The sequence below is a fragment of the Cervus canadensis genome, chromosome 18 (genome assembly GCF_019320065.1).
Source record: "Cervus canadensis isolate Bull #8, Minnesota chromosome 18, ASM1932006v1, whole genome shotgun sequence".
Taxonomy (NCBI): Eukaryota; Metazoa; Chordata; class Mammalia; order Artiodactyla; family Cervidae; genus Cervus; species Cervus canadensis.
This window is the reverse complement of record NC_057403.1, coordinates 19,883,837-20,128,733: the sequence shown is the minus strand read 5'-3', so window position 1 is coordinate 20,128,733 and position 244,897 is coordinate 19,883,837. Positions and strand designations below refer to the sequence as shown.

At 51.0% G+C, this 244,897-nt stretch overlaps 11 protein-coding genes, 1 long non-coding RNA gene and 1 other non-coding gene across 35 annotated transcripts; 5 read left to right on the top strand and 8 right to left on the bottom strand.

Annotated features, from left to right (window-relative positions):
- The first annotated feature begins 10,872 nt into the window (after window positions 1–10,872).
- On the top strand, window positions 10,873–30,998 carry LMTK3 (lemur tyrosine kinase 3). The gene is made up of 15 exons (XM_043437594.1): window positions 10,873–11,207; window positions 12,110–12,243; window positions 12,508–12,658; window positions 13,150–13,226; window positions 13,701–13,819; window positions 16,956–17,043; window positions 17,623–17,771; window positions 18,116–18,200; window positions 18,300–18,421; window positions 18,560–18,709; window positions 19,401–21,901; window positions 24,881–25,290; window positions 26,770–26,905; window positions 27,069–27,206; window positions 30,485–30,998. Exons 1-15 carry the CDS (start codon window positions 11,132–11,134, stop codon window positions 30,499–30,501), a joined length of 4,353 nt encoding a protein of 1,450 aa, XP_043293529.1. The 5' UTR covers window positions 10,873–11,131; the 3' UTR covers window positions 30,502–30,998.
- A 4,327-nt stretch (window positions 30,999–35,325) lies between these two features.
- Window positions 35,326–44,385, bottom strand: CYTH2 (cytohesin 2). Its single transcript, XM_043436908.1, has 12 exons — window positions 44,175–44,385; window positions 43,184–43,331; window positions 43,019–43,085; window positions 41,868–41,986; window positions 40,577–40,657; window positions 39,986–40,098; window positions 39,719–39,867; window positions 39,034–39,145; window positions 36,130–36,206; window positions 35,938–36,009; window positions 35,687–35,841; window positions 35,326–35,593 (listed from the first exon to the last, which is right to left on the bottom strand). Exons 1-12 carry the CDS (start codon window positions 44,191–44,193, stop codon window positions 35,506–35,508), a joined length of 1,200 nt encoding a protein of 399 aa, XP_043292843.1. The 5' UTR covers window positions 44,194–44,385; the 3' UTR covers window positions 35,326–35,505.
- Window positions 44,386–46,834: 2,449 nt separating this feature from the next.
- On the bottom strand, window positions 46,835–56,567 carry KCNJ14 (potassium inwardly rectifying channel subfamily J member 14). The gene is made up of 3 exons (XM_043436817.1): window positions 56,183–56,567; window positions 50,738–51,497; window positions 46,835–48,780 (listed from the first exon to the last, which is right to left on the bottom strand). The coding sequence occupies exons 2-3, from the start codon at window positions 51,443–51,445 to the stop codon at window positions 48,184–48,186; spliced, it is 1,305 nt and encodes a 434-aa protein (XP_043292752.1). The 5' UTR covers window positions 51,446–51,497; window positions 56,183–56,567; the 3' UTR covers window positions 46,835–48,183.
- Window positions 56,568–56,843: 276 nt separating this feature from the next.
- On the bottom strand, window positions 56,844–63,040 carry GRWD1 (glutamate rich WD repeat containing 1). Its single transcript, XM_043436816.1, has 7 exons — window positions 62,642–63,040; window positions 62,322–62,439; window positions 62,006–62,171; window positions 59,720–59,933; window positions 59,488–59,630; window positions 59,132–59,329; window positions 56,844–57,851 (listed from the first exon to the last, which is right to left on the bottom strand). The coding sequence occupies exons 1-7, from the start codon at window positions 62,826–62,828 to the stop codon at window positions 57,534–57,536; spliced, it is 1,344 nt and encodes a 447-aa protein (XP_043292751.1). The 5' UTR covers window positions 62,829–63,040; the 3' UTR covers window positions 56,844–57,533.
- Window positions 63,041–64,226: 1,186 nt separating this feature from the next.
- Window positions 64,227–99,379, bottom strand: GRIN2D (glutamate ionotropic receptor NMDA type subunit 2D). Its single transcript, XM_043437750.1, has 14 exons — window positions 99,122–99,379; window positions 98,034–98,302; window positions 94,305–94,795; window positions 90,217–90,836; window positions 85,605–85,719; window positions 84,973–85,184; window positions 84,537–84,705; window positions 83,874–84,027; window positions 81,371–81,496; window positions 80,939–81,168; window positions 79,363–79,523; window positions 67,004–67,191; window positions 66,581–66,813; window positions 64,227–66,409 (listed from the first exon to the last, which is right to left on the bottom strand). Exons 3-14 carry the CDS (start codon window positions 94,767–94,769, stop codon window positions 65,078–65,080), a joined length of 4,005 nt encoding a protein of 1,334 aa, XP_043293685.1. The 5' UTR covers window positions 94,770–94,795; window positions 98,034–98,302; window positions 99,122–99,379; the 3' UTR covers window positions 64,227–65,077.
- A 1,646-nt stretch (window positions 99,380–101,025) lies between these two features.
- KDELR1 (KDEL endoplasmic reticulum protein retention receptor 1) lies at window positions 101,026–108,999 on the top strand. Its single transcript, XM_043436749.1, has 5 exons — window positions 101,026–101,322; window positions 101,998–102,098; window positions 102,623–102,781; window positions 106,965–107,217; window positions 108,238–108,999. The coding sequence occupies exons 1-5, from the start codon at window positions 101,232–101,234 to the stop codon at window positions 108,270–108,272; spliced, it is 639 nt and encodes a 212-aa protein (XP_043292684.1). The 5' UTR covers window positions 101,026–101,231; the 3' UTR covers window positions 108,273–108,999.
- A 3,211-nt stretch (window positions 109,000–112,210) lies between these two features.
- Window positions 112,211–122,480, bottom strand: SYNGR4 (synaptogyrin 4). 8 transcript variants are annotated; one of them, XM_043435769.1, is made up of 5 exons: window positions 122,275–122,480; window positions 121,019–121,219; window positions 114,519–114,708; window positions 112,769–112,908; window positions 112,211–112,503 (listed from the first exon to the last, which is right to left on the bottom strand). In XM_043435769.1, exons 2-5 carry the CDS (start codon window positions 121,109–121,111, stop codon window positions 112,270–112,272), a joined length of 657 nt encoding a protein of 218 aa, XP_043291704.1. In that variant the 5' UTR covers window positions 121,112–121,219; window positions 122,275–122,480; the 3' UTR covers window positions 112,211–112,269. The 8 variants fall into 8 exon arrangements, with proteins under 8 accessions (XP_043291704.1, XP_043291698.1, XP_043291696.1 ...); XM_043435763.1 differs by having other exon boundaries at window positions 114,519–114,756; window positions 122,275–122,354; XM_043435761.1 differs by having other exon boundaries at window positions 114,519–114,756; window positions 121,019–121,216; window positions 122,221–122,328.
- A 43-nt stretch (window positions 122,481–122,523) lies between these two features.
- Window positions 122,524–141,479, top strand: TMEM143 (transmembrane protein 143). Of its 3 annotated transcripts, none has more exons than XM_043435759.1 (8): window positions 122,524–122,745; window positions 123,095–123,335; window positions 124,828–124,932; window positions 131,392–131,586; window positions 133,098–133,225; window positions 134,165–134,444; window positions 139,530–139,719; window positions 140,357–141,479. In XM_043435759.1, the coding sequence occupies exons 2-8, from the start codon at window positions 123,117–123,119 to the stop codon at window positions 140,611–140,613; spliced, it is 1,374 nt and encodes a 457-aa protein (XP_043291694.1). In that variant the 5' UTR covers window positions 122,524–122,745; window positions 123,095–123,116; the 3' UTR covers window positions 140,614–141,479. The 3 variants fall into 3 exon arrangements, with proteins under 3 accessions (XP_043291694.1, XP_043291693.1, XP_043291695.1); XM_043435758.1 differs by having other exon boundaries at window positions 140,354–141,479; XM_043435760.1 differs by lacking the exon at window positions 124,828–124,932 and having other exon boundaries at window positions 140,354–141,479.
- On the bottom strand, window positions 129,812–129,884 carry TRNAG-CCC. The gene has a single exon. It is a non-coding gene; the product is annotated as a tRNA-Gly (tRNA).
- A 1,711-nt stretch (window positions 141,480–143,190) lies between the features above and the next one.
- On the bottom strand, window positions 143,191–147,564 carry EMP3 (epithelial membrane protein 3). 2 transcript variants are annotated; one of them, XM_043435756.1, is made up of 5 exons: window positions 147,291–147,564; window positions 146,157–146,322; window positions 145,826–145,928; window positions 144,614–144,754; window positions 143,191–143,474 (listed from the first exon to the last, which is right to left on the bottom strand). In XM_043435756.1, exons 2-5 carry the CDS (start codon window positions 146,232–146,234, stop codon window positions 143,305–143,307), a joined length of 492 nt encoding a protein of 163 aa, XP_043291691.1. In that variant the 5' UTR covers window positions 146,235–146,322; window positions 147,291–147,564; the 3' UTR covers window positions 143,191–143,304. The 2 variants fall into 2 exon arrangements, with proteins under 2 accessions (XP_043291691.1, XP_043291692.1); XM_043435757.1 differs by having other exon boundaries at window positions 146,157–146,288; window positions 147,291–147,462.
- A 342-nt stretch (window positions 147,565–147,906) lies between these two features.
- ODAD1 (outer dynein arm docking complex subunit 1) lies at window positions 147,907–175,228 on the top strand. 13 transcript variants are annotated; one of them, XM_043435743.1, is made up of 15 exons: window positions 147,907–148,125; window positions 151,694–151,784; window positions 153,023–153,122; window positions 153,281–153,470; window positions 159,953–160,075; window positions 160,367–160,480; window positions 163,765–163,832; window positions 169,261–169,448; window positions 169,640–169,774; window positions 170,093–170,175; window positions 170,271–170,439; window positions 172,963–173,126; window positions 173,223–173,326; window positions 173,886–173,964; window positions 174,182–175,228. In XM_043435743.1, the coding sequence occupies exons 2-15, from the start codon at window positions 151,715–151,717 to the stop codon at window positions 174,701–174,703; spliced, it is 2,109 nt and encodes a 702-aa protein (XP_043291678.1). In that variant the 5' UTR covers window positions 147,907–148,125; window positions 151,694–151,714; the 3' UTR covers window positions 174,704–175,228. The 13 variants fall into 13 exon arrangements, with proteins under 13 accessions (XP_043291678.1, XP_043291679.1, XP_043291680.1 ...); XM_043435744.1 differs by lacking the exon at window positions 147,907–148,125 and adding an exon at window positions 148,218–150,244; XM_043435745.1 differs by lacking the exon at window positions 147,907–148,125 and adding an exon at window positions 151,145–151,348 and having other exon boundaries at window positions 153,026–153,122.
- A 2,446-nt stretch (window positions 175,229–177,674) lies between these two features.
- On the bottom strand, window positions 177,675–191,953 carry ZNF114 (zinc finger protein 114). The gene is made up of 4 exons (XM_043437700.1): window positions 191,817–191,953; window positions 191,595–191,696; window positions 184,564–184,690; window positions 177,675–182,395 (listed from the first exon to the last, which is right to left on the bottom strand). Exons 2-4 carry the CDS (start codon window positions 191,595–191,597, stop codon window positions 181,209–181,211), a joined length of 1,317 nt encoding a protein of 438 aa, XP_043293635.1. The 5' UTR covers window positions 191,598–191,696; window positions 191,817–191,953; the 3' UTR covers window positions 177,675–181,208.
- LOC122421570 lies at window positions 190,202–190,776 on the top strand. Its single transcript, XR_006263517.1, has 2 exons — window positions 190,202–190,253; window positions 190,712–190,776. It is a non-coding gene; the product is annotated as an uncharacterized LOC122421570 (long non-coding RNA).
- Window positions 191,954–244,897: the final 52,944 nt, after the last annotated feature.

Here is a 244,897-nt window from a genome sequence, read left to right as displayed (position 1 = left end):
GAAAAGAATCTGAGAAAGAATACACATATATGTATGTGTATATGTTTACACAACATGGTAAATTAACTATACTTCAATTAAAAAAAGAAAAGAGCCATAGACAATACATAAAAGAATGTGTTCCAACAAAACTTTATTTATAAAAACAGATTCGTGGGCTGGTTATGGCCAGAAGCCTGCTATTTGTCAACCCCTATTCCACAAGAGGGTTTTCCAGGTGGTGCTAGTGGTAAACAATCTGCCTGCCAATGCAGATGTTAGGGACATGGGTTCAGTTCCCTGGGTTGGGAAGATCCCCTGCAGAGGGAAATGGCAACCCACTCCAGTCTTCTTGCCTAGAGAATCCCCAGGGACAGAGGAGCTTGGTGGGCTATGGTCCATAGGGTCACAAAGAGTCGGACTGAAGCAGCTAAGTACGCACGCACTCCAGGGGAATGTATCTTTGACCTACTTCTATTTTTGTGTGTATTACTGATGTATTTTGGCTTTGGTTTTTTAGCCACACTGTTTTAGCATGTGGGATCTTAGTTCTCCAACCAGGGATCAAACCTGTGCCCCCTACATTGGAAGTATGGACTCTTAACCACTGGACCACCAGGGAAGTCCCTTGATGGATTTTTTAATATAACTATTTCTGTAATTCTTAAGATTTAAAAAGCTTATAACTACATTCTGCTTATTTATATTATTTTTAGCCTTCTAATTTTATTTTTTAATTGAAGTATAGTTGACTTACAAAGTTGTGTTACAGGAAAGTTATTCAGCTATATATATATATATATATATATTCTTTTTCACATTCTTTTCCATTATATGTTATTAAAAAGTATTGAATATAGCTCCCTGTGCTATTCAGTAGGTCCTCATTGTTTATTTTCTATATGGTGATGTGTATCTGTTAATCCCTTGACTTACTGTTTATTACTGATTGAGTCTCTGTACCAGTTAAGTTAGATGTTAACTAGTCTGAAATCAATACGGTATGAAATGATGGTTTTTCAAGTAGAAAGACAATCCCCAAAGTTATTGTCCTTTAGGTCATTAACTATTTTTGGAGTTATGTCTCTAATTTCCCGTCACTTACATATTTAAATGTAATGTAGTTATGTGGGAACACCAAGGATGGGGATTTTTAGCAGCCATCTTGGGGGCTTCCTGCTGCAATCTGGGGCCAATACCAAGTCTCTAACGCCATTATCTCATTCTGGAATTCTCTCTTTTTTTAATTTTCCCCTCACCACTTGGCATGTGGGATCTTAGTTCCCTGCCCAGGGATCGAACCCACATCCCCTGAATTGGAAGCTCGGAGTCATAAACCACTGGAGACCTCCAGGGAAGTCCTATGCTTCTTTATTAATGTATTAAGTGACAAGAGCTAGTAGGTTCTATAATTCCAAAGTGGAATTGAAACAGTATTTCAAACATCTGCAACAGCTCTGGTGTGGTTTGGAAATAGCTGTGATTTCTATCAGTAGAATAAGAGATTCCAGAATAAACAAAGTCACAGGTATTGCCAATACTGCACAGATATTGCTAACGTGGGCTGTCACCTACATTCGTAGCTATAGGAGTTATCTGCTGATACAGAGTAAACCTCAGCAAAACTTAGTGGCTTAAAACAATAGCCATCATTTACTTTGCTCTTGAATCTGCATTTGGGGTGGGGCTCAGTGGAAACAGCTCATCTCGGATCCAGGAGGCAACAGTGAGACAGCTCCTCTGGGAGTCGGGGAACCCATTGTCAAAATGGCTCACTCACCTGGTTGGCAAGTTGGAACTGGCTGTTGGGCAGCAGCTCAGCTGCGATGGGGTGGGGGACCTCAAGTCCTCCCCATGCAGCCTTCTCCATGCACTCGTGGGCTTCCTCACAGCATGGAGGCTGAGTTCTAAGAGTTCGCCCAGAGAGAACAAGGCAGAAGCACATGGCATTTTTATAACCTAGCCCCAGAGCTCACATAGCATCACTTTCATTGAACCCTATTGGGCAAGGTAGTCAAACAGGCTCAAGGCGGAGAGGCACAGACTTCATCTTTTAACGGGGAGGTGGCAAGATCTTGAAGATCTTACTTTTTAAGTTAAACCCAGTCATGAAAGATATTGAACACTGGACTCAGTTCCTTGGCCTCTGTCCAATGACAGAGGCCTGCCTTTGTACAAAATTGGAAGGCCTGTCTCTGGAGGCCTGCCTCCGTATTTTCTGCAGAAAATACAACCTGCCACAAAAACAGAATGAAATGGATTTTAGTTGGAGGTTACTGAAAAGAAAGCTGTGGTTTCTTTTTCTTTTTTAAAATAATTTTTATTTTGATATTGATTTTTGGCTATGCTGGGTCTTCGATCCTGTAAGGGCTTTACTCTAGTTGCAGCGAGCGAGGCCTACTCTGTTGCGGCTTTCCTTGAGGCTCAGTCGGTAAAGAATCTGCCTGCAGTGCAGGAGACCTGAGTTCGATCCCTGGGTCGGGAAGATTCCCCTGGAGAAGGAAATGGCAACCTACTCCAGTATTCTTGCCTGGAAAACCTCATGGACAGAGGAGCCCAGTGGGCTGCAGTCCACGGGGTCACAAAGGGTCGGGCATGACTAAGCGACTAACACTTACTTACTTACTTACTTACCCTGTTTCTCATTTCAGTGGCTTCTCTTGTTGAGTAGCACAGGCTCTAGGGGCCCAGGCTTCAGTAGTTGGGGCTCCCAGGCTCTGAACCACAGTCTCAATAGTTGTGGCAGACAGGCTTAGTTGCTCCGAGGAAGGTGGGCTCTTCCCAGATAAGGGATCAAATCCGTGTCTCCTGCATTGGTAGGCAGATTCTTTACCACTGAGCCACCAGGGAAGCCCGCAATTTCTTTTTCTTATCCAAGTTCACGACTCCATTAATTGTATCTCGAAACCTTTTAACCTGGGCCCCAGGCAATTCTAAAGTGACTGCTGGGAGGCGTCCACATAGCCTGTGTGTGCATGCATGCTAAGTTGCTTTAGTCAAGTCCGACTCTGCGACCGCATGGACGGTAGCTCACCAAGGCTCCTCTGCTCATGAAATTCTCCAGGCAAGAATACTGGAGTGGGCTGCCGTGCCCTCCTCCAGGGAATCTTCCCAGCCCAGGGATCAAAACTGCATCTCTTGTGGCTCCTGCATTGCAGGCAGATTCTATACTGCTGAGCCATCAGGGAAGCCCCCTTACATAGCCTACCTTGCTTCAAACCCTCCCATGGCTCCCTTCCGCCCAGAGGACAGAGACCAAAGAACTGAGCCCAATGTTCAAGATCTTTCCTGACTGGGCTTAACTTAAAATGCAGAGACTTATTGCTCAACATCAATTCTCTCCTTCCTTAGTCGTAGAACTCCAGTTTTGTCTGAGACAGAAATGTGCTCACTTAAAATGCATCATTACCCAACCTCCCTTGCAACTGGTGGTCAATGAGATTGTTTATTATTATTATTATTGACAAGTGTGGATTTTAGTTCCCCAACTCAAGGGATCAACCCACGTCCCCTGCAGTGGAAGCATGGAGTCTTTATCACTGCACCACCAGGGAAGTCCCCTCTCACTGTACTTATTTGGCAACTTGCTTTCTTCAGTCAACAATACATCTTAGAGCTCTTCCTCTGACACTCCATGGCTCTTTCTCATTTTTTTAAACAGGTGTATAATATTTCATGGGATAGATGCACCCCTATTTATTAACCTACTGGTGAACATTAAGGTAGCTTCCAATTTTTGTGGCTTTTATATGAATGATGATCAAAGACAAACAAATGATAGGCAGACAGTATCTCCTTGGTGGAGCCGATGCTTCAGATTCTTAGGCAGACCTGACAAACCTCTCCCTCTTGCTAGATATGATCTCATGGACAGAGTTTCCCTGGTGGCTCAGAGGTATAAAGAATCTGCCTGCCAAAGCAGGAGACCCGGATTCGACCCCTAATCTGGAAAGATCCCACATGCTGCGGAACAACAAAACCCGTGGGTCACAACTGGTGAGCCTGTGCTCTAGGGCCCAGGAGCCAGAACTACTGAAGCCCGCCCGTCCTAAAGCCTACGCTCCGCAACAAGGGGAAGCCACCACGATGGGAAGCCTGCTCGCAGCAACTAGAATTTAGACCCTACTCCCCTGGAGAAAACTGAAAAGCCCACACAGCCATGAAGACCAGTGCAACCAAAAATGAAAATTAATAAATAAATATTTTTTTTAAAAAAGCAATGATTGGGACTTGCCTGGTAGTCCGATGGTTAAGACTCCGAACAGCCACTGCCGAGGGCCCGGGTTGGATCACTGGCCAGGGAACTAACATCCCACATCCTGCATGGTGCAGCCAAAAAAAAAAAAGAAATCAATAAACTATTGATACATTCAATAGGATGATTGCACCTCAAAATCATTGCTATGTGCAAATGAAAAACTCTATTAAGATACAAACTGTACGATTCCACTCAGTACTCTGGAACAGGCCAAATTAATAAAAGTGAAAGAAAACAGATTAATGGTTTCCTGGGGATGGCAGATTGACCGGGAAGGGGTGCAAGGGAATTTCCTGGGGTAAGCAAATAGTCGATATCTTAACTGGGATATTGAGCTTGCACAAGTGTATTCATTTGTCAAAGCCCATCAGATTGTACTCATAAGACCTATGTATGTGACTGTAGGTAAATTACAATATACATAAAGATGAAGTGCAGGTGGGAGGTGAGAGGAAAGTTCAAGAGGGAGGGGACATATGCCTACCTGTGGCTGATTCATGTTGATATATGGCAGAAACCAACACAATATTGTAAAGCAATTATCCTTCAATTAAAAATAAAATATATAAAAAGCAAAGTGCATGTCAAGTTGCTTCAAAGTCGGGTCCAATTTTCTGTGATCCTATTGACTGTAGCCCACCAGGCTCCTCTGTCCATGGGATTCTCCAAGGGAGAATACTGGAGTGGGCTGCTGTGACCTCCTCCAAGGGATCTTCCCAATCCAGGGATCAAATTCATATCTCTTATGTCTCCTGAATTGGCAGGTAGGTTCTTTACCACTAGCGCCATCTGGGAAGCCCAAAAGTAAAATAAAATGTTGTTATTAATGTTTCTATCCTTGGGGACTTTCCTGGCAGTCCAGTGGTTGGGACTCCATGCTTCCACTGCAGGGAGTGTGGGTTCGATCCCTGCTGGGGAACTGAGATCCCACACACCACATTGTACAGCCAAGAATAAGAAAAAAGAAAACGTTGCTATCCTTGCTGCCTCCCTCTTTATGCCCATGCCAACTTGTTGGCTGGAATGAAGACCTATTTGTTTGCCAGATGAATGAATGAGTGAGTGAGTGAGTGGATGAGGTCTGAGGCAGCACCCTGGGTGCATGGAATATTCCTCCTCAAGCCCTTCAGTTTTCTAGAGGAGGAGGCTGAGTGGCCCCCCCACCCTGATAACCCTATCCAAGGCCCCTCCCCTCCCCCAGTAGACCACTCAGCTCCTTGGCTCAACAGTCGGAGCCTTTGGACAGCCGCACCCCTGCACACTGCTCCCCTGCCTCTCCGGTCTCACTCCTTCGATCACTAGACACACAGTCCTCCAGCGCCTTCTGAGTGCAGGTACTGCAGAGAGAGCTGGCAACAGACAGGCAAAGATTCTGCCCTCGGGAGCTCCGTAAACAAACCTGTAGCCTGATGCCAGGCAGAGCTAACCCCACTGAAGAAAAACAAATTGGACTAAGGGCCTGGGGAAGGCAATAATGGGGGCTGCAGCTCTGGTGGCCAGAGAGGCTGCTCTGGGACATGCACACAGGGGCAGAGGCTGAACTGAAACAAGGGCATCAAGCAGGGCATTCCCTAGAGAAAACAGTAGCCAGTGCAAAGGCCCTGGGGCAGGTTCCTACTTGCATAGTGTGCTCAGGGAATAGGAATGAGGCCAGTGTGGCTGGAGGGTGAGGGAAAGAGGGTCAGAGGTGAGAACTGAGAAATATTGAGGGGCAGACCATTTAGGACCTTGTGGGCCAAGGAAAGGAATCCGGCTCTTACTCCAAGTGAGATGGAAGCCAAGGAGAAGGGATGTGAGCTGACTTAGGTGTTAACAGGCTTCCTGGGCAAGAAGAACCTGTAGAGGAGCGGGGGGGAGGGCCAAAGTAGAAAGCCTGTTGAGCTGGCTAGTGCAATAGTCCAAGCAAATCATGATGGTATTTGCAGAGGTGACAAGAGTTGATCAGGCTCTGGGAATATTTTGAAAGCAGAGCCAGCTGACGGATCAGATGTGGGGGTGTGAGAAAAAGACAGGAGTCCGTGATGACTGGGAGGTTTTTGGCCTGAGCCACTGATCTGGGGAGGCAGGTGGAAGCTTCCTGAATGTCCCAAGCTGTTTCACACCTCCAGGCTTTTGTGCATTCCATCCCCCTGAGCCTGGAATGCCCTCCTTTCTCCACTTCCCACCCCAGCCTCAGCCTCACCCCCGCTCTCATCACAGCTGAGCCCAAATGTCACCCTCTCTGGAAGCTTCTTTCGAAATGTTCTAGGCTTCACAAGGTGTGCCCTATTGCGTCCCCACAGCACCCTGAGCTTCTTTCCCCAAACGGATGATCAGAGTTTATTTGCCAGCATCTCTTGTGCCAAGTGGGCGACACAGGAGGGACTGAGGAGGGGCCGTGGCTTTAACGCTGCAGCGAGTGCACTGAAAGGAAATGAATTCTTTCCTTCGTTCAGTAAATACGTCACGTGCCAGGGACTCCAGTAGGCACTGAGAAGCGAGCAGGGAACAGGAGAGGCAGTTCTCTGCCCTCATGAGTCTCTAGGGAGAGGTGACAATAACCCAAGCAAAGAAGTGAAAGATTTAGGGACTTCACTGATGGTCCAGTGGTTGAGAATCCTCCCTGCAATGCAGGGAACGTGGGTTCAATCCCTGACCGGGGACTAAGATCCCACATGCCATGGAGCAATTACGTCTACATGCGACAACTCGAGAGTCTGTGCGCCACAACAAGAGATCCCATGTGACACAATGAAGATGCTATGTGCCATGATTAAGACCTGATGCAGCCAAATAAATAAATAATAACTTTTTTTTTTTAAAAAAAATGAAAGATCTAGTGTGCCATAATGGTGATGTGATGGAGAAAAAAAGCAGGATTCCATGTGTGAGATGGGAGAGGTGCAGTCATTCATAAGGTGATAGGGAGGCTTCACAGACTCACTGAGGAGGTGACATTTGAATATGTATCTAAAGGAGGTGAAGGAGGAGCCATGTGGCCACTGGAGAAGAGCAAACAGCAAGTGCAAAGGCCCTGGGGTAGGACTGTGCTCAGAATATGGGAGGAACTTGAAGGAGGCCAGCATGGCCAGAGCCGCTGAATAGGGGGTAGAGATCCAGAGAATCCAGGGTCAGAGCCTGTCCCTCCCCAGCTAAGAAGAGCTCTTGCACTGCTGTTTATTGACTGATAAATCCAAATTGCTCACCGGGCTTGGCCCCTGTAGCCAGCCCGTGCTCACCCGTCTCTCTCTCTCTCCAGTTTACTCATTACTCATGCCCCCATTTCCTGCTCATTCAGATCCAGCCACATCGGCCTCTCATTCACGTCTTGAGGCCCCAAGGGCTGCCCAGCCTCAGACCCACTCCCAGCGCTCTTCTCTCTGTCCAAGTACTCTTTGCACTGCTCTCCTCCAGCCTCTTTCCTTCCCCTCGCAGATCTGGGCTTTACTGTGACCTTTCCAAAAGAGCCTCCTTGGACTCCTCCGCCAACCTAACAACTCCTCTCTCCCAGGCTCTTCCTTATTGCATTTAGCACTGTTACAAGTTTCATGACTATTTGTAAGACAGTTTGCCCAGTGGCCGCCTCCACTTTAGGAAGGGTCCCATGAGGGTGATTGAGCACCAGTGCCTGGCCTGCTATGTTGTTGTTGTTAGTTGCTAAGTCATGTCCGACTCTTTGTGACCGCATGGACCGTAGCCCACCGGGTTCCTCTCTCCATGGGATTTTCCAGGCAAGAATACTGGAGTGGGTTGCCATTTTCTTCTCCAGTCCCTCCCTGACCCAGGGACTGAACTCACGTCTCCTGCATTGGCAGGCAGATTCTTCACCCAGGGCCCATCTGGGAATCTCCCTTGTTTCTTTTACTGTGGCCCATAATGGTGTGTGTGTGGGGGTGGGGGGAGTTTATTATCTATATCTATAGCTTCCTGTCAGAAAATAAAAGTTTCATACATGGGTATTTCCCCTGCAAGTTCTATGTTATTCTGTTTTATCTTTCAAAAACTGGCCTCAGCCAGAAAGCTTGATGTCAGCCCTTGGTAATGGCTCACTGTTCATAGTTTGAAAAACTCTAGCAGACCTTCTACAAGCCCCTCTGACACACATCCACCGCCCCCCACCCCGCCCCCATCAAAGGCAGGAAATGGGTTTGACTGGTTACATGCTGCACCCGCAAATTCTGGCATAGGTCCTGGCTGAGCACAGTGATGAACGTTGAGTGAATAAATAAGTTAAATGAGTGAATAACTAAGAGCAAGCCAGGGCCAGAGTTAGGACTGCAGTCCTGCCTGTACTCTCCCTAGGACTCAAGAATTCTGACCACCTCGTTTGCAAAGATCCAGGCAGCGGAGCCCCGGCTCCTACTACTTCACCCACCCTCTGCTTCTTCCGGGGTTGGGGGTTGCGAGGGGGGGAGAAAACATTAAGCTGAGCCTCCCTTCTGGAGAAACCAGAACTCCATTTCCCATAAGCCTCAGGGATGGGACTACATTTCCCATAAGCCTCTGCTCCCGCCAGAGTCTATGCCCTTCAGCCACAGGGGCAGATAATTGCATCTTTCCTCATCCCCCAACCCCCAATTCCGTACTCTCTACCTGCATATGGTCAGCCCACCCTGCAGCGCTGGTCCCGGCACCCCCTCCTTCCCACCCCTCCTGGTGTGATGAACCTGCCTCAGTTTCTCCAATGAGCGCCCCCTTTCAAGAAGGCTCAATGAACCCCTCTCCCTCCCCTTCCCCTGGGGTTGCCAGTCCCAATTGCGCTGGCTGCGTTTGGGACCCGCGGGTCCTGAACACCTGCTGGGGAACGGGGGCAGGGGCGGGCCGTGCTGGGGATGGGGTGTCTGGGCCGCCTCCGCGGTATGCAGTGAGGCTGCGCCTGCGATGCGCAGCTCCGGCCCAGCCTCAGCGGAGAGGGACGCAACGCAGGGGCCCAGGGACTACAGAGAAGTCCGGGCGCCCGTGCTTCCGGTGTGTCTGCAGCTCGGGGTGCTGTGCGGGGGCGGGGGCGGGGGAGTGTGACCCCGAGACGGCGGCGGCCTGGCACGTGATGTGTGCGTCCTTGTCTGTTTTGTCTGCGTCCCTAAGGGACCAAGTTCCAGTCCCCACTCAGCCACTTGCCAGCTGTGTGCCTTGGGGCAGATGTCTGCGCCTCGCTGTGCCTGGTTTCCTCATCTGAACGATGGGAATGGTAAAAGAATGTGTCTCGGAGGGCAGTTGTCAGGATTTAAAAGCAATATGTGTGAAGCGCTGAGAACAATGCCTGGCGCGCAGTTAATGCTCCTAAGAATAAATAAATTAAATAAACTATGATCATGTATCTTCTGTATGAGGCAAGCACCTCTGGTTGTGTAAAGGTTGCACAAACTTATAGAAATGTGGGTACCTGTGATGCGTGTGTCTTTGTATGTGTTCTGTTTGCGTGTATTTGTGTATGTAATGTGTGACTACACTGGGGTAATGTGTTTTTGTAACCTTGTGTGAAATTTGTATACATTTGTGATGTGTGTGTCCAGGTATGTTAAGGTATGTGATGTATCTTTGTGTATCTGTGTGTTCAGTGTGTATGCCTGTGTTGTCTATGCGTGTTTCTGTACGTATAATGTGCGTGGCTGTGTGTATGTGTATGTGATATCTATGTATCAGTGTAATGTATTTGTGTGTGTGTATTTTTGGACATGATTTGTGTAGCTTTGTATATTTTTTGTAGTGTACATCTATACCCATGGGTGAGTTGTGCTTGTATATGTGTAATCTGTATGTGTGACTTGTGTCTCTGTATTCATGTGAGTGAAATGTGCCTGTGTGAGAGATGTGTGTATCTTTGTGTGTTGTGTATTTGTGTGTATTCGCATATGTGATATGCATGTCTCTCCTTGTATCTGCTGTGTATCTGTGTACATTTGTGCACTGGGATACTTGTGTCTGTGCTAGTGTGTATCCTGTGTGTGGCTCCATGCATGTCTGTGTATTTGTGTGATGTGTGTGTCTGTGGGTCTCCTTTGTTGCCCGTTTGTTCGTGGAATGTCTGTGTTCGTGACTTTGTGCCTTGGTGTGTCACCATGGTGTCTGCGTGGATCTCTGTGGTGTGCGTGTCTGTGGAGTTGGGGCTTTACTTTGTCTGTGGCATGTGTGGGTCTTTGTGATGCGCTGACGCTCCTGCGTGGCCGGGTGCATCTGTGCCGGGGGCCGGCCTGCCTGTGCGTGCTTAATGCAGCCCATCATCCCTGCGTCTTTGTGTGTGACGTGTACGTGTCCCCGTCTGTCGAGCGCTGTCCACCTTTGTATGTGCTGTGCTTGTCTGTGAGGGTCTCTGCGACGTGGGTCAGCCATGTGTGGGCTGCGTGTGCCTGTCGGACATCTGCATCTTGGCGCGGAGCACGTGTCCGTGCCGGTGGCATGTCACAGCAGCGTCCGGGCCAGGCACGGTGGGCCCTGGGTCCCCCCACACGAGGGTCTGCTGGTCCCTGTCTGTCCCTCCCCCTCCCCTCCCTCCTGGCAGCCAATGCTACTGGGGAGCCAGTTGCTATGACGACGCTCCATCCTCCCTCCATCCTCCCTCCTCCCACCCTTCCTCTGACAGGCTCTCTGCTCCCCCAATCCTGGCTGCCCTCGGGGGCGGGGCCCTCATTCTCCCCCCCCTTCTACCCTCCCCCCCCACCCCAGCAACCCCGGCTCCCCGGCTCCTCTCCTCTGTCTGTCTCTTCATCCCTTCATCTGTCTGTCCCTTCAGAGAGGGGGAGGGGGGTCCCTGAGCCTGTAAGCAGCCCCTCCCTCCCCCTGTCCTGAGCCTCCTGCCCCTCTCCTGGGCCGGGGGGAGGCCAGGGTCGCGCGGGTCCCCATGGCTGGGGGCTGAGGGCCCGCCCCCCCCTCCTCCCCAGCCGCCACCACCTCCACCTCCCTGCCATCCTCGACAAGATGCCTGCCCCCGGCGCCCTCATCTTCCTCGCGGCCGTCTCCGCCTCCGGCTGCCTGGCGTCCCCGGCCCACCCCGGTGAGTCTGTCGGGCCATCCGGCTGTCCAGTGGCCCCTACCCCCACCCCGGCCTGCCCCGGGGTCTGTCTGCGGGGCTCCGGCTCCGTCACCTGTGTGGCGTCTTCCCGCAGCGAGCCAGGGCCTGGGGAGGCGCAGGAATGGTGCCTCTGTCAGCAGGGCCTGTGGGAGGAAGGCTGGGGGCTGGGTGGGGAGGGGGTCCGTTCGGGCAACATGTGTGTGTGCAGACGCGCGCGCGTGTGTGTGTGTGCAGGTGTATGCAGGAAGCTGGGGAAGGTCAGGGCCTCTGGGAGAATTGGGGACAGAGAGGAGGAATACTATTTCTAAAGGGGACACAGCCTTGGAGGCTGTCTCCGGCTTTGGGGGAGTCCCAAAGCTTGCGGAGCTCCCGACTCTGGACCTGGGGCTCTGGACAGAGGACATGTGTGTGCTCCAAGCGTCCCTAAAAGTGACAGGCCTCAACCCCCGTAACTAGGATCCAGCATGGGGCGAGCACCTTCTCCCAGCTTGCAGCTGGGGGCTCATCCTCTTCTTCAAATAGGGGGTAAGAAGGCTGTCGTGGGAGCGTATTTTAAATTCTGAGTGCTCCAGGCTCCACTGTTACTCCTCCTTCCCTCAGTCCTCACTGAAATTCATCCAAGCCTGAGGGTGAGGTGATGGGGTGGGGGTGGGGGGTCCCAGCTTGGGGCGAGAGGAGGGACCCCACCCCCAACTCACCACTTGAGAAGGCCCCCAAACTACAACTCCCACAATGCCCCGAGCCACCCGGCTCCTCTGCCAAGGGGGCCCCTGGGTTCAGAGCATCATGGGAGCTGTAGTCAAGACTAACTGGACGGGGAGGGGCAAGGAATCCGGGAACCAGGGGCGTGAAGACGCGAGCCCAGCCCAGCCATGTCCCCACAGACGGATTCGCCCTGGGCCGGGCGCCTCTGGCTCCTCCCTATGCCGTGGTCCTCATCTCCTGCTCTGGCCTCCTGGCCTTCATCTTCCTCCTCCTCACCTGTCTGTGCTGCAAACGGGGCGATGTCGGCTTCAAGGTGAGGTGCAGGAGGGAATTTAAGGTGGGGAGGAACACTCCAGCAAGGCCTTTCCTCCGCTACACCCCACCCCCACAACCGGGGGAGCCGGGCAGTGAGTCTGAGAGCCCTTCAGGCCTGAAGTGACAGCAAGATCCAACTCTGGATGGGAATTGGACTGAGATTGGAGGACAGTTGGGAGAAAGGTGGGGATAATATTGATGAGAAGGACCATGGCGGGTCTCAGCCCTGTGTTCTCCCACCCCTCACCCCTCCTGGCCCCAGGAGTTTGAGAACCCAGAAGGGGAGGATTGCTCCGGGGAGTACACGCCCCCCGCCGAGGAGACTTCCTCCTCGCAGTCACTGCCTGATGTCTACATTCTCCCCCTGGCTGAGGTCTCGCTGCCAATGCCTGCCCCGCAGCCATCACACTCAGGTATGGCCCTGCACCTTGACTGGGATCCCGTGGCGCCACAATTCAGGGTGGGAGAAGCTGACAGCCCTCCCTCAGGGAATCAAAGGGAAAGGCAGAAGTGGGAGCCTTGAAATCTTGGAAGCAGCCTGAAGCAACTCCAAGATCATTTTGGTAGAAGCTGTTGCTTAACCCCAAACCAGATTTGGGGATTCTTGTGGAGCAATCCATGGTGAGGTCAGCCTAGATCTTAATGTCAGAGGCAGAGCCAATGGCCGGCTGAAGTCAAGTCATAGGATCTTGGGACACCAAAGGGAAGAACGGATTGGATACTAGAAACTTGTGGGCAGCCAATGAGGAGACTGAGATCTCTTCATGGAATGTTGGGGCAGCCAATGAAAAGAGATTTGTTCTGTCTGCTTTGACCCCGGTCCCCTCTGAGTTAGGGGATGCTGGTGGCACTTGGGAGGGGAGAGAGGCTCAGGTGCCTCCCCTTTTACTGCTCCCCACGCCAGACATGACCACCCCCCTGGGCCTTAGCCGCCAGCACCTCAGCTACCTACAGGAGATTGGGAGTGGCTGGTTTGGGAAGGTAAGTAAGGGGCTGGGGGTGGGAGGTCAGGGCTCTACACAATCCAGGGCGACTCTCCTGTTCTGTGTCCATCGCCCCTGCTCCCACCACTTCTCATCTGCCCCCTGCCTCCTCCCCCTGCCCCCTCGGCCCACCCATTGCCCTCCCCTCTGTTCACCTCTCACCAGCTCCCACCCACCCCATCCCCCCCATCTGTCGGTCAGCGCCTCCCTCCTCACTTCATTGACCACTCCGCCTCGCCATCCGGCTCTCCACGCGTCCGTCTGTCCATCCTTCCACCCGTCCCTGCGTCCATCGGACTCTGGGCCTGTGAGTCTCTACCCTGTGTCTGGTGGGGATAGAAGGGTGGTGGGAGTTGAAAGAAGAGGCTGGAAAGGAGAGGGAAGTTGGGAGCCATACGATGGGGTGGAGGGCACTCCCTGGGATGGGGCTGGGGAATCTGCAGGCACTGATTCCTGGGTCCTCCTTGAGCAGGTGATCCTGGGAGAGATTTTCTCCGACTACACCCCAGCCCAGGTGGTGGTGAAGGAACTCCGAGCCAGTGCAGGGCCCCTGGAGCAGCGCAAGTTCATCTCGGAAGCACAGCCCTACAGGTATGGGGACCTCTGGGTAGACATGGAGCCCTGAAGGCCCGAATATCTGAGTCTGTGCCTCATGGCGGTAATGTTTGGGAGCAGGAGGAGTACAGTGTGGGGTCAACTCTGGATTCAAATCCTAGATGTACCTTTTCCTGGCTGTGCCAATCAATCTAGATCATTTCCCTCCCTGAGCCTCGGGGTCTTCCTCGGGCCAGAGACAGGGACATGAAGGCAGTGTGATGCAGGCGAGGGAAAAGCTCAGCACAAAAGCTGAGCTGGAAATCTGTTTTTCTCCACTCTGAGCCTCAGTATCTTCATCTACAAAGTGAGTCCAGGAAGTCTGAGCAGCCTCATGTAGAGGGCAGCTGAGAGGATGCAAAATGGGCCTTTGCCTGGCACAGGGTCCATGATGGTGGTTCCTTCTTTGGGCCTCTGCCTGTGGGTTAAGAAGGGCAGAATCAGAATCACAGACCAGGGTTCTGAGTGCACTAAATGGCCACTGTCCCCCCACGCCTGTCCCCACTGAACTGGGAGGTCTGGGAAGACAGGACACTGTCCCTCTCCTGTCTGGTCTTCACTCTAAGAGCTTCTAGATCAGGGTTAATTAAACCTCTGCTCATATATGCCCTGTGGGGTACTGAGTGCCCAGGCATGGAGAAGGTGTGTATATGGGCACCTCTTAACAGAGGGCTGTAAAAGTGAGCTTTGCCCTGAGACTTTATGAACCTTTTCCTCTGAAAACTCCCGTGGTTTCCTGTGACTCACAGGACAAAATCCTAACAGTCCCTACAGCCCACAAGCCCTGTTCACTGACCCTCCCACAGACCAGCCTCAGCGCTACTGTCCTTGCTGTTCCCTCTGTCTGGAATATTGCTCCTGGCTTACCCACCCCCAGTTTCTGATGGTGGGATCCCTTTTCCTCCCTGGGTCTCAGATCAGAAAGGCCTTCCTTTATACACACACACTGCCACCTAAGAAGGGCCCTGGGATGCTCCATCATATCAACTTGTGTATTTTCTTCATCACATATATCTTACTGTGTCATTATTTCATCCATGTACCCATTGACTTGCCCGCCTCTCTCTCTCTCAACCCATGCTGGCAAGCACCAGCCACATATGGCTATTTAAATTCATCTTAAATAAAATGCAGTCAAATTCAAGATGTCTTTCTCAGCTACCCTTGCCACATTTCAAGAGCTCAGGAGCCACATATGGCCAGTGGTTCCCACGTTAGACATCTCAGATGGAGAACATTCCCACCTTCTCAGAAAGTTCAGGTGGAGGATGCAGGACTATACTGGCAGCTCAGGGTACGTCTTGTCACCCAGCTACAAGCTGGCCCTCAGTAGACGTTTGCTGGATGAGCCATAGACCTGAGAGCAAATCCCAGCTCTGGCACCGTTACCAGCTGTGTGACCCTTGGGCAAGTTACTTTACTTCTCTGAGCCTCCCTTTTCCCCTGAATCCAATGGGAAACATCATCCTGCTTAGCAAGGTTGTTAGGAGGATTTGATAACAGAAGGGGCCAGCCTTGGCTCAGATTAGTAGGTGTGCAATGGATCCAAGCTTCCTTCTACATCTGCCATCCTAAGTCTCCCCATGATGGGAGCTCCAATCATTTTTTTTCAAGCCCCAGCACATGCCGGTGCTTTAGGAAAGCTTTATCTCATTAGTTGTCTCCCAAGCAGGAGCAGAAGCCACTATCCACAACCCCACCCCCCCAACCTCTCTCCTCCCAGGCCCCAGTGTTCTACCCTCCTCGAGCCAGGTTCTGGGCTGCAAGCCCTGGATGTGTTAATCTTTCCATAGACCCTCGGGTTATGTATCAGGGTAAAATCCTTCATTCCACACGATTTTATTGAGCACCTACTAGTCTAAGGCACAGGGGACCTGGCCACATACACAAAAAGCCCCAAATCCTTGTCCTGTAAAGTTCGCCACCTAGTGGAGGGGACACACAATAAATGAGCCAGTGAAGAAAATAAATTTTATCAGGAAAATATCACAGACTGACAAGTGCCTTGAGGCAATAAGGCAGGATGTGATGGAGATGGAGGAGCTCTGGGATGGGAACTGTAGGAAAGGCAGGCTTGACTAGGATGAATCAGTTTCACAAAGCACTGTGGGAAGCGTGTTCCAGGCAGAGGGAACAGCAGGAACAAAGGCAGTGAGGCAGGAGAACGCAGTCGAAATGCAGGACAAGATGAGAATCAATACTGATGTATTTTACCATACTGTCTAATAGTGAGGATCTTTCACTCTGTGCCAGCTCCTCTCTCATCCTATTAAATTTCTTGCCACAACTTTATGAGGGGATTACTATGAATATCCCCATTTTACATTTGAGGGAGAGGCCAAGTGACTTCTGTGAGGTTACACGCCTAGGAAAGGTGGAGATAGCATTCAGAAACCTGCTCCCCCAACCTGACTCTTAGCTACAGTGAGAGGATAAAGGAGGGGCATCCCCCAGTGTTGGGGGAAGGGCAGTGATCTCTCTTGAGGAAAGGATGTTGACACTAGGGGACGAGAAGGACTTTGATGAGAGTGGAGTGTTCTCCACAGAGAGAGGTATACAAGGCTTGAAGCCTAAGCAGGCACCTGTGAGTCTAGGGAGAAGTACACAGGGGTGATGCTGGGAAAGGCAGAGGGGCAGGAAAGACTGAGGAGTGAGCCAGCCTCTGTCCCGGGGCAACTGGGGAGCCATGGAGGGTCATGAACAGGTGGACATCAGGGACAGGCTGAAAGGGAGAGACTGGAGGCAGGGAGGCTGGGAGGAGGCTGGGAAGAGTGTCCAGGAGGTGAGGAGGAGGCTTGAGCTGGGGCTGTGGGAGGGGAGGGGAAAGAATCAGGGGGCAGGAAGAAAGGTTGAGGGGGTGGTGAGCCAGAAGAAGGGGCAAGGAGGTGCCTGAGGGTCTGGCTTGGAGACTGGGAGACAGTGGGATGGACCTGAGATAGGGATATGGGGAAGGAGTGTGTGTGTGTGTGTGTGTGTTGGGGCGGGGGGGATGTTAACTCTGAAGTAAGGAAAATGAGACCCAAGAAGCTGAAGCAACAGTTTGGTTTTGCCAGGAGGATGGGGTGGGACACAAGGCTGGGGTGGGATTGGAAGGGGTTGTTTCCTGACCCAGGCAACCCCCATCCCCACGCAGGAGCCTGCAACACCCCAATGTCCTCCAGTGCCTGGGCGTCTGCGTGGAGACATTGCCCTTTCTGCTGATTATGGAGTTTTGTCAACTGGTGAGGGTCTGGGGGATCGTGGGGCAGAGGGAGGGGGTGGGGCAGAGGGAGGAGCTGGACCCGGTGGGGGCTCAGGGCCATTCGCAATGACATCATCATAGCGACACCTGTGACAAGATAGCATCTCTTAGATGAGCCCTCAGCGTCCAGGCTTTCTTTGTAGCTCCGTTGGTAAAGAATCTGCCTGCAATGCAGGAGACCAGGATTCCTTTCCTGGGTTGGGAAGATCCCCTTGAGAAGGAAATGGCAACCCACTCCAGTATTCTTGCCTGGAGAATCCCATGGTCAGAAGAGCCTGGCAGGACAAAGGAGCTTGGCAGGCTACAGTCCATGGGATCGCGAGAGTCAACACGACTTAGCGACTAAACAGGAAAACAAGGACCCCAGGTGGCACGCCCTGACTAGCACGTGAGGAGGGTGGGTTCTGTTACTATGTGTTTCTCAGCAGCAGAGGAAACTTAAGCCCAGAGGGGTGGCCAATGAGTGCAGCGGCCGCCCCATCCTTGCCTCAGGTTGGCTGGATATGTCGATGCTTGGGAAGGGGCGGTGGGACTGACCCCTCCCTGCCCTCTCTCCCAGGGGGACCTGAAGCGTTACCTTCGGGCCCAGCGGCCCCCCGAGGGCCTGTCCCCTGAGCTGCCCCCTCGAGATCTGCGGACACTGCAGAGGATGGGCCTGGAGATCGCCCGCGGGCTTGCACATCTCCACTCTCACAACTACGTGCACAGGTGGCAGCCCGGAAGCCACCAGGCAGAATTGGGCCGAGGGGGCAGGGCGAAGGGCTTAAGGAGGGAAGGAGGCTTGAAGGGGGTGGGGTGGACACAAAACGGGGGAAGACCCAGGTTGGGGGGCGAAGAGGCGGGGTCAGGAGCGGTGGGGGCGGGGTTAGTGAGGGAGGCGGGGTCACAGAAGGGAGGGCGGTGTCGGGGAGGGGGAGGAGTCAAGGAGGAGAGGAGGAGTGAGAAAATGAAGACCCACTAGTGCGGGGAAACTGGGCGCACTCTTTTAAAGTAGCGGGTCGGGCTTCCCCAAAGCTGCCCGCTTCTTACCTGGCCCCCTCGCCCGCCCCCAGCGACCTGGCCCTGCGCAATTGCCTGCTGACCTCCGACCTCACCGTGCGCATCGGAGACTACGGGCTGGCCCACAGCAACTACAAGGTGGGGGCTGCCCTCCATCACGACGCGGAAGGGGACAAGTTGGGGTGGGGGGGGTGCCCCGACCCGCCTGACCGCGCCCCGACCTGCCCCCCGCCCCAGGAGGACTACTACCTGACGCCCGAGCGCCTGTGGATCCCGTTGCGCTGGGCAGCGCCCGAGCTCCTTGGTGAGCTGCACGGGACCTTCATGGTGGTGGACCAGAGCCGCGAGAGCAACATCTGGTGAGGGGTTGGGGGGCACAGAGGGCAAGGAAGGCGGAAGTGTCACAGGTTCTACAGATGGGGAAACTGAGGCCCGGGGAGGGGGGCGGCTCCCTGGAGGGTCAGGGCGGGGCTCTGACCTCTCTCTTCTCCCTGCAGGTCCCTAGGGGTGACTCTATGGGAGCTGTTTGAATTTGGGGCTCAGCCTTACCGCCACCTGTCAGACGAGGAAGTCCTGGCCTTCGTCGTCCGGCAGCAGCACGTCAAGCTGGCCCGGCCGAGGCTCAAGCTGCCCTATGCGGACTACTGGTGAGGGCTGGGCCTGACCCCTGACCCCTGACCTTCCACCTCCTAGCCCGGGATGATCCCAGAATCCTCCACTTCATTTCACACTCTCCCCTGCACACTTGCACCATGTGCTGCCAGCCCTAAACTGGAGTGGGGACGTCCCAACCCCTTCTGCCAACATCTGCTTGCTACTTGGAGGAAGGGAAACTGAAGCATGGAGTGACACAGCTGGTCTCCAAATGTAGTTTCTCTGACCCTAGAAGACCTCTGCTGCTTGCCTGTCTCTGATTCCAAAACTTGTAACTCAACCAGAAGGCCGCCTTAACTGTCACTTAACTATCATTTCCCTACTGTGCCTTGCTGTCCTCTCTTCTTCTAGGTCTCTGTTCCCCCTCTCTCTGAGTCTCTGTCCCTCTCTCTCTGGTTTCTGTCTCCCACCTTGGTCTTTTTTTTTTTTTTTTTCTCTCTCTCTCTTTTGGCTGCAGGGCAGGGCATGTGGGATCTTGGTTCTCTGACCAGGGATCGAACCTGTGCTCTCTGTAGTAGAAGCACAGAATCTTTAACCATTGTACCACCAGGGAATTCCCCTCCCTTGGTCTTGACTCTCGTCTCCCTGGGTGTCTACCCACCTGGTCTCTGCCTCCCCTGGGGACCGCCCCCAACCCCAGCTGGGACTCTGCCTGCTCACTCTTGCCTCCACCCTCTCCCCCAGGTACGACATCCTGCAGTCATGCTGGCGGCCCCCTGCCCAACGCCCCTCAGCCTCTGATCTCCAGCTGCAGCTCACCTACCTGCTCTCTGAGCGGCCCCCGAGGCCCCCACCGCCACCACCCCCACCCCGAGATGGTCCCTTCCCCTGGCCCTGGCCCCCTCAGCACAGCGCCCCCCGCCCGGGGACCCTCTCCTCTCCGTTCCCCCTTTTAGATGGCTTCCCTGGGGCTGACCCTGACGATGTGCTCACGGTCACCGAGAGTAGCGGTGGCCTCAACCTTGAGTGCCTGTGGGAGAAGGCACGGCGGGGGGCCGGTCGGGGCGGGGGGGCACCCACCTGGCAGCCGGCATCCGCGCCCCCGGCCCCCCATGCCAACCCCTCCAACCCTTTCTATGAGGCGCTGTCCACGCCCAGCGTGCTGCCGGTCATCAGTGCCCGCAGCCCCTCCGTGAGCAGCGAATACTACATCCGTCTCGAGGAGCATGGCTCCCCACCGGAGCCCCTCTTCCCCAATGACTGGGACCCCCTAGACCCAGGAGTGCCTGCCCCCCAGGCCCCCCAGGCTCCCTCCGAGGTCCCTCAGCTGGTGTCCGAGACCTGGGCCTCCCCACTCTTCCCGGCGGCCCGGCCCTTCCCGGCCCAGTCCTCCGCATCCGGCGGTTTCCTCTTGAGTGGCTGGGACCCCGAGGGCCGGGGCGCCGGGGAGACCCTGGCAGGAGACCCTGCCGAGGTGCTGGGGGAGCGGGGGGCCGCCCCGTGGGCCGAAGAGGAAGAGGAGGAGGAGGAGGGCAGCTCCCCGGGGGAAGACAGCAGCAGCCTTGGTGGGGGCCCCAGTCGCCGGGGTCCCCTACCTTGCCCCCTGTGCAGCCGCGAGGGGGCCTGCTCCTGCCTGCCCCTGGAGCGGGGGGACGCCGTTGCAGGCTGGGGGGGCCACCCTGCTCTTGGCTGCCCCCATCCCCCAGAGGACGACTCATCCTTGCGGGCCGAGCGGGGCTCCCTGGCCGACTTGCCCCTGAACCCCCCCGCCTCGGCCCCCCCCGAGTTTCTGGACCCCCTCATGGGGGCGGCGGCGCCCCAGTACCCCGGGCGGGGGCCACCTCCCGCTCCCCCCCCCCCGCCGCCACCTCCCCGGGCCCCCGCGGACCCAGCCGTGTCCCCCGACCCCTCCTCGGCCGTGGCCAGTCCCGGCTCAGGCCTGTCGTCTCCGGGCCCCAAGCCGGGGGACAGCGGCTACGAGACCGAGACCCCTTTTTCCCCCGAGGGAGCCTTCCCCGGCGGGGGGGCAGCAGAGGAGGAAGGGGTCCCTCGACCACGGGCTCCCCCCGAGCCTCCCGACCCGGGAGCGCCCCGGCCGCCCCCAGACCCGGGTCCCCTCCTGCTCCCGGGGGCCCGGGAGAAGCCGACCTTCGTAGTTCAAGTGAGCACCGAGCAGCTGCTGATGTCCCTGAGGGAGGACGTGACAAGGAACCTCCTAGGAGAGAAGGGGCCCCGGAAGACGGGGAGAGGTCCCGGGAATCGAGAGAAAGCCCCGGGCCCGAGCCGGGACCCCCCAGTCCCGGAAAGCGGGAAGCAAGCCCCAAGCCTGAACGAGGGCCTGAGCCTCCCGGTAAACGGGGTGACAGTGCTGGAGAACGGGGGACCGAGAGCCCTGGGCGCCGACGAGAAGGTGGCAGAGAATGGGGACCCCGGGTCCCCAGAGAGAGAAGAGCAAGTGCTGGCGAATGGGGAGCTGCCACCCCCAAGGAGAGAGGAGACAGTGCTGGAGAATGGGGTCCCAGGGCCCCCAGAGAGAGAAGAGCGAGTGCTGGCGAATGGAGGACTGACACCCCCAAAGATCGAGGCGGGGTCAGAGAATGGGGGCCTGAGACTCCCCAGGAACCCGGAGAGGCTGCCAGAGACTGGGCCTTGGAGAGCCCCAGGGCCCTGGGAGAAGATGCCCGAGAGTGGGGCTCCAGCCCCCACGAACGGGGAGCCAGCCCCAGAGACCTCACTGGAGAGAGCCCCGGCGCCCGGCGCAGTGGTCTTGGCCCTGAACGGCGGGGAGACAGCCCCTGGCCCCGCTGGCCCAGCCCCCAGGAGCGGGGCGCCGGAACCCGGGACCGAGAGGAGAGTCCCCGAGACTGGGGGGGCACCGAGAGCCCCCGGGGCTGGGAGGCTGGACCTCGGGAGTGGGGGCCAAGCCCCAGTGGGCACGGGGATGGCCCCCGGCGGCGGCCCCGGAAGCGGCGCGGACGCAGAGGCCGGATGGGCCGACAACACGAGGCCACAGCCGCCCCTGCCGCCGCTGGAAGTGCAGCCGAGGAGACTGGAGCCAGCGCCCCTGAGAGTCAGGCCGGAGGCGGCCTCCGAGGGAGAGCCCGGGGCCCCAGACAGCAGGGCCGGCGGAGACACGGCACCCAGCGGAGACGGGGACCCCCCCAAGCCCGAGAGGAAGGGCCCCGAGATGCCACGACTGTTCTTGGACTTGGGACCCCCTCAGGGGAACAGCGAGCAGATCAAAGGTGAGCAGGCTGCCGGGAGCATGGAAGCGCGGTTGGGGGCCGAGGCCCAGCTCTTTCCAAGAGGTAGGGTGAGGTTGAGAAGCTCAGCCTCCCGGGTACCAGGCAGGTCAGACCGCTAAGGAGGGCAGACCCTGGAGTCATACTAGGACTTCCCTGGTGGCTCAGACGGTAAAGCATCTGTCTACAATGCGGGAGACCCAGGTTCGATCCCTGGGTCGGGAAGATCCCCTGGAGAAGGAAATGGCAACCCACTCCAGTATTCTTACCTGGAAAATCCCATGGACAGAGGAGCCTTGTAGGCTGCAGTCCATGGGGAGTCACACTACCTGGTCTCAAACCCTGGCTCCGCCCCTCTCTAGCTCTGTGACCTTGGACAAACTTCATGCCTCAGCTTCCTCATCTGCCAAAAGCAGAAGACAAGGATAGCACCCATCCAAGAGGATGGCGAGAGTTACATGAGTTAGGACTTCCAAAGCCTTTGACCCAGTGCCTGGCACTTCTAAGCACCAGCCGTTATATCACAATTCATGTCAGTCAGGGATCGAGAACTCAGATGCTGAGGGAGGAAGGGTGACAGATAATATAAGGGAATGAATGAATGAATGAACAAGAGCTGGGAGATGTGGGGTGGGAACTGGGAAAGAAATGCAGCCATTTATAAGCTTCATTCGGGAATGCCCACCCAGTATTGCCAAATCTGCTGCTTTCCCCCTTTAAGCCAAAGTTCTGGGTGTTTTAATGGTGGAAACAAATTCAAACGAAGCCTCTCTGTGGGCTGGGCTGCTAGTGCATGTTCTCTTAAACTTTCCACCAAGCTGAAGTACCTCATCAGTGTGCCAGGCCTCTCAGGTGCCGGGCTCTGAGCTGCCCAGGGCTGGGACCCAGGGAGCCTCAGACCCTGCCCTGCCCACCGTGGTACTGGTGGCCTGAGAGCCTAGGAGAAATGCCTTTTCTTGAAACTTGAGTTTTGACAGGAACACAGTGGCTGTTTTGTCACAGAGAAGGGACAGTGTAAGAGAAGATAAATGGAGAGTAAAGATAAATGGCCCCTGTTTAGATGTGGACATAGGAATAGTTAGGACTCCAAGCTTCCACTGCTGGGGGCATAGGTTCGATCCCTGGTCAGGGAACTAAGATTCCTGCATGCCATGTGGCGCAGCCAAAAAAAAAAAGAGAGAGATTAGGGACTGTGGTTCCACTCGAATCACCTGGAGGCCTGATTTCCTGGTATGAAAGTTATACTGGTATGACCCGGCCAGTTTCATATTGGCAACCTCACAGCCACACTTGAGGGAAGGGTTATCATCTCTGTTTGCCAGAAGAGCCTGAGATTCAAGAGGGAAAGGTCACGAAGGGGACTGGGCCCAGAACCTTCCTTCCTCAAACCCATGGTATTAGAATACTACCCTTTCCTCAAGGTTGTTGTGGAGAGTTTGCAACCAACTGTGTCAGAAGAGACCCTGGGCCACATGAAAATGACAGAGGATGAGCAACTCAGATGCCTCAGAGGATCTGGGGTGGGGGCGGGGAATTGGTGTTTGGTGAGAAGAGACTGGGAATAGCCTTAAAAAAAACAGCAACAGTGAACTTCTACTCATCCTTCATGAGCCCACTCAAATTTCCCCTTCCCAGGGAAGCCTTCCTGATTTCTAAAGACTGTTACCCTGTACTTCCTCTGGGTATTCAAGCCCCTGATAGCTCCCTCTATAAAGCTCCACCCCACCCCATCACCTTGAGATGAGTGGTCAGGGAAGGCTTCAATGAAGAGGCAACTTATGAGCAGACATGAAGGAAGTGAACCGGGTGGACATCTGGGAGAAGGATGTTTCAGGCAGAGGACACTGAGATGGGTACTAAGTTGGCATGTTCAGAGAATAACAAAAGGCTGGTGAAGCTGGAGCAGAGTGAATGAGGGGTGCAGAGTGACTCAGTCCACATCCACCTTTCTCCTTGTTCTGCCCTGATCCTCTTCTCATTCCCACCATCACCCTGCACAGGGCCTGCAGAGTTCACTTATGCAGTAATGGAGGGATGGGTGGTCCCTGTCCATTTACCAGTGAGGAAACGGAGGCTCAGAGAGGGGGACCTGCTTGCCTGGGGACACATAGCAAGAGAGCAGGGTAGGCTTGGGATTTAAAGTGAGGTTTCCTCCTCCAGGGACCTAAAGTCCTTTCTCTTAGCAGACTAAGATTAAGGAGTCGTAGGGCAGAGAAAGGACCTGGAGATGGTTAGACACCCCAATTTTCTGGCCATGCAGGGCCAAAAAGGGAAAGAAAGTACCTTGGTCAACATTGTATAGCAGGGAACATTCATTCATTAATCCCACAAATATTGACTGAGTACTTCTGTATACTTGGGGCTTGGGAATGCAGCCAGAGCGAGCACGACTCAGTCTCTGTTCTGTAGCAAGGCAAACATTAATCACAGTGCCGCAGAATTAGAGTTCGGTACTGAGATCAACTGCTCGGAAGGAGAGGTGTTTGGTACTATGCAGTGCAGAGCGGGTAGCCTGGCCTGACCTCCTGGGAGATCCCCGAAGGCTTTAAAAGTCCAGACAAGAGCTGGATGATGCACAGGACTTGAGTTCTGTAAGGAATTTCCAGGCAGAGGGAACAGCCTATGCAAAGGCTCAGAGGTGGGAGGAATGGGGGGTGGCCCATGTGGCTGGATGGAGGTCAAGCCAGAAGGAGGGGGCAACAGAGCCAGGAGAGGTCAGCAGAGCCTGGGCACTGGGGTCTGATGGTCCTGGGGAGAAGCTGAGGCTTTGTGCTGTGGGCACTGGGGAGACAAGGGGAGGGTTAAGCACTGGATTAGGGGGAAGATCGCTCCCCTTCTGCTGGGAGAACCCCAGTGCAACCTTTTGGTTCACAAGGGTGGAAACAGACTGTGCCTCAGATTACCTGAGGACACACAGCTAGGTGGGAGGGCACGCCTCAGTTTCCCCGAGAACTGGAGCTCACCGAGTCTCTCCCCTCGCAGCCAAGCTCTCGCGACTCTCGCTGGCGCTGCCGCCGCTCACGCTCACGCCATTCCCGGGGCCGGGCCCGCGGCGGCCCCCGTGGGAGGGCGCGGACGCCGGGGCGGCTGGCGGGGAGGCCGGCGGGGCGGGGGCGCCGGGGCCGTCGGAGGAGGACGGGGAGGACGAGGACGAGGAGGAGGACGAGGAGGCGGCGGCAGCGGGCGCGGCGGCGGGGCCGCGGGGCCCCGGGAGAGCACGGGCAGCCCCGGTGCCCGTCGTGGTGAGCAGCGCCGACGCGGACGCGGCCCGTCCGTTGCGGGGACTGCTCAAGTCTCCACGCGGGGCCGACGAACCCGAGGACAGCGAGCTGGAGAGGAAACGCAAGATGGTCTCCTTCCACGGGGACGTGACCGTCTACCTCTTCGACCAGGTGCGCTGCGGCTGCGGGCCCCCCGGGGTGGCTTCTGCGAAGGGGCGGGGCCTGGATGAAGACTGCGTCTAGGTTGGGGCGGGGCCTGCAGGGTGAGGGCGGGGCGCGGAAGAAACTGGCTAGGGAATGGGCCGAGACTTGGAGGACCGGATGAGGCCTTGAGTGTGGGGGCGGGACCTGGAGGAAGGCCACGCCTCGTGCTGGGCGGGGCTTTCGGGCTGAGGGTGGAGGCTGGCTAGGGAGATAGGGCGGGATAGGGCGGGGTCGGGGGGTAGGGCCCAGTCCAGAGCAGAGGCGGGGCCTGGGGTAGGTGTGGGTGCTGGAGGGCTAGGGAGAGGCCTGGAGAGGAGAAGGGACCCTGAAGAAAAGCGTGGTACCTGCTAGTCAGAGGCTAAGGAGAAAGTGGACGACTTCCCTGGTGGCTCAGTGGTAAAGAATCCGCCTGCCAATGCAGGAGATTCGGATTCAATCCCTAGGCTGGGAAGATCCCTTGGAGAAGGAAATGGCAATCCACTCCAATATTCTTGCCTGAGAAATCCCATGGACAGAGGAACCGGGTGGCCTTCGGTCCTTGGGGTCGCAAAAGCGTCGGACCTGACTTAGCGACTAAACAACAACAAAGGAGAAAGTGAGGATTAAGGCGTGGTCTGCAAGTGGAGGTGGAACCTAGTGAAGCTCGGGGCGGGGTTTGTTCACCAGCGCTCTAAGGATGTGGAGCCTGAAGGGCGGGCTCAGAATGGAAGGGATCTTATCCCCTAGGTGCGGGCCATGGAGAAGCTGCAGGTAGGGCTTAGAGATGCTGCTTGTAGTGTTAAGATGCTAAGTGCAGTAAGTGGGTTCAGGGATGGGACAGAACTAATGAAATGGAGATTGAGGATTGTGTTAAAAGTAACTAGCCTGAGAGTTTACTGTTGAAGAGAAAATGGTGCTTGTGGCCTAGGGTGGGGCATACTAAGGTCCTGAGATGAGTGAGAACAGGGTCAAGAGCTGAGGCCTAAGGCACTGAAACCAAGGGACGAGGCTTGGAGGGCTGGAGCGGGGCCACTTCAGAGGGTCGCTTAGGGGCCCACAGGAGCGTCCGGAGGTGCTCACAATGGGTTAGGGGTTTGGAAGACCATAGGGCCAGGTAGTTCTGCGGCCAGCACTTGGACGCCTGCAGCAGAGATCTAGGACATGGGTAAGGTCTTGGATCGCGGCGGGACTTACAGAGATAGTCTTGGCTTAGGGGCTTCCGTGGAGGCAGCGCGTTAAGGAGCTCAGAGGCAGTTCCTGCGGTGGACTGTGTAGCTGTGGTCTAGGGAAGAGCCTCAGGCTGGGGTGAGGTTAAAGCTAGCCTGCGGCTTCGAGTAGGGGATCTTCAGAGAGAGAGAATGTGAATTGAGATGCCTGAAGCCCCAGAAATGTCAGCGGGGTTTGTTGCTTGTTGGGATGCAGTGAGTGACAAATTCGTCCCCCTCCTTTCCTCTCCTGCCCTCACAGGAGACGCCAACCAACGAGCTGAGTGTCCAGGGCCCCCCCGAGGGGGACACGGACCCGTCCACGCCCCCAGCGCCCCCGACGCCTCCCCACCCCGCCACCCCCGGAGATGGGTTTCCCAGCAACGACAGCGGCTTTGGTGAGGGGCGGGGCGGGGCAGGGTTGGGGGCGGGGCCTGTGGCACCAGCAGTGGTGGGCGGGGCCTGCCGAGGGGCGGGGTCGGAGGGCAGAAGCTGATATTGCAGGGCTGAAGGAGTGACTGAGGGGCTGACTGCCTTCTCGCCTCATCTCACCCACGCTAGGAGGCAGTTTCGAGTGGGCGGAGGATTTCCCCCTCCTCCCCCCGCCAGGCCCCCCCCTGTGCTTCTCCCGCTTCTCCGTCTCGCCTGCGCTGGAGACCCCGGGGCCCCCCGCCCGGGCCCCCGACGCCCGGCCCGCAGGTACGGTGCTTCAGATCCTCGGCCCTGCCTCACCTCTGCCAATCTCCCTCTGTCCCCATCTCTCTGCATTTGCCTGCCTCTCTCCCAGTCTCTTTCTTCCCTCTCTCTGACTGTTCACCAGTGAAACCCCGCCCACCCAACTCTGGAATCAGCTCAGACCAAGAGATGTCTATCAGATGGGTTTAGGGAGTCACGCCCTTGTCTGAACCTCAGTTTCCCTTCTGTAAGGATCCCCTCTTAGTCTTGTCCATGGTTTTGTTTTTTTTTCCCACTGCGCTGCAAGTGGAATCTTAACTCCCCGACCAGGGATGGAACCTGCGCCTCCTGCAGTGGAAGTGCAGAGCCTTAATCCCTGGATCACCGAGAAAGTCCCAGATTATTTCTTTCTTGTTCTTTTTTCTTTTTTTCTTACCCATCTTTGGGCTCAGATTCCTGTCTGGTACTTGCGTGATTCTGTTCCCCTCTCCGTTTGAGGGGTACAGGTTGTCAGAGGCAGACAAGGAGACAGAGCAAGTCAGGAGGCTCAAAGCTAGTTGGTAGGAACAAGAGCAGAGAGGCCAGGGCTGGGGATTCCCATAGCGATAACAGCAAGCACTCACATAGACCCTAGAGTTTGCTTGCAACATCTTAACCCATTTAATCCTGCCTATGATCCCATAGGTTGGATTCTAGTCTCATCCCCATTTTGCAGAAGAGACAACTGAGGCTTAAGTATGGAGGCATGAGGAGCCAGGGTACAAACCTAGCTGAGTCCATGCCTTCTCCAACAGTCAGCGTTTGTCCGGTTCCTTTCTTGAGTTTTACTTATGTCATATTGCTAATCCTCACCCACCTTGGGGGAACGTCCTGGGCCAGGCAGGTGGAGGTGTTCCCAGAGGACAAAGCTAAATAGGTGGAAGGGGCAACTGGCTCTTTTCAAGGAGCGTTCCATGCCTGGCTCCGCTACACTGGGCCTGAGTTCAAGTATTGGCCCTGCCACTTCTTGGCTGGGCCACTTAGGGTGAGTCGCTTTCTCTCTCTGTCCCTCAGTTTCTGTAGAATGAGGAGGATAACAGGATCTAACTCATAAGATTGTTAAAGGGATTAAATGGCTTAATCCTCCCTTTGCATGCAGCAGTGGTCTTTAACTGGTAGCTGTTACTGCGTTTAATTAAGTAGATGCTTACTGAGCATCAGCTATGCAGGCGCTGGGTAAGGGGGATGTTCCATGCTGGGCAAGATCAGTGAGCCCCCCCCCTCCATCCCACCCACAGCACTGACCCCACAGTCCCATGGTGAATGAATAAGTGCAAAACTCAGGGTCGCTGAGAAAGGAGATGCCAAGAGGAAAGGATTTTGTGTCCTTGGTGATGGAAGGGCCCTTTAACCAGGGACTTGAGGGGTTGGTTGTTGTTAACTAGGTGAAGGGGAAGGGGACAGTGTTCTGGCCGATGGAACAGCTTGCCGAGGGCCTGAGGCAGGAGGGAGCTTGGCTGGTTCATGGAACAGAAGGGAAGTGGTGTGTCTGGGGGTTACTTGTAGAGTGGGGCAGATGGAAGTGGGTGGGGGGAGGTGAGAGAGAGCAAGACGGATCTTGTGGGCTTGAAGGTGGGCTGAGGGGAGGGGGCTTTGTCCTGGGGGCCCTAGGAAGCCATGGGAGGACTGTGAGCATGGGAGGAGCAGCTTCAGTCCCAGAGGTAGGAAGACTTCTCCCGGGCCTTGTGGAGGCGAAGGGAGGCAGGGAGGCTGGGGAGGAGGCCAGGGTGAGTGTCCAGGAGGGAGAGAAGACATGCAGAGTCAAAGGCAGGAGGAACCAGCTTCAGGCTGATTCCTCACTTGGCAGCATCCTAAGATTTCACCCCCGAATGTCACTTCCTCCCAGAGGTCCTCTCGGAGGCCCCCACAAGGACAGGGTAAGATGGGTTCCAGGGCATGGGGACACCGGCCAAGTGGTGAGTCAGGGCTGAGGCTGGCAGGGCCGGCAGTCCGGGATGACTTCACCTTTATTCACCGGGAGACAAGAGGGAGGGCCGGCCAGGTCATGCAAAACCCCAAATCCGTTTACTCAGTCCTTAGACATTCCCACTGCAGCTGGGCTGCTGAGCTGGTTTTTAGAGACTATGGCTGGGATGGGGGGCTAGGCAAAGCCCCCTTCTGCCTCAGACCCCTGTGCTCGACCTGGCTCTGTCAACATCACACATATTCCCTGGGTGCCAAGTGATGCTATGAATCCCAGAGCTTTCCTACTCCTTGAAAAAAAAACACAAGGGTCATGATCCTCATTTAAAGAGAGGGAAACCACAATTTCTCTGGCAGTCCAGTGGTTAGGACTCCATGCTTCCACTGCAGGGGGACCTGGGTTCAATCCCTGGTCAGGGAACTAAGCTCCCATGAACTAGGCAGTGCGGCCTAAAAATAAGTAAAATAAAACAAAGAGGAGGGAAACTGAGGCTCAGGGACTGGGAGTGAGGGTGATGACTCAGATGAGAAGTATGAGGTGTAGTGGGAGGATGTCTGGCATGTAGCCCTCGTCAACAGTCTTCACCCCATGGGCCTCGGTTTTCCGGATCTGTTGAATGGGTGAGGGACTCTCCTTTCATGAGAGGGGTCGTGGTGGGAAACTTTGGCAGAAGCCTTTATGCAGGGCCTCTACTGGACGCTGGGAATGCAGCAGTGACCAAATGCAGTCCCATCCTCTCAGGTCTTCCATTCTACAGGGGCAAGCAGACCAGAAGCTAGCTCTTTGACAATGACTGAGATTATTCCAGAGGAGAGACATGAAGGAACATAACTATAGTTCAGAGACTTCCCTGCTGATTAGGACTCAGCGCTTTTTCTGCTGAGGGTCTGGGTTTCATCGTTGGTCAGGGAACTAAGATCCCGGAAGTCATGCCGCATGACAGAAAAAAACAAAAACAGAACAAAACAATCAGGGGTGAGGAACGACTGCTTGACTGAGAACAGCCGGAGAAGGCCCCTGAAGAGGGCGCACATGGGTGGAGGCCTGAGTTCTATGGGAAGGGCTTAAGGGTGTGCCAGGTGGTGGGAACAGCCAGTGCAAAGGCCCTGGGGTAGGACTGTGCTTGGAGGAACAGCAAGGAAGGAGACCAGTGTGGCTGGAGCAGATTGAGTTGGGTGGGGGTGGGGGGAGTAAATGAAGACAGAAAAGAGACAGAGCAGACAGACCATGGGGGTTTGTGGGCCACAATGAAAACTTGGCTTTTTACTCTGATGAGCCAGAAGCCATGAGCCTTTGTGCCTAGTAATCCCATTTCTTCCTCTTCTTCCTCCATCCTCAGGCCCCGTGGAGAACTGACTCCCCAAAGACCTGACCCCCCGGCACCCCCAGAAGAGGGGCTGAGAGTAGAATCCTCTGTGGACGACGGAGCCACTGCCACCACCACAGACACCGCCTCCGGGGAGGCCCCCGAGACTGGGCCCTCCCCCTCCCCCACCATGTGCCAAACGGGAGGCCCTGGCCCCCCACCCCCTAGCCCCCTGGACGGCTCCCCTGAGCCCCCTGACCCCCTTGGTGCCAAATGAGGCAGGAAACCCCTTGCCCCTCCCTGGAGAGCCGCCTTTCTTGGAACTGAACTGAACTCTTTCGGGCCTGGAGCCCCTCTGCACAGCGGAGGCCCCTCCTTACCCCCTCCCAGCCCCAGACAGGGGCCGCAGGCTTCGGGGACCTGGACCCCCCCATCTCGCGTCTCCCCTTCTCCACTCCGGCCTGGCCCCTGGAGGGGCCTCTGGTTCAAACCTTCGCGTGGCATTTTCACATTATTTAAAAAAGACAAAAACAACTTTTTGGAGGAACGTGGGGCATGTGTGTGTTTCAGGAGGCAGAGGGGAGGCTGTCCAGGAGATGTGTCCATTCTCACAGCTCCATTTGACAGATGGGGACACCGAGGCTCAGGAAGGCAGAAATGCCTGTGGGGCAGAGACCCTGGGCTTCCAACTTCTTTGGATCTCAGCTCTGTGTCTGGTGTGGGCATCACTGACTTCTACCACAGTCTCAACTTAGAATTCAAGAGGGGATGAGGAGTGAGTGAGGGTTCAGGAGTGGAGCAGAGCCAGGTTTCTGCAGGGTGGCCTGTGATGGTGGCCAGATATCCCGGGGCCACTGCTGCTGACGAAGGTGCTCAGAAACAACCTGCCAGCACCCACACTGGATCGTGGCCACGTCCCACACACCTCAGAACGCACTGCCTGTCCCATCTAGCTCCCTGCCCACAGTGACTGTGCCTCAGTTTACCCCTTTCTCCATGTGACCACCTACCTCCCTGACATTCTCTTGCCTTCACCTTAATCAAAATTCTTCACTGAAATTTTGTTTTGTTCCTTTCCCTTCAGCTCCCCATTCCACCCGGCCCCAGTTTGGTCTTTATTTTCCCATCTCTCCATCTGTGTCTTTTTCTCAGCCTTTCTTCCCATCTGATTCTATTTTTGTCTGAGCTTCTCCCCATCTCCACCTTTTTTTCTCCTTGTCACCTTCCTGCCTCAGTGATGTCTTTCTCCCATGGCTTTTTGTCTTGATTTCTTTTTCTCAACTTGTCCTTGACTGATCCCATCTCCATCTTTCTCTTTTTTTCCCTCTGACTGGGTTTGTCTTCTGTCTTTGCATCTAGGATTTCCTGGCTTCCACTTATCTGTGCCCCCGCCCCCCTGCCCTATACCTTGGTACCCAATTCATTTGTATCTTTGAGGGATGTAGTTTGGAGAAGGGAGGAGGTGGCAGGGTCAGGAGACTCAGCTGAGATGCTGTGTGGACTCCTGGCTTAAGAATTAAGGTGATGAGAGCATTAGGGTCACATGTACATTGTGGAGGATGGAGAAAAGGTGAGAGGGTTAGGTTTTGCCATGAGAGGGTTAGGTTTTGCCTCTTTCCCCTGCTGCCACTGCTGCCACATTTGGTGTTTCTTGAACTGATATGCAGCGCATCTGCCCAGGGTGGGTGCTGCGTGGAGCCCAGCCAGGTTAGGTGCAGTGAAAGCCCAGGCTCCTGGGTCTCAGGGAGGAGGCGGCTGGGGTCCTGGACTCATAGATCTGAGGGTGAAGGGGTAGTAGTAGTTCACTAGGGGTGCTGTAAATAAGTCCCACTAATTGGGCGGCTTCAACCACAGACATTATCTCACAGTTCTGGAGACTAGATGTCCAAGATCAAGGTGTCGGCAGGGTTGGTTCCTTCCGAGGATGGTGAGGGAAAATCTATTCCAGACCCGTTTCTTACCTTCTGGTGGTGGTCTGGCAATCTTTGGTGTTCCTTGACCTGCAGAAGCATCACCCCTATCTCTGCCTTCATCATCACATGGCGTTCCCTCCCTCTGTGGGTCCAAAATGTCCCTTTGTGTAAGGACACCAGTCAAATTGGATTAGGGCCCACATGAATGACCTCATCTTAACCAATTGTATCTGCAATGATCTATTTTGAAGTAAGATCACATTCTGAGGTACTGGGTGTTGGGATTTCAGTATCTGGATCTGTGGGGGACATGGTTCAACTTGTAATGAGGGGTTTGGGAGTATGGGGTCCTGGGAGAAGAAGCCGGAAGCCAGAATTTCTCAGCGCTTGGGGAAAAGACTGATTAGCGGGACAACTGAAGGACAACTTGGAGGTGATCTGAATGTTCTACGGGCATCTCCAGCTTAATTTGGCCAAACAGAACCATTGATTTCTCCCCAGTAAAGCCCCTCTTTGGCCATCTCAGTAAATGACTTGGTTGCTCACCGGTTGCTCAAGAGAGAATCCCAGAGTTGACCCAGCCCTCTCCAAGTCCTGCTGGCTCCTCTTCAAAATGACTCTCATGGGTCCAGGTCTCTCCACCTCTACAGTCACACCCTTTTATACCACACAGCCTCCTAACTTACCCTCCTGCTACCGCCCCTGTTCACCTCCAAATTATTCTCCTGCAGCAGCCAGAGGCTCCTCCTGCAACGTCAATCCAAATACATCATTCTCCTGCGTCATACCCTTGGAGGGCTTCCCATTCTAGCTAAAGATACATTCAAAGCCCTAACACGGCTGTCCAGGCCCCAAATGATTGGGCCCAAGCATCCCCTTCACTTCCCATCACCCCGTCCCCACTGCATCACTACTGTACACGCACAATGAGCTGCTGTCACTTACTCCAACATAATATACTTTTCCCTGCCTCAGCACAAGCTACTCGCTAAGCCTGGAAAGCTCTTCCGGGGCATCTCCACTGAGCCAGGCACTTCTGTACAATAGGCACTCAGTACCTATGGGTTCATCCCATGTATTCTGTGCGGAGTCCTGTCTGACTCTTTGTGACCCAATGGACTAGAGCCTGCCAGGCTGCTCTGTTCCATGAAATTTTCCAGGGAAGGATATTGGAAAGAGTTAAGTCACTCAGCTGTGTCTGACTCTTTATACCCCTCTGGAGTGTAGCCCACCAGGCTCCTCTCTTCATGGAGTTTTGCAGGAAAAAATGCTGGAGTGGGCTGCTATTTCCTTCTCCAGGGGCTCTTCCAGACTCAGGGATAGAACCTGCATCTCCTGCACTGCAGGCGGATTCTTTACCCACTGAGCCATCAGGGAAGTCCGTGGAGTAGAACAGAATAGGGGGAAGATTGTGGTGGGACTCTATTGATCCAGGGACCTCATTTCCCATGACTTTCTTGGGTCAACGGCTCCATTTCCATGGAACCTTCCAGGAGTTGGGAATTCTATTTCCTCATTTGGGAACTCCATTTCCCATCAGCCCCTGGGTTTGAAATGATCAGGCTGGGTTTCCTTTCTCAGCATGTCGAAGCACCTATGAGATGGAGGAGGGGATGGGGGATCAGCCTAAGGGCAACCAAGTCTCCAAGTCTTAAGGAACTGCATTTCCCAGACCTCTGGAATGGTTCTCCCAACAGTGGGGTGGCCAGCACTGCACAGCTTGCTGGGAAGTGTAGTCCAGCAGTCTCACCTCAGAGCTGTTAACAGCGTTTAGGAACTTTCTTGCCTGTGGAAGCCTTTGGCTAAGGGAAGGGCCAGACCTTCCTCACCTCACTGGCAGCACTTGACAATTAGGTATTCGGTCCCTCGGGGACACAAAGGACACAACAGTTGGAAATAACTGCAGTAAGTCTGGCACATCCAGGGACAACAGGCTTCCCTTCCAGCCTGGGCTGGGTCCTGGGCCTGTCTGGCGTTGTGGTTTTTTGTACTAAATCCCCCTCAGCTGCAAGTCTGGACACAAGAGAGAGACACGGGCCTGTAGACACCCATCTTGGGGTCCATGCGCTTTTGTTCTCTGGGGACACCCCAAGCTGGAAGGCACACTCCAAGCAGGAAGGCAGCAGGGGACAGACCTGGACCTGGCTCAGGGGTACCCCACTCTCCAAGGGTTCACCCTCAGAGAAAGTGGTCCTTACACTTCAGGAAGTTGTCAGATTCCTGGGAAAGATGTTATAAAACTGCAGGTTCTCAGCGCTATCCCTGCCTGGTGTTAAAATGACCTCCAAAGGATGATCCTTGGGTGGCTGAGAAACCTGGTTCAAATTGCCCAGAATCCCACCCCCAGCCCCGCAGCCCCACTCCATCTACACCGGGCAGACACAGTCCATTTCCGACAGCACTGACTTCTGGCCCATCACCCTGAGCAGGGCCTTCCCACTCGCTGTACCCAACACTCCAACCTTCATCCTTCCTTTTTCCACACTCATCCTTCCACACCCTCCCAGAGCCGTCCCCCTTCAAAGCTCTTCTGGCTCCTAGCTTTGGCCTCAAAGCGTTAGCCCCGCCCATATGTGTTGCTCCTCAAAGACGACAAGCCTGTGGGAGCAAAGGTGGAACAAGTGTGTGTCTGGACGTCAAGTAACGTCTAGAATGAACGGAGCACCTTGTCCCAGAAGCTCCGCATACCTGTAGTCAGTGCCCTGCAGCTCTAACTGAAAGCTAATTCCAGCCACATAAACTTCTCCCTTTACTCCACCCTCACAGGCTACAGGTGAGACCAGAATGAGCCATCGTGGAGACGCACCCATGGGGCTACACGGTCAGCACCGTTTTCACACACGTCATGAGAGCTACCAACAGATCAGCACTCCGGGCCCTGGGCATGGATGGGGGTGCTGGGCCAGCTCCGTCGAGCACCTTAGCTCCGTGAACCCCAAGAAATGAGGTGGGTCTGCAGGCTGCAAGTGGTTAAATAATTAATAAGATTACCAACAGGGTGCTAATTACAAATAACGAGAGAGGAGCTAGAGGCGATGAGTCTTCCAAACAAGGAACCAGGATCCGAAGCCCCGAGGCCCAGGGGTCCGGCCACCCGGGCAGGGCAGCTCCGAAATAAATAATGGAGTGGGGGGCAAGGGGTCAGGGCTGCTCCTGCTTCTTCTTGACTGAAATCCGCTTCTTCCTTGCTGCCAGCATCTCATAGAACGGGTCCACGCTCACAGCTGCCCTGCGGAAGGGGCGGGATCCCAGGGTGAGGGCTGAAGAGCCTGGGCCCTCGGCCACCCTCCCCTCCCCCAGGACTCCGGGAGCCCCTGCTCACTGGATGGACTTGATCCACTCATCCTTCTCCTCCTGTGTGGGGGCCGAGATCCGGTACACCATGTGGTTCCCTTCAACCACCCGGCCGTCGGCCTCTGTTTTGCAGGCTTTGATGAGCTGCCCCTTGTTATTGGGGATGTACAGCTCGAAGCAGTTCTGGGGAGACAAGGGACAGGAAGGACCGCTGGGAAGAGCCAGCCCTGGGGCCTGAAGAGCCCTCCGCCGCCAGCAGGACAGGGTACAGGGTCTTACTGGTTTCCGGGGGTCGTCCACCTCGCGGATGCTCAGATTCTCCAGCGGGATGATTCCTCGGGGCTCCTTGTCCTGAGAACGAGTTTGACAGGATTCAGATTCCGCAGTCTCCCGGAGCCCCACGGTCTCCGGACTCCGCCCCCGCCCCGCCCTTCTCCCCGGCCCCGCCCCTTCTCCCGGCCCCGCCCTCACCGTAGTGTACTCAAAATAGTAGAGGCAGTTGTCTGTGAGGATGAACCAGCGCCGCTTCCACGTCTTCACCCGGCCCCCTGGAAGGGAAGGGGGGGAGGGGGCCTGGGCTCAACAGGGGGCGGGGGGGCCTCTGAGAGGGCGGGGAAGGGGGCGAGAGACAGAGCGAGCGCAGGGAAGGTGGGGCTGTCAGGGCCTAGGACAAAGCGATGCGTGGGAAGACAGACAAGCAGGGACAGGCCAGGAGTCTGGGCCCGGCGAATCGGTCCACCCACCAGCGTGGGGCTCTACGCTCTCTAAGCCTGTCTGTGGACCCGGGTCCGTGCCCCCAGTCCCTCTCCAGTGGGCCCAGAGGCCAGGGCAGTCCCCTCCCTTTGTGTTGTGTTGGGCAGCAAGGATGGGGCCGGCCGTGTACCTACCTCCTGGGGCAGACAGCGAGAAAGCAGGCAGGACCAGGCGAGGAGGAGGGAGGGCGGAAGAGTGGAGTGCCCCCAAGAGCCGTGGGTGGGGGCGGGGAGGGATGCGCAGCGGGTGGGACAGAGAGAGCCGGAAACAGCAGAGAGAAACACGCAGAGAGGGAGGGAGGGAGAGAGAGGGAAGAAAACCAGTTACATCCACACGAGGGGGTAATGGCCAGACCCTGTCCCTCCGGGCAGGCCCAGGATGCTGAGCTGGCCACGAGCACCTCCCAGCATCAGTGCCTGACTCCAGCCCCACTCCCAGGATGTATCCCAGCCAGGAAGGCCCTCTGTTGCCACGGTGACGATGGGGAAGTCATCCCCTAGAAGCAGAAAAGGAAACCCCCAGTCCTTGGGCCAAGGTGAGCATTGAGGACTCCTGTTAGCACCAGTAGGACCTGTCTGTGTGACCTTAGGACAACCACTTGCCCTCTCTGGACCCCCGTCTGGAGATCCACTCAGACCCACACCTTCCTGCTGCAAAGTGACCTGCTTCTGGGCTCCTTGTGGTCCCAGAAGTAAACAGCAGCAATAAAGACTTTTATTAACCATCTTTTTCACTATAACTGCTACCACTACCACTGATCCCCTTTCCTGTATTTCACTGTTTAAGAGGTGCCTTTTACTAGTAACCTTGTGCTGTGCTCTGGTCAGAAATCTGGGTCCAACACCACCTCTGCCCTGTGGCTGCTGGATAGTGACCGAGCCTCAGTTTCCTCATCCAAGAAATGGGAGGGAGTCCTGTGGCTGGTGGGGGGGGGGGGTAGTTCAGAAGGTAACCAGTCTCTCAGGAAGTTGCCCTTCCGGTTTTTCTTTCCCCGCCCACTCACTGCAAGGGGCATCATCTGACCTTCCATGAAGAATCTAAATTTCTCTGGGATCCCCCAGGCCTGTCTGCCTCCCTTGGAGCTGATGCAGGAATCCATCTGCCCCAACAAGTTGGCTGAAAGGAGTGATCTGCATTTCGTGTGCACCAGGGACCTGCCTCCATGGCCTGAGAAGAGATTCCCCCTTCTAAGAGCACAATTCCATGTGCACCCCCCAGCCACCCCACCAGAGGGTAGATGCTAAGATCTGAAGGGAGGAAAGGCCTGCCTTGAGCCTGCAACCGGGCTGGAAGCTTCCTCTGAACCCTTCCCCTGTCTGGGCTGCTTCCACTGTAATTCCTCGCCAGATTCTCTGTCTCCCTGGGGCAGCCACTCACCACTTTTCCATTAAAAAGCCACTGCCAACCCTCCCTCAGCACCTACTATTTACCAGGCCCAGCTCCAAGCCAGCAGTTCTCAACGTGGGCCACGCACTGGGAACCGCCTGGAGAGCTTTCAAGATGACCAATGGCCTATCCTACCCAGAGACCCTGCTTTCACGAGCCTGTGGCCTGGCCCCTGTGGTTTCCAAGTGAATCTCCCAGGCAGCCGGGGTGGAGAACCACTCCAACCCTCAGCCAGCTGCCCTTGCCGGACCTCTGCTAACTGAACTGGAGTCCGCTGGTGCTACGTGTTCCAAGGGGGACTGGCCCCCGCCCCACCCATCCCACCGTGGCCACAGGCTCCCGATTCCCCTAAGCCGGCCAGGGTGCTTCCCCTCCCCATGTGCGTGCTAAGTCACTTCAGTCGTGTCTGACTCTTTGGACCCCATGGATTGTAGCCTGTCAGGTTCTTCTGTCTATGGGATTTCCCAGGCAAGAATACTGGAGTGGGTTGCCATGCCCTCCTCCAGGGGATCTTCCTGACCCAGGGATCATACTCCCCATGTCTTATGTCTCCTGTGTTGGCAGGAGGGTTCTTTACCACTAGTGCCACCTGGGAAGCTCTTCCCCTCCCCACCAGGAACCAATCCGGCCAGCTGAGAAGTGCATCAGGGCACTCCAGAACCTGTTTCTGCAGGCTCTTTACTGCCTACAGGTGACATTCTGGGGAGAGAGGACACTTCTAGAACAGCCACCATGCTACAGGGCTGAGGAGGAGGCCATAGGAGGTGGGGATAAAAATACAGGAGTCTCAGAGTGGGTCTGCCCCGGACTCCCCGAGAGTCCCTGCCAAGCACGGTAAAAGGCCCAATTCCTTGGGTTGCTTTCTGTTTGCTACAGCGGAGAGCAGCCTGCGTCATGAACACTCTCCCCACAGACGGGGCCTGTGCTCTTCAGTTCTTGGCTGTGTCCTCAGTCCCTACACCAGGCCTGGACGGAGGAGGGGTTTCATAAACCTGTGTGGGTGAGCAGACGGGGTGAGGCAGCACCGATTCCAAGGCCAGCCCTGGGCTTGGGCCCAGCACAAGAGACCTGATCTCGTTCTCAACCCCACTTTTCAGATGTGGCTACTGAGGTTCAGAGAGGTCGAATCATTGTCCTAAGGTCATACAGTGGCTACGTGCAAAAACTGAGTCTAGAACCTGGGCCTGGTAACGTCCCCCACTTGCAGAGGCAGCCAGCAGTCAGGAAGGGACGTACCCAGCTTAAGGAGCCAGCCCTCCCGGTCCGGGTTGAAAAAGGTGTGGGTCAGATCATTTCCGTCATCCTCGGGGATCTTGAAGGGCTCATTTCGGATGCTGTCGTACAGATTCTGAGGGGTGAAGGCAGAGTCAGCACCTCGGGGCTCCTGGGATCCTCCCAGGGCTACTGCAGTGGGGAGGGGGCTCACTGTAAGCCAATGAGACCACGGGTGGGATGGCCAAGGGAGGGAGGAGCCTGGGGAGGAAAGGGAAGTTGAAGGGGGAAAGAGTGGAGGGAGCTCCGGCGAGGAGAGAGGGAGAAACAAAAAAGATGCAGAGATGGAGACAGTGGAACAGCTGCTAGGTTCTGAGACAGACAGACAGACAGATGGGGGAAAATGGGACAGACCAAGACCCTCAAAGAGTCAGAGGGCCGGGAACCTGAGTTCAATCCTTGGTTGGGAACTAAGATCCCACATACTGCCTGGTGCAACAGAAGAAAAAATAAAATGAAAAACAGAGAGACAAAGACAGGCAGCCAGAGAGAGAGAGAGAGAGAGAGAGAGGGAAGACTTGGGCAGGCTGGTGTGACCATGCAGTCCATGGGTGGGCGAGGCAGTGACCCTGGGGGACGGGGGGTCTCAGGCACTGAGAGGAGAAAGGGGGATGGAGCTGAGGGGCCTGGCGGGGGGGGGGGGCCTGACCCTGAGCAGCTCCTCAGGCAAGTCCCCGCCCTCGTTGATGCCCCGGTTCATGGCCACGAAGCGCTCGAGTCCCGGCTTGTCCCGGACGTTGGGGTTGTGGAGGCTGGTGTTCAGCATGATCACGGCGAAGGACAGTACGTAGCACGTGTCTGCACCAGACAGTCGTGGGGTGACGACTGGGCACATGGGCCCCTGGGACCCAGGAGCTCAAGTCACCCCCACCCCCAGCTCCCTCCTCCCCTAGGACCCTGGGGTCTGGGCCCCTACCTGTGGACTGGAAAACCCCAGGGTTGCACAAGCAGTAGCGCTGGGCAAAGGCCTCCATCATGCGGTCGATCTTCTGGGCTTCTCCAGGGAGGCGGAAGCTCCAGAGGAACTGCCTGTGGCAGAGACGAGCCGAGGGTAGATGCCAGGACTGGCGGAGCCAAACCCCTATCTGCTCTCAGTGCCCATGGGAAGAACTGGCCAATGAAGGCACCACACCTGTGGCCAGCCTGACCACTGAGCGTCAGCCAGGAGGCTCTAGATGATGTATATGGAAACGCCCTTTCTTTCTACCAACGTTGCTGCATGGAACAGATGGTTGCTTGGGGCCTCTGCTGTCATGTGGGAGGAGGGTCTGCCGTGAGCAGCACCCACCCCATGGCGAGCACAATCAAAAGCTGTCCTTCCCATTCCACTGGAGTGCCTGGATACGGCTATGCCTGAAGGAGGCTCTACTGTGGACTTTGGCAACACTCACGTGCAATCCATCCCCTAAGTTTTGGTTCTGTTTTTGCCTTCAGGAGGGGGTGATCATCACTGGTAAAGAAAGCCCTGACAGGTCCCTTCCTGCCCTTTCAATCCCATCCTTCTCACCTGAGGGCCTGCACCAGGTTGAGGTCAGTGAACTCGTGCAGATCCACGAAGGCATGAAGCACTGCCAGATTCAGCTCTTCCCTGCGAGGATAGGGACAAGGTCACGGGCAGGAAGAGGCTTGGGCAGGTGGGGGTGGAGAGGAGGCGAAGTACTGGGGAGGCTGTGACCCCTCTTCTGCACAGCGGCTACCTCTGTAGCCAGTGAAAGTTTTGGCCAAGCCCCCATCACAGGCCTGGCACGGGGGTAGGGACACTTAGAACGCTCCTGGGAAGACCATCTGCCTTAAGAACTCTGGTGTGGCTGGAACTCTGTGCAGGTGGGAGGAACACAGCAAATGTGCTCTGCTGGTCATCTCTGAGGAACCCCAGATTTCATAGATGCCCAGAGATGGTCTCCTATCCCCCAGAGACCCACGGAGAGTCCCAGGGCAACCCAGATGCCCACAAAACCAGCCCCACAGTGTCAGACAACTGGACTGTCCCTATGCATTCCAGATGTCCACAGGTGATCCCCAGATAGCTACGGATGACCCCCATGCTCCCAGACTCTCCAGTCCCCATGCCCCCCAGCGGCCCACAGACGGTCTCTGCACCAGATATCCAGCAAGTTTCACACACCCCAGATGTCTACACAAACCCTAAGCATCTCACCCAGTCCTGTGCACCTCAGATATTTCAGACGGTCTCCACAAACCCCGGATGTGCACCGATAGTCCCCAAGTTTCCCAGACTTCACAGAAGGTCCCCATGCACCGTGGGAGTCCAGCTGGTCCCCACACACACCCGACAGCCACAGATTGTCTGCATGTGTCCCAGAAGTCCATAAACTCCCAAGTACCCTAGACATCCACCGCTGGTCCTCATACACTCCTGATGTCTCATGCACTCTACACTTGTAGGTGGTCCACAGACCCCAGACATCCACAAATGACCCCCATGTTTCCAGATGTCCATGGGCCCCCCATGCTCCCCAGATATCCCGATGATGACCCCCCCCCACTTCCTGCGTCATTGTCCATGTTGCTCCCATGCACACCAGCTGTCTCCAATGGTTCACACGCTCCCACACCACCCACAAATGTTCTCCACCGTCCCGACATAAATGGGTGGTGGTCACCGTATTGCCCAGATATCCCATACCCTCCACATGCTCACAGATGATCCCCGGGTTCCTCAGAAGGTCCCCCACCCCAATCTCTGTGTCAGTCCATTTTGTCACAGTCCAGTTGCAAGGCTGATCTATCAGGGCCTCTCCGTGGCAAAAGCTGGGTGCAGGGGGCGCAGTTCTCACCTCTCCCCCAGGTAGTCCCCAATGGCCGTCTTGTTCAGGCCCTCGCCCTTGTACAGGAAGCGGGCGATCTCCTCGGGTGTGTTCTGCAAAAGTTCATTCTCCACCAGGAACTGGATCCCCTAGTGGGAAGGGCTGGGTCTCAGTGCTGGCATGCTCAGAAAGACACCCCCAGAAACCTTAGCCTCTAAACCCACCCCCATCCTCAACAGAGCAGGGCCTGAGTTTCATTTTCAGGCTCTTCTCAGGTCCTTAAATACCACCTCTCCCACGGCCTAGATGTTGCATCTACTGCTCACTCTGCCTTTGCCAGGTTAATTCCAGTCCCCCCCGGAGCAGGACCTGGCAAAGAACAGGAGCTTCATGAATGTTTGCTGAATGACTTTACAAACTACCATTGCTTCGGGCAAGAAGAATAAAGTGGGAAGCTGTTAGGAGACATCAGTTCACGAGCAGCTGTGAGGGTCAAGACTCCGGCTGGACAAGGGCTTTCTCAGGCTCTCCTGATGTCTTGAGGACCATGAACTGAGGACCCCTCACTCTAGATTGTGGTATCTGAGTCTAGGGGCTCCCTGAGGGCAAGGCAGCATCAAACTCTACACTGGGCCTTCTGCATTGCCTAGCAGAGTGGCAGGCCAGAGGAAATGGTGTAAAATGAATGAATGAACAAACATCTTTTCTCCACCTGGTGAACACTAAGTCATCCTTCAAACCTGACCCTGACCCTCCTGAGGGAAGCCCTCCTTGATGCCACCAGGCTCACTCCTCTCAGTGTCCACAGTCCAGTACCTTTCTCTCTGTCATGGCACTTCTCAACCCTCATTTGAATACATCACTGTCCATATTCCCTATCAGACTCAATCAAGCTCCTCCTGGGGAATGCAAGAGTGACAAGAGAAATGACTCCTAAAATATGAGCAAAAAGGGGAGGAGGACCACTCAGGAAGAAGTTCCAGCACATGCAAAGCATTAGGAAGCCAAAGCACTTGGTTAGTTCTCAGGGAACAAATATTGCCAACATCTGGATCCAGGGATCAGGACCAACTCTGTCCACCTAAGGCAGACCTTTAACCACCACACTTCTGGAACCCCAAGATGCTAGAATCCTGTCTAGATGCCAGCTTGGCCAATTCCAGCCCTGTGGCCCCAAGCACCTTTTTGGGATCCATATTGAACTTCTTCCTCCCCATTGCCATCTTCCGGTTCCGCTGCAAGGTTTTGCTGCAGGGGCAGAAAGCAGAGGGTGGAAGGTCAATGCCTGGACATCCCTGGCCCCCGCCTGGCCCCATAACCCCCAGGCTCCCTACCCCAGCCCTCACCTGCCCTCATTGGCCTCCAGACCCTCCACCTCGCTCATGGCTTCGCTGAGCTCCTCCCGCAGGCGCTGGATCTCCACCAGCAGCTCCTGCTTCCGCCGTCGAATGTTCTCCAGCTCCATCCGCTCCTCCGGAGTCAGGTCCGGGGGTTCTGGGGGAGGGGATCAGGGACGGGAGGTCAGTTCTGGGGACTGGGAGCCTGGACTTCTGAAATCTGGCGAAGGACAGGGCTCCTAGGTTCATGGGGAGGATGAGAATAAGAGTCCCGCCTCCAGTCAGTGGAAGAAGGGGCTGGGAGGCCTAGATTCCTCAGTCCAGGGGAGGAAGGGCTGGGAATCCAGACTCTTAGTCCTTGGGAGAGAAAAGGGCTGGGAGCCTCTACTCTTAGGTTTACAGGGGAAAGGGGGCTGGAAGCTTGACATTGCGGTTCATTACTTGCAAGGGGCCTGAGGCCTTGGTTTTCTGCCTCCATTCTTGGCGAGGTAGCTGGGGACCTGGTTGCCCGGACTCCTGGGTCCATGGAAAGTAACCATGGCAGGGGAAGCTAATGACAGCTTGCGAGAGTGAAGGAAGGGGCGGGGCATCGAAGCCCCCCGCCCCCGCCCTAGCGGAATCTCTGTGACCCCCACGATTTCTCCCCACCGCACCGCCCCCAGAAGCCCCCCTCCCCTCTCCCGGCAGGCACTGGGCTCGCCCGGCCCCTCCAGAGGGAATGGTTCCGCCCCAGCCTCGCCTCCGCCGCTCCATCCCACCCCCTCCCGCTGCCACCGGAAACAGGCTCGGCCCAAACAATGGCCTGGAACGCCCCGCTCTCCGGCCCTGCCGGAAGCCCGTCCCGCGCCCCACAAAAGCTAGGCGACAACGGGGCCGAACAAGCTTCGCAAGGCGCGCGTCGTGGGGGGGTGGGGGGGTGGGGGGGAGGTCGTTCGCTGCGGAACATTCGGACCGAAACCCTCCATCTGCTCCCAGCCGGCCCCGCCCCTCACCGACTTACCATAGACACCGTCCTCCATGGCGGCTAGGAAGGCCCGCGGGGAGTCCGGGGCGGTCCCGCCGGTCGGGCCCGGATCCGCGTTGGCCCGCGGGCTCGGATGAGCCCGCTCAAACGCCCCGGGAGCCACCGCCGCCTCCTCAGCGCCAGTCCTCAGCGCTGAAAAGACTCTCCCTTCGTCTCCCAACCGCCCCGCCAGTAGGGACCGCCCCTCGTTTTGACATCGTCCAATCCACGGCGTGCCCTCTCGTCTGCTCCGCCTCCGAAACCGAAGGATCGCCCTCCAGGGCCAATAGGCGCGCTAGGAGCAGACGTAGCACTGTCCAGCCCAAAGTAGACGGTCTGTGGGGCCAATTGGAGTGAGAGCAGGGGCCGGACCCCGCCTCCGAAACCAAAGGGTTCTTGGCAGGCTTGCCCTCCAATGAGAAGCCTCGAAAAGGAGTTGCATGGAGGCGGGACTAAGTAGACGCAGAAGGAGGACTACGCCTGCGCAAGGGCTCTGCGCACCAGGTCAACCGAGCCCGGCCTCTATCAATGCGTTGCCAGGGGGCGGTACTTTGTTAGGTTTGTTGCTAGGGGGCGTGGCCACAGCTCGCGGATGTTTCCGTGAGCCACACCTCTTAGCTGGCCCGCCTGTCTTTTGACTGCAGTGGTTGCCAAGCAACCGGGAGCCGCTTTGGCTCACTTTCCTTTTGGCCCCCTTTCTCAAGTGTACTGGCCTCTCCGATCTGCAGACCCTTTCCTTACCCTCCTCCTTTGACCTCCCCCATCCACCTCAGCCTCTTCAGAGTCAAGCAGTGGTGAAACAAAAGACTTTCTCTTTCTTCCAAATGCTGCGCTTTTTGGTCTCTGTCGTGGAGAATGGGACTATAGAGGAAGGCCAAATCCAGTGATAGGACAGGCTCTGCCTTCCTGCCTCTCGCAGCCTCTCAGTTTCCTCCCTCTATCCCCGAAACTCCTCCCTTTATGTTAGCATCCTTTCCCCGCTCAGGACAATTCCCCTTTCCTCAGCATCCTTCCACCTCTGGTCCCTTCCCCCTTCTCCGAGTCCTTTCCCTCCTCTCTGGCCCGTGTCATTTCGCGTCCCCCTCCTGTCACACTCATGCTCTTCTTAAACTCTCCCCTCCTCTCCGAGTCCTCTGGCATCTGAGACCATTTCCCCTCCCCCACCTCTCCATTCCTTGAAGGCAAAACAGGTGCAGGGGACTGGCTCGGAGGGAGAAACTGGGTAGCCCCATCACGGGCAGGTCCCAAATTGGGTCTGAGGGTCATGTCTGGGCCTGGGCCTCACTCGCCATCCCAGAGTTCGGCAGGCAGGGACAGATTCCAGGCCAGGACCTGGTTAAGCTGACAGATTAGACACGGAGCCTCCTAATCCCCTCAATGACCTTTATGAGTGGCTCAGGCTCTGCCCTCCCTACCAGAAACCCAGGTTGTGCCAGCCCTGACCCTACTTGCTACCCTTCCAAACAGAATCCTTTTCCTGTCCCTTCCTTCACCCCCAGTTTAACACCCTTCATGCTTGGGTTTCCATTGCCCCACTGCCTACTCCAACCACCCAGAGGTGGGGGAACAGCCAGCTAATTAATCCCATCCGGTTATTAGCTGGAGATTCTGCAGGATAAAGGGAGGTGGGGAAACAGGAAGGGGGGGAAGTGGGTTGACGCAGCACTGAGGCGGGTTGATGGGCAATGACAGTGCCTGCCCTCAATCCTGGCACACAGAGGTGGGAACATGTCCTCCTTGGCACTGGCTCCTTCTGCGACTGGCTTGCCTGCTGGGCACTTAGGTAGATAGCAGCAAGGGCAGAGGCCAGATTCAGGGACCCACATGTACCCCAGAAGCACACTCCCAGACACACCACTGGGGTTCCCAATAATTTCACCTGGGGGACAAGCCTCCCTAAACACATACATTCCCCTGACATTCAGAGATAACTCCTCCTTCCCCTGCCCCTCCAAGCTGGGCCAGAAAGGAGGTGATTCTGGCCCTTAGCCACAACCCATATTCTCCCTTGCCTGCCCTGTCATGCAGGCATCCAAGTTCAGACCTGGCCTCTGAGAGCATCTCCCATCCCTGTTGCCCCCAGAAGGCCAGGCATTCCAGCACCTGGTGGGGGGAGCTGGCATATCTCCAAGACCCCCATTCTACCCTCAGTGAACTGAAGAATAATCCTAGTGGAAAGGCCCTTGGACAACTTCAACTTCCAGTGCCTTGTTTTTTACCGATGAGGAAACTGAGGTGAGGGCTTCTCTGTGGTGCTAGTGGTAATGAATCCACCTGCCAGTGCAGGAGATGTGAGAGATGGGGGTTCAGTCCCTGGGTAGGGAAGATCCCCTGGAGGAGCGCACGGCAACCCACTCCAGTATTCTTGCCTTGAGAATCCCATGGACAGAGGAGCCTGGAGGGCTACAGTCTATAGGGTTGCAAAGAGTTAGACACGACTGAAGCAATTTTCACAGCACCGCACAAACTGAGGTGAGGAGAGAGGGGGTGATTTGCTCAAAGCCACACACTCAGTTGAGGCAGAGTTGGGATTCAGAGCAGAACTTCCTGGATCCTTGTGAAGGACTCTATTCCACTTCCTCAAGCTCAGTTTCTAACCCTACTGTAGGAACCACAGGAAAAAAAATAGATAGATATCTTTATTCATATTATATATATATATATATTTATAATACATATATGTATAACATCTTTAAGAAATAGACACGCATCACTAGATGGAAGATTCCAGAGCACTGTAGACTCACCAGCCTTGGGCCTCTCCCTTCCCTTGCCTAATAACCAGCCCTGTTACCCACAGGGTCTCACCCAGGCCCTCACCTTCTAGGTCAGCCCAGCAATGCTGCCGGTCAAGTCCCAAGTCCACCTCCTCGAACGGCCACATTCCAGGAGCTGATTAGAACTTCCAGATTGACAACAGACAATTCTGGGTCCCTGGAGCCTGGACTCCTTTTGGCATCACAGAACCACAAAGAAGTCATCTATCCTCATCAATACTCTCCACTCCATTGGGCAAGCTGGAACCAGCAAATCTCAGACGTCATCACTGCCAATCCTTCCCTGACTGTGATCAGTCTAGAGTCACAGCATCTTGATTCCTTTGGATATTCTAGAATGGCACTTAAAAAAAGACACAAAGCCTGTGGATCATGGAGAAGCCTTGCATCTCTCTCTGGTTCGATGTTCTAACACCAGTGGGTCTGGAGTTGTTGCCTATCAAGAACTCCCAGTCTGTCACTTTAGTCCTTGTAGACCCACAGACTCTCCACTGTTTTGTGCATTCTAGAGACATAACTCATTAGTTTCTGGAATAGTCCAACTCTCAGGTCAAAGCTGCTCTAGAACCCCCAGTGCTGGCCTCTGTGGCCAATCTGGATTCACAGAATCTCAACTCTGGGGTTTTCTGGAGCCACAAAGTCTTTCCTTGACTTACAATCAACAGTCTTTGTCATTGGTCAGTCAGGATAGTCTTAAACTCTTGGGGGCATCCCATAACTTCCCCTCCTTAGGTCATCTAGAGAAAGTGATTTGCTATGGAGTCGACTGAGTCGAGAAGCAACCGTCCCTTGAATCTAAGGTCAGTTCAGGCCAATGAATTCTGGTTCTCTGTTGCTTCTTGAGAACAGCTGACTTCTTCCCCTGGAGGCAGTCTATACTTCATTTCATGATCCTGCTTAACAAACAAAACCAGCCACCTAGAGGAATCTAGAATTACCAGTCCTCACCTCTTGAGGGGTCCAGAATTCTGGGTCCCTTATCTCTAGCGAGACTCAGGAATTGGAATGACAAGTGGGTCTCAAGAGGGAGCACAGAATTCAGAGGAATTAAGGTCCCTCCAGTATGTTCATGGTGGGTCCACTAGGCATGGCGGAACATCACCAGCTAATAATTTACTGAGCAGACCTGTTGGTCTTAGGAAACACCTGCCTCCATCCCAGGAGAGGGCCCAATCTCTCCATCTTGCTACCTCTGGGAAAGGGGTGCAAATAAGGGATGCCAGCTTGAGTCATGGGGGCAAGGTCAGGGCCAGGGTTGGTGTGAGAACTCGGGGGCTGGCAGCCATGTCCTCTGCCTCTGCCGCATCCCCCTCCATGGCCTCCTCTTCCTCATCTTCTTCCTGGCAGCAGCTCAGAGCAAGTTCATTCTCATAGCAGAATGCTGCCAGAGAGCTGGGGAAGCCAGACTTGGGGCTCTGGGAGGCGCGCTCTGCCCGTTCGTCCAGCTCCTTGGCGCTACAGACAGGTGTCCCTGGAACCTCGTAAGTGCGATGGAAGTGGCGATAGTCGACCTCGTACTGGGAGCCACGCTGGAAGAGGACCGGCTCGAAACGATGGCCCCAGAGCAGCTCACCAGGGAGGTAGGAAGAGCGACACTGTGTGGTCATAGCTGTGGCCTCAACCATGCCCTCGAGAATGACCACCAGCTCAAAGTCAGCCCGGGCCAGCTCAGCCCGTCCTAGTTCATACAGAGGACTGGCGGAGTCGATCTCATGCACGATGGTGATGGGAGACACAAGGAAGATGCGATCAGTGCCACCATCAAAGCCCACATCCACATCCTGGTGGTCCAGAGGTATGTACTCACCCTCCGGGGTCACTCGAGGCTGCAGCAAAAGACAGGCGGCCAAAGAGAACAGGGAGCACAGAGATGAATGGAAGATAGAGATAGCGAGAGGAGGGGATAGAGGTGCAGAAGAAGAGGAGGGCAGAGACCAGGAGGGGTGGGGGTGCAGAGAGAACATGGACCCAGAGAGAGAGGGATGGTCAGGCAGAAAAAGAGGAGGACACAGACCCCGAGAGAGGGAGATGGTGGTCCAGGAAGGTGAGGACGGAAGCCCAGAGGAGGGCGGTGGAGTAGACAGAGACTCAGAGAGGGTTTGGGGAAGGAAATCCGAGAAAGACAGGGGAGAGAAAAAGATAGTGACAGAGTGACATTGGCACAGAGCCACAGAAATCAGCAAGACAGAAACAGAGTTAAAGAGACAACAGATGATAAGAATCACATCCAAAAGCAATTGGAGAAGGAGAGGGATAGAAAAATGGCTTTCAGTATATGGCCAGAGAAAGATTAACCAGGATGACAATCTAAGTCCAACAGAAGCTATGCTTATGTTCTGCCTATGTTTCACCATTGCCTCAGTGTAGTCCCTGGGATATTCACTTGCCCACCCCTCCAACAGAGGATGAGATGGTTGGATGGCATCACTGACTCAATGGACATGAGTTTGGGTAAACTCCGGGAGTTGGTGATGGACAGGGAGGCCTGGTGTGCTGTGGTTCATGGGGTCGCAAAGAGTTGGATACGACTGAGCGACTGAACTGGACTGAACCTCCCCAACCCAACTACTTCCATCCTCTTGTGTGTCTGTGTATTTCTGTGGGGTGGAGGCCTAACCCCAGGCCAGGTATCAGCAGTTTCACCCCACCTACCCATTGGTTCCATACCCACTTACCAAGTTCTGTCAGTGCCCCACAGACTTCTGGGAGAGATAGTGTCCCTCCTGGTCATGAATCTCTGAATTTCAGTCAAGCAGGAGACAGAAGTGGAGAGTGGGGCTCCATTCTCTTGCCATTGTCTATGTGAATCCCTAGAGGTTGCTGGGAGTTGTAGCTCCCACCACAACCCTGTCCTCATCCAAGTCCAGCCCTAACCCTGTGTTCTTAAGCGTCTTTGCCCCAGAATTTGTTTGGGCAGTTTGACCACAATTCTAGAAACACTAAGGCTCTTTTATCAGGGTGCCAGAGGGAGCCGTTGCCCCAGGGGCCAATGGGAATTGTAGTTTTGTTTTTTGCTGAGACGCTAAAATTCAAGAGTTTCCCAACCCTCTGCCCTGTACTTCTCTGAGCAGGAGGCTGGTGGGAAAAGTCTGGGCCCCTGAGGTGGAAAATGAAGGCCCCCACAAATGCTGCAGGACCACACACCCAGTGGCCTCGGAGAATTGTCTTCCCTGGCTCTGCAGGTGTGAGCAGCACCCCATCCTCAGACCTGCATCTCCCACAAGCCCATAGGAGCCTGACCTCCGTCCCCGGCCTCTCTCTGTACCACAACACTGGCTGGGGATAGTAAACCTGAGCCGTGGTTTATACCACCAGCAAAACTACAAAGCCTCTTCAGACCACCCTGAGTGGGCGCTTTCCTTGACCCCAGAGGCTTCTGGGAATTGTCCTCCAGAGTCTTTACTGATCAGACGTGGACCTCGCAGGCCTGCATTTCCCACAGTTCCACGGGGGGCAAGTCTCAGGGGACTCTTTAAATCTCAAAATCTGTCTCAACTCTAGGCTTGCAGGAAGAAATGATCAGAGACCTTTCTCTTGGGTTTACATTTCCCACAAGGGCTTTGGGAACCATCCTCAGCCCTCAAGGTGAGGCAGAACGTGTCCTGCCCGAGAGACTGCTGGGAATTGTAGTCCAGGTCCCTTCCAGGCTTCCGGCATACTTGCTCCTTAGACCTACAACTCCCACTCCCCGCCCCGCGCCTCCCACTCCCAGACCTCGCGGGGCGGGGGGGGGGGGGGGGCCGCCCACCAGGGGGCGTGGCCTGCCACGGGGCCGACTCGCACCTGCAGCAGCTGAGCCCGCACGTGGGCTTCGACGAGATGGCTGCGGCGCAGGTTGCCGACGCGCCACATGAGGCAGAGGCGGCGGTCGCGCAGCGCCACGACGGCGTTCTCGCTGAAGACTAGCGTCTCGTTGCGCTTCTTGGGCTTGGCCATCTTGGCCATGACGGCGCCCACGACGAAGGCGTCCAGCACGCAGCCGGCGATACACTGGAGCACCACGGCGGCCACGGCGGCCGGGCACTCCTCGGTGACGCTGCGCACTCCGTAGCCGATGGACGTCTGCGTCTCCAGCGCGAAGAGGAAGGCGGCCAGGAAGCTGGCCACCTGCGAGAAGCAGGGTGCGGGCGGCGGTGGGGCAGTCAGGTCGCCGTGCAGGGAGGCGATGAGCCAGAAGGCCAGGCCGAAGAGCAGCCAGGAGGCAAGGAAGGAGCAGGAGAAGAGCAGGCACATCCAGCGCCAGCGCACGTCCACGCACGTGGTGAACAAGTCGCTCAGGTAGCGCGCGCCCTGGCCGCCCAGGTTCACGAAGCGCACGTTGCAGTGCCCGTCCTTCTTGACGAAGCGCCCGCGGCGCCGCCCCACCGGCGACTGCGCTGGTGCCCACCCGTTGTGGCACAGCCCCGGCCCGGCTTCCTCCTCATCACCTGCCCTGTCGTCTCCAGACTCCAGGGCGCCGCTGAGGCGGCGCAGGGCCCTGGCCAGGCCCATTGGGCGGGGACACCCCCTCCACTTGGCCTAGCAGGGGGCGGGCGCCCCGAACCTGCAGGGACAAGAAACAGGCAGCCATGTCAAGAGTGCCAGGAATGGGGGCCGGGTGGGGCTCACTGGCTAGGCATCCTTACTGGGCCTTAGTGACCTCATCTGGCAAATGGGTGGAAAATCAGAACAGAATCGACAACACTGATGGTAATACTATAGGAGATATTTGTGTAGCAACAACAACACAACTATAGTCGTAGCAGCAGTACTGGGTTACAACGAGCACTACAGTTATTAGAGCCAGACAGTGTTGTGAACACTTTACATGAATTTATTTATTTCAGCCTCAGCAGTGTAAACATCATCGCCATTTTACAGATGAGGAAATAGGTACAGAACGTTTAACTTGTCCGAGGTCATGGCTGAATAAGCTGGGATTTGAGTGCTAGCAGTCCAGATCCAGAGTCCAGACTCATAAAGACAACACTAAACAGTCACAAAGAAAACAAACTTATGGTTACCAAAAGGGAAAGGGGTGGAGATGGGGTGAGGGTTGGGGAGTGGATAAAATTGGAGTTTGGGATTAACAGATACATACTACTGTATATAAAAGAGACAACAAGGACCTACTGTATAGCACAGGGAACTATATTCAATATCTTGTAATAACCTATAATGGAAAAGAATCAGAAAAAGTACAGATATATAACCGAATCACTTTGCTGTATACCTGAAGCTAACACAATATTGTAAGTCAATTATAATGCAATAAAAATTTAAATTAAAAAAAATTTAAATTAAAAAAGACTGAATGGTAACTGCTGATCTGTATGGAGTCAGCTTGGAGAGATGAGCCAGGGCTCTAAGGTCAACTATGACTCAGAAGGTCAGAAGGCACAAACGACAAAAGGAAAAAAAGACAATAGATAGCTTGAGCTTCATCAAAATTAAAAATTCTTGTGCTTCCAAGGACCCTAAAAAATGAAAGTGAAAAGACCATCTGCTAATGGGGAAAAAAATATTTGCAAATCATATCTAAAAAATTTGTATCTAAAACATATAAAGAGGTCTTATAACTCAACAAGAAAAAGAACCCAATTTTAAAATGGGCAAAGGATCTGAATAGACATTTCTCCAAAAAGATATAGTTGACCCTTGAACAATATGGGTTTGAACTGCATGGTTCCACTTATATGCAAATTTTTAAAAATAAATCCTAGAGTAGTACTACATGTTCCGTGGTAGGTTGAATCCTTGGATTCAGAACCATGGATACAGAGGATCAACTCTAAAGTTTATACTCAGGGATTTTCCTGGTGGTCCAGTGGTTGAAAATCTGCATTGCAATGCAGGTGACCTGGTTCCATCCCTGGTCAGGGAACTAAGATCGCCCATGATGCAGAGCAACTAAGCTCAAGAACCAGAACTACAGAGTCTTTGCACCACGAGGAAAGATCTTGGATGACACAACTGGGACCCGATGCAGCAAATGAAATAAAAAAGTTATACTCAGAATTTTGACTGTGGAGAGAGTTGGTACCCCCAGCCCCCATATTGTTCAAGGGTCAACTGTACAAATAGTCAATAAACATTGGAAAAGATAACTGACATCATTATACCATCAGGGAAATGCAAATCAAAGCCAAAATGAGTTACCACTTCATACCCATTTAGGATGGCTATAAAAACAAGAAAAAACAAAAGTGTTAACAAGGATGTGGAGAAACTGGCACCTTCCTATTGCTACTGGTGGAATGTAAAATTGCACAGCTGGTGTGGAAAATGGTCTGGCAGTTCCTTAAATGGTGAAACGTAGAGTTACCAATTCCACACCCAAGTATCTACCCAAGAGCATTAAAGACAAGTGTCAACACACTGTACACAGATATTCACAGCCGCATTATTCACAATAGTCAAAAGATGGAAACAGCCCAAATATCCATCAACTGATGAATGAATAAATAAAATGTGGTCTGTCCACACAATAGAATACTACCCAGCAACTAGAAGAAAAAAAGTGATAGATACTACAATGTGGATGAACCTTGAAAACACCATGTGAAGTGAAAGAAGCCAATCACTAAAGACCATATATTGTATACTTCCATTTAAATGAAATAGCCAGAGGAATGGGATTTCTTATTGGGGTGATGAAAATGTTCTAAAATGGATATCGGTGATGGGTACACACCACGTGGCACGCTGCATTTCACGGGGTTGCAAAGAGTCGGACACAACTTGGCGACTGAACAACATGGTTGCACAACTCTGAATATACTGAAAACCACTGACTCTTACACTTTAATGTGTGAATTGTATGGTATGTGGATTATATTTCAATGAAGCTGTTAAGAAAAACAAACACACAAAAACCCAGGCTCAGCTCTGACTCTCAGATCATGGGGGAAACCTTTCTAAACCTGTTTCCTCAGCTGTAAAATGGGGATGTTGGATTTCATCAAGGTCAGGATCAAGTCGTATAGACCCAGGGTCCCATCTTGGCTCAGTTGCTGACCCACTATATGTCCTGGGGCCACCTGCTTCAATTTTTGGAGGCTGAGGTTGCTCATCTGTGGAATGGGGATTAAAAAAAAAAAAAAAAAATCCTTGAAGAGGAATCCAGAAGAAAGAACTTGGGCTTTTGAATCAGGCATTTCTAGGCTGAATCCCACCTCAGGCACTTACAAGCGATATGAATGGTGGCAAGTCACATTTCTTTCTGAGCTTCAGTTCCCTTATCTGAGAAATGGAGGGAATCTTAGCTGAACCAGGGGGATGCAGAGGAAGGAAGGGGCCCACCTGGACTTGTAGACCACATCGTCCTCCAAGAGCTGCACAGTTAACATTTGGCCCTGTGGGGTTGCAACTTCAGGGACCTGTCTGGGCTAGGGGTTAAACGTTTTGCATCTGTTCCATCAATGCCTACCAAGCACCTAGGTACAATGAACTCCCTGTGCCAGGCTCTAGGGATGCTTATGGGCCTCTCGGCAGGGCTGGGGGCACTTACTCCTGATGAATGAGTTGTTAGTTGCTGTCAAGTTCAACACTGACATGTACCCACTCCCCTGCCCCACTGCTCTGCACCTGCTGTCCGTGACCACCCAGACAGTCTCCACCTGCAGCATGGGCATTTCTTAGGCCCATTCTACACAGGCAAAGCCAAGGCTCCAGTCAGTGGACCTGGTTGTGTGCACTGCCCACGATGTGCCCCAACTCTTTTTACACCCTCAACTTTCTGGGCATTAGAGGCTGGTTCTTCCAAGCAGCGGCAAATGAGGCTGTTGAAGGGGGCAGGTCTGAGGTTACAATACAGGCAAATGTTACCATTTGCAGCCCTCTCTTGCTCAGAGTCCCCTTTCAGGGACCACCTGATGACAAGATGCTGGAGGGAGGTGATGGATGGGGGCCTCCTCACACCCACACTGATGGGTGTGGGGACCCTGCTTCTGACGGGAAAGCAAACAGAGGCACTGAGGTTCGTCCCTTGTCCCAGGTCTCTCAGTCAAGAAACGGCAGACCCTGGACTCCCATCCAGCCTTCCTGGTGCCCAAGCCTGAGCACCAGACTGGACCACAGACCACCTTATCACTCGCCCTCGTTTCCTGAGCACCTCGGTCCCCGGCCTTGCCAAGATCCCGGAAGTCTGCAGCCCACCCACTGGGCTCACCTTGGCTGGGAGGTCAAGATCATCGCCCCGCTTCACAGGTTGGGGAGCGGACTCAGAGATCTGGCCAGAGCCATGAAGTGCCGGGGGTGGGCTGCCGGTGTGAGTCCTGAGCCTTTCCAACCCAGGAACTCGTTTCCCTAAATCCTCCTGTTGTCACCCTCAGCCCAGCGAGGCAGACGTGATCTTGTCCATTTCACCAGTCAGGCTGGGGGTGGGGGGTGGGGGGACTCCTTTCACCCCTGGGGGGTCCCGTCAGCGTCCAGCATGGCCCTGTGAGCTGGGATGGGGCTCTACCTCGCCCACACACCGACAGCAGGATCCGAGGGAAGCGGATCCAGAGCCTCAAGCCCTCCCCCCGCCTCCCCCTGACCTGGGAGAGCAGCTTAATGTTTCCATATAAAGGCGACAAGGGGCTTAAGGTGCGTCAACTTCGTTTCAAAGTCACTGTCTAATCTGGGGCCGAGAAGCCCTGCCCAGGTGCTGCCCCCCTGCCCCCCACCATAGAAACACTTTCACACGCTCCCTGAGACCCTGGCTGTCCCCGCCACGACCCTCCCCCACTCCCCAGTGGGGCCTGAGCAATAGCAGGTTGGAGGGCAGAAACTGACAGGCACGGGTGTAGGGTAGAGACTGCAGACAGACCAGGGTACAGAGCATAAGAGATGGGCAGGGAGAGGCTGCCCTGAGGAGGGAAGGACAGAGGACCTCCCCACCGCCACAGGCACCCAGAGAGGAGACAGTGGGAGAGAGAAGAGGCAGGCGCAACTAGGAGCACCTGGGCAAAGACAAGTAGAGATCCTATCTTAAGAAATGGAGAGACAGACCAGATCGGACATGAAGATGGGACAAGAGATACAGGATTGGCGGTGGGGGGTGGGGGGTGGGACGGAAGACAGTGAAAATAAGGCTGAAAATGGAGATGGGCTGAGTTGGGCGCCCCAGATCTGGGGGATGAGGAACCGGGAGGATAGGGTAGGGGCACTGGGGCAGACGCCTGAGCGAGGAAGATGGTGGGGGGAGGCGGGGGGACAGCTCAAAGCCAGGACCCCTGCTCGGGGTCTCTGCATGGAGGCACTTACCTGGTGGGGCAGCCCACCCCCATGCCCTCTGCCGGGGGCTCTTCTGCTCGGGCCAAGGAAAGGTCTCTGTGGATGCTGCGGTGCGTCCTGGGCCCCCGAGGCCTTGTGCTGGGCACCCGACCTCTGAGCTCACAGGCGGATCAGAGGAGTCCTAGCCCGAGGCGGGGGCGGGGGGGCAGGGGGTGGGGCCAGCTCAGAGCCGCAGAGGGGGAGCCAGGGAGGATGGCCAGGCAGGACGGCTGGGCTGCGGCCCAAGCAGGCTGGAGAGGAGACAGCGATGGCGGAGGAGAGACACAGGGGGAGGGGGTGCGGAGACAGAGCCTGGGGGCCAGGAGATGCAGAAAGGTGGGAACACAGTTGAGGGAACAAAGAAATGGTGAGAAAGTGATGATGAGGGCAGGAGCAGAAGGATGAGAGACGGGGGCTCCCTGGTTCCCCTGAGATGAAGCCTTAAGAGGGAGGGCCACACATGAGATAACTCTTCCCCAATGAGAGACCAAGAGTGAGTTCCAGATAGAATAAAGTTTAGGAGAGGCAGAACCAGAGAGCGCCAATGGGCTATGGGCTGGACCCAGCGGTCCAGCGACAGCCAGGTGCCAAATCCTTCCTCCTCCTCCTTGTTTTCTCATGAGATGGTGGTCAGAAGGACAAGCCCCCACAATTCAGGTTCCATTCTGGTCCTTTATTGCCTCTCAAGAGCCCCTAACTTCCCCCCCCTGCACAGTGCCTCTCTGGGAAGAGGGGAGAAGGCTCCACCCAGTCAAACCCAGCTGGCAGGAAGACAAGGGCCACACCAAATTCTGCTGGAGGAACCCACACCTCAAATTTGGTCCAGCCACTCTAAGGCACTTGAGTTCCCTGAGGGAGACCAGTGGCAGGGAGATCAGAGTCAAGCCCAGGGCCTGCAGCTGACAAAATACCCACAGCAACACAGGACACACCAGGCCTATCTGGGAAATGGGCTAGTGGCCTCTTCTGACAGGTGGCGCTCACTGGGTTGACCCAAGTCTCTGGGTCGGAGGGTTCACTGGAGACAACTGCAGTGGTTTTACAGGGCCATGGGTCAAACCAAGTGCTTCAGTTGGAGGAATCAAGGGAAGCAAACCAAATCTTAGTTTTAGAGCCACGAGTCAAACCATCTCTCCTAGCAAGAGGGGCATTGGACCAAACCAAGTCCTTTCAAAGAACAGTAAGTCAAACAGAATCCATCATGGCAGACAACGGGCCAAACCAAGTCCTTTTGGAGAGGCGCTGTCCAGCAGATCTGAATGAGTCCCTTCCAAGGAAATGATGAACTTTCAACTTCAGTTCCAAGTAAGTGGAGGACCAGACAGACTCGGCCAGGCCAAGCTCAGACGCTGATGGTGCGGAAGACGGTGAAGCCCGACAGGGCGGTGCTGACCAGCACCCCGGGGCACTGCGGGTGCCAGTGCAGCTCCTTCAGGTCCGTCTCGCCCTGGTGCACGAACAGCAGCTGCTGGGGGAGGTCGGCCAGCCCCGGGTCTGTCTCTGCGTCACCGGCCTCGGGGTCCCGCTCCACGGCCAGGTCCCACTGTGTAATCTGGTTGTCCGCACCCGAGGCCGCAAAGACCCCACTGTCCTGGGGGTGCCACTCGACGGAGGTCACGGGGGCCACGTGCTGCTTGAAGGTGGCCACTGGGGAGCCAGACTACGGGAAGGTGGGAGTCAGGGCATCTGAGTGCCTCAGCCTGACTCCAGGGGTGACCCAGGCAGAGCCCCCCACCCCTCTCCAGCCTTAGGGTTCAGCCAGACCTTCACCCTCCAGCCCCCAAAGACTGAGGGTCTCTTAAAGGGATGGAGGGCAGAGTACAGCTGGTAATAAAGGGGCCTGCTGGCAGCTGTGGCTTCACCTGCAAAGAAGCCCCTCCCAGCCCCAGTCACAACCCCTCAATCCCTGCTCCTTTCTGGGTCTGCCTCCACCTCCTTCCCTGTAAAAGGAAGGTGTGGGGGACTTCGCTTGTGGTTAAGACTCTGCACTTCCAACACAGGGGGTGCCAGTTCAAACCCTGGCTGGCTGGGGAACTAAGATCCCACGTGACCCCATGCAGCCAAAAGAAATAAATAAAACTGGGTCTTCAAAACAAATTTTTAAAAATAAATTAAAAAAATTAAAATGTCCCACCACCTCCCCCGCCCAGAAGGCCAGGTTTTCTAACTGCTCTCCGGGTGATTCTAGCCTTAAAGGGGGCACAGGCATGACTCCCAGGCTCGAGAGAGAGCAGATGCAAAGAAAAGCATTTTTACTAAAAGCACGGCTGCTGGGGGGATCAGCATGTCTCTAACTTGGAGGGGTGGTTCCAATGTTTCAACCTGGCCCTGTGATCTACAAGGCCATGCACCTGCCTGGGAGGGGGAAGGGGGCTGGAATCCACATCAAAAAGCTTCCCCAGGGCTGATTCTGTAGAACTCATTACACTGAAGGAGGAGTAAAAAGACGATCCTGGGAAGGCCCAGAGGTGTATGGAGTCATGGCTTTGTCCAGGGCGAGGCCTGGAGCTCCTTCTCAGCTACACAGAGTCACCACAAAGCTGGGCGATCATATCCTATCTCCTCCCATCCCTTCTGGGCTTCCGTGCCTACTCCCAGCATGACTAAGCTGAGGTCTGTTCTCAGCTGACCCTATGAAATCCACCTACAATCCCTGAGCCCTTGAGCCCCTGGGTAACATGGCCAGTGTACGGCTCCCCTCGGGCAGATGGGAATTGTAGTCTCTGCTCGGCCCAGCCTCGTTCCTCCCGTCAACTCTCCAGATGGTAGAGGGAGCGACCCCACAACAGCCCCAAGCCTTCCTCTTGCTGACCCTGTTTCCTCATCAGTACCCCAGTTCTGATGGGACCCCAGTTCTGATGGCAGGGCCCCGCCAGCTCTGGCGTATAAGCCATCTCAGAAGGGAAAACCCACAAATCCTAGTGGCTGCTGGGATGGTACCTTGAACTGCCGCAGGTCCCAGACCTTGAGGGCTCCGTCGTCCCCACCGCTGAGCAGGAAGGGCTCCCGGCGGCTCCAGTTGATGACGTTGACGTCCCCGTCGTGGGCGGTGGCGGTGGTGAGCATGCAGGCCTTGCTGGGGGCTGCCCGGATGTCCCAGATGCGGATGGAGGTGTCAGCTGAGCAGGAGGCAAACACCTGGACAGGGCAGAGTCGGAGAGACCCTGGTGGACCCCCGCTCCACCATGGAGACCGGGGACCAGTGGTGGGCCTCCCTTTCTTTTAGTGACGCCCCCCTCCCGGCCCCCTCCTTCCTCCCAAGACCCTGGAGTCCAGACCCCCCAGCCCTTCCTTACCGTGTCCTCGGTTGGGGACCACTGCAGGTCCTCCACGGAGCGTGTGTGGCCCACGAATGGCCGCTGGTCCACGTGCCAGGAACCCCCATCTGTTGGCGTCCAGAGGTGGATGTTCTTCTGACAGTCACCGGTCAGCAGGCGCCCTGGGCAAGGCAGTTGGGACTCTTGACCTCATCACACTCAGCTGGCTGTGGCTCACCAGACCCTGTTCCCACTCACCCCCACGACTCACCGGGCACACGAGGGGACCAGTCAAGGGCAAAGCCCTCGCCCATGTGGCCAGAGAAGGTGAAGATGGGCTTCACACGGGTCTGCTCATCCCGGAGGAAGGTGGCCAGGGCCTGGGGGTCATCCACCACTTGCAGGAGTCGCCGCAGCGCAAACACTTCCACCTGGCCCTTCTCTGACCACACCCCAGCCACCGGCTCCTCCCCCAGCCACGACACCTGCAGGGTAGGGAGGAGGGGAGGGGAGGTGAGCAGGACAGGAGGCGCAGTGTGACAACAGCCCTTTCATCCCTGAGAATCAGAGCTGCCTCCCACCCAGGCCTGGGACTACAACTCCCAGAAACCTTTGCGAGAATAGGCTCACAACTTGAAGACCAGCTTGGTCTCCAGGACAACTCCCTCCACTGTGGTACAGATGATGGCGGAGGGAGGACAGAACTCCCGGACTCCCAAGAATTGAGCCCCTGGAAATCTGTTCAGACTTCTGGTCTCTGGAACTAAGTCTAGGCAGGTCCCAGGCCCCAGTCTCCAGATCGCTCTGTCTGTGTACCTTTGCTCACTAGGAGATCCTGTTCAGCCTCAAGGTTTCCAGGAGCCCCTAATCCTGACCTCTCAACTCCAAGCTCACATCAAACTGTTTATAGATGCCCCAGGGCCAAAGCCAAGTTCCTAATGGCCCACTGCCACCTACTCCTCCCTGGAGGTCCCCACCTTGGGCTCACTGCCCACTCGTCTCTCCCTCCTCACACTATGCTGGCTCCACCCAAAACGCCACCACTTCCAACCCTTTCTCAGCAGCTCTGCTGTCATCAGTCAGGCCACTACTGAAGTCACCCTTCTTGCATTCCTGTCCCGGCCCCCTCACAGGACCCCGTCCTCCTGCCCTGGCCTCCATACAGCACACAGAGGGATCCCTTTAAAACACAAGTCAGGTCCCATCCGCCCTTTGCTCTAAACCTTCCAGTGACTCCCAGTTTCTCCCCACATAAAAGCCAAGTCCTTACGATGGCCCACAAGGCCCTAAACAATCTGTCTCCTCCGTGCCCACCTGCCAAACCCTGTCACTCTCCCCCTCATCCATTCAGCACCGTTCTTCCCAACTTCCCTCAAAACTCCTCAATCAGTTTGCCCCAGGGCCTTTGCACTTGTTAGTCCCTTGCCGGGGAAACCTCTTCTCACAGATATCCTTGCTTCACTCCCTCACTTCCTGTGGCTTTCGGTTCAAAGGGCACCTTATCAGTGAATGCTTCCTTGACCACACTGTTTAACCTAGCAACCCAGGGGCTTCCCTGGTGGTCTGGAATCTGCCTTTGCAGTGCAAGGGACACTGTTCTGATCCCTGGTCCGGGAAGATCCCACATGCTTCAGCAACTAAGCCCATGCTTCACAGCTACTGAGCCAGTGCTGTAGAGCCTGACAGCGTCAACTACTGAGCCCACACGACGTAACTACTGAAGCCCTTGCACCATAGAGCCTGTGCTCTGCACCAGGAGACGCCACTGCCAAAGAGAAGCCTGAGGATCGAAATGAAGAGTAGTCTCTGCTTGCTGCAACTAGGGAAAGCCAGAGTGCAGCAACAAAGACCCATTACAGCTAAAAAACTAACTAAATAAATAAAATAGCAAGCCCATTCCAGAAGACCCTAACTCCCTTACCTTTTTCTTTACAATACTTGGAACCTTTGGACATTACACATATGCTTAGTTTCTTATACTCTAGCCCACTGGCATGTTAAGTTTCATGGAGCCAGAGACCTTTTGTTCCCTGTTAACTCCCCAGGTCTAAAACAGTATCTGCAACATAGTAATACCTCAATGGAAACACTTCTCAAAAACTATGGGCTAAGCACTATTGCACAGGGCATCTTGATCAATTCTCACATCGACCTGATTAGAAAGAGCTATAATTCTGAATCACAAAAGTGATCCTACAGCCCAGGACACTTCCTGAGAAATAACAGAAAACACACAGATCTCATGTTACCGCCAAGTGCTGTTTCTAGACCCCTGAAATCATCATATTTCAGTTATTGAAATAGGGATACTGGCTATTCCATTTTCACGTCAGCACCACCAAGTAAGTTTGGTAACTCTCACCACACTATAGAAGAGGAAAGAACATTTTTAAAAAACATCCCCATGGCATCTAGCACATAGTGACAACGATCACAATTAACACATAACTAATTAAAAAAACTATGTGCCAAGTGCTCTTCTTAAAGCTGAAGGGCATGGACGTGGGGGGTGGTGTGCTCCAGAGTACACAGGGCAGGCTCCTGGGGCTGCATTTACCCGAACTCTGTTGATGCCTCCATAGTGGGGCACCATAGCCAGCTCCAGCTGAGGCTTCCGCTCTTCTTCATCCTCTTCGTCATCCTCCTCCTCCTCGTCGTCGTCGCTGCCCTCCGACGGTGGGGGCTTTGTCCCATGAAGATTGTGCATCCGAAGCATCATCAATCTAGGGAAGGTGTGGGAGGAATGAGGCACCGGATGGCGGGATCCTTAGGAAGGAGGGAGGGAGGAGGCTGGAAACCCCGACTTCTAGGTCCTGAGGAAGAGAAAGCTGAGGGCTCAGACGCCCCTAGCCCTGTAAAGCCTCAGTTCTTACCTGTTGCTTTGGGCGCTTTCGGCCTGGGTCCCAGCACACAGGTAAAGTGTAAGAGGAAGCTCAGTCCGGTTGTCTCCCAGGTGATCCCGGACTATGTCGAAGCTGAGACAGGGGGCGCCTGGGAATGGAAGGAGGGATAGGAAAATTAGGATTGGATAGAGAGGTCTCAGCCCTCTTGAGTGTAATGTCAATTCTCTTAGATCCTAATTTCTCTTTCAAAGAGCCTCTTATGTTACGGGTTCAGAACCAGCTCCCCTCAGGACCCAAGATTCCAGTCTCCTCCTTCGTGAGGACCCAGGATGCCGGGTGCCCAGGCCTACCCGTCTGTGCTCGGTGGTACAGCACGTAGGCCTCCTCGTCCATGACCAGCTCCTCTCCTTCGCGCAGCGGCGGTCCCCGACCAGGTAGATAGACCTGACCCTGGCCCTTGGACCCTGTTTCTTGGGGTTCGGTCTCCATAGACTCCCCAGGTTCACACGTGCGCCGCCGACCCTTGCGCGCCGCCATCTTCGAAGCCTCTCGCCGCTGGCGCGAGGTAATAGCGTCACTTCCAGGTTGCGTTTTCCCTTCTTAGGAGGATCCGCCCTACTGCGCGGTTACCTTGGAAACCTCCTGGTTCACCAATTAGACAGGGCGATGGGGAGAGGGCGAAGAACTAAGAAAACAGCATCCCGGCTTGGCTACCGAGGCCTGCAGATCCGAGGCAACTATACTCTCCCCGTGATTTTGGGGCGCTCTTCCGCAGAGCGGCGGCAAGGCCTCCTGGGAGTTGTAGTTCTGCAGGAGCCCTGTTTTCCCCATCAACTATACAGGCACTCCAGACCCGGATTCCATCTTCCACCTTTGATTCCCAATGCTTTCTTACTTAATTAATTATTCGTGTATGCAAATAAGAGCTTTTACTGGCAAGGAGACTAGGTTTCTGCTCCCTGAGGATCCATAAAGCCTATTTCTTTTCCCCTCCTTGTTATGAAGGTTTTAATTTACTTCAAAATGCTTAAGTGTAGGCAGGATGATATGTATAAATTAGTTCGTTGGATGTACCCTCTAGGGGTAGTCAGTTGCCTAACCAGGCGTTCACGGTTGCAGCCCTGGTCAGCAAGCACTTAATCAGAAAGTCCACCCTCTAGAGGCAGCTACTACAAGTGCTTCCGCTCTTTTTATTGCCCATCAACACCAGAGATTTGGCTAATTGGCATAATGAAATGTTAGAAATAGATTTTCACTGGTGAGATTAACAGAATTCAAGATATGTGAATTGGCTAGGATATAATAGACACTCACCTCCCTTGCATGAACAGGATATTAAGAACCTAGCAAGCCTCATTGCTTGCTGCCATAGGAATGGTACCCTAGACTGATCCTAAAATGTTATGACCTCAGATCTTTCTTGAATTCTCTGACCCCTCTTCTCCTTCTGCCCCCACCCCTTCTCAGCCCACCCCAGCTTTTTTGGCCTAGCTGAGTAGTTTGGGGGATCTTAGTTCCCCAACCAGGGTTCAAACCCTTGCAGTGGAAAGGCAAAGTCCTAATCCCTGACCGTCAGGGAATTCTCTCAAGCCCTTCTCTTCTTAGGGTCTTTTCTCACCACTTCTTTCTGGGTCTTTATTTGCCACCTCCCTCCAGGATCTCTCTCTTCTTGCTGAAATTTTCTTTCTGCCCCCTCTTCCTCTGTAGGACTTTTCTCGGTTTCTGTTTCCTCCAGAGAAGTTTGAAGGGGACTAAGAGAAAGACACGGTGCTCACACTGGGCTTGAGGAGGCATAAAAACATGGGTTTATTCCAAACACTGCAATGTGGTACAGGAGAGAAGGAAAAGAGGTTGGTAGTGAGTGTGGACTCCCAGACTCCTCCCTTCCACAACCCAGCTCCAGACCCGGCTGGAGATCTGGGAGGTGGAGGTTTTGGGGCGGGGTGGGGTGGGGTGGGGTCTGCTGCGTCTTTACTGAAAGGGTTGGATTTGGAGAGGATATGGCCGGTGGCACCTGGGGTAGTCGTGAGTTGCGACAGGGTGGGAAGTTTTGGCTTGATGGAGTTTGGGATCAACGCTGGGGCAGTGGAGGCGGGGCTTCGTTGGGGGGCGTGTCCTAGGACAAAAGAGGGGAAAGCTACTGAGGGTGAAAAAGGAGAAGGGGGTGTCACGGTTTGACGTCGAGGGTCACAGTCTGGTCGGGGCACAGTCTGGGGGTAGGGTCACAGTTTGGGGTCAGGGGTCACAGTCTGGGGTCGGATGACCATTTTCAGGGGTCGGAAGTCACAGTCTGGGGTCAGGGGTTTCTGTGTGGCGGGGCCAAGGTCTGGGGTCACAGTTTGGCGAACGCGTCTCACAGTTTCGAGTCCCGATGGATGAAAGGTTAAAAACGGGCTTCCCCGGAGGCGTGCCTGGGGGGCCGGGGAGCTGCACAGTGATGTGGGGGCCACGGCCCCGGGCGTGGGGGTGGGACGCGGGCGTGGCGTGACCCCGCCACCTCCCGCCCCGTCTGGTGACGTTAAAAAGCCCTTGTCGGGTTTAAAAAAAAGTCCAGTGGGCTCTGAGACCCCCGCCCCCTTGCTCCCAGGCTAGGTGAGATTTGAGGGACCAAATCCCCTCCGGTTTGAAGTGCCCCCCATAGCGAGGGGCGCAGGACGCTGCTCCAGGCGGGGTCCGGCCAGTTCTATTTTCTTCATTTCCAGCCCTCACGGGTCCTGTCCACCCCGCGTGCCCCTCGGGCTGTGGCCTGCGCTGACCGAGGGGGCGGCGGGGCCTCCCAGGCCGCGTCATACCTCGGACTCGAGGCTGGAGAAGTGCGCCGAGCCCCGGCGGGTACCCAGGTCCCCGCCCCGGTGTCTCCGGTGGGGCGCGGCAGGCAGCGGCGGCCCCCAGTGAGCGGCGTGCGGGCACCGGCGCGCGTGGCGGGAGGGCCCGGTGAGCCTGCGCGCGGGGGCAGCGCGGGGACACGAGCTGAGGTCCTCGAGCGATCGCGAGGTGGGCGCGGGCGGCGGGAGGTCCCAGCCCCCGGCGGCGCGCCGGTGCCGGTGGTGGTGCGGCGCGGCGGCGGCCGGCGCGCGGTGTGAGGCCCGCGGGCGGTGAGGGTGCGGCCGCGGGCACCCGCAGCGGGCCCGGCGACGGTGCGGGGGCCCCGCGGCCCAGGGCGGAGGCGGCGGCGCCCACCAGCCGCCGTCCAGGCCGTCGTGCGAGCAGCTGAGATGGCGCGGCGGCGGCAACAGCTCCAGGCTGGCGCAATGGCGACAGTGCCAGGCGGCGGGGCCGCTGCGCGGGGGCAGATAGTCCCAGCTGCCGGCGCGCCAGCCCCCGAGCTTGTCTACCGACCAGTAGCGACCCGGCGGCGGCCCGAGGCGCTCGGCATACGGGTAGGGGAAGTCGGCGAACCACCAGGGCTCTAGGCCGCCCAGCGACGCGCCGCCCAGGCTCTCCGAGTCCTCCGAGTCCGACGGCGACGGCTCGAGGTCAAGGTAAGGGCAGGGGGGCGGCGCGGCGCGGCACGGGGGCGGCGCGGCCTGGGCTCCAGCTCCCGCGGCCCCCGCGCCGCCCGCGCCCCCCGCGCCGGGACCCAGCAGCGGCTGGCTCTCGGGGTCCGAGCGCGGCCAGCGCGTGGGCGCCGGCGGGCTCTCGTCCTCGAAGGCCAGGCGGCAGAGCGGCGGCCCGACGGCGGTGGCCGCGGCGGCAGGGGGCGCGGGCGGCGACGGGAAGCCTGGGAAGGCGCCCGCGGGCGGCTCGGCCGGCTCCTTGTCACGCACGATGGCGAAGTAGGAGGGCGGCGGCTTCTGTGGCGGCTGCGTGGCCGGCGGAGACAGCGGGCGCCCAGTCGCGCCCCGGGGCGCTGCGCGTGCCTCTCCCACGCCCAGGCCCTGCGGCTCGATGGGGCCGTAGTAGCGGTGGAAGCCGTCGGCCAAGCCCGCGCCGCCCGGCGGCCCCGCACCTTTGGCGCGGCGCCAGCGGTCCACGGCTGCGCGCTCGCGCGGCACGAAGGGCGCGGGGCCCGGCGGGGGCCTTGCCGCCGGGTATGCAGGGCTGGGCAGCGGCTGCGGCGGCGGCGGGGGTTTGGCGGGCGGCGGCGCAGCCTCTGCGCTGCAGCAGCTGTACATGCCCTGTAGGGGCCGCGGGAGGAGCCGGGTCAGCGCGGGATGCTGGGGACCACCTGCCTTCCCTCCATCCCTCCCTCCTCTCCCGCACCGACCCCTCCAGCTGCCTTCCACTTCTCGCCACCCCTGCCAGTTTCTTCCCTTCTCTCCCCCTCCACCCCCTTCTCTCCCCCGTACCCTGGAAAAGGCCAGCAGGAAATCCATGCGGTGGGTGGGCCCCAGGCAATGCCGCAGACGCCAGTACACCAGGTGCTCCCAGGCGAAGACCAGCAGAGAGAGGCCCATGGCCACCAGGAGCATGTAGAAGACGCCTGCCATGTTGTCGATGTCCAGCTTGCTGCTCATCACCTCGATCTTGTCATTGTGGCAGATTCCGGAGAGCCACAGCCGTTCCAGCATCTCGATCTCATCTGCGGACAGGTGGGTGGGCGGTCACTTCCCGTGGGCACTCTCTGAGGATCCTCTTCTATGATATGAAAGTCTAGGTCCTCAGACCACCCCCCCCCACCTTTCCCCAGGACCCAGGGGTCTTTGCCTCCCCTCCCCCACTTTCCCTACCCACCCCCCACCCCCGCCAGGCATCTCTGCGTGCAGCCGCACCATCCCCCAGGAACTGCAGCAGTGCCAGATCAATGGGCCGCTTCCAGCGGGAACCCTTGTGCAAGGCGATGCCATAGCCCGTGGTGGCAAAGACCTTGCCGGAGCCAATGGTGACGAGCTTGCAGCCCTCATCTTTGCGGGCCATGTAGTTGAGCACAGCCGCGTCGTAGATGAAGGCGTCCAGCTTCCTGCAGGCAGGGGCATGAAAGGCAGAGTCAGTTCCACCCAGATGCCCAGATGGCCAACCCAGAGCCCCGCTAACTCCTAACCTCCAACTGCTCCAGACTGGTGCAGACTCCTAACTGGTGGTGAACTCCTCAGCAAGCCACTGCACCTTTTCGTGCCTCAGTTTAAACATCTGTCCAATGGGGACAGCGGCAACACTCTCCCTTCCAAGGTTGTCCCACAGATAGCCATGGGAACAAAGCAAGTGCTGGAAAAACGTTAGCTGTGAGTGTCAATGAAATAACTACTTGTTCAGTCCCTACTGGAACCTTCCAAAGAAGGTCCTGCGTATGCCTCTATTTATTTATTTTAAAATTGTATTTATTTAAATATTTATTTATTTGACTGCGCTGGGTCTTTGTTGTTGTCACTCAGTCGTGTCTGACCCTTTGTGACCCCATGGACTGCATCACGCCAGGCTTCCCTGTCCTTCACCATCTCCCAGAGTTTGCTCAAACTCATGTCCATTGAGTCGATGATGCCATCCAACCATCTCATCCTCTGTCACCTTCTTCTCCTCCTGCCCTCAATCCTCATCCTGTGCTGGGTCTTAGTTGGATCTAGTTCCCTGACCTGGGCCCTCTGCACTGGGAGCCTGGAGTCCTTGTCACTGGACCAGCAGGTAAGTTCCCTACTCCTCCATTTTAAAGAGGAGGGCTGAAGCTCAGACAGGAGAATCACACAAATAATAATAATGTTAATGATGACTTCTGTTGTGCCACGCATTCTTCTAGCTACTATAATAACTTGGTTCTGTCAACATTCCTGTGCGGTAGAAACCATCATCTCCGTTATTCAGACCAGGAAACGCAGGCCCAGATATGCATCTTAATTTGCTTGGGTTCTCCCTCTAGGCCCTGATTTCTACAATGTGGTGGGAAGACAAGCACAGATTCTGAGTTAGTGGTTCTTAGAGATGAACACGTTGTGGCAGTTGCCGCACGTCACTTCCTTCCCACCTGCTGCCATTTCACGTTTACTTCTGTGATGATCTGATTAATGTCAGCCTCACCCACCAGACCGCAAGACCCTCTAGGACAGGGTCCAAGACCCATCACATTCCAGGCTGTGACCCAGCAGTTCCTGACACAAACAAGATGGCGGTTATATTTCTGGGATAAATGAAGGAATGATAAAGGAATCCACACTTCTGTGGGTTACACACTGTGTAACTATCCTGTGACCTAAGATAACTGCTCTCAATCTGACCTATGAAGATGTCCAGGGTGTCTTAAAGAGAAAAAAAAAATCTAGTCCTGGTATCCTAGATTGAATAGAGTTCCATACTTATTTCCTGGGGTGAAATTTTGGTCATCTTAACTGTAGACAGCAGACTAGTTCTCAGAAAGAGGAATCTGTCTTGTCTAGTCCAACACTGTCCAAAAGAACATTCTGGGATGCTGGAAATGTCCCATCTGCACTGTCCAACATGGCATCCACCAGCCCCCTGTGGCTCCGGAGCACTTGAAATGTGACCAGCACAACAGAGGAATGGAACTTTAAGTTGTATGTATTTATTCATTTTTGGTCGCTGCAGCGCGTGGGATCTTAGTTCCCCAACCCGGGATCAAACCCTCACCCCCTGCAGCAGAAGCACGGAGTCTTAACCACTGGACCACCAGGGAAGTCCCAAATTGTATTTAATGTTAGTTAGTTCAAATTTCCCCTTCATGGATCACAGCCTTGTTGTGGTGCAGGAGCTTGAAAGGTCCGTATAGTCAAAGCTATGGTTTTTCCAGTAGTCATGTACAGGTGTGAGAGTTGGACCATAAGGAAGGCTGAACGCCGAAAAACTGGTACTTTCAAATTTTGGTGCTGGAGAAGACTCTTGAGAGTCCCTCGGACTGCAAAGAGATCAAACCAGTCAATTTTAAAGGAAATCAACCCTGAATATTCATTGGAAGGACTGATGCTGAAGTTGAAGCTCCAATACTTTGGCCACCTAATGCAAAGAGCCAACTCATTGCAAAAGACACGGATGCTGGGAAAGATTGAAGGCAAAAGGAGAAGAGGGTGGCAGAGGATGAAATGGCTGGATGGCATCACCGACTTAACTGACATGAGTTTGAGTAAACTCCAGGAGATGGTGAAGGACAGGGAAATCTGGTGTGTTGTAGTTCATGAAGTCGCAAAGAGTGGGACACAACTGAGCGACTGAACAACAACTGGTGGTGTAGTGGTTAAGACTCCTCCTTCCAATGCAGGGGATATGGGTTCGATCCCTGGGTGGGGAACTAAGATCCCATATGCCTTGAAGACAAAAGTAAATAATAAACAAATATTTTTTAAAATTTGAAAAAAAAAAAGAGGAGCGACATGAATGAATTCAGACTGGTTCAAGACCAGCATTCTGGGCGCCGGTCCCTGGAGCTAAGAGGTGAGATTTCGTTAATAGGGAAAAAATGCAAAGAGGCTTTCCTCCACGGCCAAAGCAAGAGAACAGTGTGTACTTTTAGTGAGAAATGTATAAAGAGGTGTGTGCATACATGGTTTAATTGATCTGGAAAAAAAGATGAAAAATAACGCCTCCTTTAGGGAACTTAAACGGGGACTTGATGTTTCGTTTTTGGCCCTTCTAATGTGAGTGAGAACTTGAACCTCTCTCATGGGCGAGGCTTCCAGAACTGACTGGGAGGAGAAGCTGTGTTTCTTTATTCCTTTTTAAGAAATGCAGTTCCTTTCTCTCCTCGTGAGGTTGCTTGCCCTTAGCAGTAGGGTAAGCACACATCTGGTATGTGAGCCAGGCAAAGTCTCGCGAGGCTGCCAATGCCCTTGTACCTCTCGGTAAGGATGGAATTTTCTAGTGTTGTCCACAGCGGTGGCTATTTGAACTCCAATTTTAATTAAACTTTAAATTCTAGAGTCACACCAACCACACCTCTAGTGATCAAAAGCTGTTGGCTACCATATCAGACTGCCCAGGTTTAGCATGTTTCCATCATCACAGAAAGGGCTCTAGGAAAGCGCTGCTCTACACACGTGTCCGTCTGGTATCCAGACTAGAATGGAAGCTCCAGGAGAGCAGAGCCTTCGATTTGCTCACTGCTAGACCCTGAGTGCCTAGCCCAGTGCCTGGTGCAAAAAGACCGTTCTGTTTTATATCTTTATGTGTGCTCACCCCACAGACTATAGCCCGACAGGCTCCTCTGTCCAGGGGATTTTCCCGGCAAGAATACTGAAGTGGGTTGCCATTTCCTCCTCCAGGGGATTTTTCCCAACCCAGGGATAGAATCTGCATCTTTTGCAATGCATGCGGATTCTTTAACACTGAGCCACTGGTTTCCCAAAAGAAGACTTTAATAAATATTGACTGGATGAATGGACGAGTGCCTTTTAACTTTTATATCATTAGGGGTATCTTGCAGCAGCATCGTGACCCATTATTTGGTTTCTTTCTTGGTCCTCTCTATATTAAAAGCACACACACATATATAGTATGTACACAGATACATATACATATTCATATATATATAGGGGTTTCCCAGGTGGCACCAGTAGTAAGGAACCCAGATGCCAATGCAGGAGACATAAAAGACACGGGTTTGATCCCTGGGTCAGGAAGATTCCCTGGAGAGGGAAATGGCAATCCACTCCAGTATTCTTGCCTGGAGAATGCTATGGACAGAACAGCCTAGTGGGCTACAGTCCATGGGGTCGCAAAGAGTTGGACAGGAGTGAAGCAACTTAGCACCACACATGCATTCATATAGATATACAGAGAGACAGGAAAAGAGACCGAAAAATACTGACATTGGGGAATCCCCCAATACAAATGGTCCAGACAGCCCACCCCACAGTGAAGTCTATAGTTAAAACCCTGCTTATGTACTCACAGGTGCACCACTTCCAGAGTTTTGGACACCTACTCCCAAATATGAACTGACTACCAGAGGTTACTAGACACCAGATAAAGCCTCTAACAAAATTAAAGATAGAAATAGGGACTTCCTTGGCAGTTCGATGGTTAGGACTCCACACGTCCACTGCAGAGGGCACAGGTTCAGTCCCGAGTCAGGGAACTAAGATCTCATAAGCCACACCACGTGGCCAAATAAACAAACAAATAGGAGGGAGAGGGAACTTGGAGGAAAACATTATATAAAGAGAAAATGTTAAAAAACCAAAACTCAGCAACTATCATTAATGTCATCAGAAAAAGAAGACAAGATACTACAACTCTGAACCACTAACAGGGCTTTATGAAGTAGGATACTATAGGGACTTCCCTGGTGGTGCAATGCATAAGGACCGGCTGCCCATGCAGGAGACACAGACGCGATCCCTGATCTGGGAAGACCCCACATGCCGCCTGGCAACTAATAAGCCTGGGAGCCACAACTACTGAGCCCACATGCCGCAACTAAGCGTTTGCATGCCACAACAAAGATCGAAGATCCCACGTTATGAAGAACTAAGACCCGGTGCAGCCAAATAAATAAATAGTTTTAAAAGTCTGTATTTGACTCTCCAAACTATATGGATGTATAACGCTGACCAAAAAATTGAATGAAAAATTAGAAAAAAAATGTTAAAAGGAAAATGGAGGAGAAAAAGAATTCAGCAGAAGCAGGAAATCCGAGCAAGAGGTAACAGTGAGAAACACAGGGGGATCCTTTGTGGATCCACCAAGCTTCTGGGTAAGGGGCAGAGGAGGAAGAGTCTGGGTTTCTCACTGGATGAGTCAGGTTATAGAGTGCAGTGGTTGAGAAGTTGGGCTGAGAATCAGACTGCCAGGGTTCAAATCCCAACTCGTCCCCTCAGCAGAATTGTAGGATCTTACCATATATTCTCATCTACAGAATGAGAACAATAATATTCACCAATAAAGAGTTATAGCTGAGCGCTGAAGAACTGATGCTTTTGAACTGTGGTGTTGGAGAAGACTCTTGAGAGTCCCTTGGACTGCAAGGAGGTCAAACCAGACCATCCTAAAGGAGATCAGTCCTGAAGATTCATTGGAAGGACTGATGTTGAAACTGAAGCTCTAATGCTTTGGCCACCTGATGTGAAGATCCGACTCATTGGAAAAGACCTTCATGCTGGGAAGGTTGAGAGCAAGAGGAGAAGTAGGTGGCAGAGGATGAGATGGTTGGCTGGCATCATCAACTAGGTGGACATGAGTTTAAACAAACTCTGAGAGATAGTGAAAGACAGGGAAGCCTGGTGGATGCAGTCCATGGGGTCGCAAAGAGTCAGACCCAACTGAGCAACTGAACAACAAATGAAAAGTCATGGGTTGAACTGTCTTCCCCCAAAATTCATAACACTGAAGTTCTATCCCAGTGCCTCTGAATGTGATCTTAGTTGGAGAAAGGGTCTCTACAGTGGTGATTAAGTTAAAATGAGGTCACTAAAGTGGGCCCTGATGGTGTTCTTATATGAAGGAGGAATTTGGATACAGGGATATGCACAAAGGGAAGATGACATGAAAAGACACAGGAAGGGACTTTCCTGGTGGTCCAGTGGTGAAGAATCTGCCTTGCAATGCATGGGACAAGGGTTCGATCCCTGGTCAGAGAACTAACATCCCACATGCCTTGGAGCAGCTAAGCCCACGTGCTGAAACTACTGAGTCCTTGAGCTACAACTAGAGGCCCCATGAGCCACAATGAAAGATCTCACATGACACAACTAAGACCCAACACAGCGCCCCCCCACCCCCCAAAAACAGAAAATGAATAAAAGACACAGGAAGAAGAGGGCCATCTATGAGGCCAAGGAGAGGGGCCTGGGATGGATCCTTCCTTTACAGCCAAGCAGGATTTCTAGCCTCCAGCACCGTGAGATGATAAATTTTTGTTATGGTAGTCCTAGCAAACCAATAACGGACTTAAATGAGTTAGAACTTGATATAGAATAAACACTATAGTACATTAAAAAGATACAGGAATGATGCCAAGCCTTGACAGGATGTGGAAGAAATGGAACTTTCCTACACTGCCGATGAGAGTGTAAATTGGTACAACCACTTTTGGAAAATGTCTGGCAATATCTTTTAAAGCTAAGCAGACACCACTATATAATCCAGCGGGTCCACTCGTGAGAATTTTCTGAAAGACAATGAATGTGTATGTCCTCCAAACACCTGTTCAGGAATGTTCATAGTAGGACAGTCACAGTGGCCAACGCTGGAAACAACACAAATGTTCACCAATCAGAATGGAAGGATTCTGATATATCCCTGTGTTAGTATACTCAACAGAATGGAATGCATTGAGCAAACTTGGTAGTAGCATTGGACAAAGCAAGCTAGACACAAAAACTACTATACACAGTGATTCTATATATGTGATATTCAGAATGAAGCAAAACTAATTTATACTGATAATCTAGGATGACTAGAAGGTCAGAGGGGGACTAGAAATGTTCCATACCTTAACCTGAGTGTGGAAACATGAATGTATAGATGATCAATGAGCTTCACACTTAAGATTTGTGTATGGCAGGATGTAAATTGGTTCAGTCATTAGGCAGAAAAGTATACAGCTCAGCTGCTAAAGAATCTGCCTGCAATGCGGGAGGATCTGGGTTTGATCCCTGGGTTGGGAAGATCCCTGAAGAAGGGGAAGGCTACCCACTCCAGTATTGTGGCCTGGAGAATTCCATGAACTGTATAGTCCATGGGGTCGCAAAGAGTAGGACACGGCTGAGCGACTTTCACTTTCACTTTTCCTTAAAAATCTAAAAATAGAGTAACTATATGATCCAGCAATCCCACTCTTGAGCATATATCTGGGAAAGACAAAAATTCTAATTCGAAAAGACACATACATCCCAGTGTTCACAGCAGCACCATTCACAAGAGCCAAGACACGGGAACAACCTAAATGCCTGTTGACAGATGAGACAGATGAATGGAGAAGGAAAACATGGTGTGTGTGTGTGTGTGTACACATATATGTAAATACAATGGGGTCTTGTTATTTGTTCGCTAAGTCGTGTCTGACTCTTTGCCATGGACTGCAGCCCACCAGACTCCTCTGTCCATGGGATTTCCCAGGCAGGAATGCTGGAGTAGGTTGCTGTTTCCTTCTCCAGGGGATCGTCCCAAGCCAGACATCGAACCTATGCCTCCTACATTGGCAGGCAGATTCTTTACCACTGAGCCATCAGGCAAGCCTACAATGGAATACTACCTGGCCATAAAAGAGAATGAAATAATGCCATTTGCAGCAATATGGATGGAACCTAGAGATTATCATACTAAATGAAGTAAGTCAGAGAGAGGCAAATATTATGTGATATCACTTATATGTAGAATCTAAAAAATATTACCCATGAACTTTTTAAAACAGAAACAGACTCACAGACATAGAAAACAAACTTATGATTATGAAAGGGGAAAAGAGGGAGGGAGAAATTAGGAGTTTGGCATTAGCAGATATACTATATGAAATAGATCAACAACAATGGTCTAATGTATAGCACAGGGAACTGTAGTCAGTATTTGGTAATAAACCATAGAAAAGAATCTGGAATATATATATATATGTATATACACACATACAAATGTATTATATTCTTTTGCTGTACTCCTGAAACTAACATAACATTGGAAATCAATTATACTCCAGTAATAATAATAATAAAAGATCTGTGCACGTTACATCTCAATTTTTAAAAAGATGCAATATAAAAAGATCCAGGATGAAAAAAAAATAAAAAAATAAAAAGACCCAGGATGAAGCCTCAAGCTATTCTTACTTATTAAGGGCTGAGACTGTGGCTGACATTTAGATGAAAAGAAAAATACAGGTATCCCTCGTCCTCTGAACTCAGGGGTGGGATAGATTTGGATTCCTTTTCTTGAGAGGGGCTGTTCTCCCTTGCTGGTCACACTTTCGCTGCTCTCCAAAACTCCGAAACCAAGAAGATTGAGGACGCAGGGCTTCCCTCTACCCAGTTCTTGCTCTCCAAATGTAAGGATGAAATTGACTGGAAATGTGAGGGATCCCTGCAGAAGTACAAGAGCAGAGGAAGGCAATTCTGCCTCCCGCGGAAGGGCACCTTGTGCTGGGGAAGTGGGGTTCGGTGAGCAGAGCCTGGGAAAGCCGCCCTACTTTGCAGAAGCGAGGTAGAGGATCTGGAATTCCCAGGGGCCTTCCTGGAGGGAGGAGCCGAGGAGGAAGAAGGGAAGAGGGAAGGGGGGAGAAATGAGTCAGCTGGCTGGCTGGGGAGGATACTGGCGCGGGGGGGCCGGGGGGTGAGTAAGGCAGTGGAGAGGTCCCAGGGGGTGGGGAGGTGGCCAGAGACCTTGTATGTGTCATGTTCAAAACCTTCACTAAGAAACCTTCTGCATTTAGATGATGTACACTCAGGCCGCCCAATTCAGCAGCTACAAGCCCCTGTGGTGGTTTTGAGTACTTGAATTGAGATGTGTGGAGTGTAAAATGCACATGCATGCATGCTAAGTCGCTTCAGTCGTGTCCTACTCTTTGCCACCCCATGGACTGTAGCCCGCCAGGCTCCTCTGTCCAGGGGATTCTCCAGGCAAGAATACTGGAGTGGGTTGCCTTGCCCTCCTCCAGGGGAATCTTCCCCACCCAGGGATCGCACCCACGTCTCTTGTGTCTTCTGCCTTGGCAGGCAGTTCTTTACCACTGGCGCCACCTGGGAAGCCCTGGGGCTAGAAGTACCTACACTAAGGGACAGGAAACTGGATGACATCTGGGGATCGTGGCAGGTAAAGGAAGGAACTAAGAAGTGGAAGGAGCACCGGGAAGGGGACTTCCCTGCTGGTCCAGGGTATGACTCTGTGATTCCAATGCAGGCGGCCCAGGGGTTTGACCCCTGGTCAGGGAACTAAGATCCCACATACCCTGTGGCACAGCCAAAAAAAAACAAAATTAAGGGAAATACCAGGAAAGATGAGGAAGAGAAGAAAAAAGAAAACAGAGAGGAAACAACAGGAGAAGAAAGACAGCTCTAGAACTCCACTGTGACTGCCACCAGCCAGATGTGATTGACTCTGAATTGAGATAAGAGATGGGCTGTGACTATAAAATCTGAAGCACCACCCTGCCCCCTGCCAAAAAAGTAAAACATCTCAAGGTTTTTTTTGGCGTGCCTTGCAGCTTGTGAGATTTTTAGTTCCCTAACCAGGGATCGAACCTGGGACTTTGACAGTGAAAGCACAAAGGCTTAACCACTGGACCGCCAGGGAATTTCTCATCATTAAGTTCGATATTACATACTGAAATGATAATCTATTGGAGCTATTGGGTTAAATACAATGTACCGTTTGAATTAATATCACCTGTTTGTTTTAGTGTGACTCCTGGAGACAATTACATTACATATGTGGATCTACTGTACAGCACAGGGAACTATATTCAGTATCTTGTAATCACCTATAATGGAAAAGAATCTGAAAAGAATATATATTTAGTTTATATGTAACTGAATCACTTTGCTATACATCTGAAACACTGTAAATTTAAAAATGTTTACTTCAATTAAAATTTAAAATGTTTCATTAATGAAAAAAATCATTCATCCACAACTGAAAAAAAGAAAAGAAAATTAGGGACTTCCCTGGCAGTCCAGTGGTTAAGACTTCGCCCTCCTGCACGGGGTGCTGGTTCGTTCCCTGGTCCAGGAGCTATGGTCCCACATGCCTCGTGGCCAAAAAACAAAACTTAAAACAGAAGTGATATTGCAATAAATTCAATAAAGACTATAAAAACAGTCCACATCAAAAAAAAAAATCTTAAAATATATTTAAGTGTGTGTGCGTGTGTGTCCCCAGCTCTGCTCTAGAAAAAAAAGGCTCGAGGAAATGCCTTGAAATATGAATAAGGAGGAGGAAAGGAGAGAGCTTCACTTCTCTTTACTTTTGACTGTGAGCCTTGTGGGATTTTAGTTCCTTCGCAGGGATCGAACCCCGTTTCTGGGTAGTAAGAACACTGAGTCCTAACCACTGGACTGCCACGGAATTCCCAAGATCTTCACCTTTTACATTATTATTTTTAACAATGTGCAAGTGTTAAGCAAATAAAACCTTTAAACAGAAGCAGGAAAGAGATATGGGAAGGGGAATGTTCATGAAACTTGGGAATGTGAAGGCAAAAGGTGCCACATACAGAGAAAGGGGGTGTCCTCCAGGCAGGGAGCCCTGGGGAAGGGATTGAGGGGGTCCATCAGGCATCACAGCTAAAGGAAAGGCAGGAGGAAGTGTGTTCTGGAAAGGAATGTGAGGCTTTGTAGCCCACAGGTTCCTGGGTGTCTTTGAGAACCTTTGTGAAATAGGGAAGTGGCAGCTTGGGGAATCATGTGACAATTAGACTCCAGACAGAGAGGTAAGGACTTCTTAAGTCGTCCAGTGGCTAAGACTCTGAGTTCCCAAAACTGGGGGCCTGGGTTCAATCCCTGGTAGGAAACAAGATCCCATATGCTGCGTCTAAGACCCAGTGAAGCCAAATAAATAAATAAATATTTTTTAAAAATGACAGAGGGGTATAAAAGATCCAGTTACTATAAGTGGCCCTTTTAGGGTCAGCAGTGTGGGCCTGAGGGAAGGTGTCTGGAGGGCAGTATGGTGTGTGTGCGTTAGTTGCTCAGTCGTGTCCAACTCTTTGCAGCCCCATGGACTCTATCCTGCCAGGCTTCTCTGTCCGTGGAATTCTCTAGGCAAGAATACTGGAGTTGGTAGCCATTCCCTTCTCCAAGGGATCTTCCCCCGTGGAATTGAACCCAAGTCTCCCGCATTGCAGGCAAACTCTTTACTGTCTGAGCCACGAGGGAAGCCTGGGGGGCAGTTTAGCTTCTGCCTAACTGGTCCCTCTAATACCCAACCCCCTTCATTCTCCACTTGGCAGCCAAGGGGGATATTTACAAACAGAAATCTAATTACATGTCTCCCCTACTTAAAGTCCCCCTTTCCCATGGCTTCTCACTGCCCTTCAAATAAAACCCAACCCTAAACTTGGCCTCAGGGGTCACACCCTGTGTCCTACTCTCATCTACCCTTTAAACTGAGCGGTCCACCCTTCAGCCATGCTCGCCTTCTTGCTGTTCCTTTTTCTTTTTAAAATTCCTTTGCCTTGCTGCCCAGCATGCCAGATCTTAGTTCCCCCAACAGGGATCGAACCCATGCCCCTTGTAGTGGAAGCATGGGGTCTTAACCACTGGACCACCAGGGAAGTCCCCCTGCTGGTCCTCCAATAAGCCAAGACCACTCCCAGCTCAGACCTTCTGCACACCCTGTTCCCTTTGCCTGCCAGGTTCTGCCTTCATGAATCCACCTGGCTAAGAAGGGGTCCCTCACCTCCTTCTCGGCTCTCCAGAGCCCAGTCACCTCCCCCGAGAGGCCTACCCTTGATACCCTGGTGAATACACCCCAGGCCAGTCACATTCTAGCTCACTGTCACATTCTGAAATGATCACGCTGATTTTTCTGCTTGCATGTTTCTTGTTCATTTCTTGCCTCTAGACTGTAAGCTCCCCGGGGGCAGGAACTGTGATCAAAATGTTTGTTCACTGCCTGGGATGGAGTTGGGACTAAGAAAATAAATGCATGCTGAATGACTAAATCAATGAGAAATAGGGAGAGACAGCCATTGTGTTCAGCTTTGTTGTAAACTTGGACCATGCTTTGGAGCCATAACTTAACTTTTCCTTATGATTTGGGAAACTTGTATTAAAAAGAAAAATCCAAGTATTGATTCCAGTGAGTGCAGATCTAATGATGATGATCATAGTAATAATAATAATAACAGCAGACACCTACAATGTGTCCCGCACTGTTCTAAGTGTTTTGCACAGATTAATAATAACTACTATAACAATTCTTATTAAAAAAACCTTATGAGATGGGTTATCCGCATTTTACAAAGGAGGAAACTGAGGCTCAGAGAGGTTGAGGAACTTGCCCAAGGTCACACAGCCAAGAAGAGACAAAGCCAGGATCTCAACTCTGGCAGCCTGGCCCCCAAATCCGTAACCACTGGATCCTTGAAAATATCCTAAGGGGTTCATTCCTACCCTCAGTGACCTCTGACCTCCAAGCTGACCCACCCTGGGCTGACCGCTGCGGCTGACACATGACCCTAACCCCTGGCCAGCTCCGAGCCTCCTCAGGACCCCCAGCAGCCCCACCCCCGCCCCGCACCTCCCGGCCCCCAGTCTGCGCTGACCCTGCCTTGAGCTGAGTGAGCGCTTCCTCTACGCGGGGCTGGTTGTAGCGCACCATGTAACTGTGCATGTCGGGGTAGTTGCTGCGGATGTTCTTCTCCGTGGACCCGTTGGGCACCGTCCCAAACTTCAGGGGCGGGTACTGCTCCTGGGGCCGCTGGAACTGGGGCAGAATGGGGCGATATTAGAGTGCCCCCCCTGGGGGCATCTGGGTCAAGGATGTCCTTAACCAGCCTCTCCATTCTGGGGGCCACCGGCAGACGCCTCAGTCCAGAAGTGGTTCTCATACTGGCTTGCTGTGACCCCCAGCAGGAAGCACTACTCTTCACCCATCACATAGCTTCACAGTTATCGGTACATGTGCCCATAAGTAGGTATACATACACGTACGCATACACAATCAGGAGTAATGTTGAAATATTTAGTCCCCAGTATGGCCCAATCACGGTCCAATTAGAAAAGACATGGGCAACAAAGGGGCCCCTGATGGGTCAGGCATTAACCCTTAACTTGCTGGATCATGGGAGGGCCCAGGGTAGGGGTTGGCATGGCGCAGGCTAGGGGCAGTTGCTGAGTTACCAATCTGTTCAGAAACAGTTCACTATTTTTTTTTTTTTTTTTTGGCCTCGCCATATGGTACAAGGGATCTTAGTTCCCTGACCGGGGATCAAACCCACATGCCTGGAAGTGGAAGTGCGGACTCTAGTCCCAATAGTGCACTATTTTAACAACACATTAGTGTGCTGGCTCGATGTCGGGTGTATATATATGACTAAAACAAATGCTCCCTACAACCATACTCACCCTGATTACAGAAAATACAGTCAAACATATTTTCTAGTCTATTCCATTCCGTTAAAAAAAAAGTTCGTCATAATTCATGGAGTGGGTCATGACGCCCAGTTAACCATGTTAGTCTCAAAGTGCACTGTGCAGACCACCTGTCCCCTGAACAAACTGTGACCCGTGGTGAGGTAAGTACAGAAACTGAGAGAGTGAGCAATTCAAGTTATCTCAGAGAATAACTTTGTGCCTAAGAAATAAAAATGTGGGGACGGGGGTTCAGGATGGGGAACACATGTACACCTATGGCTGATTCATGTCAATGTATGGCAAAAACCACTACAATATTGTTAAGGAATTAGCCTCCAATTAAAAAAATATATATGGAACACTTTAAAAAAAAGAAAAGAAATAAAAATTTGGATTGGAATTTTGCACATATTGGTTTTAAATTTTATTTTACTTTTCCAGTCATTCCTTTCTATTTTATTTTATACTAGAGTCAGTCTCTACTGGATTACAGATGTCAAAAATTAGCCCTTCATCACAGTTTGAGAGAAGCACTGATCTAGAATATTCATCGTGGCACTATGGCCCCTAGAATATTTGGGGACACTCTTTTCTCCTTAGAATATTTAAACAGTTCATTGTGAAACATAACTTTTTCCCTCCAGAATATTCCATTCTAGTACTCTGGAACTCTTTGTGGGGAAAAAAACCCTAGGAATACCCACTGCACCCCTCATCCACCACCTCCAACCCCAGCCCATTCCCTCCCTCCCCAAACACACACACCTTTCGGTCACTGAGCCCAGACACGGTGTCCACGTACTCCTCCTGGATCATGAAGGCGGCCAGGTTGGCTGTGTAGCTGGCGAGGAAGATGACGGCGAAGAAGGCCCACACCAACACCATGATTTTGCTGGTGGTCCCCCGGGGGTTCTCCACAGGCACCGAGTTATTGAACACCAGGGCCCAGAGCAGCCAGATGGATTTCCCAATGGTGAAGGTTGAGCCACCAGGGCCTGCAGGGGGCCAGGGGGGGGGCATGGACCCCATATCCCTTCTGCTCAATGAGGGAGAGCAGAGAGGACTACAATTCCCAGTGGCCCCTGAGGCCCCTGCTGCCTCAGGAGACCACAGCTCTTTCCCAGGGGCTGTTGGGAAATGTAGTTCTATGTGTGGCCCAGGCACACTGAAGTAGGGTGATGGAAGAAGGGGACTCACGTTTGCCCGTGGCCAGGCTGCGGTTATAGCCGACGGGACTGAGGTACTCGAAGATGAAAACAGTGACCGCGACCACAGTGAGGCACATGACGAACATCATCACCCACACGGCAGGGCTGTATGGCTCTGAGGGCAAGCGGGTGTGTGGTCATGATTCATCCAAGCCAAGGCTTGGGTGCCCACGGACATGTGACCCCATCCTACTCTGCCCCCTTCTCAGGGACAGACTCATTGCCCACCAGACCCCTGGGGAGAGTGGGGGTGGGGGGGTCGGGGGGAGGACAGTCTCTTCCAAAGACAGTCATCTCAACCATTTCTGTGATTTCAATCGCCAAATACAAACTGTCTCCTAAATACGTTTCCTGAACCCCAGACCTGATTCTCCACCCACCCCCCGGCAATCGCCCCAGGCCATTCATGTCCCACGCTGAGCCCAGCACCAACTCCCACTACCTATTCTGGGAGTTTCACCATTCATCCAGACCCTCCTCCCCTATTTGCCATCCTCTCTCCCTCCTTGCTCCTCCTCCCCAGCATCCCATCAGTCCCCAGCTCCCTTCTCCTGTCCTCCCTCTATCCCTACTCCCCACCTGGACCTTTCTTCTCCATTCTCTCTGTCCACAAGGCTCAGGCACACCCTGTCCCCTGGACCATCTCCCCATTCTCTCCCCTCCAGCCCTTCCTTCCACTATGGCCCTAAGAGGCTCTCTCTACACCCAGAGATGAGCTCTCCTCAACTCACAGTCCTCTGCAGCTCCCCTGCGCCCCCAGAATAAAGCCCCTGCCCCTCAGCCTTGCTTCCACTCTCCTCTCTGGACTGATCATTGTCTCAAGAACCCATTTCTTTAACCACCCAGAACCCACAGTTCCCCAAATGAGCCACATCTTCTCTGCCTCTTTCTCAATAGCTCCCCTGCCAGAGGCCCCACCCTGACCTGTCCATCAGCCAAACTCCTCACACTGCCTTCAGGAGCTCACTGACAACAAACCCAAATCACCGTTTCCTTGAGATCAGTCCCAGGGATTTGACCTCACCGGGCCAAGTGCCAGCAGCCAGGACTGCCCCCATCACAGCAGGGTCACCAGCCTGGACTGCCACCGCAGTATCTGGGGATCTGCCTGTCACCTCCACCAGGCCACGTGGTGGGGCATGAACATGACCTTGTCACTCCCTTGCTGAAGGCAGGGGCCCCACGTGGTGCCTCTCAGGGTGCCCTGCCGAGACCTCGGTGCAAAGAGGAGACCACAAGAGACACCACTGGGAAAATAGACGGAAAACAAAACACCAGGGAAGGGCTGTCCCTTCTCCTCCCAGCCCTTCCCCCTCCCAGGAGCTTTGCTCAGATTTCAGAGAGCAAGAGGGAACGAATGGATGTGAACCACTGCCCTTGGCCTCTCTTTTGTCCAAGCTCAGTAAATGAGCTCGCTCCTCAGTCTACCTCAAAGCCGCCAGCCCATCGCATCCTAAGCCTGTTTACTTGTCTCACTCTCTCGGTCACCTTCCTGTCCCACACCCCAGCCTCTCTCCGCACTGACCTCTGCAGTAGCCTCCTCACGGGCCTCCTGCCTCCGCAGAGCCGCCAGTGGGATATTTTAAAAGCCTAAATCTGATCGTATATCCCCACACCACCGCCTGCAGTTAAAAACCCTGCCATTGCAAACAAAACAAAACAAAAACAGCCTTCCTACTGTAGGGACCATCTGCACAATCCACCATCCAATTCCATCTCAGTCCTCACCTCCCACTCCTCCCATGATCACTCACTGCCCCCTCCCCAATTCACACAGGCTTTTCCTGATAGTTCACAAATAACCCCATTAACATTCCCACCTTGGGGCCTTTGCCCTTACTGTTCCCTCTGCCTGTGACACTTTTCCAGCCAGATCTATGCAGGACCAGATCACCTGCTCAGACGGGCCTGCCTCTCCACCCAGGGCATCATCAACCCTATTTCTCTCCATCTCTTCCCCTGGCTTAATTTCTTGTAGTATTTACCACCATCTGAAATGATCTAGTCTATGTTTCCCTTTAAGAGATTGCTTTTGGTCTTCCCTGTGAGACTGGTGCATAGCTCTTAGAGGGCAGACTTCTGTGTGCAGCCCAAAGTCTGGCACATAGTAGCTGCTCAGTAACCACTGTTTGACAAGGCCCGTGCTCATCTCTTTTTCTCATCTTCTACTTATATACAGGGGAAGATGGGTTTTGTGGGGCCTGCTGCTTACACAATTTGGAGGGTTCTCTTTAAGAAAAAAGTACACACGATTATGAGGACAGGGCTTTGAAGGGGTTGTGTAGGAGAAGACTCCTGAAGCTCAGACTTTCTTAGATGTATGGGAAAATTGCTTCTGGTTGGGGAGACTCTCCTATTTTACAGATCAGGGAACTGAGGCCCTCGGTTCACCTGAGTCACCCTGTTGGTACAAGCAATAGCAAGATGGGAATTAGACACACAGCGGCTCTGCCCCACTCCTGACTCCTCGTCGTTCCAGAGCCCCTGCTCACCGAGGAAGGCCGAGGGGGATACGGTGCCATTGCTCCGCGCCACCATGACGCTGATGCCGGTCTCTACGAAGGGCACAGAGAAATCCACGATTTCGGACCTCTCCTCGTTGATGGTGAGGGAGCCAATGGCCATGTCTGCGCGTTGGTAGAACACCTGAGGGTGAGGACGGGGAAGGAGTGAGGGAAGCCGGGTGGCTCTGGACAAAGACAGGTCCCAGGAGGAGACTAGGGTGAGAGAGAGGGCTAGGAGTGGGGTGGGGTGGATGAGGGGGACGCAGGCAGAGTCAGGCAGGGAAGGCGGAGGTGAGAGAACAAGAGTGGGAAGAAGTGGCCTCCGTCTTCATCCTCCTGCCCCGCCAAGCCCCAGGAGGTTTGGGGGCTCCATCCTCCGAGCCCCGCCTCCTCCGCCCCGAAGGTCCCTCCTCCTGGCCCCGCCCCTCCACCGAGGTGGGCCTTTCTCGTGGCCCCGCCTCTTCAAATCCAGGCGTGGCCACTTTGGCCACGCCCCCAGACCGCAGCATGCCCTCGTAGTCCCGCCCCTCTCTCGGAGACACTGCTCCCGGCTCCGACCCCGGACCCAGCAGCTCCTCGGTCGGGACCTGGTCCTGACTCCGCTCCCCACCTGCCCCTTCTCGGTCCCCGCCCTGTCCCCGCCCACCTCACCTCCCCGATCATGCCGTTCCAGACGCCGTCTATCTTTTTGCCGTGCTTGCCGTTGGTGACCAGGTAGAGGTCGTAGCTGAAGCCGATGGTCTGCGCCAGCCGCTTCAGAATGTCGATGCAGAAACCCTTGCAGCAGCGCTTTTCCGGGCGGGGGGCGTCGGGCGGAGGGCTGCGGGGGGCGATCAGGCTCGGGAACGTTGGGGACACCCCCACCCCCACCCCACGCCTTAAGGAGAGAGGGACGAGCAGCAGCTAAAACGATGGTGGGCGTCGCTTTCTGGGAAAACTGAGACTCCAAGGAATTACGTGACTTGTCCAAGGTCACCCAGCTGGAGGGCTTTCCGGGTCCCAAGGGAGGTGGGGTGGGGGGGGCAGGACTATAGGAGACTGCAGGGGAGGGTTTTCAAACGGGAACTCCTGGATCCCAGGCTGTCACCTGTGGGTGCGGTTGAGCTGGCTCCGGCAGGGCACAGAGTCTCGGATGCAAGTGCCACTGATGGGGTCGGCGGGCTCCACGATGACGAAGGGCCGCTCTTCCAGCGTGGCCACCGTGAGGTGCTGCGTGTCATCCACTGGCTGCAGGAAGCGGCCGTAGCGCGACCACAGAGGGTACTTGAGGCGGAGAGTCTGCTGCTCCCAGCTGCCCACCTTGGCCAAGAGCAGGGGATTCAGGCTTCCTGAGGGGGGACTTTCCAGAATGTTCTGGCCTTCCTGGCCCTCTTTCCTCAGAGCTCCGGGCTCCCAGCTCCTTCTCCCTCAGATCCAGGAGTCTGGAACACCCCCTATCCCACCCCCACCCCCCGCCCCGCCCACCATCTCTCCCCAGGACCTGGAAACCCTTCAGGCCCAGGATGCTGGGCTTTCTTCTACCAGGACCCAGGGGTCTGGGTTCCCAGTTCTTTCCTTGGCCACCTGGAATCTCAGGCCCTCAGCCCTTTCCTCCCTCAGAGGCCAGAGCTCAGGGCCTCAGCCACCACCTCTGCCAGAAGTCTGGGTCCTCATTGCTTCTTCCCCAGGACCCAGGAGTCCCGCTCCTCGCCTGTGCCTGAGGTCAGTGCTGGGACTCACCACCTCCCACGTCCTGTCTCGGGTGAGGGAGATGACCACCAGGGAGGGGTTCACAAGGAAGCCGTCCTCATTGAAGGAGTAGTCCCGGTTGTCCCAGGTGATATTCATGAAGTACCTGCCCAGGAGGAAGGGAGGGGACATTTGGGGCCCTGGACTGGACCTTGGCACCTGAAGGCAGAGAAAGTCCCCTTGCTACTGACCAATCCCCCAGTTCGAATCTCTCTTCCGAGTTCTTGAAGACCCAAATATGCCCCTTCTTCACTAGGCACTCTCCTTCGGCAGCCTGGTCCCAGACCCTTAGCCTGGGTTTGGTGATCTCAGGGCTCCACCTGCCTCTGCAGCCCCATCTCTGATCACTTCCCACGGTCACTCTTTCCACCCAAACCCTTTCCCTGCCCCACCACACCGTATGTGGGGTGTCCTCCAAACACATCAAGTGGTTTCCTAGGTCTAGGTCTTTGTAGGTGCTTTTCTTTCTGCCTTCCCTAGCTCAGTTGGTAAACAATCTGCCTGCAGTGCAGAAGACCAGGGTTCGATCCCTGGGTTGGGAAGATCTCCTGGAGAAGGAAATGGCAAACCTCTACAGTATCCTTGCCTGGAAAATCCCATGGACAGAGGAGCCTGGTGGGCTACAGTCTATGGGGTCCAAAGAGTTGGACACAACTGACACGTTCACTTTTTCTGTCTAGGAAAAAACCCTTGGAAAAAGGAAAAAGACTCCAAGCTTCCACTGCAGGGGGCACGGGTTCAATCCCTGGTTAGGGAAGTTCCAAATGCCGGGCAGTGCAGCCAAAAGGAAAAAAAAACAAAAACCAAAAAACCCTTATTCTCTCCTCATCCTGACTAGTTCTTTGGTGTTCAAGACTCAGCTCACGTGTACCTTCTGGACAGAAGCCCTGGGAGGGGCTCTGGACTCCCAAGTATCTTTACAATACAGCGGCAGTCTGTACTCTGAATGCTTGTCACATCACCCTGGTCACTGGACCAGACCCTCAGCTGCCATCCTCACCCCCCCCCAACTCTCCCTCCCTCACCCCCCATGCAGGGCATCAGTCCTCAAACCCCATCCTTCCTGCCCCGGGGATATCTCTGCCCCAGCCCTCCTCTGTGCCTACAACCCTCCAGGACCCCACCCCAGCCTGCTGCTTTGCCTCTAGCCTCCAATCTTTCTCCTCCAATCTAAACCCATCCCACCCCAGAGGGGTCTGTCTACACCCCAAACTGACTCCACTCTCTCCTGCTCAGAGCCCACTCATAGCTCCTGAGTGCCCTAGAACAAAGTTTGAACCTCTCAACCTGGCATTCAAGACCCTTGTAGGGATTTCCCTGATGGACCAGTGGCTAAGACTCTGCTCTCCCAATGCAGGGGGCCGAGGTTCGATCACTGGTCAGAGAACTAAGATCCCACATGCTGCAACGAAGACCTGGCACAGCCAAATAAATTTTCTTTTTTTAAAAAAAGGGCCCTTGTGGCCTGTCCCCGCTTCACCTAACCAGCCTCATCACTCCCAACATCTACATTCGCCTGCCTTTATCCACCCTGAGCTATTATGGTCCCACCAAACTGCCCCAAGTTTTTCTCCCCTCTGGTCCTGTGCACAATGCTCTTTCCCCTCCCTGAATTATCTATTTCGGGTGGACTCCCGGTTGCCTTTGAAGTCAAATCTAAATCCCTAGTCTGGCCTAAATGCCCTACCTACTCTGGGCCGCGTGTCACTCCATCATATTCTGCCCGCTTGCCCACTGTGCTCCAGACACATTGGCTTTATTTCAGGCATTTCCAGCCCCAGGGCCCTTAAACCTTCTGTTCCCTCTCCCTTCTCTTCACACAGATCTTCCAATAGTTGGCTGTCTCTCTCTGTCTTCCTTTTTGTCTCTGGCCGTGCTGCTCAGCTTGTAGGATTTTAGTTCCTCAAGCAGGGACTGAACCTGGGTCCTTTGCAGTGAGATCATGGAGTCCTAACCACTGGACCACCAGGGAATTCCCCTGGCTCTTTCTCTTTATCCATTTTTTTTTTAACCTCCAAATTTCCCCGACTCAGAATGGCCTTTCCTGACGACCTCGTCTAACCTAGCACCATAGGCATTTCTCATTACATTCTGCCTGCTTTATTTTCATCTCAGAAGTTATTACCCATTGATGTTTTTTTCCTTTCTTTTCTGTCCACTGATTGTCTCGCCTATGAGACTGTGAGCTCTGTGAGAGCAGAGGCCTTGTTCAACATTATACTCGGTGCATAAAGCAGGGCTTGGCACATCGCAGACTCTCGATAAAGGGCTCTTCAGCGAATGAATGAATGAGCAATTTATTCTTCGGGTCTCAACTTAGATACCACCTCCTCCTGGAAACTTCCCTGAACCCACAGGCTGACCCATAACTTGTGTAGCCTAGTCTGGAATGTTGACTGGAGCCAACCCAATTCCTCTCCTGGGAGAAAGTTAGCTGTGAGATTTGGAGGGATGGGTGGTAGACAGGGCTTCCCAGGTGGTGCTAGTGGTAAGAATCAGCCTGTCAATGCAGGAGACGTAAGAGACACAGGTTCAATCCCTGGGTCAGGAAGATCTGGAGGAAGGCATGGAAACCCACTCCAGTATCCTTGCCTGTTTATGGGATCGCAAAGAGTCGGACATGCCTGAAGGGACTTAGCACGCTCACACATGGCAGACACAATGGGCTGAAATGATGAGTATCATGAGGGAACAGAAATTCTGGGTCATCAGAAGAACTGGACAGGGAGAACTGCCCTCTGGGAGGACAAGGTAGAGAAAGAGATGGAGATGTTGATGAAGATGGAGACAGTGATAGACAGGGGGAGGGAAAAGAGAGAGAGAGAGAAAGAATCAGAAATAATTGAAAGAGTAGCTAGAATTGAGGAATTGGCCTCAATTCCTGATGTCTGAGTTTCTGTGTGTGTTTATCTTTTCCAATAAACCCCATTTTCCCCGAGGAAACTTGAATGAAACTCTGCTTCCTGCGACCCAAAATGTTCTGGCTTAGCAGTTCCTCCATGGTGCTCCCACAAAGCCCATGCAACCTCCATTATTGCAAGTATCACGCTGTGTTGTCATTATGCCGTCCCTGTCTGCTACCCCTACAGGACCCTGTGTTCTTTGAAGAGAAGTCCACGGTCTTATTCATCTCTGCATTCCCAGGTCCCAGCAGGAGCCCTAGTTCTTAGCGGGCGCTCAGTAAGTATTTATGAACGAGGGAGGCTTCTCTCATCATCTGGTCCCTGGATCCTGATTCCCAAATCACCACTTCTCAATTCTCCTCCCTTAGGCTTTCTTCCCCACCCGTCACCTCTTCCCAAATTCAGCTCATCCTCATTTCAGTATCCAAGGCCTCTCTTTCCATTGCTCTGTCACCAAACTCCCAAAGCTTCCTAGGGTCGAGATGCTGTTTCTCACCAAACCCTGGTCCCCTCATCTAAAAGAGTAGTGTGAACAAATAAAATAATTTAAAACAGTAGTGTGTCAGTTGGGTACACCCCTGTCCAGCTAGAATCAACATTCCCCATATTCCCTGATATTCCTTGCAGCTAACCCAGGCCATGGGCAGGTGATATTCAAACTCTAACAATCAGTGTGGCACAGACATTAGCCAATCAGAATCAGTGTCTAGCCAATCTGCATGGATGTGGCTACAAACAACCAGTAATTCAAGCCCCTGCCAAGTGACTACGTTCTCATGAATGGGATGTAAGACTCATCCCACCTGCCTCACTGGCCTAAAGGAAATGGCTTGTTCTCCACCTCCTCTCTTTCCCCCTTTTCATGAGCTAGAACTCAGACATGCCCTTTGACCCAGCTTCCACCATATGGGAAGATGGCAGAGCAACAAGGTGGGAGGGTCCTGGGCCCTTGAATGACCACGTGGAATGATGGAGTCTCCTGATAACCTGGACCATGGATCTCTGGGTTGTTAAGCGAGAGACCTCTCTACCTTGTTGGAGACATTGCATTGTTGGGTCTTTTGGTTACTGAAGTTCAGCTCCTACGCTAAATAGGGTGGTGGTGGTGGTTTAGTCACTAAGTCACGTCTGACTTTTTGGAACCCCTTTATGACTCTTGCCAGGCTCTTCTGTCCATGGGATTTCCCAGGCAAGAATATTGGAGTGGTTGCCATCTCCTACTCCAGGGAACCTTCCCGACCCAGGGATCGAACCTGCCTCTCCTGCATTGCAGGTGGATTCTTTACCGACCGAGCCACCAGGGAAGCTCCCCAACTAGGTATTTCACCGAATCTAAGATGCTATCAACTAGATGTATCACTATTTTTACAACCATGAAGGGGAAAAAAAAAAAGCACTGCCCATGAAATCATGATAAGCAATGACTGTTAAGACATGTCTTGATTTCAAAGACATTAAAACTGTGCAAAAATGCACATGCTAAAATCATGAAATACAGTAATCCTCTCCCGGTATCTCAGGTGTTTTTTTTCCAAATCACTTGATTTAATCCCAGAAAGGAGAGCCAATAATTTCACTTATTTTACAGAAAAGGAGACTGAAGTTCTGAGAGGCAAGGTGACCCATTTGAGGTCATCAAGTGCCCCAGGTGATCTGGCTCAGGAATTCTCCCACAGCCCTCCCAGTCTAGCCCCACTCACCTGTGTAGACTCTCCCCTCGATGGGTGCGGTTCTGGGCGCGACAGTCATGGCCAAGTTCAGGCAGGAAGCCATAGTCACGCAGCAGGGCCTGGGCACCTCTGGCCACGACGGCCACACCAGCTGCCACACGCCGGGCCAGGTCATCCCGCCAGCCTGCTGAGCGCACTGCAAACAGCCCAGCAGGCAGTGGGGCGCCTCCTGGCAGAAGAGGTGGCTCCCCGGGGGCGCCTGAGCCCCCGCCTCCAGCCAGCTGGGGCCCCACCATAAACCAGACATAGCCAGGCCCAGTGAGGCCAGCCTCCTCGGCTGCCCGGAACACGGGCTCGGCCTCCTCACGGGCACAGAAGAGCAGGCGGATCTGGGCACTGACACTGCGGAGCTGGGCGCCCAGCACGGCCTCGCCAGCCCCAGGGTCCAGCGTCAACGCCCCACGGTGCTCCCAGCCCACCAGGCTGCCATCAGTGAGCACCTCGATGTAGGACAGGAAGGCCCGGTGGCCAGGGGCACGCGTGGTGACGGCTACAAAGGACGTCCAGTCGTATTCCTCCAGCACCTCAAAGATGACCTGAAGCTGCTGCTCGGTGGACGAGCCCAGCTGCAGGAAGGTGGAACCTTTCTCCTGCAGGGGAGGAGGAGGATGTCAGGCCTCCCCCATGTGGAGATCTCAGCTCCCAGCTGCTGATCTTCAGAAGCCAGTGAGGGGCTCACAGCTCCCAGGGATCCAGAGGGGACCTCGTCTCCCAACAGTGGATAAGGGCATCACAGCTCTCAACATCTAGCTGTTTGCCAAACCCATCTTCTTTCCTTGCTTGGGGCAAAAACCTAGACCTGGCTTAGGTTTAGCCTCAGGGCTGAGTTCTAGGCTCATCCATAAAAATTTCTCTGCCCATGCACCTTACTCCTCCCTGTCCGAGGGCAGATGCAGAGGCCCCCGAGGAGGAATCTAGGGGATTACAATGCCACAGCATGGAGGAAACTGAGTCCCTGAGCCAGAGCTTGGAGGAGAGCCAACTCCAATCAGGAACACCCGTTTGGATTTTATATGAGTGAGGAACAACCTTCTATTGAGTTAAGCCACTGAGAAGTCGGGATTTATCTGTTACAGCAGCTAACATAATCCTAGTGAACACAGGCAGCAACCCGGGAGAGAACTACAGTTCTCAGCATCCACTGAGAGGGACTGCATCTCCCAACAGGCCATGAGGGTGCTGAAGGTAGTCTCTCCCAACTGGAAGAAGCTTTGCTCAGTAGGCTTGCCCTTCTCTGCTTTTTTCCCCATCTTCCTATCCCCTCCTTCCCCTGTTTCCTTTGCTAGACTCTCTTCCTCCGTCAGAATTCTAAACATAGGAGTACCCTCATCTACTCTTTCCTTCTCTGTCCTCTCTTCCTGGTGATCTCATCCAAACTCATGGGTTTAAATATTGTCTCCTGTGGTCTCTAGTATGGTAGCTACTAGCCACCCATGACTATTCAAATGAAATCAAAGTTAAATAAAATTTAGTTCCTTGGTAATACTAACCACACGTCAAGTGCACAACAGCTCACATGGCTAGTGGCTATCATATTTGACAGAGTAGATGAAGACTACTTTCATCATTTCAGCAGAAAATCCTGTTGGACAGCCCTTGGGCCCACATTCAGGCCATCTCCAAGTCTTCTCATTTCTCTGTTCAAAACATGACCCCAGCTGTTCATTCTTCACTATGGCCCCTGTCATGACCCTCACCGCTTCCACTCTCTTGCTTAGATGACAACAGCTTCCTAACCCATCTCTACTTCCTTTCTCGAAACTTTCATTCTCCAGACAGCAGCCAGAGTGATCTTTTCAAAATATTAATTGGATCGCCTCCCTTCTTGGTTGAAAACCTTCCAAAAATTCTATGTCAGAGTCAAAGCCAAAGTCCTCGCTGTGGCCCATAAAGCCCCACATGACCTGGTCCCTGTGGCCTCTTTGACCTCATGTCCCGCCAGCCCCACCTCTTTGCTCTTCCTCAAACACCTCAGGTTCCTTCTAGACTCAAGGGCTTTGCCCTTCACTGTCACCTTTCTCAGGGACACTTTTCCCCCCAGCTCCTTCCCCTCCTCCGTCCTCAGGTCCAGCTCAGTTTTATCTTTTCAGGAAGCCTCCCCTGACCACCATCTACTGAAGCCACAGCCTTGGTCGTTACCTCTCCTCCAGGACAGATTTCACAATCTGTTATTTGTTTTGTCTGTCTCCTCATTAGAAATGCAAGCTTCGTAAGAGCAGAGACCATGTCTTTTTTTTTTTAACCTTCCCTAACTGTATTCCCCGGAACCTGAAACAGCCCTGGCACAGAATCAGTCCTCAATAAATCTTCCAGTAATGCAATGAGACGAGCAGGTGGACTTTCTCCCTAGGCCTGTGGTTAAATGTGCGCGGGTTAGGGCACTTGTCCTGAGGGTATGAGGTTTCCCAGAATGCTATGAGACCCTGTGAGGCCCTCATCCTTGGCAGCATGAATGTGTACTCAGGGGACCACGTTCCCAGCATTCACTGGGGGCACAGATAGAGCTGTGAGGACCACTCTAAGACACTAAAAGGACTACATTTCCCAGAAGGCAACGGGTGTGCACTCAATGGGCTACAGTGCCCAGCAGACAATGAAATGGAGGGGCACACACTTCTCAGCCGCCATTGAGGCAGGAGGGACCACATCTCTCCGTATGCCAAGAAGGCGGCAGCCAGGAAGTAGTAAGTTCACCTCGCAGGTGATCTGCCTACAGTTCTCTGGACAACTCCATGCCAAAGAGAAGAAAGTTGGACAGAGGTCTTTCCCAGAGTGCTCGGGACAGAAAAGAACTACGAGTCCCGGCATGCAATAGAGATCTAGTCACAAAGCCGCCGGCCCTCACAGCAGGGAATTGGTGGAGACTTAGGCTCCACCCACTCAGGTGGCCCCATCCTCAGGCGATACCCACTTCTCTGTTACACTGGCTCCACCCCTGAATAGGCCCCGCCTCTTCTCAGACGCCTCCTCTAAACTGACCCGGTTCTTCTCAGTCCGCACACCAGGCCTGTTCAAATCATGCCTTCCCTACCAGAAGTCCACTCCAGCTGACCCCTCCTGTGCCCTCGGAAGGCAGGCCTCTCTCCACGCCACAGCCAGCTCCAGCCTTTGCCCCTGCCTTCCCTGCAGGCTCCTGGCTTTGACCTCTCAATGGCTGAGCCTGCCTCTAAGGGGGAGGCCTTCATCTTTCCAGGCCCACTCTCTGGATTCTCGCTTTCCACGCCTTCCAGTTGGGTACCTCCCCTGCCCAAATCCCACCCCCAGACCGTCTTCCTCTCTAGACTCTGCCCCTTTAGTACCGAGCAGAGGGCCTGTCCTCCCCCATCACCAGCTAGCCCCGCCCCTTCCTTGACTCACTTCTTCCTTGACTGGCCTTCCCCCACTTCCTAGCTGCAAGGCTACCCCTCTCTCGCTCACTCACTAAGGACGCCTCCCTTTCTCATACTCATCCTTCCACCAGATGATTCCGTCCTTCTACGTTGACCTCTAGACCTCGTGCTCAGCTGGCTGGGCCCCTCCCTGTCCCTCGGTACTTAATACTCCTTTTTCCTGGTCACCGTCTGTGACTTTCTGGCTCCTGCTTACTCTCTAGCTTTCACCCCTTTTTGAGCCCACTTTCTTTTCAGTTGACACCCCCTCGCTGATCCTAGAGCCCACCCCTCACTCAGATCTTGCCATCTCAGGCAGGACCCCACCCGGTCCTCGCCCCTCGCTGGCCGGCCTCCGCCTCTTCCTCGGATCCCACCCCCTCCCGATTCACCGCTTCCTCAACCTCTCAACTCTTCCCATAGCCTGGTCACCTCAGACCCTGCTTCTAGATGATTCCCCGGCACACTCTGTTCCTCCTATAGATCACGTCCCTCTAAGTCAGCCCCACCCGTTACCTAGACCTGACCTCTACATCTGTCCTCACCGCATCCCCGAGGCTGACCCTCAGGACTGGCCACGCCCCTTACCACCCCGCCCACCCACGGCCGGCTCAGGCCACGCCCCCTAGACCAGGCCCCGCCCCCGCATCGCCCCCAGTCCCCCGAGCCCCGCCCACGGGTCGCGCGCACCTTGGGCGTGAGCACGAGCGCGGCGCCGCCGTGCACGGCCACGATGGGCAGCGAGGTCTGCGCCGACAGGAAGTCAAGGATGGGCGCGACGGCGGGCGCGCGCGAGTCGTCCTCGAAGACGACGCCGTGCACGCGCAGCCCCGACAGCAGGTCGCAGAGTTGCAGCACGAGGCTGCGTGGGTCCGAGCCGTTGAGCACCAGCGCCACCGGCCGCACGTCCAGGCCCGGGCTGCGCACGGCCGCCGCTACGGCCGGGCCCAAGCGCGCCGCCTCGGTCGCGTATGCGGGCCCCGAGAACACGAGCGCCACGTTGAGCGGTCGCGCCCCGCCGGGGCCCCCGCCAGGCCCGCCGGCCCCGCCCGGCCCCGGCACCTCCTCCGGGAACGGGCTGGCACAGGCCAGCGCCAGCAGCAGCAACATCTTAGCGGGGCCCCGAGGGCCGCGGGGGCCACCGGCGCCGCGCATCGCCTGCGGGCCCTGCCGGGCGGCCTCTGAGCACGAGGGCGCCCGGGGAGGGACACGGAGGCGGACGGGGCGCAGAGACGGGGCGGCGGACACGCGGAGCAGAGAGAGGGACAGGAATGAGAGACAAGAGATAGAACGACAGAGACAAGGAGAGATACACGGTGAAGGGGAGATACGAGGAAGGAGAGATGCGGAGATAGGAGAAAGGTTGGAGTAATAGAGGGAGAGACACAGGGAAATACGGAGGCAATGGGAGAGATACAGAAGCGAAGGGAGAAACACAGGGAGAATGGGTAATGGGGTCACAAAAGATAGGGAGGTGAGGAGAAGAGACAGACAAGGGAGGACAATGAGACAGGCCAGATGGGAAAGAGACCCGCAGAGACGGGATCAGAACAGGAGCAGAGAGAGAGAGAGAGACCCAGGAAGATAGGAAGAGATGAAAACACCCACAGAGAGATTGTCAGGGAGAGTTGATGGGGTGGTGGAAAGAGGTGGAAGGAGAAACAGACAGGGACAGATAGGCTCAGAGTAACAGAGCGAGAGATAAGACGGAGTGACAGAAATAGGGAGGGAATGAGAGAGGCGGGAGAGATGCAGAGATAGAGGAAGGAAGGTGGGAGAGAGGAGAGAAACCCGAAAGTTGGACCGAGAGAGGAAGGTGGAAAGAAACCCCAGGAAGATGGAGACAGAGACCCCACAGCCACCACAAGACACGCACCCACAAGAGATGGAGAAACAGGCAGAATTAGAGATTGAAGAGGCAGGCAGAGCAGACAGAAAACACAGGAAGACAGAAATAGCGAGGCAAGGCAGAGATCAAGACCCCCACCAGGGAGGTGCCCAGCACAGACATGAAAGGAAGGCCGGGAAGGCGAGTGGCAGGAGGGATCAAAAATAAAAGGAAGGAAAAGTGAAGGGAACAAAAAAAAAAAAAAAAAGAGGGAAAAGGGGTCAGGTGTGTGGGGGGAGAGAGAGAGAGAGAGAAAGAAATTAGTGGGCCATCCTGCAGGGAGCAAATGCCTCCATGACCATACCTCTCCCCTGGAATACAGACCCCCCAACCCGTCTTCATCCCCTTACTCCTGCCCCCGTCCCTCCACTCAATAAGAGCTGGAAAGAGTCATAGTCCAGACTGGCTCTGGGGTTGAGGGGAGCACAGCTGTGGCGAGCTGAGAGGGGTGGGGGTCCCTGGCTCCCAGCCCAGAGCAATTTGGTAAATGAGAAGCAATACAGCATCTCTTTCTATGTCCCATGTTGAATACTAGCTGCCTGGGGTGGTCGGGCTGGGAGCCCAGACTCCTGGCTCCTGGGTCTTGAGGAAGGAGGGCCCTGGGGGCCTGGCCCCTGGTTCCCAGAGAGGGATTGGAGCCTGCAGAAGGGGCTTCTGGAAGGGGTGAGGGTCCAGACAAGGAAGGGCTCGCTCTTAACTGTCAATCAGCCTCCTGTCCGGTTGCCATGGTAGCACAGAGCCTCCATCCACCCCACAGACAGCCAGGGGTAGGGGAAAGGCCCACACCCCTTTGCCTGCCTAGAGGCCTCACTCCCACCCCCCCACCCCCAGGCCTTCCCAGGGACCCTGGGGCACTGTCTCCCAAGGGGTGGGGGTGGGGGCTCCTAGCATGCTTCAATCCTGGCTCCCCCTCGCCCCTCCTCTCCTCTGCCCTTCCCCAAGCAGCTGGTTCAATCAGTGCTCAGAATAGCCCCCCTCTGCCCCAAAATAACCCACAGCTGTGGCCTGGCGCTCCCCCCTCCCCAGGATAACACTCTCTCTCCCCTCCCTTCCTGGTGGCCGCTCACCCCTCAGCCTCTTCTCTGCCTCTCTGAGACTCACCCCTACCCAGCCTCTGGCCTTGGGGACCCTGGGGTCCCGCTCCTTGACTGAAGCCCAAGAGGGCAGCTCCTGCCCCACCCTTCTCAAGAGGCTGGATGCCTAGTTCTCTCCGGTGAGGGATTCAGGAGGACAGTCTCCCACCCCTCCGGGGATGGATAGAGAGGTGGTAGCCCCAGCCGCTGGGGGACTCTGGCGTTCCAAACCCCAAACCTGCACCCTTGGGGATCACAATATTCAGGCCTCCAATCACCACCTCCTCGTGAGTCTCAGTCCCCATTTCCATCCGCACGGGGCCAAAGAGTCCAGACCCTCGTCCTCTGCCCCATCAAGGGGCTCAGGACACTGCACCTCCAGCCCCCTCTTCCCTCAGACACAGAAGCCCCGTCCTCCCAACTTCTCCCATCGACTCGGGAGTCCTGGCTGTCAGGCCTCTTCTTTCCCCTAGACCCACCCGGGACTGTGGATGCTCAGCCCCGTCCTTTCCCAGGACCCAGGAGTGCCGGCTCTCTCCTGCCCCCAGACTCAGGAATCCAGGGACCCAGCCTCCTTTACGCCCAGGACCCAGGAATCCAGGCCCATAGCCCTCTCCTCCCTTAAGGACCCCTTGTGGTCTCAAACCCCATTCATCCAGTATCCTGGGCAACCCCCGCCCCAACCCCAGCCTCTCCAAGTCGCCCTACTCAGGTCCTGTGCACAGTACAGTCTGTCCCCCAGCTGAGGAGGAGGAGGGTGCTAGAGATTCCTGGGGTGTCCCTGTCTCCATCACTTCCCCCAGATCCATCACAGAAGAGAGGAGAGGCCACTTCGATCCACAGCCCGCGTTTCCCACCCCCCCTCCCAGTTCGCATCGTGCTGCGGACGGCTCCCGCCCCCCCCAACCCCATTCTCTCCCCACCCTAATCCTGGTGCTTGGAAGAGGCTAGAAGGGTATTCCAGAACCTTGAGGAAGGGATGGGAGCTTGGGGCGAGGGGTGCCAAGGCCTGGATACTCTCAAGGTCTTTGGCAGGGGTATTAATAGCCGACTCGCAGCGGAGGAGGGAGGGGAGATGGAGCTGGAGAGAGGGAGGAGGACGGGCTGAGGGGGGAGGCTGATGCGGGCAGTGGGGTGGGGGACGGCTCAGAGAGGGAAGGTGAGAGGGAGAGATGGGGGATAGAGAGACGGGGTGTCAGGTGTATGGAGCTGGGGAGAAGGATCAAAGTGTCAGCAATGGGGGGTTAGGAGATCTGGGGTGCAGAGATCTGGGAAAAGGGCTCAGCGAGGGAGAAGCAGATAGGGGGCAGAGATTTCCCCCAGAGACCCCTGTCCACCATTCCAACCCTCTCCCTCCAACTGAGGCCCCTTGCCAACTTTCCCTGTCCTAAATCTGGGGCGGGGTGGGGGACGGCCCACGTTCCCACCCCCTCCCCTGCAGCCCTACCCCAGCCTTACCTTTTCATGACCCTGTTCTGGGGGGGTGTTGCGGGGGTGCCAGGAACGGAACCGGAGTCCAGCGACCCGAAGATTCGGCGAGGGGCTCAGGGAGCCGCGGGGTGTGTGTGTTGGGGGCCAGGCCCTGGGGCGGCGGCGGTGGCGGCCGGGACCTCCTGCCCGTCCCTGGCTCCCTGGCTCCGGCTCTCTTCCTCGGTCCGTCCTGCCCTGCCTGTCCCCCAAGGTTGAGGCCACCCCGGCTAGGCGAGGACGCAGCTACACATGTTGCGCTGGAAGTTGGGCCCCGGACATTGCGGAGGCTGTCGGGGTGTCCTCTCGCCGCCCCGACCCCGTGGGGATCCCCCCTCCGCCCACCCGGGGTGCCCCCCTCTGCCGCTTCAGCCCCGGCTCCTCCCCCCCGTCCATGTGTCCGGTCCCGCCTCTCCCTGGCTCATTCGCAACCCCCCACTCTGTGCCCTCCGTGGCACCCCCCCAAGTCTGTGTCTGTCTGTCTGTCTGGGTCACCTCTGAAGCCGGTGGCCGGTGTGTGTGTTTGCGTAAGGGGCAGGCGGGAGACAGCCTGTCTGGGCGACTGCTTGCCCCTTCCTGCTTGGCCACCTCCCACCTCCAGACACCCCCCCCCACGCCCCCACTCTCAAATACAGGCAGACACACACATATACACACACGCATACACGCACCACCTCACTTCCCTGGGATTCCCCTAAACACCCCCGGAGCTTGAGGAGGGAGACACATACACACACACACACACACACATACACACACACACACACTGGAGGGTCTGATGGGGCCAGGCTGCCACTGCCGTCAGGGGCTGTTCGGACAGACAGGAGGACACAGGCGGCCAGACGCCCGGCCAGACGCAGGCAGGAGGCACAGAGCCCAGGTACACACCATCCATCCGGGTTTGGGGGGGGCTCGGAGGGAGGAACCTGGGGGGCCCGCGACACCCAGGCAGGTGGCTCGGGGTCGAGACAGACAGACAGACCCCTCCCTCCCTCCCGCCCTCCCTCAGCCGCCGCAGCCCTTACAGACACACCCCCCCCGCAGCCCAGCCCCAGACACCCGCACACACAGATCCTCACCGGGCAGATGGCGGACGCACGAGAGACCCCTGGGGGCCAGGCGGACCCACCCGGGCCGACACCCGCGAGCCGGGCACCGGTGGCCAGGAAGGCTGCAGGCGGGCGGAGGGCGGTGGCGGCGGCCAGGGCTTGGAGGAGCCGGAGCGGGAGGGACTCGCACACTCGCTGTGTTCTCACACACACAGACACACACACACACACTCACTCGGGATGCGATTAACATTCAGTCCCCGTCCGCCCCTGCCGGGAGACCCACAGCCCCCCGTCTTGGGCTCCCTGGGGACCCCTCCTCCTGTCATGGCTGGCGGAGGGGGCTGGCCCCCTCCCCAGCTCCCAGCCTCTGCCTTCCCTCTGGGACCAGAGAGTGAGGGGCTGCGAATAAATCCGGGGAGGGGGGAAGGGGCGGGGGGGGGCAGTCGGGGACTCACGACTGGGACCTGCGCCCCAGGGCCCAGGGGGGCTGCCCGCCCTCTGCCCCCTCCCCACGCTGAGGTTTGTGAAGCAGGAGGCCATCCCCAGACTTGAGTCTCTGTCACGCTAGGACCCATCTTTTGGCTTCGATTGCCCCGGGAGGCCAGGCCTGCAAGCAGGTCTCCCTCATGAAGCCAGGAATCCAGGCTCCCAGCCCCCTCCTCTCTCAGACCCAGAAATTCAAGTCCCCTTCCCGTCCAGGACCCAGGAATCCAAGCCCCCGGTCCCCTCCTCGCTCAGACCTAGGACACCAGGTATCCAGCCCCCCTCCTTCCTCAGTCCCAGGAGTCCAAGGCCCTGTCTCCCTTCTCCACCTGGGACCCAGTAATCAGAGCCCCCCTTCTCCAGGCCTGAGTCCCTTTTAGACCCTCAAACAAACTGACTCCTTAGCACAAACCACCCTCAGGTGCCCACGCGTCCAAGACTCGTGGACGTCACCCTCTAGTACCCTATCCATCCTGCGATCTGAGGAAACTGATGCCGCTGTACCCCTTCTGTTATTGATGGACCCTGACATCCATCACCCATGGTTATTCAGACATCCAGGAAGAAAGCACCATGTCCCCCCTCGTAGACGCAGCCTGTTCCCCCTTGCCCAGTGTCCCTCAAGACCAGTTGCCCAGTTCCTGCCCTTCCTGATAGAGAGGGAGGCTAGGCCCAGTGCGTCTGTAAAGGGCTGGGGTGGGGTGTGGCGCAGGACACCTGGGCTGCCGAGAGTGTGTGCGCCTCTGAGGGGGCAGTTCCGGGGTGGGTGGGTGGGGTGACCAGAGCCAGGGCTTCTGGCTACCAACTCCAGGGTCTCGGAGAGCAGGAGTGAAAGCTCATATTTCTGAAAAAGAAACGACTGGGCGCCTGAATTTGTGGGTCCCAGAGGGAAGAAGGGATTGTGTGTCTCGATTCCTGGGTCTAGGATACTTGGGACACAAAATCCTCGGGTGGGAGCCTAAGTCCCAAAGAAGCGGGGATTGAACTCTTCTTGGGTCAGAGGGAGGAGGGGCTGACGGCTGGACTCCTGAGCCCAAGGGAGGATGGTATTGAGGTCCTGGACTGCTGAATCTGATGGAGGAGGGTCCGGAGGCTGCCTTCTCTTCTCTCGGATGGATTGGAGCTGGAGGTCCCTGAAAAGCCAGCCTCTGGGTCTTTGTGTAGGATCTTGAAAGCTCAGAGACCTGCCTCCCGAATCGCTGTCAAGGGCAGAATCTATGCGGTTGGGCTGCGACCTTTACAGAGGCGCAGACTGCCTGGGGGAACAGGCGCCCGGATTTGGGAGTTTCGGGTCTCAGCGACCCCGCAAGTTCCTAGGGGGCGGCCTCGGTGGGGAACATTCTGCGCCCAACTCAGCAAGCGCGGAGAAGCGGGGGTAGGGGGCGCCAGAGAGCCGAGACTCCTGCCTCGGGGGCGGAGCCTCCCGCTCGGACTCCTCCCCCTCCCGCCCTCCTCGCTCTTCCTAGCTCCGGCTCGGCCACCAGCTCCGGCCTCGGCGCCCCCTTCCCAGAGCCCCCTCCCCGGAGCGGAGCCCACCCGAGGGCACCTCTCCCGCCCCCACCTGATAGCCCAGCCGCCCGGCCAGAACAGCAGCCCCGGGGGGCAGCCCCCCTCCAGCCTCCCTGCAGCCCAGCCCTGCCAGATCCCCCCAACCATGAATCTCTTCCGATTCTTGGGAGACCTCTCCCACCTCCTAGCCATCATCTTGCTACTGCTCAAAATCTGGAAGTCCCGCTCGTGTGCCGGTGAGACACCCACGGGGGCCGGAGGAAGGGGGAGAGTGCGGGGGACACCCCAAGACTCGGGGAAAGGGTTTGGGGCATAGGGGGACGGGTCCCCTTTCCCGTCCCTGCTTGCTGGGGGTCCCCCTTCCAGGCCTGGGGTCACCAGGGGGTCAGCTCCTTTCCGCAAACTGGCGTTGCATCCAGTTTGGTGGGGGTGGCTCCGGGCACCGAGTTCAGCCTCCCCCGGTCCCCATTAGGGTGGCCTCAGAGTTGCCGGGGCTGGGAACAGGGAGCTGTGGCAAGCAGGGAGGTGGCTGGAAGTTGGTGACGTGGACTGTGGCGGCCAGGAAGGGAGTGGGAGGCAGGCGACCTGTTCCGGAGGCCAGAGGTCAAGGGGGGGGGGGTCCTCCCGTGGCCCCAGCTTGGATCCGGACTGCAGGAGGACCTTGAGGGTGTTGGGGGTGGCCGCGAGGCCTAGCCCGGGACACAGCCTCGGGCTGGAGTAGCTTTGGGGCCGGGCTGCCCCCTGGCTGTGGGCCGTGGGAAAGAGCCCTGTTCCAGCCGGCGGCTGGGGAGGCCTCCAGGGACAGCTGCCCTCCAGAGCTGCCTCCAGGCTTGTCCCAGGCCTTGGCCCCTGGTGTATTGACCCTGCGGCCCACCTCCAGCTTTCCCCCACTCCGCCTCTCTGCACCACAGGGATTTCAGGCAAGAGCCAGGTCCTGTTTGCTGTGGTGTTCACTGCCCGCTACCTGGATCTCTTCACCAACTACATCTCACTCTACAACACGTGCATGAAGGTAAAGGCCTTCTGAGGGGGAGCCACCGGGAGGGTCAGGGAGGAGGGAACATGGGTCCCAGGCTTTAGGGAGGAGGGGGCTGGGGGTCCAGATTGCTGAATCTGAGGGGAGCAGTGACAGTGGCTGGGACTCCTGGGTCTGAGGGGCTGGGGGCCAGGACTCCTAGTCTAAAGGAGGAGGGGCTGGGGGTCTGGACCCCTGGGTCTGAGGGAGGAGGGGCTGGGGGGCTGGACCCCTGGGTCTGAGGGAGGAGGGGCTGGGGGTCTGGACCCCTGGGTCTGAGGGAGGAGGGGCTGGGGGCTGGACCCCAGGATCTGAGGGAGGAGGGGCTGGGGGCTGGACCCCAGGGTCTGAGGGAGGAGGGGCTGGGGGCTGGACCCCAGGGTCTGAGGGAGGAGGGGCTGGGGGCTGGACCCCAGGGTCTGAGGGAGGAGGGGCTGGGGTCCGGACTCCTCAGTCTAAGCTCTTGGGGGCTGGGGCCCTGTGCCTGGAGCTGAAGCTTCCTCCTCATCCTCCCCCGACAGGTGGTCTACATCGCCTGCTCTTTCACCACAGTCTGGATGATTTACAGCAAGTTCAAAGCCACTTATGATGGGAACCACGACACGTTCCGAGTCGAGTTCCTCGTCATTCCCACAGCCATCCTGGCGTTCTTGGTTAACCATGACTTTACCCCTCTGGAGGTAGGCCACCTGCAGGGTCCCGGCAGTGGTGTAGTGGGGTGGGCTGCGGGAGAACGGCTGTGGACGGTGGGCCCAGTCAGAGGCTTCCTTCTGCAGGGTTGCTCAGACTTCCTCCTTTTAGGAAATAACGTTCAAAACAGGGGCCCTGGAGTCGGATGACAGCAATGTCATGGCAGCAGCACTCATCAAGTATCAGACGCTGCTCTGAGCATGTCACACATGCCATGGCATTACTTTTCACAGCAGCCCCATTTTATAGATAGGAAACTGAGGCTTGGGGCGTCAAAATGACTTCCAAAATCATCGGCCTAGTGAATAGTTCAGGAGTTGGGAACAGGGGCTCTAGGGGGCCAGGCTACTTGGATTTGGATCTGTTACTTTCTATTAGCAGGACCTTGGGCATGGAACTTGACTTTTCTGTGCCTCAGTTTCCTTATCTGTAAAGTCAAGATCAGGTCACTGTGAGGATTTCCTGAGATAAGACAGCATCGCTTACACAGGGACTTTAGAACCAGAGAGCTGGGCTTTGAAGCCCAGGGCTTCCGTGGTGGCTCAGATGGTAAAGAAGCTGCCTGCATTGCGGGATATCAGGGTTTGATCCCTGGGTGACCAGGGTTTGATTCCCTGGGTAGGGAAGATCCTCTGGAAGAGGAAATGGCAACCCACTCCAGTATTCTTGCCTGGGAAATCCCATGGACAGAGGAGCTTGGCAGGCTACAGTCCATGGGGTCGCAAACGCTTGCATATCTCTGAGTGACTAACACTTTAGAAGCTGGGGGACTTTGGGCAAGTCATGTAATTTCTCTGTTTCAGTTTTCTCATCTGTAAAACGGGGATAGTTCCTACTTCATAGGTTCTAACTCGGGATTAAAATTAAAAAGCACAGTGTCTGGCAGTAGGTAGGAAGTGCTGGCCATGATTGTTACAGTGTTTCAGACTCCTAAAGGCTGGCTGTTGTGATTTTTATTGCCTGGTGTTTTGGTAGGAGCTGTACAATTTCTTGGGAGTAATTTTGAGAGGGACTGTGCTCAATCTGCCATCTCCCGCCTCCAGGGGCCTGGCAGGAATCAAATTCAGAGCAGTCTTTCCTCCCCTAGTACCACTCACTCCTGCTTGTAAAAAGCTGGTCTTGGAACTTCCCTGGTGGTCCAGTGGTTAAGACGCTGCACTTCCAAGGCAGGGGGTGCAGGTTTGATCCCTGGTTGGAAAACTAAGATTCCCACAAGCCGCCCCTGCTGTGCTGATGTTTTCAACAGAAACCATAATTGAGGAGTTTTCCTGAGATGTCTCACTTGACAATTTTGGCTACAGATTACAAATCTATTTCTAAAAGCATCCTGCAGTCTTGACAAATCTGATTGAGGGGTAACTTTGGCCCAAGTGCCCCAGAAATGTCAGAAGGAGGAAACTCAAAGCTTAGTTTTAGGGTCTGGACTTGGCAAACTTCTGATCACCATCATCTTGCATGGAGCACTCACTGGGCTGGACCCATTTTACAGGTAGGGAGATTGAGGCTGGAAGAAGGCAGTGGGGCTTGCTCTAGGCAGAAGAGGCTGGACCAGGATCTAGGCTTCTTGACTCCAGGTTGGGTGGTTTGATTGGGTGGTTCCCTCATTCAGAAGGAGTTCACTTGTGCAAAGTATTGGCACTGAATCTATATTGGGCTCCATGCAAATCCGTCATCATCCCATCTGATCCCTTAGCCACCTGAGGAAGCAGACTTCTTCATCCCTCTTTCTTTTAGGACTAAGGTGAGGCTCCCAGCTGGCACTAGTGGTAAATAACCCTTTTGCCAATGCAGGAGACGCAGGTTCAATCCCTGGGCCAGGAAGATACCCTGGAGGAGGGTATGGCAACCCATTCCAGTATTCTTGCCTGGAGAATCCCATGGACAGAGGAACCTGGCCAGCTACAGTTCATAGGGTCGCACAAAGTCGGACATGATTGAAGCAACTTAGCGTGCAAGGTGAGGCTCAGAGGTGAGACCTCACAGAATTTGAACCCAGGTTCACCTGCTTTCAAAACCCACGCGTTGTTAGTGGTGTACAACTCTTTGCAATCCCACAGACTATACCTACCAGGCTCCTCTGTCCATGGGATTCTCCAGGCAAGAATACTGGAGTGGGTTGCCATTCCCTTCTCCAGGGGATCTTCCTGACCCAGGGATCAAACCCTAATCTCCTGCATTATAGGCAGGTTGTCATCTGAGCCACCAGGGAAGCCCTAAAATCCATGCTACCTCCAATTAAAAATAAATTTTAAAAAAATGCCCTTGTTATCATTGGGTGCATGCTGAAAAACTTTTTTAATCATAGAAGGAAAGGATTCCTTAAAAATTCAGATGTCACGAATAGATCAAGTTAAAATACAACAGACCTTTTCTCTCCTTTTTTGTCATGATTCTATTTCACAAGGCTAGGAATTGGGTATGTATCCATTTAATGGGTATGTTTCATGAGAGCCTCAAGTAACCTGATTTACTGAGAACCTTGCTGGTAGATTTGGAGTGATTATGGGAACAAGCCCTGAAGTCTAGCTGCCTGCATAGGGATCTGTTTCTACCCGCATCTCAGTTGTGTGGCCTTGGACAAGTTACTGATCCCATGGGCCTCAGTCTTCTCATCTGTATAAGGGGGATAACAATAGGTCTTACCTCATAGGGTTAAGGCATAAGCCAGTTAGTAGCTGTAAGGTGTGCAGGTGCCTTGAATGTAGTAAATGCTATATAAATGTCAGTTCTTAGAAATACATCCTGATGGTCGCCACTTCACTCCCACAAACCAAAACCGCCCAGGAGGAATCACACCTGCCAGCTGGTGGTGGTGTCTGAGTGGAGGTTTCAGTGAATTGACACCTCACAACTCACCCCAGGTGGGGCTTTCAGGAAACTGGGGACTGAAAAGGGGCCAGCAGCTGTCTGTCCTCTCGGTCTCCCTCTTGCGATGCCCTCTCCTGCTTGCAAATGATGGTCGTCAGTGCTGCCTGAATGGTGGGCCATGACAAGCACTTGGGGACCTCGCCCCCATTCTCTCATGCATTCATCCAGGCATGGAGTAGGTTCCAGGCACTATGCCAGGGGCTGTGCCCATAGCGTGCCCAAGGTGTAGGCTCCTGGACCTCACAGAGCTCACAGTCTGGTCAGAGCTGCCGAGAGGAAGACAGGACAGGGGATGTGACAGTCCTGGAGGGAGGATGGTCAGGGAGAACCTCGCTGATGAGCTGAGGTTGGAAAGAGGTGGAAGAGGCAGGATGTGACTGTCTGGGGGGAGAGCTGCAGGAACAGCAAGTGCAAAGGTCCTGGGGCAGCAAGGAGGCTGGTGTGTTCGAGAACCAGACAGAAGGCCTGGGTAGTCTGTCGTAGCCTGGAGGGACTAGGAGATGAAGCTGGATCAAGGAGAGCCTTGAAGGTTAGGAACTTAGAGCCAAGGTTAGGATCTTGGGTTTAATTATGGATGTGATAAAAAGTAGCTACTGGAGGGTTTTGAGCCAGAGAGTGATACAGTCTGATTTATGTCTCTCAAGCTTCCACATTGAACGTTGCCCCTACCAGGGCAGGAAAATCACCCCCACTTTAGAGAGAAGGAGGTGGAGGCTTTAAGAATCTGGGTCTCTTGCCCAAGGTCTCGTAGAAGGGAAGTCTCAGAGCCAGGAGCCCAACCTGGTCCTCCCTTGGGAGAGGCATAATTGCTAAGTGCTCCGAATACTGACTCTGAACTCTTTGTTCGAATCCCAGCTCTGCCGCTTACTAGCAGTGTGATCCTGGGCATGTCTCTGACCCTCCCTGAGCCTCAGTTGCCTCATCTGTAGAAGGGAATGCTGGGGATTGCCTGGCGGTCCAGTGGTGAGGACTCAGCATTTTTACTCTCAAGGCCCAGGTTCAGTCTCCGGTAGGGGGAACTAAGGTCCTGCAAGCCACGTGACTCGGCCAAAAAATAAAGGAGGGGGGATGCTAATAATAGTACCTCTATCATGGGTTATTGTGGGGATCGACAGAATGTGTGTGGGGTGGGCACAGCGGTCGCTGGCACACGGTGAGGGCCCGGCAGGCATCATGGTGCCCCATTACCTGCTCTCCCGTCACTGCGCCTGTAACCAACACATCCGCGTCCTCCCCCTTCTCTCGCCCTGTCCCCTCCCGCCCCGTCCCGCCCTGTGCCGCCAACTCCCCGGCACCCCCTGGTAGATCCTCTGGACCTTCTCCATCTACCTGGAGTCGGTGGCCATCCTGCCGCAGCTGTTCATGGTGAGCAAGACGGGCGAGGCGGAGACCATCACGAGCCACTACCTGTTTGCGCTGGGCGTCTACCGCACGCTCTATCTCTTCAACTGGATCTGGCGCTACCACTTCGAGGGCTTCTTTGACCTCATCGCCATCGTGGCAGGCCTGGTCCAGACGGTCCTCTACTGTGACTTCTTCTACCTCTACATCACCAAAGGTAGCCGGCAGGGACGCGGTGGGGAAGGGAGCCGACACCTTCTCCAGCTCCCGCCCTCCCTCCCGGGGGCCCTGGCTGCATCTCCTCTGCCCCGTGTCCCTCGAGGGAAGGCAGGACAAAGAGAGGGTCAGGGGTGGCCTCTGATTTTTCCTCTCTTGGCATTTCTCCTAAGCCCTTTCTCCTGCCCTGAGGTCCCGGACCCACAGTTTATCAGCCTCACACCTGTTAACAGATCCGAAGTCACCAGCCACAGGAGCGCTCAGGGAAGGGCGGGCCTCTTCTCTGCGGATTGATCTCTGTCCTCCCCCTCAGGGACTCAGGCCCACCAAGATTCATTCATTCAGTCAGTCAGTCAGTCAACCAACAAATTTCAGGAACACTTTATATGTCCGTGGCCAGGGCTAGGCTCTGAGATACTACCATGGGGGAAAAGATGGACGAAGCCCTCCTCTCCTTTTTTGTATTGTGTGTGTGGGAGGTGGGGGGGTGGGATAATGAATGAACAAGAGAAATGACTGCAAACAGTGAGAAGGGCAGAGATGGAAAGGAACCAGGGAGGTGTTGGTGGAGAGTGATGGGGTTACCGTACCTGAGGGTGGATGGTTGGGGGAGGCCTCTTAGAGATGATAATTAAAAGCTACGACCTTCAAGGTCCCAAGTCAGTTAGCAGGAAGGGAAGAGGAGCCGAGGGCAGAGGCCTGGAGGCAGCCCAGGATTCCCAGCAGTGAGGGCAGATGGCGGGGTGGTGGTTTTGCCCACTGCCCGTCAGAGATCCAAGGCCTCTAGGCCCAGGAATCCTTGCAGGATGGAAGAGGAGTATCAGTGTTAGGAGAAATGGGTCCATGGCTCAGTCCCTCAGCCTCAACCCTCAGTAATTCGGGTTGATCCCCCGCCATGGCTAATCCGGACTCCGGAGGCTGCCCGTGCCAGCCCAGTGTCCAGCCCCTGGTGTGGGCGTGGGAGGCTCTCCTGTCTTTGGGGGCCCCGTGGTCACGCCCTGCCCTGCCCCTCTCTTCACAGTCCTAAAGGGGAAGAAGCTGAGTTTGCCGGCGTAGCCCCAGTCCATCTCCGTCTCCGGGACAGCGGCGGCGAGAGGCAGCGGAAGGCGACGCGAGATGAAGAGCCTTCCGGTCCAGGGGTGACTTTTTTAAGAACCCACTTCTCCTGGCTCCCCAGCTCCACACCTGCCGGGTTTCAGGGGGGCGGTGGAGGACCCAGGTGTTGGGGGAGCTCAGGACCTGGGCTGTTTGTAGTTTTTTGCCTTTTAGAGAAGAAGAAAAAAAAAATCTTTCCACTATTTAGTTTTTGATTCTGATGACTCCTTTCTCTTCTTACTCTCCGGCTCCGATTTTTATAAACTGTTTTAAAGTGTCCTGTGGGGCGAGGCAGGGTTGGAGATCTTTCCCCTCCCCTGAGCCCCTTGGCTTCCTTCTGGATCCCCACCACTCCACCTTCCACCCCACCTTCAGCCCCACTGGTCGCCAAACACTAACTCTGCCGACACCCGCCTGACACCTGCCTGCCTGCCGGGCCTCTGACCGTGGCCATGAAAACACACCCCCATCCACCCCCCGCCCCCCAAACTTTTGCACTGGGGAGAGGGAGGAGGGGAGGAAGGTCTCCCCTGATTTTTCATAGTAATTTTTTCCAGAATTTGGATTTTTTGGTCTTTTTTTTGGCAATTTAGGGGGGCGTGGGAAAGGGGTTGGCCCGAGGGGTCATGTTTTTGTACAGAACTGAAGGTTGATTCTTTGTTCTCTTGAAATAAACTGAGGAAAATGATGCCTCTCTTTTGCTACTCCTTGCCCTTTCTCTGGTGTTTGTGGGGGTACCCCTGATCCCAGCCCCTTTCTCTCTGCTTCCACTTTATCCTGACCACTGGTGGCAGGAGACCCAGGCCTGGGAGGAGCAGGAAAATAAGAAACTGGGCTTCCTGAGACTAGCTGCACCCTGACCACCAGGGAAGAGGTTTTGGAGGAAGAAAAGATCTCGAAGATTCTTCTTGTCTTGGCACACCACTTCCCTGACAGTTAGTTCTCCCTAATCTCAGGGTGGCAGAGGACAGCTTTCCAGAGTCTGTGATTTGAAAGTCACCAAGGGACAGCCCCCCACCCCCGTCCCTCCGTCATTTTACATTGTGTGGAACCGCTTTATGTTTTCTTAAAAAAAAAAGAACGGAATTGGTTGCCAGTCTTTAAAAACCAGATTTTCACATTAAAATCGAGATTTCTGGCTCCTCTTGAAAAAATATCCGTCAATCTGACAATGCGGGGTCCTCATTTCTGGGTGGCAGCAGATGGCTGGAATGAATGGCTGGGATGTGAATTCTGCCCCGCCCTGCCCCCCCCCCCCGACTCCCACTGCCTGCCCCCCTAGTCCCCAGGACTTGGCTGAGGGGTTGAGACCATCTATTATTGGGCTGATGCTGTTTTGTGGTTTTGTTCTGTGAAGGTCAAAGGAAAGTGAATATTTTCTGTGTTTCCCTCCAGACTGGCTTCACATCTGGTCTGTTTCCTTCACTCATGTTACCTGCCTGGCCCTTGTCAGCCTTCGGAGTTTTGCCCTGGATTCTGCCAGATCCCCTACATGTCCCCTAAGACCTTCCTTAACCGGCCCCGGTTCTCTCCTAGGCTGGTGGAAGCTTCAGGAGGCAAGGAGCTGGCGTTTCTGAGCATTTCATGAGCACCAGGCAGTGTGTGTCACACGGGTGAGACCGCAGATCCCTCAGAGCACCCTCCCTTCGCTGGGGAGGAAACCGAGGCTCAGAGGGGGTGCAAGTGGCCGAGGCGGTGTAGGCACCCCAGTTTCCTGCTGCTGGATCCCAGGTGCTTAGCCGCTGCTGTGGAGTTTTGCAGATGTTTTTCCTTCCTTTCTTGTAAGCCCAGAAGCCTCACATGGAAGATGCAGGAGCAGGCCTGCTTGGATTGACTCAGGGTCGGGAGCAGGCGTGTTTTTGAACACAGTCTGCAAACCATCGATCTAAATCCCATCCAAGGCTCTGGTTTGACAGCCAGCTCAGCTCGGGCCCAAAGACATTAAGTGACACGTCCCAGGTGATTCAGCCAGTGACAGGGTGAGGACCAGAGCTTGGGGGTCCTTCTGTTTCCCACACTGGAAGCCTGCCCTCTGCAGGGCTGCCTCTTCCTCCAGGTGCCCATAGGGACCACAGCCTGTTTATTTCTGCACCCCTAGCACTGAGCCCTGCCATGCGTGAAACAAAAAAACGGGGACCACGGAGCCCATGGTGGACTCCCCACAACCCACATCCCTTTGCCCAGTCTGTAAATGGGCCTTCTGCAGCCACCATGGCCCTTGTGTGGGTGTGTTTGGTTTAGCTGGCATAACATTAAACTTCCTTTCTTTTGTTATTCCTTGCCAACCTATCCCACATAAAAATAAATGGATGTCCAGCTGTTCTAGAAATACTAGAAGGTTCTAGAGCTGCACCGTTCAATACGGTGACCATTAGTGCTTGAAATGTGGCGGCCCCAAGTCAGGGTGTGCTGTCTGTGTAAAATACATGAAGGATTTAAAGAACTCAACGCCCGAGAATGTAAGCTATCTGGCTAGTGACTTTTTATACTGATGATATGTTGAAATAATATTTTGGATGTGCGTGTTCGTTGCTCAGTTGTGTCCAGCTCTTTGCAACCCCATGGACTGTAGCCTGCTAGGCTCCTCTGTTTACAGAATTCTCCAGGAAAGAATACTGGAGTGGGTTGCCATTTCCTCCTCCAGGGGGGTCTTCCCAACCCAGGGATCGAACCTGAGTCTCCTGCATTGTAGGCAGATTCTTTACCATCTGAGCCACCAGGTAAGCCCCCAATATTTTAGATACATGGGGTTAAATAAAATGTATATTTATTTCACTTGTCTCATTCAACTTTTCATCCTGTGGCCAGGGGACAAATTTAAATGCCCCCCTCCCCCCGACACCAAGGCTCAAATTTTACTTCTGTTGGACAGCACTGGTTTTTTTTTTTGGCTGCCCTGCTGCTTGTGGGATCTTAGTTCCCTGACCAGGGACCGAACCCGTGCCCCCTGCAGTGGAAACACAGAGTCCTAACAGCTGGACAGCCTGGGACGTCCTGGACAGCACTGCCCTAGACACCCTGGGCCACCGTGCTGAACGCCGGGTGCTGAGTGAAGGCCGCCCCTTCCTGGCCCCCACCACTCCCTTCATGGGTGCTTCACTCAGTGGAGTCACCTGCTCAGAGTCTTGTGACCTGAGCACAAGACCCTGATCAGCTTCGGCGTTCCGGGAGATGATTCCTTCCTTTCTCCCCAAACAAGCTTTCAAATATTTGAAGACAAGTATCTTCCCTGAGGTCGGTCAGGGACTTGCCATCCTCTAGTCCTCAAACGACTCCTCACACAGCATGGTTTTGAGCTGAGGAGCTGGGTCCCTTGTCACTTGGGGTGAGTTACAGAGTGTGGGCCCTCACTGGGCAGCCAGGCGGGCCTGAGTGTTGGCCTTGGTTCCCCTCGGCGCCCTCTCTACCGGTGGAAGCATCTTGTCTGTGAACTTGAGCTTCCTCGGCTGGACAGTGGGGCACCTCCTGCCTCCCTCCCGTGGCTAGTGTGAGCCATAAAGGGCTCACTGTGCACAGGCCCGAAAGAAGGGTTTCCTTTCCCTCCCATCACCGTCCGTAGCTGTCAAGATGACACTCAAGGGACTTCCCTGGGGGGCCAGTGGCTGAGAATCCATGCTCCCGGCACCGGGAGCCTGGGTTCGATCCCACATCAGGGAACTAGATCTCACACACCAAAACTCAGAGCTCCCACGCCACAACTAAAGATCCCACGTGTCACAACTAAGACCTGGCACAGACAAATAAATAAAAATAAATATTTTAAAAAAAAGTGACACTCAGATGGAGAGTCCGGGAGGTGGAATGGAAATGGGACCTGCCGCAGAGACACCCCCTCCCCTCAAGGAGACCCCTGGCCGCTCGAGGGACTGCAGAGGAACAGACATGACAGGACAGAGGGCTGTTTTCCGAAACCCTTCTGGAGGGAGGATTCTGTCTTTATTGGTGTAAATGAGGCTCTCTAGTTGTCGGGCATCATGGCAAGGCGGGGGGCCTTCGGGGTGCTCAGATAGGGGGACAGGGAGGAGCAGGCGTAGCTCGGGCCGTGTGGGCCGGTGGTGGGCGTGTTGACCGGGCTGGTGGCGGACGGCGGGGAGAGGGAGGTCAGGACCACGCCACCCTCATCCAGGGAGCGCTTGTAGGGGACTGGGGCATCGTTTCGTAGCTCCTGGAAGGCCAGGTAGGCCTGGAATATCTGTGGGCAGAGGAGGGTGAGCTGGAGGCTGGCTGGGGCAGGCTGGGGAGAGGGCCGCGGGGCCCAGCACTCCCTGAAGCTGGGCTTTGTCTGCCAGGAAGAAGGTGGGGGGGGGGTTTCTTTCCCAGTTGCCCAAGACACAGAAGGGGCTTGTGGAGGCCCGGGTAAGCTTTGAGAGCGGGAAGGTTTTTGCCCTGTTAACCCACACCGTCCCGCCCTGCCCTGCTGGGGTGGGGGTAGGGGTGGGACAGGGGGCCTTCCTCACCCAGACGAGGATGGAGAAGAAAGAGAAGGTGATGGCGGCCTTGGCGCTGTTGCTCCCCAGGAGGAAGTATCTGGGCGGCGAACGGTGCCACTGGTTGGCCAGGAAGCAGAATCCCACAGCCCAGGTGCCTGCCCAGATGACTGGGGGGTCGAGGGAGAGAAGAGGGTGGGGTGGGGGGGACAGTGGGCTCAGGAAGGGCAGGGGCTGAGGTCTCCATTGTGGCTTCTCCCTCCCAGCCTTCTTTAAAGAACCGCCTGGAGTGGGCTGCTCTATCTGCTGTGGGGGTCCACAGCCACCTGTGACTTTTTCCATTTCAATCAATTAAAAATTTCAGTCCATTAAAACTGACTTTTTAAAAAAAATTTCGGGACTTCCCTAGTGGTCCAGTGGTTAAGACTTCGCCTGCCAATGCCAGGAACACAAGTTCAATCTTCGGTCCAGGAGGAACCCACATGCCTTGGAGCAACTAAGGCTGTGGACCACAACTTCTGAAGCCCACACGCCCTAGAGCCCGTGCTCCGCAACAAGAGAAGCCACTGCAATGAGAAGCCTGCGCACTGCGACTGGAGAGCAGCCCTGCTCGCCACAACTAGAGAAAGCCTGTGTGCAGCAATGAAGACCCAGAGCAGCCAAAAATAAATAGATAAAGAAAACATTAAAAAAAATTCCATGCCTTGATGGCACTGGTCAAACTTCGAGTGCTCAGCGGCCACGCAAGGCCCGTGGCTCCCGCACTGGGAAGCCCAGGCACAGAACAGTTCTGCCCTCACAGAACTTTCTTTTGGATGTTGCTGGACTCAGTGATCTTTAGGGGCCCACCTAGCCCTGAGTCTCTGGAACTGGGCAGGTGTGGAGGAGGAGAGGAAGGAGCCTGGAGCCTGAGAAAAAGGCACAAGCAAGGGTCAGGCGCTGTGTGCCAGGCTCTGCCTAAGGTGCTCGGGGTTGGATAGGAGGCTTGGCTTGGAAGACTGGATCTGCCGCTCAGGGTCCAATTACACAACTTCCTTAAGCCTCAGTTTCCTCCTCTGTGAAAAGGGAATCTGAACAGGCCTTCCCTCCTCAGGTGGTCCTGAGGAAGAAAGGAGACGGGGCATGGGGCGCCCTTGACGCGGTGCCATGACACATGGGATGTGCCCGGGAAGTGTCAGCATTACTACAGGTGTCCTTTCTTGCCTTTCATCCTCAGAAAAACCCTGGAGGTGTTTTTTTGTTTTGGTTTGGGTTTTTGGCCATAACCACACAGCACGTGGAACCTCCCTGACCAGGGACTGAGCCAGTACCTTCTGCAGTGGAACAACAGGGTCTTAAACACTGGACCCCCAGGCAGTGGGGGCTCTCATCCCAGCTTCCATGGAAGCTCAGAGAGGGGAGGAGACCTGCACACCGAGGCTGCACCAGAGGTGAGATTTCAAACCCCGCTCTGCCTGGTGCTGCGCTCTGCACCCTGCCTCCCGCCACTGGTGGCTTTTCAAGAAAGGCTGTGAAGAAGGGAGGTGAATGCCAGGAGAAAGCTGGGCAGAAGAGAGGCTTCTAGAATTAGCCAGAGGGTCAGAAGAGGCGACCCTCGCACTAAGTCTGAGGGATGGGCAGCGATTCCTTGAAACGGCGCGTGCAGAAGAGCTCCGATATGCGAGGGACGAAGCTTTGGGTCACAGGTGGAGGGCGCTAAGAGGTGGCGTCCTGGGGGCCCAGGGGCGCCTGGGGGTGGGGGCTGGGAGCTTGGGGTGGGCAGTGCCGGGGGCTCACCCACCGGCCAGGATGAGGTCCAGGAGCTGGAAGGCCGTCTTGAAGCGGGTGCTGGCGAGGCGGACCTCGTGGGCATCCAGGGCCAGGAAGGCCAGGGAGCTGAGGAAGGACAGGAGGCCGGCTCCCACGGCGAAGCTGCAGGCCGCGTTGTTGCTGTTGAGGACACAGTGCAGCTGCGAGTTGTCGGTCTTGTTCTGGTAGCCATCGGTCAGCAGGGAGGAGAACACGATCAGGGAGAAGACCTGTGGGTGCGGGAGCGGGGTTCCCAGAGCCGGAGTGGGGCTCCGTGTCTTCCCAAACCCGCTCCTCAGCCCTCATCCCCATCACTGAGTTGGGGGGTCTGCTTTCCACTCTCCTGGGGGTTCCAAGCCCTCCCTCCCGGTCACGTCCTCCGAGCCTTCATCCTGGCTTGGGCCTCGTCCTGCCTGCTGGGGCCTTGCACCAGCCTCGTGCCGGCCTCCCTGACTCCAAGTCTCCCCACTCGGCTCCCCAGGGAACCTTCCACACTCTGCCCGTCCTGGCTCCCAGCGCTGCCTGAACACCTTCCCCCCCACAGCCTTTCATCTGTCCTCACTCACTCTTGCCTTCCACCCCCCAAACAGGTACCTGCCGCCAAACCCAACAGGAAATGCTTATTAGCACACTGCCTGGGACACAGGAAGAGTGAGCAATGTGTCTCTGCCATCCTCTTGATCCCTTCTGCCTCCCAGCCCTTCCCTCTGCCCGCCACTTCTTCCTCCTCCCTCCCCGCTCAGCTAATTCCTCTCCATTTTCAAAAAGGAACTTGTGAAATATTCCAAAGACACAGAAGAGACCAGAGGAAATGTAACCAACAGTGAGAATCTGACAAACGTATGCCTTTTGCTCCAATACTCTTTTTAAAAATAAAAAAACAAAAACTATTTTGGCGATGCCACACAGCTTACAGGATCTCAGGTCTCTGACCAGGGCTGTGGCCGTGACAGCACCAAATTCTAACGACTAGGTCACTAAGGAAATCTCAAGGCTTTTTTTTTTAAGCAAATACAGGGATTTCCCTGGTGGCCCAGTGATTAAGAATCTGCCTGCCAACGTGGGGGACACGGGTTCAGTCCCACATGCCACAGAGCAACTAAGCCCATGCACCACAACCGCTGAAGCCGGGTGCTGTAGAGCCCGTGCTCTGCAACAAAAAAACCCACTGCAATGAGAAGCCCACACGCCACAACTAGAGAGGAGCCCCTCGCTCGTCGCAACTAGAGAAAGCCTGCATGCAGCAACGAAGACCCAGTGCAGCCGAAAACAAATATATAAGTAAATCAAATCAAATTAAAAAAACTAAAAAAAAAAAAAAGCAAATACAGCCTTGGAACTTCCCTGATCAGGGAACTAGTACCACCTGGAGTGGCCAAGAAAACAAGCAAACGCGGTCTCACCGATATGCTGGCCCTGTCGCCTTTGTGGGCACTGCGGGGTACCACTGTCTGCCTCTGCTGCTGGCTTCTACCGTGCTCATCGATGGAACCACCAGTGTACTTCACCATCCTTACACCCACCCTAGGATGTGGGCACTGCCAACAGTCTCTCTCTTTTTTTTAAGATAGTGGAGCTGAGGCACAAAGAAGGTGACGAATGGCACAGAGTCCATCAGCTATGAGGGGGCAGTGCCTGGATCTGAACCCAAGCTGTCTGGCTCTTGAATCTGCTTTGGTGAGTGCTGCGCATAGTCAATCAGTTGTGTCTGACTCTTTGCAAACTCATGGACTGTAGCCTGCCAGGCTCCTCTGTTAGTGGGATTCTCCAGGCAAGAATACTGGAGTGGGCTGTCATTTCCTTCTCCTGGGGATCTTCCTGACCCAGAGATCGAACCCAGGTCTTCTGCATTGCAGGAAGATTATTTACCATCTGAGCCACTAGGGAAACCCTAAATCTGCTTTAACTCCTGATATTAATATATCTTCCTGGACCAGATGCCTGGAGGGTGACGGTTCCTATCACCGTGATTCAGGGACAATTTGAAGCCCCGGTGGCTTGTCCCTGATGGTCACAATACATCAGCAGGGCTGACACCAGGTATGGAAGGAACCAGTGTGTACGTGTTGGGCGGTGGGAGCTGGTCCAGGGGGTGCTTTCTGGATGGGGTGAGGCCTATGAGAACATGCAGGGAGAAGAAGACTACGGAGTGGGATGATCTCTGGGGGTCGGGAGGGAGCCAGAGAGGGGGCTGAGAGCAGGGGCGAGACGGGGTCGGCTCAGGTGTGTGAAGGCCCTTCTGGGGCCATGCAGAGATGGACTTGAGCCGCTGAGACTGGAGGCCAGGAGGCCAGGAGGCTGGGGAGAAAGCTGGGGCCTGCAGTTGTGGAGACTCGAGTCAAGGTTTGAGCAGAAACTGAACCCAGGGGGCTGGATTTAGGAGGAAGTAAGGCTTGATCTGAACTGTACCTTAACTAATGAGTTGTGGGGGAGGGATAAATTGGGAGACTGGGATTGACATGTACACACTACTATGTATAAAAAATAGATCACAAGTAAGGTGGCTCACAAGTAAGAGAGATGGTGAAGGACAGGGAAGCCTGGCGTGCTGCAGTCCATGGGTTCACAGAGTCCAACACTATGTAGGGACTGAACAACAACAGGGTGGCTCAGTGGTAAAGAATCTGCCGGCCAAAGCAGGAAACCTGGGTTCTATTCCTGCGTCGGGAGGATCCCCTGGAAGAGGAAATGGCAACCCACTCTGGTATTCTTGCCTGGGAAATCCCATGGACAGAGGAGCCTGGCAGGCTACAGTCCATGGGTCTCAAAGAATCGGACAGGACTTAGTAACCAAACAACAAAACAAAGGACATACTGTATAGTATGGGAAACGCTACTCAATACTCTGCAATGGCCTATATGGGAAAAGAATCTAAAAAAAGGGTGGATATACATGTATGTATAACTGAATCGCATTATACTGATTCAGTATACTGATTCCTGAAACTAACACAATATCAACTGTAATCAACCACACTCCAGTAAGAATTGAAAAGAAAAAACTGAGGAGTTTTGCAGGCAGACAGGAGGAAGGGCATTCCAGGCAGGCCGAGCCATGTGTGCAAAAGCCAGCTGCTTCCGAGTGAAGCTCCTGCAGGGGTTGGAGAGAAATCTTAGCTGAGGGATCTGGTATGAACTGAGGCTGGAAATGCACACGGGGAGGCCAGACTCTCAGAGGCCTTGAACACCAGACTGAGGGGACTGGACTTGGGAGCCATGGAAAAAATAAAATTTCTCACTTAGGCTTAATTTTATGCATGGCAGGGCTCTGAGCCGAGAATGGACAGGGTTAGATCTGGGGGTTTGAGGCAAACTCCAGGATCATGATGGATGGGAAGGGGCTCCTGGGAATCCCGTGAGATTTAGGACGTGACATTAGACTTGGTGATTGATTAGATGTGGTAGTGTCTGGGGATGGGAGGGAGGGAGGAGACAAGGGGAAAGTTCATTAGAATTTGAACTCCTGGACAGGGTGCACGTGGGACCCTTCTGTCTGCATCCAGGACCCAGTGCCAGGCTGGACCTCCGCACACGTGTTGGAAGAGTGAATGACCGGCCCTTCTTTTTGGCTCTTGCCCTGCCCTTTAGAGTAGGGGAGGGGAGGCAAGGATTGACCCTAAACTCCTCAGCCTCTGTCCATCTGCCTCTCTCCTTTGTCTTACTTGCCTTCTCTGAATAAGAACAAACAAAATAATAATAATGTCTTTGTTGTTGTTCTTCAGTTGCTGTGTCATGTCCGACTCTTTGGCCCGCCAGGCTCCTCTGTCCATGGGATTCCCCTGGTGAGAATATTGGAGTGGGCTGCCACTTCCTTCTCCAGAGAATCTTTCCGACCCAGGGACTGAACCTGAGTCTCCTGCATTGGCAGGCAGGTTCTTTACCGCTGAGCCACCAGGGAAGCCCAATAATAATGACTAGTCCCTCCTTTTGTCCAGCACTTTAGCTCTAAGGGAGGGTATTCACATCCATTCTGTTTCGGGGTTGCAGCACTGAGTCTGCAGGAGGGGGGCATCTTGCTCTGCTGGTCTGAGACAGAGCCAGGTCAAGGACAGGAAGGCTCATTGATCATTTTTCAGCCCAGATACATTTTACCTGCGCCACCTTCCTGCAGCCTCGCTCCAGTCCCGCACACTTGAGGTTACAATAATAATTCATTGCTGTTTCACAGGTGATAAACAGAAGCCTTGATGGCGCAGTGGAAAGAGCCAGACGTGTCTGACCCCACCTGCTGGGTGGCCTTGGGCCAATTGCTCACCACTTGGCACCTCAGTTTCCCTGTCTGTCCTGTGCCCCAAAGAGGTGGGGACCTGGCCCTGCAGGTAATTCTCATGACTGGCCAGAGAGGAGACGTGTCCTCTCAAGGTTAGTCATGGAGAGATGGGATTGGAATCCAGCCCCCCTGACTTCCAGGTCTGTGGGCTGTCTGTCCGCTGACACCCCCAAATCCTTGGGCTGCTGTTGGACACCCAAGAAGGGGGCTTGGCTGGGCTGGAGGGACTTCAACCCTCTAAAGCCCGAGTCCGACCTCCTTCCACACCCTTCCTGGCCTGTCCCCAGGGAGGGAGCAAAGATTCATCAGTTAAGGCACCAGCTGGCGGGCGGCCGTGAGAAGGACGGGAGCACCAGCTGCCCAGAGACTCCCTACTGAGGAGCCGGGCCAGGGGGGGAAGGAGGAGAGGGCGACGAGCGGGAGGAGGGAGGCGGCAAGCAAAGTCCGTGACTGAAGCGTCTGGCACGGTTGGCGGCCCTTCCCCCCAGCCCTTCCCCACACCAGTCCACACCAGCTGGGCCTCCTTCTCCCTCACCTCCTGCCCTTCCTTCTGAAGCACTGGAAATCTGCGCATCCTTGGTACTCGCCCGCCAGCTGGGTGACGTCCTTGGGCAAGTCACTCAACCTCTGTGAGCCTTGGTTTCCCCTTGGGTCCAGCAGGCATCACAATATACACGTCATAGGGTCATGGTGAGGAGTGGAAATGCTGACACCACCAAGGGACTGGGAACTGGGGTGTGGAAAGCATTTTCCCTGCTTCCCTGGGGCGATGACGATGGAGATGAGCCCCCACCACCCTATGCCTCCCCCAACCCATCTCTCTGCTTGATCACAAATTGGTCCCAGTAATCATCGTTATTGAAGGAATGATGACTACTTGCCAGGCCCATGCTGATCAGTTGAGAGGCATTAATTTCCTTCCTGATGAGCAGGAAGGACTAGACACAGGAGGGTGTGGAGGTTCAGAGAAATCAAGTTTCTTGTTCAAGGTCACACAGCCCTAGGGTGACTGGGCAAGTTATTAAATAAAACGGGGCACTTCTGAGACTCAAAGGAGGTGCTGCTGATAATCACGCCAGGACTGAGCCAGGCAAGCAGGGGAGGATGTTGCTCTATGTGGACATCATGTGGCCAAACTAGGATTCTCAGCCAGGCCTGATCGATCCTTCTGGAATAGGACCCTGGGTTCAATTCTGGATATTCCCCCTACTCCCCTGACCCAGATCAAGTTTCATCATCTCCCTGGGCCTCAGTTCCCAACTCTGCCAAAGGAGCACTGTGGAGGCTACACAGTGTAAAGCCCAGAGTTACAGCTCTAACTCCTCAAGCATTGAGGTCCAGAGAGGGGCAGTGATCAGGTCAAGGTCACACAGCAAAGTCAGGGGCTCAATGAGGATTTGCCCCCAGTGTGTTGGCTCTTTGGGAATGAGGTAATGATGAAACAAATGCAGGTAAAGTCCTTGCTTGGCACCGTGCCTAGCACAGAGTGACCACCCACCCCCCTGGCATCCTAGGTCTGAGAGGTAGAAAATGAATGGGCTCTGTTCTCACAGAACCCAGTTTGAGTCCCTGCCTCTTACTGTGTGATCTTAGCCAACACTGTCCATTGGAACTTTCTGCCATGATGGAAATGTTCTAGATCCTCACTGTCCAATATGAGAGCTGCCAGTCACATGTGGCTATTGGGCACCTGAAATGTGGCCCCTGTGACTGGGGAATTAATTTTTTTTTTTTTTCCTGGCTGCACCATGCAGACTGTGGGATGTTAGTTCCCAGACCAGGGAACGAACTCTGGCCTCCTGCACTGGAAGCACGGAGTCTTAACCACTGGACCATCAGGGAAGTCCCTGAATATTTTATTTTCATTAGTTTAGATTAGAATAGTCACATGTGGCTTATGGTTACCCCCTTGGACAGCACAGCCTTAAAAAATTATTTAACTTTCTCTGATCCTCAGTTTTCTTCTCTCAAAAGTGGGGCTCCTGAGCACCCACTTTGCAGGGTTCTTTCTTCCCAGGAGAGTTGATAAGTGCTCAAAATAGTGCAGGGCCTATAGTAAAGATGCTCAGTAAAGGGTGACTTCATTTACAAGTTCCTTTTGGCTTTGTTCCCCCCAGCTGGCCCTTCCTTTCCTCCCACCACTCTCTGTACACTGGGTCTGAGAGGTGAGAACCCCTGTTTCATGTCACCCACAGGGCAGCCGGCCCACAGGAGGGCCTCACCCCTGCAAAGATCCGTGTGATTGCCTTTGGCCTCTTGAGAAACTGCACCGCTTCACTGTCGGCCAGGTCCTGGAGGCTTTCCGGGATATGCATGGCGGCTGTTCTGCTGCCTGGGCCCTGGGAGGCCAGAGCAGGGATGTTGGGTTCTGCCGGCTTGGCGCCGCTGTCTGGAGGTTCCAGGCCCACCCTGGGACTCGGCTGCTGCAAGACAACAGGGATGGTGGGGGTTGGTTAGAGTCCAAGGTGTAGGGTAAAGGGGTTGCCAGGGGTCCCAGGAGGAGGGGGTATGGAATGGAGGAGTTCTGGGGAGGGTACCAGGATGGGGTTCGGTGGGGTGAGGGGTCTGCCAAGGGTCCCGGAGAAGGGGCTAGGGGAATGAGAGAGGGTTCTTGGGGTCCCAGGAAAGGGTTATGTGGGGTGAGGGGTCTGCAGGGTTCTTAGAAATTGGTGCATGGCGTGAAAGAGCTGTTAGGAAGCCCCACCTCCAGGTGGGGGCGCAGGGTGAAAGGGTGGCTCAATGGTCCTATGAGTTGGGGTGCAGGCTGAGGGGGCTTCAGAGAATTCCAAAGTGGGGTAAGGGGTGAGGGGGCTGCTGAGGATCTTAGGAACTAGGAATGTAGGCTGAGGAGGATGTGGGGTGAGGGGGCTTCCAGAGTCCCAGAAGTGGAGGGGCAGGGTGGGGAGATCTTGGGCCAGGGAGGAGAGGTGAGAGGGTAGGATATTGGGGTGATGTCTCTGACACAGGAGCCAGAGTGCCCATTTTAAGGACTGTGTTAATGGGATTTTTGAGGGATAAGGGGTGCTAGAATGGCAGTCAGAACAACTGGAAGGTCTGAAAACAGGAGGATCCCTTTCAGATTTGGGGGCAACAGCATGCATAGTGGAGACCCCAGGCACCTCAGGGTAGATTTTAGGCTGTCCTGATGATTTGGGGTGATTGCCTTAGAATCAGGGCCTCCCCTTAGAATTCAGCTCCATCTTCATAAAAGTGCATTTCCTCAAGTTTGGACCTCAGATGTGTGGGGAACATGGTCTCTGAACTCAGCTGTCCCCTCATAATAAGGAGGCCGAGCCCCTGGCGCTAAGCTACCTTCAGAGAATCGGGGTTCTCCCTTTAAGGCGTGGAATGGGGGTGGTGAGGGTTCAGGGTGATGCTGCCTGATAAAGGGTCAGCCTTACTCTGGAGGCCCGGTTTACGTCACCTGCAGGCCGGATCTTCCTTCCGCCCACCCTCCCCTCCTTGTCCCCGGCACCACCTCAGCCTTCTTTTCCTTCCTCTTTTTCCCGCCTTTTAGTTCCTCCACAGCTGATTGGCTGCGCTGAAGCCCCGCCCCAGTTCCCCCGCCTATTCTAGAGTTGACACGAGCAGGGGCGTGGCTTCAGCGGACGTTGGGCGGCCCGCCGTTGGCGGGCTGTGCACGGGAATCCCTGCCCCCGTCCCAGTAGTCCCCGGAGTCTCGCGCCCGCCCCGCCTCTTCCCCTTTGAAGCTTGTGGACAAGGAGATACTTCTGTAACGCATGCGCCGAGTCCAAGCAAAGCGCGTGAAGCAAGCCAGGCAGACTGCGCATGCGTAGTCGCGACTGGGCGTTAGAAGAAAATGGACTCCGTCCGATGACCCAGGCATTGCGCATGCGTCGTACGGCGGCTTGAAGCCGAACCTCGGAGGCCCAGGGCGCCTTTTTGCACATGCGTAGGAGGCTCAATGACAGTCGGGCGTTGCCTAAAGGTGAGGGAAAGGGTGAAAGATTGCATGGCCGGGGGTGGGCGGCCCTGCAGACTCTATGTAGCTTTCCGAGCATATCCTATACTCTTAAGATTCACCTGATGCCTAGACCCCGCAGAGGTTGTGTCACCATAGGGCTTCTGGGCCCGCAAAACACTCCCCCAAACTCCTGCCTGGGACTCAGGTCAACTGAATAGTGTGGGAGGGGATGGACAGGAGGGCCTATGAGGCGGGCGGATGGGCTCTACCCCCTGCCTGGGGTAGAAACGGCCCCTGGAAGTTGGGACGCGGAGGTGGAGGGGGCACATTTCCTCCAGATGACTTTTGACCTCTCCTCATTTCCCTCGTTTAGGCTGCGGGGAAAGGGTCTAGCCATGCTGCATGTGACCCGAGGGGTCTGGGGATCCAGTGTCCGAGTATGGCCTCTGTTGCCCTCGTTCCTCGGTCACCCCCGGGCCTTGTCATCGCTGGCGGCCAAGATGGGGGAGTACCGCAGGATGTGGAACCCCACGGAGCCCCGCGACTGGGCCCAGCAGTACCGCGAACGGTACATCCCGTTCTCGAAAGAGCAGCTGCTCCGCCTCCTGATACAGGTACCGCCCGTCCCGGGTCCAAGAGCCTGGGGACTACGAATCCCGGCAGGCCTCGCGGCGGTACAGCCCTTCAAGCTATAGACGGATGCCCTGGCGCCCCCTGGGAATTGTAGTTCCTTTACCCTTTATAGGCCCAGGTGGGCGAGGAGTGAATGGGAATGCTGGGGACTGACCACCGAGATGCAGATGAAGCAGCGATTCCAGACTCTAGCTCGTTTTGGGGGCTTGAACAAGCATTCATATGGGGGGGGGGTGGTTTTACCCTCTACAAAACCGGTATGATTTTCATCCTCATCATTACAATGACTACTACCTAATAATAATTATTGTACCAACGAAGCTATATTACACTGAGCTCTTATTATATGGCACCGTGCTAAGCATTTTCCATGTATTATTGAATAGTGAACAACCCAGTAAGAGGTACCACCATCATTCCCACTTTACAAAGGCGATAACTAAAGCAGGAGAAGGGCAGTGACTCACCCAAGGTCATGACTAGTGAGTCAGATTTGAACCAAAGTGTACTGACTGTACTGCAGGGTGGGGATCAGGGTGAGGCAAGTAGATACTTGCTCCATCCTAAGAGCTTAAGTTCTTACCCCACTGTCACCATCATACTTGTGATTATTCTTTATCATCATTCCTTCATTTAATAATTATTACTTGATGGCATCACCAACTCAATGGACATGAGTTTGGGTAAACTCCAGGAGTTGGTGGTGGACGGGGAGGCCTGGCGTACTTTGGTTCATAGGGTCGCAGAGTTGGACACAACTGAGTGACTGAACTGAGCTGAAATGCCTCTGTATGGCCTAAGTTCTGTGCTGGGCTTTATCCATTTACAGAAGTATGATATACACCCACATAAACACACATGTAGGTATATGGACACATGTAATCACATCGAATTGTCACTATCAGTTTTTTCAGAAAGAGGGTGTGATCCTCTGTTGCCAATAAGGAAACAGACTCAGAGAGGGGATGGCATTCACCCAGGGCACTGAGGTAGGAAGGCTAAAATAGTGGCCAAATATGTGTGCTCTGGACCAGGCCTGGTCTAGAGTCTCAGCTTCTCTTTTATGGACAGTGTGGCCCTCAGCAAGTGACTGTCCTAAACTTAGGTGTCCCCTCTGAACAATGAGGATTATAATTCCATCAGCCTCCTTGCGTCCTCTGGAGGATGAGATCATGCCAGCAAACTGCCTGGCACACAAATAAGCATTGTGTGACTGCTGGCCAGTAAGTATCAGAGTGGTAACTTGAAACCCTAGCTCTTTAAGCCATCTGGTTTTCACTCTTCAGGGCTGCCTCAGTTTCTTTCAGTGAAATTGATCAGTCCTCTCCCCCTCCCCACCCCCTCCAAAAAAACCCACAAAATTTTATAGAGCCCAGAGCTCTGATTGTCTGTCTGGGCTACTCAGGAAAGAATTCTCCACCAAGAGGAAGGAGAGAGAGGCCTAAAGAGATGTTTTGCTTCCCGAGGTAACAGGAGTTCCATTCCACTCCTGCGGAGAAGGCGGCCTTGGAGGAGTTCACAGCCCACGTGGACTTTTGTACCTTGTTCCACTACCATCATGTCCTGACCCAGCTGCAGGTGAGAACGGGGACCCTGTGGCCCTGTTGTCCTTGTTTGCTTATCCGTTCATTCAGCAAAAATTCTCTGAGTGCTTACTTGGAGTCCAGCCCTCTTCTAAGCATCAGGGATGCAGTAGTGAATAGAACAGATGAGGCCACGCCCTTCTGGAGCTGATATTCCAGGTGGGAAGATGATAAATGAATAAATGTAAGGGACTTGCGTGGTTCTCCAGTGGTTAATACTCTGAGCTTCCAGTGCAGGGGCTGCGGGTTCAATTTCTGGTCAAGGAACTAAGATCCCACATGCCATGTTGTTGTTCAGTCACTTGGTTGTGTCTGACTCTTTGTGGCCCCATGGACTGCAGCACGCCAGGCTTCCCTGTCCATCACTGTTCCCTCGGAGTTTGCTCAGACTCACGTCCATTGAGTTGGTGATGCCATCCAACCTTCTCATCCTCTGTCACCCCCTTCTCCTCCTGCCCTCAATCTTTACCAGCATCAGGATCTTTTCCAATGAGTCGGCTCTTCACCATGTAGTGTGGCCAAATTGAAAACAAAAAATGTAAAATATGACACCCAGGAGTGGTAAGTGCCATTGAAGCTGGGATAGAAAGCGACGAGAAAAGGGCCTGATTTAGACAGGGTGGTCAAGGAAGGCTTCTCTGAGGAGGTGACAAATAAGCTAATACCTGAGTGAACTGAGGCAGTGAGCTCAACAGGTGTCTGGGGATGGACATTTCAGGTAGAAACGTCCTCTTTTTCAAGAAAAAACGTTGAGAAAATGTTCTCTTTTTCAAGAGAAAAGCAATTGCAAAGGCCCTGAGGTGTGAGGGTCTGGAGTGTTAGGGGAAGGACAGTGGAACTACTGGCTGGAGGTGAAGAGGGCAGGAGGTGACAACAGAGGGGGAGTGAGGGGAAATTGTGCCTGGCCTCGTGGGGTGTGCTGAAGACGTGGCTTTTATGTAAGCGAGCTGGGAGCTGCCGCAGGAGGGTTCAGCGCAGAGGCGGGTCATGAACTGATTCGGGTGTGAATAGGATTCTTCTGGCCCCTCAGCAGGGAACAGACCATCAGAGGCAGGGAGATATATTAAAGAATCTATTATGTTTGTCCAGGTAAGAGATAATGGCAGCTCAGACAAGAGTAATAGCAGTGGAAGTGGTGAAAAGTGGTCAGGCGCCTGTAATGGTTGGAAGGCATCAGCATTTGTCTGAGTGGGCGGGGCCTTGAGGGAGAGAGAGAAGTCAGGGGGGCCTCCAGCAGTTCATGCCCGCACCTCCTGAAGGATACGGCTGCCACTTTCTGAGAATAAGAGATGTGGAAAGCAGAGCAGAGACAGGTCTGCAGGGAAGACTGAGAGCTCAGTTTAGACTTAGAAATTTGAGTTGCCTCTTAGACAGCTGGGTAGAGAGATGGACTCAATGCCCATAGGCTGGAAGTCAAGGAAGGAGGCTGGGCTAAGAAACAGTCCTGGGAGGGTCTAGACAGTACAACCTGCATGACCACCAGGGGCATTAACTGAGCCCTGGGGAGTGAGTGCTTAGAGATTCTCTCCCTGGAGCCCTTCAAGGCCCAGGTCTTTGGAATGTGCAAGGTTTGGACAACTCAGGCCTGCTGAATTAACCCTTTACTGCCCATGCCCCCCATAGCTCCCCTCCTTGCTTTGATGAGTAGCAGCTATGGCCCCTCTGCATCAGGCTCATCAACTTCCTGCAGCACTAAGTAGCTGCCAGCAGCCCCACTGGCAGAAGAAGAAACCAAAGCTCCAAGATGGCCCCATTGAGCCCAAGATGAGGCAGGTCCCAAGTGGCAGAGCCAAGATTTGTGCTCCTGTCTGCTGGCTTCCTAGCTCTTTTCTGGAGCATCTGTGGCCTCTGGAGACAGGGTTCTTTTTCATTAGAAAGTTATTTTAAAATGTTATTATACACACGTTTAACTATATTGAAACATAGAAAGAATATGCAGCAAAGACACATTCTCACCGAGGCAGCATATTTTATTTTATTATTATTTATTTGTTTGTTTGGTTGCATTGGGTCTTAACTGGCATGTGAGATCTTTTGTTGAGGCACCCTAGTTTTGTCTCATGGGCTTAGTTGCTCTGTGGCATATAGGTTAGTTTCTGGACCAGGGATCAAACCCACATCTGCATTGCAAGGCAGATTCTTAACCACTGGACCACCAGGGAAGTCCCGAGGCAGCAGATTTTAAATGGAGACCCTGAGAAGGTGGGTAGAAGCATTAGAGGTGAGTGAGACACACTACTGGGTTACCATTTGCTGATGACCTAAGACCCTTGAGGAAGCAGTTTGGAGCAGGCAGAGAACAAGAAGAGCCCCAGTTCAGACGCCAGCTTTGTCATTCACTAGGAGTGAGGGCGACCTTGGCAGGTGACCTCTCTCGGCCTCCTTTCCCTTATGCATTCATTCATTGGATTCACTCAGTGCATGTTTACTGAGCACCTACCGTGTCCTGGAATGGTTCCAGGCCCCAGGACTCAGTGGTGAGCCTGTGTATCTGCCTCATGGCGTCATGTGCTAGTGAGACAGACTCATCCTCCTCAAGGTAAAGAAGTAAAATATGTTAAGAAGTGCTAAGTACCACAGATAGGGTGCCAGATAAACTACAGGACACCCAGCTTATTCATTTCCTAATGCTGCCATAGCAAATGAGCATCCACTGGATCGCTTAAAACAGGAGATTTCTTCTTTGAGAGTTCAGGAGGCTGGAAGTCCAAAATCACAGTGCTGGCAGGTTAGTTTCTTCTGGAGCCTTGGAGGAAGGGACCCATCCTATGCTCTTTTCCAGGTTTCCGATAGTCTGTGGCGTGTGGACACATCACTTTAATCTCTGTCTTCATCTTCACGTCACTTTCTTCTCTGTGTGTCCTTTTCTGTCTCTTATAAGGTCACTCTCATTGGATTTAGGGCCCACCCTAATCCAGTATGGTCTCACTTTGATACCTTAATTATACCTGCAAAGACCCTTTTTCCAAATGAGGTCATATTCTGAGGTTCCCAGGGGACAGGAATTTTTAGGGGACACTCTTTGACCCTCTAAACCCAGTGAAATTTGAATTTCAGATAAGCTATGAAAATGTTTTCTTTTTTAAGTAGAATTATATCCATGTAAATACAATCCTCAAATATTGCACAGGACATACTTAAACTGAAAAATTATTTATTGTTGATCTGGAAATGCAACTTAACTTGGTGTCCTGTATTTTATTTTATTTTTGGCTAAATCTGGTAACCCTAATTAAGGAGAAAAAGAAAGGAGAGGTGTTCTTTGCAGTTTTAGGTGGGGTAGTCAGGGACGGCCTCACTGAGCGGGTGACATTTGAGCCTGCAAGGGGCCAGAGTGAGGCATGTGGAGATCTGTGGAAAAGGTAAGTGCAAAGGCCCGGTAGCTGGAGTGTGCGTGGTGTATAGGAGGGGCTAGAGGTGAGTGAGTGAAGAGGCAAAGCTGGAGATAAGCCAGAGAGGGGCCCGTGGCCAGATCCTTCCAGGCCCATGGGACACAGTGAGGACTTGGCTTTGACTCTTAGTGAGGTGAGAGCCAGGGAACGGCTCTGAGCGAACAGACGTGAGCTGACTTTTGTTACAAAAGGCGCCCTCTGGTGGCTTTGCCGGGAACAGACTGGGGGTGAGGATGGGAGCCAGGAGACTAACGCGGAAGCCACCATGACTGCCCAGGAGATGAGAAGTGGTCGGATCCTGGATCTGTTTTGAATGGGTGCCATCAGGATTTGTTGATGGGTTGAAGAAAGAGAGGAGTCCAGGATAACCAGAGGCTTTGGGCCTAAGCACCTGGAAGAATGCATTTCTCTGACATGGAGAAGATGGGGACGACGGGGAGCAGGTTTGGGGAGGAGTTTCAGGACCTCCTTTGGGACACAGCGGGCTTGAGAGTGGTCTTGAGAGGAGGGAGGCAAGGGGGTTTGGAGGGGCCCTTGAGAAGGCTGTCAGACTCATCCAGGAGAAGGCGATGGTGGTGTGGACTGGGCAGGGCTGGTGGGGAGGAGAGAGCCCAGGAGAGTGGCTCTCTGTTTTGGAGGTGGAATCATCGTGATTAATAAATCATGCGAGGAAAGGGAGCATCAGGGGTCACCCACCATATCCAGGTTTCTGGCTGGAAGCCCTGGGAGGATGTGAAGTTCCCAGAAGAGAGTCTGGTTCTCAGTGACGTTAGATGAATGCACTTCTTTCTCCTCCAGCTCTGAGATTCCCTCACTCTCAAAGTGCAGCTCAGCCCCGGGAAAGGCATTTCTCAAGGTCATTCCGTGAATTTGAGAACATGGCCCATGGGACCTGCTCTGTCAGCCTGGCTGGAAGGACTTGGACACAGGCCTTAGCTTTGGGCCCCAGTCCTATTCTGGGCCAGCACGAGCCGGCCCTTGGAGTTAGTTCACATGAAGATTTGCTGGGCTCGATTCTGTACTACATCATCAGACACTTGGCTCCATTGTCTCGGAGACCCTAGACTTTCCATCTCCAAACCTTTGCAGGCCATTCCTCCCACTTGGAATACTCCCTCCCTGGTTTCCTTCCACTAACAAAAGGTTCCCCTGACCTTGATGTGTTGTTCCTTAAGGCTGCCTCTCCTGAGAGACACACAGAGGGTGGGGTTTAGGGACTGGTTTTATGGAGGGGTGCTTCCCTCTGTGACTTGTTGGATAGTCTGGGACACATTATATGCCACCCTGAAACTTCATCTCTCTGTGAACAAATAGGCAAGCCACCTGGAAGCTCACTCTTTAAAAAAAAATTTTTTTTACATATTTATTTATTTGGCTGTGCTGGGTCTTAGTTGCGTCATGCAGGATCTTCCATCTTTGTTGTAACACTCAGGGTCTTTAGTCATGACATGTGAACTCTTAGTTGTGGCATGTGGGATCTAGTTCCCCAACCAGGGATCAAACCTGGGCCCCCTGCATTGGGAGCACAGAGTCCTAACCACTGGACCACCGGGGAAGTCTCTAGCTCTTTTTTTTCATTCACTCATTCATTCAGTCAACAATTTTGGACGGCATTGATGGGTGCATAAGATGAGATGGACAGGGCATTACCCAGTTCTATGGGGACACTGAAGGTCATAGAAAGAGTCTGGATTTTATTCCAAATGCTGTGAGACGCCGCTGGAGGGATAGGGTCTGTTTATAATCTCAATAAGCTCCTCGTGACAGCCACATGGGGACTGGTTTGGACATGGTGGGAGAGCGGAAACCCGATGCACCTGTTTAGGTGTGAGGCGATGGTGGCTGGGATGAGAAGGCAGCAGTGGGGATGGAAAGGAAGGTAGAGTCCAAAACAATTCGGAGAGTCTGTTGAATTTGCTAAAGGATCAGTTGTGGGGGTGATGATAAGAAAGGAATCAAAGATGCCTCCAGGGTTCCTGATCAGAGCATCTGAATGGATTGCAGTGCCATTTCCTGAAAAGAAAAGACTGAGGAGGGGAGGAGGAAGAAATGGCGCATTTTCCTTAGGTCATGTTAGATCTGAGACGCCATTAGACATCCAACTGGAGATGTCAAAGACATAACTGACTATGAGAATCTGATGCTCAGGGGAGAGGCCAGGGATGGTTGGGGGCAATAGCTTTGGGAGGGGGCATCCAGGATGGTTATTTTGTTGGAAGATGAGGATGGGAGGATGTGATCTTGTGGGCTTGACATGTTGGATTTGAGGCAACCGTGACATCCCAAAGAAATATCAGGTAAAGAGTTTATATTAGTTCCTATAAAGGCTTAGCTGTTGTAACAAGCAGACCCCACAAGGCAATGGCTTAAAGAAGGTGGAGGATTCTTCCTCTCCCATTTAACAGCCTTGTGGTAAGTGGGCCACGGTAGCTGAGCAGCTCTGTTCCTCATGAGATGATGCCAGGACCCAGGTTCCTTCCATGTTGTTGCTCTGCAATCCCCTGAGGGCCCCGTCTTCATCTCTGTGGGCTCAGAACTCAGTTGTAGGCAGGAGAGCGTTCTAAGCTGTTAAGAACAAGGAAAGAGTGGAAGCTGCAGGAGGGGCAAGAAGTGAGGGAGAAGGTGTATCTGTTACTTCTGCTCACGTTCTGCGGGTGAATTCTCCTGGCCACACCCAGCCTCAAAGGAGGCTGGAAATGTAGTCTACCTGGGCAGCCCTACAACCGCCTTCTTCTCTGTACTGTGGGGGAAGGGGAAGTGCTACTCTACTACTACTAAGCATCCCCACAAACCGAAAATGGATATTAGGTCTAGAACTTAGAGGAGAGGTCTGAGCTGGAGATGTGAGTTGGGGAGTTATCTGCATGGAGGTGGTGTTTAAGGCTATGGGGATGGTGAGGCAACTTGTTGTGAGCTTGAGGAGAGAGACGGGAAGAGGTCCCAAATCCAGCCTTGGGGTAACCCATTATTTAAAATATGGGGCCAGGAACATCCTTATGTGTACCCAAAATCCCTCACGCTCTGACCTAGTCCCTTTTTCTTCTCTCTGACTCTCTCCTCAGGCCTTGTATGACCCCATCAACCCCGACAGGGAGACTCTTGACCAGCCTTCACTTACAGACCCTCAGCGTCTGTCCAACGAGAAGGAAGTGCTTCAGGCCCTGGAGCCCCTGTTGGCCCAGGCCAACTTCTCCCCACTCACGGAGGACACCCTGGCCTACGCTCTGGTGGTCCATCACCCTCAGGATGAGGTCCAGGTGCTTGTCTTCCAGAAAACAACCCAAACTCCCAGGAGACCTTGGGCAGGGGTGGAGCCTTTGGGAAGCAGAGGCTGCTGGGAACTGTAGTCCTGAACACTAGCCCATGTGGCACCTTTGGTGAAATAGAAAAAGATGCCTCTTCTCAGGTAACTTCACTGCCACCTGTTGGAAAAGCATCATAAGATACAGGTCTTCTTGGGACTAGAGACTATCACCATCTGCTTGAAAACTATTAAGAGAGCTATCCTTTGGTATTGTCCAGTGCCTTTGAGGATATGGAAATCCTTGGATGCTGAAGTCTCTTCTATGGAATGGCATAGTATTTGCATATAACCTATGCATATCCTCCTGCATACTTTAAGTCATCTCTGATTATTTGTAATACCTAATATAATGTAAATGCTGTGTAAAAGAGTTGGTGATACACAGCAGATTCCAGTTTTGCTTTCTGGAATTAATTTTTTTTTCACTCCTATAGTTGGTTGACTCAACAAATGTGAAACCTGCAGTTATGGAGGACTGACTATAATAAATAATACAAAATACTCACCATTAAAGCCAAAAAAATATGGGAATCCCTTGGCAGTTCAGTGGTGAGGGCCTCAGCGCTTTCACTGCTGGGGCCTGGGTTCAATCCCTGGTCAGGAAACTAAGATCCTATAAGCTGCATGGCACAGCCAAAAGAAAAAGTCAACAAAATACTAATAATCAAAATACTAAATACTGTAGTATTATAACCAAAATACTAAAATCACCACATTTTGGTGATTTTAAGATGTGCTTTTTTCTAAAGTCAGACTTTACCGTCTCTGAAATTGGATTGTGACTTACAAGCAGTAGTGTGGCATAGTTTGAAAAATGAAGGTGAAAGTCACTCAGTTGTGTCTGACTCTTTGCGACCCCATGGACTTATACAGTCCATGGAATTCTCCAGGCCACAATACTGGAGTGGGTAGCCTTTCCCTTCTCCAGGGGATCTTCCCAACCCAGGGATCGAACCCAGGTCTCCTGCATTTAGGCGGATTCTTTACCAGCTGAACCACCAGGAAAGCCCGAGAATGCTGGAGTGGGTAGCCTATCCCTTCTCTAGCAGATCTTCCCAACCAGGAATCGAACTGGGGTCTCCTGCATCGCAGGTGGATTCTTTACCAACTGAACTATCAGGGAAGCCCCTGTTGCGTAGTTTAATCGACAATATATTTTCCCTTTTAGTTGCTTCATAAAGTGATAGAGTACCTTAAAATCAGTGGCATTATAGATGCTAGGAAATATGGTCATAAAGATGACTATGATGTGGATGGTGACTTCTTGGATGGTGTGTCCTTGTGCAGTGTACAACATGAACAACCATACATGGCTGTCTGCCTACATACTGGATGATGATGAGTCTGGGAAGTGGGTAGGGAGGCAGAGGATCACTGGGGGTGAGGCTTGTAATTCTAGTATCCTGCATTCACACCGTGGCTTACGCTCAGCTGCTTTTGCTTCCTTCTCCCTCCCTTTGGCAGGTGACAGTAAATTTGGACCAGTATATCTACATGCATTTCTGGGCCTTGGGCCAGAGAGTTGGGAAGATGCCCCGTAAGTCCAGCGTGGGCTCCAAGCGTGTCTTCTTCAAATCGCCCCCTGCAGAGAGGTGAGGCGGCCCCTGTTCCCCAGCTGCAACAAGAGGGAGCAAGGTTAGAGTCGAGAGGGGACCGACAGGTCAGTGTCTGGATTTGGGTGTCTGGGACCTGGGTGGGAAGTCAAGAGAGGAGAAAGGGTCAATGAAATACTGCCTCTTCTTCCCAAGGAGAAATAAGAGCTGCAATTCTTAAGGGAAGAGAAGGGGTAGGGACATTTATCTCCATTTTCCAAATGAGGAAAACTGAGACTCAGAGAGGGAAGGCCACATTCTGAAAAAGTGGTACCACAGGTTTCTGAAGAACATTATGTTTTTAGCACATAGTTAAATACAGATATTGTTGGGAGAGCCATATTGTCTCACAGTTGGCCAGGGGGCCTGTCAGTCACCCAATCCGTCTGGAAATCAGACTATCAAACATGGTTATGAATTCAAAGACAAAAACCAAAGACAAAAAGCCTCTCATATCCCTTAAACCAGTAATTCCACTTCCAGGAATCTATTCCAAGGAGATATTTATACTTGGAGACTGTCTGTTTAATTATCTTAATTATCTGTCTCTCATGCTGGACTATAAGCTCCACAAAGGCAGTGACTGACTCATTTTGTTGTCTCTCCAGAGCTAAATAGCACTCCTTGGCACCTAGCAGATACCCTGAAATATATATAGAATTTGGGTTTGAACATTAACTAAAGAATTTTTATTCAGCTCTCATTTATCAAGTCCATAAAATCAGAAGCAACCTATGTGTCCAATAATAGGGGATTGCATCATGTTACTGATCCCCTCTTGTTGGCCACTTAGCTTACGTCTGACTTTCCTCCCACCATTTTTAAGTAGCTTTTAAAATGATGGTGTGACTTCAGAGCCAGAGAGAATGTCCTAGGGTTAGAGGGGGACTCCCTGGGGGCTGTTCTGACTGTCCTCGCCCCTCCATCTCTGGCCATCAGGAGATACTTTAAGCGGGTGATACTCGCAGCCCGAACAAAGAATGGGCACTTAGTGCTGAAGAGCTTCAAGGATACGCCATTGGAGGGCCTGGAGCAGCTGCTGCCCGAGCTGAAGGTGCGCACGTCCACCCTGCAGCGTGCCATCCTCAACGTCACACTGATTGTCTCGGGTGTAGCGTTCTTTGTCAACGTGGGCATGGTGGTGCTCTCTGACCTCAAGGTGGCCACCTCCCTGTTGCTGCTGCTCTTTGCTGCTTTCATGGGCCTGCGGGCCGCCAAGGTAAGTGACACCACCCCCCCCCCCCCAACAATCCCTTTAATGGTCAGCTAGAAGGTCGGGCCACCCTATCAGTTTGTTTCTCTTTTTTTGTGGATTATTCCTGCTTCGGGTTGGGCTTTCTTTCCCTTCCTTATTCACTCAACACAACCTTGGGAGGGTTTCTCGATCTCCCTGAGCCTCGGTTTTCTCATCTGGAAAATGGGCTTAATAAATAGCGAGACCCTCCTAGGAGGGCTGTTGTGAGGAAGAGATGAGTGAATCTGTAGTGAGCACTGGGTGTAGGGCTGGCACGTGGGCAGTGTGACACAAGTGTTCACAGCCACTCACTGGGCACTTGGTGTTATGGTGAAGGGTGTGTTTTAGAAGACTGCCTGGGTTTGAATCTAGTTCTACCATCTTCTAGCTGTGTGACCTACTCTTTTCGCTTTTGTGTGTGTGTGTGTGTGTGTGTGTGTGTGTGAGAGAGAGAGAGAGAGAACCATGTCATGTGGCATGTGGGGTCTTTGTTCTCCAAGCAGGGATCGAACCCATGCCCCCTGCAGTGGAAGTGTGGAGTATTAACCACTGGAGTGCCAGGGAAGTCCTAAGCTATGTAACCTTGAACAAGCTGCTTAAACCTCTCTGTGCATCTCAAAAGCAGAGATGACAGTGGGTTGTTGTGGTGATTAAATGCATTAATACGATGAACATGGAAAACAGAGCCTGGCCCATAGTACAGAAGGTGTTATATGAGAGTTCACCATTACCTTTATTATTATTATTACTGATTGGGCTCTTGTCCCCTGAGTCTGGGCTTCCCCACCCCCAAACTCTGGGACCAGGGCCTGTGTTTTGAACAAGCTCCCTTCCTGATTCTGCTACATGTGAGTGCAGGGCTGCCTCATCCAGTTGTGTAGGTTGTTCATCATCCAAGGATTCATGGGTGAAGGGACAGATGGGGGCTGGAATCCAACTTGTGCTTTGCTTGCTGAACCTCGAGCTCTGCCTTGAGGCGGCTGCCTTTTACTAATTCTCCCTGGGGTTGGCACTGGCCCCAAGAGTGCGCACTGGAGCGAGTTGTCCATTGTACCTGATCATTCACTTGCTGGTTCATTGATTTGCAAGCTGTTTTCAGCCATCCCAACGGGCTCTTAGGAAGCCTGGTAATAAATCCCACAGATAATAACCAGGCTGCGCTAGCTGAGCAGGGAGCACTTCCTGCCGAGGACCAGGGGTCGGGTGTCATTTGAGGGAAGCTCTGAGAGGCGGGGATTGAGCCTGGTAGAGAAGGGGCCATGTGAGCACAGCCTGGGGAATTCCACAGAGATGGCGTCTGGCATGCAGGATGGAGAAGCAAGGCCCCAAAGGGGTGGCGAGGGCCTTGAATGCCAAGGCAGGGGCTCTGAGCTTCGTCCTCAGGGCAGAGGGGAGCCACGGAAGGGCTGTAAGCAGAGAGGGAATGTGGCAACCACAGATGAGGGCGGAGAGGCAGGGGGGAGAGGGTGTTGAGCTGGTCTGGGGAGGACATGCGCATTTGCAGCCCAGGGAGGACCATCGTCCCACCTCTCAGTGGCCCTTGGGGGTGGAGGACTCTTGAGTCTCTTGGGCTCTTACACCCAGCTTAAAGCCCAGTTCAACCTGTTCATTTACTGATCCCTTTTAGACATTTTTCCATGCCCCAGGCTGAGCCTCCTTAGGTTCATTCTTTCTTTATTTGGCTTGTCGGATCTCTGTTCTCCAACCACAGACTGAACCTGGGCCGTGGCACCAAAGGTGTCAAATCCTAATCTCTAGACTACCAGGGACTCCCTCCGTGCCTTAAATGCAGGCCTCCCTGGCCTCCATCCAGCTGCCCACAGGGCATCCATCTTCCCCTGAAACCCCCTTCTCCTCCCCAGCTCCGCATCTCGGGACAGCTGCTCTGATCAAACACCTGGGAGGCTGATTTTGCAGCAGGATACATGGCCCTCTTCCTCCCCCTCCCCCAGAGAGCTCATCCACTTCCACGGTTTCCACAAGCTGCTCCCCTCTACCTCCTAGATGCATGAGCGCCGCACTCGAGTCTGGAGCAGCCAGGTGGAGGACAGCGTCTCTCCCACCTGTTCCTCCTCCTGGCTCTCCATCTGTGGATGGCCCCGTTGTCCCCAAGTCACTGGCTAGACCCCTGGAAGTTACCCTGCCCCTGCCCCCCAACCTGTCAGTCCTCAGCCCGCCCTTCCTGCCCGCTGGTGCTCTGCTCCCCAGGCTCTCTGTGCCCATCTCCTCTCTGTCTCGGCTCCAGCTCAGACCCTCTTCCTAGCCTTCCCCCACCCAGTGATCCCCTCCAGCCCATCCCTGATGGCCCCTGGGCTGGCCCTGCTCCTCCCTTGCTCACAGCCTGGCATCAGAGACGCTGCTTCCTCGGCCTCATCTGACACAATTCTCAGCTTCAGCTCCACCAAAACATACTTGTAGCTCCTCCCACCCCTACTTCTCTCCCCTTCTCTCCCTCTGCATATGCTGTTCCTCCTTCTCAAACATACTCTCCCCTGGAGGAGGGCACAGCGGCCTACTACAGTATTCTTGCCTGGAGAATCCCCACGGACAAAGCAGCCTGGCGGGTACAGTCCATGGGGTCACAAAGAGTCGGACATGACTGAAGCGACAGCATGCACATATGCATCCTTTTGCTAGGCTGACCAACCGCTCGTCACCCTCATCTCAGAGGCTCCAGAAAACCCTCCCAGACTTCCTGGGCTGAGGGGGCTCCTAACATGTCCTGATTCCCCAGGGAGGCCTGCAGGGCAACCTGAGAAGGGTTGTTGAGCTGGCATCCCAGAGATGCCTCAGGGCTGGTCCTGCCCTGGGGGGAGAGGTGCGGGGCCCATGGACAGACAGCCATGTGCCTGACCGAGGTGGCAGTGGGCCCTGTAGGATCCCAGGGATGCAGCTGCTTGTCTGTGGAAAGCGATGTCTATCCTGAACCTTGATGATAAGACAGTGAGTGTTTTTCAAGAAAAGACTGGAGACCACTTGGCCTGTCCCAAGGCCCAGAAGCCCAAGAGAGCAGGGTGCTCTCAGGGCAACCATCAGGGTAGACTGGGCTCATTCAACACGGGCTGCATTCACGGGAGGGGAGCAGGATATTGAGTGGGAGAAATCCCTGGGGCCAGGCCACAGAATTTGGAGTCTCTGAGGACACTAGGGAGCCATGTGAGGGTGTGAGCAGGGGAGGGGCAGGGTCTGTTCTGGGGCTGTGCAGAGAGATGGGAGTAGGGGAGACTGAGGCCTGGGAGGAGGTTGGGTGATGCATTAGGTGGGTTGGAGGGGAGGGGACAGGGCAGAGAGAGTCAAGGCAGGAGGATGGGACCAGAGAGTGACAGGCTGGCGAGAAGTGGGCAGGATGGTGCCAGGGGTCTGATCTGTGATGGGGTAGATAGTGGGGCCACCCCACATACGGACCCCAGGGAAGGAAGAAGGAGGGACTGAGGACTTGGGTAAGGAGAGACAACTGCGCTTGGCATGGGCCTTGGCGAGTGTTGGAGGGACATTCAGTTGGCCAGTGGTGAGCTCTCTCCAGGGAGAGGTCTGGCCTCACATGTCTGCCTCGGAATGGCATGACCTGCTCACTTAACCTGCGAGAATTCCACTCCATAAGCCTGGCAGAAACAGGCACACAACCCAATGTATTTTTCCTAACAGTTGCAAACGTACCCAATTCCTTCATCTTGCCTCCAACCAAAGAAATTGGCAATTCGTTCCAATGCAGGGACATAAACTGACTGTGCTGGCCTTGTAAGAAGAGAGTGCAGTTCACACAGAGCGTGTCATTGGGACCATGCAGGCCATTTCAGCAATTTTCCAGGGCTGTGTTCATTTCAGAGGCATTTCACCATAGGTCTCCATGTAGGGTGGGCAACACTCTTTGGGCAGAAGATACTTCAGTAACTAATCTTTAAGTACTTGTGACTGGCCAGCTTCTGTGCCATGTTTTATTAACTTCTGGTGCACCTTCTGTCATTTGCCTTGGCTCACAGACAGGGCTACCCGAAGACTTAGGTCTTGGCCACAGCCTCACAGCTGGAGGGGCAGAGATAGGACTGGCATCCAGGCCTGCAGGCTGCAGGACCCAGCAGCCTTGAACTCAGTTGGTGGAGGAAAGGACAAATCTGGGTGGACGAATCTGAGTGCAAGTCCCAGAGGGCACTGGTGGGCTCTCGTCTCCCTCCTTGGGGACAAGAGGAATGAGGAAAGGGGTCCAGGCAGGAGGGATGCAGGGTAGGGAAGGGGGCTGCCAGTAGACAGCTGCCTCAGACCTGCCTCTCCCACCCTTCTTTCCGGAAAGCGGCTCATCAAGTATTTGTTGTCCATTAACACTTCTCTTTGGGCTTCCCTGGTGGCTCAGCAGTAAAGAATCCATCTGCCAATGCAGGGGACTTGGATTCAATCCCTGGGTTGGGAAAATCCCCTGGAGAAGGAAATGACAACCCACTCTAGTATTCTTACCTGGGAAATCCCACGGACAGAGAGGAACCTGGGAGGCTACAGTCCATGGGGTCAAAGAGTCCGACAGGACTTAGCGACTAAACAACAACACTTCTCTTTACAATATTTAAGACCTTTAAAAAAAAATTATTTCAAACAAATGCAGAGATGGAATAGTATGAGAAGCTCCTCTGTTGTCAGCACCCAGCGTCAACAATTAACAATCAGGTGTCACCTAAAGACACCCCCCGCCCACCACCATTGGATTATTTTGAAGCAAATTCTACACACATCATCTGGAAATACTTCAGTATGTGTCTAGATGATAAGGACTTTAAAAAAACTCTCGTCTGTGAATTCTCCGACACATCCATTGTTACGTGGCTCAGATAAGCAAACCCGGGTAGCGGCCTCCGAGGCACTGGGGAGAGAGAGTGTGGGTTAAGCGTAAAAATACCTGAGCCAGAGAGTGCCGCGGAGGTCCCGGAAACCCTTGGGAAGGGTCCTACCTGCCTGAGTGACCTAGGGGTGTGCGTGTGGGTGGGGTTGTATATGGTGCCTGTGATTGGGTGGGATGTATGTATGGGCGGGGCGTGGAGTCCCAGCAGGCCCCGCCCCTCCCGGGTTTTGTCCTGCATGCAGATGTTCGGACATCGGCGCAGCGCGCAGGCGCTGGAGCTGGCGCACATGCTTTACTACCGCAGCACGTCCAACAACGCAGAGCTGCTCAGCGCCCTGGTCCTGCGCGCACAGGATGAGCACACCAAAGAGGCCCTGCTCGCGCACAGCTTCCTGGCCCGGCGGCCCGGGGGGACAAAGGGCCCGCCGGAAGGTAGGCCCGCAGGGGCCAAGAGCCCCCACCCCTTTGCAGCCCCTCACTTGCTAGGTCCCGCCCCGTCTCTTGCGGGCCCTTTTACCCATAGGCCCGCCCCTTCCTCACTGCTGGGCGCAGACGTGGCCCCACCTGGAACAAACCACCCCGCCACTACGGAGTCGAGAGTCCCCTTAGTCCCAGATGGCCTTGCCCCAGTGAGACTCCATCCCCACGATGCCCGCCTCCCAAACCCGGCTCGCGCTGGTGAACCGGATTCAACAGTCGGGACCCCTGACCCTGTTCCCATCTCGATGGGCCTGCCCCTTCGCTGGGATGACCTCTCAACCTCAACCGCGATAGGAGTCTTGGATCAGACTCCTGTTGTGGTATGCTCCCCACTCCCCGTCCACTGCTTCCTATATGCCAACCCAAATACTCCCTTACTAGAGAGCCCAGATAGCTTCTCCGTGAACAAGAGTCTCTGGCTGGTCCCCAGATGAGAGCTCCAACGTTGAGCCTCCGAGGTTCTGTCCCACTTTGGCAGGCTTCTTCCAAACCCAGACCCCTCTTACTCCTTGTCCTATACCCTCCCCGCTGCCTACTCTTAGTCCTTCGGGTCTGTCTGACCTCACAACACCTGCCTCTCCCCCAGCAGAGACCTCCCAGTGGCTCCAGTCGGAGGTGGAGAACTGGCTTCTAGCCCAGTCAGGCTGTGACGTGGCCTTCAACGGAAAGAGGGCCCTGGCCCACCTGCAAGCCCTGCCCCCCACCGTCGGGATGTACCCGCCCCCGGGCCTCCCTAAACTAGACCTGTTGGCTACTATCTCTACCCCCAAGTCCTCACCGAGCGATGACAACTCCTTAGAGAAACCTCTCGGCCCGGCCCAACCCAGCCACCTGGTTGGGAACTAAGCGCCGCCTCTTTGACAAGCTGTCAATCATGGCTAAGATGCTTCTCCACTCCCCAGCTTCCAATTACTGGTTACCACTTCCGTTATGCTGTTTTCGTAAACAAAGCCGCCCACTGAGGCAGCCCGCCCGTTGCCAGGCGCCCCTCTTCCGATGAACAGCCAATCAAAGCTTTTTGGCTTTGCTTCTGGTCCATCTCTTACTCCCTCCTTCAACATAAACTTCTTCTTTTTTTTTTTTTCCACATAAACTTCTAAACGCAGTTTGGCTGAGGAGGGAGGGCCAGCCAATCACAGCCGTGCAACACTACACACCACCAGGCCCAGTTGTTAAACTGTGCCCTCCGGAGGCCATATATCACTGTCTGTTTAGCCGTACCGGGCAAAATGCCCATCATGTTCACTGAGGCGGAGCTCCAGCCTGCAGCCAATGAGAGCCTTTTAGTCCGGTCCTCTGGCAAACTGCCAGTGAGACAGCTGCCGGGCAGTATCAACCTTGGGCAGCCAGTTGTCCCTGCAGAGAAGCAACCAATCAGAATTTCTGAAGGAGACCTGCTCTTTCTATCAATTGCCGCTACTTATAAGGCAGGCCATTTGGTCAGCTGCCGATCAGCTTGTCCAGGCTGAAGGGGTCGGGAGCTTTGTGCCCAGCAGAAAGCTGTGGGCCAGGAGGAACCAGAAACCAAGGCTCACATCCACTCAGGCCCCAACAGCAAAACTCAGGTGCCTTCGCTGCCCAGGCCCCTCACCCTTTCTACAGAAACTACCTCTGCCTGGATCTTGCCTCCACCAGTGCCCTGTGCAATACTTATTGGTCTATCAATTTCTCCCCTATCCCTTCTCCCAAAGGAATAAATCATGTTTCATAAATCTGGATGAGTCGGGGAGCTGCAGGGGTTGGAAAGAAGGAAGGTTTTGGAATCCTGGAAAGAAGAGACTCTGGGTCTTGGGGGAATGCATTTGGGTGGGTCCCCAGCTTCCCTAGGGCTTCCTTTGTGACTCAGTTGGTAAAGAATCCTCCTGCAGTGAGGAAGACCTGGGTTCGATCCCTGGGTTGGAAAGATCCCCTGGAGAAGGGAAAGGCTACCCACTCCAGTGTTCTGGCCTGGAGAATTTCATGGACTGTACAATCCATGGGGTCGCAAAGAGTCAGACATGCCTGAGAGACTTTCACTTTTCCAGCTTCCCTGGTGACTCAGACCATAAAGAATCTGCCTGCAATGCAGGAGGCCTGGGTTTGATCCCTGGGTCGGGAAGATCTCCTGGAGAAGGGAATGGCTACCCACTCCAGTGTTCTTGCCTGGAGAATTCCATGGACAAAGGAGCCTGGCGGGTTACTGTCCATGGGGTCACAAAGAATCCTAACATATACAACTGAGCTACTAACACGCACACACTTGCAAAGAAAGCTGTAGTTCTGGAGAGAGACTGGGCTTGTAATTGCTGAAATAGGCTGCGTCACAGAAGAGGATCTTAGGGAGGACCTGACTCCCCAAAACACTGGGTCTTCTGAACACCTGAGACACAGCAGATTGTTCACTGCATAAAGACACACGGCCTGGGGATGGGTCGGTCTAAAACCCAGCCTCCCCTTCTTACAAGTGTCCCGATGTGAGGCTGAGCCTGGAGAAGGGGAGGGGGAGGCATCTCATCTTGTTTTTACTAAGGTGTCATGTGGACTAGAGGCAACATTTGCAGAGGATGGGGGAAGAAGAGGGGCTGGGTTTCAAGAGGGAAATGGAAAAGTATCTTCCCAGAGGAAGTGTCAGAGGGAGGAAAAAAAAGACCACTGTTAACAATGAGGGTTCTTGGCCTTCTTAATCAATTGAAATTGATAAGAGGCCAGACAAGGAGTTCGGGCAAGGCTTTATTGGGGCTCCTGCTATAGAGAGGAAAAACAGGGAGAGAAAACAACTTCCCTTAAGGAGGCGCGAGCTGGTCCCTTCTATGGGCTGAGGGTAAGGGTGTGTCCAGGGGTGGGGTGGAGGGGCGGCTTAGGTGGTTTGCCCACTCCCTTGGTGGTGTATGTGTGTAGTGCCTTGCTTTTGCTCCTGGCTCTTCGGAAGTGGCAGTTGGGCTTTTTGGTCTGTTTGTATCTTATTGTCCAGAATTTGCCCCAGATGTGTATGCACACAGTTATTTTTAGTCCCTCATAGTTTCTTTACATTTTGTAACTGGAGGAGACCAATTGGCCAGGTGCAGGCATTTACTGCACTGCAGCAAAGGGTCTCAGGTCTCAGTAACCTAGAACAAGACACACATCATGCTTGGTTGAGAGAGAGAGACCCTTGGCCAAGGAGGGACTGCTGGAAACCCAGATGCCTGGTTCTTACCTAGAAGCACCTGAATATCTAGGCTGGGAGGAATCCTGAGTCTTGCACCAGGAGGACTGGGGTCCTGAGGTCTGTGGAAGGGGAAGGGCCGCCAGGACCGCGGGCTCCTGTGTCCCAGATTAGAAAGGGATGAGTTCGACGTTCTGAAGGCTGAACTGGTGATGGGGGCTGTCCCAATTCAGGAACGATCAGGCGTGAGCAGCCAGGGTCCCAGGAGGAGGAAGGAAGGAAGGAGCCAAAGGCAGACCCGGAGGTTAAACAGTTTTATTTTCTGTTTAAAATAGAAAAGGAGGCGGAGTGAGAGCTTGGGGGTAAGATGCAGGGCCGGGAGTCGGCTGGGGAGCCAAGGGGAGGCGCAGCCCTCACTCCCTCTTCCGCAAGTGGATGTAGATGATGCCGCTGGCCAGCGCGAGGGGGAAGGCCACCCAGGCCAGGGCGAAGCAGTAACCAAAGCTGCCCCCTGACGGGCGCTCTGCCAGGATCTCTTCGGCGTGAATGGCGTAGATCAGCGCCCCGGTAAACACCGCCACGCCTACGGGGAGACGGGAACCACATGGCACGCTGGACCCACATAACGGGACTGCATTTCCCAACCATCCACGGTGCAAAGAAACCGCCTGAGGGCGAGTGCGCAGCACCACTGCCTACTGGGAGTTGTAGTTCACTCCTCTAGCGCCGCGCCTTGGGGGCTGCTGCAAACTGGACATGGGCAATTTAGTTAAGTTTAACTAAATTGGGTCTCCGTTACTCATCCATTACATGGGACGATAATACCTACTCATCCATTCAAGGAATATGTCTGAGTGACTTTACACAAGCCAAGCACACAGGTAGTAAATTAATAGAACAAGAGGTAACCTAGAAACGTAATGCTCGCCCAAAACTGATAACTATGGTTAACTTTGCTCTTTGCACCTGAAGTAAAAAAAGATAAAAATGAAAAGTACATAGAAATCCCTGAAGTGTCTGATACAAGGTCGGTCCACAAAAATAGCAACTGGTTGACATTATAAGACCACTACTATTATGATTTAGAGTTCTCTCCTGGTGTTATTCGGAGAAGGCAATGGCACCCCACTCCAGTACTCTTGCCTGGAAAATCCCATGGATGGAGGAGCCTGGTAGGCTGCAGTCCATGGGGTCGCTAAGAGTCAGACATGACTGAGCGACTTCACTTTCACCTTTCACTTTCATGCATTGGAGAAGGAAATGGCAACCCACTCCAGTGGTCTTGCCTGGAGAATCCCAGGGACGGGGGAGCCTGGTGGGCTGCTGTCAGTGGGGTCGCGCAGGGTTGGACACGACTGGAGCGACTTAGCAGCAGCAGCAGCCTGGTGTTATTAATTAGCTACCTATCCCTGCTAGCCCCACTCCGTCCCTGGGATCTAGATTATTCGTCCACAACTCCTTCCCCAGCCCTGGCTCCTCGAAGCTCTAAGTGCCAGTTGCCCCATGACTCAGAGACCCACACCACAAACCACCACTGAGACACTGAAAACTACAAGTTCCTTAAGTCCCTGGGGCAGAGAGGTAGCCAAAGGCAGAACCTCAGATGGTCTTTGTGTTGTTGAGAATTGTTTTCTTTCATTAGGTATCCATTCTTCCCCCGCCCTCCCCTCATCCTCACAGGCCTCCTCCCTTCCTTTCAGTTCCCTGGGGAACCGTGCTCACTGGTGCAAAGCTGGCAGAGGCCGGTGGCATAGAATAGCCCTCCTCGCCGCATGGTGTAGAGCTGGAACATGAACAGGATGAAGGACAGACAGCAGAGGATGAGGGAAAGCACCATGAGGACTTGTACTGCCTTCAGCCAGCCTGCAATAAGGAGATAGAGGTGGAAGTTAGAGCAGGTCCAGAGTTCCAGCTCCACCGGCTTGCTCATCATTGCTCCCACCAACCGTTCTTCCATTTAGAGTCATTCAACCTCAGGTACTCAGTAGTTATCACTTATATCAAATTTGATCCCTGTAACTTTCCTAAATTCCCTTAGGAATTCTAGAAGCCGTTTGCAGATTCTTTAGGTTTTTCTATATAAACATGCTCACTAGGAATCGAGACAGTTTTACTTCTTCGAAGTTTTCCCATCTTTATGCCTTTTATTTCTTTTTCTTGTCTTGTTGCGTTGGCTACCTCCAGTATGATGTTGTATAGAATTGTGAGAGCAGAAATTCTTCCTTTGCTCTTAGGGGAAAAGCATTTAATCTTTCACCTTCTTTGACTTAGAAATTTCAGCGGATGCCGCTCTGCCCCTTTAGAACTCAGCTGCATCTGGCCCTGCTTCTTTTGAACCTTATAAGGATTCAGTCTCACCTCTTCAGAATCTCAATGTGGTCCACCCCATTGGAACTTGGACAGAGTGGTCCCAGCCATCCATTCAGAACACCTGTCCTGCCTCTTTAGGACTTACATAATCCTGTCTTCTCAGAATCTTGGGAGCTTTTCCCCCATTCCATAAACCTATAGCATGTGGCCTCCACTCCTAAATCATAGGGAGCAGGGTTATTAACCTCAGCAGGTAAATAATCTGCCTGCAGTGCAGGAGACCTGGGTTCAATCCCTGGGTTGGGAAGATCCCCTGGAGAAGGGAAAGGCTACCCACTCCAGTATAATGGCCTGGAGAATTCCACGGACTATATAGTCCATGGGGTCACAAAGAGTCTGACACGACTGAGCGACTTTCACTTCACTTCACTCTAGAACACGAGCATACTTCCCCCTACCATCCAGACAGGTGAGTCATCATACGTCAGCCTCAGTCACTCAGCATGGGGACCCGTAACCCACCCACTCAAACCTTGGGGGGGCTCCCAATCCTCGGTCCCGGGAGGAGACTTGGGGTTACCCCTCCCTTCTGCAGACCCATCTCCAGTGCCCCTCACACCTCACCATTCTCGCTGACGTTACTGCAGGCCCACGTTTTGTTGTCACTGTTCCACGTGCAGTCATACCAGAGATTCAGGGACTCCTTGCCGGGGAGGGTCCACCAGGACTGAGATGGGCAGAGGAACAAGGGCAAAGTCAGGGAGACTAGGCAGGGTTGGGAAAAGGGCAAGGTGCCATGGCAAAGCACGGATTTAACAGGAACGTGTGGGGCAGGGCGGGGGGGCGGTGCTCATCAGGGGAAAGGGTAGGGTGAAGGCAGAGTTCACAGGGGAGTGCTTGGGCGAGGGGGCGGGGCCAGAGCGACAGGAGGCCCCCGTCCTCCAAATTGGCTTACCTTGTCCAAAGTGGCCACAAAAAGCAGGATGAGAATGAGGATGTGAAGGGCAGAGACCACCAGCAGGAGGAGTGACATGGCTGTGTTGGAGCCTGGGGTGGGACCTCAGGAGACGACAGCCACTTCAAGAGGCTGTTGGCACAGGGGCAGGGGAGATGCCTGAATTCTGGTAGGGAAAGGGCCTATGTCCAGACTCCCAGGTCTAATGGAAAAGGGGGCTAGGAGCCCCAAACTTCTGGTCTGAGGGAGGAGGAGGCTGGGGGCTAGATGCCTGGTTGTGAAGGAGGAGGGAGCTGGGGGCCCGGACTCGTGAATTTCCCAGGGCCTGGAGGGGGCCAGTGATAGACTTGAGTCCAGGAATGAGTAGGACTAGCAATCTGGCTCCCATCTCCGCAGAGCCCTGTCCCTGGGGACATATGGGCAAGGATGTGAAAAATTCCTATCCCTGCCTGTTCAGATAGATCAGAAGCTGGGGGCTGCCCCCAGAGATGGACAATCTTGACTCACCCCACTCCTCTCTTGGGGTGGAGGGAGGAAGGGGGACCCAGTGAGTCATCCGGTCGGTGACTCATTTCACCTACCCCCCCCCGCCGCCGCATGCCTCCAAGCACCAGGGAAACCCCAGCCCCTGTCTATGCCCATGAGGTCCCCACCCCACCCTGCCCTGCTGCCAGACTAGTGTCTACTGGACACCTTGTAGGGAAAATGGACAAGATCCATGTTGGGGGTGGGAGAGGGCCAGAGAAGGAGCCAGCCCTCATGACCCTGCAGTGTCCAGAAAGGGCGGCGGGGGCTGGTGGTGGCGGGCTGTGGCTGGAGTGTCTCCAGATTTCGGTTGTTCTCACCAGAGGCCCTGACCTCAGGGTCTTCCTGGGGGAGTGGACAGCCATAGAGTAAAACTGCAGAAAGTTTTTGGGTGGGGGGGGCGCTCTGCTGGGAACCCTAAAATCCCTCGGGCCCCACCCCTTTCCAAGTCTCCACCCCAAGTGCCAAGATTTCACTTCTTAAACTACAAGGATTTCCAAGCTTCTCCCAAGCTGGCGGGGGTGGGTGGCGTGGGGGTCTCCTTTCCAAACTGCTGCACACCCAAGTAAAGAAAGAAATCGCAGGCTGAATAACGGATGGAAAACTTACCGAGAGCGGCAGAAGTCAGAGTTGAGTCCTGAGTCCGGTCCCTCGATCGGGCCTCTGTGCCCCGCCCTTTTCTTCCCTCCTTCCACCCTCTTGAGGCCCCCGCCTCTCACCGCCTTTTTCCCTCCCTCCCTCTCTCTGGCTCTGTCTCTTTCTCCCCTCCAATTCCGGAACCCTCTCTCTCCCTCTCTCTCTTTTTCTCGCCTTCTGCCTCTTGTCTCTCTCTCCTGTCCTCACCGTCTGTACCTTGATCCTCCTCCCTCTCTCCTCACTCTCCTGGTTTCTCTTTCTCTGGTCCTCTCAATATATACTGACCCTTTTATACCCACCCTCACCGCGCCCAGCTGAGGTCGGCAGCCAGAGGGAGGGACCAGGCACTCGCGTTCCTCTGTTCCTCCTTTTCTGGGCCCCCACCCACTGCCCCGACAGGCTTCTTCTGGGGCTCCCCCTCCTGCGGTGGAGATGACACGTCCTTGGAGGGAAGGAAACAGCTGGGGCCCTCAGGTGGGGCAAGCATCACGGGTGGGAGGATCTGATTCTCAGGCCTCTGCTCCGGGACTTGTCCCAGGAACCGACATCTGCTTTCCCTGATGGGGCTTAGGACTGGATCCTTAGAGGGATGGGTGTCTGGGTGGGAAAACCAGATTCCTGCAGCGGGGAGTGGGCTGAGGACTTGTGGGGTTGGCACCCTGATGAGAATCCGGATGGGAAATGGGGAAGTGTGGAACTCCGGAAGGGGGCAGGACGTGGAAGTTAAGAACCCAGGGCTACTGTTTCCTGCCTGGGGGACCTTGACCAATTATTTCAACTCTCTGAACCTCAGTTTCCTAATCGAGAGGTGGGTACAATACTACTTATACTACTGACAATATACTAATAGCAATAACAATTCTGATACTTATTCTAGACAAGGTAATACCAGTACACTAACACACCAAACACATTTTTTCTTTTCCTCATCAAACATTTATTGAACATCTATTATGAACCAGGAGTTAATAATGAAGAAAACAGATGTGAGCCCTGCTGTTCTTACGGAGCTTACCTTCTAGTTGAGCGAGAGAGAGAGAGAGAGAGAATAACCCATCAGCACAGAAGTAGTAGTGGTAGGGCTTTGAAGGAAATGAAATACAGTAACACTGCTAATGATGGGAGGCAGCTTTAAAAGGGTGATCCGGCAAGGTTTCTCTGAGGAGAAACCTCATTCTGAGATGAGACTTGAAGACAGGAGTCATTTGAATGCTGGAGGGAGAGGAAGTACACAGCATTTGAGAACAAGCTCAAGTTGTTTGGGGAGCAGACAGAAGGACCAGTGTGGCCAGAATATAGGGAACTAGAGGGAGTGGTAGGAAGGGAATTCAAAGAGAGCCCTTGAAGCCTAGAGGAGGAGTTTGGATTTTATTCTAAGGGTAGTGGGGAACCACTGGAGGGTTTTAAACAGAAGTGCAGTACCAGGGACTTAATGTTATTAATAACTATTACTGTTATCATTATTATTTACTCTTAGATACAATAAGTGTGGGGAGTGATCACCACTATGTACCTGGGTCTCTATGGCGGGTTGGGTGCTTGGTGAAAAGCAAGGGACAGCGAGCCAGGTGTCTGGGGTCCTGATGTGGAATTAAGAGCTGGAGGACTGAAATCCTGGTCCCCACAAGGGAAAGGAACTGGATGATGGGATGTCTGGGTATCTGAGGGAGCCACAGCGAGAGGGAGGGAGAGTGGTTGGTTATCTGGGCTCCCTGAGGGGGTGAGGGAGGGGCAGTTCAGTGACTGGGTGGGTACTCCTAACCCTAACCCGAAAGCTGTTATCACTGACACAGGCTTTATTCATTATCTGTGATTTAGGGCAGGTTATTAATCTCCCTATGCCTCAGTTTCTTCATCGGTAAAATAGGAATAATAATAGTAAATACCTCAAGGAGCAGTGCTTAGAGGACTGCCTGGCATAGAGAAAGCACTGTTGTACGTGCATGTTATACCAGACACTGGGACACGGGAGATGAGGTGTCTGGGATTTGGAGAAGGGACAAATGCTTGGGTCCATTGGATCCCAAGGCTAAAAAGTTGGGAGTACAAAATGAAGGTCACTGGGGGTGGGTAAAATAGTTACATCTTTGAGAAGGACAGAGACTGGAGGTCTGAACTCAGTTCTCCAAGTTAGAAAGCCTGGGTCACTGGGGGGAAAATGAGGTACTGGAGATCGTTAAGTTCTTCAAGGAGGCAAAGGGGCTGGACCTGAGTCCTGGGAGGAGTCTGGGAACCAGGGGCTATAGAGATGGAATTTGAGCGGGGGAGGTGGAGAACAGGAAGCTAGGACTCTGAATCAAACTCCCAGAGTGGAATTAGCGCCAGGTTGGAGTACCCTGGAGATGTTCCGGGCAGGGGGTCCCCCATGCTAAGGCCCTACAGAAGGGGGAGAATTAGGGTACCCGAGGGCGGTGGTGGAATCTTCTCCTGGGCCTCCAAAGCCACGAGCTGAGCGCCCGCGGGCCGCTTCCTCCCACAGGAAACCGCAGGCGTTGGGCACACCCAGCCTGCAAGGAGCGGCGCCCACAGACAGCAGGCTCTGTGAAAGCCCACGTGGGCAGCAGGCGGCAGTCAAAAAGGGGGGGCGTGCCCTGCGGGGCTCGGGGGCGTGCCCGGAAAGCAGGGGCGGCACGGAGCGCCCTAGGCCCCGCCCACTTCCGCCTCTCAGAGCGCCGACAGCTCTGGCAGCTGAGGGTTTTGGCAGTCTCTCCCGAGGCCGTTGGTCGCGCATGCGTAGTGAGCGGCTTCGCGGCCCTGAGGCGGTGGTAAGCGCTCCTCTCCCTCACAACCCCCGGCATCGGCACCGCCTGCCTGCTAATGAAGCCTCAAAATAACGTGGTCTTAATCAGCTTCATCTTAATCGGAGAAGGCAATGGCACCCCACTCCAGTACTCCTGCCTGGAAAATCCCATGGATGGAGGAGTCTGGTAGGCTGCAGTCCACGGGGTCGCTAAGAGTCATACACGACTGGGCGACCTCACTTTCACCTTTCACTTTAAAGCATTAAAGAAGGAAATGGCAACCCACTCCAGTGTTCTTGCCTGGAGAATCCCAGGGACGGGGGAGCCTGGTGGGCTGCCGGCTCTGCGGTCGCACAGAGTCGGACACGACTGAAGCGACTTAGCAGTAGCAGCAATCAGCTTAAGACACGCGTCTCTCGCGCTCCATCCCAAAGGACTTCGGCCCAGTTCCAGTCTTCCAGACGTTCCCCTCCCAGCCCTGCCTCCACAGGCTCTTTCAGCTACTGCCTCTCCCTCCTGGAAACACACAGCCTACCCCTCACAAGCCCGTGCTCCCCACACAGATCATCTCGACGGTTAGCCTCAGCACCCCCTACAAGTCTTGGGAAGCCTGCGTCCTTCCAGCGCCCTCCCGCCAGGTCTCTCACGTGTTCTTCCAGCCACGCCCCTCGCCACCCCCCCGAAGCCCTACCCCTCACAGGGCCCGCAGCCCCGCCCTTTACAGGTATTCTTGTCCCTCTCCTCTCAAAGCTCCGAAGTCCTGCTCTGGACGGTTATCTGTGTCCCTGCCTTCGTAAGGTCCCGCAGCCCCAGCCCTCTCCAGTCCTTCCAGCTCTACCCTTCCCTCGCTAGCCCCGAAGCGCCGCGCCTCAGGCTCACGCAGTCCCCTCTCCTCACAGGCCCTTTCAGCCCCGCCCATCCTAGTCCTCCACAGCCCCGCCCCTCGCCCGGTCTACAGTCCCGCCCTTCACAAGGCTTAAGGGTCAGCCTGCACATGCCCTCCCAGCCCCGCCCCTCGCAGGACTCCCGAAGCCCCGCCCCTCCCAGCCCCCAGCCCCGCCCCTCGTAGTGCTCCCCTAACTCATCTGTTCTTAGCACCTGATCTCCCTGAAGGCCTCGTCGTTGCTTTCTCGGCCCCTCCTCCCCAGCCTCCCCTCCCACGGCTTTCTTCGGTGGCCTTGGTCCCTCCCCGGCTGCTGTCCTCAGACCTTCATTGGCCCCTTATCTCCCCAGTAACCAGACCACAACAGTGAGCTTGGAGTACCCAGGACAGGTCAGGCACTCCAGCAGGTAGGGACAGGGCCTCGCTCTCCTCAGCCGATCGGGATGGGGGTTTCCCCTGCCTCTGTGATGCCTCCTCCCCAAACAGCGCCACCTCGGAGATACCGAGGGTCTAGAGGACCCCGTGCCAGAGTCAGAACCGCGACGCAAGACAGAATGTGAGAGGTGGGAGGTTGGGAGGGGTGTGGGAAGAGATCTGACAGGCGTCCCGCTCTGACTCACTGGAGGAATTGAGACTCAAAGAGAGGCCAGTTCAGGGGTCACCCTCTTCCAGTACCTAATCCCTCGCTGTTCATCGCCCACCCTCCTAGCCCTCTCCTCACCGTCTGAAGGGGTCCTGTGTCGCCCCTACAGGAGCCTCACCCTCTGGCCAAGATGCCTTTTGGACTCTCGGCTGGGAGCACTCGTTCCGAGGATGGAAGTGAGGCCTTCTTGGAGGGAATGGGTAATTCCTGCATTCTTTATTTCATCCATTCTTTTCCTCGGTTTTCCCATGTTTCAGATCCTGTGCAGCGGGGCCCCGGGGACCGGGAAGGTTTTCAGGAGCGCTCTCTAGTGGCTAAATACACTTCCTCCAGAATGGAGGTGGAGCCGGGTGGGGGAGTGGGATGGCCAGGAAGACTTCTGCAGGAGAAGTTTGAGTGAGGCCCAGAACTTCTCCCAGGAATTACCAACAGGAGACGGAAAGGAAGAGTGTTTCCGCAGAGAGAACAGGATGTGACCAGAGCAAGGTTTCTTTACCTCCGCATCGTTGACCCTTGGGGTCAGATGTCAGATCATTCTTGGATATTAGGGGGAGGGTTCTGTGCGCTGGAGGATGCCCAGTGCTCCCCTAGCTTCTACCCACTGCATGCCAGTAGTACCCTCCCGACCCTCCCCTACCCTGTAGCAATCAGAGGTGTCTCCAGACACGGCCAAATGTCCTTAAGGGGGCAGAATCGATCCTGGTTGAGAACCAGTGGGCCGTGGGGGATGGGGAGCTAGTGGATGGGACCAGAGAGGTGGGTAGGGTCGGGTTTGTGGGGCCTGGAACCCCAGGCTGTGGAGCTGCAGCTTTGGAGGTGCTGGGGCACAGGGAGGTCTGTGACCGCTCTAGGCATGGAAAGACAGTCTGGAGCTGTGAAGGGAGGCCAGGAGGTTGGGGAGGAGGCTGGGGTGATGGGGTGATGGTCCAGGCAGGGGGGGATGAGGCCTGAGCCAAGGGGATAGGCTGAGAGTGAGGAGGCGGGAGGGTGGGGCTGAGGAAGGCTGGTGGTGGGGTTGAACAGGAGGGATGTAACAAGAAAAGTGTCCGTTCCCCCACCCGCCCTGCCCCGGGGAGGGGGCTTGGCACATGTCCTCAGCTTTCCCAAGTTCGAGGTCGTGTGCTTCTGGTCCCTGAGGACTGTGAGGCTTCCCTGGAGTGCCCTCTAGTGGGGAAACAGAGGCGTGCCCAAAACCCTGGATAGAAGTGGGTTTAGGGGGAAAATGGGAGATCAGCTTAGGGTACAGGCAGTATGCAGGGATGAGGAAGCTTGAGAGATACAGGAACTGAGACGCAGCCCTAGAGTGGTGCGGAGGACTGGGTCTGCAGTTCAGCTGCAGTTGGTGAGCCCCTGAGGGAACCAGAATACCTAGGGTTTGGAGAGGGAGGGGCTGGGACCTGGATTCCTACTGAGTCCCTTGCCTGGTCCCACGCTTCAGTAGACTGGGAGCTGAGCCGACTGCAGCGACAATGCAAAGTGATGGAAGATGAAAGGCGAGCCTACAGCAAAGAAGTCCATCAGCGCATCAACAAGCAGCTGTGAGCCTGGGTCCCTGGAGCCGCGGAGGGGGCTGTGAAGGAGGTGGGGGGTTGCATTCCTGGGTCTGAGAGGGGAGGGCAGGCTCAGCGTGTCTGGACTTCAGGGATGCTGAGCTCTGCCCCTTTCTGGCTTCCCCTCCCCCTCCCTGCCTGGGCAGTGAGGAGATCCAGCGCCTGGAGGGCGTGCGACACAAACTGCGGGTGCAGATCAGCATTGCCCAGAGCCAGGTCAGGCGGCTGCGGGACAGCGAGAGGCTGGAGAACATGGGTCACCTGCTCAAGTGCCAGGTCCGGGTGCAGGCCGAGGTCAAGGAGCTGCAGGCACAGAACCAAGCCCTGGACAGGCAGGTGGGTCCTGGGACCAGACTCGGTGGATCCTACTCAGGGGCAAGTGTCATAACCTCTTTGAGCCTCGCCTTCCTCATCTGAAAAATGGGGTTATTGAAAGCATCCTCTCAAGGGAGTTTGTGTTCAGGCTCCCATAGGAATTATGAGTCTTTACTGCTTAGCACAGCCTCATGCCTTCAAAAAGGCAGTTAAGAGGGAAAGAGTCACCTTCTGGAGTCAGTGTACCCTGCATTATAATAGAATTCTGGTCCAGGCGCATCAGAGCTGTGTGACCGTGGGCGAGTCTACTTCTCTCCGGGCCCTAGTTTCTTCATCTGCAAAAAGAGAATGTAGGTAAAGCAGCAGAGTCTAGACCAATTTTTCATCCTGTTGGCTTCAAGATCCTGCTATTTGACCCTGGAAACAATGTGACTTTTTTAGGCTAGTGTTCTTTTCAGTTTTTAGGACCAGGACTCACTGTGACACAGTTCATATACAAAGAGATGCATATGGATGTAAACACACACACATACAAATCCATCAGAAACAAAAGTTTCCCCAAATAATTCTTCTCCACATGGGATCCATTCTATTTTCTTTCTTTTTTTTCCATTCTATTTTCAATTTTACTCTTCATTTTCAAAAGTTGCTTGCAAAAAGAAAAAGTTGCTTGCCAAAGGACTTCCCTAGAGGTCCAGTGGTTAAGACTTTGCCTTCCAAAAAAAATTAAATAAATAAGACTTTGCCTTCCAATGCTGGGGAGTCCTGGTTCAATCCCTGGTGGGGGAGTTGAGATCCCTCATGCCTTGGGCCCAAAAAACAAAACATAAAACAGAAACAATATTATAACAAATTCAATAAAGATTTTAAAAATGGTCCACATCAAAAAATCTTAAAAAGTTGCTTGCTGAGACCAAAAGATTTCTTGCACACTACTGGATCACAAATAGGAGACTGAAAGTTAGATATCTTGGTGGGCTGTATTAGTTTGCTATTGCTGCTGTAACAAATTACCACTCACTTGACTTAAAGTAATACCAATGAATTATCCTGCAGTGCTGGAGGACAGAAATCCAAAATGAGTTTCACTGGGCTAAAATCAAGGTGTTAGCAGGCTGTGTTCCTTTAAGAGCCTTCAGGGGAGACTCCATTTCCTGCTTTTTTCCTGCTCCTAGAAGCTGCCTGCATTCCTTGGTTTATGGCTCCTTTCCTTTAAAACATTTTTATTCTTAAAATTATTTATTTTTATAGTGCCGGGTCTTCATTGCTGCTCTCGGGCCTTCTCTGGTTGCAGCAATCAGGGGCTACTCTCTAGTTACAGTGTATGGGCTTTCCCTTGTCATGGCTTCTCTTGCTGTGGAGCATGTCTAGGGTGTGTGGGCTTCAGTAGTTGTGGGCACAGGATTAGCTGCCCAGAGGCATGTGGGATCTTAGTTCTCCAACAAGAGGTCTAACCTGTGTTCCCCTGCATTGGCAGGCAGATTCCTAAACCCTGGACCGCCAGGGACGTCCCTATGACTCCTTTCTTTATCTTCTTAGCCAGCAATGACCGGTTGATCTTTCTCAAGCTGCATCACTCTGATGCCTTTGTCATCTCTTCTTCTCTGATTCTGACTCTCCTGCTTCCCTCTTTCACTTGTAAGGACCTTTGTTATGATATTGAGCTCATCCAGACAATTCAGGAGATTATCCTCGAGTCATCTCAATATCCTTGGCTTTACACATCTGTAAAGTCCTTTTTGCTTCTTCAAGTGACATAGTCACAAGTTCTAGGAATTTGGATGTGGACATCTGGGCAGGAGACTGGGGACCTTTGTGTGACTTGTCACATGAATTCAGCAGCACCCAAGAACAGCTTCTAAATGCTTACTGCCATTTTCTGAACCTATTACATCAGAAACTGATGACAGACAATCCTTGGATTGTACCAGTTCATAGCAACAATCTATGTGTGTATATATATATATATATGATAAAATTCAGCATCCATTCATGTTAAACTATTAGCAATCCAGGAATAAAAGGGAATTCCCCAAATTTGATGAAGGGCAACTATAAAACATCTACAGCAAACATTATATTTGATAGAAAAACATGTAAAAGAATTCTCCTTGGGATCAGTAACAATATAAGAGTGTTAGCTAGCACCACTTCTGTTTGACATTGTACTGGAATTCCTATCCAGCCCAGTATGGGAAGGAAAAGAAATTTAAAACAATTTAAAAATTGGAAGAAATGAAATTGTCAGTATTTGTTGGTGATCTATTTGTGTACATTGAAGGTCCAAAAGAATCTAAAACTAGCTTATATTTAACAAGGTATTTTAACACTGTGGCTGGAAACAAAGGTTAATGATATTTCCCTGTATTAGCAGTAACTATTAGAAAATTAAACAAAAAAACGACACATTTATAATAGCCAAAAGAAGTACCTGGGAAGAAATCTAACAAAAGTATGCAAGACCCCTATAGAATAAATTGTAGAAGGGTATTGAGGAATATTAAAGAATGCTGGGGAAGATTTCCCTGATGCTGGGAAAGATTGAAGGCAAAAGGAGAAGGGGGCAGCAGAGGATGAGATGGGTAGATGGCATCACCAACTCAATGGACATGAATTTGAGCAAATTCCGGGAGGTGGTGAAGGAGAGGGGAGCCTGGTGCAGTCTATGGGGTCACAATGAGTTGGACACAACTTAGTGACTGAAGAACAACAAAAGAAGAATTTAATATTTGAATCATTTTTTTTTTTTTTTGGCCGCTCTGCACGGCATGCAGGATCCCCAACCAGGGAGTGAACCTATACCCCCTGCAGTGGGAGAGCAGAGTCTTAACCACTGGATCACCAGGAAAGTCCCAAAGAAGAATTTAATAAATGTAGCAGTATACCATGTTCATGGATTGGAAGAGTTAGTGTTGTAAAATGTCAGATCTCCAAACTGATTTATAAAATCAATGTAATTCCAATCAAAACACTAAAAGTTTTTATTTTTAATGGATGAAATGGACAGATTCTAAGATTTATAGAGAAGTGAAGTGAACAAGATGACTAAGATTTACTTAAAAGAATAGTTTGGGAATTCCCTGGCAATCCAGTGGCTAGGACTCCATGCTTCCACTGCAGGGGACACAGGTTCAATGCCTGGTCAGGGAACTAAGATCCTGCATGTCATGCAGAGAAGCCAAAAAGGAAAAAATTTAAAAATAAAAAGAGAAAGCCATAGGGCTTTCCTGGTGGCTCAGTGGTAAAGAATCCAATTGCCAATGCAGGAGACATGGGTTCGATTCATGGTCCGGGAAGATCCCACATGCCTTGGGGCAACTAAGTCTTTGTGACACAGCAACTGAAGCCCACTGCCCTAAAGCCTGTGCTCTGCAACAAGTGAAGCCACTTAATGAGAAGTCCTCACACCACAAGCAGAGAGTAGCCCCAATTCTCTGCAACTTGAGAAAGCCTGCAGGCAGGAACAAAGACCCAGCACAGCCCCCCAAAAGAGAAAAGTCATAAGGAGATATCATTACACACTCACCAGATTTACACCAAGTGCAGAGGAGAGGAGGAACAGTGGGAACTCTTAAAGAACTGCTGGTTCATAAGACCCCACCAGCTGGAGGGAGTCTAAATTGTCATGTGTATTCTGAAAAGTTTTTTCCCTCATTATCTATTAAATTTGAAGAGAGACATACCCTGTGGTCTGGGGATGCATCCACTCCACACAGATGGTCACCAGAAGCAGTCTTGGGCTCCACCTGACCATGACACTCATAGGATCCAATAGGCTGTCACTTGGCACCAGGTTCACTTAACTCTGCAGAAGGACAGAGGGCAGGAAACAGCGGCATCTTTGCACAACAGCATCCAATGCATCTTCCTTGAGTATTCAGGGGATACGTCTCAGCATCTTCAGTTGGACGACACCATATGGGTGGGTGTTGCCCACCCTGCCATGGGGATTTTTTTAATATTCAACACGAGCCACCACTTGTAACCAATTATCAGAGCAGCTTGTAAGACCCCACCAGGAATATATTATGTTATAAGAAACACCCCACAAGGAAACCAGTTTTCTATTCGTTCATGATCACATAAGCCTCCAGGGTCTACAAGTCCACTCACAGTCCTTCCAGTCCAATATAGTTCACAACCAGGGGCCACCTTTATAATAAACATTGTTGCCTGGGAACCACAGCTGGCATTCTGTATTTACCTTAAACCCAGTATGTTTCCATGGAAATGGTGTTAGAAGGAAGTAAACAAAAGTCATCCCCCAGTAGAAATTGGATTGGATTTGTCAGTAACCCATCCTCCCACCCAACAATGCCACTTCTGAGTATATACCCTGGAACCAGGATTCATGAAAAAGTGTTGATAGATGCATTATTCATATCATCTAGCTCCAGATTATCCCAAAATGTCCATTAATATTTGAATGAATAAATTGTGGTATATTTTTATAATGACATAATATCTGTGTGTGTGCTCAGTCACTCAGTTGTTTCTGACTCTTTGCGACCCTGTGGACTGTAACTCACCTGCCTCCTCTGTCCGTGGGATTTCCCAGGCAAGAATACTGGAGTGAGTTGCCATTTTCTTCTCCAGGGGATCTTCCCCACCCAGGGAGCAAACTCTGGTCCTCTGCATTGGAAGTGCAGAGTTGTAACCACTGGACCACCAGGAAGGTCCCTACTACATCATTTCATATAAGAGACTTGAGCATCCTTGGATTTTGGTATCTGAGGGGAGTCCTGGAACTAATCTGTGAATACTGAAGAAGACCGTAATTTTTCTGCAGAACTGGGAAACTAGTATAATAGTCAATTTTAAGCTACCAGCGATTGAACTCATGTACTTCCTGAAAATGTAACTTGAGCTCTCAAGCACTGTCTGAGGAGCCCCAGTATTGCACTGCTAGCAGCTTGGCTGAACAACCCAGTAAGGGTTTGCATCCTAACAACCTAGAAACCACTTAAAAAAAAAATATATATATATATATATATATACACACACACACACACACACAAGTTGAAGAAAATCGTGTTTAGTTCTTAAAAACCACAATTACCTGTGGGATGTTTGTGCCTTTGGGGCGCTGTGCAACTTTTCAGATCTTGGTTACATTGGACTCACCACTCATTCCATACTGACTTCTGTGTAGCACTTGCTTTCTTTTTTTAAACTGAAATTTTACTGAGATAATGATAGATTCACAAGCAGAGAAAAGTCCTTGTATGGTTTGCCCAATTTCTCTCAATGGCACCATTTTGGAGTTTTGATTTTTTTTTTTTTTTAATCGCAGCAACTGCTAAAAACTGTTTCAGAAAGATGTATCATCCAAAGGAATGTATTGCCACATCCTGTTGAACCTGGGAATGACCTTGAGCTCCAAGTTCATGTGGTGTCTGACCAATGTCCATGTGTCTCCCTCAAATTTTAAAATATCCCTATGGTTGTCCCTTTGAGTTTGCTGCAACGCTCTGGGGTGCCTTGGTGCATGTATTCGTTTCCTAGGGTGGCTTACGTGACAGAAATTCATTGCCACACAGTTCTGGAGGCCAGGAGTCCATAATCAGGATGTGGGCAGGACTGATTCCTTTGGAAGTCTTGAGAATCTGTTCTGTGTCTCTTGCCTACGTTCTGCTGGTCTAATGGAGATCTTTGGCGTTCTTTGTGTGTAGAAGCATCACTCTGATCTTTGCCTTCATCTATTTTTTTCTTCTCTTTAAAAAAAAGATTTTATACAATTTTAAAGGTTATACTCGAGGAGATGTTTGTCCAGGGGCAAGCATTTGCAGCAAGGGGTCCCAGGTCCCAGTCTATCTCACTCTCAGACTCTTGTCTCCACTTTGTCCACTGAGAGTGGTGACTCATCCACCCAGATCACACGTTTCTCCCAAAATACCAGGAAGGATTCAGGCTGGCTCAGCTTGGGGCACACATCCATCTCTAAATGGATTATCTTGGGGCTTCCCTGGTGGCTCAGTGGTAAAGAATCTGCCAGCCAATGCAGGAGACACGGGTTTGATCCCTGATTTGGGAAGATCCCACGTGCTGCAGAGCAACTAAACCTGTGTGCCACAACTACCAAGCCTGCGCTCTAGAGCCCGGGAGCTGCAACTAGTGAAGTCTGCGAACCCTAGAGCCTGTGCTCTGCAACCAGAGAGGCCACCGCAAGGAGAAGCCTGCTCCCCAAAACTAGACAAAAGCCTGTGCAGCAGTGAAGACCCAGCCCAGCCAAAAATGAATAAAATTTTAAAAAATTAAAAAAAAAAAAAGGATTATCTAGACTTGGGTCATGTGGCCAGCAGGGCGGCTTCTTATGGTTGGAAGCCAGACCCACGTGGAAGGCTGGGTACTGATCTCAGAAGGGGGTCCAGCTGATGGCCAGGCACACAAGGACTGCTCCTATCAACCGCCCTCAGTCACTCACCCTCCCATTCACCTCCTCCCTCCCTCCCTCAATCTCTCCCACATTTTGTCAACCAACAGGTACCACCCTCTTTCCCCAGATCCAGGAATGGGAGAGCCGGAACTCTGCCCACAGCAAGAATGCCAGGTCTCCAGGATGCGTCCAGGATCACAAGGTCAAGAGCCAGCGAAGGATCAAGAGTCTCGAAAACCAGCTAGACAAGGTGAGGGTCCGCCTCTGGGCTGTCCCCAGGTCCGAGCTCTGGGGTTTAGGGGAAGACCTGAGCATAGGAGTCAAGTTTTGGAAATGGTGGACCAGGCCAGGAGACATGATCCCGGAGGGATGGAGGGTCCCCTTGGGAAGGAGGCTGATGCTTGGGTCCTTGGCGACGCTCTCGGGGTCCCCAAATTGAGAACGAGCCCCCAGTCTGGCAAGTGCCCTCTCCTCTGCTGAAAGTGGAGAATGGAGGCAGGCTGGGTGTCAGACAGGCTCTCAGCACCCTCTCCCACCCCAGGTCATCTGTCGCTTTGACATCCAGCTGGCTCAGAACGCGACCTTGAGGGAGGAGCTAGATCTCCTGCGGATCGAGAGGAACCGCTATCTGAACGTGGACCGAAAGCTCCAGAAGGTCAGTGGCCCTGAAGCCCAGGAGCCCTTGGCCCAGCCCTCGAGGAGGGGAGGATGCAAGAGTCACCCTGCCTTCTCCAACCCTCCCGCCTCAAGTGCAGAACCACCCAGAACCACGGATTTACTTGAGTTTGGAGGGAATGGAGACCTGAAAATGTTCCAACAAAGACAACTGCCTCAGATGGAAGCAGAGATGTCACTTTGAGTGTCATCAACGGGGCAACAAAGGCTCCGGCCAGACCATGTACATTCCACGCGTTTCTCAATAAGCCTTGAAATTCTTTGAAGAACCCTCCCTTCCTCCCTCCGCCTCCCTCCCTTCATTTTTTTCTCTTCCCCCTCTCTAAATTTTACTTTGAAATAATTGCAAATCTGCAGAAAAGGTGCAGAAATAGTACAAAGAACTATCAATCCTTCACCAAGACTGGTAATTTGCCATTTTACCCTCTCTCTGTCTGTCTTTCTCTCTCTGGGTAATTGTTTTTTACTGAAAATAACATTGTCAGAATTTGAGAGCTTGATGTAGACATTATAGAACGTCATTAAGAACGTCAGTGCTTATTTCCTAAGCACAAGACCATTTTCTTACATAAACAAAGTGCCCTTGCCCAAATCAGGAGCTTGAACATTGTTACAGTTCTAAATAGTCCATATTTAAAGTTCATGATTATTCCAACAGCATCTCGTGATAGTTAATTTAATTATTCTGCTGCAGGCTCTTGGCCAAGATCCCACACTGCGTTTGGTTGTCCTGGCTCCCTTTATCTACAACAGACACTTCTTTGTCTCCATGACTTTGACATTTTGGGAGTACCCAGCCCAGCTGTGCTGTGGGATATCCCTCAAATGTAGGCTTATCTGATCTTTCTCCATGATTAGATTCAAGTTGTGCATTTTAGGTGAAATACCACTGAGGTGGTATTGTGTCATTTGTGGGCATTACACCAGGAGCATGTAACATCAGTTTGTCCTGTAATTAGTGATGTTGACCTTGATCGCTTTGTCAGCCAGGTTTCTCCAATGGAGAGTTTCCCTCTTTGTAATGAATGGTTCCAAGGAGATTCTTTGAAACCGTGTAAATATCCTATTTCCCAACACATTTCCACTCTAGCCTCCCATAATGATGATTTTTGTCTGAATAATTATTACTGTGCATGCGTGCATTGTGTCCAACTCTTTGCAATCCTGTGGACTGTAGCCCACCAGGCTCGTCTCTCCGTGAGATTTCCCAGGCAAGAATGTTGGAGTGGGTTGCCATTTCCTTCTCCCCGGGAATCTTCCTGAGCCAGGGATCGAACCAGAGTCTCCTGCATTGGCAGGTGAAATCTTTACCACTGAGACACCTGAGAAGTCCAATTATTACTGTAATGGCTGCCAAAGAGTGATTTTTCTAACTCTCTGTCATTTCTTCTTCATTTAGAAAATGGCATTTTACTGAAGGAAGAACTTCTTAAGTATATTTGTGGGTTGTCAGTAAGCATTCATATATTCTTACTTTATGAGTTCTAATCCATAGTGCTCATTACTTATTATGATGCTCAAATTGTCCCAGACTTCTCTGGTGGGAGTGCCCTCAAGCTGGCTTTTTTTACAAGCCCATTGTTTCCGCCCCCGCCCCCCTCAACCCCGTGGACTTCCTTGTTTTCTGACACAAGAAGATAGTCCAGACTTTCTTGTACTTGTTCTGCCTTAACTCTTGAGTTAGTGTTTCTCCAAAGAGTCCTGGTTCTTCCCACTGGGAAGTAGGTGCTGAGAAACCAAAATACAGGCTCTAGGAGTCCTCACTGCTACTGGGGTGTCCCTGACTTGAGGCCCTTTCTCTGGGGAGGGCTAGGAAGCACACACACGTTTTAAAATCATGAGTTTGCATCAGTGTCTCTCATTCTGACCCCAGCACCACTGCCTTATTCCTGAACACTCCCCATTTTATCTTTGTTTTCCCCCACAGTGGGAACTCTAGCTGCCAATAGCATTGATATACGTACTTATGTTCTACCCTACAAAATACCCAAGAGAGGTTCAGAATTGTTACAACTGTACTAACAACCCTTGAACACAAGTTCACAGTTCATTTGCTGATTGTTTTATCCTCTGAGGGCGTGGGTATCTACCTATCTACCCATCCATCCATCTACACCTTATTCATAAGTTACTAGGATTAGTTCCTATTTTTTCTTGGTCTTCTTTGTGGTTCTGTTCTTTGAAATATGGTTAGGTTCATTTGCTTCTCTTTGTATTTGGTTTTAGTTCTGTTCCCTATTCTTGTTGATAGAATTTTCTTTGTGAACACGTAAACCATTGACTGGTTCCCAAATCAAAACTATTCCCTGACCCAGTGGCTAAGACTCCGCATTCCCAATGCGGGTGCTGGTGTTCCATCCCTGGTCAGGGAACTAGATCCCACATGCCGCAACAAAGATCGAAGATCCCAAGTTCTGCAACTAAGACCTGGCATAGCCAAATGAATAAATAAATTAAAAAAACTATTCCAAAGGTTTCCAACAGAAACATCATTTCTTCTATCCATTCCCATTCAGCCCCCATAGTTTCTGGTTCTCTAGCCTAGGTTTCTTGTTGCAAAAGGGTGTGTGTGTGTGTGTGTGTGTGTGCATATACATATATAGGGGCTTCCCAGGTGGCGCTAGTGGTAAAGAATCTGCCCGCCAATGCAGGAGGTGCAAGAGACATGGGTTCAATCCCTGCTTCAGGAAGATCCCCTGGAATAGGAAATGGCAACCCACTCCAGTATTTTTGCCTGGGAAATCCCATGGACAGAGGAACCTGGTGGGCTACAGTCCCTGGGGTTGCAAAGAGTTGGACACGACTGAGGATGCATGCAACATATATGTATATGTGTTTATATACATTAGTACATACATATACACTATATGTGTAAAAATATATACATGTAATTTCCTCCCTTCTCTCTCCTGAAAGAACCCTTTTTACCCATAACTCTGCACAGACACTTCCACAGAACTAGGAAACAGATTAGTGTGGTCACAGTTTTGAAATTCACACAAATTTTTGACCCTACCAGAAAGTTAGGTCAGCACTCTTAGGAATATCCTGAGTTGGGTGTTTCCCTGCATTCCTGGTCATCAGTTTGGCTTTCCTCTCGCTTGGTACCTCCTTGAAAACCCTTTCATGTGTTGCCACTAACTAGAAAGGACCACATTTCTAAGGCACAGGAAACCCACTTCTTATTGGGGAGATACAGGCTCAAAGGAAAGCCTTCCAGTGGCGAGGGTGTCAGAAGTTGCCTCAGTCTTGTTCTCTTGGCAGGAGATCCAGCTCCTGAAGGACTCGGTCAGGAACCTCATGGTCTCCTCCACCTCCGCCTACACTGTCAGGTAGGGCCCCAGGAGGCGTCCTAGACCAGTCCACGCATTTTCTTAAGAAAGTGGTGGGAAGATCCCCACCTCATGAAATGGATTGTCAGAATCCACCTCCCCCCCTTTTCATAAGATGCCCCTTCCTCGCCCCTCCTCCACCAATTTTCCAGCTCCTTGGTCAAGGTCCTTCTTCTTGGGTATATGAATTAACCTTTTGGCCCCTGTCTTTCATGGCACATAGCACATAGGGATGTAGAGAAACTTAAGGGGAGTTCCCCAGTGGTCGAGTGGTTAGGATTCCAGGCTTTCATTGCCAAGGCCCTGGTTCAATTCCTGGTTGGGGAAACTGAGCTCCCACAAGCCCTGTGGTGCTACCAATAAACAAACAAACAAATAAATAATAAATAAACAGATTTAAGTAAGCTCAGGTCGCAGCGGGCCAGGAATGTAGGAAGCATTGATTCAGTTCAGTTCAGTAGCTCAGTCATGTCTGACTCTCTGCAACCCCATGAACTGCAGCACACCAGGCCTCCCTGTCCATCACCAACTCCAGAAGTTTACCCAAACTCATGTCCATTGAGTCAGTGATGCCATTCAACCATCTCATCCTCTGTTGTCCCCTTCTTCTCCTGCCCTCAATCTTTCCCAGCATTAGGGTCTTTTCAAATGAGTCAACTCTCCACATCAGGTGGCCAAAGGATTGGAGTTTCAGCTTCAACATCAGTCCTTCCAATGAACACCCAGGACTGATCTCCTTTAGGATGGACTAGTTGGATCTCCTTGCAGTCCAAGGGACTCTCAAGAGTCTTCGTCAGCACCACAATTCAAAAGCATCAATTCTTCGGCGCTCAGCTTTCTTTATAGTCCAACTCTCACATCCATACATGACCACTGGAAAAACCAGAGCCTTGACCAGATGGACCTTTGTTGACAAAGTAATGTCTCTGCTTTTTAATATGCTGTCTAGGTTGGTCATAACTTTCCTGCCAAGGGGTAAGCGTCTTTTAATTTTATGGCTGCAATCACCATCTGCAGTGATTTTGGAGCCCCCCAAAATAAAGTCAGCCACTGTTTCCACTGTTTCCCCAACTATTTGCCATGAAGTGATGGAACTGGATGCCATGATCTTAGTTTTCTGAATGTTGAGCTTTAAGCCAACTTTTTCACTCTCCTCTTTCATTTTCTTTTCTTTTTTTTTTCCTCTTTCATTTTCATCAAGAGGCTCTTCATTTTCTGCCATAAGGGTGGTGTCATCTGCATATCTGAGGTTATTGATCTTTCTCCCGGCAATCTTGATTCCAGCTTGTGCTTCTTCCAGCCCAGCATTTCTCATGATGTACTCTGCATATAAGTTAAATAAGCAGGATGACAATATATAGCCTTGACTTAGTCCTTCTCCTATTTGGAACCAGTCTGTTGCTCCATGTCCAGTTCTAACTGTTGCTTCCTGACCTGCATACAGGTTTCTCAAGAGGGAGGTCAGGTGGTCTCCCATCTCTTTCAGAATTTGCCACAGTTTGTTGTGATCCACACAGTCAAAGGCTTTGGCATAGTCAATAAAGCAGAAATAGATGTTTTTCTGGAACTCTCTTGCTTTTTCAATGGTCCAGCAGATGTTGGCAATTTGATCTCTGGTTCCTCTGCTTTTTCTAAAACCAGCTTGAACATCTGGAAGTTTACGGTTCATGTATTGCTGAGGCCTAGCTTGGAGAATTTTGAGCATTACTTTACTAGCGTGTGAGATGAGTGCAATTATGCAGTAGTTTGAGCATTCTTTAGCATCGCCTTTCTTTGGGATTGGAATGAAAACTGACCTTTTCCAGTCCTGTGCCCACTGCTGAGTTTCCAAATTTGCTGACATATTGAGTGCAGCACTTTCACTGCATCATCTTTTAGGATTTGAAATAGCTCAACTGGAATTCCATCACCTCCACTAGCTTTGTTCATAGTGATGCTTCCTAAGGCCCACTTGACTTCACATTCCAGGATGTCTGGCTCTAGGTGAGTGATCACACCATCATGATTATCTGGGTCATGAAGATCTTTTTTGTACAGTTCTTCTGTGTATTCTTACCACCTCTTCTTAATATCTTCTGCTTCTGTTAGGTCCATACCATTTCTGTCCTTTATTGAGCCCATCTTTGCAAGAAGTGTTCCCTTGGTATCTCTAATTTTCTTGAAGCGATCTCTAGTCTTTCCCATTCTGTTGTTTTCCTCTATTTCTTTGCACTGATCACTGAGAAAGGCTTTCTTATCTCTCCTGGCTATTCTTTGGAACTTTGCATTCAGATGGGTACATCTTTCCTTTTCTCCTTTGATTTTTGCTTCTCTTCTTTGCACAGCTATTTATAAGGCCTCCTCAGATAGCCATTTTGCTTTTTTGCATTTCTTTTTCTTGGGGATGGTCTTGATCCCTGTCTCCTGTACAATGTCACAAACCTCCGTCCATAGTTCATCAGGCACTCTGTCTATTAGATCTAGTCCCTTAAATCTATTTCTCACTTCCACTGTATAATCATAAGGGATTTGATTTAGGTGATACTTGAGTGGTCTAGTGGTTTTCCCCACTTTCTTCAAGTATTAATTTAGCAATAAGGAGTTCATGATCAGAGCCACAGTCAGCTCCCAGTCTTGTTTTTGCTGACTGTATAGAGCTTCTCCATCTTTGGCTGCAAAGAATATAATCAGTCCAATTTCGGTGTTGATGTCCATGTGTAAAGCCTGTGTTGCTGGAAGAGGGTGTTTGCTTTGACATTTATCAATATTGGTTGAAAGAGACAGAGATTCTCTCAAGACACCTCAGGTAAAGGGTCATGTTGTATGGAACCTAGAAGCCCCAGCTGCTAAGCTGATGGGCATCTCTCTCTGCCTCTGGGCTCTTGTGGGCTCTCCACTCTCTCTCTCCTATCCCATCTCTACTCCTTTCTAAGCTTCAGCGCTGTTCTCTTGCTCCAAGGGTTTCTTAGCTTCTATTCAGTATCTTGTTTTTACCCCACGACTTCTGCTTATCATGGTTTGTGATTCCATGAGACATTGGCTCTAGCCCAAATCTACCTTAAGGTTTCTATAATTTTTCTTTCTTTGTTCTTTCTCTCTCTTTTTGCTTTCTTTCCTTCTTCCTTCCTTGCTTTGAGTTAAGATGCACATAAAATTCACCGTTACAAAGTGCACCATTCAGAGGCATTTAGTACATTCATAATGCTGTGCACCATCACTTCTGTTCCCATCACCCCAAAAGGAGACCTGTACCCAGTAGGCAGTCATTCTCTAGTCCCCTCTTCTCCAGCCCCCTTGGCAACCTGTCTCCTTGTCATCTGGACGATTCACCTGTACATCTACCTTTCCCTAAATGTATCTTTATGTTTCATGGAAATGGAATGATATGACATGTGATACGACATGTCCTTCTGTGTCTAGCTCCTTTCACTCAGTGTAACACTTTCAAAGGTTCACCCACGTTGTAGCATCTCTCAGAACTTCCTGTATTTTTATGGCTGATTCTTTTTGTTTGTTGTTTAAATTTTACTTCTTTAAAAAACTCATTTATGGGACGTCCCTGGCAGTCCAGTGGTTAAGACTCTGTGTTTCCAATGCAGAGGGCGTGAGTTTGATCCCTGGCCAGGGAATGAAGATCCCACATGCCATGGAGCATGGCCAAAAGAGGAAAAATAAATAAATGAAATATTTATAAAAAAGAAAAAAAAAAAAGAAAAAAAAAAAAACTCATTTATTTTTACTTTTTGGTCACATTGCATGGTATGTGGGATCTCAATTCACTGATCGTGGATCAAACCTGCGCCCCCTGCAGTGGACACGTGGAATCTTGACCACTGAACCGCCAGGGAAGTCCTTTTGTGGCTGATTCTGTCATTTGTTACCTGTGGTCTGCCACGACTTCTTCAGAGCCTCAACTCATGGCTTCTGTTCACGCATAGCTCTGGCTTCTTCCTAACTTGGCCTTCGTAACATGATTTCTTGTGGCTTCTCTCTATACATCCTTTCAGCTTTGGCTTCCTGCTGTCCCCTTCTTAGCATCTCCCAGTGTAAATTCTGAGGAGAGAATCTGACTGGCCCACCTCATCTTTTCTGCCAAGCCCCACTGGTGATGGCCTGCTGGCCTGTCTTTGCATCAGAAGCATCTGGCCCCTGCCAACACTTGTCCAGTTGACTGCAGTGGGCAGCCCAGCTGGGTGCAAGGACAGGGTGGTTTCAGCTAGAAGGCAAGGGACAGGTGTCAGGACCAACACTTCTTGTCGGACCAGTGCTTCCTGGCTGGATGACCTGGGCAGGCCGCTTCCCCTCTCTGAACCTCCGTTTCCTCTATTGTGACATGGCAATAATAATGGTATCTACCTCATGGACCCCTGTGGGCTGCTTTAGAACATCTCCTGCAGGGCCTGGCTCTTGGGAAGTTGGATTACCTCTTCCCGGCCCTTCAGTGGGCCTGGGCCCAAGACACAGAAAGAACTATGAGTCCTGATCCCTGAGGGGCTCCTAGAGGGGTCTCTGTGGGCTGGGCCTGGTGGGTGCCAGGAGAAGGCTCCCACCAAGGAGGACTCAGCAGAATTTGAGTAGAGCCAGAAGCTTGTGCCCTGAGTCGAGGCAACCGAGGTTGGCAAAGGCGTGGAAAGGGGAACTAGACTGGTCCATTGGACCTGAGAAGACTGACCTGCTGGTCTCCCCACCTAATGACCCTTTGACCTTTGATCCTGTGACCTGTGACGTAGGCTTGGGGCACTCTGATTTCACAGTTGGCTGCACTACTGTTAAAAGCGTCACCTTCAGCCGGGCAGGCAGGCCAGGGGAGTTTCAGTCAGCAGGTGTCCCCAGCATCTTAACAGGGTGAGCACTCAAGTGCTGGTGATGGCACCTGCCTGTCCCACGTGAGGCCCTGCAGGCTCCAAGCTTCTTATATTTCCAACCACACTACCCACCCCCACCCCAAACTCCAGCACAGTTACCTTATCACCTGGGTCCACCTTTTGGAGTCTGATATCATCTCCAACTGTGCCATCATCGCCTCTTGCCTCCTGCTCCACAGTCACATAATAACGGCCAGGCTTCCCCGATGCCCTGGGCAGACACTGCAGCAGTGCCCCCCAGTGGGCAAGACCATCAGTCACTTACACGGCCCACCCACCAACCCCTCCTCCACCCCCTACTGCCCGGTAACCCCATCCTGTCCCACCACTAGGAACCTAGACAGTTCTCTGCCTTTTGTGACAACCTGATTCTGCCCCATCCCTGGGACCCCAAGCTGGCTCTATCCATCTCTGTGACTCCAGGCTGACCTCCCCCATCCCTGAGACCCCAGGCTGATAGCTAACCCTGTCCCATTCACCCTCCATCCCCAGGCTAACCCCGCCCCTCCCTGGGCCCCAGGCTGACCCCAAATCCAACCTCCTGTCTCCCTGACCCCGGTCTAACCAACCCCCATCCCTCCCAGGGAAGAGGCGAAGACCAAGTTAGGCATGCTTCGGGAGAGAGCTGAGAAGGAGGTGGCCCAGAACGAGACGGAGGTGCAGATCTTGCAGCGGCAGATCGCGCACTTGGAGCAGCTGCACCGCTTTCTCAATCTCAAGAACGGCGACCGGCAGCCGGATTCCGCCATCGTAGAGAAGCGCGAGCAGCGGGGTGAGGCCGGGGATCTCCATCTCGGCCGCCTGCGGGCGGGGCAGCGGAAGGGGCGGGGCCCCCGGCCCCAGGTCTCAGCGTGGGGCGGGGCCTCCATGGAGGGGCGTGACCTCCAGGGGCAGGGCGGGGCGGGGTCTGCGCGACTGTGGTGGCCGCCCCGACGGCGACTTCACTGTCCCCTCGACCCCCAGCCCAGGAGGTGGCCGAAGGCCTCCGGAAGACCTCCCAGGAGAAGTTGGTGCTGCGCTACGAGGACGCCCTGAATAAACTGTCCCAGCTGACCGGGGAGACCGACCCGGACTTGCTGGTGGAAAAGTATCTGGAGTGTGAGTACCTGGGGGTGGAGAGGGGCAGGCTCGCGGCCCAGGCCCCCGGAATCCAGTGCAGACTGTGCTCTGTCTTGGTGACCGAGGGCCACAGCTTCGGGCCTGGGGGGTCTTCCACCCGCGCTAGAGGGCCCAGCGATCAGGCTCGGCTCAATTGGACTCTTACCGTCTGCCCTGCCTCCACCACGCTCCTCCTCCCCGTCTTCCCCAATTTCCCTCCTTCCTCATCTCGGGCCTTCTGACCCCTTCCTCCTGTGTGTGTCTCTGCCTGCGCGTCTCTTGTTTCTCCGGACCCTGCCTTTCCCCACTGGCCCCCAGTGGAGGAGCGGAACTTTGCGGAATTCAACTTCATCAATGAACAGAACTCGGAGCTGGAGCACTTGCAGGAGGAGATCAAGGAGGTGGGCGAGACCCGCCCCCTCCCCATCCCCGACTCCTCTGACCTCATTGTGTCCCCTCTGGAGCTGGGCCCAGCGTCGCGCCCCTGCCCCCGCAGATGCAGGAGGCCTTGGTGAGCGGGCGCCGCAGCGAGGAGGACCGGCGAGCGCAGCAGGAGCAGCAGCGGGCCGAGTTGCAGCAGCGCGTGGACGATGTGCACTCGGAGGCCGACGACCTGGAGGCCCGCTACCACAATTTTCGCGGGCAGCTGGAGAAGCTCAAGACCAGTGAGCCCCGGCCCTGGCTTCTTCTGGGAGGCTGTGATGAGCAGGCGGGGAGCCCTGCCGGGGTTGGCCACGGACAGACATTCCGAGGATCACTTTGTGCATTCCCTTGTCCGTCTGTCCCACGTCCATCCATCCATTCTGCATCCATCCATCCATCCATCCTGCAGCAGCATCCATTCCTCCTTCCAGTGCAGAGGGACAAGAGTCAGGCTGCCCTGGGTCTGAATCCCAGCTCCCCCATCTGTGAACTTTGGTTTGTGGTATCCTCTGTCGGAGCCCCCCTGTTAGTGCCTACTTCGTGGGGTTGGCATGAGATCGGTGGGATGACAGATGGAGAGAGAGAGGCAGAGGTGGCAGTGGTGATGGGGAGCAAACGGGATGTCCGCCTCGTGCTGCACAGTAGGAGCTCAAGTCTTGGTAGACCCCATTTGCCACAGCACCAAGCCCTGTGCTAGGTGATGAGGACTGGGCGGGTTGGGGGGCGGGATAAGAGACTGGCTTCCGATAGGATACTCAATATCCCAGGGGCTGGGATAGAGGATACCCTGGGGACTGCAGGAATGAGAGGATGCCTTTAAGTCAGCATGGAGTGCAGAATTGGGGGGGGGGGCAGTGCTCAGTGAAAAAGTGGGGCCCCTTGTTGAAAAACCAGCAAGAATTTCAAGTGCCAGCAGCAGAGCCCATGACACTGGCTCCGTGGGCTCACAGGGGAGGTCTCCTGGGAGCAATGATGCTTGAGGCTGATTTCAAAGGATGAGTAAGCAAAAACATGGAGAGGGGAGGAACGCTCCCAGCAGGTGGGGTCCAGGCTTGGAGATGTGTTCAAGGAAGGTATGTTCTTTGCGCAGAGAGGGGAATGGAAGGGGGCGTGGGTGGGAGCTCAGTTCAGTTCAGTTCAGTCGCTCAGTCGTGTCCGACTCTTTGCGACCCCATGAATCGCAGCACGCCAGGCCCCCCTGTCCATCACCAACTCCCAGAGTTCACTCAAACTCATGCCCATTGAGTTGGCGATGCCATCCAGCCATCTCATCCTCTGTGGTCCCCTTCTCCTCCTGCCCCCAATCCCTCCCAGCATCAGGGTCTTTTCCAATGAGTCAACTCTTCGCATGAGGTGGCCAAAGTACTAGAGTTTCAGCTTCAGCATCAGTCCTTCCAATGAATACCCAGGACTGATCTCCTTTAGGATGGACTGGTTGGATCTCCTTGTAGTCCAAGGGACTCTCAAGAGTCTTCTTCAGCACCACAGTTCAAAAGCATCAATTTTTCGGCACTCAGCTTTCTTCACAGTCCAACTCTCACATCCATACGTGACCACTGGAAAAACCATAGCCTTGACCAGACGGACCTTTAAGAGCCTCAAATCCTAAATGGATGTCAGGCTGAGGTTTTTCTCCTGGGAGACTGAGGGGCCTGGGCGGGTTGTGAGCAGGAGAAGGGGGTGGGTAGGAGGGGAGGGGATGAGGATGGAGAGGAGAGGACGGAGCACAGGGGTGTCAGGCTGATAAGGGTGAGGCGCACAGAGGTCCAGCTTGGTGAGGATGAAATGGGAACGTGGGAGAAGGAGCTGCTTTGCAGGGGTGGGGGGTGGATGGTGAGCCTGATCTCAGTGTGAGTGGTATTGCCATTTGTTCAGGATGGACCCCACGAGGAAACCGTGTTTGTCAGCCTGGAGCCCAGGTGGTGGAGGCAGGGCGGGCAGTGGGGCTGTCCTGTGGTTGGGTGCAGATTTCTGTCAAGGTCTTGAGTGCCTTTCACTTCATTCGTGAAACTAGTTAACTAAATACAATAGGGGGCAACTGTGAGAGCGGGTCACGCCCACAGCCTCGAGGCTACAATGAGTTTCCTCTGAATTCTGTGGAGCACAGGTCTGAGTTTCTGCGGGAGAAACACAGCCTGAGCCCTGGACTCGCTGGGTTCACTGGAAGCTGGGTGACTCGAAGTGGTGTGAAGCAGGTTGGCAATGTGGAGCTGTCCTGGTCACGTTTCCCTTTGAGCTCGCTAGCTTTAAAAAAAAATTTCTTTCTTTATGGCTGTTCTGGGTCTTCGTTGCTGTATGGGCTTTTTCGCGAGCTGTGGTGCTCAGGCGTCTCCTTGCGGCGGCTTCTCTTGTTGCAGAGCTCAAGCTTAGGGCACGTGGTCTCAGTAGTTGCAGCTCCCTGATTCTAGAGCACAGGCTCAATAGTTGTGGCCCTGGGTCTGTGTTGTTCCATGGCATGTGGGATCTTGCTGGAACATGGATTGAACCCCTGTCCCCTGCATTGGCAGGTGGATTCTTTACCACCGTGCCACTAGGGAAGGCCCTCCCTCACTTTTTGTCCTCTGTCATCTGGAGCCTGGGGGCCAAGCACCCCGAGATGCCCACCCACCCTCCTCCCCTGGCAGTCTGAACTTGGACAAGTGCCTTTCCATCTTTAAGCCTTGTTTGGTGTCTCCCCAGCCAGGGCAGCAGGGCCTTGAGGAGGAGGAGAGGGCTGGCACCCCCTGGGCACTGGGTCCATGACCACCTGTCCCCTCTGACCCCAGACATCCAGCACCTCTTCACCAGGGTCCAGTGTGATAGCACCATCATCAATGATCTCCTCGGGGTCAAGACCCACATGAGAGACCGGGACATCAGCCTTTTCCTGAGCCTCATCGAGAAGCGACTGGTGCAGCTCCTGACGGTGCAGGCCTTCCTGGAAACGCAGGTCTTGTGCAGAGGGCATGGGGGGTGGGGAGGGGAGGGAAGGTGCCGGGGCCTTGAAGACGGACCTGAACAGACAGTCGGCTTCTCCACCCTCCAGAACAACACCTCCACCAGCATGCTCAACGCTTCCCTCATGGTGCTGGGCCAGAGCTCTGAGGATTTTCCTAAGAAGGTGGCCCCGCCTCAGCCCCCAGACAACCTGTGAGCCAGAGGGCCAGAGGGAGCAGCTGGGGAGGACGTGCCCTGGGGATGGAGGCGAGATGTGGGGAGGGACAGCTTTTTGGGGGGATCCCCTGGACTAGGGGGGCTTCCCTGGTGGCTCAGATAGTAAAGAATCTGCCTGCAATGCAGGAGACTCAGGTTCGATCCTTGGGTTGGGAAGATCCGCTGGAGAAGGAAATGGCAACCCACTCCAGTATTCTTGCCTGGAAAATCCCATGGACAGAGGAGCCTGGCAGGCTACAGCCCAGGGGGTCGCAAAGAGTCCCTGGCGACTGAGCGACTGACATGATCACTTCCTTGGACTAAAGGGTGGGTGTGGCTCTTGGGGGGTGGGTAGAAGATGAAGCGGGTGCTTTGGGGGAACCAGGAGTAGGGTCTCCGGGGACAATATGGGCGATGGGACCCTGGGTGAACCCGACGGGGAAAAGACGCTCTGACCCCTGCGTGTGGCCGAGGGTCTCGGGACCTTGCAATGAGGAGCCATCGAACTTTCGAGGGTAGGGACTAGAGTCCCTTCCTGTCTTTTCCCCCACTTCAGGGAGGACCCCCCAGGTTTTGAGGCCAAAGACGACTATCCTTTGAGCAAGGAGGAGCTGCTGAGCTCTGTGGTGAAGGCGGTGAGGATGGGCAGGGGGCGGGGCGCCGGCGGGGCCGGGGGCGGGGCCGGGACGCTGGCCAGGGCGTGGGCGGGGCGGGACGTGGTGGGGCGGGGCCGGGACGCCGGTCGGGGCGTGGCGTGGGCATGGCGTGGCGGGAAGGGTCGTGCCGGGGGCGGGGGCGGGGGCGGGGGCGAGCGCGGCCCTTTCCGCGGGCCCTAACTCACTTCCCCGGCAGCTGGAGGCCCGGGAGCAGTCGAAGGAGCAGCACCTGAAGGAGCTGGTCGAGGGCATCAAGGTGGAGAGCACCCCGAGCATGACCTCCAGCACCCCGAAGGTCAGCTCCAGCTCGTGCCTGGTGACCCAGCGGCCCACTCAAGCCCCCGGGTCCATCATGAGCCACAAGACCAGCGGCATCCTGGTGTCCAGCGGAGGCCGCGCCACCAGCTCCAACGTGGGCCACGTGACCTTCGGGGAGTCCAGCGCAGGCCACGTGACCTTCGGCTCCACCAGCGCCACCACGGGGGGACTGATGTCCAGTCGAGGCTCCACCCCGGGCCGCGTGACCTTCCAATCCCCCAACTCTAGCAGCTACCTGGGGTCCACTGGATATGTGGGGTCCAGCAGAGACCACGAGAGCTTTGAGGCGAGCAAAGGCCCTGGGTCAGAATCGAGCGGAGGCCTCGGGTCCAGCCCCGGCCCTGCCTCCAGCACTGGCCAGGCCTCCACAACCAGCAAGGACTCCCGGAACAACTACTAGGGCACCCCGCCCCTGGCTCCTCGCAGGGCCTTCTCTGGGTCTCTGCCTCTTAGGACTCTCCATCTTTCTCACCGAGCTCCGAGCTCCGGGAGAGCTGCTTGCACACCTGTCTCCATCAACCCTTCCCTGTGTTTCTGTGTCTCTTCCTATCGGCCCCTCCCTCATCAGCCTCCTGGTCTCCCTCTCTGTTTCTGACCCGACCTTCCCTTTCGGTTGCCAGATTTCCTGTTCTCTGGGTTTCCCATTCCCTGTGTCCCAGTCTTGTCCCCATGTCTGTCTTTTCACCTCTGCTCTGACCTCTCTGATCCCTTCCCCTCCTGTTTCAGCTTCCCCATTTCTAACTCCCTCTCCTCACCTCCCTCTCCAGGCCCTCCTTGCATCTCATGTCCCTGCTTCTGTAGGTCCTTGTTCCTTGTTCCCCTCAAGAGTCCTAAGTACTGACTCGTGGGGGAAGAATGGGGGCAAAGATGTCAGGGCTGGCGTGAGCTGTGACCATAGGAAATAAAGGCCAGAGTTTGACTTTTACCCCAGCCTGGTTATGAGTGTATTTGTGTGTGTGAGAGAAAGCTTGAGACATGGCTGTTTCCTCTACCTCTGGCCCAGGGGGAAATGTTTGAGCCTGTTCCTATTCCCTGCCATTCATTCGTTCACTTTTTTTTTTCTGAGACTTCCACATTTCAGACTCTACTGAGAACTGGGAATTGTATCAGTCAGTCAGGATAGGCTGGGTTATGTTGCAGTAACAAGCAACCTCAGAATCTCTGTGGGGTACGTTTAAAAATTTCAAGGTTCTATTTTGGAATTCTCTATGTCTCAAGAGAGAGGGCTGAAAGCAGCACTGTCAATCTTGCTTCCTCAAAATTGAACAAGGAAGAAAAAAAAATCCAAATTGCCCCTCAGGTCTTTGATTAATTAGTGCTAATCAAAACACAATCAAGAATATAATCAGTGACAACAGGAAGAAAGTCTGAAAGAAAAATAAGGGACCCAGCACACATTTGTTCTCATGAATCCAGTTCAACACACAGCCTTTATAACAATGCTCTAAGAACAAAGGACTTCCCTGGTGGTGTAGTGGATAAGAATCCGCCTGCCAATGTAGGGGACATGGGTTCCATCCCTGACCTGAGACGATTCCACATGCTTGCCAGGGAATTAAGCTCGTTCGCCACAGCTACTGAAGCCTGAGCACCCTAGAGCCTACGATCGGAAACAAGGGAAGCAACCGTAATGAGAAGCTGTGCACCACGTTGAAGAGCAGACCCCGCTCGTGGCAACTAGAGAAAGTCTGTGCAAAGCAACGAAGACTCCAGCGCAGCAAATAAATAAATAAGTAAAATTAAATAAAAAAATTGAACAAATATCATTAAAAAAAAAGAATACAGAACAATCTGAAATCACTTCCTGTGGAGGCCACTCACGCTTGCGTGAGTCGGGGCTGCCGGCAGGGGTCGCCACCTTCCACTCTCAGCCATTCTGGAAGTTCAGTCCTAGGACCTTTTGTTATTTTAGCTCAAACGTGGGGCTCACTGGTTTTGTTTGTAAAATAATCAACCCATTGGAGAGTTGGAATTTAATCTCCCATCACGCATATGAGAAGAGAGAAAAGGTCTATCTGTGATCTGATGAGAAAGCTTACCCGTGTTTATGCAGTTTACAGCAGGACGTTAATAGCAGGGCAGCACATGTTCAAGACAACCCATCAGGGCGAAAGCCTTCTAGTCACTGAAACTGACCACAATTGCTAATTTAGGGCATCCTAGAAAACACTTCTGTTGAAGTCACTTCTGGGTGATATTCATAAGAAACAGGAGATGTTGAATTATTAATTTTTACAGTCTACTGCATAGGACAGAGTTAATGTTTTTGGTAAAAAAATTCCTTCACACCTTATCAAATCAGATCCTTTGAATTAATGTTACAATGGGGAATCCCATCTCTTCCATCTCTTTTTCCCATTGATTTGACAAATATGTTCTCAGTATTAACTATGTGCCAGGGGTTTCCCAGGTGGCTTAGTGGTAAAGAATCTGCTTGCAAGGCAGAAGACACGCATTTGATCCCTGGGTGGGGAAGATCGCCTGGAGGAGGAAATGGCAACTCACTCCAGTATTCTTACCTGGAAAATTCCATGGACAGAGGAGCCTGGTGGGCTACCTGAGTCCATGGGGTCAGTCAGAGTCAGACACAGCAACTGAGCACGCATGCACGACTCCGTGCCACACATGGTGCTAGGCTCTGGGGATATAACAGTGAGTCAGAAATGTAAAAAGTGGCATTTCAGGGTCGTCCCTGGTGGTCTAGTGGCTAGGACTCTGTACTCCCAATGTAGGGGGCCCAGGGTTCAGGGGGGCCTGGTTACCAACCAGCACTCTTGCCTCCTCTTGCTGGGGCATGGGGGCCGCTGGGGGTAGACCCCACACTCTGAAACTAAGTTCGCATGCCGCAACTAAAGATCCCGTGTGTCATAGGTAAGACCCGGCTGTAGCCAAATAAATTTCTAAAAAAATTAAAAAAAAAAAACAACCCACAAAAACTTGCAATCAACTTCCTTTCAGCTAATTTCACTTCTTCGGCCAAAGCAAACGTTTCGTCTCCTGGCTTTCGTCTTAGTAGGACTCCGCCGCCAGGTGGCGCCCGTGCCCCGCCGTGAGTGGGTTCTGCTCTGTCTGACTCAGCCCAAGCCACTAGGATTTCTTTGAAGTCCCGCTGGCCCCAGGGATACGGTTTTTACCTATGAATAGGATTTCGCGAGCTGAGAACGGCAGGAGGGCGCAGGCGGTCACTAAGGGATGAGTGGCCATCCTGAGATAGCCACTCATCCCTTCTTTATTCCACTAAACGCCTCTGTGAGCCAGATGCCCCTCCCAGAGCTCATACTCGGATGGGGGAGGACAGACAACAGTGAGGCCTCCCCGTCTAATCTAGCGCAGGAACCAGAGTTTGAATTTCGCCCGCTCCCAGCGGGGCTGTGTGACCTTGGGCAGCTTGCCTGGCCTCTTTGTGTGTTTCCTCTGCTCTAAAAATGGGACTAACAGCACCCACTTCATAGGGTTGTCGGTGAGCATTAAACGAGTTAATGTTTGTAAAGTACATAGAAGGGCCATGATGTGTTCCTTAAACTCAGTGTTAAGAATTCTAATTTGGGGACTTCCCTGGTGGTCCATTGGTTAAGAATCTGTGCTTCTATTGGAGGGGGCACAGGTTTGATACCCAATCAGGGAACTAAGATCCCCAATGCTGCACAGTGCAGTCAAAAAATAAAGTTACATAAATGCATAGCAATAGGAGTAACAGAAAACTAACACGTCCTGAATCCTGAACTTGACGATGAAAACATTGGTAGCTTTGAAACTCAAAAGACATCGCTTAACATTAACCATTTTAACTTCAGTGCTTTAGTTTTCTCATTCATAAAAAAAGTTACAGCGTTTATGAGAGGCGTGGTGGTACGTAATAAATAGGATGAGACCCTGATGTTGGGAAAGATTGAAGGCAGGAGAAGAACAGGATGACACAGGATGAGATGGTTAGATGGCATCACCGACTCTATGGACAGGAGTTTGAGTAAACTCTGGGAGTTGGTGATGGACAGGGAGGCCTGGCATGCTGCAGTTCATGGGGTCACAAAGAGTCGGACACGACTGAGCAACTGAACTGAACCTAACTATATGCAAGTACTAGTTCATGGTAAGAAGCACATAAACTTTCACCCTTACTGTATGAAGAAACAACAAAATCACTGTTGCAGAAGATGGTTAAACATAGACTAGAAAGAAAACTCACCTTTAATAAAGAAAATGCCCAATTTCTTATGCATCTAATAACACGTTTCCAAATACATTAAAACAAGAATGGACAAAACTGCAAGACTTTGAGAATCTATGTTTAGAGTAGCATTATTTTAATTTTTGAAAATAATTTTTAAAATTTTTGGCTGTGCTGGGTCTTTGTTGCTGTGAGGGCTTTTCCCTACTTGCGGACACGGGCTTCTCACTGAAGTGGCTTCTCCTGTTGTGCAGCGTGGGCCCCAGGGCGCTGGGGCTTCCGGAGTTGCAGCTCCTGGGCTCTAGAGCACAGGCTCAGTAGTTGGGGTGCACGGGCTCAGTCGTTCCATGGCATGTGGGATCCTCCAGGATCAGGGATCGAACCTACATCTCCTGCATTTGCAGGCCAAATCTTAACCACCGATCCACCAGGGAAGCCCCAGATATTTTATTATGAACTTGCTCAGTGAGTAAAAATGTCATTAGTAAGACAGTCTAAAACACTCTTAAAAAGCTTGACCATTCAAATACTGACGAGCCCACTCAATACCGAAGAAATGTACAGCATCTTGAATCACATGAGGAATTACAAAAAATTGGCCACATACTAACTTTATCATTCTAACTCTTGAGTTATAAAACCTCCCCCAGAATTGCCCAGCAGTCCAGTGGTTAAGATTCTGTGCTTCCACTGCAGGGGGCCTGGAGGGTTTTTTGGCTACAGCATGTGGGATCTGAGCTCTCCAGCCAGGCCAGGATGGAACCCATGCCCCCTGAATTGGAAGTGCAGAGTCTTCCAGCTAAATCGCCGGGGATGTTCCGGGCCAGGAGTTCAATCCCTGATTGGGGAACTAAGATCCTGCAACAGGTGTGGCAAGGCCAAAAACAAAATAAAAATAAATAATAGCTTCTACTTAAAAAAAACAAACAAACAACGAAACTCCCCTGAAATGCTTCTTAACCAAATTAAGGCTTTGCTGTATGGAATAAATTTAGACATGCAATCTACTGCAGCCATGAAAATCCCCAAATATGCCATTCAAATACAAGAGTGAGAAATTGTGTATTTATATTTGAGGGTCGTGTTACTGGGACCATGACCTTCATTTCAATGATCCTCAAGTTGCATGAGCTAACTCAGGGAATATCATCCCATTTCCAGAGCGAAACAAAGGAAAGAATAGGGGACTTGGTTAAGAGAGAGTAAAGAACATTCTCTCCTTTCCAACAGCCCTCCAGGAATCCAAACCACCTCCCTCCTTACTGGCAATAAGCTCCATTCACCATCAGATATGAGAAAATCTGAGAAAGGCATTTCTTTTTTTTTTTTGCTGCATGGCATGTGCAATCTTAGTTCCCTGACTAGGAGCCTTGCAGCGGAAGCGTGGTCTTAACCACGGGACCACCAGGAAAGTCCTGAGAAATGCATTTAAAAACATTCCACAGGGACTTCCCTGGTGGTCCCACGGTTAAGACTCATGCTTCCACTGAAGGGGGCGTGGGTTCGACTCCTGGTCAGGGAACTAAAACCTAACATGCTATGTGGCGCTCCCCTGCTCCCCTCACCAAAAAAAATCCAACTGTGCTAACTCTGGAAAAACAAATCTATGTCCCTTCAGTAAAGAAGACGAGAAGAATGTGGTCAGGCAATGACAGAACTGGTCCCATCACGAGACCAAAATGCAAGTCAAGACAAGTATCTCCTATCAGTACCACAAAGATCACATACTCTGACCATAATGCAGTCAAATCAATGGACAGAAATGGCATCACGGAGCACAGCAAACCTGAGTCTAAATTAAACGTAGCTCAAACCGTGATTCACACGGGTGCAGTGACGCATCAGTGAAATGTTATGAAGCTCCTACAGCTCAAAACTCACGTGGCAGAGCTGAAAGGATCCGCAGTGGGGTAATCAGCATTCTTGTGGGGTTTTATCAGAAACGGTGGCAAATACAGAATTTTGGTTCCAATGGAAGGAAGAGACATGGATAATGCTAGTGATCAGAACATCTACCCTGTTTCTCTCCTACTATTAGGGGCTTCCCCGGTGGCTCACTGGTAAAGAATCTGCCTGCAACGCAGGAGACGCAGGTTTGATCCCTGGGTTGGGAAGATCCCCTTGAGAAGGAAATGACAACCTATTCCAGTACTCTTGCCTGGATGATTCCATGGACAGAGGAGCCTGGAGGGCTACAGTCCATGGGGGTCGCAGAGTCAGACACGACTGAGCTTAAGACTCATTTGTGCCCTGCATGTGAAGAGAGGGAAATAAAGGCTTTCTCAAATCTATTACTGATAAGAGGTCTCTCTCCAGGGTTTGGTCTCATGTGTAAAGTGAGGGATGAATATGTAAGGTGTGCCCACATTCCTTAATCCCATATGATGCCTCGGCAGTGTGAGTTTTTTTACTTTTTTGGCCCTGCTACATGGCATGTGGGATCTTAGTTGCCCCACCAGGGATCAAACCTCGGCAGTGGGAGGGTGGTGTCTTACCCACTGGACTGCCAGGGAAGTCCTGCAGTGTGTCTTTACAGGAACTGTACATTTGAGACACTGAGGGCTTCCCCATATTCCCCTTAAAAAAATAAAAGTGTGAAATCTTACATCTCTGTAAGATCTGAGAGTTCAGAGAAGACGTTTCCATCTTTGTTCATTCACTGAGCTCCCTTCCATCAACGTCCTCCTTCTGCACTCAGTACTTTGAGAAAATGAATGAAGGCTTCTCCCCATTCCTTTCATCTGCAGACCCTCTTCAGGTGGGTTTTAAGACTTGAAGAATAAGTGTAGCTTTTCCCACATTCCTTACATTTATAGGGTTTCTCTCCAGTGTGAATCCTAGTATGTTTCTGAAGCTTTGTGGACTTATCGAAGGTTTTCCCACATTCCTGACACTTATAGGGTTTCTCTCCAGTGTGAATCCTAACATGTGCCTTAAGCCTTGAGGACTTGTTGAAGCTTTTCCCACATTCCGGACATTCAAAGGTCTTCAGGTTGTGATTTCTCATATGTTTATTAAGGTGTAAGATATATCTGAAGGTTTTCCCACAATTCTCACATGCGTAGGGCTTCTCTCCCGTGTGAATTTCCATGTGTTTCATAAGGAACGACTGATACACGAAGGCCTTCCTACAGTCCCCGCACTTATAGCTTTTCACTCCCATCGACGTTCTCCTGTGTGAATCGGAACTCTGAACAGGGACAAATGTCTTCCCACTTTGATTATTCTCATTATTTGTCTCTGCCTCATAAGGTTGCGTCTGCCCGGCAGGGAGAGAGTTCTTTAGGAAGGTGTTTTCACACTGATGAGAATGGCGAGGTTTCTCTTTCAGGGGCATCCCTCGTGTCCTAAGGGAGATGTCTCCCCCTAAGGCTTTCCCACGTGGACAGTATTTGTGGATGCTCACGCCCATGTACATTTCAGCCTGCAAATGAAGCAGGTCATTCTGATGATCCATCCACGCCTTTGATTTCAGCTCTGTTTGAGTTCTTGCATGTGGAATACATGGCATTTCCTGCCACTTGACTTGGTCATCTTCATTGTTTGTAAAGATTTTTTGATTACTGTGTAAGAGGAGAATTTGTTTCAAGATGTCTGAGTTACGTCTTGGGTTATGTTTTCTTGTGGAATCTCCCTGTGATGGCACAATCTTCTGGCCAGGGTTAGAGATGCCCCTCATTTTGGGATATTCCCAGAATCCAATGGGAGAGGCATCTTTCTCGTGGGCAGCTGCAACTTGTTTCAATGTTCGCCCTCTCTGCTTGCCCGGCACCTCTATTCTATGGGCCATCCAGTCTTCTCTGAGATCGGAGAGTCGGGAACTGCTGCTCGCCAGATGTGCTCTGTTCACTTCCTGAAACGTCCTTTTAGCAAGGTTGTTCTGCTGAGGGGTTGAGTCTTTGGTTTGATGTCGAGTCGCCCAATCTGAAATGAAGCAGTGCAAAATCAGGTCTTTGTGGAAAGGAAAAGTGGAGGAGAAAGCAGGCAAATGCCCGTGGATCTCTTTTCAAATGTTCCCTCTGTAAGGAAAATGGGAGAAGGGAGAGAGCAAGAGGAGGCAGGCAGAGAGGCAGAGAGAAAATATTGGAATTTGGGATCTATGAGGAGTTTGACTATGGTTAAGATCAGAGGTTCAATACACACAGCAAGATGCTAAGAAATGGTTCTGGGAACTTCCCTGGTGGTCCAGTGGCCAAGACTCAGCGCTCCCAGTGCAGGGGGCCCGGATTCGATCCCTGGTGAGGGAACTAGATCCCACGTGCCGCAGCTAAAGATCTTGCCTGCTGCAACTAAGACCCGGTGCAGCCAGATATGTAAATATGATCCTGTGAGACTGAAGGTACAATCGTGAATGCCAAGTGTGAGAGAATTGTGCAAACCTATACCAAGATCACAGGTATAAGGCTCTGTACCAAGGCCACAGATGCGGAGCCCAGCACCAAGGTCACCTCCGGAACTGACTGAGCCCCATAGCAACCGTTGTCATAAGCCCCACTCCCATCCTCACTGGCAAGCTCCCTGACCCCATATTAGGTAAAAATGCCTACCCGGGTACTCACTCTATAGTACCCTAACCAGTCACCTAATGCCACCCTTCCAGCAGGAATTTTCTTTGTCTCGAGGCTATAAAAATTGGCTACTAACTCACGAAAAGCATCAACACTCTCTGGTCTGCCAGGAGGTCACCGGTTGTGCTCGCAGCGCCCTCATTATCTCTGTTCTTATAAACTCACTCCTTTCTGAAATACTCCGTGTCTGGAAATTCTTTTCCAATCCGAGCTCCAATTGTCAGGACAAACTAGGCAAAGAATCTGTTACAGGTTGAATTTGTGATGCCCCCTGCTGCAATGGTGGCGCTAGTGGTAAAGAACCCCTTTGCCAATTTGGGAGACTTAAGAGACGAGGGTTCCATCCCTGGGTTGCATGGCAACCCACTCCCATACTCTTGCCAGGGAAATCCCATGGACAGAGAAGTCTGGCAGGCTACCGTCCACGGGGTGGTAAAAACTTGGACACGACTTAGGGACTAAACAATAACCACCACAAATCCATGTTGAAACCCCAACCCCACAATAGGATGCTATTTGCAGGTGGGAACCTCATGAGGTAATTAGGTTCAGATGAGTTCATGAGGGTGGGATGGGACCCAAAGATGGGGTTACTGTTCTCAAAAGAAGAGGAGGAGATACCAGGGTTCTCTCCCTCTTTGCCATGTGAGAAGGCGGCCGTCGGCAAGCCAGGAAGAGGGCCCTCCCAGGAACTGACTCTGCCGGCATCTTGATCTTGGACTTCTCAGCCTCCAGAATTTGAGAAATAAACAGCTGTTGTCTAGGCTACCCGGTGTATGGTATTTCAGCATATCAGCCTGGACTAAGGCAGAGGGGACAGGTCTTCCTCTAGGGGGATAGAAAGGAACATCTTAGAAGATGGGTGAAACCCACGACACACTCTATATGCCCAAAGCAGCTCATACATTCATGAGCCTCAGCTTTCCTCTTAGATGAAATGAATTAAAAACAACGACAACAAAAAACGGAGATGAAATTTACACAGCATAAAATTAACCAAAGTGTACAGCTCTGGCATTTAGTACCATATTTACAACCATCACCTCCATCTAGTTTCAGGACATTCCCTCTGCCCAGCCCCTGCCCAGGGAAACCTCACACTTATGAAGAAACCATCTGGGACTGCCTTGGTGGTCCAGTGGTTAAGAATCGGCCTTGCAATGCAGGAGACACAGGTTCGATCCCTGGTTGGGGAACTAAGATCCTACATGCTGGGGAGCAACGAAGGCCAGGCGCCACAACTACCGAAGCCCAAGTGACAAATAGAGAGTCTGTGCTCTGCAACCAAAGAACGAAAGATCTGGCATGATGCAATGAAGTTCTTGCATGCCGCAACTAAGACCTCTCACAGCCAAATAAATAAATATTTTTTTTAAAAAAAGGAAAGCAAAGGATAGACTTCCAATGTCACGGGGGAAACTATATCTGCCGCCTGGGGGCAGTGGTTGTCTCTGGAACACAGGAGGGGCCTGACGCATGTGGGCCCTATCCATCACCAAGCGCAGGAAGAAGGGGCCTCCTTACCCACACAGGCCAGGTGACCACAGGTCTCCAGGATCACATCTCTGTAGAGCTGCCTCTGTGCGGCGTCCAGCAGGGCCCACTCCTCCCGGGTGAAGTTCACAGCCACATCTTCGAAGGTCATCGAGTCCTGAAGAGCACACCCATTTTGGCTCAGTGGGGTATGGACTGTCATCGAGTTGAATCCTGTCCCCTCCCCGATGTTGTTATTCAGCCACCCAGGCGAGTCTGACCCTTAGCTACCCCATGGACTGCAGCATGCCAGGGTCTCCTGTCCTTCACCATCTCCTGGAGTTTGCCCAGGTCCATGTCCATTGCACTGGTGATGCCATCCGGCCATCTCATCCTTTGACTGCCCCCTTCTCCTCCTGCCCTCAATCTTTCCCAGCATCAGGGACTTTTCCAATGAGTCGGTTATTTACATCAGGACTCCTTAGGGAGTACCCACCTTCAGTTCAGTTCAGTTCAGTTGCTCAGTAGTGTCTGACTCTTTGTGACCCCATGAACCACAGCACGCCAGGCCTCCTTGTCCATCACCAACTCCCAGAGTTTACTCAAACTCATGTCCATTGAGTGGGTGATGCAATCCAACCATCTCATCCTCTGTCATCCCCTTCTCCTCCTGCTTCAATCTTTCCCAGAATCAGGGTCTTTTCAAATGAGTCAGTTCTTCACATCAGGTGGCCAAAGTATTGGAGTTTCAGCTTCAGCATCAATCCCTGCCCTAAGGTATATTAAAATCCAACCCCCTCCCACCCCACCCCCAGACTTGTGAAACTGACCAGATTTAGAAAGAGGGCCTTTGAAGATGGAAATGAGTTAAGGTGAGGTCACACAAGAGTAGGGTGTGTGCTAATCCACTGACTGGTTGTCTTCACAAGAAGGCGAAATCTGAACACAGATGCACAAAGGGAAGACACATGTCATCCGGCCACGGGAGTGGAGTGATGTGTCTACAGGCCAAGGAGAGGCCATCGCAAGCTGTCTCTAGATTTGGGTGGTGGAGATGGTTTAGTCGCTCAGTTGTGTCTGACTCTTTTGTGACCCCATGGACTGTAGCCCACCAGGCTCCTCTGTCCATGGGATTTCCCAGGCAAGAATACTGGAGTGGGTTGCCATTTCCTCCTCCAGGGGATCTTCTTGACACAGGGATCGAACCCATGTCTCTTGGATTGTCAGGTGGGTTCTTTACCACTGAGCCACCTGGGAAGCCCATCTATAAATTTGCCCCCCTCTAATATGAAGGCACATTAGGCCCAATTTACCAAAATTTTATATGCAGACATCCCGTGATCTGGCATTTGCATTCATGAGATTATACTCCAAAAATACCCTGGCCAAAACCCCAAATGACATATGCACATAATTATTTAAATGGAAGGTTATTTATAACAGCAAAAGAATAGACTATTACGTAGCCATAAAAAGAAAGAAAAGTTGCCATTTGCAACAACATGGATGGACTTGGAGGGTATTATGCTAAGTGAAATTAGTCAGTCAGAGAAAAACATATACCATTTATCACTTGTATGTGAAACCAAAAAAAAAAAAGAAAATCAGGGCTTCCCTGGTAGCTGAACTATGGATGGAGATTTGTAACATTGTATAGGAGGCTGTGATCAAAAGCATTCCCAAGAAAAAGAAATGCAAAAAGGCAAAATGGTTGTCTGAGGAGGCCTCACAAACAGCTGAGCAAAGAAGAGAAGCAAAAGGCAAAGGAGAAAAGGAAAGATATATCAATCTGAATGCAGAGTTCCAGAGAAGAGCAAGGAGAGATAAGAAAGCCTTCCTCAGTGATCAATGCAAAGAAACAGGAAAACAATAGAATGGGAAAGACTAGAGATCTCTTCAAGAAAATAAGAGATAACAAAGGAACATTTCATGCAAAGATGGGCACAATAAAGGACAGCAATGGTACGGACCTAACAGAAGCAGAAGATATTAAGAAGAGGTGGCAAGAATACACAGAACTATACAAAAAAGATCTTACACACAAAAGATCTTACTATACAGAAGGATCTTACTATACAAAAATGACCCAGATAATCACAATGGTGTGATCACTCAGAGCCAGACATCCTGGAATGTGAAGTCAAGTGGGCCTTAGGAAGCATCACTATAAACAAAGCTAGTGGAGGTGATGGAATTCCAGTTGAGCTATTTCAAATCCTAAAAGATGATACTGTGAAAGTGCTGCACTCAATATGTCAGCAAATTTGGAAAACTCAACAGTGGCCAAATGACTGGAAAAGGTCAGTTTTCATTCTAATCCCAAAGAAAGGCAAAGCCAAAGAATGTTCAAACAACTGCACCATTGTACTCATCTCACATGCTAGCAAAGTAATGCTCAAAATTCTTCAAGCAAGGCTGCAACAATACAGTGAACCGAGAACTTCCAGATGTTCAAGCTGGATTTAGAAAAGGCAGAGATACCAGAGATGAAATTTCCAACATCCATTGGATCATCAAAAAGCAAGAGAATTCGAGAAAAACATCTACTTCTGAATCATTGACTACATCAAAGCCTCTGGCTGTGTGGATCACAACAAATTGTGGAAAATTCTTCAAGAGATGGGACTACAGACCACCTGACCTGCCTCCTGAGAAATCTGTATGCAGGTCAGGAAGCAACAGTTAGAACCGGACATGGAACAAGAACAAGGGACTGGTTCTAAATGAGGAAAGGAGTACGACATGGCTGTATATTGTCACCCTGCTTGTTTAACTTATATGCAGAGTACATCATGAGAAATGCCGGGCTGGACTGAAGCACACGCTGGAATCAAGATTGCTGGGTGAAATATCAATAACCTCAGATATGCAGATGACACCACCCTTATGGCAGAAATCGAAGAGGAACTAAAGAGCCTCTCGATGAAGGTGAAAAAGGAGAGTGAAAAAGTTGGCTTAAAACTCAACATTCCAAAAACTAAGATCATGGCATCTGGTCCCATCACTTCATGGAGAATAGATGGGGAAACAATGGAAACAGTGACAGATGCACATTGAAAAGCAGAGACATTACTTTGCCAACAAAGGTCCATCTAGCCAAAGCTATGGTTTTTCCAGTAGTCGTGTATGGATGCGAGAGCTGGACTATAAAGAAAGCTGAATGCCAAAGAACTGACACCTTTGAGCTGTGGTGTTGGAGAAGACTCTTGAGAGTCCCTTGGACTGCAAGGAGATCCAACCAGTCCATCCTAAAGGAAATCAGTCCTGAATATTCATTGGAAGGACTGATGCTAAAGCTGAAGCTCCAATACTTTGGCCACCTGATGTGAAGAACTGACTCATTGGAAAAGACCATGATGCTGGGAAAGATTGAAGGCAGGAGAAGGGGATGACAGAGGATGAGATGGTTGGATGGCACCACCGACTCAATGGACGTGAGTTTGAGTAAACTCTGGGAGTTGGTGATGGACAGGGAGGCCTGGTGTGCTGCAGTCCACGGGGTTGCAAAGAGTCGGATACGACTGAGCGACTGAACTGAACTGGTGGGTCGGCAGTAAATGATCCGCCTGCCAATGCAGGAGATACGGGTTCAATCTCTGGGATGGGAAGATCCCACATGCCCACGGAACAATAGCCACAACAACTATTAAGCCTGTGCTCTAGAGCCAGGAAAGCGCAACTACTGAAGCCCGTGTGCCCTAGAGCCCGTGCTCTGCAAGGAGAAGCCATCACAATGCCTGCTCCCTGCAGCTAGAGAGAAGCCCGCATAGCAACGAAGATCCAGCACAACCAATAATAATAGTAATAAAACAAACCAATGAATGTAAGAAGAAAGAAACAGACTCACAGATACAGACCAAGCTAGTGGTTACCATTGTGGAAAGGGAATGGGGAGGAACAAGATAAGGGTAGAGGATTAAGAGATACCAGCTACTATGCATAAAACGAGCTTCCCTGGTGGCTCAGAGGTTAAAGTGTCTGCCTGCAATGCAGGAGACCAGGGTTCGATTCCTGGGTTGGGAAGATCCCCTGGAGAAGGAAATGGTAACCCACTCCAGTATTCTTGCCTGGAGAATCCCATGGACAGAGAAGCCTGGTGGGCTACACTCCATGGGGTTGCAGAGAGTCGGACACGACTGAGCGACTTCACTTACTTACTTACACATAAAATAAAGAAGCTGCAAGAATATTATTGTATAGCACAAGGAACACTGTGAATATTTTATAACTATAAATGGAGTATGATTTATACAGTTTTGAAAAGGCATATTGTACATCAGAAGCTAACATTGTAAACCAACTATATCTCAATAGGAAAAAGAAAATTAAAAAAAAAAAAAACAGTTGCAATTTGATATCTGACATCATATCAATAAGAAAGGAACTTCCATTCTTGCCTGGGGGAATCTAAGTCACGTGGAGATAGAAGCAGGGTCAATTTGCAACTCAAGAGATTTGGGACAGAACATTCCACATCTGTATCTTGACCTTTTTGTTTCTAAGGAAACAGTCAAACCTGACAATAATAGCCTCTTTGCACATTTCCCAGCCTGAGCTTTTCTAAGCAGGACTTCATTTACATTATCTTGAACCCCACTCTTTCCTCAAGCCTATCACTGACCACCTCTCTTCCTTTACTTGGCAGGTTCCTCCATCTCCCTCCTAAACAGATACAGAAATAAACAGATACAAACGGCTCTAGCTTTCTCCCTGGTGACCTCAGCCTTGTTAGTTTGGGAAAATGGCAGGGGGGTGGGGTGGGTGTGGGTGTGGGAGGAACAAAAAAGAATGCATAATTCTGGGTCCACTCAGGTAAACAGGTAGAAGAACATCCACATGGGACTTCCCTGGTGGTCTAGTGGCTAAGACTCCAGACTCCCAATGCAGGTGCCCGAGTTCCATCCCTGGTCAGGGAACTATATCCCACATGCTGCAACTAACGATCCCAGGGGTGGCAACTAACGCCTGACACAGCCAAATCAATAAACATAAAAAAGAGAAACATCGACAAGAGGCAGATGAAACACAGCCCTACCGGTGTCCGGAGCTTCCGGGAACCCAAAGACACTGGAAAACATCAATGACAAACATGTAAACTTGTTCAGACCCCTGGGTTTGATCCTGACACCTCCCTGTCACTTTCCCTTCAACTGGCCTTTTATAACCACCCTTTAGGATGGCGTACCAGACCACCTGACCTGCTTCCTGAGAAATCTGTATGCAGGGCAAGAAGCAACACTTAGAACTGGACATGGAACAATAGCTGATTCCAAATAGGAAAAGGAGTACGTCAAGGCTGTATATTGTCACCCTGCTTATTTAACTTATATGCAGAGTACATCATGAGAAATGCCAGGTTGGGTGAAGCACAAGCTGGAATCAAGATTGCCGGGAGAAATATCAAGGACCTTAGATATGCAGATGACACCACACTTATGGCAGAACGTGAAGAACTAAAGAGCCGCTTGATGAAAGTGAAAGAGGAGAGTGAAAAAGTTGGCTTAAAGTTCAACATTCAGATAACTAAGATCATGGCATCTGGTCCCATCACTTCATGGCAAATAGATGGGGAAACAGTGGAAACAGTGACAGACTTCTATTTTTTGGGCTCCCGAATCACTGCAGATGGTGACTGCAGCCATGAAATTAAAAGACGCTTGCTCCTTGGAAGGAAAGTTATGACCAACCTAGATAGCATATTAAAAAGCAGAGACGTTACTTTGCCAACAAAGGTCCGTCTAGTTGTTAGGTAGTTAGAGTGGGGAAAAAGAGTCCAAAATGGCGGTGGCTAAAAGACCTGGAAGGGAAAGCCCGCGAAAATAGAACAAAGGAAGGTCCGAGGACTGGAGTGAGAACCTCAGGTAAAACAAACAACACTCCTGGCTGGCCCAATTTACATAAGACAGGCCCAGGGACAGAGAAACATATAAAAAGAGGAGCCAAAGCCCTCTTCTCTCCCTTTTGCGCGATGGGGGCGATCTTCTCTTGGTGTCTTTGGATCGACGTGCCCTCACACTTCGAAGATGGATTTTCCTGCAATTATCTAAATAAATAGAGCTGTAACACTGATTTATTTAAGAGCTATAACACGGTCTGTCCTCCGAGAGCTGTGACCCGCCAGGGGGCTTTAATGTCCGTCACTCCAAATTTCTGTTGTGACGAGACAAAGAACCAAGGAGCATACACTCTCGTGACATAGTCAAGACTGGTTTTTCACGTAGTCATGTATGGATGTGAGAGTTGGACCATAAAGAAAGCTGAGCACTGAAGAATTGATGCTTTTGAACTGTGGTGTTGGAGAAGACTCTTGAGAGTCCCTTGGACTGCAAGGAGATCCAACCAGTCCATCCTAAAGGAAATCAGTCCTGAATATTCAGTGGAAGAACCGATGCTGAAGCTGAAACTCCAAAACTTTGGCCACTTGATGGGAAGAAATGACTCATCTGAAAAGACCTTGATGCAGAGAAAGATTGAAGGAAGGAGGAGAAGGGGAAGACAGAGGATGAGATGGCTGGATGGAATCACCGACTCAATGGACATGAGTTTGAGTAAACTGCGGGAGTTGGTGATGGACAGGGAGGCCTGGTGTGCTGCAGCCCATGGTGTCGCACAGAGTCGGACAGGACCGAAGGACTGAACTGAACTGAAAGATGGTCACAGCACCCAGGCAAAAAAGAATGTGCCAATCTGACCCAGCTCAAACCCAAAAGCCCTGAACCCAGTGGGCATCTTCTCAGTCTGACTGTCCCTAGAATTTTGAGGCTCACCCTCAGCACAGCAGACACCGCGCCCCCCCCCCCCGCCCCGCCCCCGACACATTAGTGGATTCAAATAACACAGAGCGGGCAAACGCAGTGGGCGCCCCGGGGCCGACAGAGGCGTCCTGCAAGGTTGCAGCCCAGGGATGGGAGACCCCTTCTCTCTGGGGCAACGTGAAGGGCGCACTTAGGGATCCTGTGGCTTCCCCTTTCCTCCCGAGCCGGAAAGAGTCCGGCTTTTTGCAGGCAGTTGCTCCCAACTCCTCGGAAGGCGACCCGGCCCCGCCCTGGGCGTGGATCCTTGTCCCAACCCGGGAAAATTACCATTTCCCCCGACAACCGGCTCCTAGACGGGTCTAGACTGCTGGTGGCAAGCGCTCATTCCAGTCCCTGAGGTTTGCAGGGTGGCAGGCGGAAGGAATGGAACTGTAAAAAAAAAAAAAAAAGAATAATGACATTAATAAATAAATAAAAATAACGAGCCCCTCCTCTCCCCCCGCAGGAAGGATCAAGACCAAGTTCTTATCCTGCCAGGGCATTTCGTACCTGCTTCCTGATCCGCACGCCTCACCGTGGACGGTGTCGGGTGGGGAAGGAGGGCAAGCCGGAAGGGAATCCCCAGACCTGCACCCTTGCCTGCTCCCTCCCAGGAACTGACCCCACCCTCAGCAGATTTGCATTTCCGGCCGAACCTTCCCGCCAGACCCTGGAGGCAGCCGAACCGGCTGCGGTCCTTCCAGTCTCCCAGCCTCTGGCTCTGCCTGTCCCCGCCTCCTCCCCACCTACCCGGTCCCCCGGCCCGCTAGGAAGTTCCCGGGCCTGGAAGCCAGCGGCGCCGCTCTGTGCCCCTCCGGAGAGGACAAACACTTCCCTAGGAAAGGGAGAGTTTTAAAGTCTGTGCTTGATGGAGGGACTTCCCTGGCAATCCAGTGGCTAATGTTATGCCCGATGTCCGAATCTCCTAACCGGCAGATAGAAAACCTCCGAGACAATGCAACTCGCAGAAGGAGAATTTATTGCTGACTTGAGCCAGGGCCCCTGCTGCAACCAACGCAGTGGTGCAAAGCCAGAGAGCCCGGAGCCCCAGTTTCCACGCACATTTATAGGGTGCTCGATTTCAACCATAAGCAGTGGGTAGTGGGCGCAAGCGGATTGGTTACATGTTTGCAAAGCAATTTTATTGGTACAAACCTTCGCTCGCGCGGGACTTTCCAGGGGACCTTCCCGGAGGTTTACTGGGCGCGTACTGATTAGCTGGTCTCTGGTGGCCTGTTGAGGGCAGATAATTACCCTACCCTAGGGAGAAACTGAAACTTAGGCCTACTCTTAGTTCAGGGCGCCTGTCATGGTGCTAGTCTTGACAGTCTCACACTAAGACTGCCCGCTTCCGCTGCAGGCATCGCGAGTTCGATCCCTGGTCGGGGAGATGAGATATCACACCACCAAGTGGCCAAAATAAATACAAATTTTAAAAAGGATCAAACAAATCTGTGCTGTAAAAGGGCCAAACCAAACGGAGGGCCCTCAGTCTCCCTCTTGAGCCCCGTTTCCTCCCCCTCTCCATCTTTTTAGGACCTACTTCCCTGTTGGCTGATGGTTATCTATGACAGGAAATCCACTTGCTTATGACAAAGGCGAATTTTTTTTTTTTGGTTTTGTTTTGTTTTGGCCACACCTCAAGGCTTGCAGGATCTTAGTTCCCTGACCAGGACTGAATCCATGTCCCCTACATTGGAAGCTTGAAGTCCTAACTACTAAACCACCAGGGAAACCCCAAGATGAAGTTGTCTTTACAAGTGATGGAAGAAATGTTGACATCATGAGGTATTGTTATAGCCAAGCGCCCTGGGAAGCAAAACTCACTCAGAAGGGCAGTGTGGATAGTGGAGTGCACTTTATTACACCGGCAAGTCCCAGGCAGGGTTTCCTCCATAGCCAGGGACCCCGACCGATCTTTGTGACACCTTTTATACCCGAAGTGTACATGCCCAAGCCCACATCCCCAAATTTCCTGAGTCTGCTCTGGAAAATGTTAGGAAGAGAGACAAACAGGTTACAGTCATGATTCATATTCTAAAGGTCATCTAATCATGCAGTGTAGCCCACATCAATGGGCATTATTAGAACTACAGAAAATGATTGATTACATAGAAGATTATTGCATTCCTTTTGGCTCTGGGGAGTCTAGGTACGAGGTCAGCCTGGTCTGGTGTTTATCCGTTGGGGAGGCTTCCTTGGCTGTTGGTATGTTATCTCCATGGTTAGCAGATATGTAGACCAAAGTTTGCTGAGTGCAAGATAGAGTTTCCTTCCTTTTAAAATAGAGTCAGTTTAGTCAGGGCAACCTGCTCCTTTCCTTCTTCATTCCCCTCTCTTGATGCTCTCAACTTCCAGTGTGAGCATCATTCATAGGGATGTACTGTACCTTGGGTCTTCTGGCATATATTTAGGTGAGTGAATTCAATCTCAGTGAAACAAAGTTGACAATACATTGGAGAATGCAAGGTCCACATAACAAAATCAACTGAGCCACTATAATAATGGCCAATATAGTTTTCCACCAATCGCCCTTTATCCACGACAAAATAGAAGTCCTAAAAGGAATATTATCATTAGACATAGCTTTTACCTGGTTTTTCATGTCCTCTAGAGCGGCTGATACATCCAGATAAATCAGGAATATATATGCAACATTCAACTTTAATTGTAGCACAGGTCCTTCCTTAAGCGGCCGTTTAAGTATTTCTAAAGCCATCTAATTTTGAATTACTGCTTTTCTCATTTGTATTTGTTCTTCATTTAAAGCTTGAATCGCCTTTGCGTTGTCCAGGAGGGCCGGTTTCATGAAGTTAGTTAGAGCTTCTACTTTAATCATAATATCTGTTGCTCCTATAGATGGTATGAACAAGGCAGCTATGTAATCATACCACTGAAACATGGACCTTGCCCGCCATGCATGTAAATATGGCAAATTTACTGGGGCTTGTTGTAAGGATGGCTTAATACTTCCATGAGCAAAGGCAAATCCTAAAGTGCAGCGGCCGACCCAACAGACTGGAAGCCAAGGGCACAAATTCAATCCACACAGTCATTGGGTACTGTTAGGGGCCACCCATCGGATCCCAGGGTTGTTCTTCCAGTCTGAGCCTGGCCAGTCATAGGTGACCTCTAATATTCGTTCACATTGCTCAGAGGAAAAGTATCCCACGTATTTTAATTCTTTCGGATCTTAGGATGGTCACCAAATCCAATCTTCTGTTCCCTTTGCTCCCAACAGATGGGGCAGGGACAATAGACTGGCTTTTTCTGGAGTCATTCAAAAATATTTGTCTCATATCTGGTCCAATTGTTCAAAGTACTTGATGGACCGGCCCTTTTTACTGGCCCTAGAGTTCTCATCTTTTTTTTTTTTTTTTTAAGTAAAAAGTATAGGCTTTTGTTACTTCTGTAAAGCTTGCATTTACTTCAAATGTCACCCCGTGGCCTTGATCAATCTGATTAGAGTCCAGTTTACACCAAGAAAGAAGCGACAGGTTGTGAGTTACTAAAGAAAGAAAGGTTTCTCATTGTTGTCTCAAAGGAACAGAGGGGGCTAAAATCTCCCTTACAGAGAGGAGACACCAAGGAAGTCTGTCCATCACTGACAAAGGCAAGGCTCTACAAACCCAACAGTTAGAGGTGTTATCAAAGTCTGCAAAGGAATGTGCCCATGAGATGAAAACATTGTCTTGTGCAGAAACTATGGCAAGTCTCAGGATGCTTCCGGCAAGCCCGTGTAGCAGAAGCTGACTGCAGAGCTTCATTTCTTCTTCCTCTTTTTAAAGATGATCTTGGTTTCACAGGGATCAGCAGGGTCCCTTTGTATAGTCCACTCGGCGTCCTCCGGGTCTGCATGGTATGTCTTCTTCACCCTTGTGTGATGCCTCCAGGGAGTGATACCTGCAACTTTAACTGCCGTAGGCGTAGTTAGAACAGCAGTGTATGGACCTTTCCAGTGTGGGGCCAAGGAGTCATATTTCCAGTCCTTGACCCACACCTGATCCCCGGGCACAAACTCATGAATCTGTTTCTCAAGGGGGAACGGCACCCTTTCTTGGACAAACTTAGTTTGCTGGTTTATTATCTCACCTAATTGTTCCATTTGCTGTGAAATCCCATCTCCTCTTACCTGTGGCAAATCTGCCAACACCTGTCTTACTATGGGAGGGAGTTTCCCACAGAAAATTTCATAAGGAGAATAACCATGGCAACATGGGTCCACTCTTCATTTGAGCAAGGCCACTGGAAGTAAGTCCATCCATGAACAGTCAGTCTCTATGATACATTTTGAATGTGTTTCTTTTAGGGTTTGGTTAGTTCTCGCTACCATTCTGGAACTCTGGGACCAATATGTTGTATGTAATTTCTATTTGACATTTAGAGCTTTACATACCTGTTGAATTAAATCGGCTACAAGAGCAGGGCCGTTGTCTGACCCTATTCTGGTTGGGAACCCAAATCTGGGGATTATTTCTCGAGTCAGACAGTGAGCCACTTCATTTGCTTTTTCAGATGGGTGGGGGAAGGCCTCCACCCATCCAGAGAAGGTACATACCATGACCAGTAAATAAGGATAGTGTTGGTAGGGTTTCATCTCAGTCAAGTCCACTTCTAAATGTTCAAAGGGCAGAGTGCCCTTTAACTGTATTCCCGGAGTTTTCTGTTTATGTCTGGGGGAAGCACTGACCTGTGAGCAAGCAGAACTGTTCTGGGATTCCATTTTACACATGGAAGAAAGCCGTGGTATTAAGAAATATTTCCAATTAATTTTTCCATTTTGTCACACCCCAAGTGGAGAGTCTGCTGGACCTGAGACATTGATGCAGGGGCCAATGCCTTGGGAATTAGCAACCTGCCATCCAGCAGTTCCCACCAACACTTTTCATTCTTGGTGGTCCTTTCTGTTTCAGCCAGCTGGTCTTGGGCCGGGGTATACTGTGGGAGAGTTGAAGTTAACTCGGGCACTCTCGGGAGTATGAAAGTCTTAACGATCCCACCCCCAGCGCCTCCAAATCCCTCAGCCGCTTGTTTTGCGGCTCTATCTGCCAGCCGGTTTCCCCACGCCTTCGGGCTGTCCTCTTTTTGGTGACCCCGGCAATGTATCACTGCTATTTTGTCAGGTTCCCATACAGCATCTAGCAGGGTCAAGATTTCTTCCTTGTTTTTAATGTTTTTTCCGTTAGCTGTCTCTCCTTGTATAGGACCCCACGCACATGCAGAGCAGCAATAGCGTACCTGGAGTCAGTGTAAATGTCTTACCTTTGACAGCTGGAGGGCCTGAATTAGAGCCCATAACTCGGCCCGTTGAGCAGACCAGTGGGATGGCAGAGAGCCAGCCTTGACGATGGTCTTCTCTGTGACTACTGCGTACCCCGACAGCCACTGTCCTTGTTTCACCAGGCTGGGGCCATCGGCGTGCGGGACCCAGTCTGGGTGCGGGATTGGCTGGTCTCTCAGGTCAGGTCTGCTAGGATAAACTTCTTCCAGGATTGCTTCACAATTATGTGAAGGTTCACCTTTCCCCACACGAAGGAGTGTAGCCTGACAGAGCTCAGTAGTAACATGGGGGTTCTCTCATAAAAGTCCCTGGTATTGGGTAATCTGGGATGTTGACAACCATTTGTGGGGATCCCCTCGTAGGAGAGCGTTGACCTCATGGGGGACTTTTACACTTAAGTTTCGGCCCAAAGTCAGCTTGGTCGCTTCTTGGACCAGTAAGGTCCGAGCCATCGCCCGTAAGCACCCAGGCCAGCTGGTAGCAGTGTTGTCCAGCCGTTCTGAGAGACAGGCCACCGGTCTGTCCCATGTCCCCACAGTCTGGGTTAATACCCCCATAGCCACCTTGTCCTTTTCAGTTACATGAAGAGTGAATGCTTAGTACGGTTTGGCAGACCCAACGCGGGTGCCAATTTTAATTTTTCAAAGGTCTGTTATTGCCTCTCAGTCCAATTTAGTGAATCCCCTTCTGGCCCTGTTAGGAGTTCATATAATGGCTGGGCCATCTGAAAGTATCCTGGGGTCCAAAGTCTACAGAACCCAGTGGCTTCCAAAAATTCTCGGACCTGTCCTCAGGTTTTTGGTTGTGGGATTCTCAAGATTACTTCTTTCCTAGACTGGTACAACAGTCTTGTGCCCTTTCTCAGGACAAACCCCAAATATCTTATCTCCTCCTTGCAGATCTGTGCCTTTTTCCTTGAGACTCGGTAGCCTGCTTCCATCAACGGCTCTAGCAAAGCCTTGGTTCCTTCCCAGCAGTCCTCTTTATTCTCAGCAGCCAACAGCAAGTCATCACATACTGTAGCAGCCAGCATCTAAACCGTTCTGGCAGGAATGAGTTCAGGTCAGAAGCCAAGGCTTCTGGAAAACGGTTGGGGAATTGTTAAATCCTTGTGGAGGTGAGTCCAAGTGAGCTGCTGTTTAGCGCCCCCTGCTGGATCTTCCCATTCAAAAGCAAAAATGGGTTGAGATACTGGAGCAAAGTGGATACAAAAAGGAAGTGTCCTTCAGATCTAGGCAAGTATAGATCTTAGTACAGGGTGGGAGGAGGCTGAGCAAGGTGTAGGGGTTAGGAACTGTGGGGTGTAGAGTTACGGCTGCTTGGTTGACCAGTCTGAGGTCCTGCACAGGCCTGTAGTCCGGTCCCCCTTCCTTCTTAACTGGCTGGATCGGTGTGTTCCAGGCTGACTGACATTCAGTCAGTCAGGATGCCCCCCTGTCATAGCCTATTTATATGTGGCAAGATGCCAACTCGGGCCTCCAGCGGTAGCTGGTACTGGTGTTTTCTGACTGGTACGGCGCCGGGTTTGAGTTCTATTATCACCAGAGCTTGATGTTTGGTGAGTCCAGGGGTGGGGGGGGGGGAGGTTATCTTCCCCCCAAACCTCAGGGAATTGTTGGATCAGCTCTCTCTCTCTCGACTGTTTAACCCATCCGGCTTCCCTTCCGGAGGGTCATGCAACCTCCATTCATCTTGAGGGATTACTGAGACGGAGAGTAAATAGGTGGTCAAGCCCTAGGTGGGTCTTTCTTGGGGGGAAAAGGTCACTTGTGCCCCCAATTTAGACAAGTCTCTCCCCAACAGGGGTACTGGGCATTCAGGAATATACAAGAATTCATGAGTCACTTGATATCCCCCATCTCGCATTTCCGGGTAGTCGGAATGGTCTGATCAGCTTTTGCCTGGTTATTCCTTCTATAGCAGTGGCCTTCTCTGAGAGGGATGCCACTGGCTTGGTCACTGCTGACATTTCTGTTCCAGTATCCACCATAAAGTCAATAATTTGGTCCCCCACTTTTAGTTTTACTGTGGGCTCTCGGGGACCTTGTGTCTTTGAGTCCCGGTACCCCTTTTCAGTCTTGTGAGGCGAGCAGAAGTAATGCAGCTTAGATTAGGAGTAGGCCTTCCTACTTGGTAAGATTATCAGGCCACCTGGATACAACCAATTAGCACTTAATACTGACCGCTGTTTGCCAATTAGGAAATTAGGAACGGGGCAGAAACCCCCGGGAAAGTCCCGCGCGCGCGAAAGTTTTGACCAATGAAATTGCTTTGCAAACGTGTAACCAATCCGCTTCTCACCCTATAAATTTGTGTAACAGCTTGGGCTCGGGGCTCTTTGACCCACACCACTGCGTTGGTTGCGGCAGAGAGTCCTGGCTCGAGTCAGTAATAAACTTCTCTTTCTGCGAGTTGCATTGTCTTGGAGGCCTTCTCTCTTCCCACTCGGGGATTCGGACATCGGGCATAACAGTCTCTAGTCCAGCCAACCCTATAACAGCTGATGCCAGCTGTTTTCCCCCCGCTATTCTGGGGGCATTCATTTTGCCAATGGCCAAAGCCCTATCATTGGGTGCATTGATTTGGTTGCAGGGTGGTCCTGGGCTTCCTTGTAGGAGGCTTGCGGGGAGACCGACCTCGATTTAGAGGGGGTGGAGGTTTTGGGGAAGGCCCAGGGAGGGGCCTTCCCACGATCCTCTGATCTGTTCTCTTGTTATCTTCCTTCCGTTTTTTTCTCAGCCTCAATTTTTGGCCTCCATGTCTCTGTTTCTGAACACCTTACCAGCAATCTGAATTATTTGTGAGCTGGTCATGGCTAATACTCCGTCTACCTTTTGGAGCTTGCGTCTGATATCAGGGTAGGCAGAAGATACAAAGGCTGCACTTATCACAATTTGAGACCCAGCTGCCTCTGGACCTATTGGTGTATAAAGTCTATAGGTCTCGCATAGTCTTTCGTAAAGCTCAGGAGGTGTTTCAGTTTCCTTTTGGACCACTTTGGTAGGTTTTGCCATATTCATAGGCTTGTGGGGTTCCCCTCTTGAGACCTTGTAAAATAGACACCCGATATCTCTCAAGGTGGGCCCTTCCTTCCTCTGTGTTATAGTCCCAGTCGGGCCTTTCATCAGGGGTGGCTAGTTCTGCCCACCGCTGTGAGCTCACTGTACTCTCGGGGGCCATTTCTCATAGCCATTTTCTAGCCTCAGTATGGACCCCGTGTCTTTCTTCAGTGCTGAAGAGGGAGACGAACAGCTGGATTATGTCGTCCCACCTAGGACGGTAGGTTCGAAAAATAATCTCCATCAGCTGATCATGCCTGGTGGCTCCTCCAAGTACGGTGGAGTGTGTTTTTGCCAATTTAGTATGTCCATAGAGGGAAATGGTTGGTAATAGTAGGCTACGTGAGGCCTGAACCGGGGGCTCTTGCAGCTCTCTGAGGGACATTGGCAGTGGGGTCCTTTCCCCGGCTCCTTGGCGGAGCGCAGCCTCTGTCTAATTCCTGTGTCTCCTTCCCCCTTTCTGTCAGTAGTCACCGGGAGAGGCGGGTACAATTTAGGAGGTTTGGCTGGGGCTGAATCCTGTGGACTTTGACCAGAGGCTCCTCCTGCCAGGATCGGAGCCTGCCGAGGTGGCAGGTGGCGGCTCTAAGACCTGGGGCGGGGGGCAGGCGGAGGAGCAGCGGCTGCTGGATCGGGCATTCAGATGGCCCCCAGTCCCGGTGGAGCACTAGGTAGCAGGCGTGTCATCCAGTATGGGGGGGAAGGGGGCAGATCGTCCCTGTCCGAATCCTGTAGAATTTCCTTTTTGTCATCAGTCAATTATTGTGCCTTGAATATTTTTCCTTTCCCTTTCTGAATATAGAATCTGGCCCGGGGGGGGGTGGGGGGGCGGATCCTGAGCCTGCCATAACCATGAATCAATATAGGGATATTGATCCGGGTGTCCTGGCTCTCCTGGGACCACTGCATAGACTGCTTTTACTATGTTTAAGTCCATGGGGCCCTCTGGTGGCCATCCAACTTGCATAGAGGGTCATTCAACCTCACAGAGTACACGGAGCCAGTTAGGCGTCATCTTCACCCCATAATCTCCTCCAAATCCCTTCTTAAAATTCTTAATTGTGCATTCCACTACAGTTGTCTTAGATTCATTTCCTCCCATTTTGCTTACCTCCTGGGATCTTCTTTCTTCCCTTTTCATTCTATTTCCACTCAATGAAACATTTAAATTGCCATTCTGCCTCCTTTTTAATTAGGGTGAGAAGAGTCTTACCTGCCAGATCCCAGAGGGAGAAGGGGAATCAGCGTGTCTTCACCTGCTGGCCGGCACGGCCGAACCAGAACATCATGTGGTCCAAGACTGTTTCTCCTCTGATTTTGAAAGTCGGTTCTGCCTTGGTGGGCTTGATCGGGTATGGATGAAAACATAGATGGATTAAATATCCCACGTCCCAGGCCATCTCTGGAAAGGCCAATTCGTATTCACTTGTGTATCCCCCTCCTTCTAGCCTGACGACTCTGAGGGGATCAAGAATTCCACAGCAGATGGGACACCTCCTCAGGGAGGGCAGAATACGAGCACAAAAGACCAAGTTTCTTCCCCCCAAAGCCCTCTCGCAATCGCCTGTTAATAATTTACCCCAAGACGGCGCGGACACCACCTCCTTTGTGACATTCACGGTCAGTGTGTGTCCCCTATTCCCTCCCAGGGGATTGATCAGGAAGGTGGGAACCTCCTTCCCTGAGCGCTCATCTCCCCTGCTGCTGCCCACTACCCACTAATGTGAAAAATCCGGGCGTCGAGAAATGGAATTTTTCCAGAAGGGCGAGGCACCTTCCCGCCTCTAGAAGATTCAAGTCGCAAAGCCTCGGAGTAGCCCCAAACGGGACTTGCCTCCTCACACTGAGGAGCTTCCCGGCCAAGGCACCAAATGTTATAGCCAAACGCCTCCGGAAGCAAAACTCACTCAGAAGGACAGTGTGGATAGTGGAGTGCAGTTTATTACACCGTTGGGTCCCAGACAGAGTTTCCTCCTTAGCCAAGGACCCTGGCTGATCTTTGTGAAAACCTTTTATACCCGAAGTGTACATGCTTAAGTCCACATCCCCAAATTTCTCAAGTCTGCTCTGGAAAATGTTAGAAAGAGAGACAAACAGGTTACAGTCATGACTCATATTCCAAAGGTCATCTAGTCATGTGGTGTAGCCCACATCAATGGGCATTATTAAAACTACAGAAAGTGATTGATTACATAGAGGATTATTGCATTCTTTTTGGCTCTGGGGTGTCTAGGTATGAGGTCAGCCTGGTCTGGTGTTTATCCGCTGGGGAGGCTTGCTGGGCGTTGGTATGTTATCTCCATGTTTACCAGATAAGTAGTCCAAAGTTCGCTGAGGGTGCAAGATGGAGTTTCCTTCCCTTTAAAATAGTCAGTTTAGTCAGGGCAACCTGCTCCTTTCCTCCTTCAGTATGGGGAAGTCATTTTGGCTTATTGATAGGGTCTCCCTGGAGGCTCATGGTTGAAATGGCTCAAGATGCTGACCTCGCAAACAAAGAATAAAATCACAGTGACCCTTGACTGACCAAATTGCCCAAATAACATTCTGTTTTTCCGCTGGCGCCTACCTGCTCAAGGCAATGAGACTGCCGGATTCCAGACCTCTGGCTATGTGACCACAGGACTCACCTACAGGCTAAAAATTAACCATCCTTTCAGAGAATCTTTCACTGGTGGGGTATAAGAAGGACCCCGTCAGAAAGGGAGGACACTGGTTCTCCTTAAGGGCCAGTCACCCTCTTGTTTCCCTCTAATGAAGTGAAATGAAGTCGCTCAGTCGTGTCTGACTCTGCGACCCCATGGGCTGTAGCCCACAAGGCTCCTCTGTCCATAGAATATTCCAGGCAAGAGTCCTGGAGTGGGTTGCCATTTCCTTCTCCAGGGGATCTTCTTGACCCAGGGATCGAACCCAGGTCTCCTGCATTGCAGGCAGATGCTTTACCCTCTGAGCCACCAGGAAAGCCTTTCCTCTAATAGATGTCCCTTTTCTTGCCTGACTGCCCGGCCGCTCTCTTCTCCTCCGCACTCGCCTTGAATTCCGGTGTGGAAACCCGGGAGGGAAGATCCACTGCAACTGGGCGGTCCCCTCCCTTGGACCTCGCGGAGAAACTGAGATGAGCCCTGGATGGGACTCTCCACGTGCCTTGCTGGACTGACATCCACACGCCCACACCCGCCCACGTTTCATCCATGGTTCCAAGGATGAGTGAAATCCCATCCTCTCGGCGGGAGGATCTCCACGGCCCTCGGCCCCTGGGCCTTGTGCCCCGCTGGACTTTGAGATAGAGGAAGCCCATTTTCAAACCAACTATTATATTACTCTTTGAGAAAGTCCTGAGAACAGGGAACGCCTTTCCCTCTCGGACCTTTCTCCTCGCTTTCCCTCGCTCTTGTCTATCCTTCCTGTTCAGCCACAATGGGAAATTCTCAATCTCAGTCCTCAAAGTCTCCTCGTCTAGGATGCCTTTTCCGAAACCTAAAAGCCTTGGGCTCCAGGGGGAGATAAAACCAAAAAGACTTACTCTTCTAGCACTGTCTGGCTGCAATGCAGACTTAATAATAGGTCCCAATGGCCAGAAAACAGAACTCCCGATTATGATACTCTACCGGACTTCCATAATTTCTGCCGCCGCAAGGGCAAGTGGTTAGAAATCCCTCCTGTCCAGGCTTTCTTCGCTCGTCACTCTTGACCCTCCCGCTGTGAATCCTGTTCTGCTTCTCAAATACTCTCAGCCCACTCTGGGCCATGTCCTCCTAATATAAGGTCTCCCGATCCCTGTTCAGACATTTCTTCTTCCTTCGACCCTTCCGACCACAGCCCGCTCCCCTAGCGCTCCCAATCCCCTCACAGCCGCTCCAGATCCAGTTTCACAACCTCCAACCTAACGCCCCCTCCTCCCTCCCTCCTTCTCAAGCACAGGCTCCCTGTCCCCCTCCCCTGCCTGTGCCAAGGCAAGCTCGGAGACCTCAGTCCCACCCTTGAGCCCCCAGGGTCCCAAGGTTCTATCCCGACCTCCCTAGATCCTCCCCAACTTTGAAGCTTCGCAGCAGGACCCCGCTCCTTCCCCCTCTCCACTCCTTTAACGGGACGAGGCTGGAGTAGAAGGCTTCACGTCCCATTCCTCACCGATCTATATCAAATCGAAAAGCTGCTTGGCTCCTTCTCTTCAGACCCAGGTAATTATCTAAAAGAATTCAAGTATCTTACACAGTCTTATGACTTAACCTGGCATGATATTTACATCATCCTTTCCTCCACTCTTCTCCCAGAAGAGAAGGAACTAGTTCGGCAAGCCTCTTCGGGGCGCATGCTGATGAGATACACGGGCGAGAGGACACTAAGGCCATAGGGGCCACGGCTGTCCTCTGTTCAGTTCAGTTCAGTTCAGTTCAGTTGCTCAATCGTGTCCGACTCTTTGTGACCCCATGGACTGCAGCACGCCAGGCCTCCCTGTCCATCACCAACTCCTGGAGTTTACTCAAACTCACATCCATCGAGTCAGTGATGCCATCCAACCATCTCATCCTCTGTCATCTTCTCCTCCTGCCTTCAATCTTTGCCAGCATTAGAGTCTTTTCAAATGAGTCAGGTGGCCAAAATTTTGGAGTTTCAGCTTCAACATCAGTCCTTCCAATGAACACCTAGGACTGATCTCCTTTAGGATGGACTGGTTGGATCTCCTTGCAGTCCAAGGGACTCTCAAGATTCTTCTCCAACACCACAGTTCAAAAGCATCAATTCTTCGGCGCTCAGCTTTCTTTATAGTCCAACTCTCACATCCATACATGACTACTGGAAAAACCAGAGTCTTGACTAGATGGACCTTTGTTGGCAAAGTAATGTCTCTGTTTTTTAATATGCTGTCTAGGCTGGTCATAACTTTCCTGCCAAGGGGTAAACGTCTTTTAATTTCATGGATGCAGTCACCATCTGCAGTGATTTGGGAGCCCAAAAAATAGAAGTCTGTTACTGTTTCCACTGTTTCCCCATCTATTTGCCATGAAGTGATGGGACCGGATGCCATGATCTTAGTTTTCTGAATGTTGAGTTTTCACTCTCCTCTTTCACTTTCATCAAGAGGCTTTTAGTTCTTCTTCACTTTCTACCGTAAGAGTGGTGTCATCTGCATATCTGAGGTTATTGGTATTTCTCCCGGCAATCTTGATTCCAGCTTGTGCTTCATCTAGCCCAGCGTTTCTCATGATGTACTCTGCATATAACTTAAATAAGCAGGGTGACAATATACAGCCTTGACGTACTCCTTTCCCTATTCGGAACCAGTCTGTTGTTCCATGCCCAGTTTTAACTGTTGCTTCCTGACCTGCATACAGATTTCTCAAGAGGCAGGTCAGGTGGTCTGGTATTCCCATCTCTTTAAGGATTTTTCACAGTTTGCTGTGATCCACACAGTCAAAGGCTTTGTTTGGCATAATCAATAAAGCAGAAATAGATGTTTTTCTGGAACTCTCTTGCTTTTTCGATGATCCAGCGGATGTTGGCAATTTGATCTCTCATTCCTCTGCCTTCTTTAAAACCAGCTTGAATATCTGGAAGTTCACGGTTCACGTATTGCTGAAGCCTGGCTTGGAGAATTTTGAGCATTGCTTTACTGGCGTGTGAGATGAGTGCCATTGTGTGGTAGTTTGAGCATTCTTTGGCATTGCCTTTCTTTGGGATTGGAATGAAAACTGACCTTTTCCAGTCCTGTAGGCCACTGCTGAGTTTTCTAGATTTGCTGGCATACTGAGTGCAAAACTTTCACAGCATCGTCTTTCAGGATTTGAAACAGCTCAGCTGGAGGTGATTCCAACTGGTATTTCCAGGCAGGGAGGCCTGGATGAGCAGCCCAGAATCAGGTGGTTGCTTGTCTCATTGTGGGCCCTCAAAAGGCAGGGCGTAAAGCCATCAGCTTTGATAAGCTCCAGCTAATAACTCAAGGACTAGACAAAGAGCAGGGAACAATTTCTAGCTAGATTAACAGAAGCCCTACAAAAATATACAAGATTAGACCCCAGTTCAACAGAGGGCACCATTGTCGTTGAGACCCATTTTACTTCCCAGTCGTCCCCAGACATCAGAAATAAACTAAATAAGGCAGAAGGCATTCAAACCCCTCATTGAGACCTTTTAAATTTAGCCTTTAGGATTTTCAATAACCAGGAAGAACAGGCAAAGCTAGAGAAGGCCTAATGCGATCAGGCCAAATACCACCTTAATTTACCCACTGCCCTACCTGACTCCAAACCTCCATCAAACAACAGTGACAGGAAGCCACCTGGGCCTTGCTTCAAACGTGGCAAAAGAAAGCCACTGGGCCCACTCGTGCCTAAAGCTGAGGCCCTTTCCAGGTCTGTGTCCCAGGTGGCATCGAGGGACATTGGAAGGTTGACTGCCCAAATGCCCCTCCAGGGATCTGGACATCCCCTCCTGGTCCCAAGCAGGAGTCCTCTGACCCAGTTCTGCCCAGCCTCCTCCTCCTTCAGCTGCTGAAGACTGAAGGTCCCCAGGGCTTCAGGCCCTGACCCTCATCACCTCTGAGGAGCCCAGGGTAACTCTCACAGTGGCACGTAAGCTGATCTCTTTTCTCATTGACTCAGGGGCCACTTACTCTGCTATGCCTGCCTACTCTGGAAAAGCCAGGATCTCCCAGGTTTCTGTTATGGGGGGTTGACGGTTTAATATCTATGCCAAGAATAACCAAGCCTCTACCTTGCACACTTCAGATACCTCCTTTCCCATTCTTTTCTCATACTCCCCAAAATGCCCCACGCCTATTCTCTCAAAATTCAAAGCTTCTCTTACTGTCCAAGCCCACCTTCTGATCTAGCCTGATTATTGCTCCTTAACACCCACCACCTCTGACATTTGTCTACAACAGGCTCCTTTCTGTTTCCAGACAAAACTCTCTAGACAATTCTCAACCCCCCAACTAGGAACTATACCATCGCACCTCTGTAATCACACTTCACATCCCTCCTTCCCTTCAGGCCGATCTGTCTAGCATGTCTCAGGAACTGCAGGACATTCTCTTACTTTCTCAGGGAGGCTCCCTTCTGCCTATGGTGTAAAAACTCCTCTTGCAGGGGCTACACTGGCCGAGTTCACTGTCTGTCTCAGAGACTACTAACGAGTTCCCAGGAAGACTCCTATTTGCTATCAATTTCAGCTGTTGTCTTCTTACTCCTGTAATATTTTTCTTATGTGGAACCACCACCTATTTATGTCTTCCCACTAATTGACAGGAATATGCACCCTGGTATATCTGGCCCCAGATATTTCTATCGCCCTAACAGTCAGACCCTTCCTATCCCACTAACTCATAACCGACCCAGATGGGCAATTCAATTCATTCCTCTATTGATCAGTTTAGCCGCTGGGTTGGGACAGGGACTGCAGGGCTCACAACCTCTTTAAATTGCTACCAAAGCCTTTCTAGAGACCTCACTGAGAGCCTAGAAGAAATAGCTACTAGCCTGATTGTTGTAGGGAGGGGGACCCCCTTCCAGGGCCCGAAACTGGGCTCTTGTGTAACACTCGGAAAAGAATTGTCCGAGGAGACACGTGCTGACAAAGCAAGAGATTTTATTGGAAAGGGCACCCGGGTGGAGAGCAGTAGGTAAAGGAACCCAGGAGAGCTGCTCTGCCGAGTGGCTCGCAGTCTTGGGTTTTATGGTGATGGGATTAGTTTCCGGGTGGTCTTTGGCCAATCATTCTAATTCAGAGTCTTTCCTGGTGGCGCGCGCATCGCTCAGCCAAGATGGATGCTAGCAAGAGGGATTCTGGGAAGTGGACGGACAGGTAGTGTCTCCTCTCGATCTTTCCCGAACTCTTCCGACTGGTGGTGGCTTATTCGTTCCGTATTCCTTATCAGGATCTCCTGCCATAAAACAACTCATGCAAATGGTTACTATGGTGCCTGGCCAGGGTGGGTGGTTTCAGTCAGTGTGCTTCCCCTAACATTATCACTATCCAAAACCACTTAGATCCCCTGGCAGCCATGGTCCTCCAAACAGAAGAGGGTTAGACCTCCTCACAGCAGAAAAAGGAGGCCTATGTTTATTTCTGGAGGAAATCTGCTGCTTCTACACCAACAAATTTGATGTTGTAAAGGAAGCAGCAAGAAATGTGACAAACAGGGCCTCAAGAATACGTCCACATCTCAGTAATTTATGGGAAAACTGATGGAGGAATTGGAACTGGATGCCCTGGATCCCACCTTTTCTAGGTCTTCTCATTCTACTTACCCTTATTCTAACTTTTGGCCCATTTTTAATGCTTCTTTTTCAAAATGTCTTCAGGACCACTTACAAGCCTTCACCAACCGAACTATCCATGAGCTACTTCTAACTCTCTCAAATTATCAAAAAACTTCGACCCCACACAAATCCTCTTGACCTGCATTCCAGGCTTTTCTCATCTCTCTCTGCCCCCCACAATGCCCCTGTCCAGCAGGAAGCAGTTAGGGAAGACTGACCTTCGGCCCTTATCCTAAATCAAAAAGGCTGGAATGATAAGGCCTCCATGGGAGCTCATGGTAGAAACGGCTCATGATGCTGACCTCCAAAACACAGAATAAAAATCGCAGTGACGCTTGAGACTGACCAAATTGCCCAAAGCACATTTTGTTTTCCTGCTGGTGCCTACCTGCTCAAGGCTTTGGGACCACCAGATTGCAGACCTCTGGCTATGTGACTGCAGGACTCAGATACAGGCTAAAAATTAACCATCCCTTCAGAGAATTTTTCATTTGCAGGGTATAAGAAAGACCTCGTCAGAAAGGGAGGACACTGGTTCTCCTCAAGGGCCAGTCACCCTCTCTTTTCCCTCTAATAAATTTCCCTTTTCTTTGACTAACTGCCCAGCTCGCTCTCTTTTTCTCCACACTTGCCTCACACTTAGAGGTAATTTAGTTTGAATTGGACACTAATCCTGTTTATGGACTATTAGATCTATTAGATCATCCTGTTTGTGGCCTATTAGACATACAGTGTATATCTGCTTTAATCATTCAAGAAAAGAGTGAATTGACCATAAGTAATGGAGAAGGGTGTGGGAACCCACTACAGTATTGCTGGGAGGATTTCAGGAACAGAGGAGCCTGTCGGGCTACCGTCCATAGGACTGTGGAGTCGGGACAGACTGAACCAACTCAGCATGCATGCATGACCATAAGTGTAGAATGTCCTTTTTAAAGATAAAGATGTGTGAATATTCAATCTGAGTTTGTTTTTCACTGCCCATGACCCAAAAGTGAGAAAGCAGCTTTTTAAACAGAGATTTTCATGCCATAAATCTGCAGGCATTTGGAAGAACCAAGCGTTTTGCTGTATTTGCAGCGGAACAAAAAGAATTTACAAGTTGTGTGTGTGTATTCAATGTGTGGAAATAATTTTAATATGAGAAAGGCTCTTGCCTGCAGGAGCCCCTGTGGCCATTTATCCATACAAAGCAGACAGTGGAAAGGAATTAAACTCTTGGTAGTCCTTGGTTAAGGGGTGGTATAAGCCAGTGAGTTTAAGTCCCAAAGTCTTGTTCTTGGTTGGGACTGTTCTGGGTACATCCTACATGATTTCTCAAAAGATTCCCTCTCCCCCGCCCCTCAATTATTGTTGCACCATTGTTTTGTGGTGCTGGAGAAGACTCTTGAGAGTCCCTTGGACTGCAAGGAGATCAAACCAGTCAATCCTAAAGGAAATCAACTCTGAATATTCACTGGAAGGACTGATGCTGAAGCTGAAGCTCCAGTACTTTGGCCAATACTGCTGCAAAAAGCCGACTCATTGGAAAAGATCCCGATGCTGGGAAAGATGGAAGGCAGGATGAGAAGAGGGAGACAGAGGAAGAGATGGTTGGATGACATCACTGATTCAATGGACATGAGTTTGAGCAAACTCTAGGAGATGGTGAAGGACAGGGAAGCCTGGTGTGCTGCAGTTGAAGGGGTCATAAAGAGTTGTACATGACTTAGCAACTAAACAACAAGAATAACATTTTCAGTGGGCCAAAAAGAATCAGGAAATCAAGCACAATCCTTCACTTCATCATGTGTAAGAAGAAGGATTATGCGTTAATGGCTTAGAGTTGAAACTCGCTCTACCACCACTTACTGTGATGAGCTCGGTCATAAGTCTTGTGCGTTGATTTTCGCCATAGAAGCAAGTCAAGATAAAACTGTGAATTCTATACCCAGCACCACACACACACGCACACACACACACACACGCATACCCATAGCAGACAGGACCACATATTTAAGCAGTTACCTCTCCAATTGCCGACATTTTCTCTTCCATTTCCATATCTTCTTCTGCATCTTGGGCAACACAGATCATGCCTAATTCAGGAGTCAAAAGTTGAACATTTTTCCTGATGTAAGTTATTCCTCACTTTTCTTCGGCATCTGTGAATTTGTTGTTGGTTGGCAGCAAGCCGAACTACCTGACCTGTGTGTTGATGTGGCGTGTTATGATTGGTTTGTATGTACCTGCTTATAAGTCATCTTACAAATAAAAAAATAATCCAATCAAAAAAATGGGCAGAGGGCCTCAATAGACATCTTTCCAAAGAAGACATACACATGGCCAACAGGAATAGGAAAAGTTATCCAACATTGCTAACCATCAGGAAAATGCCAAGCAAAGCCACAATGAGCTACCAGCTCACACCTCTGAGGATGGCTATTATCAAAAGGTCAAGTGATAAGAAGGATGGGAGAGGAGGTGGAGGAACAGGGACCTTTGCACACAGTCTGTGGGTTGGCAGCTGTGAACTTGAAAGTAGCATTTTAGAAATGGGTCCTGTTTTGTTATTGAATCCTAAGTGAATCATGCATACCAATTAACAAAGGAGATGTTAAGAACAGTGCTAGTTTCAGTTCTCCTCCTCAACTTTCAGGGTTTGGAAAATCAATGTAAAGAATGTAGCTAGCCATCCCTGTGTTCTGTTTTTAGTTTGGTCAAGTGATATAGTTATGTTCCCTTTTAAATGAATTGGTCTTCAGTCATCTGCCTTAATTGCTACAAGTGTGTGTCCATTGAAGCATAACTTTTGGTAGTATGTAACACAAATCAGGTTACCTTGACATCATGTTACCTCATCCAAGCCTGTCTTACTCACTGTACAAGTCAGTGAGGTGAGATGTTAGGGCAAGAAATAGTCACTTTCTTCAGAAATCCAGCAGACCAGGAAGATGGTAGACCAGTATTCCAAAGAACCATCTTCTCTGACTTAGAATTCAGCTTTCTTTTATACTAGAAGGGAAGGGGGTGAAGTCCTGGATCTGGGATGTGTTAATTTCTTCCTTCCTGCAGCCTGTTTCATGGGCTTGGTCAGGAGGTTTCCTGTGAGCTAAAGAAAGGTATTTGAGCTTAAAGTTCATTACATGGGAGGCAGGCTTCCCAGAACTGGACTATTATGTATGTTGCTTAGTTGCTAACTGGTGTCCAACTCTTTGTGACCCCATGGACTGTAGTCACCAGGCTCCTGTGTCCATGGGATTTCCCAGGCAAGAATACTGGAGTGGGTTGTCATTTCCTTCTCCAGGGGGCTCTTCCTGACCTGAGGAGTTCATAATTAAATAAAAATAGCAGTGAAAATCTGACCAGTGCTCTTAAAGACACATATTTTCATGGTACCAAAGAAACATCAATTATTTCTAAGAGGGGAAAGAGTGTTTCTCAAAGTCGTGGGAACAAAATTGGTTTTAAAAAATGAATAAAAGGTATCCTTGTTGACATAGTAAAGAAATAAAATCTTCATGGTTCTGGATGTGAAAAGGGGTTATTTAAGATATGAGGTCACATATTACTGGGCAACTGATCCTATTAAGAGGTTTCTTATTTTAAGTGCAAGTGGCTCTAAGTTACAGAGAAATATGTCTAATTTTTATGTTTTGGAAATGATCTTCTAGGGTCATTTTGTCAATTTTCCATTGACGTGTAGTTGATTTACAATTCTGTGTTAATTTCTGTTGTACAGCAAAGTGATTCAGTTACACATGTATGTATATATATTTTTAAATATTCTCCATTTTGGTTTATCATAGGATATTGAATACAGTTGTCATGCTATCCGGTAGGACTTTGTTGCTATACATTATATATATAAAAGCTCACATCTGCTTACTTCATTTTGTATTATGGTTTGCAATCAATGCCTAGAATCTGGAGAAAACTCTGGAATCAATGGAAAAATGTCCATGTGACTCTGGACAAGAGCTGTGAGATTGGGGGTGGAGGGCTCTGATGTGAAGGTGGATGATGCACATGAGATGCATAAATCAGAAATAAGCTTCTAAAGGAAAAAAGAAGAACAAAGAGAAGGAAAAAAAGTAAGCTATACCTCAGAAAACTCCAGTCATCCTGTGGTCAAGCAGAAGCCATGATGTAATCAGCTTTAAGCTTGGCAAAGCAATGACAAATGATACATTTAAGACTTTGAAATACTGAAATGATCTCACCGGAAACCATTGACTTTCCCACTCTGGGCCATGGACTCAGACTTCCATAGTTATATCACTTACATCCATTCACTGATGATCTTTTTGAGTTGCGCTTCCAATACCTCATTCCCACCTTGGGCATCTTTGCAAGAAAGAAATGACTATCAATATTTTTACTGCGAAATCCTATCTGGTGACATTGGCACATGAATTTGAGTCATTCTTGTTGCCCATGGCACCTCACATTATCACACAGAAGCTATCACAATGTCTATGTATAACTGGATCTTCAATAGCCTCCAGAAAACCAAGACTCTGCCTGTTGGCTATTTACTCAACATCCATTTTCTCCTTTTGCCTTACTGTTTGAATTCTGAGATTTTGGAGGCGGTCCATTGTTTTTAGCAACATGCCAGGCTGAGGAAACTGACTTTTCCCAGCCTTCCTCATGGCGGGATGGTAGTATAATTAGATCATGGCAAATGACAGGTACTATATAAACAAATACTATTATATTCTTTCAAAGGAAGGGCTGACTTGGCTGGCATATGCCTTCAAGTCTTGGCTTTTCTTTCTCAGTAACTGAAATGGAGACACTTTAGTTAGAACCCTATCACTGAATATGGAGATAACAAGGGCATCCCCACTGAATCTGCTGGTTCCAAGACAGCATAGCCTTCTGTGTACCCGTTGGTAATGGCTAGTTAAGTAAGTAAGTAAGTGTTAGCCGCTCAGTTGTGCCCGACTCTTTGCGACCCCATGGACTGCAGCCCACCAGGCTCCTCTGTCCAAGAGATTTTCCAGGCAAGGATACTGGAGTGGGCTGCCATTTCCTTCTCCAGGGGATCTTCCCAGCTCAGGGATCGAACCTGGGTCTCCTGCACTGCAGGCAGATTCTTCACTGACTGAGCTACAAGGGAAACCCATCTCACATTTTGCTAAAGTATAAAAAACAAACAAAAGTACCTCTGTCCCAAGACATAGTAAGAGACCTATTGTGTGTTTTGGCCCATAGAAATTGTGGCACTCTGGGCCACAGAAAGAAGTCAAAAGAGCCCAATATCTATCAACTTGAGAATGAACGAAAAATGATGCTATAGTAATAAATTGGAATAAGGAGCAACAGCAAAAATGCATTAACTTCAGCTACCAATCTAAACTTCTATAATTCCACAAATATATCTTTGAGGTTAAAAAAGAATCCAAGTTCAATAACAACGTGTGTGCTAGTCCATCAGTTGTGTCTGACTCTTTGTGACCCCATGAACTGTGTAGCCTGCCAGGCTCCTCTCTCCATGAAATTCTGCAGGCAAGAACAGCTGAAGTGGGTTGCCATTTCCTCCTCCAGGGGATCTTCCCAACCCAGGGATCAAACCCTGGTCTTCTGCATTGCAGGCAGATTCTTTACGTCTGAGCTACCAGAATAAGACCGCCAACAGAAAGTGAAACCAAATAGCATTTTCACAAAACACATGCAGGTTTTAAATTTGTAAGGAAAAGCAAAGGGATGATAAACAAAACATGAAATAATGAGCCCTAGGGCTGAGGATCTATACTGTGGAATGGTGCCTATAGTTGATGATTTTGCACTGTGTACTTGAATCTGCTGAAAGAGTAGATCTTGCGTTCTCACCAAAAATAAAGGAAAGAGAGAAAGAAGCGATGTGAAATGATCAACGTGTTAATTAATTTGACTGTGGGAAACACGTCACAATGCATGTGATTATCAAACCATCACATTGTACACTTTAAATATATTAAAATTTTATTTTTCAATTATACCTCAATAAAGCTGGAGAAAACAACAACACCCACCCACAATGGTTAACCCTGGGGGGAAGAGAAGACTATGATGATTTATAGACGCATACTCAAATGTTCAGAGTTATTGCTAATTTTCTATTTGTTAAGCTGTGTTATATGTGAGTATGCATTCCTTCCCCATTTTTGTATTTTACATATAAAAAAAGGGAAGAGACTCTGATGCTGGAAAAGATTGAAGGCAGGAGGAGAAGGGGACGACAGAGGATGAGATGGTTGGATGGCATCACCGACTCAATGGACATGAGTTTGAGCAAACTCCAGGAGATGGTGAAGGACAGGGAAGCCTGGCCCTGCTGCAGTCCATGGGGTCGCAAAGAGTCCGACACGACTCAGCGACTGAACATCAGCAACAGTATCTTACATATTATGAATGAAATATTGAACAGGAAAACTTTTTATTTAAGATTTAAATAAAAAAAACATTTAAATCTTATTCTGTCGCTTTAAAATGAGCCCTAGAGAGACCTTGGCAGTCCTATGGTTAAGACTCTGCCCTTTTGCAGGGGACGTGGGTTCAATCCTTGATCAGGAACTGAGGTCTTGTATACCCTGAGAGGTGGCCAAGGAAAAAGAAAGAAAATAAGAGAATCCACAGCACACTCTGTATGTTATAATCTCGAGTGATGCCTGAGTTAGTTAGATTATGATAAAACTCACTGCGCTCCATTATGCTCCCACTTTATGGAATGTAACGGAGCTGAAATGCGCACAATGGACTCAGGAGGAAAAGTGAACGTGTCCTCTGAGGAGCTGCTCTGGAGGTCACCTTTCACCAGGTCCTAGGGGAATTTCCATCAGCAGAGTGGAAACTAACTTTGATCACTTGTCTAGATTCTGAAGTTTACTTTTTTTGTTTACTCAATCATGTAGATCAGCCTGGGAAAAGTACGTTCCCAGATCGTGCCTTTTCCCCCTTGTCAGTAAACCTAATAAGTTTACCAGGAGAATCATTTTGCATCCATCTGGGAGAGCAATTTGCTGCCCCTCTGGGCGCGTCAGGATGACCCCAACAAACAAGGTGCTGGACATAATAGGTGACAAGGGGACCCGCTGGGAGGAGACGCTCTGCCATCTGGTCCCTGATACACAGTCTTTGCGGGTCAGACCCGGCCTATCCAAGGTGCTTCCACCTTCTTGGGGAATCTGACTGCTTTCCTTAAGGATCTGAGACACAGCCTCAAGAAAGAGACCGTGGTATGCAGACCTTTCCAGTATTCCCACCCCCCATCAGAAGCTTCCTTACTTTTTGTTTCAGATTTAATTTCCTGTTAATTTTCTGTTTGACAGAAATTATTCTTCACCTTCTTCCTTACATGATTGTCCCTCTTTCCCTTTTCTTCCATATATGCTGTTTTTACTTTTCTTTATTCTTTTGTTTTTTGGTATCTCATCGCTTTCCACTCTTGTTTCATTGTCTCGGTTATGCTTCATTTAAAACCTGTATCAGATTTCTTCATTGTATTTTGACTTTGCAGTTTATTATTCACAATGATTTAAAAACTCCATACATTCCATGTATTGGCTATAGCTCACCTTACTTCTGTTTTCATTCTTTTATTCTCTACACTTCATTTGCTTTTCACATACACTTGATATAATTTGATTGTCACTTTACTTCTTTTTTTGTTTTTTGTAATGAAAAATTTTAATTGAAGTGTAGTTGACTTACCATGCTTCAGCTATATGGAAGAGTGACTCATCTATACATATGTGTGTATATATATATATATTTATTTTTTATCAAGTTCTTTTCCATTACAACCTATTACAAGATATTGAACGAAGTTCCCTGTACTATGAAGTAGAACCTTGTTGTTTAGCTGGTTAATATATAGTATGTACCTGTTAATCTTACTTTTTTACATGGCATCATTCTATTGTCATAGATAATATACTTAATCTCAAATTATCATACCTTGTTTTCAAAATGCTTTGTTCACAGACTATAGTATTGTTTTTTAAGATGCTTTACATGTTGTTATTGTATTCCTAGATTGAACAAATTTTTATATTTCAGTTCAGTTCAGTTCAATTCGGATTGAACAAATTTTTATATTTAAATGGTATCATTTTTTCAAATATATTTTAAATTTCTTTTTACATTGGCATATAGAAATCCAAATGATCTTTACCCTCCCTTCCTTTCAGTAACCTTGAAAATCACTCTTTAAAGAGTGTAATAACAGACCAATGATTTTATTGTTTTCCTAAAGTTTATATAATCTGTCAAAGATTAGATAGTGTCACTTTCTTTCCTATTATTATACATTTTGCTTTCTTTAGTATAAAGTCAAGGAAAGAGCCATAAAATCACCATGAAATATAGAAATGCTGATAGCAGATAATTTTACTTATAGCCAATCTCAGTGGGCTATATTAAAAGCTTTCAATATTAAAAACTTACTATGACACTGCAGACATTGTGGCTATTATCATCAAGGTAAAAATATATCTTTCTATATAATTCAATATCTTTATCATAATTATAGGTTGAATTTTATTACATGATCTGTTGCATATATTAAAGTCATCCTACATGTCTTGTGCCTTTAGTAGTGTGGATAATCATGCAGATAAGGTTTCTGATGTTAAAATTAATTTCCATGTTTGAGATAATTATTTGGTCAAATGCTTGATTCTTTTTACACATGGTGGACACAATTTTCCAGTTATTTTGTGTAGATTTGTATTTCCTTTGGTTCTTGAAATAGTTCTGTAATTGTGCTTTTCACATTATGTTTGTTCAATGTTGCTACCAAGTTTGTGCCAACCTCAAAATGTGATTAATGGAATGTTCTCCCTTCTGTCCTTAGCAGTGGTTCACTGATACGATTTGTATCTGATGCGTTCGGCGTGCTTCAACACTGAGATGTTTGAGAATTCATCTGGAACAATTTTTGCTACTGTTCAATTTTCTAATGAGGAGGATTGCATATTTATGCTTTTCTATTATTCCAGTATCTTTGTTTGATAAGTTGGGTCTCCTAGAAAGTTGCCCACAAATTTCTTAAATTTCCAAACATATTGGCATAATCACGGTATTGTGTTATTTCCTAATATTGACAACTTCTCCAGCACTCTCTTTAAAAAAATTTAATCTTGACATCATTTATGCTTTCCCTAAGGGAAATGTTACAGTCCCCCATAGGTTTGTTGATTTTATGACTCTTCTGAAGGATCTAACTTTTCTATGTTTTTACTTTCCGTATGAAGTTTGTGATGAATTAATTTCTGCTTTTGCTTGTGTTGATTCCATTTATTTCTTCGCAGGATTAATTTGCCACTTCTTTGCTAGTGTAATTCTTTCTTCCTTCCTCCCTGCATTTGAAATAGTCGTTTGAATCCTACTCTCTTTATAAACCTAATTCTGTATTCTCAGACTTTGAAGAAACCCTGGAATTTAATCCCTGGAAATGACACATCTTGGCCTGAAATATGGAAGAGTTGAAACTACCAACTCCGTTTCCTTATACTGAACCATCAGATACCATATTCTTCAAGAGGCTCTATTATTTCTAATTTCAAAATATAATTTATTTTGCTTCCTTTGAAACCTGGCTAATCGAAGGAAAACATATAAAACTATATGAAGATAATGTTTCCAAGTGATGCAATCTTGGGGTTTCTCTTCATATCTCTGATTTGTGTTGGGCTCATGGGGAACTTGGTGCTCTTCATGCTATATATAGACACTTTCTTAACTCAGTCTTGCCTGAAAAAGCCCATTGATGTGATATTCATACACCTGACCTTGGTCAATATTTTGACTATCTTGTTCAAGTTGATACCAGATGTCATGTCATCCTTTGGAAAAAGATATTTTCTGGATGATGTTGGTTGTAAGGCCACTTTGTACATATATAGAGTTACCCGGGGTCTTTCGATCTGTACTACCACTTTCCTGAGTGTGTTCCAAGCTATCACCATCAATCCCCTTAATTCTAAGTGGGCGTGGCTTAGATCTAAACTCTCTATGTGCATTTACCCCTCTTTCCTTTTCTTCTGGGTCATCAACTTGCTCATCTATATCCACATCATTGAAACTGTAAGAGCAAGGAACAATTTCACATTTGCTGGTCCTGGGTATTATACAGTACACTGTCAAACCAGCCAGTTGGAACACCACAATTCAATGGCATTTTTGAATGCCATGGTGATTCGAGATCTCCTCTTTGTGAGCCTCATGATGTGGTCCAGCATTTACGTGGTGACCCTCCTCTACAAACACCACCAGAGAGCCCAGCATGTTCACAACCTCAGCCTCTCTCCCCAGTCATCTCCTGAAATCAAAGCCACCCACACTATTCTTTTGCTGGTAGGTTGCTTTGTTTTCTTTTATTGCTTAAACGACTTTATTGCCTTCTACTTGTTTTATTTACCCAAGAAAAACCCAGAAATGGAGAGAATTACTGCGATAATTTCCTCCTGCTACCCATTCCTCTGCCCTTTTGTGCTGATGAAAAATAAACTTTCCAAACTGACTTCCTTCCTTTCACGGATGACAATTACCTTTTCTCAGAGAACATTTAGTAGATGATCTGATGCTTATATCTTCTTTCCACAACAGAGCACTCTCCAGCATGGACTGTTGAGCACTTAATTTGGGGCTAGTATAATTAAGTTGAGCACTTAATTTGGGGCTAGTATAATTCCCATTGAGGTGGGAACTTAGAAATATCTTTGCATTTGAAATCTTCCAAAGGAGAAGAGTACATAAATGTGAAATTAATAATTTTCATATTGATTCCTTAGTTAAATTATGCTAATTATGTATAAATTAAAAGTATTGTAAATATGTCACTGAAACTAACTTTATCTGCTTGGTTTTGCTGTTTTCTGAAATGTGGCTGCTTGGAAATTTAAAATTACATGGTGATTGAGTTAATTTCTATTCAACAGTGTTGCTCTGGGAAAAGTCATTTATGTATTCAATAAACATATAATTGCACAGTTTACTTTTTCCCAGCACTATTTTAGAGGTTGGGCATATGTTGATGAGTAACAGAGGCCATATAGAGAATATTTATAGTATAGAAAAAGTATAAAGGTGTATGACAGAGCTTTAAAAAGACAGCAGGTTAGGAGAACTGAGAAGAATTTTACTCCTTTGCGTAGTTAAATGCCAGTGTTTGCTTTTCAACGTCTGCATATATTTATACAGAATAATAACTCCACTTATGTTATTGTGTGTGTTTCATATTTCAATCCAATCTCTTAGGAGAATTTTAATGAAATGTGTTCCTTCATTTTCAGTAACTTTTCTTTAGGAAACAAGACCCTTTGTGGACTACTACCCTGTATTTGCTTTAAATAGATGTAATTTGGATAACTGTTTCCTCAGCATCTGTTTATCATTTTCATATTCTGCAATTTTGAGGTCTTTTATTTAATTCACTGTTCCATTTAAGTACCCAGAGATATTATGTAAGTGAAATGGTAATTTAAAATTTTGCTAATGACTTTTCATCATAGCTGGTGGATTCTACATCGTCCAGACATCGGATTCTTCTGCTGAACCCTTTTCATTAAGTTGGTCACTTCTATTCTATTTCCAGCTTCCCATGGTGCAGACAAGATATCAAACACCACGTTGATGGGTGCTTTTCCTCTGAAGAGATTTCGTTTTCTCCATGAGCTTTAAAATTTGTGCTTCATCCTTAGATAAAGTCTCATAGGGACTCTCTATGTAGTTTAAAATAGATGTGTTTTTCATTGCTGCTTCTGATAGCCAGGAAGTTAGCTGAGAGCAACCGAGAAGTGGCCTAATAGCTACCTAATCCCACCAAGCAATTTACCAGCCCTGCCCCTAATACTGGAGAAGGAAATGGCAACCCACTCCAGTATTCTTGCCTGGAGAATCCCAGGGACAAAGGAGCCTGGGGGGCTGCCGTCTATGGGGTCGCACAGAGTCGGACACAACTGAAGCGACTTAGCAGCAGCAGCAGCAGCCCCTAACATGTTCCCACCAGTTCTCAAAAAAGTCAGGGGCCAGTTAAAAAAGAAACCCACTTGGCGAATGGTGGACCGTCCCTACTCTAGCACATGCGCACACTTCACACCATGCTGTACTAAAGCAACCTTGGTGGCTATTGGACTCGCTAACAACTCATGAATATTCCATGAATACTGAATACATACATCTAATTGTAACAGACTGAATTATGGGAAGGACATGCATGGTAGAGCGTCTTGGGATATAACCTGCAACTGTCAATCAAGGCTGTCAATCAGCGACACCCCCACCCCTGGATTATGCAAATGATCCTGCTTCAGAACCTGGGTCACCCAGCCCTCTAGAGCCATTTGCTTCCCTTCGCCTGGCTCACCTCTCTCTTGAGGTGTTCTCTCTTTCTTTCTTTCTTTGTGTGGGCTCAGTCTCTCTGTCCTGTCCATCTCTTTGCCACCCATTCTTTTTTTGTTTGTTTGTTTTGTTGTTTTTTTTTTCATTTATTTTCATTATTCTTTCTTTCCTTATAGTTAGTAAACTTTCTTGCTAGGAGTAAGCCCTGAGATTCTTCCTTGGGTCCTTACCAAGAATCGAGGCCTACAGAAGGGAGGGTCTCCAGACCCTCCTTGCGCTAACACTTCTACCCAAGATGTGGTTTGGACATGCATGTCAGATGAACTTCGTTAGGAAGTTGTCTTCCTTTTTTTTTTTTGTCTTCATTTTTAAATGATGGTCTTTTTCCCACCAGCTGTGTTATATCCCTGTGGAGTTGTTACCCTCATTTAGCACAAGTGCTCTTCCTCCTTAATAGGTCTCCACACCCTTTCTGTGACTTGTCCCCATTATAGTTCTTACCTCTTTGATCATCACAATGTGATATTTTTTTCTTTGGCCTTGATCTACCAAACTCAACTAAGCATCTGGCATCTTCTTCTTCATGTATCTACTAATTTTTCCCTTAATTTTTGTAGTGAAACTAACATGCCAATGATTATGCCCTGCTATGAATTTTCAAAATAGACACAGCCGATGTAAACAGCGCCAGATCAAGAAAAAGAACACTGGTGCTCCCAGAAACCTTGGCATGACCCTTCCCAGTCATTACGCACTAAGGGTAGCTACTATCTGGAACTAATAACACCCATCTACTGTAACATTTTTAGGTTAAATTCTCCTCATTTATTCTATAAAGTTTTTTTTTTTTTTTAAGCTGTATCTGAGTCTTTTCAAATGTTACCTTAGCTGGAATTCCATTCTGTGTCTTGGTTCCATGATGTGCATCAGCAAATCTCACCCCACATGCAACCCCAGAACTTTGGTTCCCATTATATTGTGTCTGGTTCTGCTTACCTGGAAATAACACCTAAGGTCAATAAATTCTAAATTTAACTCTGAAGGTTTCAAAGTGTGGTGTACTATCAAAACAAATGGTTTCTTGGACTTCCCTGGTGGTCCAGTGGATAGGAATCTGCCTGCCTGCCAATGCAGGAGACACGGGTTTGATCCCTGGTTCCGGAAGAATCCACAGGCCTTGGGACAGCTAAGCCTGTGCGCCACAACTATTGAACCTGTGCTCTAGAGCCAGAGAGCTACGACTACTGAGCCCACGTGTCCTAGAGCGCACTCCCCACAACAAGAGAAGCAACTGCAATGAGAAGCCCTCACTGCGTAACTAGAGAAAGTCGCCACACAGCAACAAAGACCAGCACAGCCAAAAATAAATAAATATTAGAAAAAGATTGCTGTCTTCCTAAAAAAGCAAACAAAAAACCAAATGGTTTCTTGGCAAAGGGCAGTATTTTTACTTATTAATCCCCAACAACACCATTGAAAAATAATTAACTTGGCTTTATTTTTGTTGCAACATATGATAAATCCTCCAAAAGTAGAATTCCAATCATCAGAACTGAAAATTTTACTGAACAGTCTCTTGAAACTGGTTTACTTTTCAATCCATGACACAAAACTTTCTCAACATTGGCTAAGTTAAATTGTATGCATCAGGCAACAGACAGGTTTGCCATAAAAGCAGCAAAGTTATACAACTAAAATAATTTTTTGTTTATATTTTCTTGGCTCATTTAAATTATATCTACTAAGTGAGTAAAGTCAAACAAAGACAAATAGCATATCATATCACTTGTATGTGGAATTTTTTAAAAAAATGATACAAATGAACTCATTCACAAAAGAGAAACAGACTCACAGACATAGAAAGCAAACTTGCAGTTACCAAAGGGGAAAGGAAGTGGGGAGGGATAAATCAGGGTGTTGAGATTAGCATATACACACCACTCTACATAAAATGGTAATCAACAAGGACCTATTGTATAGCACAAGGGACTCTACTATATATATACATGTATATAAAACTGAATCACTTTGCAGTAACACCTTAAACACAGCATTGTAAATCAGTTATCTCCAAAACAAAATAAAAATTGAATAAAAAATCGTATTACACCTTGCAGCTGGAAGGCACTAATTACGTATGTTTTAAAAATACAGATAACATGGGAAAAAAATGCTTATCTAAAAATAAATAAAAAGAAAAATACAGATAACATAAACAATACAGAAAACTGGTGGAATATACATTTTTGTCTCAATACACTATCTAAATAAATCTATTTTCTTAAAATGAGACTATTATTCTCAAATAAAACTATTTTAAATCAGCAACACAAAAAAATAGTATTAAACATATCTTTCCATGAGACAAATACCACAAGTAAAGTAAACATTTTGGCATTTATTGTTTCATTTGATGGGCATAAGATGTTACATAGAGAAAACTTTAAATCTATTGTAAGCAGCCCACTATTATCCAGCAATTATTCACTTCTGATTTCTTATTAGTGGTGCCCTGAAAGTAAATATTTTCGTGGATGGACTTTTATAGTTTATATTTTACCTGTTGGTGCAGACTACTTCTTTTTTTTTTTGGTGTAGACTACTCTTGACATGACAAATAGACTAGGAGGCATTTGTTTCTCCAGCAAATATGGATTAATTTGGGATCATGTAACCATAGCAAGTCATGATAAGTTCTCGAATGGCAGGGAAAGTAGAGTATTTTCTAGAGAGGAAAAAGAAGTTGGTGTCGGGGGTGGTGGTGGGCCACAGTCAACAAAGACTCTGCTGCTTTCATTGGTTGAGTCTTTATCTTTTTTTCCTCATTGGGCTCTGCTATCTTTTTAGGGTGTGAGAGAGCCCCCTTCAGGTCCCCCAACTCTATTTAGTTGAGGTTGCTGTTTATTCTTTGTAACATTTCCCATTTTGATCAAGATCTTTCTTGGATCTTGATGGATGGATGAGAGGTAGAAACTTCTCACTATAAAGTAAATATTTATTCTAGGGCTGTCATGTACAGCCTGGGAACTCTGATCAGTGAGATTATACTGCACACTCGAACATTGGTGTGCTGCCCATAGCTGCTCAGTCATGTCCAACTCTTTCCAACTCTATGGACTGCAGCCCCCGAGGCTCCTTTGTCTATGGGATTTTCCAGGCAAGAATACTGTAGTGGGTTGCCATGCCCTTCCTTCTCCAGGGGATCTTTGTGACCCAGGGATCAAACCCACGTCTCCTGCATTGCAGGTGGATTCTTCAACCTGTTGCGCCATCAGGAAAGCCCACTGGCAGATATCTAGAAACCAAATAATTTAAAAGGAAATATAAATAGATCATTTGACCAAACTAAAGAAAGAACACCGAGATGGTTAGCTACATTCTTTATGTTGATTTTCCAAATACTAAATGTTGAGGAGGAGAACTGAAAAGATCACTGTTCTTAACATCTCATTTGTTAATTGGTATACATGGTTCACTTTAGAATACAGGAACAAAATTGGACCCATTTCTAGATTGTTACTTTCAGCTTCACAGCTGCCAACCCACAGACTGTGTGCAAAGTTCTCCGTTCCTCCATCTCCTCAACAATCCTTCTTATCTCTTGACCTTTTGATAATAGCTATCCTCCGAGGTATGAGCTGATAGCTCATCGTGGTTTTGATTGTCATTTTCCTGATGGTTGGTGATGTTGAGTACCTTTTCTTGTTCCTGTTGGCCATGTGTATGTCTTCTTTGGAAAGATGTCTATTGAGGTCCTCTGCCCATTTTTTAATTGGGTTATTTGTTTACTTGTAAGATGACTTATAAGCAGGTACAATCAAGCCAGTCATAATATGCCACATCAACACACAATTTCTAAAGCAAGTCAGGGAGTCAGGTTTTCTATTAACAACAAATTCACAGATGCTGAAGAAAAGTGAAGAATAATTTACATCAGGATGGATGTTCTACTTTTGATTCTTGCATTAGGCATGATCTGTGCTGCCCAAGATGAAGGAGACACAGGCCTGGAAAGGAATATGTGGGAACTTGGAGAGGTAACTGTTTAAATATATGTGGTACTGTCTGCTGTGGACATGCAGGTGTATGTGTGTGTAGTGTTGGGTATAAAATTCAGACTTTTATCTTGACTTGCCTCTATGGCAAAAATCAAAGCACTAGATTTGTGATTGAGCTCATCACGGCTTCCCTAGTAGCTCAGTTGATAAGACCCAGGTTTGATTCCTGGGTCAGGAAGATCCCCTGGAGAAGGGATAGGCTGCCCACTCCAGTATTCTTGGGCTTCCCTGGTGGCTCAGCTGGTAAAGAATCCACCTGCAATGTGGGAGACCTGGCTTTGATCCCTGGGTTGGGAAGATCCCTAGAGAAGTGAAAGGCTACCCACTCCAGTATTCTGGCCTGGAGAATTCCATGGACTGAATAGTCCATGGGGTCACAAAGAGTTGGACATGACTGATCGACTTTCACTTTCACTTTCATCACAGTAAGTGGTGATCGAGTTTCAACTCTAAGCCATTAACCCACAATCCTTCATCCTGTAGGAAGGAGCTTCCCAGGTGGCTCAGTGGTAAAGAATCTGCCTGCCAATGCAGGAGACATAGGTTTAATCCCTGGGTCAGAAAGATTCCATGGAGAAGGAAATGGCCATCCACTCCAGTATTCTTGCTTGGAAAATCCCATAGACAAAGGAGCCTAGTGCGTTGTGGTTCCTGGTGTTGCAAAGAGTTGGACACGACTGAGCATGCATGCACACAAATTCCATTCTACGTGTAAGTGTAGAATCGTGCTTAATTTCATGATCTTTGTTGTATTTTGAGCTTTGCTCCTGAGTAATGCAATGAAACAAAGCCTTTTCTTATTCCATGGTTGGGGTTGGGGAGTTTCCCACAAAGAAGTGTGCACAGAGCAAAGGGTTTCCTAATATGAGGCAATATGAATGTTCTTTTTAGTGGGCTGGAAACTGGAGTACCATTTACTTGCCTGGCAACAATAAAAACATGATAAGTGAAATGGACTACTAAGAATGTACTTCCATTATATTATCGTGTCATCCAATAGTGACCTCACAATCACCTTTTATCCAAGGGAGGTAGTTCATTGCAGAGAGCAAAATGCAAAATAGTTTAAAGAGGCAAGAAGAGATAGAAACACACAGCTATGAAGGTCTGCAAACAAGGGAGATAACATTTGTGTTGAGATTTTTATTTTTCAGACAGAGAATCAGTGCTGTGCGAAGGACAAATGTGCAAAGATGCCAATATGGGAAATCACATAGTTTGTTTTTGTCAACATTGAGTGCTTCCTTATGACTGGCCGGAGAGTATGGAGACAGAAACTGAAGGATGAGTTATGCTGTGAGAGGGACATAGGATATTATGAGAATATGGAGAGCTTCATTCATGTGAAGAAAACTCTTGTGGGTTTTAACAGAGGATTGAGACAATGTGGAAATCAAAAGAGAAACCCCAAAGGAGAACAAGGAAAGGCTATGGTTCAGAGTTGGCTCTAGCAAGGGAGTCAGCCACCATCACCTGCATTTAGCAGAGACTCAAAGGCAGGCAGAGTGGGAGAGTTTCCTAAAAGAAAAATAAGGAAGGCTTCAGGTACGCCATGATAAAGGCTGTTGGCCTGGGGCACTAAAATGGGTCAGCAGGTGAACTAGAAGGGGAAGGGGGTGAATATCTGGCTTTCTCCTGTTGGTATGAAGTTGGAGGTCAGGGCAAAGATGATCAAATTATTAATCAAATCCTCGCAGTTTGGGGCCAGTTGTTCCAGAGTTTATTGTTGGTTTCCTGCACTGGTTCCTAGAGATGGTGGTAGAGACATGTAGAGACAGGACCACATCATGAGGAACACGAAGAGGAGATCTCAAATCACCATGCCGCTCAAAGATTCCATCGAATTGTGTGGTGTGGCTTGCATCGTTTGACAGTGTGTTTGAGATTGCCAAGAACCAACTATTGTGAAATTGCGTCTGGTTTCTACAGTTCCAATGACGTGGATATAGACGAGCATGTTGGTAACCCAGACAAAAAGGAAAGAGGGGTAAACACACGTAGAGAGTTTCGATTTAAGCCATGCCCGATTAGAATGAACAGGACTGATGGTGGTGGCTTGGGAGGCACTCAGGAGAATGGTGGTACAGATGGACAGACCCCGGGCACCTCTGTGTATACAAACTCGCTTTACGGTGTGTAGGCTTTGTGGGTCGGTCAGCGGGGCGGGCGGCTGGCAGTCCGCATGCGGGGCACCGGCGTCCTCTCGCCGCTGGGCGCCGGGTGAGTGGCGCGTTCCGGGCCCCGAGCGGGGCGGCAGGGTCCTCCAGTCGGGGGGACGGGCGGGCTCAGCGCGGCCGGCCCCGCACGGGGGTCCTGGAGCCTCGGGCTCAGTGAGCCCGGCTCCCAGCAGCCGTCACGGCCGCCCCCGCCAGACTGCAGTCCGGCCCGGGGCCCGCAGCTTCTCTCCGCAGGGAACGTCGTGTGGGTAAATAAATGCCTGATTCCACTCTCTTGGTTCCTTCCCCCGCCTCCGGAGGCCACACACCCCAGGCGTAGAGCCCCGGCTTCAGAGTCAGTGTGGCGGCTCTCAAGCCCACTGCCGGCTCTGGGGTGGCCTGGAGGTAGGTGAGGGGCACGGTGTGGGTAGTGCTGCTCTTGTTCCCAGCCCGCCGGCCTCTCCCTGGAGCCCGAGGGAGCTCTCCAGATGATGCTGGGAGAGTGACCGGCGCCTCTGAGCCTGCCTGTGCTGGAGGAGGTGCAGAGCTGGCACCGCCGCCCTGGCGGGGTAGAGGTGAAGAGAATCCCCTCCGGATGCTGGGCGGCGCCGTCCTTTTCTTGAGTCGTATCAGTCCCGGAGGCCGTCTCTGCTGGTGCCCTGGACGTCTTACCCCTCATGAGTGGCTGCATCGTAGTCATGGGAGCCTCCGCGCCTGAGTAGCATGCCTCTCTGTGTTCCCGGGAGTGTTAGGTGGAGGCCCGTTTGAACTCGGGCAATTTGTCTGTAGAGCTCATGCCCTTAATCAGGCCCCAGTGCCCTCTCTGGAGCACATCTTTCCCCTGAGCTCCAGTCCCCGTGAATGCCAGGACTTGGTCCTGTCCACGGAGGTGGGACTTCCGTTAGATGTAACAATAACAGTATCTTAGTAATGGCAATAGCTACAGCGTCACTCGTGTGGAAGATACCAGAGAAATGGGGCAGGGCGAGGTTGCTATGTCTTTTCACAAGCCTAACTTCTCAGCTCCAGTGTCTCCTGGAGAGATGGGGATGAATTTCTCCTGCAAAGGCCTTAGGGATGGTAAGGCTTGCACGGCGGAGCTGAGAAAGCCCAGACCGCGTTCACAAGCTGGTAGTGGAAGTGGTGCTCGGAGAAGCAGCTGACCCAGAATGGGGCAGGGCCTTGAAGCAGTTCAGGGAGCTGTCAGGCACGTCCAGTGCTGCCTGGGGCTGTGGAATATGACCGGCGAAAGGACACTGAACTGCTCAGGAAAGGAGAAGACCATTGACATCTGGGCAGAGCCCTGGGAACAAAACTCAGATGGCTGTGGGGTGGTTCGGGGAGGGGACCACAGCCAGCAGCAGGCTCAGCTGTGAGCCAGCCACCTCCCCGGACCTCATGGATGACTGTGTGGTGGACACAGGAAATAAGAGAAGCGCGCGGGGGCACTCAGTCCCCCGTGTCTGTGGTGCCAGGAGTGCAGGTTGGTGAGTCTGTGGCCGTGGGGCCGTGCGGGGGTGCGGATTCTCCTGCAGCGCTAGTCCTGTCTTCCCTGGGCTCCCTTTTACTCTCCCTTTCCTGCTGCTCCCAAGGGTGGAGCTCTACACACCTACCTGCTTCCTTTCTTTAACTGTAAGCCCCAGACAGCCACACTGGTAACTTGCAAGCCCAAGGCTTGTAACACCCCTTTACTAGTGCGCGTGCGCTAACGGCTTCCCGTGCCTGCAGTGGGCACTGCCCCCTCTCATCTCAGAGCCACTCTGGCAGCTCCTGGCTTCACTCCCAGCTCTGAGGCTCGCCCAGCTCAACATCAACAGTGTTGTGTTATATTTTGTCCAGCAAGTTCTAACAAAAGGGAGGGCCATGTTAGCCCCAGACATTATGGAACCAGCAGTCTGATGTATTTTTACTTCGTTTGCTTCCTTCAGGTTTCTTTAAATGAAAAAGTATCAATTTAACTTTATTTGAATTCACAGGGAAGAAAAAGTATTAAGCAGAAACTGAAAGATTGCTGATATTCAGATAAATGTTTGTTCAAAGCAAGGTATATTTAATTTTTAAAACTTCCTGAAAAGTTAAAGTTATGATAATCACGAAAAGGCACACATTTTAAAGCTATATTCTTATAAATAGACTCAAGCCTGTTTTCAGGTGGTATAACAGTCCTTTTAAACAGCAGCAACAAAACATCAGGAAATATCACCTTCAAAACAAAAAACCAAACATACTTCCTAGTTTGGATTAAAAAAAAAAACAAAACAGATTTAAAATATAAGCTTACTTTTAGAATACAAATCCCAGCTGCTCTAAGCAAAATACCCTGTAACAGCAACATCACACTTGCGGAGGGGAAAACATCTTTGAGAATGGACTCTGGAGGCAGACAGGCCTGACTCTGAACCTAAGCTCTGCCACTGACTGGCTTAGCAGCCTTGGGTAATTGACTTTCTCAGCCTCTGTAAAATAGAGTCAATAATCGAGGTCATGTCTCCTCACAAGGTTTGGAGGTGTGCCTGAGACTGTACAGGCCAGTTCAGCGGTGCCGGGTCGGGGTTGAGGGACGCTCATCAGTAGCCCCCCTCCTGCCCTCCCGAACCTGCACCAGTGAGGCCCACGAAGAGCGAAAGTTCACCTCGCCACTTGTCCAAGCCTTGGTTGGAGTGATGCTGGACCTCTAGGCCAAGTGCCGGGTTAGGCCACGTCCTGCCTGCCCACAGGCGGCGCTGGATCGCCGCAGCCTCTCCGGAGCGCTGCCCTCCTGGCCCAGAGCAGCAGGACCTGTGCCCCAGTGGATGAGGCTGGGCGCGACGTGCCTAGTTATTCTCCCAGACCTTTCACTCGGCTAACTCCTTCCCCCAGTCTGGGGAAGGGAGGTGGGGCGAGCACTTCAGGGACTGTCGCTCCTCCTTACACCAGGGTACCTCCAGCGTCTGAAGTGTAGTGGGGTGGGGCCTCGGAGCGCCAGGGCCCCGTGTGAGTGAACTTGGAGGATTCGGGGATGTGTGAGAAGTGGGGGGAGGGTGTACAGATGGACAGGTATATGGGACCCCATGTTTATACCTACAGATGACATGCATGGAAGTAAATGTGTTGTTTTTGTTTAAGCAGAAGTCTGGATGAATGTGTATAAACTGAACAGCTTGCAGTGATCTCTGGGATTGCTGGGGATTATCCTCATTTTTGTTTACCACTTGAAGTGTTCTTACAGTGTGGGTCTTATGTCTATAATTGCTCAGAATGGGCAGTATAAAAGTGGAGCAAAATAGGATGAGACTGAGGAGTGTGGTCCTCATTTCATAATACATTGGTGCAGAAAAAACGTCAGAGGAAAACATCAGTGTGTAATCTGAGTACTGGGGTTAAGAATAATTTTATTTTTAGTCTTTCTCAACTGGCATAGTTTACCCTTATGCCTTGAAAAAAATAACTAATTAATTTCTGTAAGCAGGAGAAAGATTTAAATCAAGTTAGTGGGCCTTTAACTCAGAAGAACAGTGTCAGTGAATGTCAGCGGGCAGTGGTCAGAAATGCTGTGTCACAGGGCGCCCAAGAGGGCCACTGCTCCAGGAGGCTCTGCTGCAAACCTCCCGCGGAGAGAAACGCCTCGGGTAGACTTGCAGCTTCTCCCTCTTACTGTCTGCTGTGGTTCAGTGTCCTCATCATCACAGGGAGTGTTGCATCGGAATAGTCAGGTTGTCTAACAGCATTATTTAAGCATGGGTTCCTCTTGCTGTCACGGAGATTCAAAACTAGTGTTCCCAACAGTAAACTTGGTTTCTGGCATCCCATTCCTGCCCCGCAGGAGCCTGCGGTGCGGCCTCATGCCCATCCCTCGGGCTGGGCGAGAGGGTGGCACGCTGGAATCAGTCACAGGTCACCCCTGACATCAGGGGACTTCAGGAAATGTGGTGGTTCGCTGCTGGCTCTGTGTCCACTGAAATTTCTGGAGGGATTTCTGTCACTCAGAGCAGGGACGCTGAGCAGCCTCATGTCTGCCGTAGCTGACCAGCTGGCCCTCTGGCCCCCATGCTAGGCCGTGCTCAGGTGCTGCCTCCAGCCCGGAGCCAGGATCCCTGGCCTGTGGCCTTCTCTCGGCACCAGTGCGTGTCCACACAGCCACAGTCTAAACTCCCCAGATGCTGCCTCCTCCCCCAGCAAGAGCAGATGACCGCATGAATGCGTCCACTCGGGAAGGCGAGGAGCCCAGAGCACAGGCAGCCACTGGTCCACAGAGTCAGCAGTTCCTGGGAGTCTCCAAGGGCGGCCTGAGCTGTAGCCACTGAAACGAAGGAGTCCCAGGGCTCAGCGGGAGCGAGCACCTCTGCCGGCCAGAAGCACAGGACCGTGCCCAGCCCTGAGCTGCCAGCCCCTTGGGGTGGAGGGCAGAATCGTGGAAAGGACACAGCGATGTGTTCATGCCATGAAGGCTGCCCGCACTGAGGTCCATGCAACACAGGCGGCCTCCCTGGCGTGGTGCTCAGCATCAGCAGACACCTGGGGGTGGGATCTTGACGATGCTCAAATTAGTGTGGAAGGTTCTACAACCTTAGAAATATGCTAAGAAGCACTGAATTGTGTGCTTTAAAATGGTGAATTTTATGATGTGTGAGTTCTAGCTCTATAAAGAGTGGGTGCCTGTTGAATAAAAAGCAGACACAGAACAAACAAACAAACAAAAAACAAAGTTGCTTTACAACCTATCTCGTCCAGAAAATATCCATCTCCAAAGGATGACATGAAATGTGGTGTCAAGTTAAACATGATATTCAAAATGTCGACCAAGGTCAAGTGTATGAATATAAAATCTATTGGATATTTCATGTGATAATGAGTTCAGAAGGTGTACGTATAGAATATGAAAAGCAATGAATTTCTCATGAACCTGACACAAATTTGAAACATAAGGGAAAACCACAAAATTTCATCACTTGTAAACATACCTTATTGATTTTAGATATATTAATTAGGTTTACCTGGTTTGTAGTGAAACAAAATAGAGTATATTGGGAAATTATAATGGAGCTTGTTAAAGAAATTAATGATTGACAGTTCAGTAGGAGGAGAGGGTGTGAAATGTTCCACTCTTCTGTATTTCAGGCCCTGATGTGGAACTTTCAGAGACTGGAATCTTGACAATTCTTGAGAACCTTAGAGTAGAGAATTAGGTTTTATGAAGAAGGTGGAATTCAAATACTAACACCCTATTTCTATTATATTGGGACTTCCCTGGGGGTGCAGTGGTTAAGATTCCATGCTGACAATGCAGGGGGCATGGGTTCAATCCCTGGTTGGAGAACGAAGATTCCACATACTGCATGGTGCAGCCAAAAGGTTAAAATAATAATAACAAAGAAAAACTTACCTAGTATGTTACCTAGGACATGTTGGGCCTATATGAAATTTGCATGTTAGAGTGCATTTCTTCTTAAGAGTATTAGATCCCAGCTTGTTTATCCCCCAAAATGGCCACAAGCCAACAACCATGCACTTGGCTTCAGCTTCCTCAGGTTTGGCAGCCTCCATAGACATCCCCTGGAGAAGGAAATGGCAACCCACCTCAGTATCCTTGCCTAGAGAATTCCATAGACAGATGATCCTGGCAGGCTACAATCCATGGGGTCGCAAAGAGTCAGACAGGACTGACTGACACACACACACACACACACACACACACACACAGATATCTCCACAAGTTACCACTTCAGAAACTGACCTGGTTGACCAGATGTCCCTAGATTGATTTTAGTATCTGGATCTATATGTTTTAGTATTCTAAATTTTCTGTAGAACACTGTATTCAACAGTTCTGACACGTAAAAAGAATTGTGTGTACATATAGTACATGTGTGCATGCTAAGTCACTTCAGTTGTGTCTGACTCTATGCAACCCCATGGACTATAGCCCACCAGGCTCCTCTGTCCATTGGGATTCTCCAGGCAAGAATACTGGAATGGGTTATCATGCCCTTCTCCAGGGGATCTTTCCGATCCAGGGATTGAATCTGCATCCCTTACGTCTCCTGCACTGGCGCGTGGGTTCTTTACCACTGGTGCCAGCTGGGAAGCCCCATGCAGTACGTACATACATGTAAACATATAAGCACGAGGCCATATGGGCTTCCGTGGTGGTTCAGATGGTAAAGAATTTGCCTGCAATGCAGGAGACCTGGGTTCCATCCCTGGGGCAGGAAGATTCTTTGGGGCAGGAAGATCCTCTAGAGAAGGGAATGGCCACCCACTCCAGTATTCTTGCCTGGAGAATTCCTTGGACAGAGGAGCCTGACCGGCTATAGTCTGTGGGGTCACAAAGAGTCAGACATGACTGAGTGACTAACACTTTTCACTTTTCAGTGAGACTGTTCCACTTTCCTCAGGGTAAGCACAAGTACTATCAAGATTTAAAACGTTACATGGATAGCAACACAGAAGCTGCAAATACTAGAAAATAATATGAAAGTATGATTAACTCTGTCAATAAACTGGAAATTTGGGAGATATGGACAAATACCTAAGAGTTAACTTACCCAAAGAAAGATATTTGTGTCATAGAAGGTCATACATGGACAATGCTCCTCATGATCAAATTGAAGAGTGGGTAAAAATCATTCCATAAGAAATTCTAAAGAATGCTTGACGGTGAAGTATGGCAAACACTTTGGAAACAAATAATATATACAAACAACTGCTGAGGATAAAAAAAGGGAGAACATTCCATTAATCACATCATGAGATTAACATGACCCTGGTAGCAAAACATAACTTATAATGAAAAGGGCAATAATATGAGATTATTTCGGGAACCAAATTAAAAGCAATCCATCAAAATGATTGTAAAAATTGAGTCCACAATATGCAAAAAGAATCAAGCACTTGGCCATAGAATTATCCGTAACTGGAAGGTAATTTTACCATTTGAAACTTCATCTGTATGATTGCCCACAAGGAACAAAAACATATTGTCACTTCAATGTATGCAAAAAATCGTGTGACAAAATTCAATGTGTACTTATGATAAAAATGTTTAGTTATGTAGCAGAAGGAAGGAATGATCTTGTACCCAGACTAAAATACTTACAATGGCAGTTGCTGTTCAGTTGCTCAGTCATGGCACAGTCTCTGTGAGCCCATGGACTGCAGCACACCAGGCTCCTCTGTCCTTCACTGTCTCCTGGAGTTTCCTCAAACTCATGTCCATTGACTTGGTGATGCTATCTAACAGTGGCAGTAGTAGTATATTAAAGGCTGTATACTGAAAGCTTTTCCTTTGAGATCGGCTGTGAGTAAAAATATCTGCTTCAGCACTTCTATTTTTCATGTTTTCAGATTCCCTGAACTCTTTTTTTTTGTGTGTGTGTGTGTGCCCAGCAGTATGGCTTTTGAGATCTTAGTTCTCTGACCAAGGATCAAACCCATGCCCCCAGCCATGGAAGCACAGAGTCCTAACCACTGGACCACTAAGGAAGTCCCTCCCTGGGCTTTATAGTCAAGAAAGAAGCAAAAAATTAGAAAGAATTATTTACTACTATCTTTTATCATTAAAACATTCCATAAATTTTAAGAAGGGAACTGATGTAATCATTGGTTAAATGATTAGAATTTTTAAGAACAATTTTTAAGAGTCCTGAAGAGTCAGAACAAAAATCATTTGGATTTCTATATGCCAGCATGAAACTTGTTTTAAAATGCAATTTAAAAAATAGCATCTTTTACAAACCATGAAAATTGTTGAACCTAGGAATTAGTATATAATAAGAAATATATTGGAGAAGGAAATGGTAAGCCACTTCAGTAATCTTGCCTGGGAAATCCCATGGACAGAGGAACCTGGCAGGCTATTGCCCATGAGGTCACAAAAGAATTGGACATGACTTAGTGACTAGACGACAACAACGAGAAATGTATAAAACCTCTAAGGAGAAATAATGTTATCAATGAATATAAATGTGACTCAGTTCAGTTCAGTTCAGTTGAGTCGCTCAGTCGTGTCCGACTCTTTGCGACCCCATGAATCGCAGCACGCCAGGCCTCCCTGTCCATCACCAACTCCCGGAGTTTACTCAAACTCATGCCCATCGAGCTGGTGATGCCATCCAGCCATCTCATCTTCTGTCGTCCCCTTCTCCTCCTGCTCCCAGTCCCTCCCAGCATCAGGGTCTTTTCCAATGAGTCAACTCTTCGCATGAGGTGGCCAAAGTACTGGAGTTTCAGCTTCAGCCTCAGTCCTTCCAATGAACACCTAGGACTGATCTCCTTTAGGATGGACTGGTTGGATCTCCTTGCAGTCCAAGGGACTCTCAAGAGTCTTCTCCAACACCACAATTCAAAAGCAGCAATTTTTCGGTGCTCAGCTTTCCTCACAGTCCAACTCTCACATCCGTACATGACCACTGGAAAAACCAGAGCCTTGACTAGATGGACTTTTGTTGGCAAAATAATGTCTCTGCTTTTTAATATGCTATCTAGGTTGGTCATAACTTTCCTTCCAAGGAGTAAGCGTCTTTTAATTTCATGGCTGCAATCACCATCTGCAGTGATTTTGGAGCCCCCAAAAATAAAGTCCGACACTGTTTCCACTGTTTCCCCATCTATTTCCCATGAAGTGATGGGACCAGATGCCATGATCTTAGTTTTCTGAATGTTGAGCTTTAAGCCAACTTTTCCACTCTCCTCTTTCACTTTCATCAAGAGGCTTTTTAGTTCCTCTTCACTTTCTGCCATAAGGGTGGTGTCATCTGCATATCTGAGGTTATTGATATTTCTCCCAGCAATCTTGATTTCCAGCTTGTGCTTCTTCCAGCCCAGCATTTCTCATGATGTACTCTGCATATAAGTTAAATAAGCAGGGTGACAATATACAGCCTTGATGCACTCCTTTTCCTGTTTGGAACCAGTCTGTTGTTCCATGTCCAGTTCTAACTGTTTGAGTCTAACTAATTGAGTCTAAATATGACTCGAGTATTTTAAAAATAAAATTAGTATATTATAATTTGAAATAAGGGATATCATTAAAAAATAGAGTGATGCTGGGAAAAACAAAAGCAAGTATAACAGAAGATTGTAAAAAGGAGAAATTAAATGAATCTGAGAGACATGACATGATATCAGACATAAATAAATATCAACCAAGGTGTAGAGTATAAAGGAGTGATGTGAAAGTAAAGCATACAATAAGGAGAAGTATTAACCAATATGTGGAATGGTTTGGAATTTTCAAATAGTTGTTAAAAATAAAAATGTCAGAATACAATGTAGGAAGTGTGGTAGATACAGTTTTAAAGTAAAATATATTGTGAATAATAAAAGAATACAAGAAAGGTATAGGAAATACTAAAGAAAAATCATGAAGAAATGAAAAGGAATATCTATGGAGGAAAGGAGAAATAGTGACAATATCATGAGAAAGAAGATAAAATGCAATCATATCAAACAGAAAATTGATGGAGGATTAAATTTGAAATTGAAAAGAAAGGCAGTCTCTGTAAGGAAGCTTAGGATGGGAAATGGAAATCTTGAAAAGATTTTTGTACCTCTTTTCTTCTCAAAACTGAGTATCTCAGATCTTTATTAAAAGCAGCCAGCCTCTGCAAAAAAAATGAGGCTTCTTGGAAAGGCTGGGTCTGACCTGCAAAGCCTCCCAGGGGTTTCCCTTGTTACCTGCTGTCTCCAGCACCTTGTTTGTTGGGGTTATCCTGATGTGCCCAGAGGGGCAGCAAATTGCTCTCCCAGATGCAAAATGATTCTCATGGTAAACTTACTAGGATTATTAATGAGGAGACAAAGTCATCATCCAAGGATGTAATTTTCCTCCCAGTTGAACTACATTAAAAAGTAAACTTCAGAAAATTAGAAATCAAAGTTAATTGCCACTCCACTGATAGAAACTCCCCCAGGATTTGATAAAAATCTGACCTCAGAGCAGCTCTTCAGAGCAAAAGTTCACTTTTCCAATTCACTTGTTGTGCTTCCACTTTTAGGGCTTTCTCCCTGCCCAGAGCTGCTAGCTCTTGTCAAGTGTAATTGACATATAACACTGGGTAAGTTTAGGTCTGTAAGGTCTGCTGTCCATGGCGTCGAGAAGAGTTGGACAAAACTCGGCGACTAAACCATAACAACAAAAGTTTAAGATCTACAGTGTGTTGTTTTGATGCAGGTGTTCGCTGCAAAATGATTACCATAATAAAGTTAGCTAGCATCTCAATACCTCACAGAATTAGCATACTTTTAATAATGAGAACATTGGAGACCTACTGTCTTAACACCTTTCACATATACAATACAGTATTGTTTAAACTCCAATACTTTGGCCACCCGATGCGAAGAGCCGACTTATTGGAAAAGACCCTGATGCTGGGAAAGACTGAGTCCGGAAGAAGGGGGCGATAGACGATGAGCCAGTTGGATGGCATCATCGACTCAATGGACATGAGTTTGAGCAAACTCCAGGAGATGGTGAAGGACAGGGAAGCCTGGTGTGTGGCAGTCCCTGAGGTTGCAAGGAGTGGGACATGACTTAGCAACTGAACAACAATCACTTTAGTAACCCTTTAAGATCCCCAGAATCTATTCATCTAAGAAATGGAAGCTCATACTCTTTAACTCAGATATCCCCATTTCCTCCACACCCCAGCCCCAAACAACCACCAATCTGATCTCTGCTTTTATGAGTTTGGCATATTTAAATTCCACGTATAAGTGAGATCATACAGGATTTGTTTTTTTGCCTAGTTTGTTTCACATAGTATAATGCCCTCAAGATCCACCCACATTGTGGCAAGATTTTCTTCATTTTTTAAAATTTATTTTTTTATTGAAGTAGAGGTGATTTACAATGTTGCATTAATTTCTGGTGTATAGCAAAGTGATTCAGTTACACACATACATACTTTCTTTTTTATGATGTTTGCCATTACGGTTGATCCCAGGATAGTGAATCCAGTTCCCTGTGCTCTACAATAGAACCTTGTTACCCATGCTATATGTAATAGTTTGCATCTACTAACCCCAACTGTCAGTTCATCCCTCCCCTTCTTCAGTTTTTAATAACTGGTAATATTTCAATATAGAGACAGGAAAAAATATATATATACCACGTTTTATTCACACATTCATCCACTGGTTAACACAGAGCTTGTTTTGATATCCTGTTGTTCAGTTGCTAAATTGTGTCCGACTCTTTTCTACCCAATGGACTAGAGCACACCAGGCTTCCCTGTCCTTCACTATCTGGCAGAGTTTGCTCAAACTCATGTCCATTAAGTCAGGGATGCAATCCAGTCATCTCATCCTCTAGTGTCCCCTTCTCTTCCTGCCTTCAATCTTTTCCAGCATCAGGGTCTTTTCCAGTGAATCAACTCTGCACCAGGTGGCCAAAATATTGGAGCTTCAGCTTCAGTATCAGTCCTTCCAAAGAATATTCAGGATTGATTTCCTTTAGGATTGACTAGTTTGATCTCCTTGCTTTTCAAGAGTCTCTTGGGTATATGAATAATGCTACAAAAATGGGGTATATAGATCTCTTAAGGATGGTAATTTCATTTCCCTCAAAGTAAACCCCAAAGTGGGGTTAGTGTATCATGTGGTACGTGTTTGCTCAGTCTGACTCTGAGACCCTATGGACTGTAGCCCTCCAGGCTCCTCTGCCCAAGGAATTTCCCAGGCAAGATTACTGGAGTGGGTTGCCATTTCCTCCTCCAGGGGATCTTTCTGACCTAGGGATTGAGCCCACATCTCTAGGGACTGAGCCCACATCTCTTGCTTCTCCTGCGTTGGCAGGTGGATTCTTCACTACTAGTGCTACCCTGGGAAGCCCTCTGTTTTACACATAGTGTGTGCATATGTTAATCCCATTCTCCTAATTTATCCACCCTCTCCCTCCCCTTCGGTAATCATAAGTTTTTTTTCTATGTTAAAGTTCAATTTTAAAAGCTCACGGAGAACATGAAATTTCTTCAAAGGAAAAGAATCACTCATTTCGTCTGCACCAGGGAGAATTGGATGTCAGGGGGAAAAGTGAACTATTATGGGTTAAGCCCATAATCCTATGCCTGGGCAAAGCAGAATACATCAAACATTCTGAACAAATATTCAAAGTCTATGTCACTTTCATCATAACCCTGAGGACTTAAAGCAAACAATGAATTGACTGAACAAAGGCTTCAAAACAACGCAAGTTGAAGATGAAGAAAAATGATGCGGAACAAAGAAATGTGCAAATTCCATCTATTTCAAGCAAACGTTGCAGCAGAGTAGATAGGATAGTAGTAGATAGTAGTAGATAAGTGTCAGGCTGTGTTTAATAAAGAATTATTGAAAATGGACGGACACATTTCATTGACATTATCATCACAGAGTGTATTGAAAATTGCAAATATATGAGCACAGCATTGGTAGGAATATTATCATGGATAGATTCACACAGACACTGAAAGACACCTCCTGCAATTCGCTGTGTATAAGGGTAACAGCCCCAGTACTCCCAATTCACTTATCCTGCTCAAATTATTGCCTTCCTTTTTAAAAAGATTTTATTTTAGTGAAATATTTTTAACTTACAAAGTTGTGTTAGCTGCTTGAATAATTTATAGCTCTATCATGTGCATTTTTTAGAGAACATTGCATATAATCCCCCCAGTAATTATATTTTGCCTGTATTAATCAGCCATGCATGCCACTCTTTTGAGAACTTAGAACATGTATAATGCCTAGACATGCTATATCTATTTGTTAAATAGATAAATGACTTTCCCTAGAGCAGTGCACATTAATAGAAATATAAGGTGGGTCCCAAATGTAATTTTAAATCTTCTAGTAGCCGCAGTTTAAAAAAAAAGAGTAAAATGGAGCAGATTATTTAATGATATGACTATACTACATTTTGCTCAACCCAAATTATTATAATAGAAATAAGTAATCAACATGAAATAGGAAAGTTATTCATGGGATTTTTATGTACTCTTCTTCCTTGTGAGATTCAAATCTATGTGTATTTTTAATTTACATTTCATCTCATTTTAGCCGACTAGCCCCATTTTAAGGGTTCAAGAGCCACGTGGCATTTTCTTCTTTATATAAATCATTATAGAGACCCCTACATTGCCTGCGGGTATCAGGTCATCTCTTCAGTGTTCTTCAAGAAAAGGTCATTCTCATCTTTGAAATGGAAGAAGTACATTTGGAAACAATTTTATTATTTTTCATCAGTACAAAAGGGCAGATCATTGGAAAGCAGGAAGAAATGATTCCATTAATTCTTTTCAGTCTCCAATTTCTCTCATGTCTATAAAACAGATAAAGGGTAATAAAGTTGTCTGAGAAATAAAAGAAAACAAAGCAACTGACTAGCAAAAGAATGATGTGGGTGGCTTGGATTTCAGGAGACGGCTGGGGAGAGAGAGTGGGGCTGTGAATATGCTGGGCTCTCCGGTGGTGTTTGTAGAGGAGGGTCACCAGTCTCTAGACTGGACCATGTCATGAGGATCACAAAGAGGAGATCTCGAATCAAGATGACACTCAAAAATGCCATTGAATAGTAGTGGTGTTCCAACTGGTTAGTTTGGCAATAGGTGTGGAATACCCAGAACCAACAATTATGAAGTTGAGATTGGCTACTACTGATTTGATGATTGGATATAGATGAGCATGTTGATGACCCAGAAGAAAAGGAAAGAGGGGTAAATACACGTATAGAGTTTCGATTTAAGCCACGCCCACTTAGAATGAACAGGACTAACGGTGATGGCTTAGTAAACACTCAGGAGAGCAGTGGTACAGATGGAAAGACCCCGGGTAACTCTGTGTGTGAACAAAGTTGCTTTACAACCAACATCGTCTAGAAAATGTCATACTCCAAAGGACGACAAGACATCTGGTATCAACTTGAACATGATGGTCAAGACATTGACCAAAGTCGGGTGTATGAATATGACATCAATGGGCTTTTTCAGGTGAGACTGAGTTATGAAAGTGCACATTTTTAACTTGAAGAGGACCGAGTTCCCCATGAGCCCAATACAGATCTGAGATATGAAGAAAAAATTCCAAAATCGCATCACTCACAAGCATTCTCTTAATCCTGTTTTATGGCTTTCATTAGGTCAACCAGACTTCAAACAAAGCAAAATAGATTATATTCTGAAATTGTAAATTATAGGGTCTGTTCAACTTTTCTGTATTTCAGACCCACATATGGTGCTTTCAGAACTGGATTACAAGGATTCTTGAGAATTTTTGAGTACAGAATTCAGTTTTATGAAGAAGGTGGAATTCAAATACTAACATCATTAATTTTTGTATATTACCTATGGCATGTTGGGCCAATTGAAAAAAAAGACAAAATTTAATTTGCATCTTAGAAGGCATTTTAAAGAACATTGATTTACTTGGCTGCACCAGATCTTAGTTGCGGCATGTGGGATCTCGTTTCCTGACCAGGGATAGAACCCAGGCCCACTGCATTGGGAGCACGGAGTCTTAGCCACTGGACCACCAGGGAAGTCTCTAGAAGGCATTTTTGGTACATACATACAATAGAATTCTTTTTGTGTGCAAGTAGCTTCAGTCATGTCCGACTCTTTGCCACCCCATGGACTATAGCCCACCAGGTTCCTCTGTCCTTGGGATTCTCCAGGCAAGAATACTGGAATGGGTTGCTCGTCCCCTACTCCAGGGGGTCTTCCCTACCCAGGGATCAAACCAGTGTCGCTTTGTCTTTTGTATTGCAGGTGGGTTCTTTGCCACTAGTGCCACCTGGGAAGCCCCAGTAGAATACTACTCAGTCATGAAAAAGAATAAAACAGTGCCATTTGCAGCAACATGGATGGACCTGGAGATTAACACGCTAAGTGAAGTAAGTCAGAAGGAGAAAGACAAATACCACATGATATCACTTACATGTGGAATCTAAAATATGCCAAAACCCAATCTATCTATGAAACATAAACCGACTCAGAGACATAGAGAACAGACTTGTAGTTGCCAAGGGTTGGGGGAGAGGAATGGATTGGGGGTTTGAAATTAGCAGATGGAAACTATTACATATGGATGGATAAACAATAAGGTCCTACTGGATAGCACAGGAAACTATATTCAATATTCTGGGCTAAACCATAATGGAAAAGAATACAAAAAAGAATGTTTAAAAAATGACAAGTGCAAATGAGAGACAATGGTAAGACAGAAAAGCTGTATACAGACTGATTCCAATTTGGGGGAAATTGCTCATAGAAAGAGAAAAAAAAAGAGGTATAGTGAGTGTTTCTCTGCTAAAAAGATTACCTCCAGGAAATGGGATTCAAGAATTATTTTTAACTCTCCACGTTTTTTTTTTTAAATTGACTAAATATAATGAATGTGTGATCCACAGGGACTTCCCTGGTGGTCCAGTGGCTAAAGAAATTTACCTTCCAGTGCAGGAGGTGGGGGTTCGATCCCTGATCAGGGAGTTAGGATCCCACATGCCTTACGGCCAAAAAAATCCAAAGTATCAAACAGAAGCAATGTCATAACAAATTCAATGAAGACTTTAAAAGTGGTCCAAAAAAAAAAATCTTAAAGAAAGTGTATGCACAAATCCATATAATATTTCTTTAAAAAGGAAAACATTTTTTCCTAAATGTATTAGATTGCATTTTGTATCTGAACCCATATGCTTCAATAGTCTGACATTTCTAGAGAATGTTAACACTTCTTTTTTTTTTAACACTTCTAAAACCTAAAGAGAATCATATGTATTTGAAGTTCGTGTTTAGAATTTTGACTACGTTATACAATACTTCTAAGGCAATTACCACTTAAAAATTCAACTCGGGGTCTTGCCTGGCATTCCAGTGGTTAAGACTCTGTGCTTTCAATGCAGGGGGTGCAGGTTCAATCCCTGGTCCCAGAACTAAGATCCTATATGCAGTGCTGCATGGCTTCCCACTCGCAACACAAATCATCTCATACAGAATTTTCCAAGTGGACAATTTGCCTCATGCTGCTTTTGTCCATAGGTCAATTGCATTTTTCAGTGACATTTTCTGTTCTTAATAGTAAGTACTACAGAGTTTTGGCATCTAATCGGTAATGGCCATGGATACTGCTAAACATTTCACAGTATAAGGGTCTGTTCCCACAATAGGGAATTTTTTTTTAGCCTTAAATATCAGGCATACTGTGGCTGATAAAACCCAAGCTAACCAATATTCCATGTGTATTGTTGACTGCAAAATATCTCCAATTTATATCTTCTTGTAAACAATTTTATGTGCTTGTTACAAAACCAGAATTAGTCAACTCACAGAGTGTAAAAATGGTATGACCTCCATTAAGGCTGACATTCAAATTCACAAGGTTATTACCTCATTCATGTTTCTTGGAACTTGGAGTTTTCATGATTTCTGATTTCCTGGACTTTGTAATAAAGTAAGAAAAAAACTAGAAAGAATTTTTTCACTATCTTTTATCATTAACAGAATCTATACATGTTAAAAAGGAAACTAATAGAGTCATCAACTTTAATTTTAGAATTTTTTAAAATGATATACAAGGTTACTGGAAGCAAAGTCAGTATAAAAATCATCTGAATTTCTGTATTCCAGTAGGATAACTGTTTTAAAATGAAATTTAAGGAATTATACATCTTAACAACATAAAAATTTCTTGAACCCCGGAATTAATATATATTTAGTAGAAAATATGTAAAGCCTCTAAGATAAATGATGCAATCAAGCAGTTTTAAATGAAAATGAGTATACTGTAATTCAATTTGAGATCAAAACCTATATACATAAAAATAGAAAGATGCTGGGAAAAACAAAAGTAAAGATAAAATTATAAAATAGTAATTAAATGAAATTGAGAGGCATTGCATTATATCAAATGTAAATAAATATCAGTTAAGGGCTTCCTTTATAACTCAGTCAGTAAAGAATCTGCCTGCAATGCAGGAGACCCAGGTTCAATTCCTAGGTCGGGAAGATCCCTTGAAGAAGGAAATGGCAACCCACTCCAGTATTCTTGCCTGGAGAATCCCATGGACAGAGGAGCCTGGCGGGCTACAGTCCATGGGATTGAAAGAGTAGGACATGACTTAGCGACTTAACTACTACTACTAAGGTGTAGACAATAAAGAGATTAAAAAAAGCATTAAAAAAGAGATATTTGTCAAGTGGAATTGTTTGGAATTTTAAATAGCTGTTAAGAAACAAAAAAGTCAAAAGTACAATGTAGAAAATATGTTAGAGTTTTAGAAGAAAAATGAATTGTAGACAGTGAAAGAGTAATGAACAGTGGTTCACTATTTAAGCAATTTAAGAAATTTAATTTAAGAAATATTAAAAAAGAAAAAGAATGAAGTATAAAAAGCAACATACCTGAAGGAAAAGAAGTCATGACAATATTGTGAGAAAGAAGATAAATATATTCATATCAAACAGAAAATTAGCAGATTATATCTGAGCAAATAATGAAGTCTCTGTAAGGAAGCTTGGGATTGGGAGTGAAAATATTGAAAAGATTTTTAGGGACTTCCCTGGTAGTCCAGTGGTTAAGACTCTGCACTTCCCATTGCAGAGGGCATGGGTTCAATTACTGGCGGTGGAACTAGGATTCCCCCTCCTCCTCAAGAAAATTAAAAAAGGATTTTATACCTCTTTCTGGCTCTCAAACCGGAGTGTCTCAGATCCTTACTGAAAGCAACTGGCTTCCCCAAGAAGGTGAGGCATCTTGGACAGGCCGGGTCTGACCCGCAAAGACTGTATATCAGGGACCAGATGGCAGGGCGTCTCCTCCCAGCGGGTCCCCTCGTCACCTGCTGTCTCCAGCACCTTGTTTGTTGGGGTCATTCTGACACGCCCAGAGGGACAACAAGTCACTCTCCCAGATGCAAAATGATTCTCCTGGTAAACTTATTGGGTTTATTGACAGGAGGCAAAGGCACGGTCTGGGGACGTACTTTTCCCAGGTTGATCTACATCATTAAGTAAACGTCAGAGTCTAGACAGGTGATCAAAGTTAGTTTCCACGCCCTGATGGAAATTCCCCCAGGACCTGATAAAAGCCTACCTCAGAGCAGCATCTCAGAGGATACGTTCACTTTTCCAGCTCAGCCTCCTCTTCTGAAGCTTGTTTTTTAAAACATCTTTTCTGACACAAAGCAATATATAACATGGGCTTCCCAAGTGGTGCTAATAGTAAGGAACCTGCCTGCCAATGTAGGAGACATAAGAGACCTGGGTCCGATCCCTGGGTGGGGAAGATCCCCTGCAGGAGGGCATGGCAACCCACTCCAGTATTCTTGCCTGGAGAATCCCGTGGACGGTGAAGTCTGGCAGGGAACAGTCCATGGGGTCACAAAGAGTCAGACAGGACTGAAGTGGCTTAGCACAGCAGTACAATATATAACATTGAGTAAATGTAAGGTGTGATGATTTGAAACACCTGTATATTGCAAAGTGATTATCATAATAAAAGTTGGTTAACATCTCAATACTTCA

Coding starts and splice junctions, on each gene's coding strand:
- LMTK3 (XM_043437594.1), top strand. CDS start 11,132: ATGCCTGCCCCCGGCGCCCTCATCTTCCTCGCGGCCGTCTCCGCCTCC. Junction 13,820..16,955: donor TCGGAAGCACAGCCCTACAG/GTATGGGGACCT, acceptor ATCCCCACGCAG/GAGCCTGCAACACCCCAATG. Junction 25,291..26,769: donor CCGTCTACCTCTTCGACCAG/GTGCGCTGCGGC, acceptor CTGCCCTCACAG/GAGACGCCAACCAACGAGCT.
- CYTH2 (XM_043436908.1), bottom strand. Junction 40,099..40,576: donor AACCTGGTGCAGGCCCTCAG/GTGAGAAGGATG, acceptor TCTCTGCCACAG/GCAGTTCCTCTGGAGCTTCC. Junction 36,207..39,033: donor GGGCTGGCTCCTTAAGCTGG/GTACGTCCCTTC, acceptor CTTCCCTTCCAG/GGGGCCGGGTGAAGACGTGG.
- KCNJ14 (XM_043436817.1), bottom strand. CDS start 51,445: ATGGGCCTGGCCAGGGCCCTGCGCCGCCTCAGCGGCGCCCTGGAGTCT. Junction 48,781..50,737: donor TGCGGGCTCAGCTGCTGCAG/GTGCGAGTCGGC, acceptor CTTTTGCTGCAG/CCTCGAGTGACCCCGGAGGG.
- GRWD1 (XM_043436816.1), bottom strand. CDS start 62,828: ATGGCGGCGCGCAAGGGTCGGCGGCGCACGTGTGAACCTGGGGAGTCT. Junction 62,440..62,641: donor GTACCACCGAGCACAGACGG/GTAGGCCTGGGC, acceptor TTCCATTCCCAG/GCGCCCCCTGTCTCAGCTTC. Junction 59,330..59,487: donor GGTCCCCAACCGAGGACACG/GTAAGGAAGGGC, acceptor TGCCCTGTCCAG/GTGTTTGCCTCCTGCTCAGC.
- GRIN2D (XM_043437750.1), bottom strand. CDS start 94,769: ATGCGCGGCGCCGGTGGCCCCCGCGGCCCTCGGGGCCCCGCTAAGATG. Junction 85,720..90,216: donor CGAGGGGAGAGTCTACACAG/GTGAGTGGGGCT, acceptor CCTCCTGGGCAG/GTACTTCATGAATATCACCT. Junction 67,192..79,362: donor CTCACTCAGCTCAAGGCAGG/GTCAGCGCAGAC, acceptor CCCTGCCTGCAG/GAAGCTGGACGCCTTCATCT.
- KDELR1 (XM_043436749.1), top strand. CDS start 101,232: ATGAATCTCTTCCGATTCTTGGGAGACCTCTCCCACCTCCTAGCCATC. Junction 101,323..101,997: donor GAAGTCCCGCTCGTGTGCCG/GTGAGACACCCA, acceptor TCTGCACCACAG/GGATTTCAGGCAAGAGCCAG. Junction 102,099..102,622: donor TCTACAACACGTGCATGAAG/GTAAAGGCCTTC, acceptor CTCCCCCGACAG/GTGGTCTACATCGCCTGCTC.
- SYNGR4 (XM_043435763.1), bottom strand. CDS start 121,111: ATGCATATCCCGGAAAGCCTCCAGGACCTGGCCGACAGTGAAGCGGTG. Junction 112,909..114,518: donor CCTGGACCTCATCCTGGCCG/GTGGGTGAGCCC, acceptor TCGACCCCCCAG/TCATCTGGGCAGGCACCTGG. Junction 112,504..112,768: donor TCTTCTCCATCCTCGTCTGG/GTGAGGAAGGCC, acceptor CTCTGCCCACAG/ATATTCCAGGCCTACCTGGC.
- TMEM143 (XM_043435758.1), top strand. CDS start 123,117: ATGCTGCATGTGACCCGAGGGGTCTGGGGATCCAGTGTCCGAGTATGG. Junction 123,336..124,827: donor TGCTCCGCCTCCTGATACAG/GTACCGCCCGTC, acceptor CCGAGGTAACAG/GAGTTCCATTCCACTCCTGC. Junction 124,933..131,391: donor ATGTCCTGACCCAGCTGCAG/GTGAGAACGGGG, acceptor CTCTCTCCTCAG/GCCTTGTATGACCCCATCAA.
- EMP3 (XM_043435756.1), bottom strand. CDS start 146,234: ATGTCACTCCTCCTGCTGGTGGTCTCTGCCCTTCACATCCTCATTCTC. Junction 145,929..146,156: donor TTGTGGCCACTTTGGACAAG/GTAAGCCAATTT, acceptor TGCCCATCTCAG/TCCTGGTGGACCCTCCCCGG. Junction 144,755..145,825: donor CAGTAACGTCAGCGAGAATG/GTGAGGTGTGAG, acceptor TCCTTATTGCAG/GCTGGCTGAAGGCAGTACAA.
- ODAD1 (XM_043435743.1), top strand. CDS start 151,715: ATGCCTTTTGGACTCTCGGCTGGGAGCACTCGTTCCGAGGATGGAAGT. Junction 160,481..163,764: donor TGGACCGAAAGCTCCAGAAG/GTCAGTGGCCCT, acceptor TTCTCTTGGCAG/GAGATCCAGCTCCTGAAGGA. Junction 169,449..169,639: donor AGAGAAGCGCGAGCAGCGGG/GTGAGGCCGGGG, acceptor CTCGACCCCCAG/CCCAGGAGGTGGCCGAAGGC.
- ZNF114 (XM_043437700.1), bottom strand. Junction 182,396..184,563: donor TGGTCACCTGGCCTGTGTGG/GTAAGGAGGCCC, acceptor GCTTCATTTCAG/ATTGGGCGACTCGACATCAA.